Genomic DNA, 288,358 nt, shown 5'->3' on the forward strand with positions numbered 1-288,358 from the left:
ATCAAGAAATAATTACTAAAGAAATATAGAAATATAGGTTGTGTAGATAATATTTCATTATGTATCTAAATATTCTAATAATTTAACTGATTTGCATTATTTCTCCTAAAGACAAAGTTTTTTTTTCCCTTGCATACAGAGTCCTGAGGCCTCTTTCATACATTAAACGTATCACATTACTCTGTTACGTTCATATTCTCTTAGCAGCTGCTCATACACGCATCTGTCATCTGTCATCTGTCAATCAGACTGTGACACATATAAGTTCAAACCAAATTATTCCACATACAGAGGTATGAATACATGTATATTAACCCAAATTATTGTGTCCTAATTATCAATGGGCATTGTAAACTATTAATTTTATTATCTTAACATTTCTTTGAATATTCCCAAATACACATAACATAAATATATGTTGTATAGCTATACTTGAAAATGGACCTAAAAAAAAATTCCTTTGACTAGCAAAGGCTGGGGTCTCTCAAAAATTCTTTTCACTAAGGCTACAGGCTAAATTACAGCACTAAAAACAGGGATATGGTATACTTATCATTAGAAAAAGGTTCAGATTTCACATGCTGTGACGTCATGTCATGCCATGCAGTACACAAAAACTAATTTTAGATTGTTAGTTACATATTATTTCTTTTAAGTGTTAAATATTTGAAATCATGCAGTTATTACAACTTCCTGTGTAAATAAAGGCATAAATCCATGTAAGAGAATTTTTCCCGATTAAGTCCTCCTTTGAAATGAAAATTCTAAGGAAAAATAAAAGATAAGGTTAATATCATATTCATCCAGAAACAAAACAATTGCAATATCCTATACATATACTGTATGTACTGGAGTAAATTTTTATTTTCACTATACATAAAAAATACTGATACAATCTCTGCTTATACAAGCATACTATATATATACTATATGAATATATATATATATACACTGTATATATATCTACAAGACTATAGAACGACTGAATAATATTTTATAAAATAATTACAAATAACTGAGTAATACATTATAGAACACTTTTACGCAACAAATAATTACATTTTTCGCCAATTCCTAAACCAAATCTTATTTCTCTGTAAAAAATGTTGTGAAAAATTCTTGCTATTTTTAAACTAATGGATTCTCTGAGCAGAGTGTTCAGTTTACAGTCCATGATGTCACTCACCACCTGCTTCTGTCTGTCAGATTCCGCCCTTTTTACAGAAAGAAGGTCAGAATTTTGAATTTTTAACTCAATCTGTGAAGTTCTTTCTGTGGTCATCATTTCATAGGGCTTAAAGCAAATACGTGATTTTCTTCATTCTTCATAGATTTTAATACGGGGATAACTCAGTTTAGGAGATTTTGATACTGGCATCTGAGAAGATTTAACTCTGTCTGATTTTACAAAGTTAGCACGATTTATCTTCCTTTCATGATTCTCATGTTTCCTAGCAAAATCAAGGGATTGCGCACATTTAAATAAAGAATCTTTTTGTGACGCAATAACACGAGATGCAGGATTTAGAAACCCAAATTTGTTTACAAAACTTTTTATTATCGATTGGATTTTGACATTTTCAATGAGAGTTCTGTACAACTGATCAAATATGGACATGAATGTAAAAGTACATTCTTTCTGACCAATCCCTAATTTTTGAAGAATATCAATATCTGGACAATTTTCATTCAGTGCACAAAAAATCAGAATTTTTAATCTGTCTTTATTGTTTAAATTTTCATGTGATTCACCAGAAATTTGTAATGATAACCTCCTGGAAAAGGTTACAGGGAGCCACATTTTAAACAACTGATTTTTCTCCTCATTAGTTAAATCAAACTTATCAACAAACCTCTCAAATACCTTTGAGTTTCTACGCACATGGATTTTGTTGTCATATGCAGGAATGATTTTGCATAATTTTAACAAATTTTTCCTAACTTTAATTTGGAGTTGGGCCTCTGAGTGGTCTATTTTTAGTGGTACGTCTGTCCCTTGTATGTCCTCTACATCAGTTCTGAAGTCTCCTCCTATTCCTCCATATTTTTTCAAGTCTGCAAGGTCACCTTGAGTAATTGCTACAGACACATGTCTCTCATCTTATAACTGTTTCTCCACATTACAGTCAATCTCGGGAACATCACTACTTATACGTCCACCGATTGTAAAATATTTTTCAATTTCTCTTTCTCTATTAAAGGACACCAGCTTAGAAGCTAACTTTAGATTTTCCATTTCACATTCTGCATATAACCATGATCCATAAAACGTCGAAATTAGACTTGTCTACAGACATAAATTTCAGTTTACTTTGCTTAGAAAAAGAAGTAATGACATCCATGTTTCTTACTTTGAAATATCTCAGCTCGTAGTTCCTTTGATGGGCTCTGATCTTCAGGTCATCTGCCTTGTAGTACATCTGGCACTTGTAGTGCTTCTCAATCCATCTAGCATCTCTTAGTCCTGACTCGTAGGTTCTTGCTGATCCTGAAATATTGTAGTGGAGTTCCTGATAACTTGCACATCTGACGTTCTTTTACTTCTCTGGCAGCCCCCTTTTGCAAGTTGAAGGAATTTCACACACAAAAAAATTCAGGTGTGACTGGCTGGCTTGGCCAATGTTAAAAATACTTATTCTCGTATATTTATTTATTCAGGACTTGCTACCAGATGTGATACTCTAAAGAAATCACAATGTTTCTTATAAAAAAATGTAGTGGTTTATTTGGATTGCCCACCAAAAAAGATCATTATAGTGAAATATGAAAATAGGTAAAATAGTTATAAAGAGATTGTCCATTTGTTCATTGCAAAGCTTGTTTCACTTCTTTCCTTGGATGGTAAATGACATCTGTGTCTGTTAAAAGCATCGCAGAAGCAACATGGGTTGACTTACATATCAGCTGTCCATTCAACGTAATGGCTGAAGAGGGTGAAGAAAAGAGAGTGAGCCCCTCCTTCCTGCAGGCCATGAATTATATACGTCTCACAGAGCACGTGTTCTCTATATGGGGTTGACATTTACCATGAGCTAAATACAGAAATAACCTGTCAGCTAAACCTTCCACAAAAGCAATGTGCTCAGTACAGAACTGAAAATAATAAGAAATATAAATTAATAATATTTAACACATGACAGCGTGGTAAACATCGCTTCTGATGATTTTACCGCCAGTCAGACAGCCATGGTTCTCACGCAGGCAGCTATGATAGGAGGTATAAAGTTTACCTCCGGCCATTGGTGTCGGCTGATGAGACTACTGTTCCCATCAGCCGACACCTGCTGCCAATAATAACAGTGAGAGCAGGAGCTGCTGATGGGAGTATTCATTAGCCGACTCCTGTACTGAAAATATTTTTTTTTTAGAAAAAACATTGCGGGTTCCCCTGTATTTTTCATACCCAGTTGGGCAAAACCAACAGCTGGGGGCTGCAACTCTCAGCTGTCAGCTTCAGCAAGGCTGGTTATCAAGAATAGAGGGACCCCACTCCGTATTTTTTAATTATTTAGCTAAATAATTTAAGAAAACTGGCATGGGGTCCCTTTCATTTTTGACAATCAGCCAAGCTAAAGCAGATAGCTAGGGGATGGTATTCTCAGGCTGGTAAGGGTCCATGGATATTATCCCCCACAGCCTAAAAATAACAGCTCGCAGCCGCCCAGAAAAGGTGCATTTATTATATGCACCATTTCTGGCACTTTGCCCAACTCTTCAGACTTGCCCTGTAGTGGTGGCAAGTGGGGTTCATATTTGTGGTGTTGATGTCACCTTTGTATTATCCGGTGACATTAAGCCCATGGCTTAGTAATGGACAGGCATCTATAAGACACCTATCCATTACTAATCCTATACACTCCCTGACAGAAGTTATGTCACTTATCCATGTTATGTAAATAAAAGCTTATAACCTGACGTTAAATTCATGCATTGGTTGTATAAATTATTCTTTTGAAAGCTGAAACCCTCCAAAATGTGGTTTAGGTTAAGAAATTAAATTGGCATCAATGCAGAAATATTGATCATTTAATGAACACAGAATGGTCAGATTTTGGCAAGACAAAAGTTTTGTCACCTGGTCATATAATGCACCCAATCCTAGTTTACATCCTCACCTGTGTTCAGTAAGTAATCGGTTAATTAGTGGGTGTGTTTAAAAATAAACCCAGCACCCCAGACCTTCACTTGAGCTGCAACTTGAGCTCTGACAATATGCCAAAAATTCACTCTGTGACCAAAGCCAGGATTATCAAGAGGCTGAAGACCAGATCCACTGCAGAAGTGGCTGACACCTTTAATGTGTCTCAGCATCAAGTACAAAGAATTAAAAAAAGATTAGAAGAGACTGGAGATGTGTTTGACAAGCCCAGGTCTGGCAGACCCCACAAGACCTCTGCTCAGGAGGATCAATATTTCTGCATTTATGCAATTTATTTTCTTAACCTAAACCACATTTCGGAGGGTTTCAGCTTTCGAAAGAATAATTTATACAACCAATGGAAGAATTTAATGTCAGGTTATAAGCTTTTATTTACATAACATGGATAAGCGACATAACTTCTGTCAGGGAGTGTAGTTATATGGTAAATAAAGACACAGAAAATGTAATTTTTTTTAAATAAAACAAAACACAATTTTACTTATTTATTTAAAAATAATAAACACACTTATACTCACCTAATGCCTAACTCCAGTGAATCCCTTGTCTCCTGTAATAAAATAAAAATAAAAAAAACAACATCTCTCACCTGTCCATCGTTCTGTCCCACGCCATAATCCATGTCTGGGGGATAATTAGTTTTCAACCTGGATGGTGCCAAGATGCGACAATCCAGGCAGAGAGCTGCTGCGAGTGTAGCATCAGTGACTAGTGGTGACATCATCGACGTTACTGCCTATCACTGAGGCTGTGTTCCCTGCCGGGCTGAACTGCAGTGACCTCGGAGAGATCCCCACTATCACAACAGTAAGAAAAGGTCTCAAGGTGCAGAAGCGAGTTCACTGCGATGATTTTGAACTGTGCATGACAACACGACAAACATCTGGTGTTCGACTCTATGCGAAAAAAGGAAGGTACAATTTGCAGATTTGTATGGTGCCATCTGATTGTCTTTCAGGAGAACATGTTGAAAGAGAAGGATTGTGTGGTTGAATTTAAATGTCAATTTTTTTGTTCTGGCATTTTAGATTACCCCAGAGGTGTTTAGTAGAGATAGGCGATTTTCACAGGTCTACAAAAAAATATTTTGTGACTTTGTACTTTTCTGAATCATCTTTTTGTCCTGATTTCAAAAATGTATATAGTTTTTCTGTAGCACATATAGTTTCCATGGAGCAGCATCATTATTATAAAGTATAGGAAATATACTGGTGACATTAAGAAAACTGTAATCTACATACTGTATCAGAAAAAAATGCTTCACCTTATGAAACAGTTTTTATTGAACAAAAATAATTTCACATGCAAAATAGAAACCAAAATCTGAGCAAAAATTAAAAGTGCTTGACATTATACTGTCGTTGATACGATTTTTCAGGGTTGTCCCTATATAACATGCAACAGTAATCTGCCATCATTGAGTTATTCCAAAAACCCTGGTAGCGGTGTAACATTACTTTAATGTCCTGGTGAAACCGCTTGTCTTCTCCATCGCTAACATCCCCAAGATTTTGAGGGAAGAAATCTATATGTGAATGCAAAAAGCAACACGCGACATCAAATACACTGGTATACATTTAGCAGTTTCTCAACACCTTCAACATATTCTGGAGATTTTATTTTCCTAAGAAGTTTTCACACATCCACTTGAAGTTTTTCAAGATTTCAATTCCTTATCATTTAGAGTTCCTTCAAACACATCATCTCTCATAAGCTCTATGATCTGAGGACCAACAAATACCCCTTCCTTCAGTTTTGCTGGTGAAATGCTGGAGAATTTCTGTGAAATATCCTGGAACCCTTGTGAATTTGTCTTTACCATGGCTTTCACAAAGTTTTCAATCAATCCCAACTTTATTTGTAGTGGAGGAAGAAAGATTTTTGCTGGAGCAACTACAGAATTATGCTGAACATTGTCTCTACCTGGAGCAAAGATGTTTCTCTGTCCCCAGTCACGATGAACATAATGCTCCACCGTATTTCTACTGTCCTATAAACACAAGAAGCAACAATATTTTGTGAAACCTCCTGGCATTCCCATTAGCAGACCAATCACTTTTCAATCTCCACAGATATTCCATTGATGATGTTTATATTGTATAGCATCCAAAACAACTGACAGATTTTCATAACTCTCCTTTAGCTGACATGAGGGAGCAATAGGGATTGATGGTTTCATATTTCCATTGTGAAACACCACTGCTTTCAAACTTCTCTGGGATGAGTCAATAAACAATCGCCAATCTGCCACAAAATACTCTTGATTCAGTTCTTCAAAGAGGTCATTCATATTGTTACAGTACACCATTGGTCCATCAACTGTGAAAAATTGTGTTAAAATGTTACTTCTGTTTCAGCAATAACAAACTTTAACTTCATAATTATTATTATTATCATTCTGTTTTAGCCAAAACAAACGGACAATACTCTATACTGCTTCTAGACCTGTCCTCTGCTTTCGACACAGTTGACCACTGCCTCCTACTTCAGATTCTCTCCTCCTTTGGCATCAAGACCTCGCCCTATCCTGGATCTCCTCATACCTTTCCAACCATACATTCAGCGTCTCCCACTCCCACACTACCTCCTCATCCCACCCTCTCTCTGTTGGAGTTCCCCAAGGCTCTGTTCTAGGACCCCTACTCTTCCCAATCTATACACTTGGCCTGGGAAAACTCAAAGTCCCAAGGATTCCAGTACCACTTTTATGCTGATGACACTCAGATCTACCTCTCTGGCCCAGACATTACCTCTCTGCTGTCCAGAATCCCAGAGTGTCTATCAGCCATATCCTCCTTTTTCTCCTCTCGCTTCCTCAAACTCAATGTGGACAAATCTGAACTCATCATCTTTCGTCCATCTCACAGATTTTCCTTACCTGACATGACCTATCTATCACAATTAATGACATCAGGCTTTCCCCCGTACTGGAAGTCCGCTGCCTCGAAGTAACCTTTGACTCTGCCCTGTCCTTCAAACCGCACATCCAAGCTCTTTCAACCTCTTGTCACCTCCAGCTCAAAAATATATCCAGAATCCGTCCTTTCCTCAACCCTCAATCTGCTAAAATGCTTGTGCATGCCCTCATCATCTCCCGCCTCGACTCCTGCAACATCCTTTTCTATGGCCTCCCTGCTAACACCCTCGCACCTCTCCAGTCCATCCTTAACTCTGTTGCCCAACTAATTCATCTCTCTCCTCGCTACTCCTCCTCTTCTCCCTTCTGCAAATCTCTTCCCTGGCTCACATTCCCTCAGCGTATCCAATTCAAATTACTAATACTGACCTACAAGGCGATCTATAACCTGTCTCCCCCATATGTCTCTGAACTAATCTCCCGATACCTTCCCTCACGTAATCTTTGGTCCTCCCAAGACCTCCTTCTCTCCTCCACATTTATTCGCTCCTCACCCAACTGCCTCCAAGACTTCTACCGAATATCCCCCATCCTCTGGAATTCTTTGCCCCAACATGTCCGACTATCAACCACATTCGGATCCTTCAGGCGGAACCTGAAAACCCACCTCTTCAAGAAAGCTTACAGCCTGCAATGACCCCACTACCTCCTCACCACTACCAGAGATATCGCTTCAACCAACACCGGAACTCCTGCAACCCACCAACCTACTGTCTCCTTCCCCACCATCCTGTAGAATGTAAGCCCGAAAGGGCAGGGTCCTCTACCATCTGTATAAGCCTGTCATTGTTAGTTTACTGTAAGTGATATATGTATCAGTGATGATAATGTGTGCAAAACTGTAAAGCTCTGCGGAATATGTTAGCGCTATATAAAAATAAAGATTATTATTAATTTGTATGTAACCCCTTCTCATGTACAGGACCATGGAATCAATGGTGCTATATAAATAATAAATATAATAATAACCTAGATGCAAGAAGTTCAGCTTTATCTTTTGACAATGAAAGGTCTCTGATGAGATCATTTAATTCATGTTGAGTAAAGCGTTCTGGCTGCTCGGCTGCTCCATCAGGTACATACTCATCTTGACTTGAGGTCTCCAATCTTTGCCAATAGCTTCAGCTCCATAGTCTTCATATTCTACTTCATTTTCATCCAATCCAGACAATGGTGGTACAGGAGCTGGTAAGGTACCATCATGTGGAACTGGCCTAATAGCAGATTCTTTTTAATATCATGAGTGATCAAACATACTTGGCCTTTTGGTGTAAAAAAAAAACACACACATAGCAGAATTTGTTCGGATGATTGATACACTGTGGGGGCAATTTTCTCCTTTAAATCAGATCAAACGGTTGACTAAGTTCAGTTCATTGGTGGTGACAAACTTAAAAAAAAATGCAATGAGCAAACCGACTATATGTAGATAGTTCCCCAGAGATGACGGAGGCAGCTTGTATTTAAAACTGATTTTACTGGAGGTAATCAGGTAGATAGCTATTTACAGTTGTGATGCCTATTCCTTACAGGTGAACATTTGCAGACAGGCAGTTTCTCAGTGTGATATTGGCTGCTTTCAGGTTCTCTCTCTTTGGAGACACTCAGTTACACCTCAGTGGCTGAGCTGTTTTCTTCCTTCTGAGGCGACTTGCCCTCCCAGAAATGCTGTGAAAATCCTCTCACAATGGTGGCTGTCTGCTTCCTTCCCATCTATCTTCCTGTGGCAGGGCTCAGATCCCTGTAGAGGCCTCTCTCCTGCAAAAATCTCACATACCAGTCCTTGCTGTCATCACCATCAGTTTCTGACTGACTCAAATCTTACCGCCTCATAACAGTTAGCTCCTCCCCATAACGTGACTTTCTGAGAAGCAGTCATTGGTTGACTGCACTGTCAATACTTCTTCCCATAAAACTCACTAAACCCTTTACTGATGTTGTCCCTGTAAGAAAATTCACAATTAAGTAAGACAAACAAAGATATGGGAATAACATAGGAAAAACCACATACATTGAAAATGCAGAAATAAAATAATAACAAAAATACTGCTATCTCAGAAACTTTATGTGATAGAGCAAAACTAAGCATATTTTTGGAATCAGCACATTAAACTCCATAAAACAGACATATTACCTTTGCTGATGAATTTTTTGTGTTGACCAATGAATTGTAAAAGTGAATTCTACCCGATTTTATAAAATCTGTACTCTCTAGAACAGGGGTCCCCAACCGCCGGTCCGCGGCCCAGCACCGGGCCGTTGCAGTACCCTTGCCGGTCCGCGGACACAAGGGGAGCCGGGGGGCGGTGCAGCAGCTGATACTCACCCTGCATCCCGCGGCGGCTTCATCCAGCGGCGGCTTCATCCAGCGCTGAGCGGTCACGTGCTACCGCTCATTTAAGGTCATGAATATGGACACCACTCATCTCCCATAGGCGTGGCGTCCATATTCATGGACCTTAATGAGCGGTAGCACGTGACCGCTCCGCACAGGAAGAAGCTGAAGCGCCGCGAGATGCAGGGACGTGCAGCGACGGGAAGGAAGTTCAGCGACGTGAGGGTAAGTATGATGGGGAGGATGGGGGAGCCAAGCGGAGCCATAAATATAAGGGAGAGAGGGTGGGAGCGGAGCCATATACACAGGGGAGGGAGAATGGGAGCGGAGCCATATACACAGGGGAGGGAGAATGGGAGCGAAGCCATATACACAGGGGAGGGAGAGTGGGAGCGGAGCCATATACACAGGGGAGGGAGAATGGGAGCGGAGCCATATACACAGGGGAGGAAGAATGGGAGCGGAGCCATATACACAGGGGAGGGAGAATGGGAGCGGAGCCATATACACAGGGGAGGGAGAATGGGAGCGGAGCCATATACACAGGGGAGGGAGAATGGGAGCGAAGCCATATACACAGGGGAGGGAGAATGGGAGCGAAGCCATATACACAGGGGAGGGAGAGTGGGAGCAGAGCCATATACACAGGGGAGGGAGAGTGGGAGCAGAGCCATATACACAGGGGAGGGAGAGTGGGAGCAGAGCCATATACACAGGGGAGGGAAAGTGGGAGCGGAGCCATATATACAAGGGAGGGAGAGTGGGAGCGGAGCCATATATACAAGGGAGGGAGAATGGGAGCGGAGCCATATATACAAGGGAGGGAGAGTGGGAGCGGAGCCATATACACAGGGGAGGGAGAGTGGGAGCGGAGCCATATACACAGGGGAGGGAGAGTGGGAGCGGAGCCATATACACAGGGGAGGGAGAATGGGAGCGGAGCCATATACACAGGGGAGGGAGAATGGGAGCGAAGCCATATACACGGGGAGGGAAAGTGGGAGCGGAGCCATATATACAGGGGAGGGAGAGTGGGAGCGGAGCCATATATACAAGGGAGGGAGAGTGGGAGCGGAGCCATATACACAGGGGAGGGAGAATGGGAGCGGAGCCATATACACAGGGGAGGGAGAGTGGGAGCGGAGCCATATACACAGGGGAGGGAGAGTGGGAGCAGAGCCATATACACAGGGGAGGGAGAGTGGGAGCAGAGCCATATACACAGGGGAGGGAGAGTGGGAGCGGAGCCATATATACAAGGGAGGGAGAGTGTGAGCGGAGCCATATACACAGGGGAGGGAGAATGGGAGCGGAGCCATATATACAAGGGAGGGTGGGAGCGGAGCCATATACACAGGGGAGGGAGAGTGGGAGCGGAGCCATATATACAAGGGAGGGAGAGTGGGAGCGGAGCCATATATACAAGGGAGGGAGAGTGGGAGCGGAGCCATATATACAAGGGAGGGAGAGTGGGAGCGGAGCCATATATACAAGGGAGGGAGAGTGGGAGCGGAGCCATATATACAAGGGAGGGAGAGTGGGAGCGGAGCCATATATACAAGGGAGGGAGAGTGGGAGCGGAGCCATATATACAAGGGAGGGAGAGTGGGAGCGGAGCCATATATACAAGGGAGGCCGGGAGAGTGGGAGCGGAGCCATGTATACAAGGGAGGGAGAGTGGGAGCGGAGCCATGCATACAGGATGGGACAGGGGAGCCATGTATACAGGATAGAAGAGTGGGAGCAGAGCCATGCATACAGGATGGGAGGATGGGAGCGGAGCCATGTATACAGGATGGGAGAGTGGGAGCAGAGCCATGTATACAGGATGGGACAGGGGAGCCATGCATACAACAGGGGGAGCCACACAGAGCTGGACGGGGGGGACCACACATACATTTTCTGATGATTAGAAAATAATCAGCATGTACAGTACTCCAGTACAATTGTTCTTAAGTGCTCAATGCTCCATTTCCTTGTAGGTTCCAATCATCATTAGCAGTGACGGTCATCAGTAGAAGTAGCCCAGTGCTCCCACTGAAACAGAAACAAGCCAGGTGCTCCCACTCATTCAAAACCTATGGTGAGTTGAGTCACATTAAAAATGTTATAATTAAATGATAAATATGCACTGCTAAACTACAACCGCGTCCATAGCCCCGCCCCCTTATGACCAAAGTCCCGCCCCTGTCACACCTCCATCCCCGCCCTGCCGGGCCATGGAAGAATGGTCTTGGTTCAAGGCGGTCCCTGGTGCAAAAAAGGTTGGGGACCACTGCTCTAGAATACTGATATTATGTAGTTCAACTGCACTGCTTCTATTGAAGACCAGAAAATAATTAATGAACAAAAATTATAATACTCACCCCACTGCTCACCCCTTGGGCAACATCTGTTGTTCGCTGTGCCTAAGAAGATAATTGGTGCCTCTTTTACCACAACCGCACTCGGTGAAATCCAGAACTTACTCATGTTAGGCCAGGACTTCTGGCCACGACTTGGCCTGGGTCGTCTCTGAGCATACACATGGTAAGGTTGTCTTGGCTAAGCGTAAAGATTCTCATAGTTCTAGAGTGTCGCAGAGGAAAGAAGATGCATGGAGGACCAAATGACGGACAGCGAATGGTGGGAGAGGTGAGCAGTGAGGTATTAGTTGTTTTTTTTCCTTTCTACATCTTACAATTATTATGCTCTGGGGTCTTCTCAGAACCCAAAACATAATAAAGCACATTCAATTCTCGAGTAAATTCTCTACAAATCAAATTTTCTGGTAAAATACATGTGTTTGATGAACTCAAATCTTGTCAGATCTGTTCATCTCAACTGTTTATCAATGGATTCTTTCCACATGAAAGTACTTGCTTGACTAAGCGCACCTGTGTGTAACAACCCTGCCGGCATCACTGCATGGCCTCCCATCCCCCACCAGCCTTATTCACTACTCCGGGCCATGCTTTGAGTTCTGTCTGCTGCCGGCTTCATGCTGCCTGCCTCTTGCCTCCTGCCTGCTCTCTGCATACTTCCTGGCTGTGTGCATAGGGGGGCAGTGCTGGCACTCTCTGCTTCTTATAGAATCAGTGTGCACCTGCCTAAGATTTTCCCAGCCAATTGCTAAGAGGCCTCTGGTATTTAAGGCATCCTCACCCATAGAAGGACGCCTGAGCAACTAATTCCCTCAGTCTGTGACTTGCTGCTGAGATGCCAGGTCCTGTCCTGTTTCTGCCTTCGCTGGGGGCTGCATACCCAGATCTGTTTCCGTACGCCTTGTTTCTATGTTTCCACCTTCCTGAGGGCTGCATACTCAGGCCTGTGTCCTTGTCCTGTATTTGTCTCCGTGTCCATCCCTGTGTGTACTGCGTTCTATTCCTGCATCTTATCCTGTTCCTGACCTTGTCTGAACTCAGTCCTAACCTCTGTCTGTTGGCTCCTTTCCCTGCTGTGTCTATCCTTGTGCCCTCTCCGTCTGGACCTGCTCCGCGTACCTGCGACTCCGTTCTGCTACGCATACCTGCGGTACTGCCTTTTGCTCCACACTCCTGCAGTTCTGTCTTTTGCTCTGCACTCCTGTGGTTCTGCATCTTGCTCCATGCTCCTGCGGTTCTGCCTCTTGCTCTGCACTCCTGCCGTTCTGCCTCTTGCTCTGCACTCCTGCGGTTCTACCTCTTGCTCTGCACTCCTGCGGCTCTGCCTTTTGCTCCACGCTCTTGCGGCTCTGCCTTTGCTCCGCGCTCCATGTGGTTCAGCTTGCTGTACTGAAACCAGCGACTTTGTTCTGCTTGCCACTCCTCCAGTCTGAGCAGGTCCCTACCTGTTCCCACACACTACTCTTACTTATCCATTTTTCTGTCCTTCCTGAGTCCATCCCTGCTTCTCTAGCCTGAGCAGATTCCTACCTGTTCCCATCAACCACTCATTCCAGTCCATGTCTCTGTCCTTCCCTATTCAGTCCCAGCTCCTCCCCTTCCTGTTTCCCACTCATACCTGCCTATGTTCCTGTCCTACCCATACCGATTCCAGTCCCGCTAGCCATGCCTGCTTGTCCTGCCAGAGTGTCAGCCGTGCCTGCATGTCCCGCCAGAGTGCCAGCCATGCCTGCCTGCCAGTCTCTCAGCTGTACCCACCTGTCTGCCAAGAGTGCCATCTGTGCCTGCCTGCCTGTGTCTCAGCCGTGCCTGCCTGTCTACCAAGAGTGCCAGCCATGCCCGCCATTGTATCAGGTGTGCATGTCTGTACTTGCTTGCACTACACTTAGTGTTTTGTTCCCCAGTGGGATCTGCAGCCACAGCCAGACAACACCCTGGAGAGGTACCTGATAGCTGCCTGCCGCAGAAGCCTGACCTCACCATCAGAGGCTCCAGTGAACACCAGGGTGGCTGCTTAATCATGCCCCTTCCAGGGTAGTCTGGTTTATGGCACAGTGGGGCCACACCTCCACGCTCGCACCAACCAGTCAGGGTGCGAGCGTTACATTGTGTATGAAGGAGATGGTACAGATTGCTGTCAGCTAAACAAATGTTCAGCCAACATCAAAGATTAAAGATGTATGGGCACCTTAATTCCCATGGACTTGAATGGAAGAAGTACAGTGCTGTGCAAATTAATTGAGACAAAGCATTTTTTTTAAGTAAAATCGTAAGTTGGTTACCAGTCAGTGATTCAAACCAGTTTTAACTGCTTTGAACAGGCACTCACACCTGTTCAAAGCAGTTAAAACTGGTTTGAATCACTGACTGGTAACCAACTTACGATTTTACTTAAAAAAATGCTTTGTCCCAATTAATTTGCACAGCACTGTAGGAACAGCTGCAGCCTGCAAGCCTGCAAGTAGTATTCTAGTACCTAGAGAGAATAGAGGTTGAACAATTTTTTTCTTTTCTATCAGCTTTACACTGCAGGCCTTTGCATTTGATGAGGTATTCAATCTAAACCCCAGAAAGGAACCTAGCAAATAATTACCTCATTAGAAGGCTGAATTAATTAAGCAAAGACTGTTAGCAGCATTTAATTCAAGTCAAGATCAAGATCTATGCTGTCCATAAAGTGATGTTTGTTAAATCCAGTCTCTATGTCTTATCCCATCACTGCTCGGCAAGAGAGAATATGTCTAGCATATACAGATTTATCACTGATTTATAAATGTCCCATGTACACATAACTTAACTTCATTACAGTGGCAGTCTTTGAGCAATTTATGAGTCGGAGCTTAAATTTATAAGTATTAAAACTAATCTAGAAGTCTCGCTCAAAATTTATAAGCCATCCGGAACAATCAATAGGTTCATTATTTCTTAAATTTATAAATTGTGCAATCTATTTTATACACCTTGGTAAGTAATGTCTTACTGGTTACAGAATAGGGTGAACAAAAACAAAAAGAGTTGACATCTTTCATTAACCTCTTCATTACTGTAGAAACCCTCAGAGCTTTCAATATAGCATGACAGAATGTTGTGCAAAAGGAATAGTTTTAGAAATTTGTTAGGTTACCTACAGTAATGTGCAACATTATGGCTGATTAAAAAGTCTTTCTTAACCCCTTAAATTATTTGTATTTTTTGCTGTACATGTACATCATGTTGATGTGTTTTTTATCACACCATGCCATACATGTAAGGAGCAGGAAAGGAGAAGGCACCTGCAGAGGGTACCAACTATTATGTTCTGGGAGACCATTGTAACAACCTAGGACCACAGCAATGTGCGATTCTGGCTGTTTAACTAGATGCTATGATGGCATTGACTACACATGCAAAGTCTTTTACAGCAAAATATCGCTCCCACTGTCTGCCTGTTGGGACTCCCAAAGTGACCGCCGGATGCTGAAATGCTGCAAAAACAGCCGGAGGTCTCAATAACTTCCATGTATTACATATACACTAGTATACCGGATCCTGCAGGGGCCTGGGCCTGATGCCTGTCATTTCAACATGGACAGGTTTGGTAATGCACTGGACTAGATTAGCTGTACAGTTATAATTGTGATTAAAGGATTGCATGATCAAGTCCCCTTGTGGGACTAATGAGTACTGTAAAAAAAAAGTTTTTAAGATTTAAAATAAGTTAAAATAATCTTCCCCCAAAAATTCCAGATTTAATTAAAAAAAATGTATTTGTTAAAAAATATTAAATAAAAATAAATTAAACTTCTGTAAAATCAACACATATTTTGTACTGCCAATTTGAAAAGGACATGTACTATAAAACCCTTCCATTACTTATTTTGGTCATAAAAACATTGCAAAACAATGGCAGAATTGCTTTTTTTTTATCCCACCTTTCGGAAAATAAAATAAAAAGTGATCAAAGAAGTGATGAACCCTAAAATGGTAACAATAAAAGCTACAGCTTAAAAATATATGCATATTTAGTTTTGTCATGTCAATAAAAGTTCTGTTTACCAAAATATTAAATTAATTAACCGATGCAGTAAATTCCACAATGAGAACTTAAAATAGAAACAAAATTGCATTTTTCCTTCATCATACCTACCTAAAATATGTAAGAAAAAAAAAACTAGCCCAACATTGCATGTACCTCAAATTGGTATTAATAAAACCAATTGCTCAGAATGTAAAAAAAAAAAATCCCTCACTCAGGTCCATTGTTGGAAAAATGAAAATATTTCAGGTCTCAGAAAATAGCAACAATTAAACAGATTTATTTTTATTTACACATTTCTGAATGTTTTTTACCACTAAAAAAAAAAAAATCTAAGCAAGTTTGGTATCACCATAATCATACTGACATGGAAAATAATGGAACCAGGTCATCTTTACCATATAATAAATGTCATAAAAGCAAAACCCAAATACAATAGCGAAATGGCATTTTTTTCACCATTTTATCCCACTTTGAAATTTGCTTCCAGTTTTTCAGTACATTGTATGATAAAATGGATGTTGTTCGAAACTGCAACTCATCTAGCAAAAAAAACAAGCCATTTTGATCGAAAATAAAAAGTTATTGCTCTTGGATGAAGGGAAAGGAAAAATGCAAATATAAAGTGAAAAATGGCAGGAAATGCAAGGGGTTAAAGAATGACAATTTTTAATACAACCATTAAAGGGAACCTGTCACCCCCCAGGGCGTTTTTCAGTTAAAGAGCCACCTTCAGCGGCACTAAGGCTTCATTCTGGGAAGGTGGCTCTTCTTTTTCTGACCCCCAGTAATGCCAAAATATTGACTTTTATAATTAGCTCCTCATACCTGTAATGTGTCCCACAGGTACAGTATGTTGTGTCCCCCTCTATCAGCCGCCTACCATCCATCAATCATGCCTGTCCGAGGCCTCGGCGCCGCCCATGATCTGTCCATCATGATGCCCTGTGCGTCGCTGTCTCCTCTTGATTTGAATCCCTGCGCCTGCGCTGTAACAAGTGTTTTCGGGCATGCGCAGTGCGTGCTGCCCGAGAACTGACATCAGGCTATTGCGCCTGCGTGTTGCGGAGGCCCAAGCCCTGCAGTGTGAATACATAACATAACACACTGCGGTGCGGGACCTTTGACCTCCACAATGTGCAGGCGCAATAGCCTGATGTCGGTTCTCGGGCAGCGTGCACTGCGTATGCCCGAGAACACTTGTTACAGTGCAGGTGCAGAATTCAAATCAAGAGGAGGCAGCGATGCACGGGGCATCATGATGGACAGATCGTGGGCGGCGCTGAGGCCTCGGACAGGCATGATTGACAGGTGGGAGGCGGCTGATACTGGGGGACACAACATACCTGTGGGACACATTACAGATTTGAGGAGCTAATTATAAAAGTCAATATTTTCACATTACCAGGGGTCAGAAAAAGAAGAGCCACCTTCACAGAATGCAGCCTTAGTGCTGCTGAAGGTGGCTCTTTAACTGAAAAACGCCCTGGGGGGGTGACAGGTTCCCTTTAAACCTGTATTTTTTAATGACTACTATTTATTGCAGAAATATTTGCATTGTTAATGCATCATAAATAAGTTAATATCATTTGGTTTACATCGGCATTTTTTTCACAATTTTAGCTTCTCTAATCTAACGAACGAGCAACAAATAATTATTGATATAGTTAAGAAAATGTTATGAGGTTTTATAGGAAATAGAGCAACTTCCCAGTTTTTTGCATTGTACTAATTAATTAGAAAAATATACAAGATAATGTCTAGGATTTAGAAAACATCATGTATCAACCAAGCAGAACTGTGTTTTGAAACATCTACAATATTATGTCTGTGGGCTGAAAATCAAGCAAATTAACAAATAAAATTGCATTTTATGTCGCTCTACTACATAAACCTTTCACTGAGTCTATAAGGGGATGTAAGTCCTTTTGATATATTGAGCTTGAAAAAAGTATATGATATTTTATCATAAACTAATTGGATTCTCAAACTAGATTACTACATATTAGATACAATTAGTCTAATTACTAGAAAGGACTGTTAATGAGCCAAGTTTTTCAACCACTATTCTCACAATCTACGCTTGTTTTTCAGTGTCCTGTGCTAATGTTATTATTCATGCAGGCATCCACACAACCCAGAACAATTGTCTCTTCAAATGCAGAGGTGTTGTAGACGTGAGAATTTATGGGTGCTAAGACGGCAAAGAAATTATCACAGTTTCCACGGCACAAGCGACAACAAGATACTGAAGTATTTCAGAGCTGCACAGGAATATGAAATAGGTGACATATCACAGATGGTAAGATCTATGGGGGTTCAGACAGATTTAAATCACCAGTCAAGGAGATTTGAATTTAATCAATGTTTTTCATAGAAAGCGCATTTTCATTTTTAGAAATTAATGCTGTAACTCCGTCAGACATGGAGAAGCTTGCAAGAGCGCCAACCTAAATCTCAATTTAAGTTTTGTGAACAAAGTTGCATCCTATCATTTTCCTCCTTGTATCAAGTTATTATTTTTGTATTCATCACTAGGGGTTTCCTGAGCTCCGAAAATGTCTGCAGTTGCTCTATGTGACAGCAGACTGCTGAATTGTTACAGTGTGCAATGCTCACACAGTCAATATCCCCCTGTAATTGTTGGCATTAGTGGGTGGTCACATGACTGCTCATGTGTTGTATGCAATTTGAATAGATTTTAAATAAAATATTGATAGACGTGGATGACAATCTAGTCGGCTTGTGACCACAAATATTGAAATCATATGCATGGTGTCAGACTCTAGCACTGCAATGTGACAATTCTAATCACTGAGCCACCATGCTAGTCTAATGGAGATGATGTAGGACGGCCACTATGTGAAAAGCTGCATGTGTGACTGTAGTGACCCTGTCCAGAGTGTGTCAGTCCCTTTAAGTAATCCTGAATTGTTGTCACGTTGTCATCAGACTCGGGGCCTGCTGTCCCAGCCTCGGCCACTAGGAGGCGCCGGACGGTCACGTCGCCATCAGACTCGGGGCCTGTTGTTCCGGCCTCGGCCACAAAGAGGCGCCGGACTGTCATGTCGCCGTCAGAATCGGGTCCTGTTGTTCCTGCCTCGGCCACTGGAAGGCGCCGCTGTTCGCCCCTGAGTGATGGCAGCGACAGAGAAGGGGCTCCTGCGCAGGCATCTGATGGAAGCAGGCTCCACTCCTCTGTCAATCATGAAGGAGTTGGTGCATCATCATCTGGCCTGGTCCTGGGGGCAGTCCTGATGACATCATCAGTCCGGGATCCTGTGAGGGATGACCTGATCCCTCCAATACCTTGGGACTGGTCTTGCAAGCCGCCGGATATATTCTTGGTTCCCCTATTTGCTACTGTGTGATTTGCTATTGTTTGACTCTGACCTCAGCCTGGATTTCTGACCCCTCTACTGCCTGACGATTTTGTACCTCTGCCATTCTCCCGGTTTGTGACCTTGGCCTGGATATTTGACTCTGCTACTGCCTGCCGTTTTTGTACCTTGCCACCCTCCTGGTTTGTGACCTTGGCCTGGATATTCGACTCTGCTACTGCCTGCCATTTTTGTACCTTGGCGCTCTCCCGTTTTGTGACCTTGGCCTGGACTGTCGACTCTGCCACTGCCTGCCGTTTCTGTACCTCCACTGCTCTCCCGGTTTCTGACTACGTTTTTGGTTCCCCAACTTCTTCCCTATTGGCGATCGTCCTGCTCTGGCGCACTGCTCCACCAGACAGCCACCCCCTGGGCCTTGCTACAATTCAAGATCCCTTTATAGGGGTTAAGGGTCTCGGAGTTTCTTGGGGCGCTGTCCCTAATGCAGTCCAGATCTGCGGATGGACGTCACATTATATCTGGCCATAAAAAAACTTCTTCTTGTGTATATATCCAACATATACAAAAGCAGTCTCCCTGAACTTTTTTTTTTTTTCCTTCTCCTGCCTGAGCTGATTTTTGGTCTGAACACCTGTTACTTGCTTCCGTGCACAGTCTGGAGGATCACTGTCATCTTCCTGCATAAACATGCTGCAGTCTAGAGACTTCAGGGAGAAAGCTGAACGTCAGAGATCCACACTCCTGGGACATCGGCCCCTGGGCAGCTCTGGCCAGGGTTGTCCAGGGGCTCAGGTACTGCCCGCAGATGCGGCTAAAGTTTTATTACCTATCTCTCTTTCATTTGGTCAGAATTCTCTGTGTTTAAAAGCTTATGTGGATAGTGGATCTGAAGGAAATTTTATGGATTCTTTGGCTGCTACGAATCTGGGTGTACCGCTGCTAAGACTTAATGCCCCTATTAAAACCACGGCTATTAATGGCACATCCATTATTCAGGAGTGGGTTAAATTTGTTACTGACAAAATTGCTATGTCTGTGGGAGCATTACATACCGAGCTTATGTCATTTTTTGTGATGGATAATTTATCTTCTGCAGTTATTTTGGGAATGCCGTGGTTACGCTAGCACAATCCTGTAATTGACTGGCACCTGGCTGATGTTGTACGCTGGAGTTTGCAGTGTCAGGATAACTGCATATCATTAGCAGTAAACCAAGTTAAGGTTAAAAACCCCCTCATACCGTTTGCTTTCAGAGACTATGATGATGTTTTTCTATTGTAGAATCTGAGAAATTACCCCCACACAGAGAGTATGATTGCCCTATAGATCTGATTCCGGATGCCCGTCTCCCAAAAGGGAGAATATTTAATCTCTCCGGTCCAGAGCGTCAGGCCATGAATGACTATATAGCAGACAGCTTAAAAAAAGGGTTTATTAGACCATCCATTTCACCAGTTGGGGCCGGATTCTTCTTTGTAGAGAAGAAAGATGGTGGTCTCAGACCCTGCATTGATTACCGGGAATTAAACGCAATCACTATAAAGAACCAGTATCCGCTTCCACTCATCCCTGATCTTTATAATCAGTTAATGGGAGCCCGTTGGTTTACTAAACTTGACCTCCGGGGGGCATATAATCTGGTCCGCATAAGAGACGGCGATGAGTGGAAAACCGCGTTTAATACACCTCTTGGCCACTTTGAGTACCTTGTAATGCCGTTAGGACTCAGTAACGCACCTGTCGTATTTCAGAACTTTGTTAATGATATTTTCAGAGGCATTTGTGGGGTGTATGTCGTTGTGCATTTAGATGACATTTTGATTTACTCTGCTGACCCGGTGACACACGCTCAACACGTCTGTTCTGTGCTGCAGAAACTGTGAGAACACTCCTTGTTTGCTAAACTGGAGAAATGTGTTTTTTTGTTGAGGGGGTACAGTTTTTAAAGGTACATGGTCTCAGGCAAAGGGTTCCGCATGGATCCTGCCAAGATCCAACCTATTAAACCATGGGTACAACCCAAATCGCTAAAAGCGCTGCAGCGATTTTTAGGGTTTGCTAATTACTACCGCAAGTTCATCAGGGGTTTCTCTGAAATTGCCAAACCACTCACGGATTTTACCCGGAAAGGGGCAGACGTGGCCAATTGAAACCCTGAGGCAATTCAGGCATTTTTTACGTACGCTAAAGGAGTGCTTTGTGGCCAACCCGGTTTTGGTTCAGCCTGATCTGAACCGCCCATTTATTGTAGAAGTAGATGCCTCTGAAGTCAGAGTGGGAGCAGTGCTATCGCAAGGCACTGCATCCCTCACTCAGCTTCGCCCATGTGCTTTTTTTTCCCGCAAATTCTCTGCCACTGAGAAAAACTATGATATAGGTAATCAGGAATTAATGGCAATCAAATGGGCTTTCGAGGAATGGCGCCACTTCCTCGAAGGCGCCAAACATAAGATCATTGTAATTACTGATCACAAGAACCTGACCTACCTGGAGTCAGCTAAAAGACTAAATCCTAGACAGGCAAGGTGGGCCTTGTTCTTCTCTAGGTTTGATTTTTTAATCACCTTTCGCCCTGGTACTAAAAATGTGAGGGCCGATGCCCTCTCTCGCAGTTTTTGCCCCTCACAAGCCGTGGACTGTGAGCCAGTCCCGATATTGGCCAATGGGATCACTGTGTCGGCAGTGTCTTTGGACCTTCTGGAGGAGATCCGTAGGTCCCCAGAACAAGCTCCTGACACTACGCCCCTGTCGTAGCTGTTTTTGTTCTGACCAAGCGTCAGATCTTTCCAGATCACCAGTGAGGCCGGATTGAGAGGTTTTGTCGCCCTTCTGATGACAAGCGCTTGGAGACAAAGGACTCAACACACACGGGCCATGGTCAAATCACTTTATCTGACGTAATGAAATATAAGACATGTTTTTATACCATTTACAGCAATATGTGACTCAATATGTGGAGCTCATTTGGCCCCCACCATCACCTCAGGGTCGTATCTTGTTTACAATATAGCCAGAACATGTTGTTGAGAATAAATATGATAACAAGTATAGTTTCCTTGAAGACAGAGACTACTAGTCTACATAAGAATAATTCTAGCAATAATAAGGCAAAAGGCAATTGAAGTCTTAAAGGCATTTAAAGGGATATAAAAGCAAACCATTAACTCTTCTATATCAATTTCCCCCTTTTGTAAATGGTATAACCTTTGCCACAGGGTCAGCTGATGTCCACATAGGAGCTACTGTCTCATGGGTCTAGTACCCATAAGGGGGCTTCCTACCTGCTTCGCCCATCCACCCTCAGTGTGGACACTCACTTTCCCCATCAGCAATGGCCACCTGGGGTCTATGGTACACTACAGAAGGTTCAGCCTTAGATTCTTTTTTTATGCATACATTATTCAGTAGCTTAAGTAATACATATATTAGCGCTTTTACGGCTACATAAAGCAATAAGCAAACCAACAAAATTTGCATACAAGTCTATATAATGCCAAAAATCCATCCTGCTAAGCCATTAAACCAATTTGCTGGATTTAGGAAAGAGAATGTGTTACCCCACCAGGAGTCTCTCTTTGCGCTGTGTTGTTTTAACCATTGGTCTCTAAGTTCACCTATTCTGTCTATACTGGCCCCGATCTGGAGATTGCCAGCAGGGTCAATATAGTCACAACAGGTGGGACCAATTATTTGACACATTCCTCCTCCTTTTGCTGTCAGGTAATCTAGTACTATAGAATGCTGGTTAGTAACTGTCATTAATTGTCTCTGTATTGTATTAGTTTCATTAAGAACTTCAAGAATCTCGAAAATCTGATCGTCCAGGTAGTCGGTAGCTTCCACTAATTTATCCCACATTTGTGTTATGAAGGGGTATATTAGCGTACTACTGAATATTTTATTTGTTATCCCCATTTCTACTAGATGCGGCCTACCATTTGGCCGGGGCTTATTGTCTGCAGCCCTTCTATACCAAGTATGAATTGGGACTGCTGCCGTGTCTATTTTACTATGAGGAACTATGAAAGTGGCTGGTGTTAGTTTGGCAAGAGTGCTAACCCCTCTTATGTCTGGGCTCACCCACCTGTAGGTGCGATGTCCGCAAACCAAGAATACTCCTTCAGGGAGAACACAAACATGACCAGGGGTCTGTATACATTGGTATAAACTCAAAAGTCCTGACATAGGTTTATGGGCGCACCAAGTATTATTCATTTGTTTTCCGCTTATACCAGATGTACATTTACCCCTTTCTTTCCTTATTATTTTACCCGTAGATGCTTTACAGCCTTCAACACCATCCTGGTACACCGTCTCATTAACCTGTGTTTGATCGCGAGTGTATATGCGGAAGCAATTATTGTCCTCACCACAGGTGTCTGCTCCAGTGTGTTGAAGACTGAACCACAGTCCATCATTGGGAATAGAGTCTGAGTGAGGGATTTCAGTCCTCCTCCTGGCGACCATTTTTCCGACATCTGAGTCATATTCCAGCCACCACATTTGTACCTTAGGCCGCGTTATATTAAACTGAAACCAGGGATTAGCGGCCCATCCGATTATAGCCAATGAGGCAGATATATCACGGGGCACATCTTTTCCCCAAAACCTAGATTGAGTCCAAGTCTCATGGTGTATGCAGTGTGGGGTTAATACCTCCCATGGCTCCAGAGGTAAGGCTAAGTGCGGCATAGTCCTCGCAGATACAGGGCTGTGTGTGCAGATCCAACAGTCCTTCGGTTTCTGTCCTTCCATGTCCTTTATAAGAAGAGCATGATGCCGAATGAGTTTGTTGTCCCAGTCAGCATTTAAGAGTTTATCCTGTGTCTCTGTAGAGTGCAGTAACCCTGTCACTGCCAGCAAGGTGATGAGGAGTACAGTCATTCTGCTGTTGACAGGACCTTCTTGCAGTGACTGGCGTGGATCCAGGTGAGCTTTCCCTCCAGTTTTACTGAGGTGGATGTGGTCAGCTGGACTTGGAAGGGGCCGTCAAATCGTGGGTCCAGGCTCCTTCTCATGTGCCTGCGTATAACCACCCAATCACCTGGATTCAGCTGATGCACATCTGCACTGGCATTAGGATCTGGAATGGATGAGAACACATGTTTATGCACCACATTAAGTCTTTCCTGTAAGGCCTGGACGTAGGCTGTCATAGACCCGTGTTGCATTTGCAGCACCTGTGGGAAGTACAGACCAGTCTTTGGTGCACTACCAAACAGGACTTCAAATGGAGACAAGTCTGTCTTCTATTTGGAGTGTGTCTGACTGAAAAGAGTGCAAGAGGCAAGCACTCTACCCAGCTCTTTCCTGTCTCTGCCATGGCCTTTTGAATTTTCAGTTTAAGTGTCCCATTTAGTCTTTCTACCTTCCCACTACTTTGTGGCCTATATGGTGTATGAAATGCTTGCTGTACACCCAGGGCCTGCATGACTTCCCTCATTATTTCTCCCGTGAAGTGTGTACCCCTATCACTTTCTATGGTTTCTGGGACACCATACCTGCAGATCAGTTCTGTCATCAGTTTGTCTGCAGTTGTTTTAGTAGTTGCAGATTTTACCGCAGAGAAGAGATCTACACATACTAGGACATATTCATACACTCCTACCTTTGGTAGCTGTATGTAATCAATCTGCAGTCTCTGAAACGGGTAGAGAGGCCTAGGTGTCGCTTTCTTAGGGACTTTTACTGTTTTACCTGGGTTGTGCTGTGCACAGATGAGGCATGATTGTACAAGTTTCGCGGCTGCGTAACTGAAACCAGGAGCGATCCAGAAGGCATCCACCATGGCACACGTGACTTTTGGAGGCGTGCGTGGGGTCATGTGTTGCTTGCGCCATAATCGGAAACAGGGACTTCGGTAGGCACAACTTATCCTTATTCTCCCATACTCCATTTGAGTTCAGCTCAGCTCCCAGTCTCCCCCAGTGTTCCTTCTCTGTTTGGGCAGCCTGTTGCTGGAGAGATTTCAGGACATCTAAACTCAGCGTGGCTGGAATATGCTGACTCCCCGCCACCGTCCACTGCTTCCTAGGCCGCCTGGCTGCTATTTTAGCAGCCTCGTCCACCCTTCTGTTACCTCCAAGGTATATCCAGAGGGCTCCTCACCCTCGCCTCTCACCCACAACAATAAAACCTGCTGACTAAAGTAAGAAGTCCCAGGTGTGATAGGACTCTAACCCACTTTATCAGCCGTACAGTCGGCTACCTCCTCTGTTGATACACAATTTGCTATACAAATCAATCACACAACTAGAAGCAGGTTCAAACACATTAATGACCAAACAATCACTTACAATGACCATCAATCACTTGCAATTTCCTTCTAAATTAGGCACCATATTTTACTTTTAATTTCCAACTTCAATTAAGTACTGTTGCTTTAAAATGCACAAATCTTTCAGCGCGTACCTTATGGATAGAATTACAAAGAATCTTGAGCACAGCTCACACTCAGCAGAGATAAGAGCGAAGGGAGAAGAAACTGCGCAGCTCCATCCTTCCCCCCTCCCATCAGAATGCAGCGTTCTTCACTGAATTCTGTAGCTCTTTAGAGTTATCAAAATCAATTTCTACAAAGAAACTCAAAATCACGGGATTTCACTGTAAGAGCAGATGACTGTATAATGAGATTAACTGAGTCTTGCCCTTTTGTGGCCAAATGCATTCAGGAAACTTTACAATGTAATGCCACATATAACACGAGCTATATCATTACTCAATTCATTCAGTCTCAGATGTAGATTTGAAATATCTATAACGCATCTGTCCGGGATTCCACCACAACTAGAAAGGTAACAAATCTCTTGACACAAAAATGATGTGTGATGATTCATTTATACGTGCTCATTCACGGATTTTTTTTTTTATACTCAATCAATCATCTCTCATCTTATTCAGAGGTTCTCATAGACATATATACAAGGATTCACACAGCCTGCCTATCTTGCACTTTGGATTTGATTGACACTTTAACCTACAGCAGTGTCCACTGACACTCCGAGAACACCAAAGCCAACTTCTTAAACAACAAGAAACATTGAAAACCAGAGCAACCAAAAAACCACAGCCCTATACAAAATACAGCCTCATATGATTTACTGCCAATCCAAAACAACAACAACTGCACAGAGTCTATCCCAGACTCTGTGCTACACAGTACACCAGTACACAACCAGTTAGTATATTAGTATATTGCCAGAACAGTTTAACAGATAATACAGATGACAATTATTATCTTATTACTCTATTATTCAACTCTCATACAGACATACTCACCCCTCACTGGTGATGTGGGTTCTTTTGAACCGTGCTGTTACAGTCTTACCCAGAGGTATGTGGACATCCTTAGAAAGGTTGCAGATGCAGAATCAATGTAAGAATAAATGTTCTCACCTGCTGCAGCCTGGATTCTGCATTTTCAACCTCCCAGGAAGCTCCCACATACGGATTCCGAATAGACTGGTTTCCACGGTTCCCGTCGGGCGCCAAAAAAATTGTTCGTCCCGGCTACGTTTCGCCTACAAGTTCTTAAAGAACTGCATGACTCTGTTCTGGCAGGCCATCCTGGTCTCAATAATACCACCAGATTGGTAACCAGGAACTTTTGGTTGCCGACGGTGGTTAATTACTGTAAAGACTATGTTTTAGCGTGTGAAGTCTGTGCCCGTGCCAAGTCCCCCCATAATCGCCCTGCTGGTTGGCTCCAGTCCTTGCCCACCCCTGAGAGTCCATGGACCCACATCTCCATGGACTTCATTATGGACCTGCCGCCCTCAGATGGAACAATGTGTATCTGGGCGGTGGTGGACAGGTTCAGCAAACAATGTCATTTTGTCCCCCTGTCTGGGTTACCTAACTCCGAAACCTTGAGTAAACTGTTCATTGTGCATGTTGTACATCTTCATGGTGCTCCGGTGAATATTGTGTCCAACAGAGGTACCCAGTTCGTCTCAAAATTCTGGAGGGCGTTCTGCAAACGCATTGGTATTGAGTTGTCCTTCTCCTCTGCCTACCACCCCGAAACCAATGGTCAAGCCGAGCATACTAACCAGGGTCTGGAGCAATACCTCCTCTGTTATGTGTCAGAACATCAGTCCGATTGGGTGGAACATCTGCCATTAGCTGAGTTTGCCCTAAACAATCGATACCAGTACTCCATTAAGACTACTCCCTTTTTCTGCAACCATGGACTGCATCCACGCTTTGGTTCATTCTCGGCCAGGATGTCGGAGCTCCCTGGGGTAGAGAAAAATATACATCGCTTAAAAACGATTTGGTCTGAGGTAAACTCGAACTTGAAAAGGGCCCAAGTTAGACAGGCTTTGGCTCCGAACAGACGGCGATCTAAGGGGCCGCACCTGGGAGTTGGAGACAAGGTTTGGCTCTCTACCAAAAACATCAAGCTTAAAGTGCCGTCAGCCAAACTGGGTCCCAGATTTATTGGCCCATACGAAATTATAGAGGTGATTAACCTAGTAGCATTCAGTTTAAAACTTCCTCAGTCATTTAAGTTGCCCAACGTGTTCCACAAGTCTCTCCTCAAGCTGTATCGCTCCCCAATTCACCCTGTCCAGTCCCCTCCTCCTCCTGTTTCGGTCAGGGGTACCTTGGAGTATGAAGTCCAGGGTATCCTTGACTCCTGCCTTGTGAGAGGCTCCGTACAGTATCTTGTACACTGGAAGGGCTACGGCCCGGAGGAAAGGTCCTGGGTCTTCGTGGGGAACATCCATGGCAAACATTAATTAGGAGATATCATCTCCTTCACCCTGACAAACCGGGTTTTGAGGGTCCGGAGGCCCCTCTTAGAGAGGGGTACTGTCACGTTGCCGTCAGACTCGGGGCCTGCTGTCCCAGCCTCGGCCACAAGGAGGCGCTGGACGGTCACGTCGCCATCAGACTCGGGGCCTGCTGTCCCGGCCTCGGCCACTAGGAGGCGCCAGACTGTCACATCGCCGTCAGACTCGGGGCCTGCTGTTCTGGCCTCAGCCAATGGGAGGCACCGTGGTTTGCCCCCGAGTGATGGCGGTGACAGAGAAGGGGCTCCTACGCAGGCATCTGATGGACGCAGGCTCCGCTCCTCTGTCAATCATGAAGGGGTTGGTGCATCACCATCTGGCCTGGTCCTGGGGGCGGTCCTGATGACATCATCAGTCTGGGATCCTGTGAGGGATGACCTGATCCCTCAAATACCTTGGGACTGGTCATGCAAGCCGCCGGATATATTCTTGGTTCCCCTATTTGCTACTGTGCGATTTGCTATTGTTTGACTCTGACCTCAGCCTGGATTTCTGACCCCTCTACTGCCTGACGATTTTGTACCTCAGCCATTCTCCTGGTTTGTGACCTTGGCCTGGGGATATTTGACTCTGCTCCTGCCTGCTGTTTTTGTACCTTGCCGCCCTCCCGGTTTGTGACCTTGGCCTGGATATTCGACTCTGCTACTGCCTGCCGTTTTTGTACCTTGCCGCTATCCCATTTTGTGACCTTGGCCTGGACTGTCGACTCTGCCACTGCCTGCTGTTTCTGTACCTCCACTGCTCTCCCGGTTTCTGACTACGTTTTTGGTTCCCCGCCTTCTTCCCTATTGGCGACCGTCCTGCTCTGGCGCACTGCTCCATTAGACAGCCACCCCCTGGGCCTTGCTACAATTCCAGATCCCTGTATAGGGGTTAAGAGTCTTGGGGTTTCTCGGGGTGCTGTTCCTATTGCAGTCCAGATCCGCGGATGGACGTCACATTTGTGAGTAGCTTCTGTACAGTACAATTCACAATCTAACTGGCCCTCTACATTATTTATGAGCTGTAATTCTCCTTTTCTAGTCACCTCCATTTTAGATGCAAAGCATTTCTCATTTTCTGTGTTCTGGCGCCATCTAATGGTGAAAGTGTACAATGACTCACAATTATTGTTTTGTAAGGATCTGAGATGTGAATTCAGTGTCCTATTGACCAGCTCCTAGTTACATGGTAACTAGGAGGAGCTGTTTTCCAGGCAAGTCTAGAATGTTCTGTAGTCTGAGCGAGGTCTTCAGGGAGAGCAGAATACATGTGGAGGCTATTTTCACCACAAGATCTCCTGCAGGCCTAAGAGCCTGAGTTCCCTCTCTAAGGCTAATTTCACACTTGCTTTTTTTTGCAGCGCATTTTTCCCGCAAAAAAATGCATTGAAAAAACACATACAAAAGCATACAACTGCTGCGTTTTTTTCAAGCATTTTTATGAGCATGCATGAAAAAAACGCAGCGTTTTTATGCGTTTGTATGCGTTTTTAGTGCGTTTTTAGGTGGCCCCTCACACTAACCCAAACCATGACTTTACTAACCCTAACCCTAACCCTGACCCTAACCCTAACCCTGACCCTAACCCTGACCCTAACCCTAACCCTAACCCTGACCCTAACCCTAACCCTGACCCTGACCCTAACCCTAACCCTAACCCTAACCCTAACCCTAAACACCCTTAACTAACCCTAACTCTAACCCAAACCCCTAAATTCCATGGTTAACAAAAAAAACGCATGTGCAAAAAAACGCATACATAAGCATGCCAATGCGCACATATGCGCACCCATAGACTTATAATGGGTGTCTTGCTGTAAAAAAACGCATTGCGCGCGCATGCGTTTTTTTGAGGCAAGTCGGACGCCCAAAAAATGCAACAGGATGCATTTTGTGCGCCCGAGTGCATACCGCAAAAAAACGCATGCGCGCAAAAACGCATACAAACGCGTGTGTATGCGCACATAAGCGCATCCCATGCAAAGTATAGGAAAAAAAAACGCATGCGTTTTTTAGCGCTAAAATCCCGCGAAAAAAAATGCAAGTGTGAAACCAGCCTAACCTGTACAGACATCATTCTAAAGTCTTTCTGACTGGATTCACCACATCTAAAGTCTTTCTGACTGGATTCATCACATCTAAAGTATTTCTGACTGGATTCACCACAGTTTCTACATTCTCCTATAAGTACTTGTGCACGTGCTGTGACACACTGTGGAGTTAACCCCGAGTACAGGTCTGTAACCTCTAATTGCTGCTTCTGCCTCCTTATGTAAAATACCAAAAGACACTGTCCAGTGCTCTTAAAGCTCCAGACCCCAATCACATATCAGTATCTAACTGCGAATGGTAATTGCAGTGGACTACCCATGAGAGACTGTTCCTTATTTCTTCCATTATAATTCCCATTCCTGCTGAAGTAAAATCAACTGTTATGACCGGCGTGTCTCATAATTCCTTCGGCTGCGGACACCGTGTGGCAGAGGATAGCATGGAGCATTTGGTCACATCATTACAAGGCTGAAAAATAGCGTCACAAACAGGATCTATTCCTCTGTGCCTATTTGCTGTTACTGCACTACAAGTCCCGGCAATGCTTATTAACCTCTATCTTGCTAGCGAATACTGCTAACGACTGTCTTGCTGCTGCTTGTATTTGTGCATGAAGCCAAGAACTGCGATCCTTGTGTTTCTCTCGGCTGGACGGTGCCTGCTTATTTTGCACACACTGTGACCGACTTCTGCAACAGATTCTTTGCTCTCCTGCTTCCCAAGTTACACAGATAAGTGCAAATTCTCATTTCCAGGAGTGCTATATTCAAGAGGGGGAGCCTTCCATTTCACAAACTGTGTTGCTGTATAATTGTGCATTTCTTAAAAGCTACAGTGTCGTCCTTATTCTTAAAGAGACAGTACCGTTATTAACACCAAAATGTCTGACCATCTTCATAATGACCAGGTAGAGTCCACTAACTCTGCACCATCATCATCATCAGCTAGTGTTCCAGTTTCACAGGCTAATGCCGACAACCCGGTTCCTGACACTGTCATGTCCACTGGCATGCCATTCTTCAAAGAAACCTCTAGTCTCCCAATCTACAGAGGAGATCCCCATATACTTGCTGTGTTCAAAGAAAAACTAATGTACACTCTTGAACTCTTCTCACTTTCTCCCCATCAGCCGGTGCAACTTTTCCTGGGCAGCTTGAAGGTCCAGTGGCCGAAGAAGTCTGTTCCTGGCCATCTATTGAAAAGACCAGCGTAGAACAGATCCTCACCCGCCTGAGAAAAAGAATTTGAGCACCAGTCGCCTACCGAGGTTCGTCGGACTACGCATTAGTCATTCAGTCTACATACAGGGCTTTACAGCAAATAGACAATCTAGATCTAGAAAACATAATTACTGTCAGATTCATAGAGGATGTGGATTCCAGACTCGAACAAAGTCAACTCCGCATGCTAGCAGCACAAAACACCAACATGACTTTCTTAGACTTTAAAGCTCTAGCCTTGCAGGTAGTGGATAATGGCTCACCTTGTCCCCGCTATGCTCTTGCTCCTTGTTCTCTAGACCTGGCTGCTGGAATATCCACCGTATCTCCACTTTCACCTGCTCCACTTACGCAGGCTGCACAGTCCATGCCAGCCCCTACTCTCGGTCAAACTCCTATTACCACAGATGCACTTGTCCTAATCCTTGACTCTGTATGCCAAGCCTTGAAGGAACTAAAAAGCCAATCCCCTGCACCATGCAAGTCATCCAGAAGTCGGGCAGTGTCCCCAGAACCACGTTCTAGTTGCCAAGGTGCTGGAGGGCTTCCATCTGGAGATTGTGTCTACTGTACTTATTGTGAGTGTCCTGGGCACTATAAGTATCAATGCTATAAATTAAATGGGGTACCATTGAGGCCAAGGGCCACCCCTCAGGAGGTGTATCCAAAGGCCCAAAGGGACCATCACAATGGGTCTCCCGGTTCGTCTCCATATGCCCGTATTTAACCATATGGATTGATGGTGTACTCTTAGAAGCTTTATTAGACATTGGTTCACAAGTCACCACCATTGACCGCCGAACTTTTGAGAAGAATTGGGACTATGATGTTCTGAATCCAGTGGGCAAAGCAAAGTTACATGGATTGCAAGTAATGGTCAATCTGTTCCCCAGATAGGCTACTGGGAACCCATCATCCAAATTGGGGATCGTAAATGTCATGATCCATGCTGGATCAGGACATATAAAAAGCACAGGTAACCTTTTTTTTTCCAAAGCTGTGCGCAAGGTTGTTTTTTTCCCCCGGTGGCCATTAGGATTATTGCACTGTGGTGTTGTTTGTTCTAAGCTTACCCCCCAGTGATGGTGAGCATCATGGCACTCTAGTTTCTTTAGTTAAGTGCACATGATTATTATGCAGGTGTGATTGATGGCTCTGCTATGAAAGAGTCACAGGTGTTACAATCAGTGTTGGTGATAGTGTTCATTTCAACCATCCTTGGTGGAGGAAGGAGCTGGAGAGCGTTCCTTGCAGCACTGTCTTAGCCTGATGTGAAAGGAGTTATAGGGGATTTTCTTGTAGCTCTGACAGAGCTTGGTGGCGGCGATTCAGGAGGAGAGCTGCATGCTGGTGGTGGACTCTGTTGCCAGGAGCAAGTGCAACAGAGTAATGCTAAGTGGTGTTTCCCTGTTTGTGTTTTTCCTTAGTGTGTATTAGTACAGCGGTGGGGCCAGTGCCTGCAACACCCAGCTCCCTAGCAAGGGATAGGTGTAGGGTGTGCTAGGGCAACAGGTTCCTGATCGGCGCCCGGTGCGGAACCGGCATAGGGAACGTTAGGAGCGTTAGGGACACTGACTCAGGGGAGTGCAGGAGGTCTCCACGTCCCCTTTCCCTATCACAGGGCCCACCATTGTAACTGTTTCCCTTCCCTTTGTCTTGTTGTTTTAGTTACCGGCCTGTGAGCCATGTCACAAAGGACAGTATCAAGTGCCGTGTCCTGTTGTTTTAGTTACCGGCCTGCTGGTCGCATCACACAGGATGGGTCCACATGACAGTAAGTTACTAGGTCAAGGTGTAATTGTTATTGAGGCTAAGGGAGATACAACAGCAGTAGTGCTAGGCATGAATGCTATGTGTCATGTGTTTCCTGAATTGCTCACTGCTTTGCATGCTTCTCTCCCTTCTGCTTCTTCCCCTTTCAATAAAGCTGTTCAATGGACCATCAAAGTGCTCTGCGCCCATCACAAGTTTGCCAACTGTAAAGGTGAGATCTGCCATGTGCGGGTCACCGACGCATGACCAGTTGCCCTGTTGACCAAACAGGGAGACTTTAGTCTGGTGCGGAGCCTGACCAGGAATTAACAATGAAAACTATGAATCACTTCTTGACTCCATCCCAATTGAAGGACAGCCCCTAGTAAAAGCTGCCAGAAGTATCATCACTGTCTCAAACGGTAGAGTACCAGTATGGCTAATCAACCTGAGTGATGCACTCATCGAGCTATACAAGTTTATTTTAGTCGCTCAACTGTACAGCCTTGATCCTGAAGACATCCTAGATGACAAGGCACTCGCTCATCAAAAGTCAATGAAAGCCGCTCTCAAAGGCTCTAATACACCCACTACCTTCTGGTGGAATGAACTTAATCTCTGAGATGCTAACACTCCCATCAAACACATCTAGGGTATCACCAAAGTTGCTAAATGACACAACCAAGCTTTCAGCAAGTACCCACTTGACTTTGGCAGGACTTCCCTGATACAACACAGAATCGAACAACACAGGTGATCATCCTCCTATCAAGGAAAGACACCGTCCAGTACCTCCTGCTAACTATCAGCAAGTAAAGATGCCGTTAAAGGAGATGAAAGATTACAAAGTCATTCGAGAAAGTCAAAGCCCGTGGGCTGCACCAATCGTCCTGGTGAAGAAGAAGGATGGTAACATCAGGTTTTGTGTCGACTACAGAAAGCTGAACAATGTTACGTACAAAGACGCCTATCCTGTTCCACGAATTGAAGAATTCATCATGGCTTTTGGCTCAGCTGCATATTTCTCCACTCTTGATTTGACCAGCGGCTATTGGAAAGTACCCATGGCCACTGAAGATAGAGAGAAAACAGCCTTCACCACCCCAATTGGACTCTACAAGTTCGACGGTATGCCATTTGAGTTATGCACTGCCCCTGCTACATTTCAGCGACTCATGGAGAGATGTCTTGGTCACCTCAACTTCCAAAGCATTTTGTTATATCTCGATGATGTGAGCGTGTATTCCCATACTTATGAAGAGCATTTACGCCATCTTGCACAAGCATTCCAGTTTCTCATTGAACATGGCCTGAAACTAAAACTATCAAAGTGCCATTTGCTCAAGCCGAAGGTCAAATACCTAAGTCATGTTGTAAGTGCAGAAGGTATCCAGCCTGATCCTGACAAAATCTCAGCTGTGAACGACTGGGACACTCCAAGAACCGTAAAAGAAGTCAAGAGTTTCCTAGGTTTTGCGGGCTACTACCGCTGTATTATACCTCATTTTGCGCAAATAGCAGAACCCCTTACAGAACTGCTATGAGGTTGCCCTAGAGAACACTATGACAGAAGACTTCCAATTGATTGGTCTGAGCAACAAGAAACTGCCTTTCAGATGCTGAAAAGCTTACTAACTTCCCCTCCAATTCTGGCGTATCCTGACTACTGCCACCCGTTCTGTCTCTACACGGATGCCAGCTATCAAGGCCTCAGGGCAGTACTACCACAAGTCCAGAATGGCAAAAAGAGAGTCATTGCCTATGCCAGATGAAGCTTGAGAGGCGCCGAGAGGAAAGATAACATTTACAGCTCATTCAAGTTAGAGCTGCTAGCTCTTGTGTGGGCCGTCACCGAAAGGTTCAAAGATTACATCGCGGCTACCCCCTTCACCATTTACATGGACAACAATCCTCTCACTCACCTTAATACTGCATGGCTAGGTGCTCTGGAACAGAGATGGGCTTCAAGATTGGTGAGTTTCTGCTTTGACATTAAGTATCGCAGTGGGAAGATCAACATCAATGCAGATGTGTTTTCTCGTTTGCCCGTAGAAGAAGAGCCTCCTGACGAAGATCTGTGGGAAGATGTCGAGATGCCTCTCTTCTATCAAAGATTTGCTACACAGAACGCCATGGTTGCTACACCAACTGATGAAGTCTCTCAACCGAAACCGGATTTGTCCCAAAATCCATTGAGATGGCAAATCCTTCAAAATGAGTCTCGTGTCCTTGGACAGATCTATGAATATCTGACTACTGGGAGAATACCTGCCCGATGACGCAGACGATGTCCTGATGTTGAGCTTAACTGTGTATGTAGACAGCGCAAAAGACTTTTCATTCAAAAGGGCTTGATCTTGCGCCATTCCCTGGACCCTGTTTCAGGTGAAAGATTACATCAGATGCTAATCCCACAGCAAGATGCCAGAATTGTTCTCGATGCCTACCACGACCAGTCTGGGCACTTTGGTGTACACAAAACTAAAGACACCTCACTCCCACACTTCTATTGGATTGGGATGCGTTCAGACATAGAGAATTGGTGTAGGGCATGTTCAGCTTGCATCCTCACTAAAGCTGGTAAGAAAGATTCCAGAGCTCCTCTTCATCCAATCCATTATCAGAAACCGAACAAACTAGTTGCTCTTGATCACGTGAAGCTAGGTCCAACTCGTTCGGGCTACTCATATGCCCTTACCATGGTAGACCACTATACTAAGTGGGTTGCCATTATACCAGTGAAAGATGTCACAGCTCAGACTACAGTTATCACCTTCTACCATGAATATGTGAGACATTATGGTTGCCCTGAAGCAGTTCTCACAGACCATGGACCTGCCTTTGAGTCCCAACTATTCCAAGAACTTTGCCAATGCCACGGTGCAAGAAGCTAAGAACCACTGCCTATCATCCACATGGGATTGGCCTTTGTGAGAAAGTCAACCAGACCTTTATCAATATGCTACGAACAGCATCTGTTACTAAACAAGCTGAATGGCCTCAACTGCTTGATGATTTAGTGGAAACCTACAACAATACTGTCCACTGTTCTACCGGCTACTCGCCATATTACTTAATGTTTGGAAGACAAGGTCAACTCCCAAAAGATCGTGCTTTAGGAATCCAGTTTCCTGATGTGATCAGTCCCCTGCCTAAAATTGATTGGGTTTCAGAGCATTAGCAAAGAATACATGAAGCCCAGCAGATCGTCAATCACTGCATGGGCGAAGATCACCGTCGACAGGGAGAGAGCTACAATCAAAGAGCTAATGCTTCCCCACTTCACCTTGGAGACAAAGTATAGCTAAAGAAGTGCCACCATACAGGGAAACTTGATTCACTCTGGGAAACCGAACCCTACACAATTACAGCTATCATATATCCGGAGTCTGATGTATATGAAATGAAGAAACACGGAATGGCCCCACAGACGGTGCACAGAAACTGCATGAAATTATTACCAAAGAGGATCTACTGGTGACGTCCTCACCTCCTCCACAAGTAATGTCAGTCTACAGACCAATTCCTACCTTGGAGCCACCACCCAGACAACCACAGTGGAAGAGTCTACTTTCAACTATCAATTTATCCTCCTGTGCTATCAATATGTCCCCATTTCGATTCCTGCTCCAGTTGTTGCTCCTTTTCCAATCCCACCTGAACCAGCAGACTGTTTCATTCCTGCTCAACAGGAAGGTCAAAGGTTGAGACGTTCAGAGCGAAGCACAAAGGGAACACTTCCAGCCCACTACAGAGACTAAAAATATATATATTATCATTTTTCATGTTTATATTTAGTTAGCTAGTCTGTTTAGTAACATTTACGCATCTGCACCTGGGTAATACTATGCATTTGCCTATTATTTGAATTATTTTCATATGCAGCCATGGACTTTTTATGGACTGTTTGTTGCCGCTAAATTGCCTTTCCAGAGCCTTTCATATTGACGATAGTATATTGCGGAAAGAGACTCTATTCCACACTGGCACTTCCACCTTCATGTTTTGCAGTTGTTAATTTGCATATTGTTCTCCCATATATCTCAGCATGCTTGTTGGTGTTGCTTTACATTACCTGTATATTTCCTTCATTTGTAGTCCACCACTCGTGCAGTCGCTGAGGATGGCTTATCTTCAGACGGGAAGTATGTAGTGACCCAGTCCTCAGTGTGTCCATCCCTTTAAGTAATCCTGAATTGTGAGTAGCTTCTGTACACTATGGCTCACTCTCTTACTGGCCCTCTACATTATTTGTGAGCTGTAATTCTCCTTTTCTAGTCACCTCCAAATTAGATGCAAAGCATTTCTCATTTTCAGTGTTCTGGCGCCATCTATTGGTGAAAGTATACAATGACTCATAATTATTGTTTTGTAAGGATCTGAGATGTGAATTTGGTGTCCTATTGGCCAGCTCCTAGTCACATGGTCAATAGGAGGAGCTGTTTTCCATACAAGTCTAGAATGTTTGGTAGTCTGAGGGAGGTCTTCAGGGAGAGCAGAACACATGTGGAGGCTGTTTTCACTACAGAGCTTGAGCTCCCTCTCTAACCTGTACAGACATCATTCTAAAGTCTTTCTGACTGTATTCACCACATCTAATGTCTTTCTGACTGGATTCATCACATCTAAAGTCTTTCTGACTGGATTCACCACATCTAAAGTCTTTCTGACTGGACTCACCAGTTTCTACATTCACCTATAAGTACTTGTGCATGTGCTGTGACACACTGTGGAGTTAACCCCGAGTACAGGTCTGTAACCTCTAATTGCTGCATCTACCTCCTTCTGTAAAATACCAAAAGACACTGTCCAGTGCCCATAAAGCTCCAGACCCCAATCACATATCAGTATCTAAGTACAAACTGTAATTGCCATGGACTACCCATGAGAAACTGTTCCTTATTTGTTCCAAGTTTTAATTCCCGTTCCTGCTGAAGTAAAAGCAACTGTTATCCCCAGACCAGTGTGTGTCATAATTCCTTCGGCTGCGGACACCGTGTGGGGGTGAATAGCAGGGAGCATTCGGCCACGTCATTACATGACTACTAAAAGAAAAACACAATTAGGAAAAAATATAAACAGATGACATAAATAGCCATACAATTGCAATAGAATTGTACTGAATTTTTAGCAAATTATTTTCTCCATTAAAAATAATAAAAAAGATTACACAGTCCTTACTTTGTTTACGAACTGGTAATTAATAGGATATGTTCACTCATATGTTTCAGCACTGAGATCTCATCTCTCGAGATCTTGGTTCCGAGATCACATTTGCCCATGCGCCGGCAGCCATTTTTACCAGAACCACCGCACCACACCGTGGAAATGCTGGGGCTCTGGCCTGTCACAAAATGTCGACAGAGCCCGGGGCAGCACCGGACACACACGCAGCACTGAAGACACCCTCAGCACCGGCCAGGCACCCGGAAACACCCGGCAGCAGCACAAGACCCCCGCAGCAGCAAAAGACCCCCGCAGCAGCGGCGCACATCAGAGCCCCTCCTCATCCCTGCCTGCAGCCTGCAGCATCACCCCGCTCCTGCCTCCTCCAGCAGCGACCCTGGGACCCCGCTACACCGCAGCCACCACCCCTGGTAAGCAATGAGATGCAAGGATTATAAGAAGCACCACCATTTTATTAAAAAATATTTTTTTCTTATTTTTCTCCTCAAAATTTGGGGTGCATCTTATAATCAGGAGTCTTATAAAGCGAAAAATACGGTATTTGGACTTTGATTCTCTAGTTTTTCCAATTCAGAGTTCATATATTAGCTTTTTAAAAATACTGTAGGTAACTATATAAAACATAATGCTTTCCTTTCTATATAGTATGTACAGTGGCATGTAATAGTTTGGGCATCTCTTGTCAAAATTAATGTTATTGTAAATAGTTATGCAAGTTGAAGATGAAATGATCACTAAAAGGCCTAAATTTAAAGATGATACATTTCCTTTGTATTTTAGGCAAAATATTGTATAAATATATATTTTCATCTTTTACATTTTACAAATCACAAAAAGATAAATGGGCTACTGCAAAAGTGTGGGCACCTTTGGAGATTTATTTGCTCAGATAACTTCAGACCGTAATTAGCCTATTAGAGTTGTGGCTTGTTCACTATCATCGTTAGTAAAGGCCAGGTGATGCATCATACTGTATGTAGTGTTGAATTCAATCATGTTGCAATTTTTCATATCAGTCTGCAGCTCAGTAATATCACTCTGTTTCTGCAAATACTGGAGGACATTCTTCACTACTTATGAATGGATAAAATGCCCACATACTGACAATAAGCGCAACCTTGTTCCAAGAGGTATCTTTTTTTAAATCTTGGACAATTAAATACAACATTTTGAACTACTGCTCCAGGGGATGGCATTGAAGGAGTACAACCACTGAAAAACAAAGAACCTGCCTCTGGTCATGCATTGGTGCCATGCAAAGAACTGACTCAATGAACCATAAAAAACATGTAAAGTCCCTGGCGATAAAAAGTGCTGCCGACAGTGGGATGCAACTTTTAGAGCAACGCATATTCTGAGAAGTGTCCTATTGTCTCTGCCACGTGAAGGTATAAAGCAGAGATATCTTTATTAAATAAATAATGGTGGCAAGTTTTCTACCATCAAAGCTAGGTGTACATGATTCCTTTACAAAAGGCCATGCAATCCGCCCCAATTGTACTTGGATTTGTGGGAATTCAGTTTCCACACAAACAGACATCAGAATAACACAAAAGGTTAACTTACAGTGCAACAAAGGGAGAGGAGGAATAGTACAGAAATCTGTAAATGACCACGGTGATGATGATGATGATGATGATGACAACGACTAGGTACTATTTGTGGATTCAGACTGCCTACCAGAAAGAAATGAGGAAAAAAAGAAGACAGCAGCTTGAGGCTTGCTCATCTGGCTGGTCAGTTTGCATTTTCCACGTGAGCAGGTAATGCAGCTGCATGTGCTGACAGAGAGACATAGTTTCTAGTCAATATGTGTCAGGATGTTCGAAGCCTGTTTTCCAAAAGGATAGATTGCACACTGCAATACATTGGTCATCCGGCAATGTGGAAAATAAATCCCAGATCTGAGTAACTGTATGTAGAACTCGCTACCACCACTACTACCACCAAAGATTTCTTGCACTGTTGAGCCTCCTACACCAACTTCCTCATTCATGGCATCATCTGTTACCAAGCTGACCGCAAAAGAAGCACATTTTTCTCCAGATTATTTTGTTCCCTGAATTGTCTCTGCTATTCAATGTCGACTCTAACTCTCTGATGTCATCACCTTCTCAACACCCTGATATGGTTCCCAATAGTGATGAGTGAGTATACTCGTTACTCGAGATTTCCCGAGCATGCTCGGGTGATCTTTGAGTATTTGGATGTGCTCGGAGATTTAGTTTCTGTAGCCGCAGCTGCATGATTTGCTGCTGCTAGACAGCGAGGATTTCCTAACTTACAGGCAATCCCCACATGTATTCAGACTGGCTAGCAGCCACAAATCATGCAGCTACGGTGACAGAAACTAAATCTTTGAGCACATCCAAATACTCGGAAATCACCCGATCATGCTGGGGGAATCTCGAGTAACAAGTATACTTGCTAATCACTAGTTCCCAATCATCGTCAGCATTATATATGACAGTTTACTGTTCAATCAGTATGGAAAATGTCTTAAGCTCTATATCCCCATGCCTGATTCTCATTTCCAGATTTCCTGTAACTCATGTAGCACTACCACTGCCCCAACCACCAAAACAACTAGGCATTTTAATTCTGTCCTCCATCACCTCCTTGCCGCATATCATCTGATTAGAAAGGATGGCTGTTCATGTACTCCAATAAATCAACTGGAAGAAGTTGTTCTAGTGAAATATCGTTCTTTGCCCAGGTATTGCTGTGGGTTAAGGGAATAAGAGGCAGAACAGATAGAGATGCGAATAATGGAATTGAAAGTCCACTAGGCACAGCACACTGACGAGCAATAGGGTAATGTTTTGAAATTTTGACTTTCAGGTTCTCTATCTCACAATCCATCACTGCTTTGAACGTGAGACCTCCATCATTTTGTAGACAATCATCTTGGCTATCTCATAGATAAATTTGACTTGCAACTATTTGGAATATGATTAGTTATGCAGATCATTGTCATGTCACTGCATTGTTACTGTTTTGCTCCTAAAATCTAAATTTTTGTATTATTATTTTGCTAGTATTTTGAAAATCCACCTTTGGCTTTCAACACTGCCTGAATGCTTCTGAGCATGGTCTCGATCAGACTCAAGCGTGTCTTGACTGAAATCTGATCAATGGTCTTTTCTACATGTTCCCAAAGTTGGTGCATACTGAGCGACTCACTTGGGTATGTACAGTTAGGTCCATATATATTTGGACAGAGACAACATTTTTCTAATTTTGGTTCTAGACATTACCACAATGAATTTTAAACAAAACAATTCAGATGTAGTGTAAGTTCAGACTTTCAGCTTTCATTTGAGGGTATCCACATTAAAATTGGATGAAGGGTTTAGGAGTTTCAGCTCCTTAACTTGTGCCACCCTGTTTTTAAAGGGACCAAAAGTAACTGGACAGATTAAATAATTGTGAATAAAATGTTAATTTCTAGTACTTGGTTGAAAACCCTTTGTTGGCAATGACTGCCTGAAGTCTTGAACTCATGGACATCACCAGATGCTGTGTTTCCTCCTTTTTGATGCTCTGCCAGGCCTTCACTGCGGTGGTTTTCAGTTGCTGTTTGTTTGTGGGCCTTTCTGTCTGAAGTTTAGACTTTAACAAGTGAAATGCATGCTCAATTGGGTTGAGATCAGGTGACTGACTTGGCCATTGAAGAATATTCCACTTATTTGCTTTAATAAACTCCTGGGTTGCTTTGGCTTTATGTTTTGGGTCATTGTCCCAAACATCAGAGACAGTTTTGGTCAACAACCCCCAGTGCCCTTCCTCCTACCTGCCCTGCCCTCCTCCCCCAAAACCAACTTCTCCACCATTACAGAAGATCGACTCTCCACTCTACTCTGAAGATCACATCTCACTACCTGTGCACTTGACCCGATCCCATCCCACTTCATCCCAAACCTCACCACTGTCTTCATCCCAACCCTAACCCATCTCTTCAACATATCACTAACAACTGGTGTTTTCCCCTCAAGCTTTAAAAATGCTTCAATCACACCTATTCTCAAAAAGCCCTCTCTTGACCCATCCTCTGTATCTAGCTATCGCCCTATATCACTTCTCCCCTATGCCTCAAAACTACTGGAACAACACGTCCATCTTGAACTATCCTCCCACCTCTCTTCTTGCTCCCTCCATGACCACTTGCAATCTGGCTTCCAGCCACACCACTCCACTGAAACTGCCCTAACTAAGGTCACCAATGACCTACTAGCCACCAAGGCCAAACCACACTACTCTGTCCTCCTCCTCCTGGACCTGTCCTCTGCCTTTGACACAGTGGACCATTCCCTATTACTACAGACCCTCTCATCTCTTGGTATCACAGACTTGGCCCTATCTTGGATTGTGTCATACCTAGCAGACCCGACATTCAGCGTCTCCCATTCACACACCACCTCCTCACCGCGCCCCCTATCCGTCGGAGTCCGGCAAGGTTCAGTCCTAGGGCCTCTGCTCTTCTCCGTTTACACCTTCGGCCTCGGACAGCTCATAGAATCTCATGGCTTTCAGTATCATCTCTATGCTGATGACACACAGATCTACATCTCTGGACCAGATATCACCTCCCTACTGAACAGAATCCCTCAATGTCTGTCTGCTATTTCATCCATCTTCTCCGCTAGATTTCTAAAACTTAATATGGACAAAACAGAATTAATCATCTTTCGCCCATCTCACGTGACCTCCCAACAGACCTATCCATTAAAGTAAATGGCTGCCAACTCTCTCCAGTCCCACAAGCTCGCTGCCTCGGGGTTATCCTTGACACTGATCTCTCTTTCAAACCACATATCCAAGCCCTTTCCACTTCCTGCCGACTTCAACTCCAAAATATTTCACGGATCTGTACATTCCTCAACCAAGAATCTGCAAAAACCCTAATCCATGCCCTCATCATCTCCCACCTTGACTACTGCAACCTCCTGCTCTGTGGCATCCCCTCTAACACTCTTGCACCCCTCCAATCTATTCTTAACTCTGCTGCCCGACTAATCCACCTGTCCCCCCGCTATTCCCTTGCCTCTCCCCTCTGTCAATCCCTGCACTGGCTTCCCATTACCAAAGACTCCAGTTCAAAACCCTCACAATGACATACAAAGCCATTCACAACCTGAGTCTTCCGTACATCTGTGACCTAGTCTCCCGGTACTTACCTGCACGAAACCTCTGATCCTCACAAGATCTCCTTCTGTACTCCCCTCTTATCTCCTCTTTCCACAATCGCATACAAGATTTCTCCCGCGCATCCCCTCTTCTCTGGAACTCTCTACCACAACTTATCAGACTCTCGCCTACCATGGAAACCTTCAAAAAGAACTTGAAGACCTACCTCTTCCGACAAGCCTACAACTTGCAGTAACCACCGATCCACCAAACCGCTGCACGACCAGCTCTACCCTCGCCTACTGTATCCTCACCCATCCCGTTGTAGATTGTGAGCCCTCTCTGGCAGGGTCCTCTCTCATCCTGTACCAGTCGTGACTTGTATTGTTTAAGATTACTGTACTTGTATGCATTATGTATATCCCTCCTCACATGTAAAGCATCATGGAATAAATGGCGCTATAATAATAAATAATAATAATAATTGTCCATCTGTAGTATGAAACAACGACCAGTCAGTTTGGCTGCATTTGGCTGGATCTGAGCACACAGTATGGCTCTGAATACCTCAGAATTCATTCAGCTGCTTCTGTCCTGTGTCACATCATCAATAAACACTAGTTACCTAGTGCCACTGGCAGCCATGCATGCCCAAGCCATCACACTGCCTCCGCCGTGTTTTACAGATGATGTGGTATGCTTTTGATCATGAGCTGTACCACGCCTTCTCCATACTTTTCTCTTTCCATCATTCTGGTAGATTTGGATATTGATACGCCTACCTCCTGGAGAGTGTTGTTTACTTGGTTGGCTGTTGTGAAGGGGTTTCTCTTCACCATGGAGATTATTCTGTGATCATCCACCACTGTTGTCTTCCGTGGGTGCCCAGGTCTTTTTGCATTGATGAGTTCACCAGTGCTTTCTTTCTTTCTCAGGATGTACCAAACTGTAGATTTTGCGACTCCTAATGTTGTAGCAATTTCTCGGATGGGTTTTTTCTGTTTTTGCAGCTTAAGGATGGCTTGTTTCACCTGCATGGAGAGCTCCTTTGACAGATGGTTTCTTTAACAGCAAAACCTTCCAAATGCAAGCACCACACCTCAAATCAACTCCAGGCCTTTTATCTGCTTAATTGAGAATGATAAAACGAAGGGATTGCCCACACCTGTCCATGAAATAGCCTTGGAGTCAATTGTCCAATTACTTTTGGTCCCTTTAAAAACAGGGTGGCACATGTTAAGGAGCTGAAACTCCTAAACCCTTCATCCAATTTTAATGTGCATACCCTCAAATGAAATCTTAAAGTCTGAACTTCAACTGCATCTGAATTGTTTTGTTTAAAATTCATTGTGGTAATGTCTAGAACCAAAATTAGAAAGATGTTGTCTCTGTCCAAATATATATGGACCTAACTGTATACAGCTTTGTCTTCAACTCTACTCACAAGTATTCAATTGAGTTGAGGTCCGGGGACTGTGGGGGAAAATCCAGCACCTCTACATCATTGTCATTGAACCATTTCTTTGCTAATCTCGTCAAATGCTTTGGATTATGTTTCTGCTGGAACAGTATGTCATTCTTTTCATACCCATAGTACTCGAGTGCACAAAGTAAATTATCTTGAAGGATACTCACATATAGCTCAGCATTGAGACCGCCATCGATCCTTGTCAAGTATCCAATGCCTTTGACTGTGAAACAACCCTATATTATCAGGTTTCTTCCAGCAAACTTGACAGCTCCTTCAATTTCTCGATCTATTAATCCCATTTTCCCTTGTTTCTTCCAGACCCATTTCCACCCATAAGAACCAAGTCTATTGACTTTGGTCTCATGCTCCAAATCACCCATTACCAATTTTCTACTGTCCACTTTTCGTACTTTTTTGCAAAGTGGAGCCAACGCTTCTTATGAGGCTATTGAATTCGGGGCTTCTTCACCTTTATTTGTGCCCTGTTCCAGACTTCTGTAATTTATGTTGCACGGTGCTTTCATCGACAACTGTTATTTCACTGTTGTGAATCATACAAGCCACCCACACTGCTATGTTTGTCACACCAAAAAGGATAGCCCTTGTTATGTGCTGACTTGTTGACTCTGATATTTTGTCTGGATGTCCACCTCTTGGCTTTTGAATGGATGGACGAACTTCAATTTTCTTGGCCGTGTGTCATGGATATGGCAGAGGCTGCAGACCATTTCACTGCATCTAAACAATAGAAAGGAAGAGCATCCAGTCCAGGTGATGAAAAAGTAAAAAGCCTTTATTCTGCCATGATGCAACCTTTCAACCACAATTGGTCTTTATTAAGTATACTTGAAAAAGACCACTTGTCATCGAAACATCGTATCATGGCTGAATAAAGGCTTTTTTTCTTTTTCATCACTTGAACTGGATGCTGTTCCTTTCTATTGTTTGTATCACTTGATATCTGATTGGGTCATTGGACTTGGAACATGCATCCTGGGACTGACGTGCTGTCAGCTGATTTTTTCTTCGTTGCACTGTATCTGTCTGCAGAAGGTCTCAGTAGTTTGATTTGCAGAAGAGTGGCCACCTCACCTGGTGCTAATGGCCACATCTGGAACTGAGTGTTGATATATTTCCTACTTGCTGCTTGCAAGTGTCGGGTGAAATTTCCATTTGCATTCTCCTGTTGAGGCTTGGAGTCTTAGCGGTCTGCTATCATCCTTTTTGGAGTTTGTAGGATGTTGGTGTTTCTCTCTGAGTCTTCACAAACTAAATGTTCCCTTGTTTCGTTTGTCTATCCCAGTTGTCTTTTGTGGTAGTTAAGATTGACTAGTGCTCATCCTGTCCTTCCCAGTGCAGGGCTTATTGCCAGGGTCAGTCAGGGATTAGGTATCCTGCTTGGCGATAGGTGCAGAACCTATATAGGGATGATAGGAAAGACAGGGTGACGTTAGATCGGTCTAGGGGTCTCCACTCCTCCCTTCCCTAGTGTTTGGTTCCCGTTCCCTTATCCATTTGTGTTGCACTTAGTCTGTCCTACACTGTGCGTGACACCATGAGATTGCTATTTTTCTTCAGAAATTTTCATCATCGCTGCTCCTCAATTCGATCCAGTGACCTTTCGCTTGTGAATCAACCTAATAACACACTGAGTTATTGGGAAATGTGTAGTATACTGGAAGAAAAAGATTTTTCCACGACCAGGAGCAAAACAGAAGCAATGTAGTGACATGACAGGAATCTGCACAACTAAACATATGCTAATTAGTTGCAAATCAAATTTCTGCATGTGAAAGCCAAGTTGATTGTCTATATAATGGTGGCAATCTCACATTTAAAGCAGTAGGGGATGGTGAGATATGGAACTTGAAAATCAAAAGTTAAAAACATTGTTACCTTTATGCTTGACTGTGTATTTGGTGTTTCAGCAGTGGAGGAGGTGTACTTTACAAAACACTGACTGAAACTGCTAATTTAGCTGTGACTAAGATGAGTGGTGAGCCAAATATTCAATTTTAACTTCTGCCTCCTCCTAACTAATATGCTTGGCAGAAGCAAAGAGGCTCAACTGTGGCTTGTGTTTGATACTACTAGTGCTGGGATGGATGGTGCCAACAGTGGCACTGGTGCTGCTGCTAGCGGGTCCCACATTTTTAGTCAGTGTATGATTTAAACTCGTACATCAGTCACCAGTTCCAATTTTTTGTTCAACATAAATTTTGTCCACAAGTATAAAATTTGCAAAAAATATATATTTTTTTAAATACCGTATTTTTCGGACTATAAGACGCACCGGACCATAAGACGCACCCCTATTTTCAGAAGGAAAATAGGGAAAAAATAATAATGTGTCAAATGGGGGTCCGTCTTACAGTCCAAATTCAGCTTACCTGGGAAGGGATCTGGCACAGGTGGAGAAGTAGTCACAGGGGTCATTCAGTGGTCCAGGCTCGTGCGGTGGCGGTGGCTCTGTGCTGGGGCAGCTGCGCTGGGGTAGGGGCAGCTGTGCTGGGGTAGAGGCAGCTGTGCTGGAGCAGGGGCAGCTGTGGCAGGGGCAGCTGTGCTGGGGCAGGGGCAGGTGGGCTGGAGCAGGGGCAGCTGTGCTGGGGCAGGGGCAGCTGGGGCAGGGGCAGCTGTGCTGGGGCAGCTGTGCTGGGGCAGGGGCAGCTGTGCTGGGGCAGGTGGGCTCTGTGGTGGTGGCAGCGGGCGGCGCTCTGCGGTGCGGTGGTGGCAGCGGGCTGTGCTCCGGTGCAGGGGCGGCGGCTCCGCCGGCGTTTCTTCGCAGCCCGGAGGCCCCCGCACACCCCTTGCTGGGCGCCGCCATGTTGCTGTGGCCTCTGGGAGCATGGACGCAGGCAAGATGGTCGCCAGCCCGGGGACGGTGCATGCGCAGCTTCAGATCTCGTCCCGAGATCTCGGGGGACGAGATCTCGTTGCCGAGATTTGAATCTCGTCCCCTGAGATCTCAGCATGAGATCTGAAGCTGCGCATGCGCCGTCCCCGGACCGGCGTCCATCTTGCCGGCGTCCATGCTCCCGAAGGCCACCGCAACATGGCGTCGCCCAGCAAGGGGTGTGCGGGGGCCTCCGGGCTGCGAAGAAACGCCGGCGGAGACGCCGCCCCTGCACCGGAGCACAGCCCGCTGCCACTACCGCACTGCAGAGCGCCGCCCGCTGCCACCACCGCACCGCAGAGCCTCGCCCGCTGCCACCACCGCACCAGGTACCGTGCATTGCGACCATAAGATGCACCCCCCACTTTCCCCAAAAATTTTGGGGGAAAAAGTGCGTCTTATGGTCCGAAAAATATGGTAATCTTTTTTGTGGGGAGAAATACAACCCACCCTTTCCCCAAAAATATGGCAAAAAAATTCTAGGTAGTGCAAGGTAGCGCTGTCATTCGGGTAGGGGATACTCGCTTGGCAGCCAATAAATCACATCCGACACAGGTTTCTTAACATAACTCCAACAGTCCACACGGTTTATTAGGCATCATAAACCCTCAAAGCAATAGACAGTTCATAACAACAGCATAGCGTCCATGACAGAGCTTCACTCTGCTTATCCTGTGGTCACACAGGCTGTGCAATGTCCAGTACACAGGTTCCCTAGCCTCAAAGTTATATCACCTGTCCGGGTTTACCTCACGGCTGCATCTCAGTGCAGACATTCATTCCCTCCAGGGAACTCTCACACACACGTCTCACGTGTACAGGAAGGCAGACTCACCTTCCTTCAGTCGGTCTCACATCAGCCCAGACGAGACCTTTCATACAGACCAACCAGGTCCCAGCATTCACTCATGTGGCCTACCCTGGCCACCTTATATGGTCCGTAGCCATGCCCAACCGGTCACATGGCTATGACCTCATCACAGGTCCTACAAGCATTCATACATTCTTTACTATGGCATTCTAGCCACACCCCTGGGTGGATTTGTAGGTAGCTCTCCCTAACCCATTGGCACGAAACCTCAGCAGTATCACTGCTGATCAACACATACACAAGTCTTCATTTCAAGGCCACCCACCTTGAGATACATTAAGATCATTCAGCATCCTACACCTATCAGGACACTGGAAATGCTTATACGCCTGTCCTGGGACATCCACACAGCACCCCCTAGCAGACACAGTGGTCACTACACCACAGTAGGTAGATGTCCCAACAGCCAACACCTGCAAGAGGCTACTATATTGATGTGAAATGTATGGGTATATAATTGAGCCATTAAGACAAGTGTGCAAGAAACGTTTACATTTTTGTTATGCACACACTTTATGAAGTAGAAAGCTAAATTTACAATGTCACTCTCACAAACCAGGAAGCATAGACTCTCAAACAGACTAGCTTTGGTTTCAAAATTTTCTTAGGTATGAAAAATAAGGCCGTGGAGACTTGAACTACAATCCTGCTTTGTAATATTTCAAAATGATAGAAATATTGATGTAATTAAAGTGCAGCACATGATAGATCAATCATTTTATAGTCACACTGATTCTTCAGTTCGTGTATCTCTCCTATCTCTAACTCCCCCTAATATTTGAGTCTATGTATTATTATTCGTAGACTACTACCAATCCCATTGTTCTTCATTGCTGCAGTAGTACACCACACTTTGTTTTCAATTTTTTCAATCCCTATCTCTAAAGACGAGTTGTGTGCCCCCTATCTCTAGGCTGTAAATAAATTGCCACTGCTTTCCCTGTCTTATCTTTCATAGTGGCTGTGATAGCCATGCTAATCCACTGTGCTAGACCATGTGATATAATAGCTTCAAAGCATTATGTGCGCCTGAACCTGACTTCATGTGAGCCCACTCTCTGACTGAAGCAATCTTCAGAAATCTGTGAAATAGTGCAAAGCATCTTTTTAGCGATTTTCACTATGCAAATCTCAAAAAGTTTAAATTCACCAGGATCTGCAAATTTCATTAAATTACATTCAAAATCAATTCACCCTACCACCCTACCTGTGCCCTCCATTCTGCTAATGACATGAGGTTAGCAGCCTCAATAATCAGAACCTCCCACTCCCGTCTCCAAGACTTTACACGTGTTGGGCAAATTCTTTGGAATGCACTACCCAGGTTGATACGATTAATCCCCAATCCCCACAGTTTTAAGCTTGCCCTAAAAACACATTTGTTCAGACTGGCCTATTGCCTCAACGTATTAACCTAATTATCCCTGTGTGGCACATTCAAAATTGTTTTTTACCATATTCAGGTTCTTCACATCATGTTCTCGCCTTCTTTATGCATGTAATAGCCCTCTGTGTCTGTATTGTTATATACAGTACTTAAATTGTTAACTGGTTCATGCAGCATTACAGGAACACTCGATTCTTACTTTATGGATGGTCCGAACAATGAAAGCAGTTGTTACTATCCACCTATCATGTCTCCCCTTTTTCCTCATAGATTGTAAGCTTGTGAGCAGCAGGGCCCTCTTTCCTCTTGGTATCTGTTTTGATCTGTGATTATTGTTATGCTGTAATGTCTATTGCCTGTCCAAGTCCCCTCTATAATGTAAAGTGCTGCGGAATAGGTTGGCGCTATAGAAATAAAATTATTATTATTATTATTATTATTATTATTAATTCACTGCAGATCGATTTAATCATCTTTAGCTATACATATAATCCATGCTTTTTCATCAGTAGTACAGAGGATGCATTATTTTTGGCCCAGAGCAATAGCAACACTAAATCTTAACTACTTTAATAATAATAATAATAATAATAATAATGGTAATAATAATAATAATAATAATAATAATAATAATAATAATAATAATAATAATAAAAACTAATTCAAAAGCATTAACCAAAAACAGAAAGATTGCTTCAGTATTCTCATAATTTTTAAACTCTTCCCAACATGGCCATTTTCATTTTTGTCTTTTCTCCCTTTCTTCCAAGTACCATTACTTCTTTATTGTTCTGTTCACATAAACATATGATGGCTTTTTTTTGTGGGGTGAGTTGTACTTTTGAATGACACCAATTATATTACCATGTGATGCATTGGAAAACATTTTAAAAAATTCTACATGTGCTGAAATTGTGAACAAAAACAACAATTCTGACATTGGTTTTTGGGAATTGTTTTTATGGTGTACTTTATGAAGCAAAAAAGAAAAAAAATCAGCACCATTATGACTATACCAAACTTGTCCTATTTTTTAGTATTTAAGTGGAAATTAAAGAAAAATATTATTTGATTATTTCGCCATTTTTCGAAAACCCGTAACGCTTTCAGTTTTTGATCAATAGCTCTGTGTTAGGGCTTATTTTTTGTTGGGTGATGCAACATTTTCATTGATATTATTTTGCAATAGAAATAACATATTGTTCACTTCTTACAGCATTTTTGTAGTACTGCAGTGACTAAAAAACAGAACACTAGCATTTTGACACTTTGATTATTTTTATATTTCGGTAGATCCGACATTTCTGGACATGGTGATACCAGATAGGTGTAATTTTTTTATCTCATTAATATCTTTCTTTTTAATAGGGAAAAGGGGAAGTGATTTGAAATTTTATGCTTTTTTCATTTTTTTCATATTTTATAAAACTTGGTTTTTATTTTCCAAAGGCTTTATTGTTTGAACCTGCAATCATCTGATTGCTTGTGCCATATGAAGCAATAGGACAATATTGTTGCATATAGAAAAAAAAAATCAATGTCTCCTTTGAAGTCCGGCCACAAGAACAGAGGAATGAGAGTCACAGAGGTCTTCAACAGACCCCCAGCTGTCATAGCAACCCATCAGCTCCACGGGATCATGTCATGAGAGCACCGATGGGCACATAGAATGATGCACCGATGAGCTATAAATGCTGCTGTCAAAGTTTGGCATCAGCCTTTAACTGATTAACATTCTGCGCCACCATCCGTGACTTTTAGAGGCAGGTCATGGCTTTAACACACAGACATTACCTGACGGGTATGGGGCGAGCTCACCCCATGAACCCGCTCCATACAGCCGCTATCATATTTTGCCATACATGTAAGGCCGATGTCGGTAAGGAGTTAATGTATCAAAATACTTTCCTTGATGTAGATGTTCAAGATCCACATAAAATACAGTAAAATGCCGTGCTATATATGATATTCCATGAGGATAGCACCATGCTGAGATTTTGACTTGGTATTCTCATAATCTTTACTGTATTAAAATATTTTTATTCATACAGACCTTCATGATTTACATAAAAACATGGTTTACATTCAATTCCATACATAAAAACCACCATAATATATAGTACTGTATGTAATTTTCCAAAGACAGCACCATGCTGATATCTGAAGAGGAGGCAAGTTCAAAATAGAGGAATAGAAAAACCTAAAATTGTTATTCTGCAAGCAAAAAGTATAGAGCCTCAGTAGACACACCATAGATGTCAGGTGGCTGAAAGTGAAGGCTGTTGGGTGAAACCAACGCTGACATTCTACTTTTATCATTAATGTTACAAACCTAAGCAACTGCTAGCCTAAGCTATGGCTCTTCGTGATATCCAGTATAATAATGTGGAATCAAGTAGCCGTGGTGTGACAGATTCTATAGCAGCGGGGGCCTTGTATGCCTGGCAGTGATAAGCAGCAATGAGTGATAACAAAATGCCCATATTCAAGATGCTTATATAATTTCACATTTTTTTTCAGTAAATAATTTAACATCAGAAAGAGTGCTCTTCAAAGGCGCAATAACTGATTACTCTTTTTGAATAGTAATTTCTCTGAAACTCTTAATGGATAGATAGAAGAAGCTTGAGAATCATTAATATAAAATTTAGGAGCTGAAATAATTGCCTGAAATGAAATTTCATCAAAGGCTTTGAGCTTGCAATCAGAAACGTAGCATGAGACTTTATATGTATGCTATTTCCACTTGTAATATATTACAAATCCACTGACACGGTCATGCACAATGGCTGAGATTACTAAGCTTTATTTATTTATAAAAGCTGTCACCTTAACAAAAACACATCAAGATATGTTGAGTCAAAAGGATATGTAAGGAAGGACACATCTGTATCATACAGTGTCCATTTTAGGGCACGATCATATATCAAAGTCAAACATCAAAAATAGTCTGATAGCTGACTCTGATATCTGACTTTGATACATGACCCTGATACATGACCCTGATACATGACTCTGATACCTGACTCTGATACCTGACTCTGATACGTGACTCTGATACCTGACTCTGATATCTGATTCTGATACATGATTCTGATACATGATTCTGATGCCTGAGTCTGATACCTGATTTTAATACATGAAACACTCAAACATTAGAATCAGAAGGTTTTTCAGATATCCTTAATACACTACTTGAATGGATCATCTCATAAGCAATCTATGCTACAGTGTCCATTTTAGAACATGATCATATATCAAAGTCAAACATCAAAAATACTCAGTCTGATACCTGACTCTGATACTTGACTCTGATAGCTGAAATGGACACTGTAGTATTAATTCAGTATAATCAGTAGCACTATAAAAACTTGGTAAGATCAAAGAGTTTTGTTTGCATTGTTCAAAGGCCCATCTCTGTTCCCCACACAAAAACATGTTAAACTTTTGCTACCATACCAGTAACGTAGCTACCAGGAGGCCAGAGGAAGCGGTTGCTCCAAGCCCCGCGCTCTGAGGGCGCCCACCCAAAGATAGGCTACTGTAACTGTTACAGTAGTACATTCTACAGCAGAACAGAGAGAATCGAGCTCCTTGCTGTGCCACCTGGCCACTATGGGGCCTCTGAGCAGGCACGGGTCCGGTGCCAGCAGTGGGCTCCCCTGCTCATCATCATAGGTTCAACTGTATCGGCTGAATGCTGATACAGCTAACCATATTGATGAGAGAAGGAGCATTACTCACCCTCTCCCATCATCCCCATGTCAGCATCTGACATCCCTGACGCAGAGACTAGCAGAGGGGGCACTTGCACCCGGCATTACTATATTCTAGAAGGTTGCTTTAGAATTTAGAGGGCACACAGAACCACACAGCAGGTGCAGTAATATGGTCACATACAGCAGCAGTGGCTAAGCAATGGGGTATCAGCAGGATAAGGAGTTTGTGCAGGTTGAGAATAGATGGTGATGGTGCTAAAAATATGAGACGTGAAATGTGTCTTTGTTGTAATCTCTGCAGCCAAGTCCTGACTGGAAGAAGTCATCATGTCGGTCTGGGCCAGATGGAAAAAATGGGAGATCGAACGATTCGATCAGAAAGAACATTCTCTGTGAGTCACCATCTATAACTGTGCAGTAATCTCTTATATGTTCCGTAAGACTGGTATCTACCACTGACCATATGATGGTAATATCCATGTTGGGCTTTATATATAGATTATTTTCAGTAACAGCACAGTCATCTTCTGAGATTCTCCTACATTCATTATTAGGCTGGGTTCACATGTTGCGGAATTCCCACGGAAGTTACCGCGAGAATTCCGGAATTCCATTCCGCTGGAAAATCGCATTTTAAATTCCCGCTATTTTCCTGTGGAAAAACTATCGTTTTGCAAGCGTAATTAGCTTGCAGAATGCTAGCATTTTCCAAGTGATCTGTAGCATCGCTTGGAAAACTGATTGTCAGGTTGGTCACACTGGTCAAACATAGTGTTTGACTAGTGTGACCAACTTTTTACTATTGAGGTTGCCTATGCAGCCTCAATAGTAAAAAGATCTCATGTTAAAAATAATTAAAAAAATAAAAAATCGGGTTATATTCACCTTCCGATGTCCCGCGCAGCGGCCCCAGGCCTCCGCGATGCTCCGACAGGCCCCGTTCCCAGTGATGCATTGCGGCAATGACCTTTGATGATGTCACGGTCTTGTGAGACCGCTACAGAATCGCGAGACACGATGTCAGCAAAGGTTATCGCAATGCATTACTGGAAACGGGAGCTGTCGTGTGTATCACTGAAGCCTGGGGACACTGCGTGGGACGTCGAAAGCTGAATAAAACCCGATTTTTTATTTTAATTCTATTTTTTACAGGGATATGGTACCCAGAGCCCGGAGGACAGTCTCCTCTCCTCCGGACCGTGGGTACCATCCACAAATGTTCTGCTTACTTTTTGCATGGTGGGCACAGCCACATGCGGAAAGTAAGCGAATCAATGCATTCCTATGTGGGCGGAATCGCCGCGATTTTGCAAATTAATGAGCATGCTGCGGATTTTTCCGCGATGCGATTCTGCAGCGGGAAAAACCGCAGCATTAGCACAGCATTGCAGAATCCCATATGATTGCATGGGATGCTGTTTTTTTTTTCATTTTCGCAGCAAAATCACACGGTAAAAACCGCCCCAAAAACGCGAAAAAATCTGAACGTGTAAACTCAGCCTTAGGGTGTGTCACCCAGTTGTAATCAAGGTGATCTAGTTAAGGTCCCACTCAGAAGTTTCGCCCCCTACCCCCCCGAACCAAAACCATAGCTGCGCCTCTGCACCATACTTAAGAAGGCAAACATATTCCCACAATGTAGAGGTAATAATTTCAAAAATAAAACAAAAGAAAGGAGCATAGATACCAAAATTAATAAATCTTTTATTTTTTCAAGTATTAGTAGTCTTTGCATTAGTTTGCACAATTAGTGATGATATTCACTCTTTATTTATTTTTAAGCCGCAGCATTGTATATTTTTTCAGTAATTGCACATTGGCACTTCATTGAATATTTTTCAGTGAGTACATTACACTATTTTGCACCTTACTACTCGATAACTATAATTTTTATATGGTGGCATTTTTTAAGTTTTATGCATCTTTTGCACATTTTTGCATTTTTTTTGCACAATTTGTGATTTTATTTATATCTTCATTTTATCATTATTTTTTGTCAGCATTTTCAAATCACTAGGCACTTTATGTGAATATATTTCTAATTATATTGTATATTCAATCGGACGGCCATTATAGATTATGAGAATGATATTTTAGTACATTGTGATTATATTTATTTCTGGAGCTTATGTTCATTAAATTGTGAAAATTTTAAATTTAGGCATGTATTAAGAGACAGTATACGAATGTAGATCTCCCCTGATTGTTTTTTCATTGCCTCTGTTTTTTTGGCTGTAAAAAGAATTTTTCATATTATATAATATTTTTAATACTTGAAAAAATAAAAGATTTATTAATTTTTGTATTTATGCTGCTTTCTTTTGTTGTATAATCATACTAAAGAAGTAGAATACTGCAATCATAAACTTACCTGCACTTATTTCAAAACCGATCATCTTTGACACAGGTGTAGGGAAAGAAATTAAGAAAAAAGATCAATATTTGTTTTCCATGGGGCGGGTATTTTGGCATTGGGCTCGACGGAAAAATACATTGATTGCTTTACATTACTAATAAATAGGATTATTACATTCCTTACTCCAACTCAGTTCACCCCTTTCTATGATATACATAAATTTATTTTGTTTTATTGCATTTACACTTTGTGTACAATTATTAGACCAGTGAGTATTTTGATCACATCATATTTGTTATGCAGAGTTTTCAATTTGTTTTTTTTTTTTTGCGGGGTAGCCACAAAATGAATATGCTCTTACACATTGCTTGTATACCTAATTATTCTCCCTCTCATTTCTGTGGCTTTGGTCACCTGTAGTTCCTTGTACTTTGTACAAACAGGGGCATGGCCCTGCTTTCTGGGCTAGGCATTTTGTGTGTATAGCTTCCTATGTGCAGGTGTCTGATCAATCTGGCCAGTATCCTGCTTGGATTTTTACTCTGTTGCAAATGTACCTTCAGGGGACATATAGGGGTATAGCTCAGTGGTAGAGCATTTGACTGCAGATCAAGAGGTTCTCAGTATCCTGCTTGGCCCTTAACTACATTGTAGTCAGCTGACACAAGGTAAGGTTTTAATAATAAAGACTGGATAGGTCCATCCCCATTGTGTACACATTGTCGCAGTGGGATAGGTTTTACGCTTTTACTTATTTATTTACACAATGACCCCCAGAAGAAGGCGTGTGTGCTGAAATGTGCATTGGGGCTGACACCATCACCCACAGGAGGTAACATTCATTTGCACCTTGCATTGTTTATTTATGCACTAGCGGTATGCTGTTGATGTATGCATATTATGCCATTATGAGGCTTTAGATATTAGCTCATGGATAGCATTTGCTGGATGTCTATAGTGTGTGTAGCTCCTCATGGCTTTTAGTGGGTAATGGTGCCAGATTTGTCGTTTCCCACTTTTTAAGATCTTGTCCTTTTTAACTCTTTTTATGTGTTATATGTCTAAATATAGTTTATATGTCTTCATTTGTAAAATTGGTATCTGAGTACAATTTTTTTCTCGGACTGTATACCAAATTATGCCCAACACATTTCTTTGGTTTTGCTGCCATTGCCACCATATTAAAGAAGCAGAATGCTGTTATCATAAATTCACATGCACGTATTCCAAAGCCAGTCATCTCTGACAGAGGTGCTAAAAAAGAATTCAGAAAAAAAGTTTAGCCACATCTGTTTACCATATGTGCAGCATTGGCTCAAAGGAAAAGCACTTTGATGGCTTCACAATACTAGTATGTAAGATTATTACATTCCTTACTCTAATGCAATTCACTCTTTTATATTATACCAGTATGTGGGTGCTAATAAATGTTTGTATTATTATTATTACCCTGTGTGTACAATTAATAGGCAAGTGAGAATTTTGACCATATCTTAATTTTAGGCAGCTTTTCCAAGTCATCCATACACCCTTGAAGACACCAACTTTAATACCTCATTAAAATATTCTGAAAAAATTACAGTTCTAGTACTCCTACACTCATGAAAGTTCTGCAAAAGAAAAGTTTGACAAAAATTACAAGCAGAGTCATCCATACACCCCTGATGGTACAAACTGTAGTAACTAATTAAAATATTCAGAACAAAGTGTAGTTGTGGTACCCATTCACTCAAAGGCTTTGCACAAACTGCAAAGCAAGGAAAAAATTATAAATAGGATCATCCAGCTATTCATAGACCCTTGAAGTCAACAACTGGAGGACCTCATTCAAATACTGAACATAAAAAACACTTTATGTGCTGCTGTCATCTGGTGATGTGGAAAAGTTGGGACTAATCCAAGCCTTGTTCATTTTCATTAGAGTGAACCTGTCAGCACTCTCTGTTGACAGGCAAAACAGCATGTCTGTTTTAAGGCCCCTGGTGGCACTGAAAGCCTGCTCAGTCAAAACGTTAGTGGCAGGGCAGCGTGGCACCTCCAAGGCATAGAGTGACAGTTCATGACACGTGTCCAGCTTTGAGACTCAAAAGCTGAAGGTCACAGAGGAATTAGGGAGAACGCTGGATTTGTCAGTCAGGTATTGCTTGAACATCTTTACAAACTTTTCCCTCTTTGTCAAAAATACCTGATCATCATGACATGGATGCTGGGAGGGTGTCAAGAAATTGGCCCAGGCATTTGATAGTGTACCCCTTCCTCTGATGTACCTGGTGTGTGTCTCCTGTTATGATTGAGTCACCGTAGGAGGAAAAAACAGAAATGCTAGCTAAGTCCAGAAAACCAGAGAGGTTGGCAGCTATCGGATTGCAGACCCCTGAATCTATCAACACAACTAGCAGTAGCCGTGGGGGTTCCTACGATGCCCTAGACCCCTCGATCACAGCCAGAGAATTAAATAGGCCTAAAGAAAGAAAGGGGAAATCTAAACTGCCCCAGAGCAGACCCCAAAGCAATAGGCATCCCCCAACAAATAATGACGGTGAAGCAAGATGAAAACACTAACACAGACAGAAAGATAGACTGAGCAAAGACGGGGCCCAAGCTAACTAGATAGGAAAGGAAAGGACAGGAAGGCTGCTGTCTGCAATCCGTGAAAAACCCTATGAAAATAAGAGCCAACAGACTGACAGTGAAAAAGGCCCTGAAGACGCTAGGCTTCAAAAAAGCTATGTCAGTACTCAGGAATATTCTGAAGACAGAGCAACTGGCAAAAGGAGATTCAGCTCACCCCAGCAGGGAATGGCAGAATCCAGAAAAACAAAAACAAAACACAAATGATAACAGGCAAAGCAGAAAACTTAGCTTTAGAGGAGCAGGAATCAGACTGGTGTCCAAGAAGTCCACAGAGAAATCACCCGCAGGGCAGAAGGGCGTCGGCAGCCTTATTTCCAGTCCATGACTCCACTCAGCCAGTCATCCTCATTAGGCTCAGGTGCCTGATAATCAGGCTCATTACCTTCCTTTACCAGAATAGGGAGTTCACCAGACCTCAGTGACGAAGGGGAAAATGAACTCACAACAGTACCTCCCCCTTGAGGAGGGGTCACCGAACCCTCAACCACGCCACCAGGGCGATCAGGGTGAGCCCGATGAAAGGCACGCACCAATCTTTTGGCATGAATATCAGAGGCAGAGACCCAGGAATTATCCTCCTGACCATAACCCTTCCACTTAACCAAATACTGGAGTCTCCGTCTAGCCAGACGGGAATCCAGTATTTTCTCTACCTCATATTCCATGTTACCTTCAACCAATACAGGGTCTGGAGGTGCCACCCCAGGAACAACTGGTTCAACAAACCTCTTCAACAAGGACTTATGGAACACATTATGGATTTTAAATGTGACAGTAAGAGCCAAACGAAAAGAGACCGGATTAATAATCTCCAAAATCTTGTAAGGTCCAATAAATCTAGGCTTAAACTTAGGAGAAGCCACCTTCATAGCAATATTTTTTGATGATAACCACACCGTATCACCAATCTTAAACTGGGGACCAATGGTCCTATGTCGATTGGAAAACCGCTGGGCCTTTTCCTGGGATAACTTATCCACCACTTGGTCCCAGATCGGGTGCATTCTCTCCACCACAGTGTCAACACCTGGGCAGGCAGAAGGCTCCACCTGCCCTGAAGAAAATCGAGGATGAAACCCAAAGTTACAAAAAAAAGGTGACATCAAAGTGGCAGAACTAGCTCTATTATTTAAAGCAAATTCGGCCAAGGGCAAAAATGAAACCCAATCATCCTGATCAGCGGAAATAAAACATCTCAAATACGACTCCACGGTCTGGTTTGTTCTCTCTGTCTGCCCATTGGTCTGAGGGTGAAAAGCAGAGGAGAAGGACAACTGAATTCCCAGCTTGGAACAGAAAGTCCTCCAAAATCTAGACACAAACTGAACTCCTCTGTCAGATACAATGTTCTCAGGAATCCCGTGTAAGCGAACCACCTGTTGCAAAAACAGGGGCACCAACTCAGAGGAAGATGGCAACTTAGGGAGTGGTACAAGATGAACCATCTTAGAGAACCTATCACAAATCACCCAAATAACAGTCATTCTTTGAGAGACCGGCATATCAGAGATGAAATCCATTGAAATATGGGTCCATGGCCTCCTGGGGACCGGCAAAGGCATCAACAACCCCTAGAGCAAGAACAAGATTTAGACCGGGAGCAAGTCCCACAGGACTGCACAAAATTCCTGACATCATGAGACAAGGTGGGCCACCAAAAAGAGTGACTCACCAAATCTCTAGTACCAAAAATACCTGAATGACCAGCCAATGCAGAGCAATGAACTTCAGACATCACTCTCTTCTTCCACTGGTCAGGAACATACAACTTTCCACTGGGACAACGCTCAGGTTTGTCCTCCTGGAACTCTTGCAGAGCAAGTCTCAAATCGGGCGAGATGGCAGAAAGAACTACCCCTTCGCCTAAGATGGTAGCAGGCTTGGTCACCACAGGAGAATCAGCAAAGAAACTCCTAGAGAGGGCGTCTGCCTTGACATTCTTAGTTCCAGGAAGAAAAGAGACCACAAAATCAAAACGTGTAAAAAACAAGGCCCACCTAGCCTGTCTAGGGTTCAAGCGTTTAGCCGACTCTAGGTAAATCAAATTCTTGTGGTCAGTGAGGACCACAACTTGATGTTTAGCTCCCTCCAACCAATGTCTCCACTCCTCAAATGCCCATTTCATGGCCAACAGTTCCTGATTCCCCACATCATAGTTACGTTCAGATGGAGAAAACTTCCGGGAAAAGAAAGCACAGGGATTCATTTTAGATGTTACAGGATCCTTTTGGGACAAAACAGCTCCTGCACCAATCTCAGAAGCATCCACCTCTACCTGGAACGGGAGTGAGACATCAGGTTGCCGCAAAACCGGGGCGGAGGTAAATCTTCGCTTCAGCTCCTGAAAGGAAGCAACAGCCTCCGGAGACCAATTCAACACATCAGCACCCTTCTTAGTCAGATCAGTCAATGGCTTGGCAATACTAGAAAATTTTGCTGTAAATTTCCGATAAAAATTAGCAAAACCCAAAAACTTCTGGAGGGCCTTCAAAGAAGTGGGCTGAACCCAATCATAAATGGCCTGTACCTTGGCCGGGTCCATTTCAATGGTTGACGGAGACAAAATAAATCCCAAAAATGAAATCCTCTGTACTCCAAAAAGGCATTTCGATCCTTTGACATACTGGGAATTCTCCCTCAAGATCAGGAACACAGTCCGAATATGTTCCACATGAGAATCCCAATCCTTGGAGAAGATCAAAATATCATCCACATAGATAATCAAAAATTTATCGACAAAGTCTCGGAAAATATCGTTCATGAAGCACTGGAAGACAGAAGGGGCATTAGTGAGCCCAAAAGGCATCACCAGGTACTCAAAATGTCCCTCCGGAGTATTAAACGCCATCTTCCATTCATCCCCCTGCTTAATGCGGATAAGATTATACGCCCCCTGAGGTCAAGCTTGGTAAACCAGCAAGCACCTCTAACTCTAGAGAATAGATCCGAAATCAGGGGTAACGGATACTGATATTTAATAGTTATTTTATTGAGGGCACGATAATCAATACAAGGCCTTAAAGAACCATCCTTTTTGGCCACAAAAAAAAACCGGCACCTAAGGGTGAAGAGGAAGGTCTAATATGACCCTTCTCCAACGCCTCCTTAATATAGGACCACATAGCCTCGTGCTCGGGTACAGATAAATTGAAGAGCCGACCCTTGGGAAATTTACACCCCGGGCTTAGTTCAATTGCACAGTCATAACTCCTATGAGGAGGCAAGGACGCAGACTCATTCTCACTAAATACATCATAAAAGTCCGCCAAATAGTCAGGAACATCATGCGACTGAGGAGAGGTGGAAAAAACCGGAGCCTCACTAAAGGCACACCGACAACCCCAACTCACCACAGACACAGATTTCCAATCCAAAACTGGATTATGAATTTGCAACCAGGGAAACCCCAGAACAACGGCATCATGCAGACCATGCAACACCAAAAATCTGCAATTTTCTTGATGGTCTGGGGCGACCCGCATGACCACCTGGGTCCAAAACTGAGGTTTATTTTTAGCCAAAGGAGTAGCATCAATCCCCCTCAAAGGGATAGGCATCTGCAGAGGTGTCATCGGAAATCCACAACGTTTAGCAAAATCCAAGTCCATTAGGTTTAGCGCTGCTCCCGAATCCACAAAAGCCTTGGCGGAAAATGTGGACAGGGAGCAGATCAGAGTAATTGCCAGAAGAAACTTAGGTTGAACACCTCCAACAGAAAACGTGTGTGCAAAGTGTTTCTCTCGTTTAGGACAAACAGAAATAATATGCGAGGCATCTCCACAGAAAAAACACAGCTTATTACGCCTTCTGAACTCCTGACGTTGCGCCTTAGACAAAACTCTATCACATTGCATAGGTTCAGACGTCTGTTCAATCGGTGGCAACACCTCTCGTGCAATCCTGCGTTCACGTAAACGCCGATCAACCTGAATGGCTAATGACATAGAATCGTCCAGACCAGAGGGAACAGGAAATACCACCATAGTATCTTTTACAGCTTCTGACAAACCCTTCCGAAAGAGAGCAGCCAAGGCATTATCATTCCAGGTAGTAAGGACCGCCCACTTTCAGAACTTTTGACAGTACAACTCTGCAGAATCTCGACCCTGGTTCAATGCCAACAGGGTCTTTTCAGCCTGATCAATAGCATTAGGTTCGTCATACAACAACCCCAAAGCTTGAAAGAATGCATTCACATTGGTCAGAATAGGATCATCTGGTTTCAAAGAAAACGCCCAATACTGGGGATCGCCACGCAGCAAAGAGATGACAATTTTAACCTGCTGCGCGGAGCTCCCTGACGAGTTAGGCTTCAAGGCAAAAAATAATTTACAATTATTTTTGAAACTCAAAAATTTAGATCGATCCCCAAAAAATATATCAGGTGTAGGGATCCTTGGTTCAACAGCATGTGAACGAGCAAGGTAGGCGGAAATTCCCCGCACTTCCGCAGCAAGCTGCTCCACACGATCAGACAATTGCTTTATCTCCATTGAGAGAAAAAAAAAATTCCCCCTACGGCCTCAGAGATATAGAGGAAAGAATATACACACATTTTTTTTTTTAAACACAATTCTTTCCTGCTATTGAGTACCCTAGGATCTGCGGTATGGCGGGTGATTCTGTTATGATTGAGTCACCGTAGGAGGAAAAAACAGAAATGCTAGCTAAGTCCGGAAAACCAGAGAGGTTGGCAGCTATCGGATTGCAGACCCCTGAACCTATCAACACAACTAGCAGTAGCTGTGGGGGGTTCCTACGATGCCCTAGACCCCTCGATCACAGCCGGAGAATTAAATAGGCCTAAAGAAAGAAAGGGGAAATCTAAACTGCCCCAGAGCAGACCCCAAAGCAATAGGCAGCCCCCAACAAATAATGACGGTGAAGCAAGATGAAAACACTAACACAGACAGAAAGATAGGCTGAGCAAAGACGGGGCCCAAGCTAACTAGATAGGAAAGGACAAGAAGGCTGCTGTCTGCAATCCGTGAAAAACCCTATGAAAATAAGAGCCAACAGACTGACAGTGAAAAAGGCCCTGAAGACGCTAAGCTTCAAAAAAGCTATGTCAGTACTCAGGAATATTCTGAAGACAGAGCAACTGGCAAAAGGAGATTCAGCTCACCCCAGCAGGGAATGGCAGAATCCAGAAAAGCAAGAAAAACAAAAACAAAACACAAATGCTTACAGGCAAAGCAGAAAACTTAGCTTTAGAGGAGCAGGAATCAGACAGGTGTCCTAGAAGTCCACAGAGAAATCACCCGCAGGGCAGAAGGGCGTCGGCAGCCTTATATCCAGTCCGTGACTCCACTCAGCCAGTCATCCTCATTAGGCTCAGGTGCCTGATAATCAGGCTCATTACCTTCCTTTACCAGATTAGGGAGTTCACCAGACCTCAGTGACGAAGGGGAAAATGAACTCACAACAGTCTCCCTTGCCTCTCTTCCTTGGTTGGGTAAAGAAGCTTTCCCCCTGCTGCCAGTGTTGTCTGATGGGAATTTTTTCAACAAATTTTTATACAGTGACCTTTTTAACAGACCCCTCTGTCTCAGGAGGATATGCAAGGTTCTCCTTGTAGCGTGGGTCTGCAGAGTGAACAACCAGTACTCTTTCTTGGCCAAGATTAATGTAACGTGAGGGTCATGCTAAAGTCAGCCATATGTGCCAATTTCCTTACAGCCAATGCGCCCCTGTCTACATCATGATGACTACTCTACATCTGCTACTTCATCTCTTCTTCCTCATTCACCTCCACAGCCTATCCACATTGGAGAGATGGGATGAAGTTTTTGTGGTGTTCCTCAACTTCCATATACTCATTGCTACACAATCCTCTCTGAGCAGATGAGATGAGGCTGGGTACTATCTTCCTGTCCCATGTCTTCATCTCCTCCTGGCCCACATGCAAAGACTCATGTTTGTCAGCAGTGACTGTTTAAGTAGGCACAGAAGGCTGATTAGTGTGCTGATCATCCCTGCTCACTATCTTTGTGGAGTTCTCAAAGTCTTGGATAGCTGCACAAATGTCAGACGTCCGTGCCCACTCTTCAGTTGTTATGTGTGGAGGCTGATCAGAATACCGACAGGTGTGTTGGAGCTGGTATTCCACAACTGGCCTCTGCTGCTTACAAAGCCTTGCCAGCATGTGCAGTGTGGAGTTCCATCAGTCGGTGAGCTGGCATTTGCATGTGCTGCTGCAGCACTGCCAGAGCAATGGCAGCTGTAGCTGACTTTTGGAAATGGGCACTGACGTGACATACTTTGACCAGAAGCTATGGCAAATATAGGTATGTTTTTATAAGCTGAACTACCAAGTTAAGCATGTGAGGTGTGCACCTCCAGGAGGGAGTGCAGTAACTGGTGTAGGAATCCCTAATAGACGTAGGCCATCAATCCTCGGTGTCAGAAGCACATGTGCAGGGCCAGGGTGGAACACAGCCGTGGCCACCACAATGTTCACCCAGTATGTTGTCAGTGAAATGTATCATCCCTGGCAACAAGCGCTTGTCCAAGTGTCAATTGTTGATGTTCCTGAACACGTGTTAGGAGGGGATGCCACATCAGGAGGAATAGTGGCAGCTGGGGACCAAGTACCGAGGAACCATATTTGTACACCTGTAGCAGGCAAATTGTTTTTTATTTCAAATCAGCAAACGGGCACACAAACCAAGTTCTACAGTATATATACAGTATACAGTCAATTTTAGAACAACCAAATTTGTACACCTATAGCAAGTCAATTGTCAATTTCTTTTTTATTTCAAACCATAAAAATTTCACACAAAGCAGATTCTACAGTATATATGACAATTGTCAATTTTTTAAATTAAAATATTTTGTGAACTGTACAACATCAAGCAGTTTTTAAAACTGTGAACTCACCATAATTTTACACAAAGCATGTTAAACTCTATTGGTAAATAATTAAATCCATAAACATTTTTGGAATGGTTTATTTTAGTTTTAAATACTACTGTAATGTAACAAGAACTGGGATAATAAACTACAGTGGGGAAAAAAAGTATTTAGTCAGTCAGCAATAGTGCAAGTTCCACCACTTAAAAAGATGAGAGGCGTCTGTAATTTACATCATAGGTAGACCTCAACTATGGGAGACAAACTGAGAAAAAAAAATCCAGAAAATCACATTGTCTGTTTTTTTTTCATTTTATTTGCATATTATGGTGGAAAATAAGTATTTGGTCAGAAACAAGCAATCAAGATTTCTGGCTCTCACAGACCTGTATCTTCTTCTTTAAGAGTCTCCTCTTTCCTCCACTCATTACCTGTAGTAATGGCACCTGTTTAAACTTGTTATCAGTATAAAAAGACACCTGTGCACACCCTAAAACAGTCTGACTCCAAACTCCACTATGGTGAAGACCAAAGAGCTGTCAAAGGACACCAGAAACAAAATTGTAGCCCTGCACCAGGCTGGGAAGACTGAATCTGCAATAGCCAACCAGCTTGGAGTGAAGAAATCAACTGTGGGAGCAATAATTAGAAAATGGAAGACATACAAGACCACTGATAATCTCCCTCGATCTGGTGCTCCACGCAAAATCCCACCCCGTGGGGTCAGAATGATCACAAGAACGGTGAGCAAAAATCCCAGAACCACGCGGGGGGACCTAGTGAATGAACTGCAGAGAGCTGGGACCAATGTAACAAGGCCTACCATAAGTAAGACACTACGCCACCATGGACTCAGATCCTGCAGTGCCAGACGTGTCCCACTGCTTAAGCCTGTACATGTCCGGGCCCGTCTGAAGTTTGCTAGAGAGCATTTGGATGATCCAGAGGAGTTTTGGGAGAATGTCCTATGGTCTGATGAAACCAAACTGGAACTGTTTGGTAGAAACACAACTTGTCATGTTTGGAGGAAAAAGAATACTGAGTTGCATCCATCAAACACCATACCTACTGTAAAGCATGGTGGTGGAAACATCATGCTTTGGGGCTGTTTCTCTGCAAAGGGGCCAGGACGACTGATCCGGGTACATGAAAGAATGAATGGGGCCATGTATCGTGAGATTTTGAGTGCAAACCTCCTTCCATCAGCAAGGGCATTGAAGATGAAACGTGGCTGGGTCTTTCAACATGACAATGATCCAAAGCACACCGCCAGGGCAACGAAGAAGTGGCTTCGTAAGAAGCATTTCAAGGTCCTGGAGTGGCCTAGCCAGTCTCCAGATCTCAACCCTATAGAAAACCTTTGGAGGGAGTTGAAAGTCCGTGTTGCCAAGCGAAAAGCCAAAAACATCACTGCTCTAGAGGAGATCTGCATGGAGGAATGGGCCAACATACCAACAACAGTGTGTGGCAACCTTGTGAAGACTTACAGAAAACGTTTGACCTCTGTCATTGCCAACAAAGGATATATCACAAAGTATTGAGATGAAATTTTGTTTCTGACCAAATACTTATTTTCCACCATAATATGCAAATAAAATGAAAAAAAAAACAGACAATGTGATTTTCTGGATTTTTTTTTCTCAGTTTGTCTTCCATAGTTGAGGTCTACCTATGATGTAAATTACAGACGCCTCTCATCTTTTTAAGTGGTGGAACTTGCACTATTGCTGACTGACTAAATACTTTTTTTCCCCACTGTATATGCATGAATAACTGAATCCATGAAAAATTTTGGAACACTTTTTTGGAGTTTTATATGCCACCATAATGTAGCAAGAACCACATAAAACTGTGTGGATGAATAAGTAACTGAATCCATAAAACTTTTTGGAAGGTTTTTTTGGAGTTTTATATACTACCGTAAAGTAACAATTGTCAAGATATGTATTTTTCCCCAATACTTTGCAATGTCTTGTGTGTACCTGTAACAATATGTTTCCTTCCCCCATTGCCTGTGTCTCTGGGACTATAATGTAATTATGTAAGTAACCTGTTTCCTTTCCACAAGACTTGTGTATCTAGACCATAATTGAATTCAGGCTTGGGTCAACACAGCTAGGGGAATCACCATTGTTCTCCTCAGCAGGGGGAGGACTCACAATACACATCCTCCTAGACACCTCAGAGCCCTGCGATGGACCAAACCATTGACTAGGAGGTGGGAACCTCTACTCCCCTACACTTGGGCTGATCCCAGGAGCCCAAGACAATGGACTTATGTGTGACCCAGCAGATGTGAGTTGGATGCTGAAAGAGAAGGACGAGGCTGTCTGAGGAAGCCTCGGCCTCTGTGTGATCATGGTGGATTTCTGGGACTCTTAAAGGACTATGGTTTTGTGATCTGGCACAAGGATTGTCGGGAGGTGCCCCCGAATCAGTTTCCTGTGGACTTATTTTGGGACTCTGCAAATTACCTTCGTGTTGTTCCTGTTTTCTGGTCAATAAATCTGTTGGATCGTTCCCAGGCCTGTTGTCCCTCCTTGCTCTGGAGAATACTCCCGTCACAACAATAACCAAATTAAACTGTATTGATGACTAATTGAATATATAAAAATGTTGGAAGTTTTTATTTAGTTTCATATACCACCATACTATAACAAGTTTTGGGTTATACTGTATGAATGAATAATTGAATCCATAAAATATTTTGGAACTTTTTTAGAGTCTTATGTACCATCAAAATATCACAGAAATCACCTAATACAAATTGACTAATTCACTAATTGAATGCAAGCAAATTGTTCAACTTTTTTTGGAGTCTTATATACCACCAAAATTTAACAGAAAGTACCTTATACTGTATGAATGACTCATGGAATCCATATGAATTTTTAAACATTTTCGGAGTGTTATAGATCATCCTAATATCACAAAAAGCACCTAATATTGTATAGATGACTAATTGAATCCACACAAGTTTTCATACTTTTTTTGGAGTATTATATGCCACCAAAAAGTAACAAAAATTACCTAATACTGTATTGACCACTAATTGAGTCAGCACAACTTTTTCAATGCTTTTTTGGAGTGTTATATAACACTGAAATGTACCACAGAGCACGTAATAGTATATAGATGATATAGACTGAGATGTCATGGGGCCCACCAGTAACCATCTCCTGGGCCCCACTTTTCAACTACATGCAAATGTGACATTATCCTCGATCACAAATTTATATAACAAGGAACTAGGTAGATTGTTAAATGAATAAGTTGCTGTCTTAGTTTGTACATTGTATTTCAAGTATACTGCATTGTGCCACGTAATGCTCATATAAGAAGGTGGGGCCCACTCTTACACAGGGGCCCACCGGAGGATTCTCCTGTTTGCTTGTGGGCCAGTCTAAGCCTGTAGATGATTAATTGAAAACAAAAACATTTCAATGCTTTTTTGAACTATTACATTCTGCCGAAATGTTCCACAGAGCACATAATAGTATATGGATGAGTAACTGAATACGAAAAAAAATGTATATGCTTTTTTGGACTGTTATACAGTATAACAACGACATGTACCACAGATCATGTTATAGTATATGGATGAGTAATTGAATACAGAACTTTTTTTCTATGCTGTGTTGGAGTGTGATATAACACAGAAATGTACCACAAAGCACATAATACTCTATGGATGACAATATAGTTAATTCTTTTCACACAAAAAATAAAAATGTGGTCAACTGATGCTTTTTTATATTTAGCAACCTTAATCCCTGGCTAGAGACTGTATTCAGCCACTCTCCCTCCTCCTGTAAAGCCCCCGTCACACACAGCGATCTCGCTAGCGAGATCGCTGCTGAGTCACAAGTTTGGTGACGCAACAGCGATCTAACCAGTGAGATCGCTGTGTGTGACACTTATCAGCGACCGGCCCCCCTGTCTGGTATCGCTGTTCGTGCTGGAATGGCCACAACATTTTTTTGATCATTGGTCTCCTGCTGGCCAGCATGCATCGCTGCGTGTGGCAGGCGGGAGACCAGCGATCTGGACGCTGGTAACCAATGTAAACATCGGGTTTCTAAGCGCCGCTAAGAAACCCGATGTGTACGTTAGATACCAGCGCGCTGGTGCAGGGAGCTGGTAACCAAGGTAAACATCAGGTTTCTAAGCGCCACTTAGAAACCCGATGTTTACCTTGGTTACCAGCTCCCTGCACCAGCGCACTGGTATCTAAGGTACACAGCGACGCCCACACTCGTCGTCGCTGGTGCTGATCATGTAGCGACACACCAGCGATCCTGACAAGATTATATTGTTGTCGGGATTACTGGAGAGTCGCTATGTGTGACGGGGCCCTTACTCTCTCTCCATTGATAGTCTAAATGCCAAATGTATATGATACAAACAGCAGAGTGCTAAATTAGCCCCCACAAGGATTGTTAGTACGATAGTTCAGATCAGCACAGTTATCAACACTACAGGGCTCTGATTCGTTAAACTGTGCACACACACAGGCCTGGACAAGCACTCTCTCACTCCAATTAATAACTGTAACAGAGCTGTGCAATGGAGTCAGTGTGCAGAGCTTGACAGCACCTGTCTTTTTAGAACCCCTGGTGAAGTCACATGGCCAGCCAATCACAGTAAAGCTCATTTGCTATTTATCAGCCCAAGCTTATAGTTTACATAAATCTTCATGTACTTTTAAATTGCCCTCCTCTGTATTTATTACTCTGCAGAGTTTAGAGTCATCTGCAAATATTGAAATTCTTCTCTGTATGCCCCCCACAAGGTCATTAATAAATATGTTAAAAAGAAGTGGGCCCAATACTGACCCCTGTGGTACCCCAATGCTAACCGTGACCCAGTCCACCCTTTATTTCCTATCCCTGAGCCAGCTCTTAACCCACTTACACATATTTTCCCCTATCCCCATTGCTCTCATTTTATCTATCAACCTTTTGAGGGATACAGTATCAAAAGCTTTTGAAAAGTCCATGTACACCACATCCACTGCATTCCCTTGGTCCAGTCCAGAACTTAATTCTTCATAGAAACTCATCAGATCAGTCTGACTGGGAGGGGGAGGAGTCGTGAGTTGTTGTTTCAGTGAAGAAGGAGGAAGGACGCTCTTGGAAGCCATGATAAGACATGTGCTCTATCCAGGAGTACAGCTAAAGAAGGATCAGGGAACCAGCCCCTAGACCATCCATGCTTTCGGAGCAGGGTGGTAAGCTGAGAGACTGGTTGGGATTAAACAACCAGCAGTAAAGTGTTTTCCCTTGGAAATACTGCAACAACCTAGGATCAGTGAAGGATATGCAAGTGGGAACTTGAGCTGCTTCACACAGGATTCAAGTTGCTGAAGGAGAAATACACAGTGAGTAGAGGCAATACTGGGAAGTTCTAAACTCTGAGAAGCCTTGGTCCCATAAGGGATTAGAATAGCAGGAAGCTTACACTGAGTCACAGCAGAGAGGATAACTCCCATTCTCCAGACCAGACTGTAACCTGGTGAGAGTTGTAATATCTCCTCTGAACTGCGTATTAACTACATTAAATGATAAAGTGACTTTCCTTGTCTCCTGCCTTATTACTCCGTGCCTTCTACTTGCATCACAATCTCTGGAGGTCTGCCCTGGTTGGAGAGGGTTTAACATCTGCACTGCCATCATCATCTACTCCCCCAGGGATCATCTGCAGTGCCGGCTATACTACAGTCGAACACTCCAACTGGCGTCATGAATCACTACATAAACTTTATCCCTAATCAATACTCCCCTTTTACATGACCGCCTGAGGCCACTGACCCGGTCACTGCCACTGTGACATTTCCCATTGAAGTTAATAGGCTCGGTAGCAAGTACTCCGCGACCTCTGGGGTGCATCAATAGCATCTCTTAGAAAACCCTCCAGGATTTTACCCACAGTAGAGGTTAGGCTTACTGGCCTATAATTTCCAAGTTCAGTTTTTGTCCCCTTTTTGAATATTGGCACCACAATTGAATAAGCCAGTCCTGTGGTCTATACCTGTCATTATGGATTCTTTAACCCCTTTCCTATATTAGACGTACTATTCCGTCCATGTGACATGGGACCTAAGTCCCAAGGACTGAATAGCACGTCTAGCGCAATCAGCTGCGCTCACGGGGGGAGCGCCGCTGATCGCGGCCGGGTGTCAGCTGATTATCAGAGGTGACACCCAGCACTATGTGTCAGGGGTGGTCACGGACCGCCCCTGACACATTAACCCCCAGCACACTGAGATCAAACTTGATCGCAGTGTTCCGGCGGCATAGGAGAGAAGCGCGCAGGGAGGGGGCTCCCTCCGTGCTTCCCTGAGACCCCCGGAGAAGCGCGATGTGCTGTGCTGCTCCAGGGGCCTCCTTCCCTGCAGGTTCCTGGATCCAATATGGCAGTGGGGACCTTCGGGGGGCCTGCAGGGAGCCGGTTTCCTCACTGCCTGCAGAGCGCAGGCATGAGGAAGCCTGTGTAGCGCCTGTGACAGATCGCTGATCTGTCAAAGCGATCTGTGATGTGACAGATCAGCGATCTGTCACATGACAGTTATGTCCCCCCTGGGACAATGTGATAAAGTTAAAAAAAAGGTGTAAAAATAATTTACAAAAAATGGCTAAATAAATGTAATACAAAAAAAAAAAATTCCGTAATAAATTCATTTTTTGAAAATAAAAAAAAAAACATAAAAGTACACATATTTGGTATCGCCGCATCTGTAACGACCCGCCCTATAAAACTATCCCACTAGTTAACCCCTTTATTGAACTCCTTAAAAAATAAAAATAAAAAATGAAGCAAAAATAATGCTTTATCATCATACCACCGAACAAAAAGTGCAATAACGCACGATAAAAAAGACGGATATAAATAACCATGGTACCGCTGAAAACGTCATCTTGCCCCACAAAAAATGAGCCATGACACATCATCATCAGCGAAAAAATTAAAAAGTTATAGCTCGCAGAATAAAGCGATGCGAAAATAATTTTTTAGATAAAATTGTTTTCATTGCATAAAAGCGCCAAAACATAAAAAAAGACATAAATGAGGTATCGCTCTAACCGTACTGACCCGAAGAATAAAACTGCTTTATCAATTTTACCACACGCGGAACGGTGTAAACGCACCCTCCAAAAGAAATTCCTGAAATGCTGTTTTTTGTTCATTCTGCATCACAAAAATCGGAATAAAAAGCGATCAAAAAATGTCACATGCCCAAAAATAGTAGCAATAAAAACGTCAACTTGTCCCACAAAAAATAAGACCTCATATGACTCGGTGGGTCAAAATATGGAAAAATAATAGCTCTCAAAATGTGGTGATGCATAAACTATTTTTACAATAAAAAGCGTCTTTTAGCGTGTGACAGCTGCCAAACACAAAAAACTGCCATAAATAGAATCATAGAATCGTAGAGTTGGAAGGGACCTCCTGGGCCATCTGGTCCAACCCCCTGCTCAAAGCAGGATTCGCTAAATCATCCCAGTTAGATGTCTGTCCAGCCTCTGTTTGAAGACTTCCATTGAAGGAGAACTCACCACTTCTCGTGGCAGCCTGTTCCACTCATTGATCACTCTAAATAGTAAATCAAACCCCCCTGTATCACCCCCTTAGTTAGGAAAAAATAATAAAATTTAAAAAAAAGTATTTACTTCCATTTTCCCATTAGGGCTAGGGCTAGGGTTAGGGCTAGGGTTAGAGGTGTGTTGGGGTTAGGGTTGGAGTTAGAATTGGGGGGTTTCCACTGTTTTGGAAAATCAGGGGCTTTCCAAACGCGACATGGCATCCGATCTCAATTCCAGCCAAAAAAGTCAAATGGCGCTGCTTCCCTTCCGAGCTCTGCCATGCGCCCAAATAGTGTTTTACCCCACATATGGGGTATCAGCGTACTCAGGACAAATTGCACAATAACTTTTGGGGTCCTGTTACCCTTGGGAAAATAAAAATTGGGGGTGAAAAGATCATTTTTGTGGAAAAAATATGATTTTTTAATTGTACGGGTGTACGTTATAAACTTCTGTGAAGCCCTTGTGGGTTCAAAGTGCTCACCACATACCTAGATAAGTTCCTTGGGGGGTCTAATTTCCAAAATGGGGTCACATGTGAGGGGTTTCCACTGTTTAGGCACATCAGGAGCTCTCCAAACTTGACATGCCATCCGATCTGAATTCCAGCCAATTTTGCAGTGAAAAAGTCAAACGGCGCTCCTTCCCTTCCGAGCTCTGCCATGCGCCCAAACAGTGGTTCCCCCCACATATCAGGTATCGGCGTACTCAGGACAAATTGCACAATAACTTTTCCAGTCCAATTTCTCCTGTTACCATTGGTAAAATAAAAAAATTGAACCCGAAGTAATTTTTTTGGTGAAGAAAGTTAAATGTTCAATTTTTTAAACATTCAAAAAATTCCTGTGAAGCACTTGAAGGGTTAATAAACTCCTTGAATCTGGTTTTGAGCACCTTGAGAGGTGCAGTTTCTAGAATGGTGTCACTTTTGGGTATTTTCTATCATATAGACCCCTCAAAGTGACTTCAAATGTGATGTGGTCCCTAAAAATAAAATGGTGTAAAAATGAGAAATTGCTGGTCAACCTTTAACCCTTATAACTTCCTAACAAAAAAAAAATGTTGGTTCCCAAATTGTGCTGATGTAAAGTAAACATGTGGGAAATGTTACTTATTAAGTTTTTTGCATGCCATATCTCTGTGATTTAAGAGCATAAAAATTCAAATTTGGAAAATTGCTAAATTTTCACTTTTCGCCAAATTTCCATTTTTTTCACAAGTTATATGAATGAAATTTTACCATTAACATGAAGTATAATATGTCACGAGAAAACTGGGTCAGAATCACTGGGATCCATGGAAGTGTTCCAGAGTTATTACCTCATAAAGGGACAGTGGTCAGAATTGTAAAAATTTCCTCGGGCATTAACATGCAAGCCACCCTTGGGAGTAAAGGGGTTAAAGATTAAAATTAATGGTCTATCTATGACTCTACTTAATTCCTGCAGTACTCGGGGGTGTATCTCATCTGGGCCCCTTGATTTCTCAACTTTGTTTTATAGACGCCGCTGTTCTTCCTGCTGGGTTAAGCAGGTGACATTTAATGGAGAATTTTTGTTATCACTGATCATGTTGTCTAGAAAGAACACCGTGAGCACAACTCAAGATGGTGCTAAGGTTAGGTTCCCAAACCATTAAAGCAACAAATATAAACCTAGCACTCAACTTCAAGGTATTTGCAAGGCGGTTTATTGTAGTAAACGAAAAATGACGTTTCGGTCAATGTGACCTTCTTCAGAATAGATGCCTATAAGCTCTACACAATCTATATACCACACGTAACTGAAGAAGGTCACATTGACCGAAACGTCTTTTTTCATGTACTACAATAAACCGCCTTGCAAATACCTTGAAGTTGAGTGCTAGGTTTATATTTGTTGATCATGTTGTCTGTCATGGGATTTTCTTGTGTAAATACTGTTGAAAAAAGTCATTAAGCATATTGGCTTTTTCCACATCCTCATCCACCATTTCACTCAGGCTATTTTTAAGGGGGCGAACACCATTGTTTTTTTATTTATGTAGTTAAAGAATATTTTGGGATTATTTTTACTTTCTCTGTCAATGAGTGTTAGGGCTGGCGGAACGCACCGAATAATAAAAGATGCTGTGAATTCACAGCCCGGGGTCCACCATGCAGAGATGGTAGACTGCTGCTCGGTAATGGCGGACAGAAACTGGCAGTATAGCAGACACACACAAGTTAACTACACCAGGGGAATAGGAAGCAAACCCTGTTGCTTCACAGGGTCGCGATACCGCAGAGTGAATACTAGTGTTTTGGTCACAGGACCCTGTCCCTAGGACACGGGATTAGAGTCCCTCTAGACCCACCAGTGTTCGGCACCGCAACGGCGATGCCAGGGAGAGACCCTTACTAAACGCTGTGCCCTGTTAACAGTCACAGGGCACAGCTGATAGCTCAATACTGCACGAGGTACGTACAGCGCAGTTCTGGCGGACGCCACTAAGCAGCCTAAGCTTTGGGCTGGAAAGCGCATTAGTGGCGCACGGCGCTGCTCAGGCTGCTGTCTCTGAACGTGCGGTACCGTAGTGCCTAAAGTAGTGTTGCGCACACTGGCGCTAGCATGTGATGGGAGCTGGGAGCACTACGGCGCTAGGCAGTGCCACTACCCGGCGTTGACTGGAACTCTAAACCCTAACAACATACGTATCAGGGGGAAGGGGTTTCATAATGAGTCAGTCAGCGTTTCACAAGCATCCATCATCACACATACCACTACAAATAACAGACTATACTAGCGAATGGCCGGGCGGCCATGCAAACCTTTTATAGCAGCGTCCTTCTGGGACCTTCCTGATGGTCCAATCCAAGCTGGAGAAGGACCTGAGCATGTGACCCCCGACCGCCAATGAGAGGTCACCCCATGGGCATGCTCTGAAGGCTGCAAAACGGACTTAGCCTCTGGAGCTGCTCGCTGCTGGCTAGTGCAGATTGCCAAAGCTGACCCAGAGGTGGCAGCAGCAACCAACCTGACAGCACTAGCCTGAGCAAGACGTTGGGAAAGACGTCTTTGCTGAGCAGGCTCCGCTGGGACTGAATGGGAGACCGCAGAAGGTAAGGCTTGAGATTCCTCCTGTGCAGGGGCAGGAATCCGATGCCTAACAATGAGTCTCTCTGCCAATCTTTGCTGCCTTGAATTGCATTTTACAGAACTTATTTAACGTTCTGTATTTATTTAATGCCTCATCACTACCTGCTTGCTTTAAATTTTTAAATGTTTTCTTTTTGTCACTTGCGCCCCTTTCATCTCTCTTTAGCCATAGTGGTTTCCTCCTATTTCTAGCATGTTTATTCCCATAGAGTATATACTGTGCACAGGTCCTATTCAGGATGCTAATAAACATCTCCCATTTTCTTTGTGTATTTTTATGTCTCAGGATATCGTCCCAGTTTATTGCACTAAGATCATCTCTCATCCGTTGGAAATTTGCCTTCCAACCCTTATATTTGATATGAGGTCTGGCCTGTTGGTTAATATTAGGACGAGCAGTGCCCCCCTTTTTTGGGGTCCTGAACTAGTTGTGAAAGGTAGCTGTCTCTCACAGTTGTTAAAAACCTATTACTTTTGCTGGAACTGCAGGTTTCGGTTCCACAATGTATTTCAGGGTAGTTGAAGTCCCCTATAATAATGACTTCTCCTAGAGTCGCTGCATCATATGCATGATAATGGACGTGTGGCATGGCAAGACGGAATGGTTTAAGCCGCTAAGTAAAATGTACCTGTAATGTCTTCTGGCATGCTGTTGGACTGGGCAGAGTGGTGGTTGCTGCTGGCTGCAGGGATGATGAACTTGGGAGCATGGTGAATGCTGCAGGGATAATTATGTCGGCAGCGTGGTGGATCTCTGAACTGGAGGCGGTGGTGGCTGAGGATAGTTCGGTGCTGTGGAAGTTCTAAAGTATATGTTTGGCTGCTGGTAATATCCTCTGGCCTGTGGATTGTAGCTTTGGGACTGCTGCTGCTGCAATGCGTGGCTGTTAGCAGCCTGGCAGGCCTGCATGACCTTGAGCTGGAACTGAGGCGTAAGGTTTTCCGACACTTCCCGCTCTATTGCTGAAAAAAATGTTGCGCCGGTCTCTCAAGGTTGGCTTCCAGGCGGTCAAGGCGTTCGTTGACATCCTGTATAAGTGTGTTCACATGGTTGAACTCACTCTTCTGTCTGTCACCAAGCACCTTAATCCCATCCTGGAAGACCGATCTTAAGTGCATAAACTCGGGCATGAGCGATCTCTCCCAGGCCCTCTGCCGCTGACGAGAAGACCCAACAAAAGCAGCAACAGAGGGCTAGGAGAGGAGAAAACCTGATGGACCGGCGGCTGCCTGTTCCTCAGCCTCTGAGACCTGACAGGTTGCTGCATTTCTGGTGGATGATTGGGACTGCGTCTGTTCATTGTCTGGTCGATGAGGGGCCGCTTCAACAGAGGATGATCCAGGTTGTGTTGTGCTGCACCAGGTTCTGTGGTGAAAATAAAAGAAAAACATTAGTAAAAAAAAAAGGTTAAATAATAGTAAGACAACACAAAAGATACTCACGTTCGCTGAGAAAGCGCAGGCTTCAGAAAAGCGAGGTTACGGTGGTATTTGTATTTTCTTATTATCCTTTGAGCAGAACCACTTTAGCCTGGTTCTCCTGTCTCATGACCTTGTTGAAGCGATCCTTCATAGAGCGCCAACGGACTCTTATTCTCTTCACTGTGAAGAGGGAAAAAATGGAAAAAATTAATTGTAAAGCAACACACCTACATGTACAGTTTCACTGGCGCGTCACACCACAATGCAATACTTACCAAAATCATTTCTGGTACGTGACGTGGCATGGTCCCAATCAGCCAGCAGCGATCTGGCCACTTCTTCCCAGAGTCATCGAATCACGACAGTGTCGGAGTGCTGACGGTCACGGGTTTCCCACAATGGCGCTCTTGCACAAGGTTAATGAGTTGATCGTTGTCAGTGTCCTGTTTGGCTTCTTCCCAATGTGGAACCTATAGATCAACTAAAAAAAAAAAACAATTTTGAGAAAAACTGAAAAAAATTCAATTACAGGTCTGATGAAAAGAATACTTACACCCTGTCTTTCCTCCTGAGACACATGAGACCCTGGGAAGAATCATTTCCACTGGACTGCTCCTGCTCTTCATCACTGCCAGGTGCCTGTAAAGAAATTACATGATTAAACACATGTGGAGTATTTTTTTAAAATTTTTTTTAATTTTTTTTACATGTGGAGTATTGCCAGTCAGTACGTACCAATCAGTATAGAAAGTGTGATTACATGATCTTTATCAGATCCACCCTGGGAAGAAGTCAGTTCTGCATGCCATCTGTCTCTCTTAATTGTGCACTTTGGAATTCTCGCTCAGTGTGTAACAAACTCTCCTTCACTCATGACTTTTTCCTTTCTAATTCTCTTAACCTCCTGGCTCTTACTGAAACCTGGATCCAGCAGTCAGACACTATCGCTGCTGCTGCTCTTTCATACGAGGGACTACACTTCTCTCATACCCCAAGTTCAGACAATAGAGCAGGTGGAGGTGTTGGTCTGCTCCTATCACCAAAATGTACCTTTCAGGTTATCCTTCAACTAACCTCACTTGTCTTCCCTTCTTTTGAGGTCCATGCCGTCAGACTCTACACCCCCTTCTCCATGCGAGTGGCAGTGGTGTATCATCCTCCTGGCCCCTCCCATCAGTTCCTGGATCATTTTGCCACTTGGCTTCCACATTTTCTCTCCTGTGACATCCCTAACCTCATCATGGGAGATTTCAACATCAAGAAAATAGGGGGGGAAGCCAGCACTGCTTAAGGTTAGGACGCATAAATTGGAGTGCATATGCACATAATGTCTAGCTGTATTCAAAAATGAGATATTTAGCAAAAAAATTGATCAATTCAATTGAGCCACCCCGCCGCGCCAAGGCAATCTCATATGGGCGGTCCTACTCTATATATTTTTAATAAATGCTGTGCCATTACGGCCTCCTAAATACATTTAGAGCATGACCACATCAAGTGCAATCTGTACCTGAACATTACTGGATCGCTCCCATGAAGCCAGATGAAGCAAGTGCAGATGAAGGCCAGCCAGGTCTGAACACAGACATATCAGGAATGGCCTCCACACATTGCCTGACCAGCAAACATAGATGAAGGGCGATGTTGGTCCAGACACAGGTGCACAATTAAATAAAGCTTGGGGCAGGGTGGGGCTGCCGTGTGTGTGCACAGCAGCCTAATCCATCACAATGAACACAGAAAAATTATGGCGGACCTAACCAAGCGTGCACGGCAACAGTGGTGGTGAGCCACAAACCAACAACAAGAAAATAGGGGGGGAAGCCAGCACTGCTTAAGGTTAGGACACATAAATTGGAGTGCATATGCACATAATGTCTAGCTGTATTCAAAAATGAGATATTTAGCAAAAAAATTGATCAATTCAATTGAGCCACCCCGCCGCGCCAAGGCAATCTCATATGGGGGGTCCTACTCTATATATTTTTAATAAATGCTGTGCCATTACGGCCTCCTAAATACATTTAGAGCATGACCACATCAAGTGCAATCTGTACCTGAACATTACTGGATCGCTCCCATGAAGCCAGATGAAGCAAGTGCAGATGAAGGCCAGCCAGGTCTGAACACAGACATATCAGGAATGGCCTCCACACATTGCCTGACCAGCAAACATAGATGAAGGGCGATGTTGGTCCAGACACAGGTGCACAATTAAATAAAGCTTGGGGCAGGGTGGGGCTGCCGTGTGTGTGCACAGCAGCCTAATCCATCACAATGAACACAGAAAAATTATGGCGGACCTAACCAAGCGTGCACGGCAACAGTGGTGGTGAGCCACAAACCAACAACAAGAAAATAGGGGGGGAAGCCAGCACTGCTTAAGGTTAGGACGCATAAATTGGAGTGCATATGCACATAATGTCTAGCTGTATTCAAAAATGAGATATTTAGCAAAAAAATTGATCAATTCAATTGAGCCACCCCGCCGCGCCAAGGCAATCTCATATGGGGGGTCCTACTCTATATATTTTTAATAAATGCTGTGCCATTACGGCCTCCTAAATACATTTAGAGCATGACCACATCAAGTGCAATCTGTACCTGAACATTACTGGATCGCTCCCATGAAGCCAGATGAAGCAAGTGCAGATGAAGGCCAGCCAGGTCTGAACACAGACATATCAGGAATGGCCTCCACACATTGCCTGACCAGCAAACATAGATGAAGGGCGATGTTGGTCCAGACACAGGTGCACAATTAAATAAAGCTTGGGGCAGGGTGGGGCTGCCGTGTGTGTGCACAGCAGCCTAATCCATCACAATGAACACAGAAAAATTATGGCGGACCTAACCAAGCGTGCACGGCAACAGTGGTGGTGAGCCATAAACCAACAACAAGAAAATAGGGGGGGAAGCCAGCACTGCTTAAGGTTAGGACGCATAAATTGGAGTGCATATGCACATAATGTCTAGCTGTATTCAAAAATGAGATATTTAGCAAAAAAATTGATCAATTCAATTGAGCCACCCCGCCGCGCCAAGGCAATCTCATATGGGGGGTCCTACTCTATATATTTTTAATAAATGCTGTGCCATTACGGCCTCCTAAATACATTTAGAGCATGACCACATCAAGTGCAATCTGTACCTGAACATTACTGGATCGCTCCCATGAAGCCAGATGAAGCAAGTGCAGATGAAGGCCAGCCAGGTCTGAACACAGACATATCAGGAATGGCCTCCACACATTGCCTGACCAGCAAACATAGATGAAGGGCGATGTTGGTCCAGACACAGGTGCACAATTAAATAAAGCTTGGGGCAGGGTGGGGCTGCCGTGTGTGTGCACAGCAGCCTAATCCATCACAATGAACACAGAAAAATTATGGCGGACCTAACCAAGCGTGCACGGCAACAGTGGTGGTGAGCCACAAACCAACAACAAGAAAATAGGGGGGGAAGCCAGCACTGCTTAAGGTTAGGACGCATAAATTGGAGTGCATATGCACATAATGTCTAGCTGTATTCAAAAATGAGATATTTAGCAAAAAAATTGATCAATTCAATTGAGCCACCCCGCCGCGCCAAGGCAATCTCATATGGGGGGTCCTACTCTATATATTTTTAATAAATGCTGTGCCATTACGGCCTCCTAAATACATTTAGAGCATGACCACATCAAGTGCAATCTGTACCTGAACATTACTGGATCGCTCCCATGAAGCCAGATGAAGCAAGTGCAGATGAAGGCCAGCCAGGTCTGAACACAGACATATCAGGAATGGCCTCCACACATTGCCTGACCAGCAAACATAGATTTCAACATCCCCATTGCTCTTCCCCTCTCCCCATCTGCTACTCACCTTTTATCTCTAACCTCCTCGTTTGGCCTTTTGCAGCTTACTAATTCTCCAACGCATGAAGACTGAAACTCCCTCGACTTGGTCTTCTCTCGGCTTTGTGCAGTGGATGATTTTGCAAACTCCCCTCTCCCGCTCTCTGACCACAATCTTCTTTAATTCTCTATCAAGAACTGCCAGGCTGCTCAGGTCACCCCCACTGTCCATACTTATAGAATCATACAGGCCATTAACACACAGAAACTTATGAAGAACTTGCAGTCTTCATTGGCCCCTATCTCCTCCCTCTCATGTCCTGATTCTGCATTGAAGCATTACAATGAAGCACTTCAAAAAGCCCTGGATGAATTTGTACCCCCTATAAATAGAACACCACAACACAGATGGCGACAACCCTGGCACATCCTGCAAACTGGTTTCCTGCAGCTCCAGGTGCGCCGAACGTCTGTGGAGAAAATCCAATCTACACGAAGATTTCATCCATTATAAGTTTATGCTTAGAACATACAACACTGCCCTTCACCTCTACAAACAAACCTATTTCAACACCCTCATCACCTCACTGTCCAATAAACGGAAGCTTCTCTTTGACACTTTTCATTCTCTACTCAACCCAAGAGTACAGGCCCCAACCACGGAGCTCCGAGCTGACGATCTGGCAAATTACTTCAAAGAAAAAATTGACCAGATCCGACAGGAAATTATCTCCCAATCACCTCATACCATGCACTGTCCTCCCTCCCCCACTGCATCTAGCTCACTCTCTGATTTTGAACCAGTCACAGAAGAAGAAGTAAGCAGGCTCCTTGCATCTTCTCGCCCAACCACTTGCACCAGTGACCCATTTCCGTCACATCTCCTCCAGTCCCTTTCCCCTGCTGTCACCCCTCACCTAACTAAAATATTTAACCTCTCTCTCTTTTGGTATCTTTACCTCCTCATTTAAGCATGCCATCATACATCCACTACTTAAAAAACCATCCCTCGACCAAAACTGTGCCGCTAACTATAGACCTGTCTCTAATCTTCCCTTCATCTCTAAACTACTGGAATGCCGGGTCCACTCCCATCTTATCCGCTATCTCTTTGATAACTCTTCTCGACCCTCTCCAATCCGGTTTCTGCTCTTTTCACTCTACTGAAACTGCCCTCACTAAAGTCTCTAATGATCTACTAACAGCTAAATCAAATGGTCATTACTCCATGCTAATTCTCTTGGATCTCTCTGCAGCATTCGACACTGTGGATCATCAGCTCCTCCTCACTATGCTCTGTTCCATTGGCCTCAAGGACATCGTTCTCTCCTGGTTCTCCTCCTATCTCTCTGACCGCTCCTTTACTGTATCTTTTGCCGGTTCCTCCTCCTCTCACATTCCCCTTACTGTTGGGGTTCCTCAAGGATCGATTCTAGGCTCCCTCCTTTTCTCCTTGTACACTGCTCCTATTGGTCAAACAATCAGTAAATTTGGTTTCCAGTACCATCTCTATGCTGATGACACCCAATTATACGCTTCTTCTCCTGAAATCGCGCCTGCCTTTCTAGAAAACACTGGCGATTGTCTAAACGCTGTGTCTAACATCATGTCCTCACTATATCTGAAACTGAACCTGTCAAAGAATGAACTCCTTGTGATTCCTCCCTCTACTAATGTACCTATTCCCGACATTGCCATTTCTGTGTGTGGTTCCACTATTACTCCCCAGCAACATGCCCGCTGTCTTGGGGTCATACTTGACTCCGAGCTTTCCTTTGCCCCCCACATTCGATCACTGGCTCGCTCTTGTCATCTGCACCTCAAAAACATTTCTAGAATTCGACCTTTTCTTACTTTTGACTCTGCAAAAACTCTTACTGTTACTCTTATTCATTCTCGTCTGGACTATTGTAACTCTCTTCTAATCGGTCTCCCTCTTACAAAACCCTCCCCTCTCCAATCTGTCTTGAATGCTGCAGCCAGGATCATATTCCTCACCAAACCTTACAATGATGCCTCTACCTTTGCCAGTCATTACACTGGCTACCCATCCACTCCAGAATCCAGTACAAACTTAATACCCTCACCCACAAAGCCCTCCATGGTTCAGCACCACCCTACATCTCCTCGCTTGTTTCAGTATAGCATCCTACCCGCACCCTCCATTCTGCTGATGACCTGAGGTTAGCATCCTCAATAATCAGAACCTCCCACTCCCGTCTCCAAGACTTTACACGTGCTGCACCAATTCTTTGGAATGCACTTCCCAGGTCAATACAATTAGTCCACAATCCCCATAATTTTAAGCGTGCCCTGAAAACGCATTTATTCAGACTGGCCTATCGCCTCAACACATTAACCTAATCTATCCCTGTGTGGCACAGCCAAAAGTTTTTACCATAACCAGGTTCCCCGCATCATGTTCCCACATGATTTTTGCATCCATTAGCCCTCTGCGTCTGTACTGTTACACACTTAACATTATGGCTGGTCCATACAATCAGGGCAACTGTTACCACCCACCTTTCGTGTCTACCTCTTTCCTCATAGACTGTAAACTTGCGAGCAGGGCCCTCATTCCTCTTGGTATCTGTTATGATCTATGTGATTATTGTTATGCTGTAATGTCTATTGTCTGTACAAATCCCCTCTGAAATGTAAAGTGCTGTGGAATATGTCAGTATTCTCTGTTGCTTCCATTATTTTTGGAGACTTATAACAAACCCCTATCAGTAATTTATTATTTTTTCCCCCTCCCCTATCTCCACCCACAGGGAATCTACATTTTCATTAGAATCACATGTATTGTAACTCAGGATGTATTTTAAGGATGATTTTACATATACAGACCCCCCCCTCACTTATTTGTACGATCATTTCTGAACAGACTATAGCCCTGTAAATTAACAGCCCAATCTTGGATCTCATCCAGCCATGTATCAGATATCCCCACCATGTCATAATTATGTTCCAGCAAAGTTAATTCTAATTCCTCCATTTTGTTGGTGAGACTTCTGGCATTAGTATACATGCACTTTATGTATCTCTCATTACCTCTATTCTTCTCTAAAATCTTAACTGTTCTAACCCCACCCCCATGCCACCCCCAATTTCTTTATTTGTGCCCAGGTCACTATCTTTCCCTCCTATAAAATGAATACACTCCCCCCAATCCCTAGTTTAAACACTCCTCCAGCCTTCCAGCCATTTTCTCCCCCAGCACAGCTGCACCTTCCTCTTGAGGTGCAGACCGTCCCTAGCGGAGAACCTGTAGCCAACTAAGAAGTCGGCCCAGTTCTCCAGGAACCCAAACCCATCATTCCTACACTAATTCCTGAGCCACTTATTAACCTCCCTAATCTCCCATTGCCTCTCTGGTGTGACATGTGGTACAAGCAGTATTTCAGAGAATACCACCTTGGAGGTCCTTACATTAAGCTTGTGGCTTAATTCCCTGAAATCATCTTTAAGGACCTTCCACCTACCTCTAACTTTGTCATTTGTGCCAATTTGCATCATGACTGCTGGGTCCTCACCAGCCCCTCCCAATAATCTGTCAGCCCGATCAGTGATGTGTTGGACTCGAGCGCCAGGTAGGCAGCAGACTGTTCGTCAATCACTGTCTTTGTGACAGATTGCACTATCTGTTCCCCTAATAATAGAGTCCCCCACTAAAAGCACCTGTCTGGCCTGCCCTGCTCTCCTATTTCCCCTCTTACTGAAGCAGACACTCCTGTAGCTTTCATAGGACATGCCTTGCTGGAGCAGTGCTGCTCCTGCACTAACACTCCCCTCATCTGCCAACTTAGCAAACTTATTGGGGTGTGCCAAATGAGGACTAGCCTCCCTGTCACTCTTCCCTCTACCCCGCCTTCTAACTGTCACTCAGCTAGCTGCCTCACTGTCCTGCAGCCCCATACTACCATCCTCCCCCACATCTATCCCATTGAGCGTCTGCTCAGTGAGCAGTAGACGCCTTTCCTTATTTTGTATGGAGCTCAGTGTTGCCAGCTGCACATTTAGATCTAGGGCTTCCAAATGCACAACGTTCTCATGTCTCGTACAGCAGTATGCACCCTTGACCAGCTCTACAAGGATTGCTTACATGTAGCAAGGTGTACACTGGATGGCATTGCCAATAGTGGAACACATTTCCTAATGGGGTTGCACCAGACAGAAAAGTTAAGTAAAAAGAAATAAAAAGTTTTAATAAAATATAGCAGCAATTCAATAATACCTCCCTTGTCAACTCCCTGAATCCAGAATCACTGAATCACAAGTCACACACTTACCACCATTGACACTTATGCTCCAGTCACACTCGCTCAGGCAGATTTAAAGAGATTTTTTTTCCCTTCACCAGCAATCCACCCTGCAGCTCAATGCACTTCCCATAGGACTGCAACCCCCAACCAGCTGCCACTTATAAACCTATAATTAAGATTCCCACCCTTAATTAACCCTTTGTGAGTATAGCTACACCTCAGGATTTAAATGCAATGTAGTTAACCCTTAAACACTCAGATAGTAAAATAAGAGACTAATCCTGTAGAGAAAAAATAAGTTAAGGAAGCCTCCAAAAATTAAGCAGATAGAAAACCACTTAGCAATTCACACCAATATTTGTTAAAGGATTCCCAAATACCTCTTCTCTGAATCAAAAGTCACACACTTACCACTTCGCACTTACGCTCCGGTCACACTCCGCTCCTTTGGTGAGTAATACTGTGAGGCAGATCAGGCTCTTTGAGTGTATTAGGTTCATTCTAGGGATAAATTGGACCCAATTTTTTAAGCTAATCTGCGCTGTATTGTGATATACAACACACCTTTACATTTTGATTTTTTTTTTGTTTCTGCCTTTCATTACTCCTGAATTTCACTTAATTCCCTGCACCCACTTTTTTTTACCTGCTGTTCTACCAAACTTGACAGCTCCTGTGCTTTATTATCTAACCTCACAGCCAAAGTTGGCACTGCCCATCCTTGGTGTCCAGCACTGCCCTCTGACCGCCTACTGGCTGTCAGTAATCTGCCCCTGTGCTGACCTCTGTCATCACTCCAGCAGTGGAAAAAACAGAGCAGTGTCCTGTGTCTGTGGAAAGCAGCACAATCATTCCACTCCACATCACATCCCCAATGGTGATAGAGCGTCACATGTTCTCACATCACATTAACAGTGGTGACTTAGCTTCACATGTCCCCACATCACATCCACAGTGATGATAGAGCATCACATGTCCCACATCACATCCACAGTGGTGATAGAGCATCACATGCCCTCTCATTATTATTATTATTATTATTTATTATTATAGCACCATTTATTCCATGGTGCATTTACAGCTTTCAAGTGAACGTCACAGTAAGACGAGATGGGTGAGGGATTGGTGAAGATCTTCTTTGCTGGGAGCCCTGAAACCACATGCAACACCTCTACCTGCTTTCATGCTGAACAACACTCAGGTGGTATGAATATCATATAAATTTCATAGACTACTATTGTCAGAACAATCTAAGGAGAGTAACAATGAGTCAAGGAAGTGGAGGTCTGACGGTCTTGGGGACCAAGTGCTATAGGCAACAAGCATGATGTAGATCAAACCAGGAGACTACACATTTATAAAAAAAGTTGGCAGACACCAACAAAGTGGCATCCATTGCAATAAAGTAGAATTAGTATAGCGGGAAACAACACCTCTTCCACTACAGCCAACCCAGCAGATGCAGACTGTATTGGGCAAGGTAGTGGAATCACTGTTCCATATCCCTCTGAATACCTGGAAGGGGTATAACTAGGTGGCCTTCGAAATCCCTACTCAGACAAGTGGCAGCAGGCGAACAATGTGACCCAAGGAGGGACAAAGAGGTGGCACCAGGTGCAACTCCATGGCTGACCTACAGAAGGTGGCAGCTGACCCCATACAGCTACAGCCCAAAGGAGGGATGAAGAATGTAGGCAGACACTGTAGGGACTCTGGAAGCAAAGGTGCAGATGGGACCGGTTGAGGAACAGAAAAGCACTGGCAGGTGTGGGTTGGACTGGGTGTTAGACAAATGGGTACTGGCAGGTGTGATCTGGACCTGCTGATGGAGAGAAGAGCACAGACAGGTACAAGCAGACAGGCACAGACAGGTAAGAGTAGACGGGTACAGGGTAGTTAACACTAGAACTACTGAGGTAGTCATTTTGACTACTTCGCACTATGTATTTCTCCTCTGTGACTACATTTTTTGGAATTCCGGCTTGAGACTCGGTGACTTTTCCTCAAATAGGATGTTAAAAAAGATTTTGTTGCAATAAATAATTTAGGTGCAAAAATTGCGCATTTATTTCAACATTCACCTATAACTACTAAAGGTAGTCATTTTGACTACCTACTATATTTTGCTGTCTTTTTGTCACTAAAAGTTGCTGTAAAGTTTTGTGCATAATTTTTTCACTGTATCTTATTTACCCTGATGTTCATATAGATGTAGTTCAATTCAGATGTCAACTTTTCACATTTTCATTGTGTTACCTGGTTGTATTACTGTGTAATGCTGATCTGAATAGAGCTTTTTTGTACTATTGCTGAAGCACGCCGGAACAATAATGAAGAGTTTACTCTTTCTGATGAGGAGCTAGATGCATTTCTAGCAATATTTTATGTCCGTGGACTATCGGGCACGAGCCATCACTCTATTGCAACTATATGGTCAAATGACTGGGGAATACCATTATGCAAAGCGATAATGTCTAGGTACCGTTTTGTAGAAATTATGCATTACCTCAGATTTGATGAGAAGTCCAATCGATCGCAGAGACTGCAAACCGACAAATTTGCTCTCTTTTCTATTGTGTGGGACAGGTTTATTGCCAATTGCATTGCTTGTTACAAACCTGGCCCATACATTACGGTTGATGAACAACTTTTCCCAAGCAAATCCAGGTGTCCTTTCACACAGAATATACCTTCCAAGCCAGATAAATATGGCCATAAATTTTGGCTAGCTGTAGATAATGATAGCAAATATGTTGTAAATGGCTTCCCTTATCTGGGTAAAGATGATTCACGCCGTGCTGATGACCGTTTAGCTGACCACGTAGTCATGAAACTATTGCAGCCGTTTTTGAAAAAAGGTCGAAATGTAACCACTGATAATTATTTTACATCAGTAAAACTTGCCAAACAGCTAAAAAGCCAGGGAACGACTATCATGGGAACGCTAAATAAGATAAGACGAGAAGTGCCTAAAGAATTAAAAACAATGAAAGAAAAGTTGTACAGCACTAAAGTCTATAAAAATGAGGATAATTTTACACTTACCGTCTATCAAGGTAAGCCAACCAAAAATGTGATAATTCTGAGTTCCGTCCATCCCGATGTTCTTGTTGCTTCTGAATCTCCAAAAAAAACTCCACAAACTGTAAAGTTTTATAATGAAACAAAATATGGAGTAGACGTAGTAGATCAGATGGCACGCAAATACAGCACAAGAACAGGTACTAGGAGATGGCCTGTTCACGCATTTGAAAATACCTTAGACTTAGCGGGTATAAATGCTTGGATATTATACAAGGAGATGACCACCGGACAAATGTCACGCAAGGCATTTTTGCAAAAGCTTGTCACAGAGTTGAGTGGTCCGTATGTTGTATCTAGGGGAAAGGGTGGCATGTCCCAAGTTGCTACATCTTCAGATGTGATGTCTCCAAAAAAATTTTGCCAGATAAAAGCAAAATGCAAAAATAATCGATCTGTTGGAAATTTTATGACTTGCCATAAGTCTTTGTGTGGGCAATGTACCGCTGTAATTGAAAGACGATGCCTGAAATGCGAATCAACAAATGTTTAGGACGTTACCGGTTGTACTTCACAATAACGGTTGGTCGGTTTTATTGAGATTCTGCGCCATATTTTCATTTTTCTTCTCCTTCACTTACATTTTCTCTGCTTGTTGTTCTTTATATGTGTGCACTTTAATAATAAATTATTTTAAAACGTCTATTATTATTGTTTTACTTAGTTTACTTTTGTTATTTCCTGTAGAAAAATATGAAAAAAAATCAGAAAAAAACATTCCAAAGCATTACTGTTGGATCTCACAATAATAATACATTAAAAAAATATAATTATTAATAAATAACCACAAATGAAACTCTAATAATAAACGAAAGTCAGTAGTCAAAATGACTACATTCAGTAGTTCTAGTAGGTGTCACGAGTACAGTAGTTCTAGTGTTAAGCAGACAGGTGGACCTTGGGAATGTGACAACTAGCAAGCATTCAAGGCAATCTAAACATAGCTCAGGCACCACCATTATGGAGGAAAAGCCTTAAATAGAAGGTGTCACCCAGCTAAAGGTTGGGAATACTTGGTTGATGCGGGTGGTCCCTTTAAGAGGGAGCCAGCGCACTCGTGTGCCCTCTAAGCATAGTTCCCAGTCCTACAACTGAACCTTGGTGGACACCGATACATAGGGGTGAGATGAGGAAGTGGTGTGTGAGTGGGAGACACTGAATGTCCTGTCTGTTAGATACAAGGAGATCCAACAAAGGGCCAAATCTGTAATGTCAACAGATCAGAAAGTCTTTAGTAAGAATGAATGGTCCACTGTGTCAAAGACAGATGCCACATCCAGGAGAAGGAGGACAAACTCACATAGCTTACATTTGGCAGTTAGTAGGTCGTTTGTGACTTTAGTCAAGGCAATTTCAGTGGAATAGTGCGGTCTGAAATCAGATTGTACTTTGTCAAAGAGGGATTGTCATGGTTAGGACATGGTTAATGTCCTGTTCTCACAAGGTTAACTTTTGTCGGCCTCTCTTTGGATCTGGGAGGGGTATTTAAACTCACTCCAGACTAGCATTCTCTGTCAGCTATACTTTTACTCTGGCTGTGTGTCTGACCGACCCCCCTGGTGTGCATGTATTCTGCATTGCTTGTTTGATTCCTGTGTATGATCCGGCCTGTTCCCTCACTCTGTACTCCGTATCTCGTTTTGGTACTATTGTCTTCTCCGGTTCTGACCCCCTGGCTTGGCTATTGTTACTCCGTTGCAGTTTGTCCCTATTGTACCGTCCATTGCCCGTTCTGGTTTTCTGATCTATTGCTACGTCCTGACTATTCACTCTGTCTAACCCTTTGGTACTGTCCTGCTATCTCGTGCTTTGACCTGGCTTGATCTGGATTCTGTCTCTGTCTATGCCCCTTGGTAACATTGTCCTGTAGTTACCTTTCTAGGAGTTTCCCTGCAGCTCCTAGCTCTGTGGAGCTTAGGCCACTCCCCCAGCAGTCACGTGCTTCATGTCCTGGAGCATGCATCGTCACCGCTGCTGCCCGCTCCACAGGTATCTTTGAGCACTGTTTTTGTACTCAGGACACGCTCACTGGCTCAGTGAGCAAGTGCAGTGCGGTGTTCCTGAGAGGGAGCAAGAGAAGAGGTGGGAGGACAGTTCAAAATGGATGTGTTGTTTCAATAGTTTGAAGGCATAGGGGAGAAATGATATGGGGTGATAGGTAGACACAGAGGATGGGTCAAGGGTGGGATTTTTGAGGATGGGTATGATCGAGATATTTTTCAATCAAGACGGAAGACACCAGTTGATAGTGACAGGTTGAAGAGGTGGATTAGGTTTGTGATGAAGACTGTGGTAAAGTTTGGAATGAAGTGGGACGTTATTGTGTCAAGTTCAGAGGTGGTGAGGCAAAGTATTCAGCTTAGATGAGAAGGAGAGGAACTGGTGGACACAGGAAAGAATTTAAAGAACTGAATAGCTGCTTAGGGTTGTGAGACAAGTATGAGGGATGAGAAGTTCGTTTGTTTTGCAGCAGTCAGAATTTTCGCAGCATTTTCACAACTTCTGTTACTGGATGGGCAACTCTGCTCCCTATCTTTGGCAGCCATACAATGGTATGCTTTGTAGATGAGGACAAAAAAGAACATGTGCTCCAGTAGATGGCAAGCACTGCATCAAGTGGCCTCAGCTCCTCATCCTCCACCTTAACATCATACACAGTACAGTAGTGGTGATTCGAATTACTCTTTTTTCCCCACTTCACAACTCTCCAAGTGCCCTACTGACTGTTGGGAACCACAAATGGCTGAGTCTGCAGATCTCTTCACACATTGTATGCCATATGCATAGCAATTGGAATTGTACTCTAAAAATTCACAGAGTCAAGAGGAGGAAATCATCTGCATCAATGGCCAAATATTTTCTCACTTTGACCCCGTTGGGTGAAGGTGATCCATTTTTTATGAGACTCAGATATTTGAAGCGCCTGCAGACTGTACTGTGGTTTCAAGGCAGGAAGAGGAGGAGGGTGACTCTCAGGGTTAGTAGTAGAAGAACAAAGAGGATGATGAGGTAGTAGATCACACTTGGTGTAAACCCAGAGGCATGCAGCTAAGTAGCTCAGCAGAGGAGGAGGAAGACAAGGAGGTTATGTAGACACAGAGTTATGAAACCACAACAACCAATGCATTCTGAGGCCCAATTCTGGCAGTGGACATCAGCATTCGCGGTTCTGCAGGTGCCTAGCTTGGGCCTTTTTTCAGACTGGCAAAAATCTAAAATGTTATCTGTCAACTTTTTTAAAAACACCTAGTACAGTAAAAATAATTAAATAATGACAGTACTACATGCATTACCTGTCACATGCGTGATCAACATGCGTTAATCTGGTAATGTCACTGTGCTAAAATGCAGACTAGTGGGTCTCGCCAATCACCATCAACCACATCAACCGAATCTTATGATTCTTCCTCTTCCCTCACCATGGCAAGTGTTGTCAGACAGGTCTCCGGCCGAAGAACCTCCACTTGTTTATCCCCTACATTTGTGGTGACTGAGAGCCTGTCAGCTGATACGGAATTGGACATGCCTGCTGTTTTTGACTGATCTTACATACCAAGCACACGCCATGTTTCTCAATCCACCATAACATCTTCACCTGCACCTCTCTCACAGTCCAGCAGCTTGTCGTGTTCACCCTACTCCACCCTGTGTCAGCACAGCAGCAAACCCTCGTTTGTGCAGTTGTGCTCACATAAAAGATTCTTTACTCCTACACATGGTAAAGTTAACAGCTTGAATTTCACCATCTTCAATCTACTAGTAATAATAACCTTTATCTATATCGCATACACATTCAGCATAGTTTTACAAGTCAGCAGTTCATATAAAACAGTCAAAAGTTACCAAGTTGTGTACAGATTTGGGCACTGGTGCTCAAGAAGGATATAATGGAACTAGAGTGAGTACAAGGGAGGGTAACAAAATTAATACAGGAGGTGGGGGACCGACAATACCCAGAGAGATTAGCAAATGTAGGATTATTTAGTCTAGAAAAAAGATGACTGAGGGGCGATCTAATAACCATGTGTAAGTATATAAGGGGACAATACAAATATCTGTCAGAGAAATTGTTTATACCAAGGAAGGTGACGGTCACAAGGGGGCATTCTCTGTGTCTGGAGGAGAGAAGGTTTTTCCACCAAAATAGAAGAGGATTCTTTACTATTAGGGCGGTGAGAATCTGGAATTCCATCTCTGAGGAGATGGCGAACTCAGTCGAGGGGTTCAAGAGAATGCTTGGATGTCTTCCTGGAGTGTAACAATAATGTATCTTACAGTTAAAGGCTATGTGTACACGTTGCAGATTCACCTGTGTTTTTTTCAGCGCGGATCCGCAGGTAAAGTGACCTGCGGTTTTCCTGCGGATTAGCCTGCGGTTTTGCTTTGCGGTTTCACACCTCTACTATGTTAAAGGTGTGAAACCGCTGCGGAATCCGCTCAAACAATTGACATGCTGCGGTTTGTAATCCGCAGCAAAACTGCGTGGAAAAAACCGCATCATGAGCACAGCGGATTTGAAAGTCCATAGGGTAACATGGTACTGTACCATATCTGCGGAACTGCTGCGTTTCCGCAGGGCCAAAACCGCTGCGGAAACGCAGCAGAATCCGCAACGTGTGCACATAGCCAAAGGGTTCTTTAGAATGACAAAGATCTGGGGATTTATTCTGACAGAATATAGGCTGAACTGGAGGCTCCAGTTCAAAACCCTAACTATGGCATAAAAAGCCATCCACAACCTGACTTATCCATACATCTGTGACATGGTCTCCCGGTACTTACCCACATGCAACCTTCGATCCTCTCAAGATCTCCTTCTCTACTCTCGTCTTATCTCTTCTTCCCACAACCGCATACAAGACTTCTCCCGTGCTTCCCCCATACTCAGGAATTCTCTAACCCAATACATCAAACTCTCGCCTACCATGGAAACCTTCAAAAAGAACCTGAAGCCCCATCCCTTCTGACAAGCCTATAACCTCCGGTGATCCTCAGTCTACTGAACCACCGCACAATCAGCTCTTCCCTCTCCTAGTGTATTCTCACCCATCCCCTGTAGACTGTGAGCCCTTGCGGGCAGGGTCCTCTCTCCTTCTGTACTTATGTGTGTCTTGTGTGTGTCTTATATTGCTCAAGTTTATTGCACTTGTCTATATTTGCCCATTTTCACATGTAAACGCCATGGAATAAATTGCCTATAAAAATGTATAATAATAATAATAACTGGATGGACAAATGTACTTTTTTGGCCTTGCTAACTATGTTATTATGTTACTATGTTACTAAGTTTAAGGCTACTTTCACACATCAGTTTTTTGCCGTCAGGCATGATCCGGCTTTTTTTAGAAAAAACGGATCCGGCATAAATTTTGGAGAACTGTAGAAACGGATCTGTTTTTTTGCTGGATCCGTCTCTGTTCCTGGAAGCTGGCCAATTGGATCTGAGCATGCGCAGACTTAAAAAAAACGGATCCGGTTGCTGGATCCGTCTTTTTCTGGATCCAGCGCATTCCGGCGCCCATAGACTTTCATTGTAGCAAAAAGCTGGAAGCGCCGGATCCGGCGCTTCCGGCTTTTTCGCCGGAGACAAAAAACGTTACAGTAGACGTTTTTTCAAGACGCCGGAATGAGGCAAGTTGCCGGATCCGGCAAAAAACGGATGAAACGCAATGCCATCCGGCACGATCCGGCGCTAATGCAAGTCAATGGGGAAAAACCGGATCCGGCATTGCATTTTGCCGGATCCGTTTTTTCCAAAAAAAGCCGGATCGCGCCTGAAGGCAAAAAACTGATGTGTGAAAGAGGCCTAAGATAATCAAACAATTAAGGCTAAAATAATGACGACCCAGCTCTTCAGAGCTTACAATCTACAATAAGGTGGGGGTGACACCAATTACAGGTGCTTATGTACAATGATGGTACAACCATCTTGAGGAAATGTGGGGTAGATAAAGTAAAGCCTTTTGGGTACAGCTGAGTTTGATGGCGAATTATGTTCAGAGAAGTAGAGAATGAGCTTTATATATAAAGATCACTACAAAGATCACAAAAAGGACTTTGATGTGATAGGCCGCCCCAAACTGATGTGTTTTTGAGGAGCACCTAAAAATGTCTAAGTTGTGGTTATACTTCTAAATTCATGGGGACAAAGGGTAAGAGGTGAGTCATTTAGGTAGGAGATCGAACTGAACCAGACAAAGTCCAGATCAGGAATGTTACCGTCTTTGTATGTCTCAGAGTTTAAAAGTTGTGAGAGGCCATGAGAATTGGCTATAGACAGAAACTGGGATGCAGTTGGGGAGGTGGAGCTATTGAAGTCTCCCAGGATAAGGGTTGTCAATTCTGAGGACATGTGGCCACATCGCATAAAAATGGTCAAGGAAGTAGGTGGGTGAGCCTGGGGGCTGGTATATGTCTGCTACTCTGAGGGAGAGAGGATGGAACACAAAAGAAGAAAGGCATCCAATTGGCTTGTATTTATTTATTGGGTTAAAAACAGGATTATTGTTGGCAGCGAGGAGTGTAGGGTTATCGAGGAGTTAGCAGTAAACGTAAGGCGAGATATACACATGTTCCATGTGTTCTAACATGGACATGGATAAGCCATACATTCACTATTACTTTTCTGAGAACTAATCATTGTGAACAACCTGTTGCCTCCTTGGATAATTTGTCGCCAAATTGTGTCATTGTGTGGACTACAGGGGCCAGCTGAGAGCTATTCGCTACAAAGATCACAGAGCTTGTTTCTGTATGACTCATGGCCTGTGATCTCTATGATTATTGCATGGCCAGTCCAATCTGTTGGCCACGGAAATGCAGCCTTTCCGCCTTATGGATACAGACGGTTTCTGGAAGCTGATGGCTATCACAGTCCCCCCAATATCAGTTGCTCAGTCACCTTTGCTTCTCTAAGAAAGATGTGCCTGCGCTACAGCAACAAGTCACAGCCGTTCCCTGAAAAATCTATGCCAGGGTGCATTTCAACAATGACACCTGGATGAGCAAGCATGGACAATGGAGTTACAGCTAGAAGACTGGGCACTAGGTGACTCTGGTGGGTGTAGCAGTAGTCGGGAAAGGGGCTTCTCCACAAGTCTTGCAAGGCACTTGGAGATGGACAAATCAACCACTACACACCTTAGGATGAATAACTAAACTACTAGACAACAAGAGTTGGAGAACTAAACTACTAAACAGCTAGGGTTGTAGAACTAAATCACTACATACTATATGATGGATAACTAAATTAACAGAGAACAGGGGTTGGAGAACTAAACTACTAAACAGCTATGATTGCAGAACTAAACAAATGAAAACCAGAACATGGAGAACTAAACGAATAGACAACAGGGATTGGAGGACTAAACTACTATACAGCTTAGGTTGGAGAACTATGCTAGTACACACCAGGGGATGGAGAACTAAAGCAGTAGACACCAAGATGTCACTAGACACCAAGTCTTGGAATCCCCAGGGCTTACAGAGCAATACTCTATACAGTATGTAACAGTTTCTGCAGTGCTTCTGCCTCCTCCAACTCCTCTAGGGCCTCCACCTGCACTCTCAATCTCTGCCTTAGTTAAAAATACATTCCAACAATGGAGAAAGAATCCCTTCCCCACCTCCGTACTGCGAAACCAGGGCTCACCGTAATTAGACAGTGTTTACAATAATATGCCCTGGAGATCGCAGATCAACAGTTGTGTACAGCTTAATACACCAATAAGCTGATCCTTTAATCTGAAGCTATAGCTTCATAAACACTAACAAGTGTTAATCATACAACTAAAATGTGAACACTTAATCTGAGAAGTAGATATAACTACATAGGAATAAGGTCACTATAGAAGAGTATTAGTCAATAGTACAACATTTATTGATAAAATACTAACAATGTATATGATAATAAATCATGACAGTTTTGTGAGAATAGGTACACAGTATTAAACATCATCACAAGAAAAACTGGGACTTGCTAATACAGAGCACCCACTTGCTGAGGTTCAAAAGGTAAGAAGACTGTGCAATATGGCAGGTATTAGCAATACATAGTTCTAAATAAGAATAAACTAATACCATATATAAGAAAACCTCAAACACAAATGTTTATCTTAGATGGATCTACATATATCAGGACTATATAGTCAGTAGATAGATAATCAGGTAAAAATGGTGATATGATTACCACAAAGATTTATAACAGGCAATCAGTCTATTCATATTTTTTTATATTTTTAAAGTGGTAACCTAAACAAAATTTCTAAACATCCCTTCAAAAGAAGGGGGGAATTTTACCTGAGGTCATGGTGCTGGCAAATAAGGTAGGTGCCCCTATAGGGGTCCCACTCAGCAGCCTCAACGTGCGTTTCGCCAAGAGCAGTTTCGTCAGCTTGTACAGATATCCATGCAGAGTTTGAGCAATGGTTGTCTACATTCAATCTGGAGCCAGTGAAGGCCATGTGCAATAACGGTGCAAACTTGGTGACAGCCCTATGCTGGGCCAACCTTACATGTGTGCCTTGCATTGTTCGCATCCTCAACCTGATGGTACAGCAATTCCTCCACCACTGTCTCAGCCTGGATGCGCTGCTGCAGAAACCACTGTCATGCTGACTTCCACCATTCCACTTCAGTTGGTATAGAGATCTTTTGGAATACCAGTTAACCGGTTGATATGTGATATGAGCACACCATGGAATTAAACTCTGCACATGTTGCAGCGACTGTGGCAGCAGCGCCGATACCTGGTGCATGGTGACATTTTTCATAACCTGGCACAAATCAGTACGGACGTGGTGCAATTAACACTGGCATATGGGATACAGATGAAGGACCTCTGCACCCTTCTGTACATTTTCTTAATGGCTACTAAGATTTTTAGCGGTGATGCCATCATCAACATCCCTATTACTGTCATCTACATGCTGGAGTACACTTTAAATAGTGTGTGTGAGCAGGTGGTTGTGGTGGTTGTGGGGGAAGAGGAGGAAGCAGAGGGTTAACAATATCTATAAATTCAGGTATGTCACCTCACAGATGTTTGCCATGGGTGGAACAAATGAGGAAGGACCATGGAAAGAACGAAAAGGAAGAGCCGATGGACGTGCAACAGATAGGAGATGAAGACGATAATGATTCCCTCTATGTTATCCGTGGTTGTCAGGAGGGGATGGAGGAAGAAAGCTTGAGAATTATACCACCACCAACACACTGTGGAGTTGGAGATCATGAAAGAGATAGACTCATGAGCGCCTTCTTGCAGCACTATCTGCAACATGATTGTTAGGCTGGTTTCACATTTGCATCTGTGTGTGCAGCATTTCATCTGCAGCCATCCGCCTGCATCATGTTTCCCTATCTTTAACATGGTGTACGCAGGGACATGCGTTTGCATGCGTTTGCATGAAAACGCGTACACATGCGTCGTTTCACGGTGTGTGGACGTGTCCGGCAAACGCATCATGTTGCATTTTTTGAGGCATCAAAAATCCATTAAATATGCGCAGGCATGTGCATGTGGATGAGTGTGTAAAAACGCATTACTGTCTATGGAAACGCATGTGTATGGAAGGACATGCATACGTATGCATTCAAAATGCATGAGTTTTTCACACAATCATGTCCGGGAAATGAGACACGCCCATTGGATGTGTCTTGTGTCAAGGAAATTCTCCGCATGCATGCACTGAAAAAACTCAAACGCTAATGTGAACCTAGCCTTATCCGTATAGTTTTGATTCCAAATAGTGCTGACTACTGGGTTGCCAGTGTGTTGTATCCACAATACAAAAGTAAATTTTGCCTGTTGCTTCACCCTCTGGAAAGAGATGCACCCATGCTGCAGTACCAAACTAGAAGACAATCGTGACAGTGGTTTTCCCCAACACAGCAGTGAGGCACACAGTTTGAATCGCAGTGATAGCCTTCCAACCACAGAAACTTTCAGTTGTCAATGCAAAAACATTAGCTGTCCTGCAGCACTGTAGTCCTGTGTTATAGTTTCACCAAGGACAGCATCTGCAAAGAGTTTGTATGTTCTACCTGTGTTTGTGAGGGTTTACTCCAAGTAATTATTTTTCTACCCACACTACAAAGACACACATATACTACATTTAGATTGTGAGTCCCAATAATGACAGTGCCAGTAATGTTGAAATATTTACGCTAAATAAGTGATAAAACCCCCCCAAAAAATTGAAAGTGATGCTCAGCCACACTCAGGTGGCACACATATCAGTTTTGTAGATTACTATTGTCGTAAAAATGTAAGGATAGTAACACGGGTAGTTGACTCAAAGACAGTGGAGGACTGCCAGTATTGGAGGCCTACTGCTACAGGGAACACATAAGGAGACCCAATGCGGAATCTGTACATTTCCAAAAATTAGTGTCAGACACTGACAAAGTGACATCAATTTTACCACACTAGAAATAGTATAATAGGGACCGACAGGTCTTCCACTACCCCCAACCCAGCAGGTGGACACCCAAGCAGGACTGTTCACATTTCCACAAATTAGTGTTAACATCTCCAGCAGCAGAAACAGCAGGCACATAAGCCCCACTAAAGATACCAGAGACTGCTATTACACAAGAACAACGAAGCACACTAAAAACTACAACATCCAGTAACAGAAGTTGTCAGTTGTTTTTGGATAGGACATCACGTTAGTGGTACATTCAGAAACACTACCCCACATACACCTCGAACACCAAGCCTAATCCCCTTTCCTCCACAACCTCACTTTTTCTCAGTCATTTTTCTCAGATAGTGTGCTATGAGGACACTATTAGCAACTAAAATTAGATTTTTTACTCTGCACAACCTCTCCACACAGCTAAATTTCAGCGGCACAAAATAAAAAGGTGAAATATGGCATGATTAATCACGTTACTCACACCAAAAAGAATTGTTTCAGAGTCGATGAGGCCTGTATGACAAAGAAGATCTCCTCCAAAAAAAATTCAAAGTGAGATGTTCCCTACTGTATGACGTTAGTAACAGAATAATATTTTTGGGCCTTTCGATAAGGCCTGGATATCATTGACTAGATGCTCCAAACAATTTCAAAGAGAGATGTCCCCTACTATATGACGCTAGTAACAGAAGAATTTTTGGGGGCCTGTCGAAAAAGGCCTGTATAACAATGACTGGATGCTTAAAACATGCGTAAGACTTATTCAAACTCAGATCTCCCCTTCTGTAATTGGTTAGTAACATAAAAAAATGTATGTGTGATTGAGACTTGTATAATCTAGAAGATTGTCCATGGCATTGGAACGCCGTCTTTCCTACAGTTGCTGCTTTTAAGTTGCAGGTTTGCTGGAGAAATATGTCTGATGTGTCATTACATGAACTGATCAGAAAAAGGGCCATGACGTCGCCGGGTAATGGGAACGTACAACAGGACTAATAGCAGGGCAGCTATGGGAAGTATAAGATCCAAGAACCAGCCTACAATGATTACTCATTTACCCAAAACCAATTGCCAGAGAGCGTTTGATGCGCATCAGAAGATAAGTGTAACAGATGCGCATCTCAAGCTAGGTATAAAAGATGCCCATCAGAAATTGGATGCCAAAGATGCACATAATCTTTAAGATAGGCTCCAAACAATTGCAAAGTGAGATGTCACCTACTTTATGATGTTAGTAACAGAAGAATTTTTCTGGGCCTGTCAATCAGGCCTGTATGACATTGACTAGATGGTACAAACAATTTCAAAGTGAGATGTCCCCTACTGTATGACGTTAGTAACAGAAGAATTTTTGGAGGCCTGTTGATGAGGCCTGCTAACATTAACTAGATGCTTAAAACAATTTCAAACTGAGATCTCCCCTTCTATTTTGGCTAGTAACACGAAATAATCACTAGAAATGAAAAAAAAAATTTAGTGTGTGTGAGGTCTGTATAATCTAGAAGATTGTCCATGGCGTTGGAACTCCCTCTTTCCTACAGTTGCTGCTGATAAGGTGCAGGTTTGCTGGAGAAATATGGCTGACATGTCGTTACATGAACTGTTTAGGAAAAGGGCCATGATGACGCTGGGAATGGGAACGTGCAACAGGATCAATAATAGGGCGGCTATGGGAAGTACGAGATCTAGGATCCAGCCTACAATGATTACTCATTTACCCAACACCAATTACCAGAGAGCGTTTGATACTCGTCAGAAGATAGGTTTAACAGATGCGCATCTCAGGCTAGGTATAAAAGAAGCCTATGAGAAATTGGATGCCAAAGATGCAATTAATCTAGAAGATAAGCTCAAAACAATTTCAAACTCAGATCTCGGCTGCTGTATCATGTTTGTAAAAAAAATGAAATAAATTAATTTTAATGTGCAACAGCTCTGCACATAGAACAATTTCAAAGCCTCTAAATGAAAAGATGAAAAGGTTGGATATAGTGGGCTGTATCACATTTATCAACAGAAAAAAATAAATATTTTAATGTGCTTGAGGTCTGCCGACATCTTCATATCACCGCCACAAAATGACAATGAGGGATTCGGTGGGCTGTATCACATTCAGCAACAGAAATTATTATATTTTTCTAGTGCACGTTAGGTCTGCAGACAGGTTCATATCACCGCCACAACATGACAATGTGGGATACAGCATGCTGTATCACATTCAGCAATAGTAAAGGTTTCTTTTTTAATGTGTGTTAGGTCTGCAGACAGGTTCATATCACTACCACAACATGACAATGAGGGATACGGTGGGCTGTATCACATTCAGCAACAGAAAAAATAACAGTTTTTTTTAATACGCTTGAGGTCTGCAGACAGGTTCATATCATCGCCACAAAAAGACAATGTGGGATACAGCAGGCTGTTTCACATTTAGCAATAGAAAAAAAATTATTTTTTTAATGTGTCTTAGGTCTGCAGTTTCATATCACCACAGCACTAAATGACAAGGTGGGACACAGCAGGCTGTTTCACATTTAGCTTGTGAAAAAAATATTAATTAGGCTAGTTTCATATTTGCGCAGTTTTGCGCAACATTTTGTGCGCACTTGAAACGCACTGTAAAAATGCTTGCAAACGCATGTCAATGCAGCGATTTTTTGACGCATCAGCGTGCGCATGACGACAAAAAAATGCAGCGTTTGTATGCTTTTTCATGCTTTTTTGCATGCGTTTGCGTTTTTATGCGCATACGTTGTCTAGGTGTCACATTTCACAGGATGAAAATTCTTGAAAAATTCTTGAAACAGACTCCACCAATGGGACATCAGTGGGTGTGTCTCATGGGAATTATTTATATATACCCTGTTTACAGCTCATTTCTTCAGATTTGCTTTCTTTTTCATTTGTAACCATGGATCTGCACTGGAAGAGTTTTCACTTCAACTTGGATCTGGACATCGCTTTGACTCAGGCTTTTGCATTTGCTTGCCAGCAACAAAGGGGGAGAGACAGCCAAGACGGCAGCGTTTGTGGATACATCCGATTATTTAACTCCGGGAGACCCGTGGAGCGTACCACACCCTCTACAGTGAGCTCCAGGCAAACCTGGAGAAATTTACTGACTATACCTGGATGTCCCAAGAAAGCTTCAGGGATTTGCTTGCTCATGTACAAGAATCCATCCGGAGACAGGACACACAGCTCCGTCGTGCGATTCCTCCTGAGGAACGGCTCCTGGTCACATTATGGTACGTAATATTTACAAACCAATGCCTGCATAAATTTCTTTGTTCTGCCATGTACTATTCCAAAGCCTGCAGAATTATTGTTCTGCCATGTAGTAAACAAAAGCCTGCAGAATTATTGTTATGCCTTGTACTTTTTTTTATTTTATTGTTCTAACCATATACATAAATATTAAGTTGTTTTTTTTTCTTTCTCGGTTTCACAGATTCCTGGCTACTGGAGAGAGCTTCTCTTCACTCCACTTCCAGTAACGGATTGGAATATCCACCTTGTCGGGAATTGCTGTGGACACCTGGAGGGCTTTGTGGGACGTTCTCTGTCCAGAATTTATGCCCCTGCCCACCAAGGAAAAGTGGATTGAAATTGCTCAAAAATTCTGGACAGTATGCAATTTCCCCAACTGTTTGGGAGCGGTGGATGGGAAACACATCCGGATAATCAAACCTAAAAGAACTGGATCAGAGTACCACAACTACAAAATGTACTTTTCTACAGTACTCATGGCCATTGCGGATGCAGACTGCATGATTGTTGCAGTGGACATTGGGGCATTTGGCCGTGGGAATGATTCCCAGGCTTTTAAGAACTTGGGCCAGAGGTTATATGGCAACTATTTCAAATTCCCCATGCCACGGCCTCTTCCCAACACCGAAGGTCCATTGTAATGGTTGGGGATGAGGCCTTTCAAATGTGCCAAAACCTGCTAAAACCCTACTCCAGCCGGGACTTGGCGCACAGCAAAAAAATCTTTAATTACAAACTGACAAGGGCCCGAAGAACTGTAGAGTGTGCCTTTGGTATTCTTGTCTCCAGATGGCGCATTCTTGCCACAGCCATTAATCTGAAACTGGAAACAGTGGATGAGGTGGTGAAGGCATGTGTGGTTCTTCATAATTTTGTGATGGCTAAGGAGCACCCTAACTTTGAACTCGATGATGCAGCTCCAAACCCATTGCCTGAATTCAATCAGCACCCTCTCCGGTCATCCTTTGAAGGTGGACAAATGAGGGATCAATTTGCAGCCTACTTTGTCTCAGATGTTGGACGGGTGAAATGGCAAGATCAAATGGTGTAAAAATGTTTTCTTGTGTGTATGTTAATAAAATACCTGTTTTGATACCTGTATCGAGTGCACTCTGTTTTTATACACTCCAATACAATAATCAACTGCCCAGGTGTACCAGTGAATTCATGATGCTGTTGTTTTGTGCATCATGAATTTACTAGTACTCCAGACCAGGTGACTATACATGCACACAAGTTGTATGACCTTTATCATCTCTCCAGTTTGTGTTCACTTTACAGCGACTGTGGAGATAATACAACTAATATTTGTGTCACCTGGCCTGATAGTGATTTGGGAATGCACTAGCATTACTCACTCTTTATGACACCTGACCATGTGACTATAAATATTATTTGTAGGATCAACACTGTGGCTGGAGTATGAACGCAGACTGGAGAGATAATAAAGTTTATACAACTTCTACAATCCCCAGGTCTGGTGCCTTCCTCAGGGGGCATGTGTAACTGCTGACAAAGGCCCATTATATAGGGGAAGTGAAAGTGAAAGTAAAATCATGCCCAGGATCAAGACACACCCACCCATCGGTCACAGCTAATGCATACAGATCACAGGGGATGGTTGCAAGTGAAAGCACCAATCACGTCCAAGCACCGGGCACACCCACCATCCCAGCCAATGAACACCGCTGACGTAGACAAAACACGGGGCCCCGTGCAGTCAAACGTCAGACGGTGGGCAGGAGGGTAATGTCACGTGGTCCGTGACGCAATCGGCGCATGCGCAGTATGGACAGAATCAACAGCGGCCATTTTGGAAAGGGGAAAAATGTAGGGGCAAAGCTGGAATCCGCACCAGCATATAATTAACGTGGTGTATAGCAGCCAATATAACGATAGACATAGGGGAGGCCAAAGTAGAATGGATATCATACTAAGTACAGGCAACCAATGGGTAGATAAATGTATCTATATCTGTATCTCTCTCTCTTACGGTACCATAATGTGTGCATAAGACAAGTAAATGTGAGAGAATGATAACAATAATAATAATACAAAAATGAAATAAAAGGAGTCCATACAAGAACCTAACTACACATGAACCAAATCAGGCTAGAAAAGGACATGTATACACAGCATTATGTAGGCCCAAATGCAGAAAAGAAAAAAAAAGAAAAAAAAAAAAAAAGGGAGAAATGTCCAGTCCAGTGCAAAAATCAAGAGACCAAAGGTTGGGCGTGTAGTGAGGATCCGTTAGGCATCACATCCCCATGAAACAGGACTGAAATATTCATCCACATGGGGGGCGAGAGGCAGCAGAAACACGAAGTCACTATAATAAGAATAAAATAAATTAAAAACATGCTAAAAAACATACAAACCAATATCACATAAATGGATTATAGGAAAGGAGCAAAAGAGAGGCTCTCATTAAGGCCATGTGGGTGAACAGTCTTGAGTCGCCAGATCCACCGGGCTTCGAGCTGGCTGAGTCTTTTGGACAAACCCCCGCCTCGGACATCAATTTTGAGCGCATCAATACCTTTAACCTTCAATAGGGCAGCGTCACAGTCATGGAAATCAAAAAAATGACGTGGTATGGTTCTGAGGGTAGCGGGGTCATCATGTGTGCGTGCCGCTAGGATGCCCAGCACATGTTCCCTCACTCTTACTTTAAGTTGGCGTGTTGTGAGGCCGATATAAATCAGGCCACAAGGGCAGGTGGCATAATATATGACATATCTAGTGGTACAAGTTATTCTCTGACGAATATCATATGTAGTGGTACCACTAGAGTCACAAAAAGAGTTATCACGTATTATATTGGGACATGCCACACAACCACCACACGGGACACAGCCACCCCCAGGACTAAGTTTATCCAAGAAGGTCTGTGGTTTACGAGCAATGTAATGACTGGAGACCAAATGGTCTCTAAGATTCTTAGAGCGCCTAAAGGACATAGATGGTCTAGGGGATAGAAATTGATTGATAATCGGGTCAACCCGAAGGATCGGCCAGGCTCTCTGTAAGGCCATACGTACCTGGTTGGACCTCGAGCTAAATGTAGTAACGAACCTAATAGTCCCATCTTTATTTGGGTGCTCGACAAATTCAGAGCGATATAAAAGATCATGGCGGGAAGCATACTTGGCCCTATTAAGGGCCCGCTTGATGGACCTGTGGCTATAGCCACGTACCAGAAAACGTTGGCGCAAAATTTCAGCCTGCCTAAAAAAATCTTCGTCCGTGGAGCAGATCCTACGAAGACGTAGGAACTGCCCCACGGGGACTGCACGAATAATGTGCTATATAATGGGCCTTTGTCAGCAGTTACACATGCCCCCTGAGGAAGGCATTATCGCCGAAACGCCGCGCGTTGGGGTACGGCTGTGGTCTCCCTTGCTGCTCCTTCTTGTGTAAGTGCCCTCATTATTACCATATTGTATGTTTTTGCCTGTCATCATTTATGTAGGGATTTTTCCCTGTGAGTTATGGTCACGACCATGGGCAAACATTATTTATGTTTAGACAGTTAGACACTTCACAATGTTCATGCATTTCTCATGACTATTTATTTGGAGCTGCCATGGTCACCCGGCCTTTCTTTTCCTACCAATGTCACTTTTTAGCCATGTTCTGTTTGTTTCACCTTTCAATAAAAACCTACTTTGCACTTTACCATATGAGGACTTTTTCACTGCTTTTCGTCAGTTGCTATGGTTAACTCATATGTGTATTCACCTGCCTAGGTGAGATAAATAGTTATGGTACGAGGCCAGGGTATTGTACATATGACGTGTATTTTCACCATCATCTCTTCAGTTTATTCACCACTCACTGAATAGAGGATGTGGTTAATTACAAGGTATGTCTAGAATCCCCTGGCCTTGTGTCACAAACAGTGAAATGATGGTAAAAACACACCATCCTCAATTCACTCTTTATGATACCTGGCAAGGTAACAATAGACATGCCTTGCACTCACCACTACCCTTTCTCTATTCAGTCTGTGAACTATTAGCAGACTGAAGACACTAATGGTGGTGAAAATACAAGTCATATATTTGTGTTTTTGACTACACATATCTCCAGGAATGACACAAGAAACATGTGTCAGTAATGGAGCTATGTGGTGGCAAAAACGCAAAGTGTACGGCACAGTGTGTGCATGGCGCAGTGTGTGTAGGCGGCGAAAGACACAGTAACCAAACAGTATTATGGGAAACCAGAATTTTACATTTATTGGAACAAAAAACAACAAAAAAAGGGCTTATTGGGAACGACATTTGGGGAAGGATGGTGGCACTTTGGGGCTGTGGAGAGGCGAGGAACAGCTGGAAGGCGAGGAAGTGTTTCTAGGGGAAGGGGCGTCAAAAGTAGTGGGGGAAGGGAGCTCAGGGATGGAACTGGAGGCAGGGTAAGACACATTAGGAGGAGAGGGGGAGGGACAGACAAAGTTTTGGATTTCTTTTTTTCTTGGTCCTGGAGTCTCCTGCCTGGACCTCTTGGCACTGTGTAACTGCTTTGACCTTGTTGAGTCGCTGGACCAGGTGGAACTTGGGTAACTTTCAACAAAGAAAAGGGAATGGGGGTCACCCCTCTGCTGCTGATGCTCGGTTGGGTCTGTGGTGGTGCTCCAAGGAGGAGGAGCGCTGGCGGTGCTCCTTGAATGAGGAGTGGTGGCAGTGCTCCTAGAATGAGGAGTGGTGGCGGTGCTCCTAGAAGGAGAAGTGATGGCAGTGCTCCTAGGAGGAGGAGCGCTGGCAGTGCTCCTAGAATGCGGAGTGGTGGCGGTGCTCCTAGAAGAAGTGGTGGCGGTGCTCCTAGGAGGAGGAGCACTGGCAGTGCTTCTAGCAGGAGGAGCAGTTGTGCTGGCGGTGCTCCTCGAATGAGGAGTGGTGGCAGTGCTCCTAGGAGGAATGGTGGCGGTGGCGGTGCTCCTAGGAGGAGTGGTGGCGGTGCTCCTAGCAGGAGGTTTGGTGGTGGTGCTCCAAGAAGTTGGACCGGTGGCGGTGCTCCAAGAAAGTGGACCGGTGGCGGTGGTGGTGCTCCAGACAGGAGCAGCGCTTACCATGGTGGTTGCGGGGGAGTGTCCAGCAGCACTCGGACTTGGGGTGGTGTAGTGGTGTCCGGCTTTGCTTTGAATACAGGTGGCCGTGCAGTGGTATGCAGCAGAAGTCGGTAGTGTGGTGAAGCGAGTCAGTGGTGGCACATTTGGAAATGACACCACTGACTGCTGCATGTACTGACTCTGCTGCATATCCTGCAAGTAAGCAGTGTTGCAGGCCTGCATCACATTCAGCTGTTGATCAAGACTAAGGTGTTCCACCATGGCCCATTCAATTCTGCTGAAAAAATGGTGCGCTGGTCTGTTGAGGTTGGCCTCCAGATGGTCAAGGCGACTGCCGACAGAGTGGAAACGGTGGTCCATGTGGTTAAAACCACATTCCATGAGGGCAAAACCACTTTCCACTCTGTTGGACAGCTACTTGAGGCTGTTCTGAAAGGCCGTGCTCAAGTGCATGACCTCGAGCATGACATTCCTGTCCAAGGCCCTCTGCCGCTGGCGGGAAGTGCCCGCAAAACCAGTGGCAAAGACCTGGGACAGGGGAAGACCTGACATACCAGCTTCCTTTTCTCCAGATGTCTGTGTTGCAGACCTGCAAGCTGCTTCCTGGCTGTCGGATGGCTGGGACGGGTCTGAGGTCATTTGATGAAGGACTGCTCCAGGGACAGGTTGCAGGGTGCTGTTCCTGGTGCTGTGAAAAGAAAAGAAAAACATTAGTATCATGCACTTACAAGCGCCAACTGCTGTGGAATAGAAAAGCACAGAGTAAAAAACAATACAATACAAAAAAATACTTACGCTCTGGTGGCAAGGACCGGTCTTAGGAACGCCAACTCCCGATAATAGCGGTATTTTGTTCTGGTCCTTGCCGCTGAACCATTGCGCACCTGTCCCTCATCACGAACATCCCTGTTGAAGCGGTCCTTCATTGAGCGCTCGGGTTCTGAGTTTGTTCACTGTGGGAAAATTTTTTTTGAAAAATTAGACAATGCACTGATGGCAAAATCTCTATCATCACACACACCAGTGTCATCACGGCCAAGGTGACTGCGGCATCACACAGCAATCCAATAGTCAATGCACTCACTATTGGGCATGATAACACAATTGTGTACCATGCTAGAATATATCTAGCATGACACACCTGCAACCGGCAGGTTGTATCCCATTCAGCAACAGAAAAAATTATTTTTTAATGCGCGTTAGGTCTGCAGACAGGTTCATATCACCGCAACAAAATGACAACATGGGATACAGCAGGCTGTTTCACATTTAGCAACAGAAAAAATATAATTTCTTTTAATGTTCCTTAGGTCTGCAGACAGTTTTATATCACCACAGCATTAAATGACAAAGTGGGATACAGCAGACTGTTTCACATTTAGCTAGTGAAAAATTCTTAATTAGAATGCTATACTTGTGCATTGAGCACAATAGGAGCAGTGCACAACACACTTGTAGGACATGTGCCCTTCTGGCTTTTTCTGTAGACCTCAGTAATGGCTAAAAAAAAAATGCCGGAAGGTACATTTAACAGCCACACTGGACACTAGCTAGCTACACTATGTCACTGATATACAACCACCTAGTTAACTAGCTAAAATGTGGGATACAGCAGGTTTTTTCACATTTAGCTAGTAAAAAAATATTCATTAGAATGCTATAATCATGCATGGAGCAGTGCACAACACACTTGTAGTCCAGTCAAAATACGGTTTGACCCGGAACAAATTCCAAGAAAGTGTTTTATGATTTTTTTTATTACTATTATATGTGGGGAGCAACATATTAAAAGTTTTCCAAAAATTGATCACCACAAAGGTCCTAACTATGACGTCATAAGGCGATGACAGCCATCGCACTAAAAATAATGAATATTTCCCTATTTCAAAGCTGTAGCTTTAGGTTACAGAAGAGTTTGCATTTTGTATACTATATATTTTCATATAACAATTTTTATACAAAGTTTTATACTAACTACATGGACAGGCGAGGTCATGACGTCATCAATGACATCATGACATATATGTACATTTCTAGAAATTATAGAATAAATACACACTGCATTTTAAGACCTACTTCATCACTGAACAAGCGTGTCAGGTCAATAGTCACTATTTTCATCATCAGACACTGCTTCCTCACTCATATTGTCACAATGCCCTTCTTGACATGGTCCGCATACCCGTGAACAGGCAAGTGCACCGAAATGTACTACAACCACGAGAACAATTGCAGTGAATTATTTTCAGAAGTGTTTCTGATGCGGGTGAAGTATCCATCATCACTGGAACTAGACTGTTGTTCTGCAATTCCCATCCCCATTCAGTAGTGTCCATGGCCTCACCATTGTCCATCCAAAGCATCACTTGGAGGTAACTCCGAAGGGCATGATACTTCGTTGCAGAGGAGATCGGTGGCAGTCGTTCAGGTGTAACAAAGATTTTGGCTGAACCAACTTTTTTGCAGAGAGTAGAATACCTCATTGCAGACAGATTGTCTCCAGGTTTGCCCCTGAACAATGCCACCATCACTTTACACCCAGCGTCTTCAATCTCAGCTTTGTTTTTGTTAGGTGTGGAAAAGATTTTAGCACAGCTATTTAAGACCGAGTCTCCCTTGAAAACCTTGTGTAGACTGAGTTTTTTTCCCGATTCCAAAAAACCGCGGAAGTGGTATCACAACCCGTGAATGCATGAAGGAACAGAAGACTGCTGCAGACATGGTTTCCCAGGAACTTCTTCATAACCTTAATGTCGTATACTGTTGCAGGACTCCCTTTATCCGAGTAGAAATAAAGCTTGTTGCCATCGCTGGTTGACGCGTGATGAAGTAACAACACTATAAGATCTGTATCTTCGCCAATGAGACTAGTACTTTTGTTGGATGACATTGACACTGCTGCCTTAACAATCTCCACATCTGCATCCCCCTCTGATTGTATTACGTGGCAACCTCTGTCATTCATGCACTGTGAAGCGAGATTGATAAGAGACTGTTTGTTCTCCACATTCGAAAGGAAGTCCTCCTTTTTCCCGACAAATTTCGTTCCTTCAGCAATGTTCACTATGTTACTTGTTCGTTTTTTGCCCCATCGCTGATGGGTAATGCCCTTAGTGTTTGGTCCTCCAATGTAACCATCAAATACTATCGTAGCCTTACTATAGTGCTTTAGTGTGAAAGATGCATAGTCTTCAGCGACTGAACAATATGTCTTTCCTTCTGACCACTTCAGTCCATGGAGAAGAGAACCTCCGTCAAGAACATAATGTTCCACTTCTGGTACATCCTTGAGTACTGCGTCATCTGAACTCTGTTCTTTTATGGTTTGCATAAGAGATTTTTTGACTCAAAGAGGGATGGTGGGTATGGTGAAAGTTCATAGGCCATCACCTCATCAAGGGAAAGATCAGCAGTTTGAGACACCACAAGAAACCTTTAGAACAAAAGAGCGGGGTCTATTGTTTTGTCCTTAGCAACGTCAATAGCCTCACTGGATGCCAGGGTCTTGGCTTTCATTGACCGCTTGTACTTAACTGAAAACAGTGATTGACCCTCCATTGTTGCCACTATTTCTCTGCCAATGGTGAACAGGTTATGGACATTCACATCCTTATTTGCATTGACACCGGTGATAATGTTGCGAAGAGACACTTCATCAGAGAAAGGTGAAAAGGTCTCGAGTTTATCTGCAATTTTCTCCAGGTCTTCACGATCTCTTCTCGTCCTTGACGTTCTTGCCTCCTTGTGTTGTTCACTGGTAACAAAGCTCTGGCGAGTGAACAAAGCTCTGGCGAGTGAAACTTCTCTTCCATCCTCCCAGTGGATGGCCATGGAACAAGGAGGTGGAATAAGATTCTGCAGGTGAACAACTGGCTACGTCGATGGTGCTGTCAGCAACGATTTGGATTTCTGGATCACGGAATGAACTACTTATACGATGGACTACTTGCTAGAGATGGGGTGCACCTTACGAAGACTGGAAAGCATGTATTTGGAAGTCGCCTTGCTACACTTGTTAGGAGAGCTTTAAACTAGAACAACATGGGAAGGGAAGCAAAAGGCCAGAAAAAGCCATACACCTGACAAATGCTATTGAGAACTCTGCTATTAGAAGTGGAAAGGAAGAACAAAGATGAAAGAATCTAATTAATACAAATATTGGAGAAAGAGAAACCAATCACAAACTAAAATGTTTCTATACTAATGCACAAAGCATGGGCAACAAACAAGGAGAATTGGAACTACTAACACAGGAAAAGAAATATGATGTCATTGGAATCACTGAAACTTGGTGGGACAATACACATGATTGGAATACAAGACTAGAAGGATACAACTTATTTGCAAGAAACAGACTTGATAAACGAGGAGGGGGTGTCGCATTGTATGTTAGAAACGCATATATCTGCACAGAGATTGAAGCTTCAGAGACTGGGAGTTCTGTGGAAACTGTTTGGGTAAGAATACAAGGACAGAACAATGGAAAGGACACCATTGTAGGCATTTACTACAGGCCGCCTGTGCAAGCTGAAGATATGGATGAACTCTTTATGCATCAAATGGCCAAGTTCTCCAAAAAATATGACATAGTTGTCATGGGAGATTTCAACTATCCAGACATTTGTTGGGAATCTCTCTCAGGCAAAACTAACAGGTCAAGGAAATTCTTATCCTCTCTTGCTGACAACTTTATCTTCCAAAAGGTAAGGGAGAAAACAAGGGGAACTGCTACCTTGGATCTAATCCTTATAAACAGGGAGGAAATGGTTGAGGAGGTAAAAGTGGCTGGGACCCTAGGAGGTAGCGACCATGCTATTTTAGAATTTTGGATAACTAGAGGCGGAAGACCTGTGAAGACTCAGACGTCAAGGTTAGATTTCAGAAAGGCAGATTTTAAGGGATTCAGAAAGAGAATTGGAGGGATCCAATGGCTGGATATCCTTAAAGACAAAAATGTCCAGGAAGGATGGGAAATCTTGAAAAATGAAATTCTCAAAGCACAGTTGTTAACAATTCCGAAAAGAGGGAAGAATAGGAAGCATTTAAGGAAACCAGGATGGATGAACACAGAACTTAAGCACATGCTAAAAAGGAAGAAAAAAATGTTTATAAAATGGAAAGAGGGAGGCATATCTAAAGAAGAATAAAATGCTGTCTGCAGAACCTGCAGGGCACAAATCAGATTATCTAAAGCTGAAAATGAATTGAGGCTTGCAAGAGATGTCAAAAGCAATAATAAAGGATTTTGGGGATATGTCAAAAGTAAAAGAAAAGTCAAAGATGCTATAGGATTTTTACAGGATGAAAATGATGAAATGGTAAGACAGGATGTTGAGAAGGCTGAACTTTTAAATTCCTATTTTGCATCTGTTTTCTCTCAGAAAGGAAATGTAACATCAACTGTTATTCACTGTCCTATTAAGGGAGTAGAAGAATCCAGGATATCTATAAACAGAAAGATAGTGAGGAAACACTTAGCTAACCTAAATGAATTCAAGTCTCCAGGTCCAGATGAATTACACCCCAGAGTACTGAAGGAGATAGCAGAAGAAATTTTTGAACCCCTCTCCATAATCTTTGAAAATTCTTGGAGAACAGGAGAAGTGCCAGAAGACTGGAGAAGAGCAAATGTTGTTCCTATCTTCAAAAAGGGGAAGAAGGTGGACCCAGGCAACTATAGGCCGGTGAGTCTGACTTCTATACCAGGAAAGATCTTTGAACAAATTATTAAACAACATGTATGTCAATGCCTGGATAAGAATGAAGTGATTAAACAGAGTCAGCATGGGTTTGTAGCTAATAAGTCATGTCAGACTAACTTAATTTCCTTCTATGACGGTATCACTGATTGGGTGGATCAAGGAAATGCTGTAGATATAGTATATCTTGACTTCAGCAAAGCATTTGACAAAGTCTCTCATACAATCCTTATTGAAAAAATGACTAAGTATGGAATGGACAAGGCAACTGTTAGGTGGATTCATAACTGGCTTAGTGATCGGACCCAAAGAGTGGTCGTAAATGGCTGCACATCCAGTTGGAAGAATGTCTCAAGTGGGGTACCACAGGGCTCTGTCCTGGGCCCTGTATTGTTCAACATCTTTATCAACGATTTAGATGAAGGAATTGAGGGTAAACTGATTAAATTTGCTGATGACACAAAGCTAGGAGGGATAGCTAATACTAGAGAAGAGAGAGAGAGGATTCAAAAAGATATAAATAAACTGGAGAAGTGGGCAGCAACTAACAGAATGGTTTTTAACAGGGAGAAATGCAAAGTACTACATCTGGGCAATAAAAATGAAAAAAGCATATATAGAATGGGAGGAATAGGGCTAAGTGACAGCACATGTGAAAAAGACTTGGGTATACTAATAGATCACAGACTGAATATGAGTCAACAGTGTGATGCAGCAGTAAAAAAGGCAAATGCAATTCTAGGATGTATTAACAGAAGCATACAGTCTAGATCACGTGAAGTCATTATTTCCCTCTACTCCTCTTTGGTCAGACCTCATCTGGAATATTGTGTCCAGTTTTGGGCACCACATTTTAAAAAAGACATCAACAAACTGGAGCAAGTTCAGAAAAGAGCGACCAGAATGGTGACCGGTCTGCAAACCCTGTCTTATGAGGAAAGGTTGCAGGATTTGGGAATGTTTAGTTTGCAAAAGAGAAGACTGAGAGGAGACTTAATAGCTGTCTACAAATATCTAAAGGGCTGTCACAGTGTAGAAGGATCAACTTTATTCTCATTTGCACAAGGAAAGACTAGAAGCAATGGGATGAAACTGAATGGGAGGAGACACAGATTAGATATTAGAAAAAACTTTTTGACAGTTAGAGTGATCAATGAGTGGAACAAGCTGCCACGAGAAGTGGTGAGTTCTCCTTCAATGGAAGTCTTCAAACAGAGGCTGGACAGATATCTGACTGGGATGATTTAGCGAATCCTGCTTTGAGCAGGGGGTTGGACCAGATGGCCCAGGAGGTCCCTTCCAACTCTACCATTCTATGATTCTATGATTCTATGATTCTATGAAACCCTGCATTGCATCACTGTAGGAAGAGGACACTGGCACAGACAGAGTCCACAAGGCCCTCTGATGTTTGGACATTCCACTTCCTCTGGTGAGTCCTCCTGCAGTTTTTAGGGAGCGCATCAGAGCTTGCTCGATGACTAGGTAGCAACCCAGGCCTGCCCAGTACTGATCAGTCCGCCTTACAACATGCAAGCCATTCATAAATCTATGGAAGACTGATGGCATATCATCTTCCAGAGTGGTCATAGACTGGAGGTAAAGGTAGGCAGCCTTCACATAGTTCCCATGCCCAGCAGCTGCAATAATGGGCAAACATTCGGCTACAGCATGAAGGTGCATCAGCCAGGATCCTGTACGATCGGCCTCGATAAGCTCCCTTGCAATTCCAACCATCTGTTGGTAATTCAGCCACCATAGTTTACTGGTGCGAGAGTTAGCGGATAATCCGTTTCTTTTGGTGGACAAGAGGTGGACAATTTCACTAAGGCAGGTAGAAGTGATGACCGAATTCAAGTCACTCTCCCCTGTCTGTGTCTGAGCATACAACTGCTCAAGTTCTTGCAACAGGTCTGCAAAACCGGGATGGTCGCAAAGTACTTTGTCTGCAACTTGCTGAGTAAGACACTGGTCAAGGAGGAGATGGCCACGAACTGCACGCTGAACTGCCTTTCCAGTCATAATGTGTTGCACAGCATTGTCACCGTAAATTGTTCCCAAGATCTCTTTGATTCCACTCCCATCCATCAATGTTCCTATGGCACCCATAAGGTTCATCAATGTGTGGAAGCTCCCGAGCATCAGGACAACATCTCGAACTGGGCTGTCTTCAGGCACCTCGTGTTTGATTTCTGACGCTTTCCAGTAGAGTGGCTGATCGAATGTAACAACTGCAGCGGATCGGTGTTTATCAGCAAGGTTGCACAGATACTCAAGAGTAGAGAAGATGCATGACTTGTCTCCAGAATACATGTCATTGATGGGCAGGAAGATTACCGAAGACGACCCCGGATGATCACAGTCTTTATGTAGCATATGCATCATTCCATTCCAGCTCGGTGCAGGCTGTTTGAAGGGTAAAGACATCTCCCACAATACATCAACACGATGATCAATGGCGTTAAGAAATGGCAAGGGCTTGAATTTTATATTTCGGCGAGTGTGTTTTGTGAAACGGTATTCCCTTACATAAACTCTGCATTGTTCAACTCTCTCCAAGTCCGCAGTCTTCCGTCTGAGAACAGTGCGACTGACCTTCCTTCCTGGAGTCACAGTATTTACCATCCCCATACCGTGGAAAGTCCCCTTCCCATCTAACGTGATGATATTATGATCGACGTTGTCCGCAGCGAACAGCAGTGCTGTATCCAGTCTGCCTATGGTACCACCGAGTAAATCCTGGCCAACAGAAGCGGCAGCGTTTTCCTCGAATCGCTGAACTTCCGAATATGATGAACAATATCCCATGGCTGAGAGACTGTCTACAAGAAATCAAGACCTGAAATGATGATGGAGCTGGACTGCTAACCCAAGCTGCAATGGAGCTACTACAGCCCTGGGACGTACAGCCTGAACAACTGATTGTCCAATGCTTGCGACCTTCCTATGAATGTCCTTTCCAACAAAGAGAGTTTCAAGCAAGCAAAGCAAACTCAGGGGGAGATAATCTAAGGCAGACTGACATTCAAGCAAAGAAGTCTTCGGATATTCATTGGTTGAAGATGGGATCTTAGACTTGATTAGTTTGGCCGCAGTCTCTATGATGGCTCTCTTCTGGGCTTCTTCATCCATTTCCTGACTACGGAAATAGTCCCTCAGGATTATTCTGGTCTTTTCACGGAACGTTACAATGTTAGGCAACCCTTCACACTCTGCTATGAATAGCGAATCGCCATACCTGTCCTCCAGCCTATACCTCAGCCATTTATTACTATAGGCAGCACTGTCTCCTTCTACAAGATACTCTGTCATTTTCTTTGCAAAATCTGACAGTCAGTTGCTCTTCATCGTTGTCCTCGAGAAATGCACACATTCTCAAGAACACTTGCTCTTGGTCCATGTTCATCGTCCTCCCTACCTTCCGCGGTTTCTTTGTAGTAGATCCACCACCATGACGCATAGGAATTCCGTAATTTGTCCGAAACTTAATGTCACATGAACGATGATACAGACAGTCTGCAGCATGTAAGTCCTTCCCAAAGTACACGATTCTCCCTTGAATGGTGATTGCAAACAGCGTAATGATGACTGGGCAATGTGACAAGATGGACCTTACAAATCCATCCGTTTTAACAAAGTTATAGTCATCGAAATCACTACTAGATCTTGTCTTCACCACTTCATGTCCACAGAACAAACGCTGCGTCATGCTATCATAGGATCCAGTAGACACCCGTGTACCTCTCTTGGCAGGTGAACGATGAACGGAAGTAGCTTTCTTATGCAAGTCTATTTGCTTCTTGTTTATGTAGTTCATACGATATCTCTTGTGCACCACTGCTCCAGCAGCTACGACAGTGCTAACGCCCCTCTCAATACTGGCTTTATTGATCCCTTTAGATCCTTTCGCACCAATCACCACTCTTTCTCAGTCATCTTCTACTTCATGGCTGCATAAGGGGAAAGTTTCTTGACTTTCCATCCTTCTCAGCTCTGTAAAAGAAGATAAATAAATCGTTAAATAATAAATATAATAATAGTAGTAATTGTAAAAGAAATATGATAGAAACTGAAAGGCGAGTTGCATTTAACGTTTTACAGCTTTGGCGGCCATATTCTTTGACGTCACATTTGGACCCTTTGTGGTAACCCTATCTTGGTAAACTTTTAGTATGTTTTTCCCTACATGTATTTCTACCAAAAAAAACCAATAAAACGCTTTCTTGGAATTTGTTCAGGGTAAAGGATTTTTTTTTTCGTATTTTGACTGGACTATTGCAGGACATGTGCCCTGCTGGCTTTGTCTGTGGACCTCAGTAGTGGCCCAAAAAAAAGTGCTGGAAGATAATTTTACAGCCATACTGGACACTAGCTAGCTACACTATCTGACTGATATACAACCGCCTAACTAGCTAAAATCGTGCTGTTAAAAGTGCCAGCGTCAGGTGCAGCCTCTCTGCGCTGTTACAGTGTCAAAATGGCACTTAAACAAGATGTCCATTATTTATATGGAGAGGGACATGTGATTTCAGCAGTCAATGACACAAGCCACTGTGTCAGGACATTATGGGTGTTTCCTGTGCACTGATTGGCTAGCCACACATAATGTTAGGGGAAAAAAAAGACTGTTTACAAGAACACCACGCCTCTGAACTCTGCAAACTCCCTCCTCTCATCAATCACTTGCCAATGCCAAAGGCTCATGATATACCACCATTATTTTTGCTAAAGTGCTGAAAATGCAAATATATAGTGTAGCAAAACAAATATTATCCCCACTTTTTACTGAATGTTATAGATTTTTTCAGATTTTATTAAATTTTGCTTGTGTTTCCGATCACGAATCCAAATGTGCCATATTCGTGCTGAATTTATGTTTAGCGATCGTTTTCCAAACATATTTGCTTATCACTAGTGAACAGCTCCTCCAAAATCAGGAGACAGCTGCTCACCAGACTAAGGCCACTTTCACATGTCAGTGTCTTCAGTACGTGTGGTGACAGTTTTCTTACGTACCGGAGACACTGACACACGTAGACCCATTCAAATGAATGGGTCTATGTACATGTCAGCATGTTTTCACAGACCGTGTGTCCGTGTGCAAAACACGCAGACATGTCCATTTTTGTGCGACAGCATGGATCACATGGAGCCATACAAGTCAATGGGTCCGTGTGCATTTTCAAACTTATAGGGTGAACATTGAAACCAATTGTGTCAATACTAGCCAGGTGTCTAGACATTGCTTGGCACAAACTTTTGCAAAGCCTGGACAGCATTTTTTGGTGTGAGGTGAAGTTGGAGTGTTATCACAGTGGTGGGATCTTTGAAGTGTGGAGATTTTGGACTATATTATGACCCCCCCGTGAGGACACAGAACTGCTGATAAGTCTGGTGGAGCAACATCCAGAACTTTGGGACTCTCGATCCGAGGGATACCATGATACGCTGGCGATAGAACGTTGTTGGTTCGCTGTAGCTCAACAGCTCTACACAAGAACTGTTTGGGCCACATATTCACCAGCAAAGCAGGCAAAGTTTGGTAAGTTACCCCATAGATGTTCCTTTTTAAAACTAAACTTGAATTAATTTTATCCTTTGTAGGTGAAGCACATTATCATATATAGCTGACCCGCACAAAGCAGAGATAAACAAAACCAGATCAAATGCAAACAGAATAGCAAATGAACCACTTAGCTGAACATGCAGGGAAAGAGCAGAAGACATCAGACCTCAGGAGGCACAGGAAAAAAATCACCAGCAGGGATAAGAGGGAGTCAGCTGTCTTAAATCCCAATCAGAAATCCCAGATCTCCAATCGTCTTCCTCATTATCAGGTGACAAGCCTCTGTCAATCAGATCAGCTCCACTACCTCCAGTAACCACCAGAGGGAGCCCAGAAAGAGAACTCTCAATCTGACCAGCTCCACTATCTTCAGTAATCACCATAGGGAAGCCAGAGAAAGAATTCACAACACACTTCCATACAGACCATGACAACTTAGCTTACATAAATGCATTTATGTTTTAATGCATACACACGTGTATATGTTAAATTGGGAAACAACCCCATGGTCTATACCTAGCTTCATATGTTGTCACAAATTAGCACAATTTAACTAGTTTGGTGATGTAATCTTTGCCACAAATACTTTTTTCATGTGAAAATGTATTTGCTCCTAGGACTGATGACAACCTGGATGACTCAGATGATTCGCCCACACCAGGCAGATCAGTGCCATGTACCTCAGCATCTGAGACAGAACTCCCAGCAGACCCGACTCCACCAACACAGCCTGAACAGGTGTTTGATGCCTGTGAATCCTCCACTGATGCTGGTCAGGGAAGCACACAACAAATGGGACAAAAAACATCCAAAGCAGCAGCCCCAGCACCACAGCCATCAGCAACATCCAATCTACCTTGGTATCTTGCACACACTCTCCGAGATTGATGAAGCAGGTGACATGAAGACACACATATGTTGCCTGAGCTCATTGATGCTCGAGCTTTAGCCATCATCAATTCCCTTACACCAGAAAATTCAGTAGAGTGGTTTTGTAGGTCCCTCTCCCTGACTAGCCAAAGTTCCTGATGAATGGCAGGAATGGATATGGACTGCAATATTGACCCTCCTTGCTGCAAGCCAGGGAGAGCAGGAACCAAACCACGTGCTAGGGCCCATTGAACAATGGTGAGTTGCCCAGCATCTAAGCAGATGCCATCTCATCCCAACATCACACATGGACAAAATGTTGGTACACTATCTTCAGGGGCTGAACCTCTAACAGCAACCCAACAAAATCAGCACATTCCTGCATCGTCATCTGTGCCTCCAGCTCCTGCCTGCAGGCAACCTTATCCACAAATGTCAGCTCCTTTTTATGCCCCACCAGCTACTGCCTCAAGACATCCTTATCCCCAAACATCTGATCCTTTATCTGTCCCTCCAGCCCCTGCCTCCAGCCATCATTATGCCAAAATATCTGCTCCTTCGTCTGTCCCTCCAGCCCCTGCCTCCAGCCATAATTATGCGCAAATGCCTGCTCCTTTGTCTGTCCCTCCAGCCCCTGCCTCCAGCCATCATTATGCATAAATGTCTGCCCCCACCAGCACCTACAGCCAACAATATGAAAACATATCTTCCATCATGTCTGTGGGGTATAATAGTGGTGGTAATTTTGGTCAGCCACAGCCCTACACTCTGCCATCAAGGCAGCAGACACCTGTGGTTAAAAAAAATTGTTCCGCACAGCCGTCTGCAAAGAGGTGAGAACAATAGTACTTTACAATCCTATGTCAGCCAGATTTGTGACTCAGAAAGTACTTTACATCACTGAAAAAATGTTCCCCCAACCTTTCTGGGTGACTCTTTTGAACCCCAACCTTATCCTCCATCTCCATTTGTTACCCCTTCAATTTGAAATCAACACCTTGTCAAACACCCACATTCAAGCCCTGAATGCATAGAGGCCAAATGGCCACACAATCCTCAAGCCCAGAATGTGGAAGCGCTCAAAATCCCAGTAACGAATCTTTCTCCAGTCATGGTGATTATGTTGATTTGAAAAGAAGCTAGATAAATACTTATCTTTAGAGTTGAGCGACTTTTGGTTTTTTAGGGTCGAATTTCGTTTCGTGAAACCCGACTTTTCCCTATAATCGGACGATCTTGCTCGACCCGACTTTTGGAAAAACTTTTCGGAGTCGTCCCAAAACACGAAACCCAATGTAAGTCAATGGGGAATAAAAGTCGGCAGTGAGAGGAGGACAGGAAACACACCTACAGTGCCCATTTGAATGCCAAAAGCATCAATTCTTCTTACTTAAGCTTGTCAACCTTAATTAACTTCATAATACAAGTTACGCACTGAAAAATGGGGGTTATTTGGCTAAAGTTGTGGGGGGGGGAGGGCTGGCTCCAGGTTTTCATGTGCCCTGGGCGAAAGAGCGCCCCTTTAACACATACCACAACTCATCATGCTCCGATACGGCAGAGAAATAGCGGTATAGTACAATGAAAAATACTTCACTTTTTACATCTCATGACGAGGCCCATCTATTTCTCCATACAGAATCATTGGTCCCATATAATGTTTGAAACAGTATATGATGAGCTCCACATAATGCTACAGTATATGTTGGTCCCCATGGATGAAGCTCCACTGTCTTATGGGCCCAAATAATGCTCCAAACATAATGGGCCCCATTTCTAATGCTCTAGTGTATAATGGGCCCTGTAAATGCTGCTCCAGTGTCTGATGTCCACCTTTGGAATGTTCCAGTGTATGGTGGGCCCCATCTATCATTCTCCAGAGTATAGTGCTCCCCAAAAATTGCTGTCCCAACATTGAAAACAATCAAATAAGTCTCCTCGCTAGGGAATCCCTGTACTAGTCTGGACTCCTCGTCGTCCCCATCTTCCATCTCACTGCACAGTATTTCAACCTTGCAAGTGCTGTGATCCTGAGCAAGCAGGGGGGGCCCACTCGTTGGCGACGGCACTGGCACAGGGCCCCTGATAGTACGGTGGTGTGTCTGATGGCGGGTGGGCCGAACCTGCACTTTCATCTGCAGCTTCCTCTTTGTCACCGTGTAAGATGGAACTGTATATGGGAAGGGTAACCTGAGTTTCATCAGGGTCAGATTCAGGCCGTGTAGCGTGCGAGGGGAATGTAGTGGTCTGGGTCAATGTACCAGCAGATTCATCGAGCAGTGGCTGGGCATCAGTGCACTTGTGTCGCCCCCAGGAGTACGGTCGCCACAGTGGCATTACCTTCCTCCTAGGGAGTGTGATGTCATGCTTGGGAGCAACGAAGGATCTCTCTAGCAGGTTAACTGATTGGGCGGCGTTATTCCCACGAGTCATGACCCTCCAAACAGCGTTCATGAAGGCAAAGTGTTTGTTTTACGTGGGCAGTATGGTTGCAAAGCTGAACCTTAAAGGAATGTCCAGAAGGGCACCACCAGGAGTGGAGCCTATGGTTTAATTCGACTCCACTTGGGAAACCTCAACCATGCCAGCTACAGAAAAGATGCACACATTGCAAGCTTAATTCCGTTAACGAACGAGACTCCGTCATGCCCCGCGGTCCGAGTCCGGCTTACTAGAGGGACACGTGAGGCTCTGGCACATGAGATTGGCCAATAACTGGTGTGTCATGCCCTTACATGTCCGTGGCTGCATGTGCGCTACACTGAAAAGGCCAGCGTTTGTCGCTTACAGGTGCAGATAACCCGCTGAACAACGTTAGTGATGGGGATCTGTGATTACAATTATTACCCGAGAACGATGATTTCCCAGTAAGTGCAGGTCAACTGCAGTTCCGGAATTAGGCCTAACCGTCATTCCTGAAAAAATGAAAAACTTACGTGTGCAAACCACAGGTGCTGTAGCTTGCTTAACAGCTCGCCAGCCGTTCTCACGCCCAGTATGGATTACACGTGATTGCACAAAGGTGAGAAAGGGTACCGTATCCCCAGATAACATGTATGGATAGCGTACACATTCAAAATATATGTCTATATATCAGGAGGCAGGCTCAGACGGTGTTAGGCCCAGTATGGATTGCACGTGATTGCACAAAGGTTAGAAAGGGTACCGTATCCCCAGATAACATGTATGGATAGCGTACACATTCAAAATATATGTCTATACATCAGGAGGCAGGCTCAGACGGTGTTAGGCCCAGTATGGATTGCACGTGATTGCACAAAGGTTAGAAAGGGTACCGTATCCCCAGATAACATGTATGGATAGCGTACACATTCAAAATATATGTCTATACATCAGGAGGCAGGCTCAGACGGTGTTAGGCCCAGTATGGATTGCACGTGATTGCACAAAGGTTAGAAAGGGTACCGTATCCCCGGATAACATGTATGGATAGCGTACACATTCAAAATATATGTCTATACATCAGGAGGCAGGCTCAGACGGTGTTAGGCCCAGTATGGATTGTACGTGATTGCACAAAGGTTAGAAAGGGTACCGTATCCCCGGATAACATGTATGGATAGCATAGTGTACACATTCAAAATATATGTCTATACATCAGGAGGCAGGCTCAGACGGTGTTAGGCCCAGTATGGATTGCACGTGATTGCACAAAGGTTAGAAAGGGTACCGTATCCCCAGATAACATGTATGGATAGCGTACACATTCAAAATATACAGTATGTCTATACATCAGGAGGCAGGCTCAGACGGTGTTAGGCCCAGTATGGATTGCACGTGATTGCACAAAGGTTAGAAAGGGTACCGTATCCCCAGATAACATGTATGGATAGCGTACACATTCAAAATATATGTCTATACATCAGGAGGCAGGCTCAGACGGTGTTAGGCCCAGTATGGATTGCACGTGATTGCACAAAGGTTAGAAAGGGTACCGTATCCCTGGATAACATGTATGGATAACATAGTGTACACATTCAAAATATATGTCTATACATCAGGAGGCAGGCTCAGACGGTGTTAGGCCCAGTATGGATTGCACGTGATTGCACAAAGGTTAGAAAAGGTACCGTATCCCCAGATAACATGTATGGATAGCGTACACATTCAAAATATATGTCTATACATCAGGAGGCAGGCTCAGACGGTGTCAGGCACAGTATGGATTTGACGGCCCAGATTACACAGCGGAGGAGCAGGGAGAGGTAAAGATTGCAAATGCTGGGGCCCTGCCCAAGCAAGGGGGGCCCACTCGTGGGCGTCGGTACTGGCACTGGGCCCCTCATAGTACAGCGGTGTGTCTGACGGCGGGTGTGCACCACCACCGTCAGAGACACTTGATTGCACTATGAGGGACCCTGTGCCAGTGCCCGCGCCCAAGAGTCGGCCTACCCACCTGTCCAGGGCAACGGCACTCGCACGGTGTCGTGCGCTAGGTGGTGACCCCGGCCATGGGGGGGGAGGCAGCACAGTTAGGGAGTTTTAGAAAGTGGCATATGTTGATGTTGGACATTCAGCTGATGCAAAAGGCGAAATAGGTGAAGTCCCAGGAAGAGGTGGACCAAAGCAAGCCATTTTTCTGTCACCCTATGTGTCATCAGGGGAAGGTGGGACAAAATCCTTGGAAACCCATGCATGGTTCATTTTAATGAAGGTTAGATCATCCACATTTTGGGTTGACAGACGGGTCCTTTTTTCTGTCAGGATTGATCCAGCTGCACTGAAGACTCTTTCCGATAGCACACTTGCAGCTGGGCAAGCGAGCTCCTGTAAGGCATATTGGGCCAATTCAGGCCAGGTGTCCAGTTTAGCGGCCCAATAGTCAAAGGGGAATGACCTGTGTGGGAGAACATCGATATGGGAGGAAAAGTAGTTTGTAACCATAGTTGACAACTGCTGTCTCCTGTCACTTTCCATCGATGCAATATTACCAGTTGTGTGAGCGGTATTTGAAAAATCAGTCCACAACATTATCATGAAACCCCTGTCTCCAACGCCACTTCTGCTGTGTGCACCACGAACACCTCTGCCAAGCTGCCCCCGGCCCGTACGGCTCGTGTGAGAACCATCACCGCTGCTGTGTGCTGGGAATGCCTCAAGCAACCGATTTACCAGAGTTGCTTGTTTATTAGCGAATATTAGGTCAAGGTTCTCCTGTGGCATGATGTTTTGTAATTTGCCTTTATAGCGTGGATCCAGGATGCTGGCCAACCAGTAGTCGTCATCGTTCATCATTTTGGCAATGCGGGGGTCCCTTTTTAGGATCTGCAAGGCATAATCTGACATGTGGGTCAATGTTCCCGGTGTCAATGATGCACTGTGAGTGCTGGTTGGAGGAGCACTTTCTGGCAAATCCACATCCCTCCAGTCACGCACAAACCCTGTACCAGACCTTGCCACGCCAACATTTTCACTTGCCCCACGAGATGCATCCTCCTCCCCTAAGTAATCATCCCCATCATCATCCTCCTCCTCCTCTTCTTCCTCCACCTCATCCAGGAGAGGTCCCTGAGCAGACAATGGCTGAATGTCATCAAGGATTCCCTCCTCCTCTTCCTCCTCATCAACATTGGCTACAGACGCCTGCTCCTTAAGGTGCGTCAAAGTTTGCATGAGCAGACGCATAAGTGGGATGCTCATGCTTAGGATGGCGTCGTCTGCGCTTACCAGCCGTGTGCATTCCTCAAAACACTGAAGGACTTTACAAAGGTCTTTCAGCTTCGACCACTGCACGCCTGTCAACTCCATGTCTGCTCTCAAAGTGCCTGGCCGTGTATCCTCCCACAAATGCATTATGGCCTGCCTCTGCTCGCACAGCCGCTCCACCATGTGCAGGGTGGAGTTCCACCTTGTTGCAATGTCGATAATGAGGCGGTGGTTGGGAAGGTGGAGCAATCGCTGCAGCTTCTGCATACGAAGGGAGTGTACAGGCGACCGGCGGATGTGCGCACACAGTCTTCGCACCTTCTGGAGCAGGGCTGTTAACTCCGGATAATTTTTGAGGAAGCACTGCACCACCAGGTTCAAGGTGTGAGCCAAGCAAGGTATGTGGCTGAGTTTTGAAAGGGCTATGGCTGCCACAAAATTACGGCCGTTATCACTAACTACCTTGCCTGCCTCAAGATGTACACTGCCCAGCCATGACTCAGTTTGTCGCTTCAAGTACTCGGCCAGTACCTCGGCGGTGTGTCTGTTGCCCAAACACATCATCTGCAACACAGCCTGCTGACGCTTTCCACTAGCTGCTCGATAGGGGGACACATCGTGTGCAACAGTGGCAGCTGCAGATGGAGTGCTCGTACGACTGCGCTCTGTGGACGAGCTTTCGCTTCTGGAGGAGGAGGAGGAGGGTCGAACGCCTACAGCCAACTGTTTCCTATACCGTGGGCTAGGCAGCACTGTCCCACCACCGCTGTCCCCTGTGGACCCTGCATCCACCACATTAACCCAGTGCGCAGTGATGGACACGTAACGGCCCTGGCCATGCCGACTGGACCATGCATCAGTTGTGAGGTGCACCTTTCCGCTCACTGACTGCTTGAGTGCATGGACAATGCGGTCTTTCACATGATGGTGGAGGGCTGGGATGGCTTTGCGAGAGAAGAAGTGGCGACTGGGTAGGTCATAGCGTGGTACTGCATAGGCCATGAGTTCGCGGAAAGCTGCGCTTTCCACCAACCGAAAGGGCATCATCTCAAACGAGATTAGTTTGGCAATGTGGGCGTTCAAACCCAGTGTACGCGGATGAGAGACTGAGTACTTTCTTGACCTACTCATAGTGTCTGGGAGGGTGAGCTGGACTTGAGAGCTGCATATGGTGGAAGTAGCGGTGGACAGGGCGGACTGAGAGAGGGTTGATGATGGTGATGGAGTTGTTCTTTCTGATGGCCTAGAATCAGTCTTTCGTTGATATAACAGTGGGATTCCCTGACTGCTGTGGCATTGCAACGACACCTCAACATTTGCTGCTGTGCTAACCGGTGGGCTTACAGTGGGGGAAACAATGTAGCGTTGCTGACTACCTTCGCTGTGATCAGTTGCACATGTGGCACTTGAGGTTTGGTGTTGTGCCCACGCTTGCAAGTGCATGCTGGTTAAATGTCTAAGCATGCAACTGGTATTCAAATTTTTCAGATTTTTCCCTCGGCTAAAGGTCTTTGCGCACTTCTTACAGATAACCTTGGCCTGATCATGAGGATTTTGTTCAAAAAAGTGCCACACTGCACTCTTCCTACTTTGGCAGACATTTTGCGGCCTAGCACGCTGTGATCTTTTGACCCTCTGGACAAGCTGTACAGCAACTCTTTTGATGTTTGGAACCTGTCTTTGGAGTGCTCCGGGCCTGCCAGATAACAGCTGTTGCGATGTCGATGTCTGCTGTGGATGCTCCTCATCTGAGCTATTGGAAGCAGCACCCTCTTCCCCCAATGGATGCCAATCTGGGTCAACAACTGGGTGATCCATCACCTCCTCTTCTATGTCATGTGCACCTTCCTCTGTGTCACCGTGTATGGTGGTATAGTGTGCGGGAAGGGGCACCTGAGTCTCATCAGGGTCAGAATCTGGCTCTGTACACTGCGAGGACAATGTAGTGCTCTGAGTGAATGTACCAGCAGAATCATCCATCAACGGCTGTGCATCAGTGCACTCCATGTCAGATTCATCTTGGCCTGGGTAATTCACCATTTCACTTGATAATCCAGGCATGGTATGTGAAAACAGCTCCATGGAGTAATCAGTAGTATGGCCTGCGTCATCCTTCAATCTTGGTTGGGGTGAAGGACACAAGGAAAGGTGTGGTTCATGAACATGAGCCTCCAATGACGACTCAGTGCTTTTACTTTTTACAACTGAAGAAGAGGAGGCGATAGAGCTGGCGGCTGAGTCAGCTATGTAAGACAAAACTTTTTCCTGATGCTCTGGCTTTAAAAGCGGTTTGCCAACTCCTAGAAAACTAAGCGTTCGAGGCCTTATGTAGCCAGACGATGACGCAGGCTCAACACCACCTGCATTCGGTCCTATTTTGCTCTTGCCACTACCATCAGATCCACCACCAACATCATCATTACCAGCTGCCAACCCCCGCCCAATTCCACGGCCTCTTCCACCAGCCTTCCTCATTTTTGGTAGAAATGTAGACAAAATCCAACAAACTATATAGTAATGTAAAACAAGGTACAAGGTGTCTATAGGACAGGGGAGATTTTGAATTTCTGCAGACACTTGTGGACACTGGACACTTTTGGATTGTGTGAGGCCCACTGAGCGCTCTGTCACAGGCTTGATGGCAGAGCTGTGACCAAAGTGACTAGAGGATAAGGGAGATTTTTAATTTCTGCACACACTTGTGGACACTGGACACTTATGGATTGTGTGAGGCCCACTGAGTATCTGAGCGCTCTGTCACAGGCTTGATGGCAGAGCTGTGACCAAAGTGACTAGAGGATAAGGGAGATTTTTAATTTCTGCACACACTTGTGGACACTGGACACTTATGGATTGTGTGAGGCCCACTGAGTATCTGAGCGCTCTGTCACAGGCTCGATGGCAGAGCTGTGACCAAAGTGACTAGAGGATAAGGGAGATTTTTAATTTCTGCACACACTTGTGGACACTGGACACTTATGGATTGTGTGAGGCCCACTGAGTATCTGAGCGCTCTGTCACAGGCTCGATGGCAGAGCTGTGACCAAAGTGACTAGAGGATAAGGGAGATTTTTAATTTCTGCACACACTTGTGGACACTGGACACTTATGGATTGTGTGAGGCCCACTGAGTATCTGAGCGCTCTGTCACAGGCTCGATGGCAGAGCTGTGACCAAAGTGACTAGAGGATAAGGGAGATTTTTAATTTCTGCACACACTTGTGGACACTGGACACTTATGGATTCTGTGAGGCCCACTGAGTATCTGAGCGCTCTGTCACAGGCTTGATGGCAGAGCTGTGACCAAAGTGACTAGAGGATAAGGGAGATTTTTAATTTCTGCACACACTTGTGGACACTGGACACTTATGGATTGTGTGAGGCCCACTGAGTATCTGAGCGCTCTGTCACAGGCTCGATGGCAGAGCTGTGACCAAAGTGACTAGAGGATAAGGGAGATTTTTAATTTCTGCACACACTTGTGGACACTGGACACTTATGGATTGTGTGAGGCCCACTGAGTATCTGAGCGCTCTGTCACAGGCTCGATGGCAGAGCTGTGACCAAAGTGACTAGAGGATAAGGGAGATTTTTAATTTCTGCACACACTTGTGGACACTGGACACTTATGGATTGTGTGAGGCCCACTGAGTATCTGAGCGCTCTGTCACAGGCTCGATGGCAGAGCTGTGACCAAAGTGACTAGAGGATAAGGGAGATTTTTAATTTCTGCACACACTTGTGGACACTGGACACTTATGGATTGTGTGAGGCCCACTGAGTATCTGAGCGCTCTGTCACAGGCTCGATGGCAGAGCTGTGACCAAAGTGACTAGAGGATAAGGGAGATTTTTAATTTCTGCACACACTTGTGGACACTGGACACTTATGGATTGTGTGAGGCCCACTGAGTATCTGAGCGCTCTGTCACAGGCTCGATGGCAGAGCTGTGACCAAAGTGACTAGAGGATAAGGGAGATTTTTAATTTCTGCACACACTTGTGGACACTGGACACTTATGGATTGTGTGAGGCCCACTGAGTATCTGAGCGCTCTGTCACAGGCTCGATGGCAGAGCTGTGACCAAAGTGACTAGAGGATAAGGGAGATTTTTAATTTCTGCACACACTTGTGGACACTGGACACTTATGGATTGTGTGAGGCCCACTGAGTATCTGAGCGCTATGTCACAGGCAGAAATTGGCTAGTGTATCACAAACTACAAGGTGTATGTAGAATTGGGCAGAATTGGAATCTCCCTAGAGTGCAGGTCTGTAAGAACGGAACATGTCCTCGACTTATTCTCACAGAGTGACTCACTGATAGCTTCACTGTGGCTGTGATAACAGCCGTTACACGGTACTGTGTGAGGAGCGTACACCGCTGTATGGTGTGAAAAAATGCACGCTCAGTACCTCAGCAGGACAAAAAAAAAAAATTGTGATTGCTTTTAAAAAAGCAGTTTGCGGAGCAGTGGGTAAACAGCAATGCAGGATTGTCAGGAAGCCTTAGAAGGCAGCCCAACAACCAACACCACTGATACACCACTATATAGCCTCCCCTTGCACTGCACAGTGACTGGTGTGTTGTACAGGCAAAATCGCTAGCAGCAGAAGCAGTTTTTTTTTCTTCTTCTCAGCAGGACAAAAAAAAAAAATTGGGATTGCTTTTAAAAAAGCAGTTTGCGGAGCAGTGGGTAAACAGCAATGCAGGAATGTCAGGAAGCCTTAGAAGGCAGCCCAACAACCAACACCACTGATACACCACTATATAGCCTCCCCTTGCACTGCACAGTGACTGGTGTGTTGTACAGGCAAAATCGCTAGCAGCAGAAGCAGTTTTTTTTTCTTCTTCTCAGCAGGACAAAAAAAAAAATTGGGATTGCTTTTAAAAAAGCAGTTTGCGGAGCAGTGGGTAAACAGCAATGCAGGAAAGTCAGGAAGCCTTAGAAGGCAGCCCAACAACCAACACCACTGATACACCACTATATAGCCTCCCCTTGCACTGCACAGTGACTGGTGTGTTGTACAGGCAAAATCGCTAGCAGCAGAAGCAGTTTTTTTTTCTTCTTCTTAGCAGGACAAAAAAAAAAATTGGGATTGCTTTTAAAAAAGCAGTTTGCGGAGCAGTGGGTAAACAGCAATGCAGGAATGTCAGGAAGCCTTAGAAGGCAGTCCAACAACCAACACCACTGATACACCACTATATAGCCTCCCCTTGCACTGCACAGTGACAGGTGTGTTGTACAGGCAAAATCGCTAGCAGCAGAAGCAGTTTTTTTTTCTTCTTCTCAGCAGGACAAAAAAAAAAATTGGGATTGCTTTTAAAAAAGCAGTTTGCGGAGCAGTGGGTAAACAGCAATGCAGGAATGTCAGGAAGCCTTAGAAGGTAGCCCAACAACCAACACCACTGATACACCACTATATAGCCTCCCCTTGCACTGCACAGTGACTGGTGTGTTGTACAGGCAAAATCGCTAGCAGCAGAAGCAGTTTTTGGTGTCTTCTTCCCTGCCTAACGCTCTCCCTACAAAATCAGCAGCAGCAGCAGCTCTCCCTATTCTGAGATCAGCATGAGTAACATGGCGGTCGGCGTGCACGCCCTTTTATACCCCCTGTGACGCCCACCAAAGCAAGCCAATCACTTGCATGCCCTTCTGAAAGATGGTGGTGACCCGTGCCTATGTCATCACGTTGCCCACAGTGTCCGTGGATCCTGATTGGCTGAAAAAGAGCGCAAAACAAACTTTTGAAACGCGACTTTGGCGCGTAAGTCGCCGACCTCGTGGCCGACCTTATCCTAGGGTCGGGTTTCGTTTCATGAAACCCGACTTTGCCAAAAGTCGGCGACTTTTGAATTTTTTCGACCCGTTTCGCTCAACTCTACTTATCTTCATTATCTGATTTTCAATTTTTTGTTTATTGCTCCCAAATCGTAAGAAGACGTGTTGTAAACAAAATAAAAATCCTTGGTTAATTGTTCATATTATTAACCTAACTATCCCTGTGTGGCACAGTCAAAAGTTTTACCATAACCAGGTTCCCGGCATCATGTTCCCACATGATTTATGCATGTATTAGCCCTCTGTGTCTGTACTGTTACACACTTAACATTATGGCTGGTCCAAACAATCAGGGCCATTGTTGCCACCCACCTTTCGTGTCTACCATTTTTCCTCATAGATTGTAAGCTTGCGACCAGGGCCCTCATTCCTCTTGGTATCTGTTATGATCTATGTGATTATTGTTATGCTGTAATGTCTATCGTCTGTACAAGTCCCCTCTGAAATGTAAAGTGCTGCGGAATATGTTGGCACTATAGGAATAAAATTTATTATTATTATTATTATTATGTGTGGTTTATGTAAAAATGGCAATTATGAGTTAAATCAAGCATACAGTAATCAGAACAAATAACATTTATGACATAGTTTATTAGTTTGTTAAACAAAATCAATAATGGCACACAGCAATCATCTTTAGTAAATGCATTTTAATTCACATGGACAACAACATACATTACTTTAAACATACATTGATGAAAGAAGGTACAATCATGGGCCCACAGTTTGTTTCCACCTTGTCAAAGTATTGCTTAGTGCTCATTCCCACTGGTGAGGAAAATCGTGTAATGCTAATAAAATCGATATTTAAGTGAATTTTTTCCAATGTTGGTCTGTGACAGTGCGTTAATCTGCTTATTTTTTGCTAGCTCACATTGGATCATGATCCGACTGTAAAGAGGTCGCCGCATGGTGCAATTGTAATTTGTAGAGTTGAGCGAAACGGGTGAAAAATTTCAAAAGTCGCCGACTTTTGGCAAAGTCGGGTTTCATGAAATGAAACCCGACCCTAGGATGAGGTCGGCCACGAGGTCGGCGACTTACGCGCCAAAGTCGCGTTTCAAAAGTTTGTTTTGCGCTCTTTTTCAGCCAATCAGGATCCACGGACACGGTGGGCAACGTGATGACATAGGCACGGGTCACCACCATCTTTCAGAAGGGCATGCAAGTGATTGGCTTGCTTTGGTGGGCGTCACAGGGGGTATAAAAGGGCGTGCACGCCGACCGCCATCTTACTTCTGCCGATTTTAGCATAGGGAGAGGTTGCTGCTGATTCTGTAGGGAGAGTGTTAGGCAGGGAAGAAGAAAAAAAAACTGCTTCTGCTGCTAGCGATTGTGCCTGTACAACACACCAGTCACTGTGTGTGCAGTGCAAGGGGAGGCTATATTGTGGTGTATCAGTGGTGTTGGTTGTTGGGCTGCTTTCTAAGGCTTCCTGACAGCTGCATTGCTGTTTACCCACTGCTCTGCAAACTGCTTTTTTAAAAGCAATCCCAATTTTTTTTTTGTCCTGCTGAGGTACTGAGCTGCAAACTGCTTTTTTAAAAGCAATCCCAATTTTTTTTATTTGTCCTGCTGAGGTACTGAGCGTGCATTTTTTCACACCATACAGCGGTGTACGCTCCTCACACAGTACCGTGTAACGGCTGTTATCACAGCCACAGTGAAGCTATCTGTGTCACTCTGTGAGAATAAGTTGAGGACATATTCCGTTCTTACAGACCTGCACTCTAGGGAGATTCCTACTCTGCCCAATTCTACATACACCTTGTAGTTTGTGATACACTAGCCAATTTCTGCCTGTGACATAGCGCTGTGATATTCAGTGGGCCTCACACAATCCAAAAGTGTCCAGTGTCCACAAGTGTCTGCAGAAATTCAAAATCTCCCTTATCCTCTAGTCACTTTGGTCACAGCTGTGCCATCGAGCCTGTGACATAGCGCTCAGATATTCAGTGGGCCTCACACAATCCAAAAGTGTCCAGTGTCCACTAGTGTGAGCAGAAATTCAAATTCTCACTTATCCTCTAGTCACTTTGGTCACAGCTGTGCTATCGAGCCTGTGACATAGCGCTCAGATATTCAGTGGGCCTCACACAATCCAAAAGTGTCCAGTGTCCACTAGTGTGAGCAGAAATTCAAAATCTCACTTATCCTCTAGTCACTTTGGTCACAGCTGTGCCATCGAGCCTGTGACATAGTGATCAGATATTCAGTGGGCCTCACACAATCCAAAAGTGTCCAGTGTCCACAAGTGTCTGCAGAAATTCAAAATCTTACTTATCCTCTAGTCACTTTGGTCACAGCTGTGCCATCGAGCCTGTGACATAGCGCTCAGATATTCAGTGGGCCTCACACAATCCAAAAGTGTCCAGTGTCCACAAGTGTCTGCAGAAATTCAAAATCTCACTTATCCTCTAGTCACTTTGGTCACAGCTGTGCCATCGAGCCTGTGACATAGCGCTCAGATATTCAGTGGGCCTCACACAATCCAAAAGTTTCCAGTGTCCACAAGTGTCTGCAGAAATTCAAAATCTCACTTATCCTCTAGTCACTTTGGTCACAGCTGTGCCATCGAGCCTGTGACATAGCGCTCAGATATTCAGTGGGCCTCACACAATCCAAAAGTGTCCAGTGTCCACAAGTGTCTGCAGAAATTCAAAATCTCACTTATCCTCTAGTCACTTTGGTCACAGCTGTGCCATCGAGCCTGTGACATAGCGCTCAGATATTCAGTGGGCCTAACACAATCCAAAAGTGTCCAGTGTCCACAAGTGTCTGCAGAAATTCAAAATCTCACTTATCCTCTAGTCACTTTGGTCACAGCTGTGCCATCGAGCCTGTGACATAGCGCTCAGATATTCAGTGGGCCTCACACAATCCAAAAGTGTCCAGTGTCCACAAGTGTCTGCAGAAATTCAAAATCTCACTTATCCTCTAGTCGCTTTGGTCACAGCTGTGCCATCGAGCCTGTGACATAGCGCTCAGATATTCAGTGGGCCTCACACAATCCAAAAGTGTCCAGTGTCCACAAGTGTCTGCAGAAATTCAAAATCTCACTTATCCTCTAGTCACTTTGGTCACAGCTGTGCCATAGAGCCTGTGACATAGAGCTCAGATATTCAGTGGGCCTCACACAATCCAAAAGTGTCCAGTGTCCACAAGTGTCTGCAGAAATTCAAAATCTCACTTATCCTCTAGTCACTTTGGTCACAGCTGTGCCATCGAGCCTGTGACATAGCGCTCAGATATTTAGTGGGCCTCACACAATCCAAAAGTGTCCAGTGTCCACAAGTGTCTGCAGAAATTCAAAATCTCACTTATCCTCTAGTCACTTTGGTCACAGCTGTGCCATCGAGCCTGTGACATAGCGCTCAGATATTCAGTGGGCCCCACACAATCCAAAAGTGTCCAGTGTCCACAAGTGTCTGCAGAAATTCAAATTCTCACTTATGCTCTAGTCACTTTGGTCACAGCTGTGCCATCGAGCCTGTGACATAGCGCTCAGATATTCAGTGGGCCTCACACAATCCAAAAGTGTCCAGTGTCCACTAGTGTGAGCAGAAATTCAAATTCTCACTTATCCTCTAGTCACTTTGGTCACAGCTGTGCCATCGAGCCTTTGACATAGCGCTCAGATATTCAGTGGGCCTCACACAATCCAAAAGTGTCCAGTGTCCACAAGTGTCTGCAGAAATTCAAAATCTCACTTATCCTCTAGTCACTTTGGTCACAGCTGTACCATCGAGCCTGTGACATAGCGCTCAGATATTCAGTGGGCCTCACACAATCCAAAAGTGTCCAGTGTCCACTAGTGTGAGCAGAAATTCAAAATCTCACTTATCCTCTAGTCACTTTGGTCACAGCTGTGCCATCGAGCCTGTGACATAGTGCTCAGATATTCAGTGGGCCTCACACAATCCAAAGTGTCCAGTGTCCACAAGTGTCTGCAGAAATTCAAAATCTCACTTATCCTCTAGTCACTTTGGTCACAGCTGTGCCATCGAGCCTGTGACATAGCCCTCAGATATTCAGTGGGCCTCACACAATCCAAAAGTGTCCAGTGTCCACAAGTGTCTGCAGAAATTCAAAATCTCACTTATCCTCTAGTCACTTTGGTCACAGCTGTGCCATCGAGCCTGTGACATAGCACTCAGATATTCAGTGGGCCTCACACAATCCAAAAGTGTCCAGTGTCCACAAGTGTCTGCAGAAATTCAAAATTTCACTTATCCTCTAGTCACTTTGGTCACAGCTGTGCCATCGAGCCTGTGACATAGCGCTCAGATATTCAGTGGGCCTCACACAATCCAAAAGTGTCCAGTGTCCACAAGTGTCTGCAGAAATTCAAAATCTCACTTATCCTCTAGTCACTTTGGTCACAGCTGTGCCATCGAGCCTGTGACATAGCGCTCAGATATTCAGTGGGCCTCACACAAACCAAAAGTGTCCAGTGTCCACAAGTGTCTGCAGAAATTCAAAATCTCACTTATCCTTTAGTCACTTTGGTCACAGCTGTGCCATCGAGCCTGTGACATAGCGCTCAGATATTCAGTGGGCCTCACACAATCCAAAAGTGTCCAGTGTCCACAAGTGTCTGCAGAAATTCAAAATCTCACTTATCCTCTAGTCACTTTGATCACAGCTGTGCCATCGAGCCTGTGACATAGCGCTCAGATATTCAATGGGCCTCACACAATCCAAAAGTGTCCAGTGTCCACCAGTGTGAGCAGAAATTCAAAATCTCACTTATCCTCTAGTCACATTGGTTACAGCTGTGCCATCGAGCCTGTGACATAGCGCTCAGATATTCAGTGGGCCTCACACAATCCAAAAGTGTCCAGTGTCCACAAGTGTCTGCAGAAATTAAAAATCTCACTTATCCTCTAGTCACTTTGGTCACAGCTGTGCCATCGAGCCTGTGACATAGCGCTCAGATATTCAGTGGGCTTCACACAATCCAAAAGTGTCCAGTGTCCACAAGTGTCTGCAGAAATTCAAAATCTCACTTATCCTCTAGTCACTTTGGTCACAGCTGTGCCATCGAGCCTGTGACATAGCGCTCAGATATTCAGTGGGCCTCACACAATCCAAAAGTGTCCAGTGTCCACAAGTGTCTGCAGAAATTCAAAATCTCACTTATCCTCTAGTCACTTTGGTCACAGCTGTGCCATCGAGCCTGTGACATAGCGCTCAGATATTCAGTGGGCCTCACACAATCCAAAAGTGTCCAGTGTCCACAAGTGTCTGCAGAAATTCAAAATCTCACTTATCCTCTAGTCACTTTGGTCACAGCTGTGCCATCGAGCCTGTGACATAGCGCTCAGATATTCAGTGGGCCTCACACAATCCAAAAGTGTCCAGTGTCCACAAGTGTCTGCAGAAATTCAAAATCTCACTTATCCTCTAGTCACTTTGGTCACAGCTGTGCCATCGAGCCTGTGACATAGCTCTCAGATATTCAGTGGGCCTCACACAATCCAAAAGTGTCCAGTGTCCACTAGTGTGAGCAGAAATTCAAAATCTCACTTATCCTCTAGTCACTTTGGTCACAGCTGTGCCATCGAGCCTGTGACATAGTGCTCAGATATTCAGTGGGCCTCACACAATCCAAAAGTGTCCAGTGTCCACAAGTGTCTGCAGAAATTCAAAATCTCACTTATCCTCTTGTCACTTTGGTCACAGCTGTGCCATCGAGCCTGTGACATAGCGCTCAGATATTCAGTGGGCCTCACACAATCCAAAAGTTTCCAGTGTCCACAAGTGTCTGCAGAATTTCAAAATCTCAATTATCCTCTAGTCACTTTGGTCACAGCTGTGCCATCGAGCCTGTGACATAGCGCTCAGATATTCAGTGGGCCTCACACAATCCAAAAGTGTCCAGTGTCCACAAGTGTCTGCAGAAATTCAAAATCTCACTTATCCTCTAGTCACTTTGGTCACAGCTGTGCCATCGAGCCTGTGACATAGCGCTCAGATATTCAGTGGGCCTCACACAATCCAAAAGTGTGCAGTGTCCACAAGTGTCTGCAGAAATTCAAAATCTCACTTATCCTCTAGTCACTTTGGTCACAGCTGTGCCATCGAGCCTGTGACATAGCGCTCAGATATTCAGTGGGCCTCACACAATCCAAAAGTGTCCAGTGTCCACAAGTGTCTGCAGAAATTCAAAATCTCACTTATCCTCTAGTCACTTTGGTCACAGCTGTGCCATCGAGCCTGTGACATAGCGCTCAGATATTCAGTGGGCCTCACACAATCCAAAAGTGTCCAGTGTCCACTAGTGTGAGCAGAAATTCAAAATCTCACTTATCCTCTAGTCACTTTGGTCACAGCTGTGCCATCGAGCCTGTGACATAGTGCTCAGATATTCAGTGGGCCTCACACAATCCAAAAGTGTCCAGTGTCCACAAGTGTCTGCAGAAATTCAAAATCTCACTTATCCTCTAGTCACTTTGATCACAGCTGTGCCATCGAGCCTGTGACATAGCGCTCAGATATTCAGTGGGCCTCACACAATCCAAAAGTGTCCAGTGTCCACAAGTGTCTGCAGAAATTCAAAATCTCACTTATCCTCTAGTCACTTTGGTCACAGCTGTGCCATCGAGCCTGTGACATAGCGCTCAGATATTCAGTGGGCCTCACACAATCCAAAAGTGTCCAGTGTCCACAAGTGTCTGCAGAAATTCAAAATCTCACTTATCCTCTAGTCACTTTGGTCACAGCTGTGCCATCGAGCCTGTGACATAGCGCTCAGATATTCAGTGGGCCTCACACAATCCAAAAGTGTGCATTGTCCACAAGTGTCTGCAGAAATTCAAAATCTCACTTATCCTCTAGTCACTTTGGTCACAGCTGTGCCATCGAGCCTGTGACATAGCGCTCAGTTATTCAGTGGGCCTCACACAATCCAAAAGTGTCCAGTGTCCACAAGTGTCTGCAGAAATTCAAAATCTCACTTATCCTCTAGTCACTTTGGTCACAGCTGTGCCATCGAGCCTGTGACATAGCGCTCAGATATTCAGTGGGCCTCACACAATCAAAAGTGTCCAGTGTCCACTAGTATGAGCAGAAATTCAAAATCTCACTTATCCTCTAGTCACTTTGGTCACAGCTGTGCCATCGAGCCTGTGACATAGTGCTCAGATATTCAGTGGGCCTCACACAATCCAAAAGTGTCCAGTGTCCACAAGTGTCTGCAGAAATTCAAAATCTCACTTATCCTCTAGTCACTTTGGTCACAGCTGTGCCATCGAGACTGTGACATAGCGCTCAGATATTCAGTGGGCCTCACACAATCCAAAAGTGTCCAGTGTCCACAAGTGTCTGCAGAAATTCAAATTCTCACTTATGCTCTAGTCACTTTGGTCACAGCTGTGCCATCGAGCCTGTGACATAGCGCTCAGATATTCAGTGGGCCTCACACAATCCAAAAGTGTCCAGTGTCCACTAGTGTGAGCAGAAATTCAAATTCTCACTTATCCTCTAGTCACTTTGGTCACAGCTGTGCCATCGAGCCTTTGACATAGCGCTCAGATATTCAGTGGGCCTCACACAATCCAAAAGTGTCCAGTGTCCACAAGTGTCTGCAGAAATTCAAAATCTCACTTATCCTCTAGTCACTTTGGTCACAGCTGTACCATCGAGCCTGTGACATAGCGCTCAGATATTCAGTGGGCCTCACACAATCCAAAAGTGTCCAGTGTCCACTAGTGTGAGCAGAAATTCAAAATCTCACTTATCCTCTAGTCACTTTGGTCACAGCTGTGCCATCGAGCCTGTGACATAGTGCTCAGATATTCAGTGGGCCTCACACAATCCAAAGTGTCCAGTGTCCACAAGTGTCTGCAGAAATTCAAAATCTCACTTATCCTCTAGTCACTTTGGTCACAGCTGTGCCATCGAGCCTGTGACATAGCCCTCAGATATTCAGTGGGCCTCACACAATCCAAAAGTGTCCAGTGTCCACAAGTGTCTGCAGAAATTCAAAATCTCACTTATCCTCTAGTCACTTTGGTCACAGCTGTGCCATCGAGCCTGTGACATAGCACTCAGATATTCAGTGGGCCTCACACAATCCAAAAGTGTCCAGTGTCCACATGTGTCTGCAGAAATTCAAAATTTCACTTATCCTCTAGTCACTTTGGTCACAGCTGTGCCATCGAGCCTGTGACATAGCGCTCAGATATTCAGTGGGCCTCACACAATCCAAAAGTGTCCAGTGTCCACAAGTGTCTGCAGAAATTCAAAATCTCACTTATCCTCTAGTCACTTTGGTCACAGCTGTGCCATCGAGCCTGTGACATAGCGCTCAGATATTCAGTGGGCCTCACACAAACCAAAAGTGTCCAGTGTCCACAAGTGTCTGCAGAAATTCAAAATCTCACTTATCCTTTAGTCACTTTGGTCACAGCTGTGCCATCGAGCCTGTGACATAGCGCTCAGATATTCAGTGGGCCTCACACAATCCAAAAGTGTCCAGTGTCCACAAGTGTCTGCAGAAATTCAAAATCTCACTTATCCTCTAGTCACTTTGGTCACAGCTGTGCCATCGAGCCTGTGACATAGCGCTCAGATATTCAATGGGCCTCACACAATCCAAAAGTGTCCAGTGTCCACCAGTGTGAGCAGAAATTCAAAATCTCACTTATCCTCTAGTCACATTGGTTACAGCTGTGCCATCGAGCCTGTGACATAGCGCTCAGATATTCAGTGGGCCTCACACAATCCAAAAGTGTCCAGTGTCCACAAGTGTCTGCAGAAATTAAAAATCTCACTTATCCTCTAGTCACTTTGGTCACAGCTGTGCCATCGAGCCTGTGACATAGCGCTCAGATATTCAGTGGGCTTCACACAATCCAAAAGTGTCCAGTGTCCACAAGTGTCTGCAGAAATTCAAAATCTCACTTATCCTTTAGTCACTTTGGTCACAGCTGTGCCATCGAGCCTGTGACATAGCGCTCAGATATTCAGTGGGCCTCACACAATCCAAAAGTGTCCAGTGTCCACAAGTGTCTGCAGAAATTCAAAATCTCACTTATCCTCTAGTCACTTTGGTCACAGCTGTGCCATCGAGCCTGTGACATAGCGCTCAGATATTCAGTGGGCCTCACACAATCCAAAAGTGTCCAGTGTCCACAAGTGTCTGCAGAAATTCAAAATCTCACTTATCCTCTAGTCACTTTGGTCACAGCTGTGCCATCGAGCCTGTGACATAGCGCTCAGATATTCAGTGGGCCTCACACAATCCAAAAGTGTCCAGTGTCCACAAGTGTCTGCAGAAATTCAAAATCTCACTTATCCTCTAGTCACTTTGGTCACAGCTGTGCCATCGAGCCTGTGACATAGCTCTCAGATATTCAGTGGGCCTCACACAATCCAAAAGTGTCCAGTGTCCACTAGTGTGAGCAGAAATTCAAAATCTCACTTATCCTCTAGTCACTTTGGTCACAGCTGTGCCATCGAGCCTGTGACATAGTGCTCAGATATTCAGTGGGCCTCACACAATCCAAAAGTGTCCAGTGTCCACAAGTGTCTGCAGAAATTCAAAATCTCACTTATCCTCTTGTCACTTTGGTCACAGCTGTGCCATCGAGCCTGTGACATAGCGCTCAGATATTCAGTGGGCCTCACACAATCCAAAAGTTTCCAGTGTCCACAAGTGTCTGCAGAATTTCAAAATCTCAATTATCCTCTAGTCACTTTGGTCACAGCTGTGCCATTGAGCCTGTGACATAGCGCTCAGATATTCAGTGGGCCTCACACAATCCAAAAGTGTCCAGTGTCCACAAGTGTCTGCAGAAATTCAAAATCTCACTTATCCTCTAGTCACTTTGGTCACAGCTGTGCCATCGAGCCTGTGACATAGCGCTCAGATATTCAGTGGGCCTCACACAATCCAAAAGTGTGCAGTGTCCACAAGTGTCTGCAGAAATTCAAAATCTCACTTATCCTCTAGTCACTTTGGTCACAGCTGTGCCATCGAGCCTGTGACATAGCGCTCAGATATTCAGTGGGCCTCACACAATCCAAAAGTGTCCAGTGTCCACAAGTGTCTGCAGAAATTCAAAATCTCACTTATCCTCTAGTCACTTTGGTCACAGCTGTGCCATCGAGCCTGTGACATAGCGCTCAGATATTCAGTGGGCCTCACACAATCCAAAAGTGTCCAGTGTCCACTAGTGTGAGCAGAAATTCAAAATCTCACTTATCCTCTAGTCACTTTGGTCACAGCTGTGCCATCGAGCCTGTGACATAGTGCTCAGATATTCAGTGGGCCTCACACAATCCAAAAGTGTCCAGTGTCCACAAGTGTCTGCAGAAATTCAAAATCTCACTTATCCTCTAGTCACTTTGATCACAGCTGTGCCATCGAGCCTGTGACATAGCGCTCAGATATTCAGTGGGCCTCACACAATCCAAAAGTGTCCAGTGTCCACAAGTGTCTGCAGAAATTCAAAATCTCACTTATCCTCTAGTCACTTTGGTCACAGCTGTGCCATCGAGCCTGTGACATAGCGCTCAGATATTCAGTGGGCCTCACACAATCCAAAAGTGTCCAGTGTCCACAAGTGTCTGCAGAAATTCAAAATCTCACTTATCCTCTAGTCACTTTGGTCACAGCTGTGCCATCGAGCCTGTGACATAGCGCTCAGATATTCAGTGGGCCTCACACAATCCAAAAGTGTGCATTGTCCACAAGTGTCTGCAGAAATTCAAAATCTCACTTATCCTCTAGTCACTTTGGTCACAGCTGTGCCATCGAGCCTGTGACATAGCGCTCAGTTATTCAGTGGGCCTCACACAATCCAAAAGTGTCCAGTGTCCACAAGTGTCTGCAGAAATTCAAAATCTCACTTATCCGCTAGTCACTTTGGTCACAGCTGTGCCATCGAGCCTGTGACATAGCGCTCAGATATTCAGTGGGCCTCACACAATCAAAAGTGTCCAGTGTCCACTAGTATGAGCAGAAATTCAAAATCTCACTTATCCTCTAGTCACTTTGGTCACAGCTGTGCCATCGAGCCTGTGACATAGTGCTCAGATATTCAGTGGGCCTCACACAATCCAAAAGTGTCCAGTGTCCACAAGTGTCTGCAGAAATTCAAAATCTCACTTATCCTCTAGTCACTTTGGTCACAGCTGTGCCATCGAGACTGTGACATAGCGCTCAGATATTCAGTGGGCCTCACACAATCCAAAAGTGTCCAGTGTCCACAAGTGTCTGCAGAAATTCAAAATCTCACTTATCCTCTAGTCACTTTGGTGACAGCTGTGCCATCGAGCCTGTCACATAGCGCTCAGATATTCAGTGGGCCTCACACAATCCAAAAGTGTCCAGTGTCCACAAGTGTCTGCAGAAATTCAAAATCTCACTTATCCTCTAGTCACTTTGGTCACAGCTGTGCCATTGAGCCTGTGACATAGCGCTCAGATATTCAGTGGGCCTCACACAATCCAAAATTGTCCAGTGTCCACAAGTGTCTGCAGAAATTCAAAATCTCACTTATCCTCTAGTCACTTTGGTCACAACTGTGCCATCGAGCCTGTGACATAGCGCTCAGATATTCAGTGGGCCTCACACAATCCAAAAGTGTCCAGTGTCCACTAGTGTGAGCAGAAATTCAAAATCTCACTTATCCTCTAGTCACTTTGGTCACAGCTGTGCCATCGAGCCTGTGACATAGCGCTCAGATATTCAGTGGGCCTCACACAATCCAAAAGTGTCCAGTGTCCACAAGTGTCTGCAGACATTCAAAATCTCACTTATCCTCTAGTCACTTTGGTCACAGCTGTGCCATCGAGCCTGTGACATAGCGCTCAGATATTCAGTGGGCCTCACACAATCCAAAAGTGTCCAGTGTCCACAAGTGTCTGCAGAAATTCAAAATCTCACTTATCCTCTAGTCACTTTGGTCACAGCTGTGCCATCGTGCCTGTGTCATAGCGCTCAGATATTCAGTGGGCCTCACACAATCCAAAAGTGTCCAGTGTCCACAAGTGTCTGCAGAAATTCAAAATCTCACTTATCCTCTAGTCACTTTGGTCACAGCTGTGCCATCGAGCCTGTGACATAGCGCTCAGATATTCAGTGGGCCTCACACAATGCAAAAGTGTCCAGTGTCCACTAGTGTGAGCAGAAATTCAAAATCTCACTTATCCTCTATTCACTTTGGTCACAGCTGTGTCATCGAGCCTGTGACATAGCGCTCAGATATTCAGTGGGCCTCACACAATCCAAAAGTGTTCAGTGTCCACAAGTGTCTGCAGAAATTCAAAATCTCACTTATCCTCTAGTCACTTTGGTCACAGCTGTGCCATCGAGCCTGTGACATAGCGCTCAGATATTCAGTGGGCCTCACACAATCCAAAAGTGTCCAGTGTCCACAAGTGTCTGCAGAAATTCAAAATCTCACTTATCCTCTAGTCACTTTGGTCACAGCTGTGCCATCGAGCCTGTGACATAGTGCTCAGATATTCAGTGGGCCTCACACAATCCAAAAGTGTCCAGTGTCCACAAGTGTCCGCAGAAATTCAAAATCTCACTTATCCTCTAGTCACTTTGGTCACAGCTGTGCCATCGAGCCTGCGACATAGCGCTCAGATATTCAGTGGGCCTCACACAATCCAAAAGTGTCCAGTGTCCACAAGTGTCCGCAGAAATTCAAAATCTCACTTATCCTCTAGTCACTTTGGTCACAGCTGTGCCATCGAGCCTGTGACATAGCGCTCAGATATTCAGTGGGCCTCACACAATCCAAAAGTGTCCAGTGTCCACAAGTGTCTGCAGAAATTCAAAATCTCACTTATCCTCTAGTCACTTTGGTCACAGCTGTGCCATCGAGCCTGTGACATAGCGCTCAGATATTCAGTGGGCCTCACACAATCCAAAAGTGTCCAGTGTCCACAAGTGTCTGCAGAAATTCAAAATCTCACTTATCCTCTAGTCACTTTGGTCACAGCTGTGCCATCGAGCCTGTGACATAGCTCTCAGATATTCAGTGGGCCTCACACAATCCAAAAGTGTCCAGTGTCCACTAGTGTGAGCAGAAATTCAAAATCTCACTTATCCTCTAGTCACTTTGGTCACAGCTGTGCCATCGAGCCTGTGACATAGTGCTCAGATATTCAGTGGGCCTCACACAATCCAAAAGTGTCCAGTGTCCACAAGTGTCTGCAGAAATTCAAAATCTCACTTATCCTCTTGTCACTTTGGTCACAGCTGTGCCATCGAGCCTGTGACATAGCGCTCAGATATTCAGTGGGCCTCACACAATCCAAAAGTTTCCAGTGTCCACAAGTGTCTGCAGAATTTCAAAATCTCAATTATCCTCTAGTCACTTTGGTCACAGCTGTGCCATCGAGCCTGTGACATAGCGCTCAGATATTCAGTGGGCCTCACACAATCCAAAAGTGTCCAGTGTCCACAAGTGTCTGCAGAAATTCAAAATCTCACTTATCCTCTAGTCACTTTGGTCACAGCTGTGCCATCGAGCCTGTGACATAGCGCTCAGATATTCAGTGGGCCTCACACAATCCAAAAGTGTGCAGTGTCCACAAGTGTCTGCAGAAATTCAAAATCTCACTTATCCTCTAGTCACTTTGGTCACAGCTGTGCCATCGAGCCTGTGACATAGCGCTCAGATATTCAGTGGGCCTCACACAATCCAAAAGTGTCCAGTGTCCACAAGTGTCTGCAGAAATTCAAAATCTCACTTATCCTCTAGTCACTTTGGTCACAGCTGTGCCATCGAGCCTGTGACATAGCGCTCAGATATTCAGTGGGCCTCACACAATCCAAAAGTGTCCAGTGTCCACTAGTGTGAGCAGAAATTCAAAATCTCACTTATCCTCTAGTCACTTTGGTCACAGCTGTGCCATCGAGCCTGTGACATAGTGCTCAGATATTCAGTGGGCCTCACACAATCCAAAAGTGTCCAGTGTCCACAAGTGTCTGCAGAAATTCAAAATCTCACTTATCCTCTAGTCACTTTGATCACAGCTGTGCCATCGAGCCTGTGACATAGCGCTCAGATATTCAGTGGGCCTCACACAATCCAAAAGTGTCCAGTGTCCACAAGTGTCTGCAGAAATTCAAAATCTCACTTATCCTCTAGTCACTTTGGTCACAGCAGCTGTGCCATCGAGCCTGTCACATAGCGCTCAGATATTCAGTGGGCCTCACACAATCCAAAAGTGTCCAGTGTCCACAAGTGTCTGCAGAAATTCAAAATCTCACTTATCCTCTAGTCACTTTGGTCACAGCTGTGCCATCGAGCCTGTGACATAGCGCTCAGATATTCAGTGGGCCTCACACAATCCAAAAGTGTGCATTGTCCACAAGTGTCTGCAGAAATTCAAAATCTCACTTATCCTCTAGTCACTTTGGTCACAGCTGTGCCATCGAGCCTGTGACATAGCGCTCAGTTATTCAGTGGGCCTCACACAATCCAAAAGTGTCCAGTGTCCACAAGTGTCTGCAGAAATTCAAAATCTCACTTATCCTCTAGTCACTTTGGTCACAGCTGTGCCATCGAGCCTGTGACATAGCGCTCAGATATTCAGTGGGCCTCACACAATCAAAAGTGTCCAGTGTCCACTAGTATGAGCAGAAATTCAAAATCTCACTTATCCTCTAGTCACTTTGGTCACAGCTGTGCCATCGAGCCTGTGACATAGTGCTCAGATATTCAGTGGGCCTCACACAATCCAAAAGTGTCCAGTGTCCACAAGTGTCTGCAGAAATTCAAAATCTCACTTATCCTCTAGTCACTTTGGTCACAGCTGTGCCATCGAGCCTGTGACATAGCGCTCAGATATTCAGTGGGCCTCACACAATCCAAAAGTGTCCAGTGTCCACAAGTGTCTGCAGAAATTCAAAATCTCACTTATCCTCTAGTCACTTTGGTGACAGCTGTGCCATCGAGCCTGTCACATAGCGCTCAGATATTCAGTGGGCCTCACACAATCCAAAAGTGTCCAGTGTCCACAAGTGTCTGCAGAAATTCAAAATCTCACTTATCCTCTAGTCACTTTGGTCACAGCTGTGCCATTGAGCCTGTGACATAGCGCTCAGATATTCAGTGGGCCTCACACAATCCAAAATTGTCCAGTGTCCACAAGTGTCTGCAGAAATTCAAAATCTCACTTATCCTCTAGTCACTTTGGTCACAACTGTGCCATCGAGCCTGTGACATAGCGCTCAGATATTCAGTGGGCCTCACACAATCCAAAAGTGTCCAGTGTCCACTAGTGTGAGCAGAAATTCAAAATCTCACTTATCCTCTAGTCACTTTGGTCACAGCTGTGCCATCGAGCCTGTGACATAGCGCTCAGATATTCAGTGGGCCTCACACAATCCAAAAGTGTCCAGTGTCCACATGTGTCTGCAGACATTCAAAATCTCACTTATCCTCTAGTCACTTTGGTCACAGCTGTGCCATCGAGCCTGTGACATAGCGCTCAGATATTCAGTGGGCCTCACACAATCCAAAAGTGTCCAGTGTCCACAAGTGTCTGCAGAAATTCAAAATCTCACTTATCCTCTAGTCACTTTGGTCACAGCTGTGCCATCGTGCCTGTGTCATAGCGCTCAGATATTCAGTGGGCCTCACACAATCCAAAAGTGTCCAGTGTCCACAAGTGTCTGCAGAAATTCAAAATCTCACTTATCCTCTAGTCACTTTGGTCACAGCTGTGCCATCGAGCCTGTGACATAGCGCTCAGATATTCAGTGGGCCTCACACAATGCAAAAGTGTCCAGTGTCCACTAGTGTGAGCAGAAATTCAAAATCTCACTTATCCTCTATTCACTTTGGTCACAGCTGTGTCATCGAGCCTGTGACATAGCGCTCAGATATTCAGTGGGCCTCACACAATCCAAAAGTGTTCAGTGTCCACAAGTGTCTGCAGAAATTCAAAATCTCACTTATCCTCTAGTCACTTTGGTCACAGCTGTGCCATCGAGCCTGTGACATAGCGCTCAGATATTCAGTGGGCCTCACACAATCCAAAAGTGTCCAGTGTCCACAAGTGTCTGCAGAAATTCAAAATCTCACTTATCCTCTAGTCACTTTGGTCACAGCTGTGCCATCGAGCCTGTGACATAGTGCTCAGATATTCAGTGGGCCTCACACAATCCAAAAGTGTCCAGTGTCCACAAGTGTCCGCAGAAATTCAAAATCTCACTTATCCTCTAGTCACTTTGGTCACAGCTGTGCCATCGAGCCTGCGACATAGCGCTCAGATATTCAGTGGGCCTCACACAATCCAAAAGTGTCCAGTGTCCACAAGTGTCTGCAGAAATTCAAAATCTCACTTATCCTCTAGTCACTTTGGTCACAGCTGTGCCATCGAGCCTGTGACATAGCGCTCAGATATTCAGTGGGCCTCACACAATCCAAAAGTGTCCAGTGTCCACAAGTGTCTGCAGAAATTCAAAATCTCACTTATCCTCTAGTCACTTTGGTCACAGCTGTGCCATCGAGCCTGCGACATAGCGCTCAGATATTCAGTGGGCCTCACACAATCCAAAAGTGTCCAGTGTCCACTAGTGTGAGCAGAAATTCAAAATCTCCCCTGTCCTATAGACACCTTGTACCTTGTTTTACATTACTATATAGTTTGTTGGATTTTGTCTACATTACTACAAAAAATGAGGAAGGCTGGTGGAAGAGGCCGTGGAATTGGGCGGGGGTTGGCAGCTGGTAATGATGTTGTTGGTGGTGGATCTGATGGTAGTGGCAAGAGCAAAATAGGACCGAATGCAGGAGGTGTTGAGCCTGCGTCATCGTCTGGCTCCATAAGGCTTCAAAGGCTTAGTTTTCTAGGAGTTGGCAAACCGCTTTTAAAGCCAGAGCATCAGGAAAAAGTTTTGTCTTACATTGCTGACTCAGCCTCCAGCTCTATTGCCTCCTCTTTCCGCGAACTCATGGCCTATGCAGTACCACGCTTTGACCTACCCAGTCGCCACTTCTTCTCTCGCAAAGCCATCCCAGCCCTCCACCATCATGTGAAAGACCGCATTGTCCATGCACTCAAGCAGTCAGTGAGCGGAAAGGTGCACCTCACAACTGATGCATGGTCCAGTTGGCATGGCCAGGGCCGTTACGTGTCCATCACTGCGCACTGGATTAATGTGGTGGATGCAGGGTCCACAGGGGACAGCGGTGGTGGGACAGTGCTGCCTAGCCCACGGTATAGGAAACAGTTGGCTGTAGGCGTTCGACCCTCCTCCTCCTCCAGAAGCGAAAGCTCGTCCACAGAGCGCAGTCGTACGTGCACTCCATCTGCAGCTGCCACTGTTGCACACGAGGTGTCCCCCTATCGAGCAGCTAGTGGAAAGCGTCAGCAGGCTGTGTTGCAGATGATGTGTTTGGGCAACAGACACACCGCCGAGGTGTTGGCCGAGTACTTGAAGCGACAAACTGAGTCATGGCTGGGCAGTGTACATCTTGAGGCAGGCAAGGTAGTTAGTGATAACGGCCGTAATTTTGTGGCAGCCATAGCCCTTTCAAAACTCAGCCACATACCTTGCTTGGCTCACACCTTGAACCTGGTGGTGCAGTGCTTCCTCAAAAATTATCCGGAGTTAACAGCCCTGCTCCAGAAGGTGCGAAGACTGTGCGCGCACATCCGCCGGTCGCCTGTACACTCCGTTCGTATGCAGAAGCTGCAGCGATTGCTCCACCTTCCCAACCACCGCCTCATTATCGACATTGCAACAAGGTGGAACTCCACCCTGCACATGGTAGAGCGGCTGTGCGAGCAGAGGCAGGCCATGATGCATTTGTGGGAGGATACACGGCCAGGCACTTTGAGAGCAGACATGGAGTTGACAGGTGTGCAGTGGTCGAAGCTGAAAGACCGCTGTAAAGTCCTTCAGTGTTTTGAGGAATGCACGCGGCTGGTAAGCGCAGACGACGCCATCCTAAGCATGAGCATCCCACTTATGCGTCTGCTCATGCAAACTTTGACGCACCTTAAGGAGCAGGCTTCTGCAGCCAATGTTGATGAGGAGGAAGAGGAGGATGGAATCCTTGATGACATTCAGCCATTGTCTGCTCAGGGACCTCTCCTGGACGAGGTGGAGGAAGAAGAGGAGGAGGAGGAGGAGGATGATGGGGATGATTACTTAGGGGAGGAGGATGCATCTCGTGGGGCAAGTGAAAATGTTGGCATGGCAAGGTCTGGTACAGGGTTTGTGCGTGACTGGAGGGATGTGGATTTGCCAGAAAGTGCTCCTCCAACCAGCACTCGCAGTGCATCATTGACACCGGGAACATTGGCCCACATGTCAGATTATGCCTTGCAGATCCTAAAAAGGGACCCCCGCATTGCCAAAATGATGAACGATGACGACTACTGGTTGGCCAGCATCCTGGATCCACGCTATAAAGGCAAATTACAAAACATCATGCCACAGGAGAACCTTGACCTAATATTGGCTAATAAACAAGCAACTCTGGTAAATCGGTTGCTTGAGGCATTCCCAGCACACAGCAGCGGTGATGGTTCTCACACGAGCCGTACGGGCCGGGGTCAGCTTGGCAGAGGTGTTCGTGGTGCACACAGCAGAAGTGGCGTTGGAGACAGGGGTTTCATGACAATGTTGTGGACTGATTTTTCAAGTACCGCTCACACAACTGGTAATACTGCATCGATGGAAAGTGACAGGAGACAGCAGTTGTCAACTATGGTTACAAACTACTTTTGCTCCCATATCGATGTTCTCCCACACAGGTCATTCCCCTTTGACTATTGGGCCGCTAAACTGGACACCTGGCCTGAATTGGCACAATATGCCTTACAGGAGCTCGCTTGCCCAGCTGCAAGTGTGCTATCGGAAAGAGTCTTCAGTGCAGCTGGATCAATCCTGACAGAAAAAAGGACCCGTCTGTCAACCCAAAATGTGGATGATCTAACCTTCATTAAAATGAACCACGCATGGGTTTCCAAGGATTTTGTCCCACCTTCCCCTGATGACACATAGGGTGACAGAAAAATGGCTTGCTTGGTCCACCTCTTCCTGGGACTTGACCTATTTCACCTTTTGCATCAGCTGAATGTCCAACATCAACATATGCCACTTTCTAAAACTCCCTAACTGTGCTGCCTCCCCCCCCATGGCCGGGGACACCACCTAGCGCACGACACCGTGCGAGTGCCGTTGCCCTGGACAGGTGGGTAGGCCGACTCTTGGGCGCGGGCACTGGCACAGGGTCCCTCATAGTGCAATCAAGTGTCTCTGATGGTGGTGGTGCACACCCGCCGTCAGACACACCGCCGTACTATGAGGGGCCCAGTGCCAGTTCCGACGCCCACGAGTGGGCCCCCCTTGCTTGGGCAGGGCCCCAGCATTTGCAATCTTTACCTCACCCTGCTCCTCCGCTGTGTAGTCTGGGCCGTCAAATCCATACTGTGCCTGACACCGTTTGAGCCTGCCTTCTGATGTATAGACATATATTTTGAATGTGTACGCTATCCATACATGTTATCTGGGGATACGGTACCCTTTCTCACCTTTGTGCAATCACGTGCAATCCATACTGGGCCTAACACCATCTGAGCCTGCCTCCTGATGTATAGACATATATTTTGAATGTGTACACTATCCATACATGTTATCTGGGGATACGGTACCCTTTCTCACCTTTGTGCAATCACGTGCAATCCATACTGGCCCTAACACCGTCTGAGCCTGCCTCCTGATGTATAGACATATATTTTGAATGTGTACGCTATCCATACATGTTATCTGGGCATACGGTACCCTTTCTAACCTTTGTGCAATCACGTGCAATCCATACTGGGCCTAACACCGTCTGAGCCTGCCTCCTGATGTATAGACATTTATTTTGAATGTGTACGCTATCCATACATGTTATCTGGGGATACGGTACCCTTTCTAACCTTTGTGCAATCACGTGCAATCCATACTGGGCCTAACACCGTCTGAGCCTGCCTCCTGATGTATAGACATATATTTTGAATGTGTACACTATCCATACATGTTATCTGGGGATACGGTACTCTTTCTCACCTTTGTGCAATCACGTGTAATCCATACTGGGCGTGAGAACGGCTGGCGAGCTGTTAAGCAAGCTACAGCACCTGTGGTTTGCATACGTAAGTTTTTCATTTTTTCAGGAATGACGGTTAGGCCTAATTCCGGAACTGCGGTTGACCTGCACTTACTGGGAAATCATTGTTAGCGGGTAATAATTGTAATTAGTGTTGAGCATTCCGATACCGCAAGTATCGGGTATCGGCCGATACTTGCTGTATCGGAATTCCGATACCGACTTCCGATATTTTTTCAATATCGTAAGTCGGCATCGGAATCGGAAGTTCAAAGTTGATTGACAGCCTGACATCATCATGATGCGCGGTGTGTGCGCATCATGATGCGCCGTCATTTCGGGCCTTCCGGGGGTCTCTGCCGGCCTGCCGGGGGGCTGTGTGGACTGCCCGGGGTCTGTACCGGCCTGCCGGGGGGCTGTGCCGGCCTGCCGGTGGTCTGTGCACCCTGTGGGGGTCTGTACCGGCCTGCCGGGGGGCTGTGCCGGCCTGCCGGTGGTCTGTGCACCCTGTGGGGGTCTGTACCGGCCTGCCGGGGGGCTGTGCCGGCCTGCCGGGGGGCTGTGCTGATGTCCGGGGGTCTGTGCAAGCATCGTCCGATGGGACTACAAGTCCCATCTGGCGATGCCTGCTACCATGACAGTGATTGACACAATAGCCAATGATGGGACAGTAGTAGTCCCATCATCGGGCTAATGTGTTAAATGTTAAAAAAAATAAATAAATAAATAAAATACTACATACATACTACATGCATGCTACATACATACTACATACATACTACATACATACCACATATATACTACATACATACTACATACATAACACATATATACTACATACATACTACATACATACTACATACATACTACATATATACTACATGCATGCTACATACATACTACATGCTACATACATACTACATACATACTACATGCATGCTACATACATACTACATGCTACATACATACTACATATATACTACATGCATGCTACATACATACTACATGCTACATACATACTACATATATGCTACATACATACTACATGCATGCTACATACATACTACATGCTACATACATACTACATGCTACATACATACTACATATATACTACATGCATGCTACATACATACTACATGCTACATACGTACTACATATATACTACATACATACTACATACATACTACATGCATGCTACATACATACTACATGCTACATACATACTACATATATACTACATGCATGCTACATACATACTACATGCTACATACATACTACATATATACTACATACATACTACATACATACTACATGCATGCTACATACATACTACATGCTACATACATATTACATATATACTACATACATACTACATACATACTACATGCATGCTACATACATACTACATGCTACATACATACTACATATATACTACATGCATGCTACATACATACTACATGCTACATACATACTACATATATACTACATACATACTACATACATACTACATGCATGCTACATACATACTACATGCTACATACATACTACATATATACTACATGCATGCTACATACATACTACATGCTACATACATACTACATATATACTACATACATACTACATACATATCACATGCATGCTACATACATACTACATGCTACATACATACTACATATATACTACATGCATGCTACATACATACTACATGCTACATACATACTACATATATACTACATGCATGCTACATACATACTGCATGCTACATGCATGCTACATACATACTACATACATACTACATGCTACATACATACCACATATATACTACATACATACTACATACAATACATTCATACAATACATACATAGACATACAGTACATATAACATAGAGTAACATACTTACCAATACTTGTCACATTGTTCCCCGAAGTCATTGTCTTTTACGGAATAAATATTAACATAACAAACCACAAAAATACTCACCCACGATCCGAAGCAGTCCACGAGTGTGTCCCACGATGATCTTGGGTAGAGAACTGCAGCATCAGCTGTTGCTGCCGTTCTCTACGGGCTGCAGGAATCCAATGACGGAAGGTAGGTATCCTTCCGCACTGTATTCCTCCGCCACTTAAAAAAAAAAAAAGTCCCTAGTCTCACTTTATGCCATTGCTGCGTGGGAATTTCCCACACAGCAATGGCATAAAGTGAGACTAGGGACTTTTTTTTTTTTTAAGTGGCGGAGGAATACAGTGCGGAAGGATACCTACCTTCCGTCATTGGATTCCTGCAGCCCGTAGAGAATGGCAGCAACAGCTGATGCTGCAGTTCTCTACCCAAGATCGTCGTGGGACACACTCGTGGACTGCTTCGGATCGTGGGTGAGTATTTTTGTGGTTTGTTATGTTAATATTTATTCCGTAAAAGACAATGGCTTCGGGGAACAATGTGACAAGTATTGGTAAGTATGTTACTCTATGTTATATGTACTGTATGTCTATGTATGTATTGTATGAATGTATTGTATGTAGTATGTATGTAGTATATATGTGGTATGTATGTAGCATGTAGTATGTATGTAGTATGTATGTAGCATGCATGTAGCATGCAGTATGTATGTAGCATGCATGTAGTATATATGTAGTATGTATGTAGCATGTAGTATGTATGTAGCATGCATGTAGTATATATGTAGTATGTATGTAGCATGTAGTATGTATGTAGCATGCATGTAGTATGTATGTAGTATGTATGTAGCATGTAGTATGTATGTAGCATGCATGTAGTATATATGTAGTATGTATGTAGCATGTAGTATGTATGTAGCATGCATGTAGTATGTATGTAGTATATATGTAGTATGTATGTAGCATGTAGTATATATGTAGTATGCATGTTGCATGCATGTAGTATATATGTAGTATGTATGTTGCATGTAGTATGTATGTAGTATGCATGTAGTATATATGTAGTATGTATGTAACATGTAGTATGTATGTAGCATGCATGTAGTATGTATGTAGTATGTATGTAGTATATATGTAGTATGTATGTAGCATGTAGTATATATGTAGTATGCATGTTGCATGCATGTAGTATATATGTAGTATGTATGTAGCATGTAGTATGTATGTAGTATGTATGTAGTATATATGTAGTATGTATGTAGCATGTAGTATGTATGTAGCATGCATGTAGTATATATGTAGTATGTATGTAGCATGTAGTATGTATGTAGCATATATGTAGTATGTATGTAGTATGTATGTAGCATGCATGTAGTATATATGTAGTATGTATGTAGCATATATGTAGTATGTATGTAGCATGTAGTATATATGTAGTATGCATGTTGCATGCATGTAGTATATATGTAGTATGTATGTTGCATGTAGTATGTATGTAGTATGTATGTTGCATGTAGTATATATGTAGTATGAATGTAGCATGTATGTAGTATGTAGTATGAATGTAGCATGTATGTAGTATGTAGTATGCATGTTGTATGTATGTAGCATGTAATTTTTTTTTTTTTTTTTTTTTACATTCAACACATTAGCCGGATGATGGGACTACTACTGTCCCATCATTGGCTAATGTGTCAATCACTGTCATGGTAGCAGGCATCGCCCGATGGGACTTGTAGTCCCATCGGACGATGCCTGCACAGCCCACCGGAGCCTGCACAGCCCCCCGGCAGGCCGGCACAGCCCCCCGGCAGGCCGGCACAGCCCACCGGAGCCTGCACAGCACCCCTGGCAGGCCGGCACAGCCCCCCGGCAGGCCGGCACAGACCACCGGAGCCTGCACAGACCCCCTGGCAGGCCGGCACAGCCCCCCGAAAGGCCTGTACAGACCCCAGAGAGGCTGTACAAGGGAAAAACAGGATTTTTCTTATTCCGATACCGGAAGTCCCATAGACTTGAATGGGACTTCCGGTATCGGAATCGGCGATACCGATACTTTTTTTAAAGATCGGCCGATCCATTCCGATCCGATACTTTGAAGTATCGGACGGTATCGCTCAACTCTAATTGTAATCAGTGATCCCCATCACTAACGTTGTTCAGCGGGTTATCTGCACCTGTAAGCGACAAACGCTGGCCTTTTCAGTGTAGCGCACATGCAGCCAAGGACATGTAAGGGCATGACACACCAGTTATTGGCCAATCTCATGTGCCAGAGCCTCACGTGTCCCTCTAGTAAGCCGGACTCGGACCGCGGGGCATGACGGAGTCTCGTTCGTTAACGGAATTAAGCTTGCAATGTGTGCTTCTGTTCTGTAGCTGGCATGGTTGAGGTTTCCCAGGTGGAGTCGAATTTAACCATAGACTCCACTCCTGGTGGTGCCCTTCTGGACATTCCTTTAAGGTTCAGCTTTGCAACCATACTGCCCACGTAAAACAAACACTTTGCCTTCATGAACGCTGTTTGGGGGGTCATGACTCGTGGGAATAACGCCGCCCAATCAGTTAACCTGCTAGAGAGATCGTTCGTTGCTCCCAAGCATGACATCACACTCCCTAGGAAGAAGGTAATGCCACTGTGGCAACCGTACTCCTGGGGGCGACACAAGTGCACTGATGCCCAGCCACTGCTCGATGAATCTGCTTGTACATTGACCCAGACCACTACATTCCCCTCGCACGCTACACGGCCTGAATCTGACCCTGATGAAACTCAGGTTACCCTTCCCATATACAGTTCCATCTTACACGGTGACAAAGAGGAAGCTGCATATGAAAGTGCAGGTTCGGCCCACCCGCCATCAGACACACCACCATACTATCAGGGGCCCTGTGCCAGTGCCGTCGCCAACGAGTGGGCCCCCCCTGCTTGCTCAGGATCACAGCACTTGCAAAGTTGAAATACTGTGCAGTGAGATGGAAGATGGGGACGACGAGAAGTCCAGACAAGTACAGGGATTCCCTAGCGAGGAGACTTATTTGATTGTTTTCAATGTTGGGACAGCAATTTTTGGGGAGCACTATACTCTGGAGAATGATAGATGGGGCCCACCATACACTGGAACATTCCAAAGGTGGACATCAGACACTGGAGCAGCATTTACAGGGCCCATTATACACTAGAGCATTAGAAATGGGGCCCATTATGTTTGGAGCATTATTTGGGCCCATAAGACAGTGGAGCTTCATCCATGGGGACCAACATATACTGTAGCATTATGTGGAGCTCATCATGAGTCTGTATGGAGAAATAGATGGGCCTCGTCATGAGATGTAAAAAGTGAAGTATTTTTCATTGTACTATACCGCTATTTCTCTGCTGTATCGGCGCATGATGAGTTGTGGTATGTGTTAAAGGGGCGCTCTTTCGCCCAGGGCACATGAAAACCTGGAACCAGCCCTCCCCCCCACAACTGTAGCCAAATAACCCCCATTTTTCAGTGCGTAACTGGTATTATGAAGTTAATTAAGGTTGACAAGCTTAAGTAAGAAGAAATGATGCTTTTGGCATTCAAATGGGCACTGTTGGTGTGTTTCCTGTCCTCCTCTCACTGCCGACTTTTATTCCCCATTGACTTACATTGGGTTTCGTGTTTCGGTACGACCCCGACTTTTCCCTATAATCGGACGATCTTGCTCGACCTGACTTTTGGAAAAGTGGGGTTTCACGAAACGAAACGCGACCCTAAAAAAACAAAAGTCGCTCAACTCTAGTAATTTGAAATAAGATGGCAACACACAATAGAAGTCAATGGGTCATCCAACTTAACAAATAAAACACTTGTACCATGCGAGTGCTGTTGGTTTTTAACCAGTTTTAACAACTTTTTTTTAAACACCCATCGTTGGAGGGGTAAGGTCGCAGCTCTCCATGTTAACCATCGGAAAATTGTGGAGATATGCCACCGGACTCCCGGCACATGTTACCCAGTCTTGCTCTTCCGCCAATGCTGCAACTTTCAACCATCATATCAACCGCCAACCAAACTATGCAATAAAATAACAAACAAAAGGGAGGGAGGGTGGTCCGCTCTCGATCCCAGCCATCAAAGAGGAGGAGACACCTCAGGCAGCACAATTTATACCCCTTGCAAGAAGACAGGCCTAATTAAAATCTTCCCCAACCATGTGTGCTTCCAGGAGCCTCGGGCCCACCTGCACCATTTATTATGGTTGCTGATGAGGGTTTGGCACTCTCAAGGCATGCTCTTCAACCATTTCCACGTCGAGGTTTGGACACCCATAGGCAAATTTTTAACATTCAATAGGAGATACACTGGCGCTACCTAAACGGTGTGTGAGCAGCTGGTACCTAGACAGACACTGTGCCCCACTGTCAACACTGGATAAAAATTGTATTAAAGAGAAGGTACCGCGCTCAAATAAAGATGCTAAAAATGTGTCTGGGTCAAGCTGAAACAAAATAACAAAAAAATTACAATAACATTGATGGTGTACTTCTGCTGGGCTCTGTTTGTACACGGAACAATTAATATACTGCAGAACTGGCACTCATCCCAAATACTGAAAATTGCTGAATTGAGTGGTTACTTACAATGGGAAACGTTTGGTATGAGTGTCAGGGGCTTGGCCATGCAAAAGGTGTGGGCTTACCTCGACTGTGACTAATTTATGGGTCCCTGTCCTGGTGAGAGGTCAAATATAAGAAGATGGCAGGTGGATGTTGATCAGGAACAAACGGTGATGGTTGCGCACACCGGTGTCGGGGTAATGGAGTCAGAGCAAGCTGGGCAGAGACGCTTCGGCCAGTAGCGACCTGGATGCTTGGCAGGAAAATGGTCGACACTGTGTAACAGCATGTGACGTCACTAAGTCAGGCTACTAAGAAGCCTAGCTGGGGCCCAAAACAACCAACACGTTTCAAAGGCAAGTCGACCTTCTTCGTCAGGATTACAGCCCCTCTATTTTAGCTGCTATATATAGTGTGCCATACAACTCATTAACCTTATTAACCCCTGATGTGCCTTACCCCCCGTGAACCAGAGGAACAGAAAAGAAGTCTAGTTACTGAATGGGGTTAAATTGGACGCCAAGTCCCAAGCACCAGAGCCTATTGTGGTGTGACTAATGTGTGTCCACTAGTAAAGAAAAAAACAAGAAAAAAAGGAAAAAAATCAAGAAAAAAATGAGTGATACTGCTAAAACATATGAATTTTTATTAAATAGAAATTAAAAGACGGTCTAAATGATAAATATAAGAACCGGATATTGGGGGAGTAAAAATACATGAACCCTATCCATACCATGGGGATATTCACCTGCGTGCAATAAAAAACTGAATAGGTACATAAAAGATGCAGTGGGGGGCTATCTTGTGCATACTGCTCAATTGACACAAAATAGTGAAAATTAAGAATGACATATACGTAAATAACCTATATAAAAATTGAGTAAATATATATATATATATAAGGATATATAGATATATGGGTTATAATAAGGGCATATGACATATAAAATACGTATAAAACTTGTTAAAACTGATAAAACAGTTGAAAATGTGTGAGACCCCTTAAGTGGGCATCAGTTCTCAATGTGGATGGCCCCAAACGTACTCCTCGGTAAATACCTCCGTTATTGGTTAATTGTTATGCAAACATTTTTTAGATATATTAATTCATATTTTTGACATCGGTAATCAGCATTCAAGCGGAGTTTATTTTATTTATTATACTTTGCTTATGTAGGTAATAGCAGGTGCGCAAGATGCAGTGACGAGACGCGAGACTGAGTCGTGCTTTGAGAAGTAACTTTATAAATTGAAGCAGCTAGGGCTATACTAAGCAACCAAAAACAAAGTAACAATAATTGTCCTCGCAGGAACTTAGTACAACCAAACACTATTAAAGAGAACATGAATAACCCGGCAAAGGCCGCTTACTATAGTGCTGTATGGCCGAATACAGGTCCTTATTTCCTATAGTGTCACTTATCCATCCTGACGTCCCTCGGCGTCTCTGATGAAGCTGCTTTGGCGTCGCAGCCGCTGGGCCCAGCTGCTGAAGATCTGGCGTAGTCTTCGGGCGCCCCAGCGCCCAGGAGGGGTTTGGGCACAACAGTCCCTGGGTGAGTCCTTTGATGAGGTAACCCTCTGTAAAGACAGCAGGGTTCCGCTCGTTAGTGGGTTCAGGGGGACTCCAGTCCCCAAGCAGGGGTGTGTCGCAGTTACCAGGAGTGGCAGTTGGTAGGCCACGTGCACGCCCTGGGGCTTAGCAAAGAGTCTCTCTGTTGGCGAGGAGCAGGCCCTAACTGCCGACTGCAGCGGGGTGATGGCAGCTGCGGGCGGTGAAGGACAGGCTGCAGCCGCGGGCTGAAGTGGGGTGGCAGCGTCCGTGGGCGGCAGCGGGCAGGCTGCAACCGTGGGCTGGAGTAAAGCGGCAGCGACCGTGAGAGGCAGGAGACAGGCCCAACGGGCTGGAGCACAGCGGCAACGGCCGCAGATGACCGTGGGCCGGTCGTGACTCTGGATTGGAGTGGAGCGGCAGTCTCTTGTCAGTAAGCTCAGTGCCTCCTCCCCGAAGGCCACTGTAAATCTCCCCTCTGTTGCTGGTCTCGTCTCTGGTCACTGTTTGTCGCTCTGGCTCTCTCACGCCCCCACAGTCTCTTGCTCCGTGTCTTCTGTTCTGCTAACTGACCTCCTTGCGCGCTCCCTGCCCCTTTTATACTCGCCCTTCCCCTTGCTGTCCTGTCACTCTCAGCCGTCCATCTTCCTCCTCCATTCCCCGGGTACAGTTCCCTTAGGAATCTAGATGGCGGTCCCCTTGGTTCCGGCCCGGACAATCTGTGGGGGCCCTCCTCCCTACACTTATATAGCGCTATCTTATTCTGCAGTGCTTTACATACATTATCATCACTGTTCCCAATGGGGCTCACAATCTAGATTCCATATAAGTATGTCTTTGGAGTGTGGGAGGAAACCAGAGTACCCGGAGGAAACCCACGCAGACACGGGGAGAACATACAAACTCCTTGCAGATGTTGTCCTTGGTGGGATTAGCGCCCAGGACCCCAGCGCTGCAGTACTAACCATGCCACCATGCTGTCATTCTCTTATCATGACAGAAGGGGGTCTGCTGCTACCCCCTGTCTGTCATTACAATCCTCTTGTGAAAGCCAGCCCGTGCCAGGAGTTCATGTGCGATTGTGATTTTCTCTATAAATTGCAGTGCTAATGCACTGCTATGTATAGCACACGTGATCAGATGATCGCAGCTTCAAGTAAATACAGTACAAAATTTTAAAAAAAGTTCAATTCACCCCTCTTTTGCGCCATTAAAAATAAAACAATTAAAAATACACATGTTTGGTATTGCTGTGTTTGTAAAAGTCCAATCTATAAAAATATAAAATAAATTAATTTGATTGGTCAAAGAGAAAAATCAAAATGTCAAAATTAATTTTTTTTGGCCATCGCAACATTGCAATACAACACACTCAAAACATTGTATCTACCCCAAAACGGTACCAGCAAAAACATCTGCTCAGGGTGCAAAAATAAGTCATCATTCTGATCACAAAAAAATAAAATGTTACAGATCAAGGAATATAGCGACCAAAGCAAATTGTATGTATTTTTTTTTTTTTACAAGTTTTTGAATTTTTTTTCACCACTTAAATAAAAAAAAACTATACATATTTGGCATCTGTGTACTGATAATGACTTGGAGAATTATATTGCCAGACCATTTTTATTATATAGTGAACATGGTAAACTCAAAAAACAATTGTGAAATTGCACTTTTGTTTGCAATTCCACCACACTTGGAATCTTTTTCCTGTTTTTCAGTACATTATATGGTAGTATGAATTGTTTTCTTCAAAAGTACAACTCATCACGCAAAAAATAAGCCCTCATATGGCTCTATTGACACAAAAATATAAAATGTATGGTTCTTGGAAGAAGGGGAGGAAAATTGCCATGTCCTGAAGGGGTTAAACAGTACGCTTAATGACACTTAATTGTACTAACAGTCAATACAGTTCATTAAGTTATTTTGACATTACTATTGCTATGTTTATGCTAAAGTGCTTGATAAGGATTCCACGTGTTACATACATCTTTTCCTACAGCTGGAGACTTTTCACTATTTGCTATTCAATGCAAATCAATTCACTGCAAATCAAATTATTTGAAACATTTGACAAAACTGGTGAACTTGAATCTGAAAGATTTGCTCACCTCCATGCATTGCAGTGTACCAGAGTAAGGCCGGCGTCACACTAGCGAGAAATACGGACGAGTTAGAGGTGCAAAAACTACGCATTGCACACAGACCAATGTTTCTCTACGGGGCAGCTCCCATCAGCCATATATTTCTCAGCTGTGTTTTACGGGCAGAGAAACACACAGCATGCTGCGATTGTCAGCGTATTCCGGCCAAAATACGCCAATGCAAGTTTAAGAGGGCGAGAAAAATGTGGATTACACACAGACCAGACGTGTGACTTGCGAGAAATACGCAATCAATTGCCGGCTTCTGGAAAATCAATACAAAACTCACCATGAAACGATTCATGGTTTACATACAGTAAACCATTTCATTTCATTTAGTTTTTTCTATGTGTTTGACTAATATTTAATTAGATTAGGGTATGTGTGTAAAATTTGGTACATGTAGGTGTTAAAATAAGGGGTTAATTCGTTGAAAATAAATGCAATGGCTTCCACAGTAATTTAGCAACCTGGAGGGAAAGCCAGTGATTGAGGGCAGATATTAAAAGCCTAGAGAGAGACCATTGTTTTTGCCCCCCCATGGCTAAGAAAATCTGCCCCCAGCCACCCCAGAAAAGGCGCATTTATAAAATGTGCCTTTTCAGGCACTTAGCCTGTCTATTCCCATTGACTGCCGCTGACATCACTGAGGCTGTGTGGAGTCCCCTGGCTGACCTGAGGTGAACTGATGAGCATGGTAAAAAGTTCAGAAACTTTCCCACGCTTATTAGTTCACCTCCGGTCAGCCGCGGAGGCTGCGCAGAGATGAACTAATTCATTCGGCAGTGGTTGGCAGGGCTGGTCGCATTAGCACCGGTCCCTGTTGCAAACTAATTAACCCCTTCTGATGGATTGCAGTGGGGGACCTGACTGAACAACAGAGAGGTATGTATATTGGTGGGTTTTTTTACAGATCCATGTTTTTTGATTAGCAGATGAATAAATTTGGTCAAAAACTAGGTGTGTTTATTTCATTAAAAAAATGTAATTAATGTCTGTGTGTGTTTTTTTAACCCTTTACTATTCTAGGGTTAATAATGGATAGGTGTCTTATTGACACCCCTCCATTATTAATCTGGCTTAATGTTACCTTTCAATAGCAAGGTGACATTAACCCATTGTTATTAACCCATTAGCCACTTCTACAGGGCAATGGGAATAGAGAGGCTAAGTGCCAGAAAAGGCGCATCTTATAGATGCGCCTTTTCTGGGGTGGCTGGGGGTAGAATTTTTTAGCTGGGGGGGGCAAAAACAATGGTCCTTCTCAAGGCTATTAATATCTGCCCTCACTCACTGGCTATCCCTCTCTGGTTGCTAAAATACCGCGGGAGTCAACGCAATTTTTTTCAACTCATTAACCCCTTATTTTAACACCTACATGTCCCAAATTTTACACACATGCCCTAATCTAATTATTAATCAAACACGTAGAAAAAGCTAAATGAAATGAAATGGTTTACTATATGTAGAGCATGTGTCATTTCGTGTCGGGTTTTGTATTGATTTTACAGAAGTCGGCAATTGATTTAGCGGCTATTCTACTATGTAGAACTCTATGAAATGTATATATATATGTGTGTCTTAATGACATGTATATATATATATGTATTCTATGTGTATATATCTATTAATTCTTTGGGGTTTAACCTGTCATTGGGCTCCATTATATGCCCATTTTGCAAGCCGGCGAGAAAATCTCGGCTTACGGATGCCATACGGATTTAAGCATCATGCGCAAAAAACGCAGCCACACCTCGACAACGGATGACATACGGATCACTGTTCAGGGAACATTTCTGCGTATTACGACCGTAAAATACGATCCGTATTTCTATTCTTTGTGTCTGACTCCGGCCTAATAGAATGACATCAATGTGGCATTTGATAACTTTCATACATTGCTGATAAGTAGTTTTTCAGCATACGCAAACATTACTGCTAAATGCAAGCACACAAGATGCCTGTCTGAAATGTTTTATTGGAAATTCAGCCTTTGGGCGTTTACAAAGTTATTATGAAGCAATAAGACACCTGTTAGACCCATTCACTTCAGAAAGATTCAGATGTGCCCTGCAGCTCTGCATTGTGCAGTGAACATGGCGGTACTTGCCTCTTCTATTAGTTTGGAAAGATGTTAGAAACATTTTCTACTGCCTTACTAATTAATTTCTGATCAAGATTATATAATTCCATCTGTGCTCAATGCCTCTATCCTTTTATTTCTTCTTTTTTTTACCTTTTTTTAAGTTCTTGTCTACTGCTGTCTATGTCTAGTCAAAATTCACTTTGTGAAGTTTACTGACCTGCAGATCTTTCTATACTCCCTCATGACAACTAATTAGGAAACCCGCGGTCGGCAGCTGTTAATACGTCCGCTGTTTCTTCAACTGCTATTTTCTGTTTGACGGTATTAAATATAGATTGATATGTCACACAGTAGAATTCTGCATTATTACAACTGGTTTGATTTTTCTAGCTATTTTTTCATTTTAACTAAACCAAATGACTTAATTTATAAGTCTGACATGTGCTTTTAATATCCATAGACAAAAAGGTTCAACCAATGAGTCATCAAAAGGCCTATGGTTTGCTAATACTTCAAATTTCAGTTCAAGGATTCAAGTCCTTCTTGTTTATATAGGAAATGACTACATTTTGCGGAATATATGACACACCGGATTATAAGATGCACCTTTGGGGTGGAAATTAGGAAAAAAAAAACATTTTTGAATAAAATGTGCCTTATAATCCCTTTTAGGGCTCATACTCACTTGTGAGAGACTCGCACGATTCTCATGCGAGTCTCTCGCATGAAATCCCAGCACTGCCACCGGCATTCAGACTAGAGCGTGCGGCTACATGTATTTCTATGCAGCCGCACACTCCGGTCTCAGTGCCGGCGGCAGTGCTGGGTTTTCATGCGAGAGACTCACACAGGAATGGTGCGAGTCTCTCGCAAGTGAGTATGAGCCCTAAATAGTAGCTTACCTGGGAGGCAGAAGCAGTGGAGGGGGGGACAGGAGCCAGGGTCGTTGCTTCAGGCGGTCGGTGGTAGCAGGAGAGGGGTGATGCTGCAGGCCCAGTCCTCTCTGAAGATGTCTGCTCCAGTGACCATAGGTCCCCTCTTCTGCACGTATCCCTGAGGTGGGCTTCAGGGAAATGTGTGCCAGAGGTGGCGCATGTGCAGATTGAGATCTCGTCCGAGATCTTGCCTCTCGAGATCTCGACCTGCGCATGCGCCACCTCCGGCAGCCATTTTCCCAAAGCCCGCTGCAGGCGCCAACATCTTCTAAGAGGACTTGGCTCATAGCATCATCCCACCACTTCTACCGTCATTGCCAACCTCCTTAATCAGCAATTATGGCTCCTGTGACCCCGCTCTACCGCCGCAGGATTATAAGGCACACCATCTTTTTCCTCCAAAAATTTTTTTTGGGAAAAGGGCATCTTATGATCTATGATCTATGAGCAACCCCTCATATATTTCAAATATACATTCTTCATATTAAGAAAGCAACTGCAATTACATTTCTTTGTACAATTCAATTATAGTTTGCATTAGTTGCCTTAAAACATGAATCCAGTGCTTGTTTGTTTTTATTGCAGCCCTGGAGTGGTGCTACTAATCTCTGACACTAGTCTTATACTTACCATCTTCAGTTGTTCCCGGGGCGGCTCCTGTAATCTCCAGCAGTCTGTGTAATTCGGAAGATACAGCTCAGTGTAGGTCTATGAGAGTAAGAACAAGACTCTTATAGACTTACACTGAGAGTTTGGGACTGTTACCTCTTGCTTCCGGTCAGAAGTTGCAGTTGCAAAATGACACAGGACCGGAGTGGTGCCAGGAAGAGAGGAAGACAGTGGCTGGCAAGTAAAAGACTAGACCCAGAGAACTTAAATTAGTAAATTCAGGACTGAAAATAAAAAAAACGATAACGATGGAGTAGTGTTTTGAAGGTAAAGACTAGGGTCATTGGTGATGCTAGCGTCAAAGATCCTAGCCTCCGATAGCAAACATCTTACCTGGAGCACCGGATCTCTGGTGACCACCACATTGTACTGTGTCATCATCAAAATTATGCTGATACAGTTCAATCCCGTAACAGAGCAGAGAGTCTGAAGCTCCCTGGCCTATCACTCTGTGTCATGTAGATCGCAGGTTGCTGCAAGCCTATAGTTCGTAAGTTTCCAGCGTACAGCTAAATAATGTCACTGCATGGTGCTGCCTGTGCCAGCCTACATTTATACAAGCCAGAATAAGAGATGGAAGCTGCAGTGGATGGCAAATCAGGATTAAGTTAGTGAGAGCTATATTGTTTTTTATGTTATGGAGCTGTGGGAGGCATCATACTGTGTCTGAGGGGATGTGTGGTTATCAGAATGTGTGAAGGGGATGTGGGGACATTCTAATGTTTGCGAGTGCATGATACTGTGTGTTGAGTTTGTGTGAGAATCATACTATGTATACGGGGAGTTGGAGCATCACACTGTGTGTCGGGGGCTCAGGGGCATCATACTGTGTGGGGGATGTGAAGCCATCACACTGTTTGTGGGGACATCATAAAGTGTGTTTGTTGGGGGTGGTAGAGGCATTATACTGTGTACGTAAAGGGGCTGCGGGAGCATCATGCTGGGAGGGGATCTGTGAGCTGCCATACTGTCTAGGGCATACTGTGTGAGGGGCTCTATTAGCATCATGTGCAGGCTTTGGTAGCCTGTAAGACATCATACTGTGTGTGTTGGCTGTGGGATACCATTTTATGCTGGGGCAGCGGATGCATTATAATGAGTGTGGGGGAAATCATAGGTCTATGACTCTTAACTCTATTAAATCTATTCTTAACTCTGCTGCCCGACTAATCCACCTGTCCCCCCGCTATTCCCCGGCCTCTCCCCTCTGTCAATCCCTGCACTGGCTCCCCATTACTCAAAGACTCCAGTTCAAAACCCTAACCATAACATACAAAGCCATCCACAACCTGAGTCCTCGGTACATCTGTGACCTAGTCTCCCGGTACTTACCTGTACGAAACCTCCGATCCTCACAAGATCTCCTTCTGTACTCCCCTCTTATCTCCTCTTCCCACAATCGCATACATGATTTCTCCTGCGCATCCCCTCTACTCTGGAACTCTCTACCACAACATATCAGACTCTCGACCAACCATGGAAACTTTCAAAAAGAACTTGAAGACCTACCTCTTCCGACAAGCCTACAACTTGCAGTAACCACTGATCCACCAAACCGCTGCACAACCAGCTCTACCCTTGCCTACTGTATCTTCACCCATCCTGTTGTAGATTGTGAGCCCTCGCGGGCAGGGTCCTCTCTCATCCTGTACCAGTCGTGACTTGTATTGTTTAAATTACTGTACTTGTATATATTATGCATACCCCTCCTCACATGTAAAGTGCCATGGAATAAATGGCGCTATAATAATAAATTATAATAACAATAATAATAGGTGGGGGCTGTGGGAGCATCACACTGTGTAGGTAGCTGTGGGGGAATCATACTATATGTGGGGGTCATCAAACTGTGTGGGAGCATTCACACTGTGTGTAGGCGCAGAGAGAGCATCATGCTATGTATGAGGAGCTGCAGGGCATTATTCTGTGTGTGAGGACACCATAATGTGCATTGGGGGTTGTGAAAGCATTATAATATGTAGCTGAGAGAGATGTGGGAGCATCGCTCTCTGAGGAGATCTGTGACTTACGATACTTTTTGGAAGCTGTGGGAGCATCATACTGTGTGCGGTCTGTGGGGGTAGCATACTATGGAGGGGACATAGGTATCATACTATGTGAGGGTAATGGGGGCCTGTGGGGACATCATAATCTGTATGGTGGCTGATGGGCACCATTCTGTGTTGAGTGCAGTGGGGAAATATTACATGTGGGGGTTGAGGCATCATACTATGGGAGCATCATACTGTGTGAAGCATGCTGTGGGAGGATCATACTGCGTGAGGAGCTGTAGGACAGTATAATATTTTTGGGGGTGCTGTGTGGTGTGAGATAGTGCTCCCTGTATGTGTTGGGGAACACTCACTTAGCAACGGGATTAAGGCATGCAGGAACAGTTTCTCACAAAAAACAGTCTATTTGGTTTATTTACTAAGCATAAACTGCATAACATAAAGTCCATATCATCCATGAACATATCATGACCACCAGTCTGTTCATGTATCAGATAAACCTCTCTGATGTTTTTTACAACCCCCCTTGTTTGAGGTTACCTTCCAGGAGCTCCACTCCTCACGCTGACTCCTTGTCAGTCTTGGCTTCCACAACACAGTTAGCGGCTACAGGCTCTGCAGGTACATGGTCTCACCACGTGCTACCTATCACATGGGCAGATCACGTGATCGTGACATCACTGCAGGTCCTCAACTTTAGGGAAAATCCAGGTCAAATCTTATCCTGCTGGGAGAAATATATCTTCCATCTAGCACTGCCCCTTTCACTGCACCACAGTGGATATAACACTATGTGGGGTCTGTAGTCACATCATACTGTGTGTGAGGAACTGGAGGCAATATATTGTTTTGTGTGGCTTTGAGGGAACTATTCTGTGTTGAGGAGGATGAGTTACACTGTATGTTGGGGACTGAAGTGCATACCTCACTGTTAAGTTGTGAAAAATGCACTTTGGTGACTGCACTTATGCGTGAACCCACCTACTCCACCAAAAAAAAAGTTCTAGAGTGGATAAAAAGGAGAGGGTGAAATAGGAGTTAAGATGATCATTTAGGAGAATACAGGAGCCCTTGGAATCTAAAAGGTAGCTGAGAGATTTGGCTGTCAATGCAATTCTGCAGCTTGTGAAGCTAAACAGTGCAATTTTTTTCTAGTGAGAAATGATTAACGAGTGATGGATGGAGTGAAAATTATAGTTGGTTGAATTTATTTGAGTGACGTGGCCACCATTTTGCTGAGCAATATATGGTTAGCAAAAGGTTAAAAAACTAATAGTCACATCATCACTCACATCTATGGCCACCACTGCTGCTTGTTCTTCATCGTACAGTCCTCGGTGCATCTTCACAATAGTCCAGGACTTCCCAGCTTGCGCATGGTCGTCTCCCACCTAGTCGTGGCCGAAGGTTCAGGCCTATAGTGCATCCAAGTCCTAGGCCAGAGATGAACCTGCGCATGCCGGGAAGCTCTGGCCTAGTGTGAAGATGTGCTAAAGACCGTATGGGGGAGAGCAGGCAATGGATGTTTCCAGAGAGGTGAGTAGTGAGGTGAGCACACTAAGCCAGAATAATGACCTTTGTGCATGCATAGCTTCGTCCCAGGCAAATTTGCAGCCAGAAGTTTTGAACTAGCATGAAGATGTAGTGCACATTATTGGTGAGAACAAGCGCTGAGTACTGTATGGGGAGCAGTAAGTAGTGAAGGTGAGGAATAATGTATTAGTTCTTTTTTTCTCTTTTTTTTTCTCTCCAGGCCCCAGAGCATAATAAAGAGCACTCAATTAGCAGAGAATAAATTTGCTACAATTCAAATTTCCAGGTAAAATGTGCACGATTTGGCGATTTGAATTTTGTCAGATTAGCATATCTTTAGTGAAAATACATGCATTTGACTCACATCCCCAACATTGTACACAACATTTAGTCAGCACACAATAAATGATTTCAATAATTAATTATATAAAATGTAGGAGTAGCTAACACGGGACCACTGTGATAATTCATATGTGGTGGCTCACCCGAGTTGTGAACAATCAGTAAATATTTCATCAGAATAGTTTTCAAAATGATGTTTAGGAGTATTTTTATCTAATCCAGGAAAATGAACCACCTGCAACAGCATGTGTCCACCACCCAAAGTTATAATTAACAGATCCACAATGATCTGTAGTTATGACGACCAGAACAGTATGGGCAAAAGCATATCTTTGACATGGAGTTGCATTTTAATTAATTAACTTTGATTCATTTTTGTCACTGACAACAGACTGATGGGGCAGAAAAAGCAAATCGCCCAACACAGAAACTGAATCATTTAAAGTATAACATTTCAATGAAATACAGTATGCATCGATTAAAATAATTTAACCCCTTTGTGACGGAGCCAATTTTTAAAATTCTGACCAATATCACTTTATGTGGTGATAACTCTGAAATGCTTCAACAAATCCCAGTGATTTTGAGATTGTTTTTTCGTGGCACATTATAATTATGATAATGGTAAATTTAAGTTGATATGTTTTGTGTTTATTTATAAAAAAATATCAGAAACGTGACAAAAATGTAAAAAAATTGCAATTTTCAAACTTTGAATGATTATCCGCTTAATCCAGAAAGTCATACCACACAAAAATATTAATAAATAACATTTCCCACATGTCTGCCTTACATCAGCACCATTTTTAAAATGCTAATTTATTTTGTTAGGCTTTTAGGAGGTTTGAAAATGTAGTTGTAATTTTTCATTTTTTCAAGGAACGTTACAAACTTTATTTTTTGAGGGACCTATCCAGGTTTGAAGTGACTTTGGGGTCCTATATATTGGAAACCCCACCAAAATGTGATACCATTTTAAAAACAGCACCCCCTGACATATTGCAAACTTCTGTCAGGTAGTTTATTAACCCTTCAGGTGATTTTCATGAATTAATGCAAAGTGGTATAGCAGGAATGAAAAAATGTTTGTTTACCACCTAAATGTCGTTAACTTCTGAACTGACCACTATATCCGGTAGACTCTTAAGGCGGCTATTTGGCCATGAACTGCTATGGCAAACATCAGGACCACACAATCATGATCTCGGTGTGTCAATTAGATTAAAGCGGAAACCCCCACAATCTTTTAACCATTTTTCCGATATAGTCACTTTTGACAGCAGCAACTAAGGGGTTAAACAGTTATGGACGGTGCCAACACTGATCATTTGTGATACAGCAAATTGTCAGCTATAGTGGACAGCCAACAGCTGCTGGTTTGTCACCTGTATGGGGATGATATTCTCTTATATCTCAGGTCAGTAAAAAGACGTATTGGCTGTCATTAAGGGGTTAAACTGTTCAAAATTGCTCCGAAATACAAAATGAGAAATCAGTAAAGTTCAGCAAGTCTGTGTTGAAGGGGCATTGTCATTGGGCCTCCAGGAAAACAAAGCAGATAAACTGTTTTCCTATTCTTATTTTCTAACCTTCATCTCCTCAGTGCAAATTGATTTTATAAATTGTTTTTCTTAGTTTTTGAAAAGTGCTTTGGTTTTAAAGAAAATCTATGATTGAATGCAATATTTACTTAAACACCTTCTAGTCAAGCATAGCGAAAAATGCATTTTAAGTGAGCATCCCAGACCGAAACTCAGCAATGCTTTGGTTAAAGCATGGAATTATATATTAGAACATTTCTTTTGAATTATAGTAAGCTGTGCCTGGGGGATCCAGTTTTCAAATAGAAGTTCAGAACTTTGGTATTCTACATCCATTCTATGAGAATTAAATTGCAGAGCCGTTCTCAACATTCCAGCGCAATATTCTGAATGTAGGACTTTCATTTGATTCATTTTCATGTAATGTTACATTTAAGATTTGTTTTTACACACAGGTCAATTACTTTCCTTTCTTACATTAGAATTTCATGTCCATGCTTTCTCTGCCCATTAGCTTATTTCTCATCATAGTGCCAGTGTGAATGCTTTATGTAGGTTTTATTATATCTTGCTTCTTTTATGGCACAATTTCATTTTATGGAGATAGTTTTGTCTTTTGCCTTTTTACCTTTTCCCCATGCCAAGCTATAAAATTTCTCTCACAATAAAATGTCTATATGCAACAGATTTGTTTTGCTCATGGAAATCTGGAAACTAGTAAAGTTTAAATTAAATATTATCTATATCACACTTAAAATATAACGGTAGGCATACAAGAGATGACAGAAACCGAAACTTGCCAATAAACTCAGAAATATATGGTAATGATGTTGTAAAGTTATTTTATTGCATACCAAATGGGTAGAACGAAAGGTCACTTTTGGTCTTCTCTTGAATCTCGGTGACAAATTTTTCACTCTTTCAGCCTATGCACATGGGTTTATTGAGGCTCTGTAAAATCTAAAAGTTGTATAGAGACATAATCCACAACTTTTAACCCCTTACCTACAATTGACGTAATATTTCGTCCATGTAACCATGGACCTAATTACCATGGACGGAATATTACGTCACCATGATCAGCGGCGCCCACGTGGTGAGCGCCGCTGATCGCGGCCGGGTGTCAGCTGATTATCACAGCTGACACCCGGCACAATGTGTCAGGGGCGGTCACGGACCGCCCCCGACACGTTAACCCCTTGCACACCGCGATCAAACGCGATCGCGGTGTACCGGGGGTTAAAGGGAAACATCGGCAGGGAGGGGGCTCCCTCCGTGCTTCCCTGAGCCCCCCACGGCAGCGCAATGTGCAGCGCTGCTGCGGGGGGCTCCTTTCCTCCAGGCCCCCCAATCCAAGATGGCGACAGGGGCCTTCGGGGGCCTGAGGAAGCTGGCTTCCTCAGTGCCTGCAAAGCGCAGGCATGAGGAAGTCTGCAGCAGTGCCTGTGACAGATCGCTGATCTGTCACAGTGATCTGTGATGTGACAGATCAGCGATCTGTCACAGGACAGTGATGTCCCACCTGGGACAAGGTAATAAAGTAAAAAAAAAAAAAAAAGTGTTAAAAATAATTTTAAAAAAAATCGCTAAATAAATTAGTAAAAAAAAAAAAAATATTCCCCAATAAATCCATTTTTTCAAAATAAAAAAAAACAAAAACAATAAAAGTACACATATTTGGTATTGCCGCGTCCGTAATGACCTGCCCTATAAAACTGTCCCATTAGTTAACCCCTTTAGCGAACCCCTTAAAAAATAAAAATAAAAAACGAAGCAAAAAATAATGATTTATTATCATACCACTGAACAAAAAAGTGCAATAACGCGCGATCAAAAAGACACATATAAATATCCATGGTACCGCTGAAAACGTCATCTTGTCCTGCAAAAAACGAGCCACCATACAGCGTCATCCCCAAAAACTAAAAAAGTTATAGCTCGCAGAATAAAGCGATACAAAAATAATTATTTTTTATATAAAATTGTTTTCATTGCAAAAAACCGACAAAACATAAAAAAACTACCTAAATGAGGTATCGCTGTAACCGTACTGACCCGAAGAATAAAACCGCTTTATCAATTTTACCGCACGCGGAACGGTGTAAACGCACCCCCCCAAAAGAAATTCATGAAATGCTGGTTTTTGTTCATTCTGCGTCCCAAAAATCGGAATAAAAAGCGATCAAAAAATGTCAAGTGCCCGAAAATGGTACCAATAAAAACATCAACTCGTCCCGCAAAAAATAAGACCTCACATGACTCGGTGGGTCAAAATACGGAAAAATTATAGCTCTCAATATGTGGTGATGCAAAAACTACTTTTACAATAAAAGCGTCTTTTAGCGTGTGACAGCCGCCAAACAAAAAACCGCCATAAATAGTAAATCAAACCCCCCGTTATCACCCCCTTAGTTAGGGAAAAATAATAAAACTGAAAGAAAATGTATTTATTTCCATTTTCCCGCTAGGGTTAGGGTTAGGGTAGGGTTAGGGTTAGGGTTAGGGCTAGGGTTAGGGTTAGGGTTAGGGCTAGGGTTAGGGCTAGGGCTAGGGTTAGGGCTAGGGCTCAGATTAGGGTTAGGGGTGTGTTGAGGTTAGGGTTGGAGTTATAATTGGGGGGTTTCCACTGTTTGGGCACATCAGGTGCTCTCCAAAGGCAACATGGCGTCTGATCTCAATTCCAGCCAATTCTGCGTTGAAAAAGTCAAATGGTGCTCCTTCCCTTCCAAGCTCTGCCATGCGCCCAAACAGTGTTTTACCCCCACATGTAGGGTATCAGCCTACTCAGGACAAATTACAAAACAACTTTTGGGGTCCAATTTCTCCTGTTACCCTTAGGAAAATAAAAAATTGGGGGCAAAAATATAATTTTGCGGGAAAAAATGTTTTTTTTATTTTCACGCCCAGGCGTTATAAACTTCTGTGAAGCACTTGGGGGTTCAAAGAGCTCTCCACACATCTAGATAAGCTCCGTGGGGGGTCTAGTTTCCAAAATGGGGTCACTTGTGGGGAGTTTCAATAGTTTAGGTACATGAGGGGCTCTCCAAACGCACATGACACCCGCAGACCAATCCATCAAAGTCTGCATTCCAAAACGTCACTACTTCCCTTCCGAGCCCCGACGTGTGCCCATACAGTAGTTTTCTCCCACATATGAGGTATCAGCGTACTCAGGACAAATTGGACAACAACTTTTGGGGTCCAATTTCTCCTGTTACCCTTGGGAAAATAAAAAAATTGGGGACTAAAAGATGATGTTTGTTGAAAAAATACGATATTTTTATTTTCACGCCCGGTCGTTATAAACTTCTGTGAAGCACTGGGGGGTTCAAAGTGCTCACCACACATCTAGATAAGTTCATTAGGGGGTCTAGTTTCCAAAATGGGGTCACTTGTGGGGAGTTTCCACTGTTTGGTACATCAGGGGCTCTCCAAAAGCAACATGACACCCGCAGACCATGCCATCAAAGTCTGCATTCCAAAACGTCACTACTTCCATTCCGAGCCCTGATGTGTGCCCATACAGTAGTTTTCTCCCACATATGAGGTATCAGCGTACTCAGGACAAATTGGACAACAACTTTTGGGGTCCAATTTCTCCTGTTACCCTTGGGAAAATAAAAAAATGGGGACTAAAAGATGATGTTTGTGGAAAAAATACGATTTTTTTATTTTCACGCCCGGACGTTATAAACTTCAGTGAAGCACTGGGGGGTTCAAAGTGCTCACCACACATCTAGATAAGTTCCTTGGGGGGTCTAGTTTCCAAAATGGTGTCATTTGTGGGGGGTTTCTACTGTTTTGGTACATCAGGGGCTTTCCTAACGCGACATGGTGTCCGATCTCAATTCCAGCCAAAAACGTCAAATGGCGCTGCTTCCCTTCCAAGCTCTGCCATGCGCCCAAATAGTGGTTTACACCCACATGTGGGGTATCAGCGTACTCAGGATAAATTGCACAATATCTTTTAGGGTCCTGTTACTTTTGGAAAAATAAGAATTGAGGGTGAAAAGATCATTTTTGTGGAAAAAATATGATTTTTTAATTGTACTGCTGTACGTTATAAACTTCAGTGAAGCACTGGGGGGTTCAAAGTGCTCACCACACATCTAGATAAGTTCCTTGGGGGTCTAGTTTCCAAAATGATGTCATTTGTGGGGGGTTTCTAGTGTTTTGGTACATCAGGGGTTTTCCAATCGCGACATGGTGTCCGATCTCAATTCTAGCCAAAAACGTCAAATGGCGCTGCTTCCCTTCCGAGCTCTGCTATGCGCCCAAATAGTCATTTACACCCACATATGGGGTATCAGCGTACTCAGGACAAATTGCACAATAACTTTTAGGGTCCTGTTACCCTTGGAAAAATAAAAATTGGGGGTGAAAAGATCATTTTTGTGGAAAAAATATGATTTTTTAATTGTACCGCTGTACGTTATAAACTTCTGTGAAGCCCTTGTGGGTTCAAAGTTCTCACCACATATCTAGATAAGTTCCTTGGGGGGTCTAGTTTCCAAAATGGGGTCACTTGGGGGGTTTCCACTGTTTAGGTACATCAGGGGCTCTCCAAACGCGGCATGGCGTCCGATCAGAATTCCAGCCAATTTTGCATTGAAAAAGTCAAACGGTGCTCCTTCCCTACTGAGGTCTGCCATGCGCCGAAACAGTGGTTCCCCCCCACATATCAGGTATCAGCGTACTCAGGACAAATTGCACAATAACTTTTGCAGTCCAATTTCTCCTGTTACCCTTGGTAAAATAAAGAAAATTGAACCTGAAGTATTTTTTTTGTGAAAAAAAGTTAAATGTTCATTTTTTTTTTTAATATTCAAAAAATTCCTGTGACGCACATAAAGGGTTAATAAACTTCTTGAATGTGGTTTTAAGCACCTTAAGGGGTGCATTTTTTAGAATGGTGTCACTTTTGGGTATTTTCTATCATATAGACCCCTCAAAGTGGCTTCAAATGTGAAGTGGTCCCTAAAAATAAAATGGTATTGCAAAAATGAGAAATCGCTGGTCAATTTTTAACCCTTATAACTTCCTAACAAAAAAAAATTTTGGTTCCAAAATTGTGCTCATGTAAAGTAAACATGTGGGAAATGTTATGTATTAAGTTTTTTGTGTGCCGTATCGCTGTGATTTAAGGGCATAAAAATTCAAAGTTGGAAAATTGCGAAATTTTCAAAATTTTCGCCAAATTTCCATTTTTTTCACAAATAAACGCAAGTTATTTGAATGCAATTTTACCACTAACATGAAGTACAATATGTCACGAGAAAACAATGTCAGAATCACCAGGATCCATGGAAGCGTTCCAGAGTTATGACCTCATAAAGGGACAGTGGTCAGAATTGTAAAAATTGGCCCGGTAGTTAACGTGCAAACCACCCTTGGTAGTGAAGGGGTTAACCACATACGGGACCCTACTCTACCTCCATATTTCATATGGAGACATACAAAGGTCTTTTCTTTCAGGTTTTATAGCATGTTAGAATGTCAAACGGTTTTAGGAAATAATATTTCTGTAACACATGAATCAGTATGCTGTATGAATAAAGGCAGCACAGAAATACATGATACAAATGGTTGAACAGTGTCTAAACAACGTATGTTAAACCAGCATGCTAACCGGTCTTATAAAAGCAGCTGACTAATGCTGGGGTAAAAGTCTTGTGTATCTGATGGCTGCAAATAGGGATGAGCGAGTAGTAAAGTATTAGGACTCCCTGTACTCATTACGAGTACCTCCTAATACTTGGGTACTCGTAACGAGTAGCGAGTCCAATGTAAGTCTATGGGAAATGCGAGTAATGGGCTGTGTGTGTGTGCTGGGTGGGGACTGTGCGAAGATTGTGCCGGGCTGTGCGGGACTGTGCTGGCCTGTGCGAAGACTGTGCCGGGCTGTGCGGGACTGTGCTGGTCTGTGCAGAGATTGTGCCGGGCTGTGTGGGACTGTGCTGACCTGTGCGAAGACTGTGCCGGGCTGTGCGGGACTATGCTGGTCTGTGCAGAGATTGTGCCGGGCTGTGTGGGACTGTGCTGACCTGTGCGAAGACTGTGCCGGGCTGTGCGGGACTGTGCTGGGCTTTTCAGGTACTGTGCATGGACTATGCTGGGCTGTGTGGGACTGTGCTGGCCTGTGCTAGGCTGTGCGGGACTGTGCTGGGCTGTGCAGGTACAGTGCAGGGACTGTCCTGGGCTGTGCGGGACTGTGCTGGACTGTGCTGGACTGTGCGGGACCGTGCGGGACCGTGCCGGGCTGTGCGGGACTGTGCTGGGCTTTGCAGGTACTGTGCGTGGACTATGCCGGGCTGTGTGGGAAAGTGCTGGCCTGTGCGGGGACTGTGCGGGGACTGTGCTGGGCTGTGCGGGGAGTGTGCGGGCTGTGTCGAATATTGTGAGGCGAGTAGTGAAATACTCGCCAGGATTCGAGTACCGCGAGTACCGCATTACTCGCCGAGTACTGAATCCTAACGAGTATACTCGCTCATCCCTAGCTGCAAACAAATGCCACATAATCATTCTTACCAGTGATGCTACCACGAAGCGGTATAAAATGGTGGATGTGCTCTGTACTCCAGTCTATGAAAGAATGAGCTCCTTGTTCCCACAATGCACCACTACAGAGCAAGGAGTTGAGACGAGCAGAGGGACAACAAGATAGTGACAATAAGCAAATTCAGCCACTGGATGGACACTGTATGCTGTGAACAAAAACTCAGCAATGAAAACATGAAACATAATGCTGAATGCATGACAGTGCCATTCCAGTTGGTCTTCAGCAGGTTGTGACCTGCTGGATCACTGCAGAGCTTTATGTCAATTCTCAATTTAAGTCTATGATAGACAAAACAAAACATAGACTTACAGTGAGAGTTTGTGACAGTTACCTCTGACTTCTGGACAGTCAGAAGTTTTGAACACAAGAAGGTGACTTTGGACCAGAGCGGTGTCAACAACAGCTGAAGACAGCGGCTGCTAAGTTTATTACTAAGGTCATGGAAATTAAATTAGTGGATCCTCTCCAGCCCATCCACACTACTAAGATACCAAGTTTCCATACACTCCATTAGCGAATATGATCATCATAGAGGTGAATCCCTCTCTATGATCCAGAGCTGTGTGTGCATGAGTGATTGTCTCTACCTCTGGTAGACCCAACCTTACCATGAATTACATGGACAGCTCTCTATTTAAATGGTGAAACTCCCAAGGGCAATAACAGCTGATCACTGGAAAATTCCAAACTTGGACAAAACTGTCTGACTTCATTTAAAATAGAAACAATTAAAAAAAGCGATTTTCATTTAAAAAAAATGTATTTCATTGAAGTCCTCAAAGATGTATTCAGCATATAATCAGCACAGCGCAGAATTTTCTAAATATTTCATTAAATAAAATATGAGAGCCGCTGACACAGGACCACTGTGATGCTTGAACAATCACAATTTGGGAGGTGTGCACTCTCATTGGGAATTTTGCATGCGTCCTACTTTAATGACTGCTCAATTCCACATCAGCACAGCTCATCTTTTGATACAAAATATCACCTTTAAATGCCAGCTAAAATATATTTGAAACTGACATCGATGGGGTTTCGTGCTTTCACGTTCCCACTAATTTGATTTTTTTTATATTGCTGACTGACTTCAAAAAGCCATTTTAATTGGTAATGTACTACAGAAAACTACTGATGACAATGATCAGAAGAAATGTAAGTCTATTGTCCATTAAGTCCACTAGGTTACTGCAGAACTATACAGTAGAATCACCATGAAATACTGATGTATTTCAACTGTTATTACACATCTAAAACTGAAAAATGCTTTAAAAAAATGTTATCGGTTGAAAATGTGTTCTGAAATGTTCCATTAAATGCAATCATCATTTTGCTTGCTGTAAAATCGAGAGTCATTTGTAGAATATGTACTGGACACGTTTACAGCAGAAGATACGTTGATTCAAACACTATAAAAAAACAATAAAATGTGCCAACCATGGCAGTGACCTAGTTAGTCACTGAAGACTCCCTGCAAGGAAGAAAAACACAGATTAATACAATGTTATTACAGGTTTGAAAGCCTTGCAAATAAACTTGATTTCACTAGAAAAAAAAATCTGAAGAAAAATGTATTATATTTATATATGTATTTTAAAGCGCTATTAATTATATATATATATTGTTGAAGAGCTTAAAGTATTCTTTAAGGAAGGAATAATTGGAAGCAGTTTTTAAAATTTTCTTCCAGATCGAAGCATAAATTAGTTTTTTTACCCATGTGGTGGATACGTTTGCATCCGCTCAATACTTACTGGCCAATATCATTCACTAAAAGCAATGATTAAGGATTCTGAAAGGCTCTTAGTAGTAGCCATGTAAGAAGCCATCATTATTTCAAAGAGCAGTGTAACGAAAAGTGATTTTTGTGAAGAAAGCGCAGACATTCTTCAAGTTTCAATTTAAAAAGTTTAAATGCTTCTACACCATCTTTGGGTTCGGATGTGGAATCCAATTAAACAACCACCCACAGTTGAGTTACCCTATTGCTTACTTAGTAGATAACAAAATAGTCATTTTTTGTTTTTGTTTAAAAAGGACCTTTCACCAATTTTTTCAGATTGAACTGGACACAGGATTTAAAAGTGAACACCCGAACTGGACACAGGATGAAAAGAAAGTTTATTATTTTGATTTTAATTTGTCCTCTCTGTTGCAAATATATTAGAAATAAATGAATTTAACATCTAATGAATTGACATTTTAAAGCCAAAGTGGATGCTATTAGAACTGTGGTTGTGTACTTCTCCCTGTTTGATGCCAACTAATCATCATTAGGCAGCAGGAAAGAAGAAAATGACTCCAGCAGAACTTAAAGCAGATTTCTCAGTATATGAGCTGTAATGATACAGCCCTGATCTCCTAGTCTTAACTTCTTAATAAATCCGTTTTGAGTGAGACAGTGCAGCTGAGTTTAACTGTGTCAAATTACAAATTCTCCCTTCTGTTCTCTTGCTCTACTAGCACTGTCACCTCTGCTGTACTATCTCTCCCCCCACACACACACTTTCTGTCCAGAGAAGTATAAATAATCACAATTATGTATATTGTATTCAATTTGTAATTGCTCTGCAGTGAGATGTGAGCAGGGTCTCATTACATCTCACTCAAGGAATAGTCCATATCAAATACATTTTATTTTTCCAGAAAAAACAGTGAAATCAAAACTGCAAATTTTATAGGGGCTATAACCCCTATAGGACTGTATAAGTAGCTTAAATCGAGCTTTGGGATGACAGATTTCCAATAAATTGGCTATATTATTGAAGATACTGGGGCTGGAGCATTTGCATCACACAGAAGACACTGGAGCAAATACACATTACATAGGAGACACTGGGGCTGAAGCATATATGTCACATATGAGTCATGGGGGCTGAAGCATAGACATCACATAGGAGAAACTGGGCTGGATCATATACATCTCATAGGAGACAGTGGGCTGAAGCATATACATCACATGGGAGACACTGGGGCTAAAACATGTATGTCACATAGGAGACACTGAGGCTGGAGCATTTACATCACAAGGAGACACTAAAGCTGCTGTATATATGTCATATAAGAGATGCTGGGCTGATGCACATGCATCACACATAGGAGACACTGGGGTTGGAACCCATACATAACATAGGAGGCATAGGAGGCATAACACTGAGGCTATTATCAATTAGGATTACCATAATTTTTAATATTTGCCAAATGCCAGAATAATGAGAGAGCAAGAATGTTTTAAGGCATTTTTATTACTTATTGCAAAGTCAAATGTTTACATACATTTCATTAGTATTTAGTACCATTGCCCTTAAACTGAATGACTTGGGTCAAACATTTGGAATATCCTTCCACAAACATCTCATAATAGTTGGTCGGAATTTGGGCCCATTCCTCCTGACAAAGCTGGTGTAACTGATCCAGGTTTGCAGGTCACCTTGCTCGCACCTGCCTTTTCAGCTTTGCCCATAAATTTTCAATAGGATTCAGATCAGGGCTTTGTTATGGCCACTCCAAAACATTGACTTTGTTATCCTTAAGCCACTGTGTTACTATTTTGGCAGTATGCTTCGGGTCATTGTCCATTTGGAAGACCCATTTCTGCCCAAGCCTTAACTTTCTGCCTGATGTGTAGAGATGTTGCTCCAGTATTTAAACATAATCTTCTTTTCTAATGATGCCATCTATTTTGTGAAGTGCCCCAGTACCTCATGCAGCAAAGCAACTCCACAACATGATGCTGACACCCCCGTGTTTCACAGTTGGGATGGTGTGCTTACGTTTCCAAGCTTCTCCATTTTTCCTCCAAACGTAACGATGGTCATTATGCCCAAAAAGTTCAATTTTAGTTTCAACAGACCACAGGACATGTCTTCAAAAATTAAGGTCTATGTTCCTGTGTGCATTTGCAAACATTAATCTGGCTTTTTTATGTTTCTTTTGGAGTAATGTGTTCTTCCTGACAGAGCGGCCTTTCAGCCCATGTTGATACAGTACTTGTTTTACTGGTGCTATTGACACAATCTTTCTAGCTTCCACCATCATCTTCACAAGGCCTTTTGCCTTGCCACAGGGGTGTATCTAATTAACTCGATGTTGCCAAAAAAAACAGAAGCTTCCAAACACATGACATCATCATATGGGCAGTCCAGAATTGTTTAAAGGCATAGTAGTCTTAGCGTATGTATACTTTTAACTTTGCAGTAAGTAATAAAAGTGCCTTAAAACATTCTCTCTCTCATTATTCTGGTATTTGGCAAATATTAATAATTATGGTAATCCTAACTGACCTAAAACATTAAAGGTTTAGTCTGATTTCATGACAGATATTGAGAAAAACATGCATATGTGTTTTTTTATATAGCGTATGTAAACTTCTGGTTTCAACTGTATATTGGATCCCAGTTATAATGGTATTGTGTTATTTAAACTGTGATCCACTAGATCCTAATGAATATGAATGCAGAATATGAGGATAATTCCCTAACTGTTGTCCCTTATAAATTATCAGTCAGGTTATATTATATTATGACTAAAGTTAATTCTGAGCTTTGAATAAGAATTTGGGTTAGTAGATCCCTATAAGGATTCCAGATGTTCCATGGAGCCTATTTTGCCCTTGTTCAAGATGGATTCTGGTACTTTGCCCTGTCATGGAACTTCCTGTCTGTCCTGCTATTTAAGTCCGGGTCAGGAGATCCTCCTTGCCTGAGTATTTTGTTGCTGTCTGCTTCTGAGCTCCCTCCTGGCTTGCCTCTGGAGTCCCTGCTGCTGCTAATTACGCGTTGCTCTGCCTCTCCACTAACACTTGTCTTCAGTCCTCTGAGCTGCTTCTGGATCCTGCTGGGGTTACCTACTGTCCTACTTCTAAGAATGTGTCTGTATGGGATGCTGTGTGGGACTTGAGCAGAACAGGACTATTAAGCCCAAAAAGGTACTCTTAAGGACCTCCTTGCTATGCTCCACCGTGTTTTTCTGGACTTCCATGAAAGGTGTCATCTCCTCTGTCTGCCTAGTTCTGGACTTCCATGCATAGCATAAAGTGCCGGTCACATTCTTCTCTATAATTACTGCTGACTTCCACGTATAAATGCCGTCGCGTTATTGCTTCTTATTATTGCTGGACTTCCACATATAAGTGCTGTTCGCACTATTGTTTGACTTCCACGCATCAGTGCTGTTCACACTCTCGCGTTATATTACTTCTGGACTTGTTTGCTTTAGTGGTCACGCACTGCTATCACGTTTGCTGGACATTTCTGTTTGTGCTGTACATTTTGCCATATTTGCAGGAAAGCCTCTGTTAGTTTTTGTTGTATTCCTTACATTGTTAAAATACATTTTATTTGTCTCAACTTTGGTCTCAGATCCATTCTGTTCCACGCTATTAGATTCCATAGTACCTACATAATTGTTACTATCCCCAAATATTAAATGACTAAGAGCCTAGACATGATTTTAGATGTTCTATGTCCTATTGTCAGTAAGGTGATTGTACTGTATATCTTATGGTGGTAGATATATTCTGACAATGTTTTACTAGGGAACATAGTGTGGCGCCCCTGAGGGTTCAGTCGCCACAGAAGTACTGCATCTCATCCAGAGGTGTGGTACCCCACTCTCAGGTAGGAGGGAGCATCACCTAGGACTCAAACGCCTGCACCCAACACACACTACAGCAGCAGGGCACCCTGGACGTACCCTAAGGGAGGAAGGTCTCATCCATGGCTGGGTAGTAAAGGGTGTTGGGAGAGTGGGTGGAGATGGTAGAAAGAGGAGGAGCTTAGAGAATGGGACAGAACAGTGCAGAGAGAGTGAGTCAGACATCAGGAGAAAGTGAAAGTAAGCAGTCGTGCTGTGAGGCAGCTCCTTGTCAGAAGGAGCTGCAGAAAGAACAGTTCTGTCAGGAGGAAGGAGAGAGGAGAGACGTGTAGTGAAGCAGCTCCCTGTCAGGAGGAGCTGCAGAAGGACGGAAAGAGACAGAAGGAAGCTCCTGGAGAGCAGAAGGGGTCGTAGGGGCACGGGAACTGTGGATGCCACCTGTAGGGCCCATTCCAGTATTGGAGAGACCAGGTTGCATGGGGGTACCAGCCCCCTAGCCTAGTGGAGAAATCACCAGTCTCACCTAGCAAGCCAGAGGCAGAGGCACCTGTAGGTGTTTCAGCCACAAGCCACAGTTATCTTCACCAGAAAGGCAGCCATAAGGGAGCAAGGGGATGCAGAGAGGTCCACGGCTGCTGGCCTGAGACACTGACTGTGAGGTGTTTGGCAGGAGAGGAGGAAAGCCAGCACAGTGAGAAGGCCAGGAAAGGCATATACTGAAAGGAGTCCTGGAAAGGTGTATCCTGATCTACCTGGGTGTTTGCTGGACCACTCACCTGGAGGACGCAGCACCAAGCAGGCATATGCATGCCAGAACAGTGAGTAAACCTTTGAAACAGCACCCAGCTGCGTCCTCGAATTATTCCTGCGTCACCTGCCCTGCATCACATCTACCAACATCACCTTTAACATCTACATCTAAATTGCCCTGGGATACAGCTGTACCTGTGGAGAGCTATACCATCTCTGCTGCCCTGTCACCATCCCAGAGGATCTGCATAGCTGCGTCGGTCCCCAGACCGAATACCACAGGTGGCGTCACGAACACTTTATTACAAACTTTATAACAAACTTTATTTTCCTTTTTTTTAAATATCTCTTTAATTAGGACCATGGAGTGACACATCCCCTTTAAATACCTGCCCGGTACCGAGTATCCCCACTGCCCTGGCGGGCGATCCAATAGCTCATTGTCTAAATCAGTCGCTTTTAATTTTGAGCTCCTATAATATACTGTATGCTTGCCATTGATGCGCAACACAATATTGTAGCATGGGCTAGAGATTAAATCAGTCGTTAATTATACAGCTCTTCACAAAAGGGCAGCCGCATCTACCAATGTGTAGGCAGTCAGTATGATCTCTTATTGGATAGCTATTAATATCATACCAAGGGGCCACTTAAATTATTTTTTACCCTTATAGAAATGCACCCCGCAATTCGCCATACTGGTAACTTCATCTGCTAGTGCACAGCTGGTGTGGGTGATCGCATGCACTATTAACAGATGCAGGCACAGTCTCTTTAATGTGTCCATGTTCCCGTCATTAGTATTAGCCAGCGTGTTGGCATGAAAAGGCTGCTTTGTGCTCTCAGTTTGTTGCGCCAAGGTATCACAACTATAATCCTATGTTGTGCACCGCTATCGGTTTAAGCCTTGCTCTGTGTAGCACAAGCGATCAGTAGATCGCAGCATCTAGTCTCCTATGCAGCAAGAAAAGAAGTTTTTAAAAATAGCAAAAACAATTTTAAAAATATAAAAGTCCAAATCAGCCTCCTTTTGCCCCATTCAAAATTAAGCAATAAAAATATAACAAATACACATATTTGTTATGTGCCATGGTCAGAAATGCCCGATCTAGCAAAATATAAAATTAATCAGATCGTAAACGGCGTAAAGAGAAAAAAAATAAAAATGCCAGGATTACGTTTTGTGGTCCCCACAAGATTGCAATAAAATGCAAAAACATCATATCAAAACCATAATGGTATCAATAAAAACGTCAGCTCCGCACACCAAAAATAAGCCCTCACCCAGCCCCAGATCCTAAAAAATGGAGATGCTTAGGGTCTCGGAAAATGGCGCTTTTTTTGTAACAAACTTTGGACTTTTTTTTTTCACCACTAAAAAAAAAAGAACGTAGACATGTTTGGTATCTACAAACTTGTAAGGACCTGAAGAATCATAATGTCAGGTCAGTTTTAGCATTTGGTGAGCATGGAAAAAAAAACCAATTGTGGAATTGCACTTTTTTTGTAATTTCACTGCACTTGGAATTTTTTCCTGTTTTTCAGTTTATTACATGGTAAAATCAATGCAGTCATTCAAAAATACAACTTCTCCCGCAAAAACAAGCCCTCACACAGCCATATTGAAAAAATAAAAAAGTTATGGCTCTGCGAAGAAGGGGAGCAAAAAACAAACGGAAAATGGCCTGGGGGTGAAATGGTTAACCCTATAACATATAAAGGTAAATTTTCATATATAATGCTGTATTTGAACAAGTTAGTAACACGACCATGATAACTCCATAGAATTTGCCAGTGGAATTATTAACCTCAACAGTGAATATAAAATACCAAAGTGTAATGCTCATTTGACAGGGTGCCAGTACCTGCGTCTCTTACCAGTCCAACACTTGACTTTGACCTGAATATGTCTTTTTCACAATAAATAACTAAAGGTGTCCAGAGAAAGCTGGCACTGTGCCTCATTGCTCCCATTATTACTAAAGCTATTATGTATTTAATTAAGCTCTCTTTAGCTCAAAACACTGAGCTGACGTTACTGAACCCCACTGAGACACGGGAGCAAGTGTCTCTTTCCGTGTGGACGGCACTTCCGAGCTACAACTGGCTGTGTTGAAGCCCAGGAAATAGGAGGGTGTAGGCAGAGGCCTACTGTATTTGGAATGTGGAGACAGCAGGAGAGACTGCCATCCACACAGCAGGGGATCAGCTGACGTTACTGAACCCCACTGAGACACTGGAGCAAGTGTCTCTTTCCGTGTGGACGGCACTTCCGAGCTACAACTGGCTGTGTTGAAGCCCAGGAAATAGGAGGGTGTAGGCAGAGGCCTACTGTATTTGGAATGTGGAGACAGCAGGAGAGACTGCCATCCACACAGCAGGGGATCAGCTGACGTTACTGAACCCCACTGAGACACGGGAGCAAGTGTCTCTTTCCGTGTGGACGGCACTTCCGAGCTACAACTGGCTGTGTTGAAGCCCAGGAAATAGGAGGGTGTAGGCAGAGGCCTACTGTATTTGGAATGTGGAGACAGCAGGAGAGACTGCCATCCACACAGCAGGGGATCAGCTGACGTTACTGAACCCCACTGAGACACGGGAGCAAGTGTCTCTTTCCGTGTGGACGGCACTTCCGAGCTACAACTGGCTGTGTTGAAGCCCAGGAAATAGGAGGGTGTAGGCAGAGGCCTACTGTGTTTGGAATGTGGAGACAGCAGGAGAGACTGCCATCCACACAGCAGGGGATCAGCTGACGTTACTGAACCCCACTGAGACACGGGAGCAAGTGTCTCTTTCCGTGTGGACGGCACTTCCGAGCTACAACTGGCTGTGTTGAAGCCCAGGAAATAGGAGGGTGTAGGCAGAGGCCTACTGTCTTTGGAATGCGGAGACAGCAGGAGAGACTGCCATCTCCACAGCAGGGGAACAGCTGGCAGTGCTGAACCCCACTAACACTTGAACGAATGTGTTTGGCTCTGTGGAGACGACACTTCTGAACACCAACTGACGCTGTTGGAGCCCAGGATTAGGCGAGGAGCAGGCTGGGGCCTGTTGCTTTTGGCAGGTGAAGGCAGCAGGAGACTTGCCATCTCCACAGCAGGGGAACAGCTGGCAGTGCTGAACCCCACTAACACTCGAACGAATGTGTTTGGCTCTGTGGAGATGACACTTCTGAACACCAACTGACGCTGTTGGAGCCCAGGATTAGGGGAGGAGCAGGCTGGGGCCTGTTGCTTTTGGCAGGTGAAGGCAGCAGGAGACTTGCCATCTCCACAGCAGGGGAACAGCTGGCAGTGCTGAACCGCACTAACACTTGAACGAATGTGTTTGGCTCTGTGGAGACGACACTTCTGAACACCAACTGACGCTGTTGGAGCCGAGGATTAGGCGAGGAGCAGGCTGGGGCCTGTTGCTTTTGGCAGGTGAAGGCAGCAGGAGACTTGCCATCTCCACAGCAGGGGAACAGCTGGCAGTGCTGAACCCCACTAACACTTGAACGAATGTGTTTGGCTCTGTGGAGACGACACTTCTGAACACCAACTGATGCTGTTGGAGCCCAGGATTAGGCGAGGAGCAGGCTGGGGCCTGTTGCTTTTGGCAGGTGAAGGCAGCAGGAGACTTGCCATCTCCACAGCAGGGGAACAGCTGGCAGTGCTGAACCCCACTAACACTTGAACGAATGTGTTTGGCTCTGTGGAGACGACACTTCTGAACACCAACTGACGCTGTTGGAGCCCAGGATTAGGCGAGGAGCAGGCTGGGGCCTGTTGCTTTTGGCAGGTGAAGGCAGCAGGAGACTTGCCATCTCCACAGCAGGGGAACAGCTGGCAGTGCTGAACCCCACTAACACTCGAACGAATGTGTTTGGCTCTGTGGAGATGACACTTCTGAACACCAACTGACGCTGTTGGAGCCCAGGATTAGGCGAGGAGCAGGCTGGGGCCTGTTGCTTTTGTCAGGTGAAGGCAGCAGGAGACTTGCCATCTCCACAGCAGGGGAACAGCTGGCAGTGCTGAACCCCACTAACACTTGAACGAATGTGTTTGGCTCTGTGGAGACGACACTTCTGAACACCAACTAACGCTGTTGGAGCCCAGGATTAGGCGAGGAGCAGGCTGGGGCCTGTTGCTTTTGGCAGGTGAAGGCAGCAGGAGACTTGCCATCTCCACAGCAGGGGAACAGCTGGCAGTGCTGAACCCCACTAACACTCGAACGAATGTGTTTGGCTCTGTGGAGATGACACTTCTGAACACCAACTGACGCTGTTGGAGCCCAGGATTAGGCGAGGAGCAGGCTGGGGCCTGTTGCTTTTGGCAGGTGAAGGCAGCAGGAGACTTGCCATCTCCACAGCAGGGGAACAGCTGGCAGTGCTGAACCCCACTAACACTTGAACGAATGTGTTTGGCTCTGTGGAGATGACACTTCTGAACACCAACTGACGCTGTTGGAGCCCAGGATTAGGCAAGGAGCAGGCTGGGGCCTGTTGCTTTTGGCAGGTGAAGGCAGCAGGAGACTTGCCATCTCCACAGCAGGGGAACAGCTGGCAGTGCTGAACCCCACTAACACTTGAACGAATGTGTTTGGCTCTGTGGAGATGACACTTCTGAACACCAACTGACACTGCTGGAGCCCAGGATTACGCATGCCGCATGCAGAGGCCAATGGGCAGCGGTTTTTATGGAGGTTGTTGACTACTACTGATTCTAACCATGCTCCACTTAGGCCTCTGGCTCCACTGTCTCTACTATTTACCCTGGCCTCCAACCCCGCCAGCTACATCTCTGAAGTGGCGTCAGCACAATCTACACTTGTTCCTGTGTTACTGGTGCTCAGTCCCGTCAGTTGATCCCCTGATGTTTGTCCGGCAAGTTCGCCAGCTCTGTCCTCATTCCCACTACTGGTTATGGGAATGTGGACAGAGCAGGAGACCTTGCCGGACACACATCAGGGGATAAACTGATGGGACTGAGCCACAGGAACACAGGAACAAGTGTAGATTGTGCTGACGCCACTTCAGAGATGTAGATGGCGGGGTTGGAGGTCAGGGGAAATAGTAGAGACAGTGGAGCCAGAGACCTAAGTTGGGCATGGTTAAAAATCCGTAGTGGTTTGAATGTTGATGGAGCTGGTGACTTTGCCGTCCACACAGCAGGGGATCAGCTGGCGTTACTGAACCCCACTAACACAGGAGCTAGTGTGTTTCTCTGTGCAGACGACACATCTGAGCGACAACTGGCTGTGTTGAAGCACAGGGATTATAGTTCAGGTGGTAGAAAAATGAACACACCAGCAGACCTGGATACAGTTGCCAACCACTAATTTAGTCTGTAAGAGGAATGGCAAAGTCTTTGGAGATCCAGGCCTTGTTCATTTTCAGAAAAGTAAGCCGGTCAACGTTATCGGAGGATAGTCGCGTGCGACGGTCTGTTACTACACCACCTGCGGCACTAAAGACGCGTTCCGATAATACACTGGCAGCAGTGCAAGCCAGCACCTCCAATGCATACTGGCTAAGCTCTGGCCATGTATCCAGCTTAGAGACCCAAAACTTGAAGGGGGAAGAGCCATCTGGGAGTACAGTGACAGGGCAAGACATGTAGTCTGACACCATCTGACGGAAGCGTTGCCTCCTGCTGACTCGAGGCGTCGCTGATGGTGTAGACAATTTTGGTGGACACACAAAACTTTGCCACATTTGGGCCATAGTGGTCTTGCCTTGTGCTGCGGTGCTGCCTCTGCTCCCTCTTTGTGCAGAGTTTCCTCCACTGCCTCGACGCACAGAGCTGCTTTGTAAAGCACTAGCAACAATGCTGTCGGGTGGAATGGAAAACATTATGGACTGCACCAGTGACTCTTCGTACTCCCGCAGTTTACGCTCCCGGTTCAACATTGGTATGAGCCTTTGTACACTGTCCCGGTAGCGAGGATCTAGGCGGGTGTACACCCAATAATCAGCCGAGACGAGAATGTGGGCGATGCGGCGGTCGTTTCTCAGGCACTGCAGCATGAAATCAACTATGTGCTGCAGACTCCCAACTGCCAAAGAACCACTGTCCCCTGTTTGAGGCGTGACCTCGGCCTGCTCTGCATCACCCCACCCTCGCTTTACATACTGAGTAGAGGTTTGTGTACCTCCCTCCTCTGGAGAGATGTCTTCCTCCTCCATCGACTCCTCCTCATCCTCCTCACAAAGTGTCCCCTGCCTAGGCCTTTGTGAGGAAACACGTAGCGCAGACTGTCCAGAAGCAGATGGCATTTGGGACTCCTCATCCTCCACCTCTTCCGAAACCTCATCCCTTAGTGTTTGCAGTGTTTGTTGAAGCAGGCAGATAAGGGGGACAGTCATGCTGACTAGTGCATCATCTGCACTCGCCATCTGCGTGGATTCATCGAAGGCATGCAAAACGAGGCAGATGTCCTTCATAGAGGCCCACTCAATGGTGCTGAAGTGTGAACGGCGCACAGTGCGACTTGTTTGCGCCTGATGCAGCTGGTACTCCATGACTGCTGCCTGCTGCTCACACAACCGCTCCAACATATGTAACGTTGAATTCCACCGGGTGGGTAGGTCACATATGATGCGATGTTCTGGAAGGCCAAATCGTCGCTGCAGAGCAGCGAGGCGCGATCTTGCCGTGCTGGAACGCCGCAAGTGAGCGCACTCTATGCGGACCTTGTGCAACAGTGCATCAAGATCTGGAGAGTCCCTCAGAAAGCTCTGCACAACCAAGTTAAGCACATGTGCCAGACATGGGATGTGTGTGAGGTTGCCTAGGCCAAGAGCTGCCACCAGATTTCGGCCATTGTCACACACTACCAAGCCCGGCTGGAGATTCGCTGGCCCAAACCACACATCGCTCTCCAGCTTGATAGCATTCCAGAGCTCCTGCGCTGTGTGGCTTCGATTCCCCAAAGAAATTAATTTGAGTACAGCCTGTTGACGTTTGGCCACGGCTGTGCTCATATCGGTCGTAACAGGCTCCTGCTCTGCTGTTTCTGAGGAACTTGAGTAGGAGGAGGAGTCTATGTGTACAGACTGGAGTCCTGCAATCCGTGGAGTTGGAAGAACACGTACAGCGCCACTCTCCAGATCTGTACCCGGCTCCACAACATTGACCCAGTGGGCAGTGAGGGAAAGGTATCGTCCCTGTCCATGGTTACTGGTCCACGCATCGGTGGTCAGGTGGACCTTGCTACTAACGGCGTTTAGTAGCGCATGTTTTATTTTGCCCTCAACATGTTTCTGCAGGGCAGGGACGGCTCGCCTGCTGAAATAAAAGCGGCTGGGCACGTTGTATTGGGGGACTGCCATGCCATTAAGTCCCGGAAGGTGTCAGTGTCCACCAGCCTGAATGACAGCATTTCAACTGCCAGAAGTTTGGCAATGCCAGCATTCAGAGACTGTGCTCGGGGATGGTTTGCCGAGTAAGGGCGCCTTTTATCCCATGCCTGTGCTACCAATGGCTGTGATGGATGGGAACGTGCTGCTATGGGTGGAATCTGACAGGGTCTCCGGACAACAGTGGCAGAGGTTCTTCCTTGGCGATCCTGTGAGGAAGCCGAACCAGCAGTGTGTGAGCTGGAGGAAGAGGCCCCAACACGAACTGAAGAGGTGGTAGGTGGTGCTGTACGTTGGCCTACGTCTTCAGGGTGTCTCTGCAACTCCAACTCGTGCTTGGTGCGCACATGTTTCCACATATTTGTGGTATTGAGGTTGCTGACATTTCTCCCTCTTTTGACTATCTGATGACACAGCTTGCATTTGACAAAGCAAATGTCATCTGCAACTGTGTCAAAAAAGGACCACGCACTGCAACTCTTGGGAGCGCACTTTTTGCCTTTTGAAAGTGGAATGCTCCTAACGGGTGCCAAAGTGGAGGCTACAGGCAACCAAGTCTTCCCCCTCCCTCTGCCTCCTGTTTTGGCCGGTAGGGGAATCTCTTCCTCCGAGCTGCTCCCACCACCTTCCTGTTCCTCACGCCATGATGGGTCAAGGACCTCATCATCTTCCCTCCCCTCTTCAAACAGCTGCTTCTCCGGGGTTGTCTCGCCAGCACCGTACGCACCAGAAAGTGGCAACTGAGTCTCGTCATCATCTGATGCGTACTGGGGTGTGCTGACCATAGGCACTGGCCCACTCGCCTCTTCAGATTCAGAGGGACAAAGAAGTTGCGCATCACTGCATACTCCCTCTTCTTCACATTCAGGAATGCTGCTTGGCTGGCCCCCTCTTTCCAAGCCAACAGATTCCGAGAACAGAAGTAGAGACTGTGATGGCTCCTGTCCATGTCTCTCTGACTGCCTGGGCACTTTGGCAGGTGGTGAAGAGACAGATGGTTGCTCTTCGGTGCTCTGGTCCTGAGAGGCTGTGGAAGTAATTGAAGTCGATGCGTTAGCTGCCATCCATCCGACAAGGGCTTCAATTTGTTCCTCCCGCAGCAGTGGGGTACGTTGAGGTCCTACAAAGCTGCGCATAAAGGACTGTTGCCTGCTAAAACTGGGGGATGCTGATCCACTGGTGCCCGCAGCAGGCCCAGAATCCCCACGTCCTCTACCTGCAGAATCCCCACGTCCTCTCCCTGCAGAATCCCCACGTCCTCTCCCTGCTGAAACTCCACGCCCACGCCCACGCGCCTTACTCCCTGCCTTCTTCATCTTGCCAGACTGCTTAAGATAGGCAGAAAAGTACAAAGGGGGGCCTTAGTGTGCTTATTCCTGAACAGCTGGTTACAGGTACAAGAAACACTAATTTTATGAAGTGTGTGTGTGTGGACTACACTTTAATAGGAGCTGATGTGGCCTACACAAGTTCCAAATGTAGTGTTTGGTGAACTTTTTTTGTGGTTTCTTTGTTGGAAACAAACTCAAAGTATGTGAACAAAGAATTGAAACTGATAGTATCACCAACTTTTTGGAGCTATTACAATGCAGGCAGGTAACCTACAATGCAAAAGATGAGGCTCCAAAAAAATTGGGTAATACTAATCTGGCTGCACCGGCAGGGCACAAGTCAGAAAAAAAGCCTCCTCTATCTACTCCTATATAGTGTTTGCAACCAACCAATGTTGATGGATACGGATGGATGCACACTAGAGTTGAGCGACTTTTGGTTTTTCAGGGTCGCGTTTCGTTTCGTGAAACCCGACTTTTCCAAAAGTCGGGTCGAGCAAGATCGTCCGATTATAGGGAAAAGTCGGGGTCGTCGGAAACACGAAACCCAATGTAAGTCAATGGGGAATAAAAGTCGGCAGTGAGAGGAGGACAGGAAACACACCTACAGTGCCCATTTGAATGCCAAAAGCATCAATTCTTCTTACTTAAGCTTGTCAACCTTAATTAACTTCATAATATAAGTTACGCACTGAAAAATGGTGGTTATTTGGCTAAAGTTGTGGAGGGGGAGGGCTGGCTGCAGGTTTTCATGTGCCCTGGCCGAAAGTGCGCCCCTTTAACACATACCACAACTCATCATGCTCCGATACGGCAGATAAATAGCGGTATAGTACAATGAAAAATACCTCCCTTTTTACATCTCATGACGAGGCCCATCTATTTCTCCATACAGAATCATTGGTCCCATATAATGTTTGAAACAGTATATGATGAGCTCCACATAATGCTACAGTATATGTTGGTCCCCATGGATGAAGCTCCACTGTCTTATGGGCCCAAATAATGCTCCAAACATAATGGGCCCCATTTCTAATGCTCTAGTGTATAATGGGCCCTGTAAATGCTGCTCCAGTGTCTGATGTCCACCTTTGGAATGTTCCAGTGTATGGTGGGCCCCATCTATCATTCTCCAGAGTATAGTGCTCCCCAAAAATTGCTGTCCCAACATTGCAAACAATCAAATAAGTCTCCTCGCTAGGGAATCCCTGTACTTGTCTGGACAGGTGCTGTAGCTTGCTTAACAGCTCGCCAGCCGTTCTCACGCCCAGTATGGATTGCACGTGATTGCACAAAGGTTAGAAAGGGTACCGTATCCCTGGATAACATGTATGGATAGCGTACACATTCAAAATATATGTCTCAGGAGGCAGGCTCAGACGGTGTCAGGCCCAGTATGGATTGCACGTGATTGCACAAAGGTTAGAAAGGGTACCGTATCCCTGGATAACATGTATGGATAGCGTACACATTCAAAATATATGTCTCAGGAGGCAGGCTCAGACGGTGTCAGGCACAGTATGGATTGCACGTGATTGCACAAAGGTTAGAAAGGGTACCGTATCCCCGGATAACATGTATGGATAGCGTACACATTCAAAATATATGTCTCAGGAGGCAGGCTCAGACGGTGTTAGGCCCAGTATGGATTGCACGTGATTGCACAAAGGTTAGAAAGGGTACCGTATCCCCGGATAACATGTATGGATAGCGTACACATTCAAAATATATGTCTCAGGAGGCAGGCTCAGACGGTGTTAGGCCCAGTATGGATTGCACGTGATTGCACAAAGGTTAGAAAGGGTACCGTATCCCTGGATAACATGTATGGATAGCGTACACATTCAAAATATATGTCTCAGGAGGCAGGCTCAGACGGTGTCAGGCACAGTATGGATTGCACGTGATTGCACATAGGTTAGAAAGGGTACCGTATCCCCGGATAACATGTATGGATAGCGTACACATTCAAAATATATGTCTCAGGAGGCAGGCTCAGACGGTGTTAGGCCCAGTATGGATTGCACGTGATTGCACAAAGGTTAGAAAGGGTACCGTATCCCCGGATAACATGTATGGATAGCGTACACATTCAAAATATATGTATCAGGAGGCAGGCTCAGACGGTGTTAGGCCCAGTATGGATTGCACGTGATTGCACAAAGGTTAGAAAGGGTACCGTATCCCCGGATAACATGTATGGATAGCGTACACATTCAAAATATATGTCTCAGGAGGCAGGCTCAGACGGTGTTAGGCCCAGTATGGATTGCACGTGATTGCACAAAGGTTAGAAAGGGTACCGTATCCCTGGATAACATGTATGGATAGCGTACACATTCAAAATATATGTCTCAGGAGGCAGGCTCAGACGGTGTAAGGCCCAGTATGGATTGCACGTGATTGCACAAAGGTTAGAAAGGGTACCGTATCCCCGGATAACATGTATGGATAGCGTACCCATTCAAAATATATGTATCAGGAGGCAGGCTCAGACGGTGTTAGGCCCAGTATGGATTGCACGTGATTGCACAAAGGTTAGAAAGGGTACCGTATCCCTGGATAACATGTATGGATAGCGTACACATTCAAAATATATGTCTCAGGAGGCAGGCTCAGACGGTGTCAGGCCCAGTATGGATTGCACGTGATTGCACAAAGGTTAGAAAGGGTACCGTATCCCTGGATAACATGTATGGATAGCGTACACATTCAAAATATATGTCTCAGGAGGCAGGCTCAGACGGTGTCAGGCCCAGTATGGATTGCACGTGATTGCACAAAGGTTAGAAAGGGTACCGTATCCCTGGATAACATGTATGGATAGCGTACACATTCAAAATATATGTCTCAGGAGGCAGGCTCAGATGGTGTTAGGCCCAGTATGGATTGCACGTGATTGCACAAAGGTTAGAAAGGGTACCGTATCCCCGGATAACATGTATGGATAGCGTACACATTCAAAATATATGTCTCAGGAGGCAGGCTCAGACGGTGTTAGGACCAGTATGGATTGCACGTGATTGCACAAAGGTTACAAAGGGTACCGTATCCCTGGATAACATGTATGGATAGCGTACACATTCAAAATATATGTCTCAGGAGGCAGGCTCAGACGATGTCAGGCACAGTATGGATTGCACGTGAATGCACAAAGGTTAGAAAGGGTACCGTATCCCCGGATAACATGTATGGATAGCGTACACATTCAAAATATATGTCTCAGGAGGCAGGCTCAGACGGTGTCAGGCACAGTATGGATTTGACGGCCCAGATTACACAGCGGAGGAGCAGGGAGAGGTAAAGATTGCAAATGCTTGGGCCCTGCCCAAGCAAGGGGGGCCCACTCGTGGGCGTCGGTACTGGCACTGGGCCCCTCATAGTACAGCGGTGTGTCTGACGGCGGGTGTGCACCACCACCGTCAGAGACACTTGATTGCACTATGAGGGACCCTGTGCCAGTGCCCGCGCCCAAGAGTCGGCCTACCCACCTGTCCAGGGCAACGGCACTCGCACGGTGTCGTGCGGTAGGTGGTGACCCCGGCCATGGGGGGGGAGGCAGCACAGTTAGGGAGTTTTAGAAAGTGGCATATGTTGATGTTGGACATTCAGCTGATGCAAAAGGCGAAATAGGTGAAGTACCAGGAAGAGATGGACCAAAGCAAGCCATTTTTCTGTCACCCTATGTGTCATCAGGGAAAGGTGGGACAAAATCCTTGGAAACCCATGCGTGGTTCATTTTAATGAAGGTTAGATCATCCACATTTTGGGTTGACAGACGGGTCCTTTTTTCTGTCAGGATTGATCCAGCTGCACTGAAGACTCTTTCCGATAGCACACTTGCAGCTGGGCAAGCGAGCTCCTGTAAGGCATATTGGGCCAATTCAGGCCAGGTGTCCAGTTTAGCGGCCCAATAGTCAAAGGGGAATGACCTGTGTGGGAGAACATCGATATGGGAGGAAAAGTAGTTTGTAACCATAGTTGACAACTGCTGTCTCCTGTCACTTTCCATCGATGCAGTATTACCAGTTGTGTGAGCGGTATTTGAAAAATCAGTCCACAACATTGTCATGAAACCCCTTTCTCCAACGCCACTTTTGCTGTGTGCACCACGAACACCTCTGCCAAGCTTCCCCCGGCCCGTACAGCTCGTGTGAGAACCATCACCGCTGCTGTGTGCTGGGAATGCCTCAAGCAACCGATTTACCAGAGTTGCTTGTTTATTAGCCAATATTAGGTCAAGGTTCTCCTGTGGCATGATGTTTTGTAATTTGCCTTTATAGCATGGATCCAGGATGCTGGCCAACCAGTAGTCGTCATCGTTCATCATTTTGGCAATGCGGGGGTCCCTTTTTAGGATCCGCAAGGCATAATCTGACATGTGGGCCAATGTTCCCGGTGTCAATGATGCACTGCGAGTGCTGGGTGGAGGAGCACTTTCTGGCAAATCCACATCCCTCCAGTCACACACAAACCCTGTACCAGACATTGCCACGCCAACATTTTCACTTGCCCCACGAGATGCATCCTCCTCCCCTAAGTAATCATCCCCATCATCCTCCTCCTCCTCATCTTCTTCCTCCACCTCGTCCAGGAGAGGTCCCTGAGCAGACAATGGCTGAATGTCATCAAGGATTCCCTCCTCCTCTTCCTCCTCATCAACATTGGCTGCAGACGCCTGCTCCTTAAGGTACGTCAAAGTTTGCATGAGCAGACGCATAAGTGGGATGCTCATGCTTAGGATGGCGTCGTCTGCGCTTACCAGCCGTGTGCATTCCTCAAAACACTGAAGGACTTTACAAAGGTCTTTCAGCTTCGACCACTGCACGCCTGTCAACTCCATGTCTGCTCTCAAAGTGCCTGGCCGTGTATCCTCCCACAAATGCATTATGACCTGCCTCTGCTCGCACAGCCGCTCCACCATGTGCAGGGTGGAGTTCCACCTTGTTGCAATGTCGATAATGAGGCGGTGGTTGGGAAGGTGGAGCAATCGCTGCAGCTTCTGCATACGAACGGAGTGTACAGGCGACCGGCGGATGTGCGCGCACAGTCTTCGCACCTTCTGGAGCAGGGCTGTTAACTCCGGATAATTTTTGAGAAAGCACTGCACCACCAGGTTCAAGGTGTGAGCCAAGCAAGGTATGTGGCTGAGTTTTGAAAGAGCTATGGCTGCCACAAAATTACGGCCGTTATCACTAACTACCTTGCCTGCCTCAAGATGTACACTGCCCAGCCATGACTCAGTTTGTCGCTTCAAGTACTCGGCCAGCACCTCGGCGGTGTGTCTGTCGCCCAAACACATCATCTGCAACACAGCCTGCTGACGCTTTCCACTAGCTGCTCGATAGGGGGACACATCGTGTGCAACAGTGGCAGCTGCAGATGGAGTGCTCGTACGACTGCGCTCTGTGGACGAGCTTTCGCTTCTGGAGGAGGAGGAGGAGGAGGAGGGTCGAACGCCTACAGCCAACTGTTTCCTATACCGTGGGCTAGGCAGCACTGTCCCACCACTGCTGTCCCCTGTGGACCCTGCATCCACCACATTAACCCAGTGCGCATTGATGGACACGTAACGGCCCTGGCCATGCCGACTGGACCATGCATCAGTTGTGAGGTGCACCTTTCCGCTCACTGACTGCTTGAGTGCATGGACAATGCGGTCTTTCACATGATGGTGGAGGGCTGGGATGGCTTTGCGAGAGAAGAAGTGGCGACTGGGTAGGTCATAGCGTGGTACTGCATAGGCCATAAGTTCGCGGAAAGCTGTGCTTTCCACCAACCGAAAGGGCATCATCTCAAACGAGATTAGTTTGGCAATGTGGGCGTTCAAACCCAGTGTACGCGGATGAGAGACTGAGTACTTTCTTGACCTACTCATAGTGTCTGGGAGGGTGAGCTGGACTTGAGAGCTGCATATGGTGGAAGTAGCGGTGGACAGGGAGGACTGAGAGAGGGTTGATGATGGTGATGGAGTTGGTGTTCTTTCTGATGGCCTAGAATCAGTCTTTCGTTGATATAACAGTGGGATTCCCTGACTGCTGTGGTCTTGCAACGACACCTCAACATTTGCTGCTGTGCTAACCGGTGGGCTTACAGTGGGGGAAACAATGTAGCATTGCTGACTACCTTCGTTGTGATCACTTGCACATGTGGCACTTGAGGTTTGGTGTTGTGTCCACGCTTGCAAGTGCATGCTGGTTAAATGTCTAAGCATGCAACTGGTATTCAAATTTTTCAGATTTTTCCCTCGGCTAAAGGTCTTTGCGCACTTCTTACAGATAACCTTTGCCTGATCATGAGGATTTTGTTCAAAAAAGTGCCACACTGCACTCTTCCTACTTTGGCAGACATTTTGCGGCCTAGCACGCTGTGATCTTTTGACCCTCTGGACAAGCTGTCCAGCAACTCTTTTGATGTTTGGAACCTGTCTTTGGAGTGCTCCGGGCCTGCCAGATAACAGCTGTTGCGATGTCGATGTCTGCTGTGGATGCTCCTCATCTGAGCTATTGGAAGCAGCACCCTCTTCCCCCAATGGATGCCAATCTGGGTCAACAACTGGGTCATCCATCACCTCCTCTTCTATGTCATGTGCACCTTTCTCTGTGTCACCGTGTATGGTGGTATAGTGTGCGGGAAGGGGCACCTGAGTCTCATCAGGGTCAAAATCTGGCTCTGTACACTGCGAGGACAATGTAGTGCTCTGAGTGAATGTACCAGCAGAATCATCCATCAGTGGCTGTGCATCAGTGCACTCCATGTCAGATTCATCTTGGCCTGGGTAATTCACCATTTCACTTGATAATCCAGGCATGGTATGTGAAAACAGCTCCATGGAGTAATCAGTAGTATGGCCTGCGTCATCCTTCAATCTTGGTTGGGGTGAAGGACACAAGGAAAGGTGTGGTTCATGAACATGAGCCTCCAATGATGACTCAGTGCTTTTACTTTTTACAACTGAAGAAGAGGAGGCGATAGAGCTGGAGGCTGAGTCAGCAATGTAAGACAAAACTTTTTCCTGATGCTCTGCCTTTAAAAGCGGTTTGCCAACTCCTAGAAAACTAAGCGTTCGAGGCCTTATGTAGCCAGACGATGACGCAGGGTCAGCACCTCCTGCATTCGGTCCTATTGTGCTCTTGCCACTACCATCAGATCCACCACCAACACCATCATTACCAGCTGCCAACCCCCACCCAATTCCACGGCCTCTTCCACCAGCCTTCCTCATTTTTGGTAGAAATGTAGACAAAATCCAACAAACTATATAGTAATGTAAAACAAGGTACAAGGTGTCTATAGGACAGGGGAGATTTAGAATTTCTGCACACACTTGTGGACAGTGGACACTTTTGGATTGTGTGAGGCCCACTGATATCTGAGCGCTATGTGACAGGCTCGATGGCACAGCTGCCTGTGACCAAAGTGACGAGAGGATAATGGAGATTTTGAATCTCTGCGCACACTTTTGGACACTGGACACTTGTGGATTGTGTGAGGCCCACTGATATCTGAGAGCTATGTGACTGGCTCGATGGCACAGCTGCCTGTGACCAAAGTGACGAGAGGATAATGGAGATTTTGAATCTCTGTGCACACTTTTGGACACTGGACACTTGTGGATTGTGTGAGGCCCACTGATATCTGAGCGCTATGTGACACGCTCGATGGCACAGCTGCCTGTGACCAAAGTGACGAGAGGATAATGGAGATTTTGAATCTCTGCGCACACTTTTGGATACTGGACACTTGTGGATTGTGTGAAGCCCACTGATATCTGAGCGCTATGTGACAGGCTCGATGGCACAGCTGCCTGTGACCAAAGTGACGAGAGGATAATGGAGATTTTGAATCTCTGCGCACACTTTTGGACACTGGACACTTGTGGATTGTGTGAGGCCCACTGATATCTGAGCGCTATGTGACAGGCTCGATGGCACAGCTGCCTGTGACAAAAGTGACGAGAGGATAATGGAGATTTTGAATCTCTGCGCACACTTTTGGACACTGGACACTTGTGGATTGTGTGAGGCCCACTGATATCTGAGCGCTATGTGACAGGCTCGATGGCACAGCTGCCTGTGACCAAAGTGACGAGAGGATAATGGAGATTTTGAATCTCTGCGCACACTTTTGGACACTGGACACTTGTGGATTGTGTGAGGCCCACTGATATCTGAGCGCTATGTGACACGCTCGATAGCACAGCTGCCTGTGACCAAAGTGACGAGAGGATAATGGAGATTTTGAATCTCTGCACACACTTTTGGACACTGGACACTTGTGGATTGTGTGAGGCCCACTGATATCTGAGCGCTATGTGACACGCTCGATGGCACAGCTGCCTGTGACCAAAGTGACGAGAGGATAATGGAGATTTTGAATCTCTGCGCACACTTTTGGACACTGGACACTTGTGGATTGTGTGAGGCCCACTGATATCTGAGCGCTATGTGACACGCTCGATGGCACAGCTGCCTGTGACCAAAGTGACAAGAGGATAATGGAGATTTTGAATCTCTGCGCACACTTTTGGACACTGGACACTTGTGGATTGTGTGAGGCCCACTGATATCTGAGCGCTATGTGATACGCTCGATGGCACAGCTGCCTGTGACCAAAGTGACGAGAGGATAATGGAGATTTTGAATCTCTGTGCACACTTTTGGACACTGGACACTTGTGGATTGTGTGAGTCCCACTGATATCTGAGCGCTATGTGACACGCTCGATGGCACAGCTGCCTGTGACCAAAGTGACGAGAGGATAATGGAGATTTTGAATCTCTGCGCACACTTTTGGACACTGGACACTTGTGGATTGTGTGAGGCCCACTGATATCTGAGCGCTATGTGACAGGCTCGATGGCACAGCTGTGACCAAAGTGACGAGAGGATAATGGAGATTTTGAATCTCTGCGCACACTTTTGGACACTGGACACTTGTGGATTGTGTGAGGCCCACTGATATCTGAGCGCTATGTGACAGGCTCGATGGCACAGCTGCCTGTGACAAAAGTGACGAGAGGATAATGGAGATTTTGAATCTCTGCGCACACTTTTGGACACTGGACACTTGTGGATTGTGTGAGGCCCACTGATATCTGAGCGCTATGTGACAGGCTCGATGGCACAGCTGTGACCAAAGTGACGAGAGGATAATGGAGATTTTGAATCTCTGCGCACACTTTTGGACACTGGACACTTGTGGATTGTGTGAGGCCCACTGATATCTGAGCGCTATGTGACAGGCTCGATGGCACAGCTGCCTGTGACAAAAGTGACGAGAGGATAATGGAGATTTTGAATCTCTGCGCACACTTTTGGACACTGGACACTTGTGGATTGTGTGAGGCCCACTGATATCTGAGCGCTATGTGACAGGCTCGATGGCACAGCTGTGACCAAAGTGACGAGAGGATAATGGAGATTTTGAATCTCTGCGCACACTTTTGGACACTGGACACTTGTGGATTGTGTGAGGCCCACTGATATCTGAGCGCTATGTGACACGCTCAATGGCACAGCTGCCTGTGACCAAAGTGACGAGAGGATAATGGAGATTTTGAATCTCTGCGCACACTTTTGGACACTGGACACTTGTGGATTGTGTGAGGCCCACTGATATCTGAGCGCTATGTGACAGGCTCGATGGCACAGCTGCCTGTGACCAAAGTGACGAGAGGATAATGGAGATTTTGAATCTCTGCGCACACTTTTGGACACTGGAAACTTGTGGATTGTGTGAGGCCCACTGATATCTGAGCGCTATGTGACACGCTCGATGGCACAGCTGCCTGTGACCAAAGTGACGAGAGGATAATGGAGATTTTGAATCTCTGCGCACACTTTTGGACACTGGACTCTTGTGGATTGTGTGAGGCCCACTGATATCTGAGCGCTATGTGACACGCTCGATGGCACAGCTGCCTGTGACCAAAGTGACGAGAGGATAATGGAGATTTTGAATCTCTGCGCACACTTTTGGACACTGGACACTTGTGGATTGTGTGAGGCCCACTGATATCTGAGCGCTATGTGACAGGCTCGATGGCACAGCTGCCTGTGACCAAAGTGACGAGAGGATAATGGAGATTTTGAATCTCTGCGCACACTTTTGGACACTGGACACTTGTGGATTGTGTGAGGCCCACTGATATCTGAGCGCTATGTGACAGGCTCGATGGCACAGCTGCCTGTGACAAAAGTGACGAGAGGATAATGGAGATTTTGAATCTCTGCGCACACTTTTGGACACTGGACACTTGTGGATTGTGTGAGGCCCACTGATATCTGAGCGCTATGTGACAGGCTCGATGGCACAGCTGCCTGTGACCAAAGTGACGAGAGGATAATGGAGATTTTGAATCTCTGCGCACACTTTTGGACACTGGACACTTGTGGATTGTGTGAGGCCCACTGATATCTGAGCGCTATGTGGCACGCTCGATGGCACAGCTGCCTGTGACCAAAGTGACGAGAGGATAATGGAGATTTTGAATCTCTGCACACACTTTTGGACACTGGACACTTGTGGATTGTGTGAGGCCCACTGATATCTGAGCGCTATGTGACACGCTCGATGGCACAGCTGCCTGTGACCAAAGTGACGAGAGGATAATGGAGATTTTGAATATCTGCGCACACTTTTGGACACTGGACACTTGTGGATTGTGTGAGGCCCACTGATATCTGAGCGCTATGTGACAGGCTCGATGGCACAGCTGCCTGTGACCAAAGTGACGAGAGGATAATGGAGATTTTGAATCTCTGCGCACACTTTTGGACACTGGACACTTGTGGATTGTGTGAGGCCCACTGATATCTGAGCACTATGTGATACGCTCGATGGCACAGCTGCCTGTGACCAAAGTGACGAGAGGATAATGGAGATTTTGAATCTCTGCGCACACTTTTGGACACTGGACACTTGTGGATTGTGTGAGGCCCACTGATATCTGAGCGCTATGTGACACGTTCGATGGCACAGCTGCCTGTGACCAAAGTGACGAGAGGATAATGGAGATTTTGAATCTCTGCGCACACTTTTGCACACTGGACACTTGTGGATTGTGTGAGGCCCACTGATATCTGAGCGCTATGTGACAGGCTCGATGGCACAGCTGTGACCAAAGTGACGAGAGGATAATGGGGATTTTGAATCTCTGCGCACACTTTTGGACACTGGACACTTGTGGATTGTGTGAGGCCCACTGATATCTGAGCGCTATGTGACAGGCTCGATGGCACAGCTGCCTGTGACAAAAGTGACGAGAGGATAATGGAGATTTTGAATCTCTGCGCACACTTTTGGACACTGGACACTTGTGGATTGTGTGAGGCCCACTGATATCTGAGCGCTATGTGACAGGCTCGATGGCACAGTTGTGACCAAAGTGACGAGAGGATAATGGAGATTTTGAATCTCTGCGCACACTTTTGGACACTGGACACTTGTGGATTGTGTGAGGCCCACTGATATCTGAGCGCTATGTGACACGCTCGATGGCACAGCTGCCTGTGACCAAAGTGACGAGAGGATAATGGAGATTTTGAATCTCTGCGCACACTTTTGGACACTGGACACTTGTGGATTGTGTGAGGCCCACTGATATCTGAGCGCTATGTGACAGGCTCGATGGCACAGCTGCCTGTGACCAAAGTGACGAGAGGATAATGGAGATTTTGAATCTCTGCGCACACTTTTGGACACTGGACACTTGTGGATTGTGTGAGGCCCACTGATATCTGAGCGCTATGTGACACGCTCGATGGCACAGCTGCCTGTGACGAAAGTGACGAGAGGATAATGGAGATTTTGAATCTCTGCGCACACTTTTGGACACTGGACACTTGTGGATTGTGTGAGGCCCACTGATATCTGAGCGCTATGTGACACGCTCGATGGCACAGCTGCCTGTGACCAAAGTGACGAGAGGATAATGGAGATTTTGAATCTCTGCGCACACTTTTGGACACTGGACACTTGTGGATTGTGTGAGGCCCACTGATATCTGAGCGCTATGTGACACGCTCGATGGCACAGCTGCCTGTGACCAAAGTGACGAGAGGATAATGGAGATGTTGAATCTCTGCGCACACTTTTGGACACTGGACACTTGTGGATTGTGTGAGGCCCACTGATATCTGAGCGCTATGTGACAGGCTCGATGGCACAGCTGTGACAAAAGTGACTAGAGGATAAGGGAGATTGGATTGCTTTTAAAAAAGCAGTTTGCGGAGCAGTGGGTAAACAGCAATGTCAGCGTGTCAGGAAGCCTTAAAAGGCAGCCCAACAACCAACACCACTGATACACCACAATATAGCCTCCCCTTGCACTGCACACACAGTGACTTGTGTGTTGTGCAGGCCAAATCGCTAGCAGCAGAAGCAGTTTTTTTGTCTTCTTCCCTGCCTAACGCTCTCCCTACAGAATCAGCAGCAACCTCTCCCTATACTAAGATCGGCAGAAGTAAGATGGCGGTCGGCGTGCACGCCCTTTTATACCCCCTGTGACGCCCACCAAAGCAAGCCAATCACTTGCATGCCCTTCTGAAAGATGGTGGTGACCCGTGCCTAGGTCATCACGTTGCCCACAGTGTCCGTGGATCCTGATTGGCTGAAAAGGAGCGCAAAACAAACTTTTGAAACACGACTTTGGCGCGCAAGTTGCCGACCTCGTGGCCGACCTCATCCTAGGGTCGGGTTTCGTTTCATGAAACCCGACTTTGCCAAAAGTCGGCGACTTTTGAATTTTTTCGACCCGTTTCGCTCAACTCTAATGCACACTAATAGGAGAAGAAAAATGAGCTGCACTCAAAGACAAATATGTGTAAGGCAGTGACGCACGTTGAGCGTCCTACAACCAGACGTAGCTGCAGGACACTCTACTCTGCATGAGCTGCACTCACACACAGTCAGAGACCTCTCAGACAGCCGTGAACAGTGCAGCTAAGTGGGCACTGGCACTGACAGGCTGCAGAAAGGCTCCGCTGTGTACTCCTATATAGTGTTTGCAACCACCGTAGATGGAGACGGATGGATGCACACTAATAGAAGAAAAAATGAGCTGCAATAAAAGAAAAATGTGTGAGGCAGTGACACGCTGAGCGTCCTACAACCAGACGTAGCTGCAGGACACACTACTCAGCGTGAGCTGCACTCACACACAGTCAGAGACCTCTCAGACAGCCATGAACAGTGCAGCAAAGTGGACACTAGCACTGAAAGGCTGCAGAAAGGCTCCGCTGTCTACTACTAGTGTTTGCAACCAACGTATATGGATACGGATGGAAGCACACTAGATTGAAATTATGTAAAAAATGCAGCTCAAAAATTAAAAGATGTATGAGGCAGCAGTGAGGCACGCTGGGCAGCCTACAACCTGACGTGGCTGCAGGACCCACTCCACAGCGTGAGCTGCACTCACACAGTCCTTGCAGACAGCTGTGAACACTGCTGCTAGGACAAAGAAGGCTACAGTGGTGGTTTATGTAGCCTGGGTAAAGCACTAGATGTTTGGTGGAATCGCTATTTCTAACTGTCCCTCACAGTCTTCTACAGCAGCCTGTCCCTAACTGAATTCACAGCAGAGTGAACCAGAAATGGCGGCTGCGGTGGCTTTTATAGTGCATCATGACATCATTTCGGCAGCCAATCACAGCCATGCCAATAGTTAACATGCCTACATGCCTAACAGGATGTGCCCACACTTCGGAGGATTCCCATTGGCTTAATCAAAGCAAGCAGGCTCATAGCATGATGGGAACTTCCGATTCCGATTCCGGAATCCGATATGACAAAAGTATCGGAAGTCAGTATCGGAATTCCGATACCGCTAATATCGGCCGATACCCGATACTTGCGGTATCGGAATGCTCAGCACTAACCGTAAGCTAATAAGATAATTGCTAAGAGCAATTTTTGTTTAACACTTTATACATTTTTATGTCCCTTGCAATTTATAATTGTACTGTTAGGAACGGCGGAACGCACTAATTAAATAAATAATAAAGTGCATTCGCTGCTTGGTGTCCACTATGCAGAAGGTGTTAACACTGCTGCTAATTAACCCCTTCACGACCTTTGACGCCACGTAGGTGTCATGAAAAGTCGTGTCAGAACGACCCATGACGCCTATGTGGCGTCATGACTTTAAAGCCCCCCTGCGGGTCGGGTGACCTAGGTCACTGAAAGGTCACCCGACCCGCAGATACAGGGGGCTTTGTTCTTCGCCACAGGGGCGTGGCTTCGCCCCCACGTGGCTACGATCGCTCTGATTGGCTGTTAAAAGTGAAACAGCCAATCAGAGCGATAGTAATATTTCATCAATGAAAATTGATGAAATATTACAATCCAGCCATGGCCGATGCTGCTGTAGCATCGGACATGGCTGGAGACACCGATTCCACCCCCCCACCGGCGATCGCCCCCCCCGCAACTGAATGACAGCGGCGATCTGCCGCCGCTGTCATCATCTGCCCCCCTCCCATTCCCTCTGCTCCCCGCCAGCCTCCGATCCCCCTCTCACCTCCCCCGGCACCTTCTAAGTCCCCCTGTCGCTCCCGGTGTCCGGCGGGTCCGGTTCATGGGCGCCGCCATCTTAGAAAATGGCGGGCGCATGCGCAGTGCGCCCGCCCGAATCTGCCGGCTGCAGATTCCATTCTTTCATTTTGATCACTCTCACAGTGATCAAAATGAAAGAAAAAGTAAATAAACCCCCCCGATTATCACCCCCATAGGTAGGCAGAACTAATAAAATAAAGAAAATATTTTTATTTTTATTTTTCCATTAGGGTTAGGGTTAGGGTTGAAAAGAGGGTTAGGGTTAGGGTTGAAAAGAGGCTTAGGGTTAGGGTTGAAAAGAGGGTTAGGGTTAGGGTTGAAAAGAGGGTTAGGGTTAGGGTTGAAAAGAGGGTTATGGTTAGGGTTGAAAAGAGGGTTAGGGTTAGGGTTGAAAAGAGGGTTAGGGTTAGGGTTGGAAAGAGGGTTAGGGTTAGGGTTGGAAAGAGGGTTAGGGTTGGAAAGAGGGTTAGGGTTAGGGTTGGAAAGAGGGTTAGGGTTAGGGTTGGAAAGAGGGTTAGGGTTGGAAAGAGGGTTAGGGTTAGGGTTGGAAAGAGGGTTAGGGTTAGGATTGGAAAGAGGGTTAGGGTTGGAATTAGGGTTAGAATTAAGGTTAGGGTTGGAATTAGGGTTAGCGTTGGAATTAGGGTTAGGCTTGTGGTTAGGGATGTGTTAGGGTTAGGGCTGTGGTTAGGGGTGTGTTGGGGTTAGGGTTGGAGTTAGAATTGAGGGGTTTCCACTGTTTAGGCACATCAGGGGGTCGCCAAACGCGACATGGTGCAACCATTGATTCCAGCCAATTTTGCGTTCAAAAAGTCAAACGGTGCTCCCTCCCTTCCAAGCCCTGACGTGTGCCCAAACAGTGGTTTACCCCAACATATGAGGTATCAGCGTACTCAGGAAAAATTGCACAACAACTTTTGGGGACTAATTTCTCGTGTTACCCTTGGGAAAATAAAAAATTGGGGCTAAAAAATTATTTTTGTGGAAAAAAATGATTTTTTCATTTTCACGTCTCTGCATTATAAACTTCTGTGAAGCACTTGGGGGGTTCAAAGTGCTCACAACACATCTTACATACATTCCTTGGAAGGTCTAGTTTCCAAAATGGGGTCACTTGTTGGGGGTTTCCACTGTTTAGGCACATCAGGGGCTCTGCAAACGTAATGACGACCGCAGACTATTCCATCAAAGTCTGCATTTCAAAACGTCACTACTTCCATTCCGAGCCTTGACGTGTGCCCAAACAATGGTTCCTCCCCACATATGGGGTACCAGCGTACTCAGGACAAACTGGACAACAACTTTTGGGGTCCAATTTCTCCTGTTACCCTTGTGAAAATAAAAAATTGCGAGCTAAAAAATCATTTTTTGAGGAAAAAAAAGATTTTTTATTTTCACGGTTCTGCGTTATATACTTCTGTGAAGCACTTGGGGGTTCAAAGTGCTGCTCACCACACATCTAGATAAGTTCCTTGGTGATCTAGTTTCCAAAATGGGGTCACTTGTGGGGGGTTTCCACTGTTTAGGCACATCAGAGGCTCTGCAAACGTAACATGATGCCCGCAGACCATTCGATCAAGTCGGTATTTCAAAACGTCACTACTTCCCTTCCGAGCCCCGACGTGTGCCCAAACAATGGTCCCTCCCCACATATGGGGTATCAGCATACTCAGGACAAACTGGACAACAACTTTTGGGATCCAATTTCTCCTGCTACCCTTGTGAAAATAAAAAATTGCGAGCTAAAAATTCATTTTTTGAGGAAAAAAAAAGATTTTTTATTTTCATGGCTCTGCGTTACAATCTTCTGTGAAGCACTTCGGGGTTCAAGGTTCTCACCACACATCTAGATAAGTTCCTTGGGGGGTCTAGTTTCCAAAATGGGGTCACTTGTGGGGGGTTTCCACAGTTTAGGTACATCAAGGGCTCTGCAAATGTAACATGATGCCCGCAGACCATTCCATCAAAGTCTGCATACCAAAACGTCACTACTTCCCTTCCGAGCCCTGACGTGTGCCCATACAGTGGTCATCCCCCACATATGGGGTATCAGCGTACTCAGGACAAACTGGACAACAACTTTTGGGGTCCAATTTCTCCTGTTACCCTTGTGAAAAAAAAATTGCGTGCTAAAATTCATTTTTTTTGAGGGAAAAAAATGATTTTTTATTTTCACGGCTCTGCATAATAAACTTCTGTGAAGCACTTGGGGGTTCAAGGTGCTCACCACACATCTAGATAAGTTCCTTGGGGGGTCTAGTTTCCAAAATGGGGTCACTTGTGGGGGGTTTCTACTGTTTAGGCACACAGGGGCTCAGCAAATGTAACATGACGCCCGCAGACCATTCCATCAAAGTCAGCATTTCAAAATGTCACTACTTCCCTGCTGAGCCCCAACGTGTGCCCAAACAGTGGTTCCCCCCCACATATGGGGTACCAGCGTACTCAGGACAAACTGGAAAACAACTTTTGGGGTCCAATTTATCCTAGTACCCTTGTGAAAATAAAAAATTGCCAACTAAAAAATTTTTTTTTAGGAAAAAAAAAGATTTTTTATTTTCACTGCTCTGCATTATAAACTTCTGTGAATCACCTGGGGGTTCAAAGTGCTCACTATGCATCTAGATAAGTTCCTTAGGGGGTCTAGTTTCCAAAATGGGGTCATTTGTGGGGGAGCTCCAAAGTTAAGGCACACAGGGGCTCTCCAAACACGACATGGTGTCCGCTAATGATTGGAGCTAATTTTCATTTCAAAAAGTCAAATGGCGCTCATTCCCTTCTGCGCCCTGCCGTGCACCCAAACAGTGCCCCTCCCCACATATGGGGTACCAGCATACTCAGGACAAACAGGACAACAACTTTTGGGGTCCAATTTCTCCTGTTACCCTTGTGAAAATAAAAAATAGCGTGCTAAAAAATCATTTTTGAGGAAAAAAAATGATTTTTTATTTTCACTGCTCTATGTTATAAACTTTTGTGAAGCACTTGGGGGTTCAAAGTGATCACTACACATCTAGATAAGTTCCTTAAGGGGTCTAGTTTCCAAAATGGTGTCACTTGTGGGGGAGCTCCAATGTTTAGGCACACAGGGGATCTCCAAACGCGACATGGTGTCTGATAACGATTGGAGCTAATTTTCCATTCAAAAAGTCAAATGGCGCTCCTTCCCTTCCGGGCCCTGCCGTGCACCCAAACAGTGGTTTATGACCACATATGAGGTATCGGTGTACTCAGGAGAAATTGCCCAACAAATTTTAGGATCCATTTTATCCTGTTGCCCATGTGAAAATGAAAAAACTGAGGCTAAAAGATAATTTTTGTGAAAAAAGTACTTTTTTTTTTTTACGGATCAATTTGAGAAGCACCTGGGGGTTGAAAGTGATCACTTTGCATCTAGATAAGTTCCTTGGGGGGTCTAGTTTCCAAAATGGGGTCACTTGTGGGGGAGCTCCAGTGTTTAGGCACACAGCGACTCTCCAAACGCGACATGGCAAGCGCTAAATATTCCATCATATTTTCCATTCAAAAAGTCAAATGGCACTCCTTCCCTTCTGAGCCCTGCCGTGCGCCCAAACAGTGGTTTTTGACCACATATGAGGTATCGGTGTACTCAGGGGAAATTGCCCAACAAATTTTAGGATCCATTTTATCCTGTTGCCCATGTGAAAATGAAAAAATTGATGCTGAAAGAAAATTTTTGTTGGAAAAATTAAAATGTCCTTTTTTTCCTTCCATGTTGCTTTAGTTCCTGTGAAACACCTAAAGGGTTAATAATCTTCTTGAATGTAGTTTTGAGTAGCTTGAGGGGTGCAGTTTTTAGAATGGTGTCACTTTTCGGTATTTTCTGCCATATAGACCCCTCAAAGTGACTTCAAATGTGAGGTGGTCCCTAAAAAAAATGGTTTTGTAAATTTTGTTGTAAAAATGAGAAATCACTGGTCAACTTTTAACCCTTATAACTTCCTAATAAAAAAATATTTTGCTTCCAAAATTGTGCTGATGTAAAGTAGACATGTGGGAAATGTTATTTAGTAACTATTTTGTGTCACATAACTCTCTAGTTTAACAGAATAAAAATTCAAAATTTGAAAATTGCGAAATTTTCAAAATTTTCGCCAAATTTCTGATTTTTTCACAAATAAACGCAAAAATTATTGATCTAAATTTACCACTAACATGAAGCCCAATATGTCACAAAAAAACAATCTCAGAATCGCTAGGATGCGTTGAAGCGTTCCAGAGTTATTACCTCATAAAGGGACACTGGTCAGAATTGCAAAAAATGGCCAGGTCATTAAGGTCAAAATAGGCTGGGTCATGAAGGGGTTAATGGCAGACGTGCTATATGGCGGTATAACGCGCACGGGTTCAACGTCACCCAATTTGTGCAGAGCGGACTCTGTTAGCTCACAGAGGCGCCGTAACATAAACATAAACGCCGAGCCTGTTAGACTCACAGATCTCAGCGAAATTGCACGCATGATATCCGGTCACAGGACACGGACCCAAGACTGCATGCGGTGTCGCTACTGCGGATGCCGGTAAGTGCTGCTGAATGCAGCGCGGTGGCAGACACAGCCGCTATGCGATAGTGTCGAGACGTGACACCACCGGACGCTAGTGTAGAGGTGCGGTGTGCACAGTGGCCTATGGCTTGCCACTGACTGGCTCTGACTCTTTCCCTAGTTCCCTATCCACATTCGTAATATCAGAGGGAGGGGAATCTTAATAAGTCAGTCACCAGAGTCATACATCCATCACCATTCACACATCTAGCAAGAATAGTCCATACTAGCACATGGCCGAGCGGCCATACGGGCCTTTTATAGCCGTGCGCTGCCGGGACCTTCCAGATCTCTAAGATAGACCAATCAGATCTGGAGAAGGACCTGAGCACGTGACTCCCGACCTCCAAAGGGAGATCGTCTTGTGAGCATGCTCAGTAGAGCGGCAGAGGGACTTAGCCTCAGGAATGGCTTGCTGCAGAGCAGCATGTGAGGCTCAGGATTCCTGTTGTGTCGCTGCAGAAATCCGAAGACTAACATGTACAACTCCAATTTAGTTGAATTGAAGCTGATCTACAATTCTTATTCAACTGCTCCCCCCTCCCTGTCTTGCTCTATGCAAGAAGAAATGCATAGAGCAAGACGGGGGGGGGAGCAGGTGAATAAGCCCCGCCCATCGGACCGGATCATGGCAGTTTACATACATCTGAACCAATATAAAAAAGGTATTTATGCATGAAAGGTATGGGGTCAGGGGGAAGCAAAGGTACTAAGAGAATTCTTATGTGACAGACAATTGAATGATATCTCAAAAAGGGGTGACAGATTCCCTTTAAGGGTTTACATTTGGCCGGTGCTGAAGCAAAAAAGCCTGGTGGTGTTGTCAGTTGTCAGACCTCCACTAATTTGATATTAATGACCTACTCTCAGTATAGCATACCGTATACACCCCTTTAAGGTCTGAGCATTTGACGACCATTCAAAATGCATTTTTCATCACAAAGGTTTTCTAAAACTAGTGTGTGAGGAGTTGCATTCTCTTTTGAGATTCTTGGACTTCTTTATGCTTGCATATTTTTACTTTATGCATGTACATAACTTTTTCACATTTTGCATACATATTCTTTTTAAATATTTTAGAATTTGTGCCTTTTTTTCTTTTACCACTGGCGCAGATTAAGCGGGAACACTTGATCAGTGGGTTTCTTGCTGTCCTCTTATACAGATCACCAAGAGCAATGATATCATAGTAGCATCACTGGGAGACACGTCGCTCAGTCGCTCTATTTTGGTGTTTTAATGACAAGAAGCTTTCACAATGTGGGAAAGAAGGTGCGGGCATGATGAAGTTAATGGTTTCACCAGCGCTTTGAGCTGATTAGCAAAAGTTGTTATTTAAAGATTTGTCAGCTGGCTTTCATTGCACAAGATATTTTTCTGCAGTTTAATGTATTGCTGCTGAACATATAAAAATAGCCTGCGTCTCATCATCCAATGTAACTCCATGCTGTGTGACAGTTGTCTTGTAATTGACAGCCACTTAATAATGCAGCGCAATGCCTTTGGAAGTGCCAACTCTTGTTTTGGGAGTTCGCTTCTTGCAAACTTGTTATTCTTAACCCCTATAAAGTGTCAGATAAGGATTTGTGAATCTGTCCTCTCCACTTCTTTTAAAGCAGGAAAATTCATGTATCACCACAAAAAAAATGCAGACATGTTCATTGTAAAGCATTGTGCTTCGTTCATACATTTGCCCATCTAGTCTATGATTCAGAGCCAGATAGGGTCTGTCCTGTGCCTCATTGCCCATTGAGAGGAAATCTAAATCGCGAGAAGGGAACCATTCAACCGTTAAGATTTTTGAAATGAATGAAGTCTGCTGACATGATGGCCAATTAGAGGAAGAAAATTCATGTCTGAATTGGTAGACACAGAGTAGTAAGGTTAAATCTTACAACTCTGAAATAGTAATAAAGCAAATATGGACTGAGCACATTTACATTCACTTCTAAGCCTATGTCTTGCTATAAATCAATACAACTATTTCAGGCTTCGATTTTATTTTTTTTTGCTACATTTATGGGTAGATATAAAAGTTAGAGTGTAAAGAAGCACTCTCATCAGCGTTTTCATCCTCCATACATATTGCAGTCATCATTTATATAGCACTGTGTACTTGCAATTGCTCATTTTGTCTTTCCACCTATTTCTTCTCCTTTCCATTTGGCCGATAACACCACGTAATTAAAAACAGACTGACAGAATCCTTATAAGCTCTATGTAGAAGCAGGAGGTCAATTTTTGCTGTATGAGTAATCACTGCAAAAATCCTCTACAGGGGAGAGGAGGGAACAGTTGGGTCAGGACCGGTGGCATAGCAACTGTTTGTGGCGCCCGTGGCGGTCGAAAAATTTGCCGCCCCTTTGGTCGTTGATAATTCGGAAGCATCCAAAGAGCCCACACTACACTCAACGATCTAATTTTTAGTCTGCTGCTAACTCTGCTGTTATTATTTCTACATTTCTAGACTTTTATCTTCTTGCAGTTCTCTCTCTATATATATGTATAGCTTGATGATGCTGAATGAAGACCTCATGGCTTTTTAATAATAATTTTTAATAATGTGACAGAAAAAAAAACAAAGTATATGGGGAGGAGATGTACAGTACGAGGACACGTAAATGGGGGGATGTACAAGGACACGTATAGGGGGATGTACGAGGACACGTATATATGGATATGGGGGATGTACGAGGACACATATGGGGGGATGTACGAGGACACGTATATATGGGGGGATGTACGAGAACACTTATATGGGGGACTATCATTGTATTAGGACACCTGTGTTGTGATGTCTATGTGGCATGTGACAACTGTCTGTGGCTTCTCCCGCACAGATGTTGGTGGTGCATTCTCCGGTAATGGCCACGGTGCACCCAGCAGCCTCTCCCACAAGTCGCCCCCATACCATGCTCCCCAGTATCCCACCTCACCCCGTGCAGTACTGTCCTACCCTTTTCCTCTCGCTCCCAGCCAGGGCAGCAGCACCGCCATATTCTTTCCTCCTCCCGGGAGCATCAATAGGGCGGAGCCTCTGCAACTCCTACGGTGCCAGGACGGGACAGAAAACTTAGGAAAGCAGAGCTGCTGCTGTGCTGACACATGCGCAGAGTGTATACACACATGGGCGTACACACACACACACACACACAGGTGTATACACACACACAGACATACACCAACACAGGCATACACACACACATAGGTGGATACACAGGCGTACACACACACACACACTGGTGTATACATACACTTGGGTCGCCCTCCCAGGGCCGTGGGGTACTCGGTACCGGGCCGTATCGGCGGGACGTGTCACAGCAGCGGTGACCCGGACCATGGCTCTGGGCGCCCAATGGATGGGGGATGTTGTGAATAGTAGAATGTAGTTAGATGAATAGTTCGTGACGCCACCTGTGGTGTTCGGCAAGGGAGGTGTTAAGCCAACGCTGCAGACAGATCCTCTGGGACAGATGGTGTGGTGAAGCAATGATGTTATAACCCTCCACAGGCAGGGCTGTTGTCCCAGGGCAGTGTAGATGTGGAGACACTTAGATGGTGTAGTGTCCGGCGCAGGGGATGCAGCAGTGCCAGGCGGATGAACGCAGGAAGGAATGGAGGACACCAGGGCATGTAGTTCCAAAGCTTTACTCCCAGTCTGTAGTGCCCGCTTCTGTGCCGTGTCCTCCGGGTCAGGGACTCAGTCAACCTCCAGGCAAGATGGAATGCTCCCTTCCACGCTCCGCCAACTTATGTGTAGAGTTGAGCGACTTTGGTCAGATCGGGTTTCGTGAAACCCGACTGAAACAAAATTTGTTTCAGATGAAACTGGTCCGACTAGGGCAAAAAAAGTCGGAGTTTCGTCCGAAACCCGACCCCAATGCAAGTCAATGGGGAATAAAAGTCGGCATTGAGTGGATGAATGTCATCCGCTCAATGCCAACTTTTATTTCCCATTGACTTGCATTGGGGTCGGGTTTCGGACGAAACTCCGACTTTTTTTGCCCTAGTCGGACCAGTTTCATCCGAAACAAATTTTGTTTCAGTTGGGTTTCACGAAACCCGATCCGACCAAAGTCGCTCAACTCTACTTATGTGCCTTTTCTGAACGTCTACTCTATAGCGCCTTTAAGTGTGAAGGTCTCCTAGTACTGAGTTACACTGGAGTTCCTCCTGACAGATGTTCCCATGAAATCTACTTGCACGGCAGACAGCTGTAGCCTGCTTCGGGGACTGTCTACTCCTAGTCCCGGCTCTCTATCCGTGTTGCTGTTGTGCCCTCAAGTCTTAGATAGGAGTAGTGCATTTACAGCCCACTACTCCACTGGTGTCTGCTGCAGAACCATTAGTGTCCATACAGCCTCGGGACCGGGCCCAGGCCTTGTGCTTAGAACTTCTAGGCAGGGTTCTTCCTCTAACCCACGTCCTCTGTGTTCCCTTTAACTCCTACGTTCCGTACTTGTCTTTCTCTCCTATGGAAGCTCAGGCTTTAGCTCAATGTCTTTCTCCTTCTTTCCTTTCCTGTGCCAGCTGGCTCAGATCACTGAGGCCAACCCTGTGGAGATGCCAAGAGCCGGGAGGCGGTAAGGTCACCCAGATGGTGTGCGCGTACAAGTGGGTAGTCATCTCCTGATAGCATAGGAGTTAACCCCTTAAGTGGTGCACATATAAGTGGAAGGTCATCTCCTGAAAGCATTAAAGTTAACCCCTTAAGAGGTGCACATATATTACTGGCATATAATGAATATATGAATCATCATCACATAATTCTACAAAAACTATATACTTATACTAACAGAGATAAACTGTCTATATCTATTAGGACAGACAGGTGAAGGACATAATTAGACATATCTTCATCATATTGACGCATCAGAATTTCAGTCCATAGAGTTGGAGATAAAGAGGGATATCATAAGCCAGGCTCGCATGGGTTGTCAGATGGTAGTCAAATATCAGATGGAAGTACAGATAGGTCAATTTAAGAGGTACTGCATAAGAGATAACATGATATATATTAGAAACAATATAAAAAATATATAAAATTAGATATTAAAATACAGCAAAAAACCATATATCGCACAGATACCACCGCACGAGCGTGATTAGAATCACAAGAAAGAGATAAAACTAAGATTTTCATTCAGGCCAGATGGATGGATTGTGTTCAATCTCCAAATCCATCTGGCCTCCATTTGTGCAAGTTTTTTTAAATTGCACCGCCACGAATATCAAGTGTAATCATATCAATGCCTCTTATCCTTAAAACGCTGTCATCACAGCTATGATAGTGTTCAAAATGGCGCAGGATTGTTTTTAAGGTGGATGGATCATCTTGCGATGCTGCTGCTGCTATGCCCAAGATATGCTCCCTACTATGCACTTTTAACTAGCGTGTGGTGAGGCCTGCATAGATTTTGGCACACGGACAGGTGGCATAGTATATAACATTGGTGCTGGTACAGGTAATGTATTTTCTTATTTAATATTGCCGGGTGCCATCTGAATTGGGGAACATGTCACATCTATCTATATTTGGGCATGAAACACAGCGGCCGCAAGGTATACATCCACTTCTTGGAGTCCAATCTTGAAAAAAGGTTGATGGTGTAATACCTACATAATGACTGCAGACTAAGATATCTCTCAAGTTGCGCGATCTACGTGCTGTGATTAATACTTTCACAGAAAGAAATTTATTGAGCACTGGGTCAGCCTTGAGGATCAGCCACGACTTATCCAAAATTTTTCTCAAGGATTCACACTGTGAATGATGGTTCCTTACAAAGCGAACTATATCACTATTGATTTTATTTTGTGGTTTCTAGAGAAGCTCCTGCCTAGAAGAATGTTTTGCCCTATTGAAGAATATTTAGAATTGAGAGTCCTCAGTGGTTGATACCTTTTAATGACTAACTGAAAAGATGGTAACAAATTGCAAGCTTTCGAGACTAATCAGGTCTCTTCATCAGGCTAGACTAATACAACATCTGAAGTATCACATATTTATACACAGTAGTCTCGAAAGCTTGCAATTTGTTACCATCTTTTCAGTTAGCCATTAAACGGTATCAACCACTGAGGACTCTCAATTCTAAATATTCTTCTATCTACTGGCTAACACGGTGCAAAGATATATCTTTCCTGTTGCCCTATTGAAGGCTTTTTTAATACTACTTCCACTATACCCCCGCTCTCTTAGCCGTAATTTCAGATCAGCAGCTTGTTTTAAGAAATCTTGTTCATCAGAGTATAGTCTGCGTAGTCTTAAAAATGTCCCGTAGGAACAGCATTGATAATGTGGCGTGGATGGGAGGACGATGCATGCAATACGGCGTTTGTCGCTGTTGCTTTTCAGAGGACATCAAGGAAATCGATTTCACCTGTGCTACATTTGTATGTGAGGCGGATATTACAATCATTTTTATTTAGAGTAGAAAAATTGTATCTAACAGATCTATCAACCCATGCCAGATCAAGAATATGCCGTCAATGTACCGCGCCCAGGAGAGTGTGTGTGTGCCTCCTGATGAAGGCAAAGGCCGAAACGCACGTTGGTTTGTGCGCGCACACCCCCTGGATCACCACTGGAAGCTCAGCCTTTTTCTGCATACAGGTAACACGGCTTTCTTTGTATAACTGTTTAATCAGCAGACTAACAAGCACCAATGCATGTGATATGGACACTTGTCATATATACTATTGGCTTGGACACCTGGCTCTACTATATTATTATTACTACATTGAACTATTTATAGTTACTTTTTAGCCTCCTTTGTGGTTTTTCAGCGGGGTGTAGCACCTTTGTTTTACAGCAACATATTGTGCACTATATTCCATCATTCCCTCATGTCCTTCCCTGTGTTTTTTCTGAGTATATTTTGTCAATGAATTTTTAATAATAAAATTTCTATACTATTCATAAATATTTTGGACTAGTACATCTTCTTTTTTGCACTTTGTTTCAATTATATTTATCTAGTTTCTAACTATAACAATGTTCACAGTAGCAAGGGTGTTACTATAATTATCCTCTTTATCTTCCAGGCCCTAAATGGAGTCACTAGTCCTTCACGCTAGGTCGCAATTCCTTTTGACAAAGTCAATCAATTTTCTCTGGGCCTCCTGCACCCTGGTAGGTCCCCACCCCATTTGCTGCACAACCCCAAACTGTTCCCCATATTGTAGGTTAATGTCAGAAGTAACGTCCTGCTTCACTTGTGCCTACTGGTCACTGTTGCAGATGTTCACATCTGGGTCATCACCAAGATCTTCAAGGATTGACCTGCGAGGGTCATCTGTAAGGTCAAGACGGAAAAGAGCTTGGCCTCGGGTCTCTTCAAAGAAAAACTACTTGAGAGAAAATATGCAAGAAAATAAATACCATCATTTCATTCCGTATAACAAATTTGAATTTTATTAAAGAGGAATACCAAACAGGACAAAATTAATTTAAGACATTTGACAAAACATACTGAATGGGAAAGACATATTAAAAATGAGAGGGAGCGGGTCAACACTTGCGGCACTAATAGTAATGACCATATATCACAGTATACACTAAAGATTGGAGACCACTACATGAACATCCAAATGGGAGTTATAAAAATTGAATATATATATATATATATATATATGCATATATATAATATTATATACACTGCTCAAAAAATAAAGGGAACACTTAAACAACAGAATATAACTCCAAGTAAATCAAACTTCTATGCAATCAAACTGTCCACTTAGGAAGCAACACTGATTGACAATCAATTTCACATGCTGTTGTGGAAATGGAATAGACAACAGATGGAAATTATTGGCAATTATCAAGACACCCTCAATGAAGGAGTAGTTCTGCAGGTGGGGACCACAGACCACATCTCAGTACCCATGCTTTCTGGCTGTTGTTTTGGTCACTTTTGTATGTTGTTTGTGCTTTCGCACTTATGGTAGCATGAAACGTACTAGTGGCTCAGGTAGCGCAGCTCATCCAGGATGGCACATCAATGCGAGCTGTGGCAAAAACCATGCAGGACGCTTGGCATTTGCCACAGAACACCAGGATTGACAAATTCGCCACTGGCGCCATGTGCTCTTCACAGATGAAAACAGGTTCACACTGAGCACATGTGAAAGATGTGACAGAGTCTGGAGACGCTGTGGAGAACGATCTGCTGCATGCAACATCCTTCAGCATGACCGGTTTGTTAGTGGGTCAGTAATGGTGTGGGGTGGCATTTCTTTGGAGGGCCTCACGGTCTTGGGCTGTGTGCACAACCCCCATCTGTGGATGTCGAGCACTCAGACCATCCTCGTGGAGTCAGTTTCTAACCGTTTGTGCAGACATATGCAAATTTGTGTCCTGCTGAAGGTCATTTTGCAGGACTCTGGCAGTGCTCCTCCTGTTCCTCCTTGCACAAAGGCGGAGGTAGCGATCCTGATGCTGGGTTGTTGCCCTCCTAAAGCCCCCTCCACGTCTCCTGGTGTACTGGTCTGTCTCCTGGTAGCGCTTCCAGCCTCTGGACACTACGCTGACAGACACAGCAAACCTTCTTGCCACAGCTTACATTGATGTACCATCTTGGATGAGCTGCACTACCTGAGACACTTGTGTGGGTTGTAGAGTCCGTCTCATGCTACCATAAGTGTGAAAGCGCAACCAACATTCAAAAGTGACCAAAACATCAGCCAGAAAGCATTGGTACTGAAATGTCGTCTGTGGTCCTCACCTGCAGAACCACTCCTTTATTGAGGGTGTCTTGATAATTGCCAATAATTTCCATCTGTTGTCTATTCCATTTGCACAACAGCATGTGAAATTGGTTGTCAATCAGTGTTGCTTCCTAAGTGGACAGTTTGATTTCACAGACGTTTAATTTACTTGGATTTATATTCTGTTGTTTAAGTGTTCCCTTTATTTTTTTGAGCAGTGTATATATATATATATATATATATATATATATATATACAGGGTGGGCCTTCTGCTGTGTTGCTATCAGTGTGTCAAGAGTGGGAGAAGAGGGTTGCATTGACAATCCAACACAATGGGCAGCATTTTGAACATATTTTATAAGTGGTCATAAACTTGTAAATAACTCATGAAACGATAGTTACGTTAAAACCAAGCACACCATTGTTTTCCTTGTTAAATTCTCAATAAGTTTGATGTGTCACATGGCCCTCTTCCCATTGGAAAAAATAAAGTTGGATCCAAAATGGCCGACATCAAAATGGCCACCATGGTCACCACCCATCTTAAAAAGTTTCCCCCCTCCCATATACTAATGTGCCACAAACAGGAAGTTGATATCACCAACCATTCCCATTTACTTTAGGTGTATCCATATAAATGGCCCACCCTGTAGTATACAATCACCTGATAATAATATTGTATAAAATGCAGCACAATATAAAAAAAAGTATTTTAATGATAATGATTCAGGTTATATTTATTAATTACACAAAGTGTATTGTCAGAAGTATACATGATAAAGCAGTAGTACTGACTGGAACTCATGCCGCATGTGTCGAGACTGCCACTCGACAACATTCGGGGCTGGGACTCGAGCATAACTGAGATTTCTTTGATAAGATACATTACAAAGTTTTTTTATTTTCATGTGTATTATTGATTTTCAAATAAAAATTAAAATAGGAATTACTGTATAAATGATCCATTTCTAACATACTGATCTTCTTGTCAGACATCACTGGACATACTCAGTTTTGTGGAGTCCATACCTCAGAGGGTCAGAGTTGTTTTGAGGACTCGAGGGAGACCTACAAATAATTGACAGGAGGATTTAATGTTGAGGTTCGTCAATTCCTTCATGTGTACGCCCTAAGGAGTTAGTATTTCAACTGGGAATCTTTCAGCATAGACAGAAAAACAATATTAGCATAGAGCTTTCCCTCACAGTCTTAGTTCTAACACACATGATGGAACAAAAAAATTGAATACAAATGTAGCCATTATTGGGAAAGAAGCATTTTTATGTAAATTAAACTATGTTGCTATTGTTCCATATAAACAATAATTATGAACATACACACAGCACCTGAGCAGATTACATATTATAAAGGATTCCAATAGCAAGAAAAATAAACAGCTGGAAATAATAGTAACAGGATTATACTAAGGAACATAACGGGTTTATTATTTGGATGTACAATTTAATCCACACAAATAACTGAAGGCAAAATCTGATATCCCATACTGAGTATCAGTGCCTAACAAAGTATACAGTATAATCTTCTTCCATTTAAAACCAGTAACTATTCATTTATTCTCATTTTTCATTATTATTTTCAGCTGGGAAAATGTTTGCATAGTCTCAGTAAAACATACAGCATATCTTTTTTTATATTGGTTATAGAGGTTTATTTCTCTTCAGGTTAATACATGCTGAATGAAAGCAGAAAATATCATTTTGAACTCCAGTATTTGTCCTAGTGACCAATTTGTAAATTGCATCCATGCGGAAAGATATGTGCACTTCATATAGGGACAAGTGAAACATAGAGAACATAGAGTTTCCTTCACCCAGGGTTAGGTGCAGTTCACTGCTCAAACAGGCCAAGTCATAGTGTATTGTTGGAACCCACCCCTCTTGGCACCCTGGAAACACACTTACCTACCAATAGGAAGGAGCATTCAATGCACTTTACCAGGAGTTATGGAGATCTGATGTGACATAAGGAGGGCCAAACAAATGCAATAACAAGTATATGAACACTGGACTGACCAGAAAGTCCAAGTTTGCTATATAAAGCCATAAGTATTCCATGTGCCTCCATATTGCACCTCCACTAGGTGCTATAATCTTCCTTAGGCCGAGGTCACACATGCGAGAAACTTGCACGAGTCTCGCATCTCAAAAGCCGGCACTGCTGCCGGCACTCGGGACTGGAGCGTGCGACTGCATAGAAATACATTCAGCTGCACGCTCCGGCACCGAGTGCCAGCGGCAGGGCCGGATATTGGATTGCGAGACTCGTGTGAGTTTTTTGCATGTGTGACGCCGGCCTTAGGCTCCATTCACACATCCTGGTGCAGCTGTTTAGAGGCTCATTCATCCATACACATCAATTTTACAAATAGATCCATGTCTCCAGTCCATGAGACTAAGGGTCCCGTTTCACTTAGCGACGCACCAGCGATCCCGACAACGATACGACCTGGTAAGGATCGCTGGTGCGTCACTAAATGGTCCCTAGTAAGCTGCCAAACAGGCAGATCTCTTCAGCGACACAGCAACCATCTAGCAATCCTCGGCGGTCGTTGGTACCTTGTCACAGAGCAGCTTTTCTGAACGATTCCAGCCTTCATCCCCGAGTTCTGCGTCACCAACGAGGTCGCTCGTCGGGTCAAACACAGCGATGCGCCCTGGCCAGCGGGACACCGACGATGAAATAATGGCCCAAGACATTCGAGCACGATCAGCTATATCCAGCGGGGGGGGTGCGTGTCACATGTAGCCAGATCGCTGGTGAGGTCACTGTTGCGTCACAAATTCGGTGATGCTTCAGCGATCTCGCTAGCGATCTTGCTATGTGAGACGTGGGCTTAAGACCATGTCCTTTTCTCATCTGTTTTGTGGCTCAGACTTGGCCATTAAAGTCTATGGAGATCCATATCAAACAGATGAAATTATGAAGACAGACTTTGTGTTCCATTTACTTTCATCCCATTTTTAACCAATCCATTCCTAAGAGTCAATGAATTATAAAAAGTTCACACACATATCTGCTTCAGTGAAAACAAAAATGGACGATAATAAAACAGATGCAATTAGGATACCTCAGAAAAAAAGTGGGCCAATTTTTATCAGATGGTAGCAGTCACATGGATGTGTGAATTCAGTTTTATATGCATTGCTGCTGAAGGACAATATATATGGATAGAAACTTCATATGAAATACATGAGAAATTGCAGACAAAACTCCATGTTTCTAGGTATAAAATTAGAGGCACATGGTGGTGAAGTATAGTCCAATAGAATTTAATGGACATCAAATTGAACATGAAGATTCTCCTTCTCAGTAGAATTGTAAACGAATGCTGTATTATTGGCATGCAGGCTATTTATGCTCCTGAAAGCCTTCAGTCCACTACCAGTTATAATTTTATAATTTTACTTGTACCTAGAGAACTTCTCAGTATCCTGCTTTAACTATCCTGATTTTGACCATGGCTTTTTGACTGCTCTCCTGCTTTGGAATTTTGTCCCTGTAATGACCTCCTGGTTATGACACAGCTACCGGACTATTCTACTTGCCAGCTCACACCATCGTACGGCAGCTAATTCTGTGGCACCAGCCAAGGGGTCCTTGTTAAATTCACATGCCTGTGCAGGGGATAAGGGGTGAAGACCAGAGAAACCTTTGGGATCTAGAGAACGAAGTAGCTAGCGCCAAGCCTGTTCATGGTAGCCTTCTTTAGCGCTGTTAAATGACCACATACAGTACTCCGCTTGCACAATAATAATTAAATAGATGATAGCTCTTTAAAAAAAACTCACTATAGGTTCTTATATAGGCATGGTAGAGGTACAGCCAAAACCTGCACCAAAATTCAGTTTTACCAGAAATCTGTGCTTTTTTTTTTTAACCAGAGAAACAGCATGGCCATCAATATTCAATTTGAAAACATATGGTAGGACCATACTACAGCAAAATTTGGCCTGCAGCTCATAGGACAGGGTTTATGAGACATTTTTTGTTCTCAAAATGAAAACCCTAAACAAAGAGTACAAAAAAAAAGAAAACTAGAATACAATTTCCTGGTCACTGTAGCTATATTGCTGCCCATCACATACAATAAAGTTATTGCACAGTGGGTACAAAAGGGGTTAAAATGTTTTGCCTTCAGTAAATTGTTATATTTTATAATAACAAAAAATAATTGAGAAACTGTGGTAGAATATATAAAGATATAACATACACAACTTAAGAGTGACAAGAGCAGAATTCTTCCAAATGATCAAATATGTATCTTGATAATTATGGTAATGCTTTTTGCTCTTCCTGTTGGCTTGTTCTATTTGGCCCCCGATCCCATCACGCTAGCACTGCCAAATTATAAGGTACAAGCTCATTACTTCATCTGTCAGTCATCCTAATATAAAATCAGAATATAGACACAATTTTCAGAGAGATGTTGCTAAGACTGAAATCCTCGAACAAAATTCAGACTGACTCAAGGATATGAGGGAAGCGTAGTTTCCTAAAAGTATAGAGAATTCTCATTAGTTTTCCAGGCAATGTTTCCAGCTACATTTATTCACTTAACTACAATTGACAAGTGAAAAAGTATCATAGAAAGTTGAAAGGATAAAATATACAAAGTAATTGGCTTTTTGGTGAAAGAGTTATGTATTTGATAACAAATCTAAATATATACAGTACTATACAAAAGTTTTAGGCAGATATGAAAAAAAATCTTGCAAAATAAGAAATCGTTCATAAATAAAAGTGTATAGTTAATTTTATCATTTAACAAAATGCAAAGTGACTGAAAAACAGATAAATCAAAATCAATATTTGGTGTGCCCTGTGCTTTAAAAAAGCATCAAAGTATCAGTGCTTCTTCGTACACTTGCACACAGATCTTGAAGTCAAGATTTGACGATATTGAGATCAGAGCTCTGTAGAACCATATCATGACTTTCCAAACTCCCTGTTCTTTTCTCTGAAGTTAATGACATTGCAATATAATAAATATTCAAATTGCACTTATTAGAGTTGTGCGAAATGGGTCGGTCAAATTCATAAGTCGCCGATTTTCGCTATAGTCGGGTTTCGCCACCATCTTGGAGAAGAGCATTCGTGTGATTAGCTTGCTTTGTGTGGCGTCACAGTGGCTATAAAAGCCCTGTCCGCCAACCGCCATTTTACTTCTGCCGATCTTAGCATAGGGAGAGGTTGCTGAAGCTGATTCTCAATAGGGAGAGCGTTAGGCAACAAAGAAAAAAAAATTTGTGCTTCTTCTGATAGCGATTTCAACTGTACAGTTAGTGTGCAGTGACAGGGGAGGATTTTTGTGTGTGCAGCAGCGCTGGTGGTTATTAGGCTGCCTTATAAGGCTACCTGATAGCTGCATTGCTGTGTGCACACTACTGTGCAGACTGCTTTTTTCAAAGCAAAAAAACTTTTATTCTGATTTTCTGCAGTTACAGAGCGTTCATTTTTTCACACACCGTATAGAGGTGTACGCTCTTCACACACAGTTTACCGGCTGGTATCACGGACATATATCACGGGCGTATCTGTGTGTGACTCCGTAAAAAAATAGATGAAGATCTTAAATTTTCCATACATACACCGCATAGAGCTGTCTGCTTTTCAAACAGTATCGTATATCTGCTGTTTGTATTGCAGTCAAATCTATACAGAGACAGCATGTGTGTGTGAGACTCCGTAAACACATATACAGACATTTCAATTTTTCCATACACCGTGTAGAGCTGTCCGCTTCTCAAACAGTATCTTATATCTGCTGTTTGATTACAGTCAAATCTATACAGAGACAGCGTGTGTGTGTGACTCCGTAAAAAATAGATGGAGATTTAAAAATTTCCATACATGCACCATATAGAGCTGTCCACTTGTCAAACAGTATCGTATATCTGCTGTTTGATTATGGTCAAATCTATACAGAGACAGCGTGTGTGACTCCGTAAAAAAAATAGACAGATATTTAAAATTTTCCATACATACACCGTATAGAGCTGTACGCTCCTCACACACTACTGTGTACCGGCTGGTATCACGGACAAATGCTGTGTGTGACTCCGTAAAAAGATAGATGGAGATTTTCATTTTTCCATACATACACCGTATAGAGCTGTCCGCTTCTGATACAGTACCATATATCTGCTGTTTAGATTACAGTAAAATCCATACTGAGACAGCGTCTGTGTGTGACTCCGGAAAAAAATAGACGTAGATTTTCATTTTTCCATACATGCAATGTATAGAGCTGTACGCTCCTCACACACTACCATGTACCAGCTGGTATCACGGAAAAATACATGCTATCTGTGTTTGACTCCGTAAAAAATAGACGGAGACTTAAAATTTTCCATACATACACCATATACAGCTGTCCGCTTCTCAAACAGTATTGTATATCTGCTGTTTGGATTGCAGTCCAATCTATACAGAGACAGCGCGTGTGTGTGTGAGTCCGTAAATACATAGACGGACATTTCCATTTTTGCATATACTGTATAGAGCTGTCCACTTCTCTAAGGCTGGTTTCACACTTGCGTTTTTTTGTGGTGTGCACTCGGGCGCACAAAATGCATCCTGTTGCATTTTTTGGGCGTCCGACTTGCCTCAAAAAAATGCATGTGCATGCAATGTGTTTTTTGACAGCAAGACACCCATTGTAAGTCTATGGGTGCGCATAGGCATGCGCATGTATGCGTTTTTTTGCGCATGCGTTTTTTTGTTGACCATTGGTTAGTCAATGGAAATTAGGGGTTAGGGTTAGGGTTAGTTAAGGGGGTTTAGGGTTAGGGTTAGGGTTAGTATGGTTTGGTTAAGGGCTAGGGTTTAGGGTTAGCTAGGGTTTAGGGTTATGGTTTGGGTTAGGGTTAGGGTTAGTAGGGTTTGGTTAAGGGTTAGGGGTTAGTTAGGGTTTAGGGTTAGGGTTATGGTTAGTAGGGTTAGGGTTAGTAGGATTTGGTTATGGTTAGGGTTAGGATTAGGGTTAGGGTTTAGGGTTAGGGTTAGGAGTTAGGGTTAGTAAAATCATGGTTTGGTTTAGTGTTAATCCTAACCCTATCTTGATTTTTTTGGTGAGGCCAACTAATGTTTGAAAAAAATGCAAACGCGGTAAAAATGCACTAAAAACGCATACAAACACATAAAAACGCTGCATTTTTTTCATGCATGCACATAAAAATGCTTGAAAAAAGCACAGCATTTGTATGCGTTTTTTCAATGCGTTTTTTTGCGCGAAAAACGCGCTGCAAAAAAAAGCAATTGTGAAAGTAGCCTAACAGTATCATATATCTGCTGTTGACTCCGTCAAAAAATAGACAGAGATTTAAAATTTTCCATACATACATCGTATAGAGCTGTCCGCTTCTCAAACAGTATCGTATATCTGCCGTTTGTCTTATGGTCAAATCTATACAGAGACAGCGTGTGTGTGTGACTCCATAAAAAAAATAGACAGATTTAAAAATTTCCATACATACACCGTATAGAGCTGTACGCTCCTCACACACTACCGTGTACCGGCTGGTATCACAGACAAATACATGCTATCTGGGTGTGACTCCATAAAAAAATAGATGGAGATTTTCATTTTTCCATACATACACCGTATAGAGCTGTCCACTTCTGATACAGTACCGTATATCTTCTGGTTGGATTACGGTCAAATACATACTGGGAGAGCATCTGTGACTAAGGAAATATACATGGAGATTTATGTTTTTACCTACACCTTATACAGCTGTGCGCTCCTCATACAGTACCACATATCTGCTGGTATTTTTGTTACATTTTCACAAACATTAGGAAGTATGGTGGAAGAAGCCGTGAACGTGGGCGGGGGGCAGCTGGTACTGATGGTGGTGGTGGTGCATCTGCTGGTTATGTCAAAAGCACAATAGCAGCTAAGGCAGGAGGTGTTGAGCCTGCGTCATCATGTGGCACAAGAAGGCCTGTAAGGTTCCCTTTTCTGGGAGTAGGAAAACCACTTTTAAAGCCGTAGCATCAGGAACAGGTTTTGGCTTACATTGCCGAAACAGCCACCAGCTCTATTGCCTCCTCTTCTGAACTTTCAAAACCTGAAAGCACTGAGTCGTCAGTGCAGGGTTCTGGTCAGGAAAAACACCTTTCCTTGTGTCCTTCACCCCCACCAAAAGTGAAGGATGCGGCAGCCCACACTTTAGATTATTCCATGGAGCGCTTTTCACATACCATGCCTGGGTTATCCGGTCAAATCCTGAATTCCCCAGTCCAAGATGAATCTGACATGGAGTGCACTGATGCACAGCCACTGCTAGAGGAGTCTGCTGGTACATTGACCCACAGCACTACATTGCCCTCGCAGTCTACTGAGCCAGAATCTGACCCTGATGAAACTCAGGTGCCCCTTACCGCATACTACACCACCTTACATGGTGACACAGAGGAAGGTGCAGAAGACATTGAAGAAGAGGTGATGGATGACCCAGTCGTTGACCCGGATTGGCATCCATTGGGGGAAGAGGGTGCCACTGGCAATAGCTCAGATAAGAAGGATCCGCAGCAGGCATCGACAACGCAGCAGCGGTTATCTGGCAGGCCCGTAGCTGTGCAAAAACATGGAACAAAAACCCAAAGAGTTGCAGGACTGCTTGGCCAGACGGTCAAATCAGCAAAGCGCACAAGCCCTGAAAATTTATACTATAGTAGAAAGAGTGCAGTGTGGCACTTCATTGTCCAAAATCCTACTGATGAGGCAAAGATTATCTGTAAGAAGTGTGGAAGGACCTTTAGCCACGGGAAAAATCTCTGAAATTTGATTACCAGTTGCATGCTTAGACATTTAACCACCATGCACTTGCAAGCGTGGACGGACTACAAAACCTCAGGGACCACATGTGCACCTGCTCCGACTGAAGGTAGCCAGCAATGCTCCATCGCTTCCCCCACTGTAAGACCATGGCCACCGGTAAGCACACCACCAGCAATAAATTTTGAGGTGTTGTCGCAAGGCCAAAGCAGTCAGGAAATCACAATGGTTTTGCAAAGAAACACTGAATCTAGGCCATCACCACCAACACCATCACCAACCCCCTTTCAGTCCGTCCGGTCCACCATTAGTTCCCCCATATGCAGCTCTCAAGTCCAGCCCACCCTAGACACTTTGAGTAGGACAAGAAAGTACTCATCCTCTCATCCGCGTACACTGGCTTTGAATGCCTACATTGCCTAACTGATCTCATTAGAGATGATGCCCTTCCGTTTGGTTGAAAGCAAAGCTTTCCGAGAGCTCATGGTCTATGCTGTCCTAAGCTATTACCTACCCAGTCGGCACTTCTTTTCTCGAAAAGCCATCCCTGCCGTCCACCTGCATGTGAAAGACCGCATTGTCCATGCACTCAATCAATGAGTGGAAAGGTGCACCTCACAACAGATGCATGGTCCAGTAGGCATGGCCAGGGCCATTATGTGTCTATCACTGCGCACTGGGTTAATGTGGTGGATGCAGGCTCCACAGTGGACAGTGGCGGTGGAACAGTGCTGCCTAGCCCACGGTATAGGAAACAGTTGGCTGTAGGCTTTCGACCCTCCTCCTCCTCCTCCAGAAGCGACAGAGCGCAGTCACACAAGCACTCCATCCGCAGCTGACAGTGTTGCACACGAGGAGTCTCACTATCGACCAGCTAGTGGTAAGTGGCAGCAGGCTGTTTTAAAGATGATGTCTTTGGGCGACAACAGACACACCGTGGAGGTACTGGCCGACTACTTGCAGCAACAAACTGAGTCATGGCTGGGCAGTCTACATCTTGAGCCAGGCAAGGTAGTCAGTGATAACGGCCGAAATTTTGTGGCAGCCATAGCCCTTGCAAAACTCGCACACATTCCTTGCCTGGCTCACACTTTGAACCTGGTGGTGCAGTGCTTCCTAAATAATTATCCAGAGTTAACAGCCCTGCTCCAAAAGGTGCGAAGATTGTGCTTGCACATCCATCACTCGCCCGTACACTCCAGTCATATGCAGAAGCTGCAGCAATTGCTCCACCTCCCCAAGCACCGCCTAATCATAGACGTTGCAACAAGGTGGATCTCCACCTTGCACATGGTTGAGAGGCTCTGTGAACAGAGGCAGGTTGTAATGCATTTGTGGTATGATACACAGGCAGGCATTTTGAGGGCAGACATGAAGTTGTTGGGAGTGCAGTGGTCAAAGCTGAAATACCTCTGTAAAGTCCTTCAGTGTTTTGAGGAATGCACACGGCTGGTAAGCGCAGACGACGCCATCATTAGCATGAGCATCCCACTTATGCCTCTGCTCATGCAAAGTTTGACGCACATTAAGGATCAGGCGTCTGCTGAGGAGGAACAGGAGGAGGAGGGAAGCCTTGATGACAGTCAGCCATTGTCTGCTCAGGGAACTGTGCTGGACGAGGTGGAGGAAGAAGAGCAAGAGGAGGAGTAGGATGAGGGGGATGATTATTTTGGGGAGGAGGATGCTTTTCAGGGGGCAAGAGAAAATATTGGCGTGGCAAGGTCAGGTACAGGGTTTGTGCGTGACAGGAGGTATGTGGATTTGCCAGAAAGTGCTCCTCCACCCACCACTGCCAGTGCATCATTGACACCTGGAACATTAGCCCACATGTGTGATTATGCCTTGTGAATCCTAAAAAGGGACCCCCGCATTGCCAAAATGATGAAGGATGATGACTACTGGTTGGCCAGCATCCTCGATCCACGCTATAAATGCAAATTACACAACATCATGCCACAGGAGAACCTAGAGATAACATTGACTAACAAACAAGCAACTCTGGTAAACTGTTTGTTTGAGGCATTCCCAGCACACAGCAGCGCTGCTGGTTCTCCCACGAGCTGTAGTGGGCAAAATGGAAGAGGTGAAGTGGCGTTGGAAACAAGGGTTTCATGACCATGTTGTGGACTGATTTCTCAAGTACCGCTCACACGACTGGTAATACTGCATCGATTGCAAGTGACAGGAGACAGCAGTTGTCAACTATTGTTACAAACTACTTCTCCCGTATCGATGTTCTCCCTCACAGGTCATTCCTCTTTGACTATTGGGCCTGTAAAACTGGACACCTGGCCTGAATTGGCACAATATGCCTTACAGGAGCTCGCTTGCCCTGCTGCTAGTGTGCTATCTGAAAGAGTCTTCAGTGCTGCTGGATCAATCCTGACAGAATAAAGGACCCGTCTGTCGACCCAAAATGTTGATGATCTAACCTTCATTAAAATGATCCATGCATGTGTTTCAAAGGATTTTCTCCCACCTTCCCCTGATGACACATAGGTTGCCAGAAATTTGGCTCGCTTTTGTCCTTCTCTTCCTTGGACTTATCCAATTCCTCCATTTGCAGCTGCTGAATGTACAGCCTACACATCAACATATGCCATTTTTTAAACCTCCCTAATTGGGCTGCCCCCCCCAAGGGCTGGGGTCACCACCTGGCGCACCCGGGCAAGTGCCATTGCTCTGAACAGATGGGTGGGCCCACTCTTGGCCGACGGCACTGGCACAGGGCTCCTCATAGTACAATAAAGTGTCTCTGATTGTGGGGGGGCCACTCGCCATCAGACACACCGGCGTACTATGAGGGGCCCTATGCCAGTACCGTCGCCCATGAGTGGACCCCCCCTGCCTGCTCATGGCCACAGCACTTGCAAGTTGCAATACTTACTTCTCCCTGCTCCACCGCTGTGTAGTCTGGGCAGTTAAATCCTTCACAGGGACAGCCACTACAAATTTGGGGTACTGATCGAGGATGGTTAAGATGTAGCTATGGCCTGTCTTGCTGGCCTCTACTTTCAGATGATCAGTGGCTACCATTTGTAATGGACATCAACTAACAATCGGATGCAGTGGTGCTTTATGATCAGCTTTCACAGTTTTCCAAGTCACAGACCTGTGACATTCCTGCCACCATTTTTCAATGTCTCCTCTCATGCCAATCCAATAGAATCGCCTACGGCCTGTGGCTTCTGTCTTTTGAACTCCAAAGTGACCAGACACATTATGATAGGCAGTCAGGACCATGTCTACATCTCTCCCTGTGATCACAATTTGATGGAGATGAGTAACGGTGATGGGATCCACACTACTGTGATACAGCAATCCTTTCTTCACAAATAACCGTTTTCACTGTCTCCGCAGACAAAGTAACTGAGGGTCAGCATCGCCTCTGCAAAATCTACCGTGAGGTTTTCCTGTGATTAGTAATTCCCAAATTTCTGCAAACACTCGACTTTCCATCTGTACTTGTATCCATCTAGTTTCCAGTAGCGGAGAGTCTGGACTGGCTTACTGAGACTGAAATATATACGAAGATTTAAAAGTACCCCAAAAATGTATACTGGTGTACGCTTCGAATACATTTCCCTTTTTCTACTTTTTATATTCTGGTGTAATCCATACTGAGCCTGTGAGTGTCTGTGTCTGACTACGGAAATATGGACGGAAATTTACAATTACCCCTAGACTGGATACACCTGGTTTCTGCTGATACAGTACCTTTGTTCTAAATTTTTTATTACTGTATAATCCATACTGAGTGAGCGTGTGTGGTTTCCTCCTTCTATAAATATGGAGCTAAAAATTTTACCCTATACTATATACAGCTTCTATCTTGTTATACAGTACCTTTGTTTGACATTTAGTATTACGGTCAAATCCATACTGAGTGAGCGTCTGAGTGTGACTTCGGAAATATATACTGAGATTTCAAATTTGCCCAACAATGTATACAGCTCTACGCTTCTGATACAGTACCCTTTTTTGCTATTTAGATTCTGGTGTAATCCATAATGAGCCTGTGAACGTCTGTCTGTTACTCCGGAAATATATTTGGAGATTTAAGATTACACCAACACTGTATACAGCTGTACGCTTGTGATAAATTACCCATTTACTGCTTTTTATGTTCTTGTCTAATCCATACTGGGCCTGAGAGTGTTTGTGTCTGCATCCTGAAATATATACGGAGATTCAGAATGTTTAAACTATACTATATATACTTTGCATCTGGTGATGCTGTACCCTTTTTCAACTTTTTATATTATTGTGTAATCCATAATAAGCATGTGAGCATCTGTGTATGACTCATGAAATATATATGGAGATTTACAATTATCCCTAGACTGTATAGAGCTGTACGCTTCTGATACAGTACCATATATCTGCTGGTATTTTGGGTATATTTTCACAAAAATTAGAAAGTATGGTGGAAAAGGCCACGGACGTGGGTGTGGGGGGCCAGCTGGTACTGAAGGTACTGGTGGTGCATCTGCTGGTAGTGCCAAAAGCACAATAGCAGCTAAGGCATGAGATGTTGAGCCTGAGTCATGGTCTGGCTCCGGAAGGCCTGTAAGGCTCCCTTTTCTGGGAGTAGGTAAACTGCTTTTAAAGCCGGAGCATCAGGAACTGGTTTTGCCTTACATTGCTGAAACAGCCTCCAACTCTATCGCCTCCTCTTCTGAAGTTCCAAAAAATACAAGCACTGAGTCGTCAGTGCAGGCTTCTGGTCAGGAGAAACCCCTTTCCTTGGGTCCTTCACCCAGACCACAAGTGAAGGATGCGGCAGCCCACACTTCAGATTACTCCATGGAGCTCTTTTAACATACCATGCCTGGGTTCATTCTAAATGGGGCACATTATATATGGAGCATTATTTGGGCCCTTAAGACAGTGGAGCATCATCCATGAGGCCCATCAAATACTGGAGCATTCCAAATGGGGGACATCAGACACTGGAGCAGCATTTATGGGGCCCATTATACACTGAAGCATTAGAAATGGGGCTCATTATATTTGGAGCATTATTTGGGCCCATAAGACACTGGAGCATCATCCATGGGGCCCATCATATACTGGAACTTTCTAAATGGGGCAGATAAGACACTGGAGCAGCATCTATGGGGCCCGTTATACACTGGAGCATTAGAAATAGGGATAATTATATATGGAGCATTGTTATGATTGGGTCACCGAGGAGGAAAGCAAGATCAAGCTAAGCCACAGAAAACCAGACAGGTTGGTAACTAAGCGGATTGCAGACCCCTGATCCTATCCACACAACTAGCAGTAGCCGTGGAGCGTACCTACGATAATCCTAGATGCAGAGAACTAAATAAGCCTTAAGCAAGAAAGGGGAAATCTAAACTGCCCCAGAGCAGACCCCAAATGAATATATAGCCCCCAAACATATATTGTCGGTGAGACAAGATGAAAACACAAACGCAGGTAGGAAAATAGACTGAGCAAACGATTGGGCCCACACTAACTAGATAGGACAGGAAAGGAAAGACTCGGTCTTCAATCACGCAAAAAACCCGGGTTCAAAAAATGCCCAACACGTCTGATAGAAAAATACTGAAGTCACTAGACTTCGCCCACTATATCAGCACTCTGGTATATTCTGAAAGCAGAGCAAAAAGAGGCCAATCTAATAAGGGACAAAAACAAACTGGCACAAGCAGTAACATAAGGAAGGAAATTCAGCACAGCCCCAGCCGGAGCTGGCTGAACACACAAAACTAAAATAGACAAAACCAGATCAAATGTGAACAATAGCAAAAGAACACTTAGCTGAGCATACAGGGACTGAGCTGGAAACTACGAACTCAGGAGGCAGGAAAAAATCACCAGCAGGGATAGAGGGAGTCGGCTGTCTTAAATCCAGTCAGAAACTCCAGATCTCCAGTCATTCTCCTCATTATCAGGTGGCAGGCTTCTGTTAATTAGATCAGCTCCATTACCTCCAGTAACCACCAGAGGGAACCCGGAAAGAGAACTCGCGACCCCTCTGTCAATACAACCAGCTCCACTACCTTCACTAGTAACCAGAGGTAGGCCAGAAAGCGAATTCACATCAGAGCATTATTTGGGCCCATAACAAATTGGAGCATCATCCATGGAGACCATCATATACTGTAGCATTATGTGGAGCTCATCATATACTGTATGGAACATTATATGGGACCAATTATTCTGTATGGAGAAATATATGGGGCTCATTATTTTGTATGGCGCACCATGTGGTGGCCATAATACTGTATGGAGTAATACACTGTCCGTTTTTTGAGCTATTGTAGAATTTAAAATAGATATCAGTCATGTCATGTAAGAAGTGAAGTATTTTTCATTGCACTATACCTATATTTCTGTGCCGTATCGGAGCATCATGCATTGTGGTATGTGTTAAAGGGGCACACTGACACTCTTTGGCCCGGGGCACACGAAAACTTGGAGCCAGCCCTACCCCCCCCACAACTTTAGCCAAATAACCCCCAGTTTTCAATGCATAACTATTATTATAAAGTAAATTAAGGTTGACAAGCTTAAGTAATAAGAATTGATGTTGTTGGCATAGAAATGGGCACTGTAGGTGTGTTTACTGTCCTCCACTCCCTGCCGACTTTGCTTCCCCATTGACTTGCATTGGGTTTCATGTTTCAGTCGGACCTCCGACTTTTCCCTATAGTCGGACGATTTCGTTCGACTCGACTTTTGAGAAAGTCGGGTTTCATGAAACCCGACTCGACCCTAAAAAAGGCAAAGTTGCTCATCTCTAGCACTTATGTGTATCTAATAAGTGCATCTTGCATATTTATTATATTTCAGTACTTTGATTGCTTGTTTGTTTGTTTGAGAGTCATTGTCCTGCTGCAGAATACATTTGGAGCCAATCTGATGCCTCTCTGAATGTGTTGCATGAAGGATAAGCATCTATCTGTATTTCTCACTGAACAGGTACATGAAAAATAAATGTGTAAGTGAAGCCTAAAGGACATTTTCTAATCTCAAAAGCAATTTAACCTTGAGCCCATTATACTCTTCTCTCCTATCACCCAAGTGTTAAATGGACAGCTGAATTTCTTTCTACTTGCGGCCTACAAGGCATCAAAGAATTCATGGCATATTGCCCTCAGAGAGAGAGGTTCAAACCCATATGTCAGATATCTCTTGGTCCTCTTCAGCCTGTTCCGATGCACACAAGAGCGGTGAACTGAAACTTCTAAGCACTTTGTTACAGAGCTTTGTGAGGAGCAAGGATTTATTGCTATATGGGTTATCATGGACCGTATTTCCAAGATATCTAATTTTCTTCCAGTAGAAGAACTTTCATCTGCTCCTTAGGTGGCCTCAGTGTTTCTCAAAGAAACTTTGCAGTTCCACTGCCTCACAGACCGTGTAGCGTCTGACCATGGTGTGCATTTTTTTCCAGGTTTTGGAGGCCATTTTACAAGAATCTACAAATCTTCTTAGAATATTTCTCCACCTATCACCCCTATAGTAATGGACAAACTGAGAGAATCATTTTTTTTCCACTTATTAGCTGGATTTGATTCATTGGGCTCAATTCACCCAAAACAATTGAGTTTCAGAGTCTTCTGGGAAATATCCATTCTTGCAATATAAGGTTAATAGCTTGTCTTTTTCTGCCAATGATAATAATAACATAATAATATTTTTTATTTCTATAACACCAACATATTCTGCGACACTTTACAAGTCAGAGGGGACATCTTCCATCAAGATAAGACATTACAGAAGCTTGTAAGCTTACAATCTATGATGAAATAGAGGGGACACAAAAGGTAATCAAGCCATCAATATAATAAATAAGGTCATTCAAATTATGCTGCATGAACTGGTCACAAGCCAGAATGTGTACAGGTGCAAAGTGCTACTGAGTGCATGAAAGAGAGAACAGGGAATAGTTAGATTAGTGAGGTGAGGGTATTCCAATTGCATCTTTCCCAGAGCAGGAAGGGACTCAGTGGCTGCAGAAAAAAAAGATATAGTTTCTTACAGGAGCAAAGTGCCTTGGGTCTGCGGGACCCTGATTGAAAAGAACTTGAACTCTTGTTCCGGGGCTCCAACCCAGTGGAGTCAGAGTCCTGAGGGACTGGAAAATGTTGACGGAGCCTGTAACAAGAATACCATTGTATATATTGTGTGTTAACTGCTATGCTTTATTTCCTAAGTCTTTTAGTAATGCCATGGTCAGGGACGACCATGTTCATAGAAGGAAGGTATGTAAAGGGGGTGCTGTATGCTATGTGTCTTTCCCTTTAATTGTTGTATATATATATAATATGTGTTGTTATAATGTCAAAGTATTGTAGGGACAGCATAGTTATGTAGTGCTTAGGACACTAGAGAGCACTGTAGGGTTAGAATGTAAGTTGTTAGCTATAAACATAGGGAGATAGAATAGCAATAGTTAGCTGGTTTTAGCCAGATTAAAAATAGTTAATTAGTTGTACCAATGGGATTGTTGGTGGGAGGAGTTACCCAGAGGAGACAGAATTGTTTTAGAAAAGTGAGTCAGAGTGTGTGTGAGCAGCTAACAGCAGTACAGGCTGGAGTTACAGTCGCAGTTCAGTGTAAGTTGTAGCTTGGACCAAGCAGGACGTGAAAGAGTTGTGTTCAGAGCCCTCAGGACTCAGAGCGGAGCGAATAGAGAAAGTCTGGAGAAAGTTTGCTGCTTGAAGCACCCTGAAGTAAAGGCACTTGGGAAAATCTTGGCTTAGCGTCTATGGGACACCGTCTGGATAGTTTGAGACCTTGGGTTCAGTTAGAGTCTGCAAGCCGCAGACTGCTATATGCCCAGAGTGGGGCAGTTGGATGGGAAGCATCCAGTGACAGCTAACGGGAAGAATCGGGACGCCTTGGGTTTGGAAAACATGGTGCAGGAAGAGAAGCAGCAGGGACAGACCAGGGAGAGTGAAGGAGTTGCCATGCTCATGTTCTGTGAAAATGGAAGGACTGTAACTGTTTTGAAAGAAGACGACTTAAGTAAAGTTTTACAGAAAATGAACAAGAACTTTGATGACATTTGTGTGTGTCTGCATCAGATTGGAGCTCTGCACACTGAAGGGGTACCTGCCCCACAGGTGGGTGAAGCACCGCACACACACAGCACATGGGAACAAAGACATGCTGATTTTGTAGTAATGGAGCGTCCGGGTGTGGAAGTGTAGTACTCGCAGGTACGGGGGATGCAGTGACGAGGCGCGAGATGGTTTGAGCTTTAAGGTGTAACTTTTATATCTATAGATGCCTTTGGAGCTGTCTTGAGCAACCGAACAAGCTAACAATAACTGCCCACGCGGCGGATTAATACAAGAAACACACGGTAATGCGAACACGACTAACCAGGCAAAAAGGCCGGTCACTATAGGGCTGCGGTATGGCCGACTACGGGTCCTTAGTTATAAAAGTATCAGAAAAAACCTCAAAAAATTTAATGGATCAAATACTCTAAAAAAACACCAAGATAGCAGCAAAAAAATTTGATCCTAAAAATTAACTTTTATTCCAATATTTAAAACCTGGATGATACCAGTATAGGGAACAGGGTACAGGATATTTTTAACATACAAAATATACAATGTATCAGGGCACTACACTCGCCCTAATAGTCCCTAGTGCGTCCCTTCCTTGCCGCGGAGGTTGGCACCCTAATATATGCGATGTTGCGCCTCCGCTCAACGTCGGTGACCCTAATAACACCCTAAAAAAACCCTAATCCACAACGAGGATACACAAAAAAAAACACAAACACACAGAATTCCCGAAAAAATGACCCCTGGTGGAGAAACTATATACTGTCTCTAGGAGTGCACCTATTCTAAAACAGAGTGGTGGGTATATGTCCACCCTAATATCTCATAGTAAAAAATGCTTATGGTTGCAGCTCAAATAGAAACTTATCTCGTAGAAAAAATGCTAAATGCTGCATAGATGACAGACTGTAGCTTTCTATAAAAAAAAGTTTACACATAACAGCAATGCGTAGATCAAATCCAAAAGGAGTTCATCAGGAAAAAATATTTGCTGATCTAACTTATCCAAAGGACATAATAGTCCTCAAAATACACAATAGACACAATAGTCTCTTTTATAAGCGAGGATGGCAAAGAACACCATTAAATTCATTCATGGGGTAACCCAGTGACCCAATATACAAATTGCCATCCATCAGTCTGTCAGCATAAAAATTCAAAAAGATACTTATCAGCCATCAGATGATATCGAGCCCAGCCCGACGCGTTTCCCCCTCTTAGATGCTGAGGGTTCATCAGGGGCAAAAGAGCACAAGGGGTCTCATCACCCCAGCCGAATGATCAATGCAGTGTATCTTTTTGAATTTTTATGCTGACAGACTGATGGATGGCAATTTGTATATTGGGTCACTGGGTTACCCCATGAATGAATTTAATGGTGTTCTTTGCCATCCTCGCTTATAAAAGAGACTATTGTGTCTATTGTGTATTTTGAGGACTATTATGTCCTTTGGATATGTTAGATCAGCAAATATTTTTTCCTGATGAACTCCTTTTGGATTTGATCTACGCATTGCTGTTATGTGTAAACGTTTTTTTGTAGAAAGCTACAGTCTGTCATCTATGCAGCATTTAGCATTTTTTCTACGAGATAAGTTTCTATTTGAGCTGCAACCATAAGCATTTTTTACTACGAGATATTAGGGTGGACATATACCCACCACTCTGTTTTAGAATAGGTGCACTCCTAGAGACAGTATATAGTCTCTCCACCAGGGGTCATTTTTTCGGGAATTCGGTGTGTTTGTGTTTTTTTTTGTGTATCCTCGTCGTGGATTAGGGTTTTTTTCATGTGTTATTACATAGTAACATAGTTATTAAGGTTGAAGGGAGACTTTAAGTCAATCTAGTTCAACCCATATCCTATCCTAACTTGCCCTAACATGTTGATCCAGAGGAAGGCAAAAAAAACCCATGTGGCAACAAGCAAGCTTCACACTGGGGAAAAAAATTCCTTCCCGACTCCACATACGGCAATCAGACTAGCTCCCTAGATCAACGCAATATCAAGGAGACTAGTGTATATACCCTGTAATATTATACTTTTCAAGAAAGGCATCCAGTCCATTCTTAAATTTTAGTAGGGAATCACTCATTACAACATCATATGGCAGAGAGTTCCATAGTCTCACTGCTCTTACAGTAAAGAATCCGCGTCTGTGAGTATGCTTAAACCTTCTTTCCTCCAGACGTAGAGGATGCCCCCTTGTCCCCGTCACAGGTCTAAGAGTAAAAAGATCATTAGAAAGCTCTTGGTATTGTCCCCGCATATATTTATACATTGTAATAAGATCACCCCTAAGCCTTCGATTCTCCAAACTAAATAACCCCAAATGTAATAACCTGTCTTGGTATTGCAGACCCCCTAGTTCCCTAATAACCTTGGTCGCTCTTCTCTGCACCCGCTCCAGTTCAGCTATGTCTTTCTTATACACCGGAGACCAGAACTGTACACAGTATTCTAAGTGTGGTCGCACTACTGACTTATATAGAGGTAAAATTATGTTCTCCTCATGAGCATCTATGCCTCTTTTAATGCATCCCATTATTTTATTTGCCTTTGCAGCAGCTGCCTGACACTGGCCGCTAAATGTGAGTTTGTCGTCCACCCATACACCCAGGTCTTTTTCAGTGACTGTTTTGCCCAGTGTTTTACAATTAAGCACATAATTATACATCTTGTTCGTTCTACCCAAGTGCATGACCTTACATTTATCCCCATTAAAGCTCATTTGCCATTTATCAGCCCAAGCTTCTAGTTTACATAAATCCTCCTGTAATATAAAATTGTCCTCCTCTGTATTGATTACCCTGCAGAGTTTAGTGTCATCTGCAAATATAGAAATTCTACTCTCTATGCCCCCTACAAGGTCATTAATAAATATGTTAAAAAGAAGCGGGCCCAAAACTGACCCCTGTGGTACCCCACTGCTAACCGTGACCCAGTCTGAGTGTGCTCCATTAATAACCACCCTTTGTTTCCTATCCCTGAGCCAGCTCTTAACCCACCTACACATATTTTCCCCTATCCCCATTGTTCTCATTTTATGTATCAACCTTTTGTGTGGCACCGTATCAAAAGCTTTTGAAAAGTCCATGTACACCACATCCACTGCATTCCCTTGGTCCAGTCCGGAACTTACCTCTTCATAAAAGCTTATCAGATTAGTCTGACAGGAACGGTCCCTTGTAAACCCATGTTGATATTGGGTCATGAGGTTATTCTTCTCCAGATACTCCAGTATAGTATCTTTTAGAAAACCCTCCAGGATTTTACCCACAGTTGAGGTTAAACTTACTGGCCTATAATTTCCAAGTTCAGTTTTTGTCCCCTTTTTGAATATTGGCACCACATTTGCTATACGCCAGTCCTGTGGTACAGACCCTGTTATTATGGAATCTTTAAAGATTAAAAATAATGGTCTATGTATGACTGTGCTTAATTCCTGCAGTACTCGGGGGTGTATCCCATCCGGGCCCGGGGATTTGTCAATTTTAGTGATTTTTAGACGCCGCCGTACTTCCTGCTGGGTTAAGCAGGTGACATTTAACAGAGAATTTTTATCCCTGATCATGTTATCTGTCATGGGATTTTCTTGTGTAAACACTGTTGAAAAAAGTCATTTAGCATATTGGCTTTTTCCTCATCCTCATCCACCATTTCACCCAGACTATTTTTAAGGGGGCCAACACTATCATTTTTTAGCTTCTTACTATTTATGTAGTTAAAGAATATTTTGGGATTATTTTTACTTTCTCTGGCAATGAGTCTCTCTGTCTCAATCTTTGCTGTCTTGATTTGCTTTTTACAGAATTTATTTAATCTTCTGTATTTAGTTAATGCCTCATCACTACCTATTTGCTTTAATTCGCTAAATGCTTTATTTTTGTCCCTTATTGCGCCCCTTACAGCTCTATTTAGCCATAGTGGTTTCTTCCTATTTCTCGCATGTTTATTCCCATACGGTATATATTGTGCACAGGTCCTATTCAGGATGCTAATAAACGTCTCCCATTTTCTTTGTGTATTTTTATGTCTCAGGATATCGTCCCAGTTAATTCCACCAAGATCATCTCTCATCCGTTGGAAATTTGCTTTCCTGAAGTTTAGTGTCCTTGTAACCCCTCTACTACACTTCTTATTAAAGGATACATGAAAACTTATTAATTTGTGATCACTGTTACCCAAGTGACCCCCAACCCTTACATTTGATATGCGGTCTGGCCTGTTGGTTAATATTAGGTCTAGCAGTGCCCCCCCTCTTGTTGGGTCCTGAACCAGTTGTGAAAGGTAATTGTCTCTCATAGTAGTCAAAAACCTATTACCTTTGCTGCAACTGCAGGTTTCTGTTCCCCAATGTATTTCAGGGTAGTTGAAGTCCCCCATAATAATGACTTCTCCTTGAGTCGCAGCTTCATCTATTTGCTTTATGAGGATATTCTCTGTTGCTTCCATTATTTTTGGAGACTTATAACAAACCCCTATCAGTAGTTTATTATTTTTCCCCCCTCCCCTTATCTCTACCCACAGGGACTCTACATTTTCATTAGATTCATATATATTATCACGAAGGATGGGTTTTAAGGATGATTTTACATATAAACACACGCCTCCCCCTCGCTTATTTGTTCAGTCATTTCTGAACAGACTATAGCCCTGTAAATTAACCACCCAGTCGTGGCTCTTGTCCAGCCATGTCTCAGATATCCCCACCATGTCATAATTATGTTCCAACAACATTAACTCCAATTCCTCCATTTTGTTGGCAAGGCTTCTGGCATTAGTATACATGCACTTTATGTATCTCTCTGTACCTCTATTCTTTCTTAAATTATTAACTGTTCTAACCCCACCCCCCATGCCACCCCCACCCCCAATGTCATTATTTGTGCCCAGGTCTCTAGCTGCACTGTTTTCCCCTCCTATAAAATGAACACTCTCCCCCTCGTCCCTAGTTTAAACACTCCTCCAACCTTCTAGCCATTTTCTCCCCCAGCACAGCTGCACCCTCCCCATTGAGGTGCAGCCCGTCCCTAGCATAGAACCTGTAGCCAACTGAGAAGTCGGCCCAGTTCTGCAGGAACCCAAACCCCTCCTTCCTACACCAATTCCTGAGCCACTTATTAACCTCCCTAATCTCCCGTTGCCTCTCTGGCGTGGCACAGGAAGTATTTCCGAAAATACCACCTTGGAGGTCGTTGCTTTAAGCTTAGAGCCTAATTCCCTAAAATAATCTATAAGGACCTTCCACCTACCTCTAACTTTGTCATTTGTGCCAATGTGCACCATGACCGCTGGATCCTCACCAGCCCCTCCCAGTAATCTGTCAACCCGATCAGCTATGTGTCGGACTCGAGCGCCAGGTAGGCAGCACACCGTTCGACGATCCCTGTCTTTGTGACAGATTGCCCTATCTGTTCCCCTAATAATTGAGTCTCCCACTACCAGAACCTGTCTGGCCTGCCCTGCTCTCCTATTTCCCCCCTATTAGGGTCACCGACGTTGAACGGGGGCACCACATCGCATATATTAGGGTGCCAACCTCCGCGGCAAGGAAGGGACGCACTAGGGCCTATTAGGGCGAGTGTAGTGCCCTGATACATTGTATATTTTGTATGTTAAAAATATCCTGTACCCTGTTCCCTATACTGGTATCATCCAGGTTTTAAATATTGGAATAAAAGTTAATTTTTAGGATCAAATTTTTTTGCTGCTATCTTGGTGTTTTTTTATAAAAGTATCACCTATCCTCTCTGACGTCCGGCAGGGTCCTGAACGATGATGCTTCAGCGTTGCAGCCACTGGGCCCAGCCGACGAGGATCTGACGAAGACTTCGGGCGTTCCTGTGCCAAGGCGAGGTGGGGCACAACAGGCCCCGGAAGAGTTCCGTCGGCCGCGGGTGGCAGCAGGTAGGCCGCAGCCGCGAACTGGAGCGGGGCGTCATCTGCTGTGGGCAGGAGCTGAGGGGCCGCATCCATGGGGTGGAGTCGGGCGGTGGCTGCCGTGGGCGGGAGCGGATGGGCCGCACCCGCGGGGTGGAGTCGGGTGGTGGCGGCCACTAGGAGCATGGCTGAACGGTCGGTGTCTCCCTCCTGGATTGCTAGGTGCTGTCTCCCTTCTGCCTGTGGTGAATCTCCCTGCGGTCTCTCTGGTCGCTGCTCTCCCCGCTCTGCTCTGGCTTTTGCTCTGGCTCTCTGGCGCTTCCTTGCTTCCTTCCTCCACCTCTCCTGTTCTGCTGACTCACTGTGACTAGCATTCTCCTCCCCTCTTATATTGGCTCCCCCATCCCACCTGTCAGTCTCCATGTCTCCATGGTCCGTCTCTGAACTCTGTCCCCCGGAAACAGTTTCCCCCGGAACCCAGGGGATGGTCCCCTTGGTTCCGACCAGGACACTCAGCGGGGACCCTCTCTCCCACACCCTGTATGCTCGCCAGTCCTCGGGCAAGGGCTTTAGTAGACTTGAGTTAGTCTTTGGAGATGACAGTTCTTGTTGCCATACGAACTGGTCCTGTTCGCAGCATTCAGGGGCTTTGCCAGCTGTTGACCGCTCGGAGCATCTAAGTTCGACTGTGGTGGATGGTGGTAGGTTGGTCGATTCTGGTGGGCTAACTGGGTCTGCTGCAATGTCACTACTTGGAGGGCCCGCGGATGTGGCTGGGAAGTCCTCTTCGTCATCCAGGTCCCAGACCTTTGATGGGGGGTCGGGGACCTGAGGGATCAGCTCGGGTCGCATGGGATCAGTGGACACACAGGGGCGCAACATATTTTGGTGCACAGTACGAGTGAGAGGTGCGTCGTTTCCTTCGGATTGTATTTCATACACAGGCCTGTCTGGGCTTATCAGGCGCAAAACTCGGTACGGGTTCTCTTCCCACCGTGGTTCTAACTTGTTTTGTGGGCGTTGATCTAGTACAAGTACCCGATCCCCAGTCTGGAAGTCAATTGGTGGGGGCAGCGCTCCCCCGGGTCTGCAGCCAGTGCCGGTGGTTTCTGACCCACGAGGGTACTCCGGTCCAGGGTTGGGGTTCCTCCGGGTTTAATTCCACTTCTGTGATTCCTTTGCCTTCCCGTCCAAACAGAAATGAGTAGGGGAAGTAACCAGTCACCCGGTGCACCCGGTTATTATATACCCACACCAGCTCAGGGTACTTCGGTCACTCTCCAGGGTGCGCAGCATTTGGATTAGTGTCCGAATGAATCGTTCACAAGCTCCATTTCCCTGCGGGTGGTATGGTGTAGTCCGAGACTTATCGATACTGTAGAGATTATGTAGTTCTTCCATGACTCTTCCTAGGAAGCACGATCCTTGGTCCGAATGTATTCGTTGCGGGCAGCCTGGCACTTGGATAAAGTTTTTACAAATCGCATAGGCGGCCGACTCCGCTGTCTGGTCTCGGGTGGGCGTGACCATGGCGAACTTGGTGAAATGATCCACCATACCGAGACAATGTTCATACCCCTGGTAGGCAGGACCTATCGTCAGATAGTCCATCGTGAGGAGCTCGAGGGGAGCTGATGTTACAATTGTCTCCACCGGGGCTCATTGCGCGGGAGGTTTAGTGACCTCGCACGGGCAACAGGTTCGGCAAACTTCTTCCACAGCAGCATGCAAGTGTGGATGGTACACTATCTGCTGCAACCATTGCAAAGTCTTTTGAGCACCAAAGTGAGCCCCCTTTTTGTGGGCTTCCCGAGCCAGTTGGCTGAGATGGGTTCCGGGCACGATCACCTGCCATATTGTAGCAGACGTTGTTCGTGACACGGCTCTCTGATATAAAAGTCCCTTTTTTGATGACTAGTTTCTCCCACTGGCGCAACATCAGCAACATATCCTGGGTCAAAGTATTTCTCTGTGAGTCAGTGGGCAATTTGCCGGTGGCCACCCATCGGTGCAGGAGTCCAATTTTTCCATCTTTCTGCTGCTGCTGGATCCACTTGTCGCGTGGCTGTTCCAGCATTCCCCCTAAGGGTCCCAGATGAGGCGCTTCTTGCGCGGTGGCTGTAAGCGCGGCGGTGGTGAGAGCAAACGGCATCTCTTCTCCTTCTAGTTCGTCGTCTCTATTCCTCCCTGGGGTGGTGTGTCGGATTCTGGAGAGTGCGTCAGCGTGCACGTTTTCACCCCCTCTTTTGTAGATGATCTTGTAGTTGAACTTGGCCATCCAAGCCACCCACCGTTGCTCCAGGGCCCCAAGTTTTGCATTCTCCAAATGGGCTAGTGGGTTGTTGTCAGTCCGCACCACCACCTCGGAGCCCGCCAGGTACTCTGTGAACCGCTCCGTCTTTGCCCAAACTACCGCGAGGAGCTTGAGCGTAAAGGATCTGTAATTGTCCGGGTTGCGTTCGGAGTCATGCAGCAACCGGCTACCATAGGCAATCACTTTCTCTCGGTCATCCTGCACCTGTGACAACACAGCTCCTAGTCCCTGGAGGCTCCCGTCGGTATGCAGGATGAACGGTTGCGAGAAATCCGCATATGCCAATACCGGGGCTTCCAAGAGTGCAGCTTTGAGATCTTGAAAGGCATCCTCTTGCGCTTGCTGCCACTGGACCTTCCATCCATTCGCCCCGGCTGAAGTCCCCTTCAGCAGGTCCTGCAGGGCTCGTGCTCGGCGTGCAAAATTCTTTACGAACTGACGGTAGTAGCCGACCAACCCCAGGAAGGCCCGCACATCTTTCACCGTCTCGGGGTTAGGCCACCCTTGGATGGCAGCAACCTTTTCCAGGGATGGTCTGACACCCTCCGCCGAGACGGTATACCCCAGATATTCGATCAGGGTGAGGAACAGGTGGCATTTCTGGGGCTTTACCTTCAACCTGTACTTCTGCAGCCGGCCGAGCACCTGGCCCAACCACCGCAAGTGGTCCTCGAACGTGACAGAATAGATGATATCGTCCAGGTATATCAACGTGGCTTCAAAGTTGAGGTCTCCCAGACACCGCTCCATCAACCGCTGGAAGATTCCCGGCGCGTTGGCAAGCCCGAACGGCATCCGATTAAACTCGAACAGTCCCATGGGAAGGATAAATGCAGTCTTGGCTCTGCTTTCCTCTGACATCGGCACCTGCCAGTACCCACTGGCCAGGTCTAGAGTCAAGAAGTACGTTGCGTTCCCTAAGGTGGACAGAGACTCTTCTATGCGGGGCAGCGGATGCGAGTCCTTGATGGTGCAGGCGTTCAACTTTCTGTAATCCACACAAAAACGCAGAGTGCCATTTTTTTTTGCAAACCAGTACAATGGGGGATGCCCTGGGGCTCTGGCTTTCTCGTATGACCCCCTTCCGAAGCATTTGAGCTAATAGGGTTTTCACTTCCTGGTATAGCTGCGGTGGAATTTGCCGATATCACTCCCGGATGGGGGCCAGTCCTGCCGTGGGGATCCCATGCATGATGGCTGTGGTACATCCAAAGTAATCCTCATGACTGGCGAAGACACTGTAATATTGTCTGAGAAGTGTCTCTACCTGGAGAAGTTGGGCTGGCGCTAGGCTGGAAAGTTCAGCCCGCATTCTCTCCAGGATGGCTCGACCTTTCTCCCGGGTCGAGGATACGGCAGTCTGTAGGGTCTGTATCGTTACTGCCCAAGGATCTTCGGGCTGCACCTTCAACTGGACCGCGGCGTCCGGCAGCATCTCCTCCAAAGGCCTTAATAGTTTGACCATTTCGGCCCGGGGCTTCAAGGCGATATCTTGGTCTTCCAGGTTGACACAACGCACCAGGACGGTCCCTTTCCGCACCGTGGCCAGGGAGTGGGCTACCAGTATGCCAGGGTGCAGGCGCTCTGAGTAGCATGGTTCCACCTCCACCTCCACGCCCTCCAGTGGCATCGGGGTGCGGATCGGCAGGGCCATCACCATCTGCCCTGGAGGAAGCATGAGCGGGGGAGCCGCTGTCGCGATGACTTTGCCCAGCGCCTCACCCTCCTGACACTCCTGGAGCACTCGCGCCTCCCGCACCAACTGCTGGAAGACCTGCCCTTGGGCCGTGCAAGAACCCCACTGGTTCAGGTGGGGTCATTGAGGAGTAGATTGCCAAACTCCTGCAGTACTTTCATGCCCAGGATAACTGGATGATGGTGGTTAGTTTCTTCTTGGGTCAGGACCTCTCCCCAGCGGCCAAGGGATTTACCACACAGCGTCATTTGTAGCCATACCACTCCGGCAACAGATACTGGAAGTTGGTTAGCGGTTACCAGTCTTATCATGGATCCACACTGGGGCCTTGCTGCTTCAGGGAAATGCTGCCGAAAATAAGTTGCCGGCATGGTCGTCACTTGCGAGCCTGTGTCCACTAGGCACCGTACGGCATGGCCCTCGACCTCTGCCCATACCACTGGACATTTTGTGACCAGATTTTCGGGACTTCCACCACCCCTCGTCATGGCTTCTGGCTCCGAGCAGCATCCCCCCTGCCCGGAGCCCTCTAGTTTAATGGCCGTCAGGGTGGGCATCTTCCCACGCTGCGGACACTCTCGTGCGAAGTGACCCGGCTCCCCGCGCTCATAACACTGGGATTGCGAGATACGGCCACTCCGAGCATTGAAACCAGGCCGCCCAGTTGTGAACTTGGTTCTCCTTTTTACTTCGGCCAACTCGCCTCTGATGTTCTTCAGCTCCTGTCTCATCTCTTTGATCCACTGGGATTCTTCAACAGCGCTAATGGAAGCCTCCATGCCCCGGATCTTTCCCACGGGGACCGTCATTCCCTGTTGCTGCTCTCGTACTCGTGCCTGACTCCCCACCTCAGAGAAGGCCATAAATGGGTTCACCCGGACCTGCTCCCGCAATGCCTGCTTAATTAACGGGTCTGGGAGTCCAGTCACTAACAGGTCACATAAGGTAATGTCGATGGGTCCTACACCATCCTTCCATTTGATGGCCGTGTATAGCTCTTGGAGGACATTCATATACTGGGTGATGGTCTCCCCCTCTCTCTGCATTCGACTGAACAACCGGGTCTTCAACTCTCCCACATTGGTTGGATCCCCATGGGTCTCTTCCAGAATCCGCAAGACCCTAGCAAAGGTGTTACGGTGTCCCGGGGGCCTCAACATTACTGAATTCTGAGCCTTTCCATCTAAGGCCATGAGAGCTACCTCGGCTTCTAAGTCAGGGGTCATCGGATGCATGCGGAAGAGCCCTCGCATGCGCTCAGTCCAGCTCCACAGCATGGTATTAGAGCCCAAAAACCGTGGCAGGTTGCTTAGCATAGCCCCTAAAGAAATGCTGGACCGGGGGCCTCCGTTACCTGCGTCACCTACGGCCCCACCTTGGTTGGGTGCGCCGCTGTCTGCACTCGTAGATTGCATCCTGCCGACTACGCCAAATGTAGTACTCGCAGGTACGGGGGATGCAGTGACGAGGCGCGAGACGGTTTGAGCTTTAAGGTGTAACTTTTATATCTATAGATGCCTTTGAGGCTGTCTTGAGCAACCAAACAAGCTAAGAATAACTGCCCACGCAGGGGATCAATACAAGAAACACACGGTAATGCGAACACGACTAACCCGGCAAAGGACGGTCACTATAGGGCCGCGGTATGGCCGACTATGGGTCCTTAGTTATAAAAGTGTCACTTATCCTCTCTGACGTCCGGCAGGGTCCTGAACGATGATGCTTCGGCGTTGCAGCCACTGGGCCCAGCCGACGAGGATCTGACGAAGACTTCGGGCGTTCCTGTGCCCAGGCGAGGTGGGGGCACAACAAGCCCAGGAAGAGTTCCACAAGGCGGTGCCCCCCAGGCGGAGGCAGCGCAGTGCCGCTTGGGAGCTGGAGAATGGAGGCCGCAGCCCCGAACGGTGCTGCAGGGACCGCGGCTGGCAGCGGACAGGACGCAGTCACGAACTGGAGTGAGGCGGCGTCGGCCGCGGGTGGCAGCAGGTAGGCCACAGCCGCAAACTGGATTGGAGAAGCATTCTGGGAAGAGGAGAAGAGTCGCCTTAAGCTGATCGATCGCTGGGACTTGCCGGGTCAAGCTGTTTGAGGACATCGCAAAACCAGGGATTGGAGAAGCAGGAAGCTCATCTGTTTATTTCCAGTGCATTCTGGGAAGAGGAGAAGAGTCGCCTTAAGCTGATCGATCGCTGGAACTTGCCGGGTCTCGCTGTTTGAGGACATCGCAAAACCCCGCGCCGTCATAGACTGCATCAGCAATAGCAATATGGAAGAGAAGAAAATCCACATGGTCACCTGCAACACATGCTACATGTTTACGGATCTTCCGGCCCAAAAACTCAACTTTATCTGTCAGAAGTGCAAACTTGTTGACCTCTTAGAGGAAAAGGTGCAGGGACTGGAAGAAGAATAGCAACATTGAAGGTGATTACAGTAAAGAACATGAGGACTTCTTGGATGAAGCAGAAGCAACCATTCAGAATACGGAAAGTGAGAAAAGCTTCAGAGCACATACAGAGGCTGAAAAGTGGAGCCATGTGACAAAAAGAAGCAAACGGATCAAGTGGTCATCCCCACCCACACAGCTTAGCAACCAATATGAAGCCCTCATGCTGGAGAACGAAAATGGCACAGCTCAGGATGATACCGTATCTACAAGAGAAGACACACTATCAACAAAAGAAGTTACTCTGTCAACAAAAGCGGAAACAAATGACACTCAAAAGCACTCACGAGCAACAAGCAGTGCGTCTGGAAAGAAAAGAAGAGTGGTAGTTATGGGTGACTCACTACTAAGAGGCACGGAGGCAACTATCTGCAGGCCGGACATAACCGCAGGAGAAGTATGCTGCCTCCCAGGAGCAAAAATCAAGGATGTGGCCAACAGGATACCAACTATCCTCAAATCCAAGTACGACTACCCTTTCCTACTGATACATGTAGGCACAAACGACACGGCAAGAAATGACCTACCAACTATCTGCGAAGACTTTGAAATTCTGGGGAAGAAAATAAAGGAACGGAACGTACAGGTTGTTTTCTCATCAATCCTCCCAGTCGATGGTCATGGCATCAGAAGATGGAATAGGATACTAGAGGTGAACAACTGGCTACGACGGTGGTGCAGGCAGAAAGTGTCATGATCCAGCGTGGATCTGACAGTTTAAATGGATAAGTGGACTTTTTTCCTTTGGCTAGGTGCCAAAGTGTGTGATTGCCCCCGGTGGCCATTAGAATTATTACACATGGTGTCGCTCATTCTAAGTTGCCCCGGTGGTGGTGAGTGGTAGTGCACTTTAGTTTCTTGGTTTAGTGCACGTAATTATAAATCAGGTGTGAGGCTCTTTAAAAGAGTTCTGGTGGGTTTGATGACTGTTGGCGATATTGTGTGTTAGTCATTCACAAGGAAGCCTGGGTGAAAGAAGGAGCTGAACATGAGTCCTGCGCAGCCCAGCCAGAAGGGACGAGTGGCAGCTATGTGGTCTGCAAGAAGGGCTGGCATGGCGTGGTGCAGTGACAGTTTATGGTGTCGGCAGGAAGTGCTTGCATGGCTTGGTGGAGTGGCGACTATGGAGAGAGTTGCACTCAGCATGCGGGACTTGGTTGCTGAGAGCTGGACTCAAGCATGCTTGACTTTTTGGGCAGGAGCTGAACTCATCTTTGGGACTCTGTTACTGGACTTCTGCAATTGGTGGTGGACTCTGCTCCAAGGCTGCTCTATGGTGAAGGATCCAGTTACGGTGATGGATCCAGGTGGAGGAGAAGATGCACACAGGTGGTGGGCTCTGTTGCTAGGAGCGTACGCAACAGAGCCAAGCTAAGTGGTGTTTTCCCTGTATTGTCATTTTCCCTCATGTGTGTTTAGTGCAGTGGTGGGATTAGTTTCCGCACCGACCAATTCCCTAGTGAGGGTTTACGTCCAGGGCGAGCTAGGGTTTTTAGGTTCCTGTGCGCTGCCCGGTGCGGAACCGGCATAGGGAGCGTTAGGAGTGCAGGGACACTGGCTCAGGGGAGTACAGGAGGTCTCCACTTCCCTATTCCCTATTGCAGGGCCCACCATTGTTAATGTTACCCAGGTTTCCCTTTATTATTTAAATTCGCCTTACTGGAGGCGGGGTTTCCAGACTACTTTATATACACGTGTAATATCTAAATTCGCCAGTTGGAGGCGGCGTATCCAGTTGCACGTGTTATTATTTAAATTCGCCCCACTGGAGGCGGTGTATCCAGGGTCATGGGTGTCATATGGTTTCGCCTTGCGGTACTCAATGCGTCCAGACACACGTGACCATAACAGAAAGGATTTGGATTCTTGGACCATGGCGTGAATTACCTCTACGATGGACTTCTCGCAAGAGATGGGATACACCTCACAAAACCTGGGAAACACACATTCGCCAGAAGACTTGCCACACTCATCAGGAGGGCTTTAAACTAGAAGAAGAGGGGATGGGAGGAAAAACAGCAGACAAGAACATGCAGCAGAAGGACAAACTAATCAGGGATACTAGATGTGGTAAAGAGCACCCAAGACAGGGTACTCAGAAGGAAGCTAAGAAAAAGGAAGCAAAACTTCTTTCCTGCATGCTGACCAACGCAAGAAGCCTGACCAGTAAGATTGAAGATCTGGAGTTGGTAATGTATGAGAAAAATACGACATAGTAGGAATAACTGAGACAAGGTTAAATGACAGCTATGACTGGGCGGCTAAATTGCAAGGATATGATTTGTTTAGGAGGGATCGTAAAAAAAGGAAAGGGGGTGGAGTCTGTCTATATATAAAGTCCACTTTAAAGCCCACACTAAGAGAAGATATACAAGAGGGAAATGAAGAGGTGGAGTCTCTATGGGTGGAGATACAAGGGGGAAAAGTAATAAAATCCTCATAGGGGTTTGTTATAAGCCACCAAATATAACAGAAACCACTGAAAATGTATTATTGAAACAAATAGACAAAGCAGCAAATCACAATGAGGTGATTATTATGGGGGACTTCAACTACCCCGACATAGACTGGGAAACTGAAACCTGCGTATCTCAGAAAGGAAACCAATTTCTGTCAGTGACCAAGGATAATTATCTGTCACAACTTGTGCAGGGCCCAACTAGAGGGACAGCCCTTCTGGACTTAATTTTAAGCAACAGGCCAGATAGAATAACAGAAGTACGAGTCGATAAGCACCTAGGGAACAGTGACCACAATATAATACAACTCCACTTGTCCTTCAGTAAGGTGTCCTGGAAGGGGGTTACAAAAACGCTGAATTTCAGGAAAGCAAAGTTTGATCAGCTTAGAGAGGACCTTCGCCGAATTGATTGGGACCATGTCCTCAAAAATAGGAGCACAGAAAATAAATGGGAAATATTTAAATCAGTTTTACACACCCACTGCGAGCTAGCCATACCGTACAGAAATAAAAGGGCTAGGAACAGGAGAACACCAATGTGGCTAAATAAGGATGTAAAAAGGGCAATAAATAACAAGAACAAGGCATTTAAGAAGCTAAAACAAGAAGGCAATGAAGAAGCATTAAAAAGTTATAGAGAAAAAAATAAAATGTGTAAAAAACAAATACATTTAGCAAAAGTGGAAACTGAGAGACTCATTGCTAAGGAAAGTAAAACAAGCCCCAAACTATTCTTTAATTATATAAACAGTAAAATGATTAAAATTGATGGTGTCGGCCCTTTAAAGAACAATGAGGGCAAAACCATAGAGAGCGATGTGGGAAAAGCAAATGTTTTAAATACTTTTTTCTCAACAGTGTTCTCACAGGAAAAGGATTTGCCAGGGGAAATGCAGAGTGATAATGTAAACTCCCCATTAAGTATTACCTGACTAAGGAAGAAGTGCAGAACCGCCTTAGTAAGATTAAAATTGACAAATCACCAGTGCAGAACCGCCTTAGTAAGATTAAAATTGACAAATCACCAGGCCCTGATGGCATTCACCCTCAGGTATTAAGGGAGTTAAGTAATGTGATAGACAGGCCTCTATTCCTTATATTTAAAGACTCTATAGAATTTAAATATATCTGTTCCTTTTGATTGGCGGCAAGCAAATGTGGTACCAATATTCAAAAAGGGGTGTAAAAGGGAACCTGGAAACTATAGGCCGGTAAGCTTAACATCTGTTGTGATTAAAATTTTTGAAGGGTTTCTAAGGGATACCATTATGGAATATCTCAATGTTAATAAATCTTTAACTCCATATCAACATGGATTTATGAAGGATCGCTCCTGTCAAACTAACCTGATCAGCTTCTACGAGGATGTAAGCTCTCAAATTGACCAAGGAGAATCATTGTATGTCATTTATCTCAACTTCTCTAAAGAATTTGACACTGTCCCACATAAAAGATTGGTAAGTAAGATGAGAAAGCTTGGACTAGGGGAAAATGTGTGTAGATTGGTAGGTAGCTGGCTTAGGGATAGAAAACAAAGAGTGGTTATTAGTGGTGCATACTTAGATTGGGCCAAGGTTACTAGTGGGGTACCACAGGGTTCTGTATTGGGCCCCCTACTATTTAATATATTTATTAATGATCTCGTGGATGGCTTACACAGTAAAATATCAGTATTTGCAGTATGATACAAAACTATGTAAGGTAGTTAACACAAAGGAGGACAGTTTGCAACTACAGACAGATTTGAGTAAATTGGAGAATTGGGCTGAAAAATGGCAAATGAGGTTTAACACAGATAAGTGTAAGGTTATGCACATGGGAAGGAGAAACAGATGCTACAATTACTTACTAAATGGGAAACTGCTGGGGAAATCAGACATGGAAAAAGACTTAGGCATCTTAGTCAATAAGAAGCTAAAATGGAGTGCCCAGTGTCAGGCAGCTGCCACCAAAGCAAATAGGGTCATGGGATGCATTAGAAGAGGTCTGGGGACATGAGATGAAAACATAATTCTCCCTCTGTACAAATCACTCGTCAGACCACACTTGGAGTATTGTGTGCAATTTTGGACGCCGGTGCTCAAGAAAGAAATTACTGAACTTGAAAGGGTTCAAAGGCGGGCTACTAAAATGATAAATGGAGTTGGTTCACTACAATACCCAGAAAGGTTATCAAAATTAGGTCTATTTACTGTAGAAAAGAGAAGACTTAGGGGAGACCTAATATATATGTACAAGCATATCAGAAGGCAATACAGAGATCTCTCCAATGAACTGTTTGTACCAAGGACAGTGACAAGAACAAGGTGGCATTCTCTTCGTTTGGAGGAAAGGCATTTTCTGCACCAGCATAGAAGAGGGTTCTTCACGGTAAGAGCAGTGAGGCTCTGCAATTCTCTTCCTGAGGAAGTGGTGATGGCCAACTCACTGAATCAATTTAAGAAAGGAATGGATGCTTTTCTTGTGAGTAACAGTATAGAAGGTTACGAATAACATAATATTATAGGTAGATGGTTGACCCAGCTTAGGGGAAGGAAATTTTTTCCCTATGGAGAAAATTGGCTTCTACTGTGGGTTTTTTGCCTTCTCCAGGATCAACAATGCAGAACAGCTGCAATAAAAATAGGCTGAACTAGATGGACATAAGGTCTTCCTTCAGCCTTCAAAACTATGTTACTATGTTACTATGTCTGCTGCAGGTGGGAGCTGACAGGCCGCACCCATGGGGCGGAGTCGGGCGGTGGCTGCCGCAGGTGGGAGCGGACGGGCCGCACCCACGGGGCGGAGTAGGGCGGCAGCTGTCGTGGACGGAAGAGGACGGACCGCACCCACGGGGCGGAGTCAGGTGGCGGCTGTGGAGGGCGGGAGTGGATGGGCCGCACCCGCGGGGTGGAGTCGGGAGGTGGCGGCCACTAGGAGCACGGCTGAATGGTCGGCGTCTCCCTCCTGGATGGCTAGGTGCCGTCTCCCTTCTGCCTGTGGTGAGTCTCCCTGCGGTCTCTCTGGTCGCTGCTCTCCCCGCTCTGCTCTGGCTTTTGCTCTGGCTCTCTGGTGCTTCCTGGCTTCCTTCCTCCACCTCTCCTGTTCTGCTGACTCACTGTGACTAGCGTTCTCCTCCCCTCTTATATTGGCTCCTCCCCATCCCACCTGTCAGTCTCCACGGTCCGTCCCTGAACTCTGTCCCCCGGAAACAGTTTCCCCCAGAACCCAGGTGACGGTCCCCTTGGTTCCGACCTGGACACTCGGCGGGGACCCTCTCTCCCACAGAAGAGTTACAGCCCCTCACCACAGCTGACACCCGGGCGCCCGTTACAATGGCAAAGAAGAATGCTAATAGACACAGTTGACCCATATCCAACATCTCTCCTTGAGATAAGGCTTTCTTTCCACCAAAAACATCTATTTGAAGACCCACTAAAAGTTGTCTTCTAAGCTCAGGAGATTTCATGCAAAGCATCCACCTTACTCTAGTACAGACTTATTTGTCAGGATCCCTAAACAAAGAGGTACTGTTACTCATCTGTCTTGGCTCCAGAGCCAGGAATTGTTCCCTTCTCTTATGGATGCCTTTCTTTTGCTGTGATGCCCGCTGGGTTTCTCAAGTAGCCTGGGGAAATTCTATGACATTATCAATTGCTTTTTACTTTTTAAATCCAACAGAGATTGCTATGTGAGTTTCTGTGTGTTCACGTCACTGGGTTACCGCAACAGAGCGGAGCAAGAAGGCCGCAGCATCTGGTGGCTCCTACTCCGTCACTGAGAACAAGCACTTCTCCAGTGTATTAAATGTGTTTGTTTCTTTCAGCAGAACAGGGGTTAATCGGCCATGTTGAAAATTCCTGCATTCAGCTGTGTTCAGTTAGCCACTCCTCTCCCCTATAAAAGCTGGGCTCAATTAAAAAGTAAATTTCAGAGTTAGCATTAGCTACATAAATCTGGAGTGGGGGAAGCTGGTGTGAAGTAGAGCTGGAGGAGTTTATTAGCGACTGTTGCTTGGCTTGTACGTTTGGAAATTCTTTATCCTTTCCTATTTACTTTCTTCCCCCTCCCTACACACCTTGGTGAATACCTCTGCAATGTGTGAGTATACATATTGTGTGTGTTTTCTTTTTACCCTTGTATTTATCTCCCTGTCTGTCGGGTTAGTGTACTGCGGTACACAGTAGTGCCTCTCTTCCCCAGGTTGGGGAAGGGGACAGATGTAGGACTGTTGTAGGAGATACGGCAAGGGCAGAGGCCCCGGCACCTTCACCATCCGAAGTATCCCAGGGAACAGGGCGAGCTAGGGCACCCCTAGTGTTAGGGCCAGGAAAGGTGCCCCCTAGTCCCAGGTCACTCGCCAGTCGAATTGTGACAGTTCACCACCTTCTATATTCAGTCACCCTGAAATTTGGAGTTTGCCTCACCATCTATTTCTTTTAGCTGGCAACAATAAGTAATTGCTTTCAAGTTCAGACATAGTTCATACATGCTTTTGTCTGCTGTAAGCAAAGCGAATTTTTCTCTGGTGCTATTCACACAACAAATGCTGCTGGAACACAATGTTTCTCCTCTACAATCCAGTATTCTATTAGTCTGTTCTTAACTGCTACCTACATATCTGCAAAAGCCCATCTGTCTGCTGACAACATAGAACTTTGTCTTTAACTGTTTGCTGCAATCCCTGGACTGTCTATACATCTACAGATCCTGTGTATGTATAAACTCCTAGCTCAATGTTATCGAGTGTTTCCTGCTCCACTTTGTCTACCTGCCATCCAGCAAACCTATTCTGACCTAATCCTTGCTGATCCATGTGACATGCAGCAAGTCCTGAGGGCTGTACCACTGCGTTCGGTCCATGTTGCTCACCTTCACACGGGGCTTAGAGAACCTACCTCACCAGGTAAGCCAATAATAGACATCATTTTATCTTCCATTTTATGACCTTAATATTCAGACCACGAATAATGCTAATGTAAATTAGGACAGTGTTTTAAGGCGATGTAAATTTGGTTTTACTGTATACAGCCATAGGTTGTACTGGGGCCATAATGAAAAGTGTAAAATACAGTCACATTATGGCAGTAATAAACTGTCCACAAGTGGCCCAAATTTATCTGCTTTCCTGACTGGTATAAACTGAATAAACGTGGTGTGAAGAATATTGGAGATACAATTTCATTCAAATCATTTGTATCCTATTTAACCTGGGATTATAAAACCCGCTTTCCTTTGTCCAGCAAGAACTCAGCAGGAAGTCCAATTTTCTCCAAGCCTCAAGGAGAATGCTGGCACCTAGCTCAGTAGGGGGGGTCAAGCCTCAAGAATCTGTGAGTGACAGATCCCACACCTTGAGCCTACTGTATGCTCACTGCTGCCTAGCTCTCTCATGGTCGAATATCAACCTGGTAATTGACATGATACATCTGTTTATATCTTTTGTCCTATCGCAATTGTATTTGCATATCTGACCATTGTATATGTATAACCATCATGTGTATACCATATAGACTCGTGTATAAGCCGAGTGTTTCCAGCACATTTTTTTTGTGCTGGAAACGCCTCTAGGCTTATACACAAGACATTGTCCCAGAAGGCCGGTGAGGGAGGGGGAGGGGCAGAGCAGCGGGTCACAGAGACAGGAGCTGGCGGCTGCGACTAAAGCCTGTCCCCGCTGCTAAAGAGAAATGAATATTTACTGCAGTGAATACTTATTTGTCTTATAGCGTGCACATTTACAGCTGCAGCTTCCAGCACACATCCAACTTACCTTCCCTGTGCGCTCTCGCTGCATCTCTACCATAGGTGTGGAGTGAATATTCATTACCTTAATGAACGGGACCATTTGATTGCTCAGCCGGAAGAGCTGCTAGCGCCGGAACAAGATGCAGTGAGGGTGAGGAGGGAAGATAAGTAGGATGTGTTTTCTTTACAGGAACTGTGACGAACATCAGCTTACGCTGAGTCGTTTTTCCTTTTTTGAGTGGACCCTCTGGGCCTTGGCACCCACCCACCTAGGGCGAGCGTACCGAGTGAGAACCCACCCCCTGTACAGGGAGTGTCAGGGGCAAGACCAAGGGGGTGAGCCACCATGGCAGCTGGACCAGACAGCTGGCTCAGTGGACACTATTGAGTGTTTGGCAAACAGGACGAGCAGGACATGAAACATAAGTGAGGTCACAGGGTTTCTTCAGCAAACGTGGTTACACTCTTTAATCAGATACAAGGCAAAAACAGAAAATCAGGTGCATGGCACAAATGGTGAAACACGGCAAGGTGCGTGCATGGTCACGCCAAAATGTTCCAAACATAACACGTGCGCGAAAACATACCAGGGTCCAGGGCAGGGTACCTGTTAGGCATCACACAAGAATTCCTAGAAGGGATGCCTGCTAGGAAACGCCAGAGTCCAAGACAAGGTGGGCGCCGAGAGACACGCCAGAGTCCAAGGCAGGATGCGTGCAAGGACACACCAGGATCCAAGACGGGGTGCAATGGCATCGGACTCCAGACTACTGGCAACGACCGACAGGGTCCAGGCATCAGGCTGCGGACATCAGCTCCGGACATCAGGCCACAGTCATCTGGTTCCGGACCTCTGGCAGCGTTTGGCAGGTTTTGGGAATCCGGCAGGCAAGCCAGGGTTCAAGGTAGGGTGCGTGCTTGGAGCCACGCCAGGGTTCATGGCAGGGTGCGTGCTTGGACACACGCCAGGATCAGGTTCACAGGTCGGAGACCTGCGCATGCCGAGGGGCATGCCAGGGACAGGTACAAGGATGGTGGCCTGTGCGTGCAGAGAGGCACGCCAGGGACAGGTACAAGGACGGTGGCCTGCGTGTGCGAGGACACGCCAGGGACAGAGTACGAGAACAAGGTTAGGGCCTGTGCATGCAAGAGGGCACGACAGGATACATGGCAAAACCTGCATGTACTTTTATAGAAGCATGGGGAGGTATGCCAGGGGCAGGCGAGGACCTGCACGTGCTATAGAGAGCACGTAGAGCACAGTGGAGAAACAGCGTGAAGTGCAAGGAAGCACAGAGAGCACTGCTGGGGCAGGTGCGGGTTCATCACAAATGGTGACAGCAGTGAGATTCTGTGTGAGCTCTCTGGTGCTATCCTTCACACATGGACTTCAGGACACCAAGGATTAACTCGGTAAAATGGTAATGACCTCAGTTGTGAAAATTACAACATGCAGTAGAGTTGAGCAAAAAGACTTGTGCTGTCAGCATCCTGGGCAAATCCCATTTATTAGGCCCTAAAATGACATGCCCCATGACATTGTGCTCTGATGTCAGCTTGTTACTTTTGATCTGAGCTAGCAACAGAGAGAACACTGTCATTTTGCATATTGCAAAGTGCACATCATGCTGGGATTATCCCAGCCCCTGAAACAAGCATCATTGCCTGCTGATGACGCTTCTTTTGAGCATACCAGTATGCAGTGTGATTCTCAAGTGATGTGTCATCAAAAAACAATGTGAACAAAAAATCAAAAGCAATTAGATATTTCAGATAGGGAACGGTAGGGAATGTTTTATTCAAGTACATTAGAAAACAGTTTAAAATATTCCACTAAATACATAAGGATTTGGGATGAAAATTACTTTAGTCTTCAGGTCATCCCATTGAAGTAAAAAGCCTCTGTTTGCAGCATGATAGTGTGCCGCCCCAGCCGGGCAGCTGCAGTAACGGTACTGGGTCACGGCGGTTCCGAGTGCTGGTCGAGTCCGACAGGGCGCACGCCAGTCTTTGTCAATTGTGGGGGTTAATAATAAAATAATAAAAAGGTTCGTGACGCCAGTTGGGATGTTCGGCTGGACATTGATGAAGGTTCCTGGGAATTAGGTGGTGATCGACAGTGCCAGATGATTAACCATTTCCCAACTAGGGCTGGCTCTCAGTTGAGTTGAAACAGGAATGGCGCAGCAGAAAATAATCAGTGTTAGGATAATGATCAGTTGGTACCTTATACTGAAGTTCAGCAAACAGATCCAGAAGCTTCTATACAATTCACATACAGGGTATGGGTCAGACCTGCAGTGGGAGAGTTCAGTTTCTCTGCTGTGACGTGATGTAGCTTTCCTGCTGCTAATTATACCTCTGGTAAACCAGGGGTCCAAGGAAAACAGTTACTGAATCCGTGATCCCTTCCAGCAAGCAGGCAGCTCGAATCCTGTGGAAAACACTTTTTCTTGGAGCAGTGTGCCTGATTTTATGTGCTGCTGAGATCCTGGGCAAAAGCACACTTCTGCTTGTTATATAGTAAAGTACAATTGTGGTATACATGGTATATGTGGAAACCAAAAAACTGGTTAGTTACATAACTACATGGTTCAAAAAATCAACCACATATAAATTTAGGAGGACTATAACAGGACAACTGCAGTCTTAATCAAGAGCAAACCAAGAAACAAGCAGTCAAAAATCCCATAAAATTGATATTTTATTAGTAATGCATATAAAACATGGACAATAAGGTACATGGAAACAGGGGGAGAAAAAAGACAAGCGTGCACAATGGCATTTAAAAGTCGAGTACACCACCTACACAGACCCAGGATAGTCAGCCCTATACCCCATTGTAGACAATGTCAAGGATAAAGATCTTTATAGGAAGTCCAGGGGCACATGTAGCAGAAACCGATAAATACACAATATGGCAAAAAAACATAGAGCAAGTGCTCATAATTACAACCGGAAACTGACAGGGCTCTCTAATATGGCAAAGGAAAGACAATCATGGAGCAAGTGCTCATAACAAATCCAGCATATAAAGGGTCTTTTAGCTTATAATATTACCTGGGAATAGTGGAGGCAGTGACACCGGCTGACACCGATGCACGTTTCGGAGCGCACAGCTCCTTCCTCAGGGGGCGTGGCTAAAGGGCGCAACTTAGATATATTTATATTGCGCCCGCCGGAAGTCCCATGGGCACGCAAGCTGCCAGTCATACCAGAGGCAATGTCTCCCCCGAGATGGAACCGGAAACACACGGGCCCCACGTGAGCAGGAGGAGTCCACCATCGGGTCGACAAACAGCGCGCGTGCGCATAGCTAAGGATACACAATCTGCCATCTTAAAATAGGGCAAATTTAAGGGAATTGCACAAATACTAAAAAATACTAAATTATGGTGTGGCGCTATATACAATCAGGCGAACCATATATCTGGAGGCATAGAGAACATCACCAATAGCCCCTTAGACAAAAATAAATACATATAAACAAGTATATGCATCTGAACAAACAAATGTATTAGGGGTGGCAGTATAAAATGGAAAGGATATTACATCAGATAATAAGGAAAGCCTTATTCAGTATACATATACACACACATACATCCATACCAATGCACACATATATATACACACATATATATACACACATACAAACATATACATACATATATATATATATACATACATATGTGCATCTGTACAAAAGGTACATTAGAAATGGCAATGTAAGGCCGGTTTCACATTTGCGCTTTTACAGCGCACGCACGGCCGGGGGTAGCTCCGCCCCCGAGCCGGCTCTCTGCCCGGCGTGCCCGCCCCTTGCTTGTAGCGCCACCTCCTAGCGGACAGCGGCGCCTGCGATCGGCGCACCCTATCTTTAGCATAGGGTGCGCAGATCGTGCGCAGGCCGTGCGCTAGTTGCGCTTTGACCTGCGCTGCGCACTTTTGACGGTGCGCCGTGCGCGCCAAAATCCAACTTTTCGGATTTTGGCGCGCACCGTCAAAAGTGCGCAGCGCAGGTCAAAGCGCAACTAGCGCACGGCCTGCGCACGATCTGCGCACCCTATGCTAAAGATAGGGTGCGCCGATCGCAGGCGCCGCTGTCCGCTAGGAGGTGGCGCTACAAGCAAGGGGCGGGCACGCCGGGCAGAGAGCCGGCTCGGGGGCGGAGCTACCCCCGGCCGTGCGTGCGCTGTAAAAGCGCAAATGTGAAACCGGCCTAAGACATAAAAGATGATACATCAAATAGTGTTAAGGCAGGTCATATTCAGTGCACATAGACATACAATTACATATGCATATATGCATCTGCATACATAGACACACCAAAGACGGCAATATAGAACAGAAAAAATTACAGCGAATTGTGCTACCAGATTTTACGCAATAATATTTTGGATATTACCTCTTGATGTGCGCTGTTCACTATTTGCTCTGCTCTTTAATGTGTCACTCTTTTGCCACAATGTCATTTTAACCTGGGACCTTAATAAAGATTTGTGATTTTTCATTATACTTTGGACGTCTGTGCACTGGCTCTTTCTTTGGAATTGTTGTACATTTGCAGTGTGTCCTGCACTGACTTACAATGAGCTGAAATACTCATTTATTTCTTTGTTTGTATTTATAATTAACCATATATGATGTTACTGTTTTCCAGCCCATTGTGCAGTCAATTGCGTTTACGGTTAAAGATAATGATTAGAGTTGAGCGATACCGTCCGATACTTCAAAGTATCGGATCGGAATGGATCGGCCGATCTTAAAAAAAAGTATCGGTATCGCCGATTCCGATACCGGAAGTCCCATTCAAGTCTATGGGACTTCCGGTATCGGAATAAGAAAAACCCTGTTTTTGCCTTGTACAGCCTCTCTGGGGTCTGTACGGGCCTTTCGGGGGGCTGTGCCGGCCTGCCAGGGGGTCTGTGCAGGCTCCGGTGGTCTGTGCCGGCCTGCCGGTGGTCTGTGCAGGCTCCGGTGGGCTGTGCCGGCCTGCCGGGGGGCTGTGCCGGCCTGCCGGTGGTCTGTGCAGGCTCCAGTGGGCTGTGCCGGCCTGCCGGTGGTCTGTGCAGGCTTCGGGGGTCTGTGCAGGCATCGTCCGATGGGACTACAAGTCCCATCGGGCGATGCCTGCTACCATGACAGTGATTGACACATTAGTCAATGATGGGACAGTAGTAGTCCCATCATCCGGCTAATGTGTTGAATGTAAAAAAAAAAAAAAAAATTACATGCTACATACATGCTACGTACATACAACATGCATACTACATACATGCTACATTCATACTACATACTACATACATGCTACATTCATACTACATATATACTACATGCAACATACTACATATATACTACATGCATGCAACATGCATACTACATATATACTACATGCTACATACATACTACATATATACTACATGCATGCTACATACATACTACATATATACTACATGCATGCTACATACACACTGCATGCTACATACATACTACATGCTACATACATACCACATATATACTACATACTACATGCATGCTACATGCTACATACATACTACATACATACTACATGCATGCTACATGCATGCTACATGCTACATACATAACACATATATACTACATGCATGCTACATACATACTACATATATACTACATGCATGCTACATACATACTGCATGCTACATACATACTACATGCTACATACATACCACATATATACTACATACATACTACATGCATGCTACATGCTACATACATACCACATACATACTACATACATACTACATACATACTACATGCATGCTACATGCATGCTACATGCTACATACATAACACATATATACTACATGCATGCTACATACATACTACATGCTACATACATACCACATACATACTACATACATACTACATACATACTACATGCATGCTACATACATACTACATGCTACATACTACATATATACTACATGCATGCTACATACATACTACATGCTACATACATACCACATACATACTACATACATACTACATGCATGCTACATACATACTACATGCTACATACATACCACATACATACTACATACTACATGCTACATACATACTACATATATACTACATGCATGCTACATACATACTGCATGCTACATGCATGCTACATACATACTACATACATACTACATGCTACATACATACCACATATATACTACATACATACTACATACAATACATTCATACAATACATACATAGACATACAGTACATATAACATAGAGTAACATACTTACCAATACTTGTCACATTGTTCCCCGAAGCCATTGTCTTTTACGGAATAAATATTAACATAACAAACCACAAAAATACTCACCCACGATCCGAAGCAGTCCACGAGTGTGTCCCACGACGATCTTGGGTAGAGAACGGCAGCATCATCACCTACCTTCCCTCATTGGATTTTCTTTAGTATTACAAGCATGAACTGATAGCTGTTGGATATCACGTGTCTTGGAGTTATTCCGAAGGTCCTTTGAAGATGGATGAAGTTGTCAAAATGGACTTTTATATCCATTCGCGTATATTATTGTATGGCCTGGTCATTGGTTGTTCTTGAAGATTATGCCGTTTATACATTTAATGAATGTTTCTATATATGGTGATTGCTATACGTACATATATGCATATTGTCCGTTTGCTATTATATGCTGTTTGCGTTCTTGTGTATTTGTATGTAAATGCACACACTGAATGTGGTTCTCCTTAGCACAATTCGCTGTAATTTTTTCTGTTCTATATTGCCGTCTTTGGTGTGTCTATGTATGCAGATGCATATATGCATATGTAATTGTATGTCTATGTGCACTGAATATGGCCTGCCTTAACATTATTTGATGTATCATCTTTTTTGTCTTACATTGCCTTTTCTAATGTACCTTTTGTACAGATGCAAATATGTGTATATATATGTATGTATATGTTTGCATGTGTGTATATATATGTGTTAGATATATGTGTGCATTGTGAACGCTTGTCTTTTTTCTCCCCCTGTTTCCATGTACCGTATTGTCCATGTTTTATATGCATTACTAATAAAATATCAATTTTATGGGATTTTTGACTGCTTGTTTCTTGGTTTGCTTGTTATATGACAACTGAGCAGTCTTTCAGTTTAGCATGGACCCTGAAAGTCTCTGTGCTCTAAGGACTGATACCCTGCCTGATGCAGCTTGTCCACGCAGAGAGGGCATGCTCCTCTCCTCTGCCTGCGGACCTCCATCTTGCTACCTCTTCCTACATCTTCACTTCTCTGCACATTGCAACCTCTCAGAAGCACCTCCTTCCATCTGATGGATTGTGCACACTTCCTGGTTCACAATCTTCCACTAAGGGATCAGGTAAAATGTGTGGATGCAGTTTTCCCCAGCAAAGAAATCAGCCCTCATCATAGCTGGCTATATATATACAGCTCTGGCAAAAATTAAGAGACCACTGCAAAATTTTCAGCTTGTCTGATTTTTCTCTTTATAGGTATATTTTTGAGTAAAATGCAAATTGCTCATTTATTCTATTAACTACTCACAACATGTCTTCAGATTTCTAAGCACTGAATTTTGTATTTATGTTCAGAAAATGAGAAATGGTCAAAATAACAAAAAAATCCAGTGCTTGCAGACCTCACACAATGCTAAGAAAACAAGTTCATAATTACTTAGAAACAACAATACTGTTGTTTTAACTCAGGAAGAGTTCAGAAATCAATATTTTGTGGAATAACCATGATTTTTAATCAAAGCTTTCATGAGTCTTGTCATGATTCCGCCCGTCTTTCACATTGCTTTTGAGTGACCTTATGCTTCTCTTGGTACAAAAATTTAAGCAGTTCATCTTTGTTTGATGGCTTGTGACTATCCATCTTCCTCGTAATTACATTCCAGAGGTTTTCAATGGGGTTCAGGTCTGGAGATTGGGCTGGCCATGACAGGGATTTGATGTGGTGGTCCTTCATCCACATATTGATTGACCTGTGTGGCATGGCACATTGTCCTGCTGGAAAAAACAGACTCAGAGTTGGGGAACTTTGCTTGAGCAGAAAGAATCAACTGTTTTTCAAGGATAACCTTGTATGCGGCTTGATTCATACCTCCTTTGCAAAGATTAACCTGCCCAATTCCAGCCTTGCTGAAGCATCCCCAGATCATCACCGATCCTCCACCAAATTTCACAATGGGTGCAAGACACTGTGGCATTGTATGCCTCTCCAGGTCTCCGTCTAACCATTAGATGACCAAGTGTTGGGCAAAGCTGAAAATTAGACTCTTCAGAGAAGACTACTTTACTCCAGTCCTCTATGGTCCAATCCTTATGGTCTTTGGCAAGCTTCAGCCTGGCTCTCTTTGGCTTCTCATTGATGAAAGGCTTTTTGCTACCTTTACATGACTTGAGCCCTACCTCTAGGAGCCTGTTACAAACAGTTCTTGCCATGCACTTTAACCCAGCTGCCATTTGCCATTCCTTTTGTAGGTCACTTGATATCATCCTGTGGTTGTTGAGTGACATTCACATAAGATGACGGTCATCGCTTTCAGTGGAGAGTCGTTTTCGACATGACGCTCACTGTATCCCTCTTATAGTAAAGCCAGAATTGAGATCTTCTTTTCCTCACTCAAGACTCAATCCAGCACTTGTTCTTGCATATATATGACATCTTATATGTGCAGGCACTGCCAGCACCACTTTGATGGAACAATTTTTTTTTTCTCTCCAGCAAAATGGCACCAGTGCCATGCGCTTGAGCAATAGTATCTATCGGAACCTGATAGATGTTACTGCGCAGGTGCTGGCGCTTTTTTGATGTTGATATTTTTTTTATCTCCCCACAATACTACATGAGTAAATCATAAATGAATATACAGTACAGACCAAAAGTTTGGACACACCTTCTCATTCAAAGAGTTTTCTTTATTTTCATGACTATGAAAATTGTACATTCACTCTGAAGGCATCAAAACTATGAATTAACACATGTGGAATTCTATAATTAACAAAAAAGTGTGAAACAACTGAAAATACTGTATGTCTTATATTCTAGGTTCTTCAAAGTAGCCACCTTTTGCTTTGATTACTGCTTTGCACACTCTTGGCAATCTCTTGATGAGCTTCAAGAGGTAGTCACCAGAAATGGTTTTCACTTCACAGGTGTGCCCTGTCAGATTTAATAAGTGGGATTTCTTGCCTTATAAATGGGGTTGGGACCATCAGTTGTGTTGTGCAGAAGTCTGGTGGATACACTGCTGATAGTCCTACTGAATAGACTGTTAGAATTTGTATTATGGCAAGAAAACAGCAGCTAAGGCTGGTTTCACCCTAGCATTTTGGGCCACAGTGCACGGCCACCGCTAAGCCTTGCCCCCTGCCCGCCCCCTCCGGTCATCTCCGCCTAGTATCGCACACGGCTGCATGCGATCTGCACACCCTATCTTTAGCATAGGGTGCGCAGACCGTGCGCTAGTAGAATTTTGCGTGCACTGCACCTTTTTGATGGTGCTCCGAGCACACCAAAATGTAACATGGTGCGTTCGGCACACACCGGCACACTGCCAAAAGGGCGCAGCGCATGTAAAATTCTACTAGCGCACGGCCAGCGCACGGTCTGCGCACCCTATGCTAAAGATAGGGTGTGCAGATCGCATGCAGCCGTGTGTGATACTAGGCGGAGATGACTGGAGGGGGTGGGCAGGGGCGGGGCTTAGCAGCGGCCGTGCGCTGCGGCCCAAAACGCTAGTGTGAAACTAACCTCAGTAAAGAAAAACGAGTGGCCATCATTACTTTAAGAAATGAAGGTCAGTCATTCCAAAAAATTGGGAAAACTTTGAAAGTGTCCCCAAGTGCAGTGGGAAAAACCATCAAGCGCTACAAAGAAACTGGCTCAAATGAGGACCCACCCAGGAAAGGAAGACCAAGAGTCACCTCTGCTGCGGAGGATAAATTCATCCGAGTCACCAGCCTCAGAAATCGTAGGTTAACAGCAGCTCAGATTAGAGACCAGGTCAATGCCACACAGAGTTCTAGCAGCAGACACATCTCTACAACAACTGTTAAGAAGAGACTTTGTACAGCAGGCCTTCATGGTAAAATAGCTGCTACAAAACCATTGCTAAGGACAGGCAACAAACAGAAGAGACTTGTTTGGGCTAAAGAACACAAGGAATCGACATTAGACCAGTGGAAATCTGTGTTTTGGTCTGATGAGTCCAAATTTGAGATCTTTGGTTCCAACCATCGTGTCTTTGTTAAACACAGAAAAGGTGAACAGATGGACTCTACATGCCTGGTTCCCACCATGAAGGAGGTGTGATGGTGTGGGGGTGCTTTGCTGGTGACACTGTTGGTGATTTATTCAAAATTGAAGGCATACTGAACCAGCAAGGCTACCACAGCAACTTGCAGCGGCATGCTATTCCATCCGGTTTGCATTTAGTTGGACCATCATTTATTTTTCAACAGGACAATGACCCCAAGCACACCTCCAGGCTGTGTAAGGGCTATTTGACCAAGAAGGAGAGAGATGGGGTGCTACGCCAGATGACCTGGCCTCCACAGTCACAAGACCTGAACCCAATCGAGATGGTTTGGGGTGAGCTGGTGTCACGGGGGCTTAGTTCAACTAAGGCTGAAAGACCCGGGGCCCCTGTGGTGTCCCTTTACTAGGGGAAACCCTGTCTGACCCTCAACCCAGGGTTTTTGCTGAAGGTGCAAATGCCTGAGCCTCCGACCTTTCCTTATCTCCTGCTCAGCCCTGCACTTAACCCTCCACCCTCCACCCAGTGAGAAGTCACCACCAAAGCTCCCACACAAATAATGACAGACAGGGAGAACTTAAACTGCACTGCGCCGCACACACACAGGAATAAACAGTAATGTGAACAGGGCACAACTAAACACAAATATGGGAAGGAGAAAGGATAACGACGGATCATACGACACCAGATATGAATCTCTCTCTCTCTTGAACACCTCCACTCCAGACCGGAACCACTTGGTATGAAACACAAGCTATAATCGGCGATGCCCATAGGCCAGCATGACTATTTAAAGACCGTGGGCGTGACTAACCATCCAACCTGGTCTCCAGCAGGATTAACCCCCGAGAGCCTGAAGATCAGGCCGGCGCCACTGAGGCTATAGTGGCTGGAGGTGGAACTACCTCTGCCTGCCGGATGCTGTGGTGTGAACAGCGTCCGACATGACAGTACCCCGTCTTCTACGAGGGACCCCAGGGCCCTCAAGACTCATAGGACCCGGCTTGTCCGGATGACGACGGTGAAAAGAACTGACCAGCCGATCTGCATGTATGTCTGAGGCTGGAACCCAAGACCTCTCCTCTGGACCATACCCCCGCCAGTGCACCAAATACTGAAGAGTACGGCGTACTACTCGAGAGTCCACTACCTTGGCGACCTCGAACTCTAACTCGCCATCCACCATGACTGGAGGTGGCATCGGCGTTGTGTCCACAGAGCCTACCACCTTTTTCAATAAAGCCCTGTGAAACACGTTGTGTATCTTGTACACTGCGGGAAGTTCCAACCGATAAGCCACTGGGTTAATGATGGCAGAAATCCTAAAAGGCCCAATAAACCTTGGACCCAGTTTTAAAGAAGGGATTTTGAGTTTTATGTTCTTCGTAGCTAACCACACCCATTCACCCACACACAGGTCCGGACCTGGCACGCGTCTACTGTCAGCCACCCGTTTGTACCTGGCACTCATGCTCAACAAACGCTGTTTCACCCGCCTCCAGACTGATGACAATTGGGCTCCTAGCTGATCCTCCTCCGGGACACCCCCGGAGACACCCTGACGTAAGGTACAAAACTGAGGATGTTGACCGTACACACAAAAGAATGGAGACTCTCCTGATGACTCTTGGCGGTGATTATTTAATGCGAATTCGGCCAGAGGAAGGAAAGTAGACCACTCCTCCTGGTTGTCGGACACAAAGCATCGTAAATACTGTTCAAGATTTTGGTTCATGCGCTCAGTTTGTCCATTAGACTGTGGATGAAACGCCGATGAATGTGACAACTTGATCCCCAACCTTGAGCAAAAAGCTTTCCAAAACCTCGCCACAAATTGCGTACCCCTATCAGATACTATGTCAGACGGTACTCCGTGGAGTCTGACCACCTCCTTCACAAATACCTGAGCCAACGTCTTAGCATTGGGCAAAGAAGACAACGCCACAAAATGCGCCATCTTTGAAAAACGGTCAACCACCACCAGGATGACCGTGTTCCCTGCCGAGGCTGGCAAGTCAGTGATAAAATCCATGGAGATTTCTGTCCATGGCCTATTGGGTACCCCCAGAGGCTGTAGCGTGCCAGCAGGACGGGTTCGGGGTGACTTAGCCCTAGCGCACGTGATGCAAGCTGCCACGTACGAGACCACGTCCTGCCGGATTTTGGGCCACCAGAAACGACGCGATACCAGCTCTAAGGTGCCCTTCACCCCTGGGTGACCAGCCAGTACCGAATCGTGGTGTTCCTTCAACACCTTAGGCCGAAGATGCAGGGGTACAAATGATTTGTTGGCGGGAAGTCCTGGTGGTACCTCCTCTTGGGCCTCGGCAATCTCCGCCTCTACCTCAGTCGTGAGAGCCGAGACCACTACCCCTTTCTGGAGGATGGGTACCGGCTCTTCCCGAGGTTCTCCCCCCGGAAAACACCTAGACAAAGCATCCGCCTTGGTGTTTTTAGCCCCGGGACGGTACGTCACAAGAAAATTGAAACGAGTAAAAAACAATGCCCAGCGAGCCTGCCTAGGAGACAGACGCTTGGCCGACTCCAGGTAGAGCAGATTCTTATGGTCGGTGATAACTGTGACCTGGTGAGCCGCCCCCTCCAAGAAGTGTCGCCATTCCTCAAAAGCCAGTTTGATGGCCAACAACTCCCTGTTGCCGATATCATAATTCCGTTCGGCCGGCGACAACTTCTTGGAGAAGTAGGCGCATGGATGCATCTCGCTCAAGGACGAGCCTTGAGACAGTACTGCCCCCACTCCCACCTCCGACGCATCAACCTCTACCACAAAAGGTTTAGACACGTCTGGTTGCACCAGAATGGGGGCTGAAGCAAAACTATTCTTCAGACGCTCAAATGCACGTATAGCCACCTCAGGCCAGTTCGCCAGATCGGCACCCTTTTTTGTCATGTCCGTGAGCGGTTTGGCGACAGTCGAAAAGTGTTTTATAAATTTCCTATAATAATTCGCAAACCCCAGGAACCGCTGGAGTGCTTTCAGACTCTCCGGCCTCTCCCATTGCAACACCGCTTGCACCTTAGCGGTGTCCATTTTAAAACCAGCTGCGGACACAATATATCCCAAAAAGGGCAACTCCTGGACAAAAAATAAACATTTTTCCAGCTTAGCATAGAGCTGGTTCTCCCGGAGCAACTGTAACACCTGCCTAACATGCTGCAAATGAGTGTCCCGATCGCTGGAATAAATGAGGATATCATCCAGGTATACAATCACAAATCTCCCCAGGACATGAGCAAAGACATCATTAATAAAATGTTGGAAAACAGCAGGCGCGGTGGTCAACCCAAACGGCATAACCAGACTCTCAAAATGACCCTCAGGAGTGTTAAACGCCGTCTTCCACTCATCCCCCTGACGGACCCTTATGAGGTTATACGCCCCCCTGAGGTCCAGCTTGGAAAACCATTTTGCCCCCGCTACCTGGTTGAACAAATCCGGGATCAACGGCATTGGGTAGGGATCACGGATAGTAATCTGGTTTAACTCTCGGAAATCCAGACACGGGCGTAACCCCCCATCTTTCTTCTTAATGAAGAAAAACCCCGCGGCTACAGGCGAGGATGAAGGCCGGATGTGACCTTTGCTCAGACTCTCCGCGATGTAGTCTTTCAGAGCTTGTCTCTCAGGACCAGAAATATTAAACATCCTGGCCTTAGGTAATTTGGCCCCGGGTTTTAGCCTAATAGCACAGTCATAGGCTCTATGTGGAGGCAGTTCTGAGCAACCCTTCTCAGAGAAAACATCCGCAAAATCCTGCAAAGCCTCCGGCAGGCTGGGCGTCACGGCGGACACACATGTGGCCAAGCAATTGTCTTGGCAGAAACCACTCCATTGTACTATGTCCTGAGTTTTCCAATCAATTACCGGGTTGTGCCTGGACAGCCATGGAAAACCCAGGACCATTTGAGCTGGGAGATTACGGAGGACCCTACATGTAACCGACTCAGAATGTAGGACCCCAATGTGGAGTTTCACCTCTGCCACAAACTCAGTAATCTCCCCTTGAGGGAGGGGAACAGCATTAATGGTCACCACCTGTATGGGGTGAGGAAGTTTTTCAATCTTAAACCCGGCGGTGTGTGCAAACTCCTCATCTATGAGATTGGTGGCGGAACCGCTATCCACAAACACTGATATAGGTAGCTCTCTGCCGGCGACAATAACCTTGGCAGGGAGCATACATTGAGATACCATCATGGAGGATATGCATACGCTCAGTTGGGTCTCCTCCATACCCTCTGAGCTTAACAGTTTTCCGCCGGTGTGACCCTCTTAGGTAGTACCGGGCAAACGTTAACATAATGACCACCTTTACCACAGTAGAAACATGCTCCGGACTTCCGGACTCCCGGAGCGCGAGGCTGAACCTGTGCCACGCCAGCAATCTGCATAGGTTCAGGGGACTCATCTACTTCAACCACACCTGCACCTCTGTTTTCCCCCAGAGGTAGCGTCTCCTGTGCCCCCTGACGAAAACGGCGATCAATACGTATCACCAAACTCATGGCAGACTCCAATGATGCCGGAGTCTCATACATCAGGAGGGCTTGTTTCACCCTCCCTGATACCCCATGAATAAACTGGCTCCGCAGTGCTGGGTCATTCCACTGTGTGTCTACAGCCCAGCGGCGAAATTCCGAACAATAGTCTTCTGCCAAGCGCTCCCCCTGGCGGAGGGCGCGGATTTTAGATTCCGCTAGAGCCAGTCGGTCAGGGTCATCGTAAATGAGCCCGAGGGCAGAAAAAACATTATCGACCGAATGAAATGTAGCAGAGTCAGGTGGTAAGGAAAATGCCCATGCTTGGGGGTCACCACTCAGTAATGACAACACCAGCCCTACTCGCTGGGCCTCATTACCTGAGGATATTGGCCGCATGCGGAAGTATAATTTGCAGGCCTCCCGAAATACGACAAATTTGCTGCGATCGCCTGAAAATCGTTCTGGCAGCGGAAACTTCGGCTCTGCACCGATACCTGCAGATGCCGTTTGCACCTTTGCTACTACCAGGCCCTGCTGCTGAACTGCCCCATTCAACTCGGAGACCTGTATGGACAGCGCCGCCAACTGGCGGGTTATGGAATCTAATGGATCCATGGACTCCTGAAAAAATGTGGGCCGATTATAATGTCCCGGGGGCTTAGTTCAACTAAGGCTGAAAGACCCGGGGCCCCTGTGGTGTCCCTTTACTAGGGGAAACCCTGTCTGACCCTCAACCCAGGGTTTTTGCTGAAGGTGCAAATGCCTGAGCCTCCGACCTTTCCTTATCTCCTGCTCAGCCCTGCACTTAACCCTCCACCCTCCACCCAGTGAGAAGTCACCACCAAAGCTCCCACACAAATAATGACAGACAGGGAGAACTTAAACTGCACTGCGCCGCACACACACAGGAATAAACAGTAATGTGAACAGGGCACAACTAAACACAAATATGGGAAGGAGAAAGGATAACGACGGATCATACGACACCAGATATGAATCTCTCTCTCTCTTGAACACCTCCACTCCAGACCGGAACCACTTGGTATGAAACACAAGCTATAATCGGCGATGCCCATAGGCCAGCATGACTATTTAAAGACCGTGGGCGTGACTAACCATCCAACCTGGTCTCCAGCAGGATTAACCCCCGAGAGCCTGAAGATCAGGCCGGCGCCACTGAGGCTATAGTGGCTGGAGGTGGAACTACCTCTGCCTGCCGGATGCTGTGGTGTGAACAGCGTCCGACATGACAGCTGGACCGCAGAGTGAAGGCAAAAGGGCCAACAAGTGCTAAGCATCTCTGGGAACTTCTTCAAGACTGTTGGAAGACCATTTCCGGTGATTACCTCTTGAAGCTCATCAAGAGAATGCCAAAAGTGTGCAAAGCAGTTATCAAAGCAAAAGGTGGCTACTTTGAAGAACCTAGAATATAAGACATATTTTCAGTTGTTTCACACTTTTTTGTTAATTATATAATTCCACATGTGTTAATTCATAGTTTGGATGCCTTCAGAGTGAATCTACAATTTTCATAGTCATGAAAATAAAGAAAACTCTTTGAATGAGATGGTGTGTCCAAACGTTTGGTGTGTATTGTATGCATATTAAGTTTTGTGAAAATAATATACCTTTAAAAGTGCTAACCGTGCACGGTGGCTCAGTGGTAAGCACTGCAGCCTTGCAGCGCTGGGGTCCTGGGTTGAAATCCCACCAAGGACAACATCTCCAAGGAGCTTGTATGCTCTCCCCGTGTTTGCTTGGTTTTCCTCCGGGTACTCCAGTTTCCTCCCACATTCCAAAGACATACTGATAGGGAATTTAGATTGTGAGCCCCATCGGGGACATTTCCAATAATGTCTGTAAAGCGCTGTGGAATTAATGGCACTATATAAGAGAGTAAAATAAATAAATAAAAATTAGCTATTGAACAATGCTACAGCGCAGGCGCCGCCGCCTTAGTGATGAATGGTAATTTTTTTTTCTACACACAATATTCTTTGCAGTATGTAAATTAGGGGGCAGGTCACTGAAGGATCAGTGACCTGTCATAAGTCCATAAGGATGACTATGTAAGCAGACCACCACATAAAGCCCCGCCCACAGACCGCTTAAAGGCCACCCCGAAGCATGAGATTCTCTTTAACTGAAAACTACAAATAAAGATTAAAGAACAGCCATAAGACAGATTTCATCAACTAAGTATCATTTTATTCAGTATAACAGTGCCAGCCTGACAGTGTCATTAGTCTGTAGTGTCTGCTGACAGGTTCGCTTTAAACTAAATGCTGCATTACTGGCTTTAATATGTTCTAAAAAAAAAAATGAGAAACCTGTCTTTCATGCCTTGCACAACAACAACAAAAAGCAAAATTTACATTTAAGCTGTATAATTTTCAGCAGGTGTCTAGTTTGTATTACTAGTGTTTATTATGCAAAAGTAAAACCAAGGATCCTAAAATGTCATTGAAAAGTGTTTGTATTAAGTAAATACAATGTCTTTAGGTTAAATTTATGAGTGTTTTTCTTTCAATACAAATAGTACATTTGTTAATAATTTCACGGATATTGTAATGTTTTATTATCAGGAAACATGATGTCCAACCTGCTCTGTCAAAATGCAAGTGGAAAGCCAAAATGCAAGCTGTCATTTATGGGCCCAGAATTTTGCTTATGAAGTAGGTAAAGGACACATGGAGGTTATGCCCAGAATCAATATAAATAGATGAATAATATTATCAATCCTTTAACTTCTGTGCTATGTACATGAAAAAAATACTCATTAACAATCCATTTGAGGACAGATTTGTAATTTTTCCACCACCATCTAAAACAAGTCAGGTGCCATGCCTCATTAGACGGCACAAAGTGTACCTACAATCAGGAGTCATAAATGAATGTATTTGATAGCTTACTGAGTTCGCCAAGAGAAACACAAATATAACCCAAAAACACTTATATTTGAAAGAAATGTGTATTTTTTTAACTTTTGTCACAAACATTTCAATGTATACTTAAATTATAACAGACAGTTTTACTTAGTTAAATCTCAGTTAATGTACATAAAAACATAAAAACCTGGGCATTCTTATTGGTTTTGTTATAATTTTATTGATTAAAATGCGCAGTAGGCTCGGGTCCAGATAGGCCGTATTCCATGGCCTGAGTATGGACCGCAATGCGTGGACTGACCGCGGGTCTCCTGAGGCTGTAGCTTTAGGTCGAAAGACCCGCAGTCAGTCCTTGAATTGAAGTTTGTATTCGGATCATGAAATATTCCAGACTGAAATCCAACCTAAGATTGAGTCATCATAAAAAAACACAATAGGGGAAATTTTCCAAGACTGGAATTTCACAAGTTGGTGAACAGCAAGACTAGAGTAAGATGCAGAAAATTGATTTAAAGGCACAAGACTATCCATGCCCACAATCTGAAATCTATGCCACATGTAAGCTGATACACATTTTCCCTACCAATTTCCGGTGCAAATTATTGCAAAATTTCAGTTCATCGGACCCCTATTATAAAAATTGGGACCTTTTTCTGCAGCAAAACTGGCATGTGTACATATAAAGAGAGTACACTTTTCTTTTACCATATTACAGTATTAATATATTCATTATAAGCATATAGTATTTTGGTGTATTTTAAATTAAGGTAGATCATTTATGTATTCTAATTTTGAAAATGTTGCTTGATTTAAACATAAGGCATTTTAAACATGTAAAAAAGGTTATTTTTAATTTTTTTGAGAGGGAGTTACCCAATATGATCATTTAGAAAACTAAAGTAATAATATCATGATTATGGCTTTTACACACTGTTTTAATTGCAGTGGGCAATTTTTGATGATTTTTTCATATTTTTCCTAGTGTGTTCTGTTTTTTTGGACCAACGAAGGTCTCCATCTTGTCGCTTCTCCTGATTTCTTCACTTCATGTTGTTTCATTAAACTACATATTGAAAATTAAGCTGCAACTCCCTCCTATATTCTGTTAAGTTTGGAGGGTCTGAAGATCCTCTTGTATCGAGATGAGACACAAGGATTTCAATAATATTGTCAAGACAAATGGGTCCTATTCTTGCACAGCCAAGCATTTTGTTGCTGAACATGATGGTGATCTGTCACACTTTAAATTTTTTGGAACAGAAAAAGTCCATTATCCCCCGAGAGGAGGCAGTTAGCAAAAGCGCCTTTTGCTACGTGATGCATTCTGGATATTAAATTTAGACAGCAAATACCATAAAGGTATGAATTACAAAAGTGACCTTTTTTATTTATTGAAGTTTTGTTATTTGTATTGTTACCTCGGCCAATTGTGCATTCTCCTTACACACCTTTTATGCATCTTTCCTCAATTACAGGTTTCTGGGATTGGTCCTGGCTACTGCTATTCTTGCTATACTATGGTCTCCTGGATGCCAGAAACGCATCAGTTTTTAACCCTGTTTGTCTTTTTTATGGCATGCTAAATAAAATCCTTGTTTTATCGAGCAGCTGAAAGTACCGCTCTCTCTCTTTTTTCCTTCTATTGTTGCTGTGCTGCTCTAGCTGGAGACATGGCACCCATCGATTTTGCCTCCCATGGACTCTAATCTGAGAAGCATAGTAAGCTCCAACCATACCCTTTTTCTCTATTGTTAACATATGCTCTCCTAATAGGCAAAGCATTTTATGTGTCTAATAGATGTTAAAAATAACAGTAGAAATTGTGGTATTAATAGATGAATTTTTATATACTTTTTCAGGAACTTTCAAAACACAACCAAACAATGTGATGGCCTGCTGCAACAGACGTTAAAAAGTCTGCCAGAAAAATGGATGTAAAAATGGACAGACAATAAAAGATTATTGCTGATGACTCTCCACTTTAGACCACTTCTCAAGGACAGCTCTACACCACAACTGTAGGAGTAGGGGATGCAGATTACAGAAAGCACAGGCGTTTGCAGAGATGATTACAGCTGAAGGAACTGGAAGGTGGTAAACTGCAAAACAAAAGGAAACTGAACATAACAATGAATGAATATTTGGACATACAGTATGTATGTCTAAGTCAAACTAAAAGGCCTTGGGTAATCATGTAAGTGAGGTATGCTGTGCAACCTGTGAACCACGAGCACAGGAAAAGGTGTTGACCATAGGGGAATTAAATGGAGCCAAGCCCTGAAGTCAAGACAGGTGCATAATAGTACCCCCTCTTTTAGGGCCCCTCTTAAAAGTGTCAGTAAAAAAAGAATATTTTATGTGAAGTCTTTTAACTAAGTTTGTAGCATTAATGTTTATTTGGGGTACCCAGCATCTCTCCTTAAGGCCCTATCACTTCCTGCCTAGTAAGTAGAAGAGATTGTCACAAATTTTTTTACAGTACAATTTCGCTGACCTTTTACTCTATGTCTGTTTCAGATGCAAAAGTAGGAGCAGACTTGACTGTAAAATAAACTTACCAGAGGACATGGTACAGAAATATGAAAAGCTTTGTAAAATGTTGAAGTAGGAGGCAGCTTCAGAGAGAAAGTGACCGGATTAATTTGTTGACTAATTTGGAATGGGCAGGTGAACATAGTAGCCAACAGTCTTTAAATGGATTTTTTGTGTGGAAGCGAAAGGTTGTCTCTGGGGTAGATCTTGTGAACAGGTCGATTGTGTCTATCAGCACTGTCCTTTACTTTAGCCATAGCTACAGGAAAATTGAATTGCACCTCAGTCCAAATGTTCTGAATGCCCAGTGAAACACTACTCACAGCAGGAAGTTGATTTTTAGATATATGATAATTGGCAAGGGAAGGCAAAGATCTCAACAGTACACGGTGATTTCCCAGTAGACTCTGAAACTGAATTCTTGTGGGCAAATTTATCCCGCAGAAGCAAATCCAGCCAATTATCTAAATGCAAATAGGAGAAAATGTGAAGATATTATTCCATGGACTGATTGATTATTCAGTTTGCCTGTTACATTAGGGTTGATAAGCTGAGAAGCCTTATGAGATATCCCTCAGATCTTTGCTTCACTCCCTTCCGATCACTCACTCGCTTGCATCAACTACACCTCAAAAACATCTCTAGAATTCAAACTTTTCTTACCTTTGACTCTTCAAAATATTTTACTGTTGCTCTTTCTCATCTGGTATATTGCAACTCTCTACTAATCATTCCCCCTCTTGCTAAACCCTCACCTCTTCAATCAATCCTGAATGCAGCAGCCAGGATCCTATTCCTGTTCAGCCACTACATTGATGCCTTTATCCTGTGCCAGTCATTGCACTGGATGCCCATCCACTATAGACTCCAATATAAACTTATCACTCTCACCCACAAAAGTCTCCACAGTTTTGCACCAACATACATCTCCTCCATGATCTCTGTCTATGACCCTACCTGTTCTGTTATGAATGGGTCACCAAGGAGTAGAGCGCAATATGCTATGCTACCCGAAATCCAGAGAGATTGGTCGCTCAGCGGGTTGCAGACCCCTGATCTTAACAACACAAGTAGCAGTAGCCGTGGAGTGTTCCTACGTTGCCCTAGACACTTCGTCACAGCCGGAGGACTAACTAAGCCTAAAGACAGAAAGGTTAAATCTAAACTGCCCCGGAGCAGATCCCCAAAGGAATAGACAGCCCCCAAACATATATTGTCAGTGAGACAAGATGAATCACAAACACAGACAGAAAATAGACTGAGAAAATGATGGGGCCCACACTGACTAGATAGGACAGGACAGAAAAGGCACTGTCTGCAATCACACAAAAACCCTAACAAATCCAACATGACTGATGTACAAAAATACTGAAGTTTGCACAAACCTCGCCTCCACTATATCAGCACTCAGGTGTGAACTGGTGGCTAGCAACAGGCTAATACAGCAGGGGAGTGAGCAAACAAACACAAGATACAAAAATACAGGGCAGGAGCCAGCAGCCCCTGGGGGAGCAAGCTGACCCCTGACAGCAAGGCAAAATCAGATGCAAAGGTTTTAGCAAATGACACTTAGCTGAAAAATGAAGGATCAGGCAGGAGACAGAAATCCTCAATAAGCAAAGAAAGGAGTATCACCAGCAGCCACTGACAGAAGTCTGCTCGCTTATGTAGTCCCAGTCACTACCCCCACTCCTCCAATTATCTTCTGCAGCTGTTGGGTTAACATCATGTTGACCAGCTCCACTACCAGCAGTAGAGGGAGCCTTGCCTCAAAAGTCGGATTAAGAGAGTTCACAACACTGTTCCCTTTGTTCTGCTAATGACCTAAGACTAACATCCTCAATAATCCAAACCTCCCTAGTCCAAGATTTCTCACGAGTGGCACTAATTCACTTGAATACACTACCCAGGACAATTTGAATAATTCCCAATACCCACAGTTTTAAGTGTGACCTTAAAATGCACTTCTTTACCCTGGCCTATTGCCTACCTCACTTATCTAACTATCTATTTTTCCTGCATATTTTTTCCCTCGTAGCATCTGTTTACACAACCTCCATGCACTTAATAACACTTTGTACCTGTACTTGTACAGATATTGGCTGGTCACTAGTTCATGCAGTGTTATTTGATTACCCTATTTATTATAATGACAGCTGGACCATACAAGACAAGCAGTTTTTTACAATTAACCTTTTGTGTCTCCCCTATTTCCTCATAGATTATAAGCTTGTGAGCAGGGCCCTCACTCCTCTTGGTATCTCTCAAATTATGTGTTATTCTGTAATGTCTATTGTGTTTACAAATACCCTCTGAATTTTAAAGTGCTGGGGAAAGTGTGGTACTATTGAATTATTTTTTTTATTATTTTTAAGTTATTACAGCCTGCCATCCAGAGCATGGAAACAAAATGCGCACCATGGTCAGTGACTATGTGAGCTGGAAGATCTTGGAACCAGAACATTTCTTTAAAAAATATCTGGAAGTGCAGATAATCTAAGAAAATTAAACAGCTCAGAGAAACGGAAAACTACGACCCAGATAGCAGTGAACCCTTATGCCTCAGGAAAGTCTATAACAAAGTCCATATAAATCTCAACCTAAGGATTTTGGGGTATAAGAAGAGACTGAAGGGTACCAAAAGGTGCTTGATGCAAGGGTTTAAATTGTGCACACTGAGGGCATGACTTTTTTATGTCTTGTCAGTTGTCTCTATTTGGTCCACCAGTAGAAACATTTATTTGAACTTCAGGGTGAATGAAAAGACGAGAAGAATGGGCCCAAAATAAAACTTTCCAGAGGAGTGCTTTTGAAGCTAGAGATCATATTTTAGGTCAATAATTGTAAGAAGAGATGTTAGCAAGGATGCATTCAGGTTGAATTACATGAGCAGGAGCATCTACTGAGGCATCGCAAGAATCAAAGGATCTGGAAAGGGCATAAGCCCAGTGATTTTACTTGATAGCATGGTAGGTGACGGATGAAGTCAAACTATGAAAAGAAGAGAGGAGGGTATTCAGCCTATGGCTGAGTGAAGATACAGTATTCCAGATTTGTATAGTATTTTTATTTTTAATGATATTATTTATATGTATTATAGTAATCTCTAGTCATGCATCATTATAATCTGTTTATATTCCAGTATGCAAAATCACCATCACAGATGAAGCCAGCACACTTTCTTGAGATGTTGTTGTGACTTGCCTGATGGATGCGTGGAAATGCTGGCAAGAGAACGTAATTGGCACATGGGTGAGTTACATTCTATTGGTCTGGAAGATATTATCTGTAACAATCCTGCTGGCATCACTGCATGGCCTCCCATCCCCAGCACACTAACTTACTCACTGCTCCAGGTCATGCTGTGATTTTTGTCTGCTGCCAGCTCCATGCTCTGTGCTTCTTGTCTCCTGTCTGCTCTGTGCATGTTTCCTGGCTGTGTGCATAGGGGGTGGTGCCAGAACACTCTGGTTCTTATGGAATCAGGGTGCACCTGTCTAATGTGTCCCTGATCAATTACCAAGAACCTTCTAGTATTTAGGGCAGCTCCACCCAATGGATCTTGCCTGTGCAATATGTTAACTCAGTTTCTTGCTGCTGAGTAAGCCAGGTCCTGTCCTGTGTTTCGCCTTCTCTGAAGGCTTGATTCCTAGCTTTGCCATGTACCTGTCTGTCCGCCCTCTAGGAGGCAGAATATCCTAGTCTCTGTGTCTTTGCTTCTACCTTGCCTTGTACCTCTCAGTCTGCCCTCCAGGAGGCAGAATATCCTGGTCTCTGTGCTATTGCTCCTGACCTTGTCTCATACTTGTCCTTGTGTGAACTCGGTCCTACCTCTGTCGGTCAGTCTCCTTGTCTGTGACTCCTTTCCCTGTTGTGTCATTCCTTGTGTCCTCTCTTTGTGCTTGTGCTCCGTACTCTTGCGGTTCTGCCCTGTTATTCTGCTGCAGAACCTCTTGCTGCTCTCCAGCTCTTCTCCATAGCCTTACGGTTCTCCTCCAAGTGAGAACAGGTCCAAACCTGTTTCTTCATACTTCACTCCTTCCTGCCTTTATTTTGTTTTGACTTCTAAGTGGCCCCTCCGCTGACGTGACGCATGCGCGTCCCGCACCCTCGCTGTCATGCGGCTTTCGGCGTCTCTATGCTTCAGGGGTTGCCTAGGTGATTCCCTGCGGCATGACGCCGACGCCGCTCGTCATGGTGGGAGCTGAGATGGCGGATGCGTCACTTCCGGTCAGATGGCGTCGCCACTTCCGGTCTTCACCGGTACTTATACAGCGCTTGTCTTGTTTCCTGTCACGCCCCCTGATGAAGGACTGACCCTCCGAAACGCACGTCGGGGTGGGTGTCTTGATGTTGGTGGCCGCTGGCAATTGTCCTCAGGTATATTGTATACTGTATTTACTTGGCTATCGCCATGACGTTTCTCTGTGACCGCTTGGGAACCTATGTGTTTAGTGTAGTGATCACTGCATCTCCCTGTGGACTCGTATGTTACCTACTCTGTATAAGAGCACATTACAATTGTACCTGCCAGTTGGGCTATCCTATTCCTGCCCCCTTTCTTTACCCATGTGGTTTTGGATGTGACAACATCTCTGTCCCCCTCCCCCCCTTCTTGCTATATGTCCTTATATGTATTAAACTATAATTATTATATATGCCAATAAATTTATATATTTTTACATCAATTTGTGGATCTGCTTTGTCGCGTCTTTGGAGCTTTGCTCATGTTGTTGTTCTAGTTGCGATAGATCCACTTTTTGCCATATGTCTTTAATATTGTTGAGCTATTAGGCTATATACCTTCTATATTATCTATGATGACAATTTGTCATGAGCACATTACTAATCTATGTCTTTTCTGTGTTATGCACAGGTTTTGCTCTTGGCATTATGGATTTCAGAGCCAGGGATAAATCCTGGCTTGGACAGATAGACCAAGTGTTTGGGGATGACGGGACTGGTGTGCAGCAGCTTGGTGATCATAAGTGGGATGCATTGTGTGATTCTATTCAGGCTGCATTGGTTAAACGCACTAAAATTTGGTGGAACCGTGCGTTTTTAGAAAAACATGTGACCCGTAAAATTATACCCAGAGGGCTGAGGATACGTGTAATTCCAGCCTTCCCTATTGATGATGAAGATTTCACGACTAATTGGGAAGATGCATGCAATAAGTGTTCAATGACCTTTATGCAACTATTGATTGATTTTAACTCTAAATCAATAGCAGAATTGGATAAAATAGTTGATACAGCGCAAGCCGAGTTAAAGAATGGCTGCCCCCAGGGTGTATTACTAAAATTTGAGTCACAACTTGAGAAAATACTTGATGAGACTGTTAAAAAATTACAGGAATCTCAATCTACCAAATTCAGTAGGGACATTAAGGATTTTTATTCTAATAATGTCTGTCAATGGCGTAAAAGATCGAACCCCCAAATTCATCCATTACATCGAGCAACTTCTGTGACTTCGGTTTCATCACTAAGTGTGCAATCCGAGGCTTCTGCGTCTTCCATGAATACCAGGGCAGGAAACAAGAAAAAGAGGAATTATGGCTATCATCCATATAAACGTCATAATAAGGGGGCCTTTGAGGATATTAGTAATGACAATAAGGTAATTAACCTAAGTAATTATGATCTATCTAGTATTGATATGTCCCTACTTTCACGTGGTCTGTCCTTTTCTCCAGCCAGTGGTCTGGACACTTTTACCGCGATAAAAGACCTTCATCTTTTCGCATGATCATTGCTATTTAAGCGTTTTTATTTTGATGATAATGTATTTCAAAATTTTCCTACAGATGAGGAGCAAGCAGCCCTGAGGATCTTGGAGGACTTATCCTGCGAACATGATATGGTGGAGGGAGGTAAGATACCCCAGTCCATTCGTCCACACTCTAGGAGGTTTCCCCCACTTTCAACCTGTAGTATCATCGACTTGTTTGTTAAGGTGGTCTCTCGGGGGTTGACACCGGTGAAAAACGGATAGTGCGGGATAATTTAACCAGTGACGAATGCCAACGCCTGAAGTATTTACAAAATCTCCCTGATGTTCTCATTAAACCGGCAGACAAGGGGGTAACATTGTGGTTTGGCCTGTGACTATGTATGAAAAGGAGGTCTATAGGCAGTTAAATAATACTATCTGCTACAAGAAACTTACCTATAACCCCTTGTCCACCTTTATGACTCAACTCAGGGAGATTATTACATCAGCCACTGTTAGTGGCATTATTATGAGGGATTTGGCTTCTGCACTGGTTGTAGTTGAACCAACGATACCAACATTCTATTTACTCCCTAAAATCCATAAGAACTCTACCAACCCTCCGGGATGCCCCATTGTGTCGGGTGGGGGAAACTACCTAGAGTGTGTTAACCGTTGGATAGACTCTATGCTACAACCACTGGTTGAAGACCTCCCCTCCTACCTAAAGGATACGAACCAGTTACTTCGCAGGATGGATGGGCTTTCATTAGATCCAGGGATGTTGTTTGTTGCAGCGGACATTGAGTCCCTGTATACGAACATACGACACAGTGATGGGTTGTATGCCACTAGGTACTTTCTTGAAATGTCTAATCTAAGTACAGGTATGAGGTCTCTCATACTTGAACTTCTGGAATTTACCCTCACTCATAATTTTTTTACGTTTAAGGGGTCCTTCTTCCTACAGCTCCAGGGGACTGCGATGGGCGCGGCCTTCGCGCCCGCCTACGCAAATCTCTTCCTGGGGCTGTGGGAGAGGGACCTCTTCCTCTCAGATCAGGAGATGTCAATGGCGCGCGTCCTCTTGTGGACGCGCTACATTGATGATGTGCTCCTGATCTGGCAGGACTCTGCCTTGTCCCTCGAACAATTCATTTTAAAGCTTAATAACAATGATCGTAATATCCATCTTACTGTTAAATATGATCCTGACCACATTGAATTTTTGGATGTCAATTTAAGGAAAGATCCTTCGGGTAATATATCAACTGATATTTTTAGGAAGCCGACATCAACTAATATGTTGCTTCATGCTGATTCCTCCCATCCTGCTCATATGATTCGAGCAGTAGCAACAGAACAATTTTTTCGCCTTAGACGTATTTGTTCTACAGATGACGACTTTGAATTATGGGCAAATGAACTTAAAACACGTCTTCTTGATCGGGGATATAGCCATCGGGTAGTAAAGAGGGCCTACTATAAGGCTAGATGTAGTTCTAGAAATATGCTTCTATGCAAACATTCTGAACAGCCTACTACTTTACAACCCATTAGGTTTATTACCAACTTCCATAGTCAGGCGGACGAATTACGTATGGTCCTGTCTGAATCTTGGCCGATTTTGTTGGCTGACCCGACTCTTTCTAAAATTTTACCAAAGCAACCACTAATTACCTTTCGCAGAGCCAGGAATTTGCGTGATCAACTGGTACACAGTCATTATGTTCCAGTTCCTCAATCGCATTTTTTTAGTCACATTGCCCCTAGACGTGGATGCGTCCCCTGTGGCCACTGTGTGGCATGCGCTAACATCGAACGAAGTACCACATTCACTTATTCCTCTGGATCAAGGGAATTTAAAATACGTAAATTTATTACATGTACCACCACGAATGTGATTTACTTTGCTACCTGTCCTTGCTCCCTGATATATGTCGGATTGACCACCAGACAGTTTGAGATACGTGTCAGGGAGCATGTGTTAGGTATACAAGCTGCTGTGGGACACGAGGACGTGTCCACGCTTAAGACTCTACCCCGCCACTTTAAAACTTATCACCAATGTGAAACAAGTGGTTTGAGGATTAGGGGGATTGATGTATTGGAGGTGGGTATTTGTGGTGGTAGAATCTCACAACGCCTGGCACAAATGGAGACCCAATGGATTTGGAGATTAAATACAGTGCATCCCAATGGCCTGAATGAGAGTCTCAGCTTTGCTCCCTTCTTGTGATTGTCTTTTCTGCTGCACATTATGTCATGTTCTATCACCAATGGTGTATTTAGGTTTTATTTAGTTTTAATATTTTCCTTTTATTTTATTTTTAGCATGTTGCACTTTGTTATCGCTGTTACTGTACCAGCTACCCGGAGGATACACATGATTCGATTTTGGGGGTGGACAGCATCTCCTCTATACATAATAGATGCTTATGTGATTGTACCCTGAATATCTATATACATATATATATATATATATATATATACAGTGGGGCAAAAAAGTATTTAGTCAGTCAGCAATAGTGCAAGTTCCACCACTTAAAAAGATGAGAGGCGTCTGTAATTTACATCATAGGTAGACCTCAACTATGGGAGACAAACTGAGAAAAAAAAATCCAGAAAATCACATTGTCTGTTTTTTTTTTCATTTTATTTGCATATTATGGTGGAAAATAAGTATTTGGTCAGAAACAAAATTTCATCTCAATACTTTGTGATATATCCTTTGTTGGCAATGACAGAGGTCAAACGTTTTCTGTAAGTCTTCACAAGGTTGCCACACACTGTTGTTGGTATGTTGGCCCATTCCTCCATGCAGATCTCCTCTAGAGCAGTGATATTTTTGGCTTTTCGCTTGACAACACGGACTTTCAACTCCCTCCAAAGGTTTTCTATAGGGTTGAGATCTGGAGACTGGCTAGGCCACTCCAGGACCTTGAAATGCTTCTTACGAAGCCACTCCTTCGTTGCCCTGGCGGTGTGCTTTGGATCATTGTCATGTTGAAAGATCCAGCCACGTTTCATCTTCAATGCCCTTGCTGATGGAAGGAGGTTTGCACTCAAAATCTCACGATACATGGCCCCATTCATTCTTTCATGTACCCGGATCAGTCGTCCTGGCCCCTTTGCAGAGAAACAGCCCCAAAGCATGATGTTTCCACCACCATGCTTTACAGTAGGTATGGTGTTTGATGGATGCAACTCAGTATTCTTTTTCCTCCAAACACGACAAGTTGTGTTTCTACCAAACAGTTCCAGTTTGGTTTCATCAGACCATAGGACATTCTCCCAAAACTCCTCTGGATCATCCAAATGCTCTCTAGCAAACTTCAGACGGGCCCGGACATGTACAGGCTTAAGCAGTGGGACTGCAGGATCTGAGTCCATGGTGGCGTAGTGTGTTACTTATGGTAGGCCTTGTTACATTGGTCCCAGCTCTCTGCAGTTCATTCACTAGGTCCCCCCGCGTGGTTCTGGGATTTTTGCTCACCGTTCTTGTGATCATTCTGACCCCACGGGGTGGGATTTTGCATGGAGCACCAGATCGAGGGAGATTATCAGTGGTCTTGTATGTCTTCCATTTTCTAATTATTGCTCCCACAGTTGATTTCTTCACTCCAAGCTGGTTGGCTATTGCAGATTCAGTCTTCCCAGCCTGGTGCAGGGCTACAATTTTGTTTCTGGTGTCCTTTGACAGCTCTTTGGTCTTCACCATAGTGGAGTTTGGAGTCAGACTGTTTGAGGGTGTGCACAGGTGTCTTTTTATACTGATAACAAGTTTAAACAGGTGCCATTACTACAGGTAATGAGTGGAGGAAAGAGGAGACTCTTAAAGAAGAAGTTACAGGTCTGTGAGAGCCAGAAATCTTGATTGCGTGTTTCTGACCAAATACTTATTTTCCACCATAATATGCAAATAAAATGAAAAAAAACCAGACAATGTGATTTTCTGGATTTTTTTTTCTCAGTTTGTCTCCCATAGTTGAGGTCTACCTATGATGTAAATTACAGACGCCTCTCATCTTTTTAAGTGGTGGAACTTGCACTATTGCTGACTGACTGAATACTTTTTTGCCCCACT

Source organism: Dendrobates tinctorius, unplaced genomic scaffold, assembly GCF_039654945.1.
Source record: "Dendrobates tinctorius isolate UK_male_01 unplaced genomic scaffold, ASM3965494v1 ptg000069l, whole genome shotgun sequence".
Classification (NCBI taxonomy): domain Eukaryota; kingdom Metazoa; phylum Chordata; class Amphibia; order Anura; family Dendrobatidae; genus Dendrobates; species Dendrobates tinctorius.